This window comes from Micromys minutus (genome assembly GCF_963924665.1).
Source record: "Micromys minutus genome assembly, chromosome: 13".
Taxonomy (NCBI): domain Eukaryota; kingdom Metazoa; phylum Chordata; class Mammalia; order Rodentia; family Muridae; genus Micromys; species Micromys minutus.
In genome coordinates this window covers 10,211,529-10,499,886 of record NC_137982.1, presented here as the reverse complement: position 1 = coordinate 10,499,886, position 288,358 = coordinate 10,211,529, and the positions used below count along the sequence as shown (strand labels likewise).

Here is a 288,358-nt window from a genome sequence, read left to right as displayed (position 1 = left end):
TGGAAAAAAAAAAAAAGTGTCTCTGTAGTTTGGTTTGTGTTATACATCAGTAATTAATCCGGACTGGGCTTTGGTGCCTGAGAAGCTGGCCAAGGAGGCACAGCAGAGCTTCAAGCACAAGGCTTGTACGTCGGCCATCACTGACTGGTTTCACCTTGTATGTTTCCTAAACCTGTTTAGCTTTGTTGACAAATGCTGCAATCCCATACTTCTGAGTCCCTTGTGGGCAATACAGGCATCTTCTAAGGGACCCGTGACAACCAGCCATGAGTAGATGGGTAGAGGCCGTCTGCTCCCTGTCTGAGAACTCGGCCACACCGTGCCAAAAGAAGCCGGGTTTTCTTCGTGCTTCCTCCTCTCCCTTCCGTTTTAACCTCCAAATAGGAATTTACATAGGAGTGTGAGATGTGCTTTCTGCCTTTTAGGGAGAGATCAAAACTAACCTAGTATCACAAATATCCATTCAGATGTTGGGCCAGGAAATCTGTGTACTTCATGGGCTGTTGTTGCCCATCTTGCCTTGGGGTTAGAAGTCATATCCCTTCCTAAGTACAAGTTTTTGCAAGCCAAACTGTGACTCGGTTCTGCAGCTAGAAGGGAGTCTAACATCTACTTCAGCACTGATTCAATAAATGTTAAGTCAACAGAAGATTTTTGAATAGTTGGAATTCATTGTTATGGGACTTGTAAATCAATGAGAGATTTCTCGCTCTCTCTCTCTCTCTCTCTCTCTCTCTCTCTCTCTCTGTAATGGTAGCTAAATATATTCCATGTTATCACTGTGGAAATAAAAATGAAGATGTGGACATTACGGCAGGGCTCTTTTCTGTGGGATGAAGGTCATGAATATGAGGTGCAGGGATACAGTGCCCAAGTGAGTGGTGAGGTCTAGCCTGGCACTGGGGACACCTCTGGACATGGGCTAGAAGCCAGTGCTGTTCCGGGAGCAGACTCCAGCATCCACCATTGCTTTGGTTTGTGCCAGTGTTCCTTTCCCCCATATTTATTTTATTTTATGTGTATAGGTGTGTTTGGCCTATGTGCCTGTCTGTGCAGCTGTGTGTGCAGTGACCGTGGAATCCAGAAGAGGGCATTAGAGTCCCTGGAACTGGAAAACAGATGGCTGCAAACTGCCATGTGGTTGCCTTGCCGGAACTCCAGCCTGGGCCCCTGGGGCAGCCCCAGAGTTGAGCTGTCCTGCCCGCACTTCAGCAGGTCGATGTCTCGGTCGAGTGAGTGTCTACTTCCTGGCAGTGGCACTGGAAGGGACTAGACTTGTTTATTTCCCGCTGTGTTATGTGAAGTCACCTGGGGAAGCGTTCAGACACCAAAAATTTTATAGAATTTACAAAATTAATGAATATTAAATAGGGAGGCAATGGCTCAGCTCATGAAAATTCTATAGAAGTAAAGAAAAATCCATTTATATTTTCAGTTAATATCCTGTTTCTGAATGTAATAGATTGCAGACCATCTTTTCATATATACTCTTTAAAAATGTATTTTATTTCTCAGTGCATTGGTGTTTTGCCTGTCTGTGTCTGTGCAAAGGTGTCAGATCCTGGAACTGGAGTTACAGATTGTGAGCTGACAATGGGTCCTTTGGAAGGACAGCAGGCGCTCTTAACTGCTGAACCGTCAGTACGGCCCTTAACCTTTTTTCTAACTAGGAAACATTTTTGTTTGTTTGTTTTTCCTCTTCACCTTAGGTAAAACCTTGGCCACCATAATTAATCCCCTCTTTAGTTTTGGTTGCTCATTTGTAAAAACATGCTTCCCAGAGCTTTTTGGAACAGAAGGGTTGCTGTTGAAGGGGTCCTGGGCTTTCAGATCATTGAGAACAAGTAAGATACATGGTTATTATCTTCCTGTTGTGTCTTGAACATATTTATTGGAACCAAATTTAGCAAATTTACAAGTTCCAGAAGTATATGGGCAAAGACCCAAGCCCAGGCAACAGTGGGGCTGTGGCCCTGCCTGAGATCCTACACTCACCTGCAAGCTGAGCCCGGCACCATCCCACGCTGCTGACAGCGGGGTTGTGGATAGCCTCTTCCCTCTGCTGCTCCGTCTGTTTCCTTCAGAAAAGTCTGCACCCTTCTCAGTTCTTTGGGGTGTAGCAAGTTGACTCTGTGTGTCTGTGTGTCTATATGTGTGTATGAGGAACCATTTCCTTGAAGCTAGCACATTTTCACAGTGTAGACTGTTGAAACTCTGCCAAGTGCTCAAGAGCTGTGCGTCTTGCCTGTGAGCCGAGCCCATGAGCCTGGGGAGCGGGGACTGGAGTAAGAGCCTATCTCAGGTCAGTACAAATAAAAGTGCTGGAGAGCTCTGCTCACTGGGTGTTGGTGGCTTCCAGGAGCAGGTGGCCAGGAGTACTTTATGCTGGGGAGACATCTTGGACAGGTGAAGGTACAGGCTGCTGTGGCGGGGGCAGAGCTCAGCAGAGGCAGGCCCAGGTGAGGAAGGTTCCCATATGAGCTCTAGGCCAGGTGGCAGGTGAGATGACACCTGCCACACCTGTTGTCTGCTTTGTGCTGGCTTTCCACATGGAGCCTTGCCTTATGTAAGCCTGGATGGTGAGCCTGCCCCCAGTCCCATCGCTCTGTATGCTGTCAGTCTGTGAACCCAGTTCACAGGGACAGTGTCCTTCATGCTGTGTGTTTCTATAGGCTGTATTCAGAAGCATTGATAAAAATATGCGTCAGATCTTGACCAATGTTCTCCATGGGTTTATACTTAGGAAATAGCTATAGATACTTGTCCTTATGGAAGATTACAAATTTGAGGCCAGCCTGGGCTATTTGTTTGTTTGTATGGTGCTAGAAGGAACTAGAGAGACCCAGCCAGTCCCTGAGCTGAACAGCTTCTGTCTTAGCACACTTCCTGCCTGACCCAGAGTAGGTTGCCATCGGCTCCAGCAACAAAGCTGTTGAAGAACAAGTCTATTAGCTTTGGTGTAGGCAATTTGTTGAGAGACCAGCCCTATCTACAAGGAAGATGTCCTCTGGAGGCTTTTCTTGCTTTCCCAGAAAGACATGCTTCTGATTTGGAAGGAAGCAGCAGAAATCTCATTTTTTCTTCACAATGGTCTAAGTTAAAAACGTGACTCTGACTTGCCTAGAATTGAGAGACTCCACCACCTGTTGCTAAGGTGGAGGTGTGTGCAAATCCTGTTCATGGCACTCCGCCCTCTGAAGCTGGGGTCTGCCTGCACTGCTGAGGTCCTGGAGTGGAGTCTGATTGGAGCCAATTTCAGCCGTACCCAGAGATGGAAGTATTGAGGAGGTAGTGACGAAAATAAATGTTTCATGTGTTCATGCTGGGCAGTCTCTGGCTTAGGAGGTCCAACAAATAAAATTAAAAATTCCTAAAAATGTGGGTGTAAGTTTTTTGTTCTGTAGACGACAAACTTCAAATGCAGAGATCTTCTTTTGTTGTCTGGGATCCCCATGCTGCTAACATATGGAATTTTATGCCACTCACAAGAATGTCCAAAATTAATTTTCACTTGACTTTCCTTAGCTCTCCTGTAATTCATAGTAGTGACAAGATTTCTGTGACAGACGGTGTTTCTCAATTGGTTCCTGAGTGACACATTCAAGGGTAACCTACCACGGTCAAATTAGTTGTCATTTTTGGGGGTGGACTTCAGAAATTTAATTTTTTTTAAAAGATGGGGTTTTTTTTTCTATGTATCCCTGACTGGCTTGGAACTCTGTAGACCAGGCTGGCCTCAAACTCACAGTGATACTCCTGCCTGTCTCCAGAGTGCTGGGATTCAAGGCCTAGACTGGAATGTGCTCTGTTGGGAAAGGTCTGAGTGGAATCCATTGGTTCAGGTCCCAGCATTAAATTAACAGTTGTGGTGTCCTCGAAGCTCTGTAATCCCAGCTCCGGGATGAAGGGCAGAGGAATCCAAGTCTGAGGGAGGATTCCTGGGGCCTGCCGGCTTCCAGAATTGTGAGAAAACAGGGACCCCACTTCTAAGAGTAGTTAAAAGTGGTGGAGGATGCCTCATGCCCTTTGTTGGCCTCCCCAAGCACCCACCTCAAGGGCACAAAGACACACAAAAGTAACAAAAGTAAGCCAGCCAAGTCTGCGGCTGCCGGGAAACTTTTTCTCCTCAGTTGTGTTTACCTTTGGGAATGAGGCCTATCTTCCCTATAAGCTCCTCCAGTCTCTCAGTTGTTACTTTTGTCTCCTGTAAATATTTTTGGAGGGCCAGTGACTCCTTCCCTCTCCAGTAAGGCCTTGCCCACCTAGTGCTCCTCCTCCTCACCTGCAAGCAAATGTCCCCAGATGTCTGCTGCTGGGAGTACATAGTAGAAGCTACCCTTTCTTTCCAAATTCAGGCAAGACCTGTCACTTGGTGGTCTATGGCTCCACAGTTCTCACCTTTGGGGAAGATTATGCCCATAGCCTTTCCTGGCTCTAGTGGGCTGCAGGTGTGTACAGGTGGGCTGTAGTCAGGCTGCAGGTGGGCTGTAGTCAGGCTGCAGGTGGGCTGTAGTCAGGCTGCAGGTGGGCTGTAGTCGGGCTGCAGGTGAGCTGTGAGTATGTTTGTCTTTCAGCACTTTATTCACGCGGTGAAACCCAGAGGGCCTGCACCGACACACTACATCCCTTGGAGCCCAGGAGGCGGGTCTGTGACAGCCGAGATTTGAACATACACTCTCCAGGGTCGGGTTGCGGGCTGCGCATGCGCTGGCTGGCCCTAACTCTGCTCCCGAGCTGGGTCCAGTGACGACTACATAAATTGGACCTGCTGGAAATGGTCGGGTGGAAAGCCATGGGACCCCAGCGCTCTTTGTGTCATGTGCAGTCCACTCGAGACCTCCCGAGCGCCCATGGGGCCCCGTGTCACCCTCGCACGTGTTCGCAGCTTGTGCCCATGAAGAATACAGTTGTAAGCCACTTGGTCAGGTTAGGTAGCATCTGCTAACGGCTCTGCTTAGATCTGCCCTTGTCTCCTGCTTGATTCCAGTCTGGCAGCTTTCTCCCAGGTCCCCCGCTTTGCCGTTCCTTGGGTGACATCTTGTGGCCAACGACAGGTACAAAGCACTGCTGTGAGGTGGCCCTGTAGGTTTTGGCTGAACAGTCGTTCACTGCTTCCAGAGCATTGAAGGAGACCTGTACCAGGACAGCACTAGACAGGGCCCCAAAATTATGTGCAGCTCACCACGTTATATAGGCAAATACAGCCGGCGCCCCCTAGTCCACCCGCGCGTCGTGTGAGATAGTCATCATTCCCAGTGTACGAAGCTTCTCTATGACAACTCCTTATCAAAGCTACTGTTATACCATTGAGTCCATCGCTCAAAGGCTCCTCCGATCACGAAAGACCCAGCAGCACAGTTCCGACTCCGGGGGCCTTTACACCCCATTCTGCACCGGGTGCTACTGGAGAGTGCTGCGTCTTTAGTCACAGTGGTACTGCGCACTCGGAAACACTTTTCATATCAGGAGTGGTGTCTACCGGTCCCTCTCACAGCGTGGGTTTCCCTGTGATAAAAAAAAAAAAAAAACCCAGACAAAAGTAAACTTAAAGAAGGGCTTTTTGTGGGCTGGTGGGTGGGTGGGTGGGTGGGTAGGGGGAACTCAAGGAAGAAACTTGAAACAGCAGAGAAAATGAATGCGAGCCACACCCCTTAATGCTCCTTTTCTTGGTTCTAGTCCAGGGTCCAGCCCTTGAAATAATGCCACACACATTGGAGGAGGGTGTTTCCACCAAAGTTTCCAAACAATTAGGTTATTGACAGCAGCAAATAATCCGATTAGGAAGACCCTGCTGCCTACACACACACACACACACACACACACACACTGCCAAGTCCACAGGCTAACCTGATTTAGACAACCCCTCACTTAGATCTTCCCAGGTGACTGTACATTGTGTCCTGTTCACAATTAAAACCATCACACCCGAGGAGGCTAGAAATGAGAGGGGACTTTATCAAAGCTGTACAGAAAATGGAGGGCATACTCTGTAGCTCACCAGAACACTGAGAGGTGTCCTCGAGTGAATACTTCACCACGAAATAATTCTACTATAGCTCTATCCTCAGTTTTAAATGGTTTGCACAAGGCCTAATATTATGGGTATAATTTATTTCCTTACTGATGACTATTCGAAAACACTCGTGTTCTTTAAATTTTACATGTATATGTGTGCCTGACTGCATGTCTGTGCATCATGTGTGTGAAGTGCTCGCAGAGGCAAGGACAGGGGCTTGGATCTGGAGTTACAGATGGTTGTGAGCCACCATGTGGTTGCTGGGAACTGAACTCAGGACCTCTGGAAGAGCAGTCAGTGCTCTTAACCGCTGAGCCATCTCTCCAGCCCCCTGATGACTAGTTTTGAGAGAGAGAGGCCAAGAGGCCAAGTATGGTGGCACATATCTATAATCCCAGCATTTGGGAAGTGGAAACAGGAAGTTAAAGGCCATTCTTAACTACCCAGTGAGTTCCTGGCTAGCCTGGGCTACCCAAGATCCTGAGCGTAGGGAAAGATGATGTTTAGTCCTGGTACCCTGGTGGAAGAGGCAGGTGGATCTGTGAGTTTGAGGCCGGCTTGCTCTCCATGGTGAGTCCCAGACCAGGGCTACAGAGTAAGACCCTGTCTTAACAAAACAAAAGCAGGGCCGTGGTGTGGTGGCAGTCGCTTTTGATCCCAGCACTCAGGAGGCAGAGGCAAAGTATTTTTAGCTTCCAAGAGATCTGACCCTGTCTGCCTTCTGCAAAGTCAGCCTCACAGGACTGTGGAGGATATGGGAGCCAGGCTGCAGAGGTGGCAATGGAAGCTGTAGAGGGGCGTTCCCATGGCAGTGTCTCATGACCTCTGGAGATGTCACCTCCTGTCTGATGAGGTCCCTGGCACAGGGATGGACACTCAGCATCCCAGTGCTATGGTTTGGCATCCAGCAGGAGGCTGCAAGTCAGCCTGGATTTTAGTCTCTGTGGAAGGGAAGAGCCATGTTCCTGCTCATGGGCCAGGTACATCATCGGTGTCAGTGACAAAAGGGAGCAAGCAGGTGACCTTCGCCTCCCCTTTGCTGCAGCTGGCTGGCACTAGAATTCCCGACAGGTCTTGGGGGAAAGGGACTATGGGTAGAGGCGAAGGGGATGGGGTGGAGGGCTCCTTGCAAGTCTCAGGAAAACAGCAGGGTGGTGGGTACAAACGTGTCTGCGGAGGGGAGGGACGGATGAAGGAAGCCTCCAGGTGGCTGGGTGGAGCCCCCATGGCGGCTTTCTCTCGCTGCACAGACTGAGTCTGTGATGAAGATGAATGGAATCCTTTTGGTTAGAAAATGTGGCAGCAATCAAGCCAGCTACCTGTGCCCAGGGTCCCTCCCACCAGCCCGGAGCAGGGAAACATTAGGATTTGAAATTGCAGCCCTACCACATGGTTAGCACAGAAACTAGGCAACAACAGACCAGCAGCCTTGATAACAGGATAAATGATACAGGAGGCCAGCAAGCTTGGCAAGAATGAGCCAACAGATGACAGCTTGCTCACAGGGAGTGAAGACCCTCTGGCCCAGCCTGGACCCCTCAGTGAGGTGACCTGGATGACCAGAACCCTTCCCTCAGTAGTGGTAGTGGGAGCCTAATGGCTGGATGGGGGGGGGTATTGCTTTGTATGTCGGTCGAGGAAAATAGACGGGACTCATAGAGTCCAGATCCAACACTGGGGACACAGTTGATGAGGACGCTGTGTCTTCATCTTTCTAGCCCCCATCCCACTTTCTCTCAATATGTCCATAGTAGAGGGAGAGAGAGAGAGAGAGAGAGAGAGAGAGAGAGAGAGAGAGAGAGAGAGAGAGAGAGAAAATAGACGGGACTCACAGAGTCCGGATCCAACACTGGGGACACTGTGTCTTCATCTTTCTAGCCCCCATCCCACTTTCTCTCAATATGTCCATAGCAGAGGGAGACAGAGAGAGAGAGAGAGAGAGAGAGAGAGAGGAGGAAGGAGTGAGCGTGAGCTGATCATTTTGGTCACATCACTGAGAAACAGGAAAGGAAGGTCTGCTGGCCATACTAGTTAATGCTGTCTGCGAGATTGCAGGGGGCATGCTTAACTCGCTTCAGGTGCGCTAGAAGCTTCGCACAATGGAGGAGCTAATTGCAAATCATGCCTATTTATTCATTAAACAGGGCCTGGGGGAAATTCAAAGAGGCAGCTTTGTCTTCTCTTCATTCAATTTGCAGTCTGTGATTAAACAGAACACAGCTGCAAGGCACAGCCTGTCTGCTCTGTTCCCGCCTTTTCTCAGGATCAGGTGACCCTTTTTTAGGGTTTGTGTCTGGCATCAAACAGGCCCTTTTCATCTTTTTTCTGTGTCTCAGCCTGGTGACATCAGGGGAGGCTGGAGGGGAGGAGGTCTAACCCGTGCCCGTTCCGTTTGCTGTGTGGTGACATCTTTGGCATCCTCTGGCCGTTTACCGGAATGGCCCTCATGTAGGTAGAAGGCCAGGGTCTGTCTCCCTGGTTCTCAGACTCAGCACCAAGCCTGATACAATGAAGGCCTTGTTTAGGGCTGGGTACTGCTGAGGTGTCCCACCCTGGAACAGCCCAGGTGTCTGCTCTCTGACGGGGTGACCAACCGCCCTGTTTGTCCAGGATTGAGAATGTCTGTAGATGTAACATTGTTCAGGACCTGTCCCAGGCAAGTCAGGACAGTTGGCCTCTACACTCTTGGTGTCCTGGGACGCTCACCTTACTGCCAGGCTCCTAAAATAACTCAGAGAGGCATTTACCTGAGTGTCCGGAAGAACCTGGGAGTCACATGGACCATGATCAAAAGCAAGAGGTGGCATTTCTGCCATCGACAGGACGTGCTTGGTTTACAGATGGGTATCATGGACTTAACCTTTCCATTTCTCTGTAACCCCTGACTGAACCCCACTACCCATGTGGAAAGTGTGAGGTCGGGGCCACAGGAGAGCACAGGCTCTGGATAATTGTCCTCTGTGATTCTGAGGGCTGGCAGCTTTTGGGTTCCATGGGCTCTTCTTTCTTCTATTAATTTTACTATTATTTATTAGTGTGTGTGGGAGCATGTGTGTTGGTCACAGGATAACTTGGGGGAGTCAGTTCTCCCCTTTCCACCATGTAGATCCCAGAGATGGGATTTAGGTCTTCAGCCTTAGTGGCAAACCCCCACCCCCACCCCCGGTATCCACAGAGCCATCTCTCCAGCCCATTATTTTTATTGGTGTTATAGCATTACCACCACAGGTCTTAGATAGCCCAGGCTAAACTCAAATCTGATACAAAGTGGAGGATGGCCTTGAACTTCTGAACTTCCTGCCTCTGCCTTCCAAGTTCTGGGATTACAGGCGTGTGCTTGTGATTCACCTGAGTTTATGTGATTCTAGTGATGGGCTCTATCCCCACGTGAGGCCGGCCCTCTATTAACTGAGCTATCTCCCTATATTCAAATTTCAATCTGATAATGTGATAAAATACTCTGGCTGAAGCAGTTTAGGGTAGGAAATGGTTTGTTTAGCTTCCTGGTCATGGCCTTTTACTGAGAGAAGGGAAGGAACTTAACAGAGACCTGTGACAGAAATATTGCCTGCGGCTTAGCAAACGTTTTTTTTTTTTTTTTTTTTTTTTTTTTTTTTGCATAGCTCCAGACTATTTGTCAGGGAATGGTGCCACCCACAGTGGGCTGGGCCCCTCTAGTCAATTAGTGATTAAGACAATCACCCATGGACAAGCCTACAGGCCAATCTGATCTGGGCAGATCTTCAATCCAGACTCCCTTTCCAAGTGACTGTAAGCGGTGTCAAGTTCTCAGTAGATGCTAAGATACTAGAGAGTTCCGATTCTGTACTCTTTTTTTTTTTTCCTCTTTGCTTTTGTAAGGAAAGGTCTTCCTCTGTAGCCCAGGATGGCCTCAAGTCTACTACATTGCCCTGTTTGGCCCTGAGTTTGCTACCTAGCCAAGGCTATCTTTGAACTCCTGCTCCTCCTGTCTCTGTCTCCCAGATGCTGGGATTACAGGTGTGCACCACTGTAGGCATCTGGAGGTCTTATTTGCTCCCATTTCCCAGGCTGGAATAGAGTCAGATCATCCTGATTGGATATCGCTACGGAGCCTGTATCCTAGCAGGTGTCTCTCAACAAGAGCTTCAGCCCTGGATTCGAGTCTCTTCCCAGTGGAGTGATAAGTTCCCCTTCTCCCTCTCCCCCCATCCATGTCTCCCAAATGACCTTGACTTTGTTTGGATCCACTTTCTCCTACCCACAACCAGGGGACTCCCCCCACCCCCCTGCCTTGAAGGCCTCTCTGTAAAACACCCCATTTCCCTGGGCTTCCTGTGGGGGTCCTGATGGGTTTCCAGACATGTTGCCATCCCCCCCATGGCTTCTAAAACATACAAATCACTCTGTCTGCGCCTCTGTGTTTCATTACTAGGAATGTACATTTGAAAACAACAGAGGGTGAGATCTAAAAGCAACATGCAATTTTTATTACATATATCTCCAAATCTGCCATTAGGGCTGTCCCCGCGGCATTATTGACCTTGGTTCCCTCTCATTTACACCCTGCATTTTTCATCCTTTGGAATATGGTGTTTGGGGACTTCTCCATCATTAAGTGGGTTTACAGCAATTTCCCTGTGTGTTTTCTCCAAGGGATTCTGTTATGAGATGCACATTAAGTCTCCATTAATACCTCATTATCCGGCTGATAAGATTACCATGATAATGAGGCAGAGATTCTAATTGTTTACTCCTATTGCTCTTCCATTTAATCCTTCCTCTCTACCTGGAAGTTGTTCACAAGCCACTGAGGGCTGGGCTGGAGTCATGCTTCCCATTGGAGGAGCAGAGACTGGGGTCCTTGCGATTACTGGTGACTGGACCCAGAAGGGTATTGGCAGAAGCGAACATCATGAGCCGGGTCCTTCAGACTGGGACAGCTTCCTGGCCACAAGCCCAGAGACACAGGCCCATACATGTGCCCTCAACACATGCACACAGGACAAGGCAGCTCAGCCGTTTCATTTCTTGCTTTATTTGCCCTCTGACTGCTTGCCCTTCTAGAATGTTCCTAACTCAGGAGCAATCCCTCATCACCTGCTTCAAGGCTGGTGTATCTGTTCGACAGTTAGAGGCTCTAGGGCAAAGAGTGGAGTGGGGAGAAAAGAAAAAAAGAGGCCTTTTTCATGGGGGATTATGCAAAGGTGGGGGACCATGTGCAAAGTTGGCTCCCACCAGAGCATTTATGGACCCTCAGCATGTTTGGCTACACATGTGGGAGTTCCTCCATCTGTTGGGGGTTCCACTGAAGTGATCCTGTGACCAAGAGTGTCACCGCCATCAGACTCAGGGCACAAGCTTTGAACCTGTGGCCCGGACACTCTAAGGTGAGGTAGCTTAGCCCGAGGGAGACGCAGGCCCAGCCTTCATTACACATCTCCTGGCCCTAGAGCTCACAGGAACTACTTTGAGCCTGAGAGTATATTTAGTCTTAGTTTTTAAAGATACTTTTAGATTTTTTTAACTCACTGTTTTTGTTTATTTATTTATTGTATTTGTGAGCACTCTACTGCCTTACACCTGCACGCCAGAAGAGGGCATCAGATCACTTTATAGATGGTTGTGAACTACCGTGTTGGCGCTGGGAATTGAACTCAGGACCTCTGGAGGAACAGTTGGTGCTCTTAACCGCTGAGCGATCTCCCCAGCCCCTGAGAACATTTTTAAAGCCTGCAATGGCTTGGGGACATCTAGAAGCTTGGTGGCTGTCACAATAGGTCTGTGTGGCTTAGAGAAAAGGCAGATAGAGACATTTCTGACCCCTGGCATCCTAAGATTAGACCCCAGGTGGAAGGCTAGAAGCTGCTCACTTACACAGGGATGGGTGGCATCATGCTGGGCAAAGGGTGAAAGGTGACAAGGGCAGGTTCCAAACCAAAATTATGGATGACAATACAGCAATGTCCTTTCAGGGCTGTGAAGGCCAAGGCACAAATGATGCTCCTTCCTCAACCTGCCCAGTATGGTCACCCTCATTCCCCAACCTCCCCAACCGGGTCACCCTCCCTCTACGCTGGGCAGAATTTTCCCCTCTGCCTATCATTCTGGGACCCTTGGTTGTCACCACTCCTGTCCCAGCCTGCATATCACAAGGGTTATCTTCTGTGTTTGTCCCTTGTTCTAAATCTCCACCCAGTGTAGTTCATCTTACTTTGATGATGTCAACCTGTGAAGCCACACACAGGCATTAGGGTGAGTCTCTCAGAACACATCCGTGTACTTGACATGCAAGACAAGGCTGGGTGGGCATGGTGTCGCAGGGCTTTGATCTCAGCACTTGGGAGGCAGAGGGATTTCTGTGAATTTGAGGCTAGCCTAGGCTATAGGCTATATGGTGAGACTGACTCAAACAAAACAAACAACCCACAGCAACCAAACACCAAACACAAAACAACGCTCTCCTCTACAGAAATACCACCGCGCCACAGACAGTGTTACAGAAAAATGATCGCAGAGTTTACCGTAGGGTTCTCTGGTGTTGATGCCTTGACCTAACTGTGTGTGGATGGGACCTGATGCCTCCAAGCTTATTTTCTATGGTAGCTCAGGTTGGCCTCAAATTCATGGCAAGCCTCCTGCCTCAGCTTCCCTAGTGCTAGGATTATGGGTATGAGCCACCACACCAAGCTTATATTTTCTTCTGCGGCATGGTGGGCACACCTATAATCCCAGCACTTGAGGGGTGGAACCAGGTGGATTGCTACCAATTCTTGGCCAGCCTGGTCTACATAGGGAGTTCCAGGCCAGCCTGGATGACAGAGACAAACCCTGTCTCAACATTAAATAAATAAGCAAATATATAAATAAATAAATAAGAATTAAAAATATATCATTTTATATTTTTTGTGTGCTTTGTGAGCCATGGTGTCCTATACCCCAGGCTGCCCCAAATTCCCTGGACGACCTCAGCCTGGTGTAGTCCTTTCTATTGTATTCATGTGTATGAATGCTTTGCCTAGATGTGCGATTATCACATTCATACCTGGTGCTCACAGAAACCAGGAAAGGCTGAGGCTACCTCATGGGTGCTGGGAACTGAACCCTGTCCTCTGTAACAGGCCAGTGATCTTAACCTGAGTCTATGCCGTTTGACAGTACCTTTTTATGTCTTTCCTATTTCTTTGTGTTGACCCTAAAACATAGATTCCCCTCGCCCAGGGGAATAAAAGATAGTTTATTCTGCAGCCAAACATGAGTGACCATGGCCCAGGAGTACAGATTCACGCAGCCTCATCAGGTTCCAACGTAACAGTTTATAGTAATAGAATAAGGCAAGGCTTGAATCTGGACACTTTTCCAGTAGTTTGATCAGAGACATCAAGTGAAAGTGTCCCTGTGAAAGGGATATCTCTGTCACAGGTGTCACAGGTGTCACAGGTGCCACAGGTGTCATAGGTGTCACAGGTGCCACAGGTGTCATAGGTGTCACAGGTGTCACAGGTGCCACAGGTGTCATGTTCCCTTACAACATGCTTGGCTTTTGAGTTGTCAGAAGCCAGTAATCTCTTAGCACATTCCCTAAAGATTTTCCTGGCAGTCACAAGGATGTAAGTCACGCATGAAGGTGAGCAATGGTGGCTGGAGTTACCCCAAGACCAAGTTCTGGATCGGCAACATTCTGACTTCCACAACCTCCAAATTCTCATCACTCATCAGAACCTGCAACCCAGACACGGCTTTTCCTGTGACTGCAGCTCACACTATGATTCTTGAATGAAGGCTACACAGGCCCACTTTGAGGCTGGACAGTGGACGGTGCTGATGTCTCTCCAGACATCAGCACCCTTCTGTCACATCCTTCATTCAGGCTTGGGTTTGTCAGTTCTGGCACCTAAATGGTTTCGCTTTGTGGTTGCCTTGGTTACCACCACCACCTCACACTCCCCCCGTTGCTTGACTAACAAAAGCAAGCATGTTTTTGTGGGCTTTTTTGCGTATATGTAATATATGTATAGATATTTATGCATATATTTACATTAATATCATTTGTTTGTCTCTTGGGACAGGCTATCGCTGTTTATTCTTGCTTATTTGATTCAGAGTCTCTAGCCCAGACTAGCTCAAACCCCCCCCATGTGCTGTTGGACCTTCCTGCTCTACATCCTGACTGCTAGAGTTACAGGCAGGCAGACGCCCCAATGCAGTGCTGGGGCTCAAAGCTCCTTCATGCCCTGCAAGCATCCTACAACAGCTTGAGGCAGAAGTCGAAGGGTGGAGGCTGAGGCTAGAGCTATGGGATGGTACCTGGGGCCGGTGTCCAAGAGCCCCACCTACTGTGTGAATGGAAGCGCACTGAGAACCTGGTACCCTCAGAGGCCAGAAGAGGATACCAGGTCTCCTGGAACTGGAGTCAGACAGTTGTGGGTGCTGGGAACTGAACCTGAGTCCTTTGGAAGAGCAGCCAGAGTTCTGAACCACGGAGCCATCGCCCCAACCTGAACTTGACTTTAAAGAATAAGAGGGTGAAGCCAGGCAGGACTGGTGCTGACAGGAAGCATCTCCTAGTGGGCACTGCTCCCTTGGCTCCTGGGGCAGCTGGCAGTGGGTACTGGCGTTATGTCCTTCTGTCCTGCCCCACTGTCTTCTTCCTCCCTGAAGTCCCAGCTGGTACTGAGACAGTGCTTGGCAAACTGATACAAAACTTTCTTCTAGAAACCTCTGTGTCTTGGTTACTTCTCTGTTGCTATGACAAACACCACCACCAAGACAACCTATAGAAGGAAGGGTTGATTTAGGCTTACAGTCCCAGAAGGGTAAGAGTCCCACACAGGGTGGGGGTGGGGGAGATCTGGAGCAGCAGCGGGAAGCTCACCTCATAAACTACAAGAAACAGAGAGCACGAACTGGGAGCCCCTCCCTCCCCACTGGGACATACTGCCTTCAGAAAGGCTCATCCCCAATCCAACGCAAACAATGCTACCAACTGGGGACCGTGTAGCCAAATGCCTGAGAATTATGGGGATGGGAGACATTTATTCAAACCACCACATTCCAGTCAGTGATGCCCCTGCCTCAGATGGTGTACAGGTACCAGCAGTTCCTAGAAGGCCATCACATCTGTGGGCTCTGAGCTGGTGGAGTTGACCAACTGCAGTAGAAAATATTTTGGAAGAATGGCATGTCAGTTGTAGGCGTATATTTTTTCCAACCTACTTTAATAAATCTTCACCCTCTCTCCTTTGCCCACTACCCAGCAGAAACAGTGGGAAAAAAGTTATTAGGATACAGGGGAAGTGGATCTCTTTAGTATTAGTTCTTTGGGGGTGAACGCGATCATCTTTGGCAGCAAGCAGTTCAGTCCTGTAGCAAACACCACATATGACTCAGCCGCTGCAGACCCGTCCTCTTGGCAGGCAGACACCAGACACGAACCAGCAGCTGTAGTTTAAGCCTGCAGGAACTGCAAGGCTTACCAGCCAACCTGAGGCGAGGCCACAGAAGTGGCACACTCCCTCAGCAACTTTGTAAGCAGTTTTTTGAGTTTCTCTCTGGCGTCACCACTAGTGGAGATCAATAATGCTATGCAAGGTGAACCAATACATGTGTGTCATTAGCAAAGAATAGAAAGGTGGAGCAAACCAAAACTATGCCCAATGCTCATGTCCCACTGTCTGTGTGGTCACATTTATACTCCTTTGTCATGGGTCCTTTCATGTATTTGCTATATCAAAACATCTTTTCACCCCTGTCTGCTTCAAGAAAACAGTCTTTCGGGGGCTGGAGAGATGGCTCAGCGGTTAAAAGCACTGACTGCTCTTCCAAAGGTCCTGAGTTCAAATCCCAGCAACCACATGGTGGCTCACAACCATCTGTAATGAGATCTGATGCCCTCTTTTGGTGTGTCTGAAGACAGTGACAGTGTACTCACATTAAACAAACAAACAAACAAATAAATAAATCTTTAAAAAAAAAAAAACAGTCTTTCCTGTGTCTGCTTTACGGAGCCACCTTTTCACCTGTGTGCCCCAGCAACACATCATTTCACATAGTGACTTTCCAAACAAACCAAAAGTTTCCACTTGAGACTTGAACCTGGACTGAATTTTCTTTCTGGCAGATTCACTTCTCCACATAGACTCAGTGCCTTCACATATGAGGGGCCTGTGCAGTAGTGAACTCTGGTGTCTGCGCTGGGTCTGAAACCCCTGAGAGACAGTGGTATATTCTGACTGATTGGCATTTTGGGTGGGAAAGCAAATCTGCATTAAAATAAGTGTTCTGGAGACTGGGGGTGATGGCTCAGTTGATCCTCAGCTTCCATATGATACATACACACTACATACATTCATACATACATACGTGTGTCAGCATGTGTTTGTAATCCCACTCTTGGGGAAGTAGAGATTGGAGGAACCCTGGGATTTGCTGGCAGCCCCAGCTCTCAGTAAAAGACCCTGTCTCAAAAAAACAGGGAGGGGGTATGATTTAGGAACAACACCCTCCCCCAGGGATTAATGTAGTTCTTGCAGGACCCTGGGTGGTCCTCACAAGAGGATTATATTAAGAGAAAGCCTGTCTAGCTTTCTTATGAAGTCTGTCTCATAAGCCGTCCAACTGTGGTGTAGCCAGGATAAGAGCAGATATTGTCCCTACACTCTTGAACCTTCAGCACTATGAGCTGACTAAACCCCTTTTGTTTATTAAGTATCTGGTCTCAGGTGTTTTGTCACAGCAGTGAACTAAAACAGCACTACTTCCAACTTTCCACCCCACAGTCCTGAGCTGTGTCAGGGAGCTTACAGGTCCCTGTGGATGGGATCCAGGGAGGCTCTCCATCTACCAGGAAATGGGTCTACATCCCTTCTCTTGAGTCTGGATGGTTCACTGTAGCTTTGACTGGAATGCTGGAACAGAAGAGACTCTGTGTGGTAACTCAGCAGCTGTGTAACTAAATGCAGTGTGTTTGCATCTCAGGGAGCACAAAGCCAATGTAAGCACAGTAGAGACATAAAACAGGAGAAAGTAGTACAGCTCACTGCAAGGAGAGTGTAGGAATTCGTCCCAAAGCTGTGCTTTGCAGCTGCAGAGGAAGGTGAGGGGCTCATGAGCGCAGATTTAACTATTCAATAGGGGAGGCACACGGGGAGGGTGCTTCTGCGCATGCCTGCGTCCAAGGTGCGTTAGAGCTGGACCTCCAAGGTGCCTGCTTTGCCTACTCGGCGAAACAAGAGCCACCTGCTGTGTTGCTGGTGCAGCTCAGTTCCGGGCACCCGGGTAGTGGCCAAGGTGGAAGGCACGTGAGAGAGGCTTCATGATCCTCCAAGAGTCCCCACCCACCCACAGTACCGGGGCTTGATTGAGGCAGGTGGGTACATGAGGAAGAGAGTGCAGAACTCATCCAAAAGTCCCTGCTCAGACTGGACTGCAGTGGTATCTCAAGAAACTTCTAGAATTAGCTCAACTCAGAGCCATCCTTGAAACAAATGGTTGATATTCTCTTTTTAACACAGGATCATGCTGATAAGTGGTCTTGATCTTATAGTGACTTGAGAAAAGTGTGGTAGTGTCTTTCGTCATGGGGATCCAACGCCCTTTCATCCGAAGGCCTCTGGGGCTGTGAGCTGCTTAGCGTGGGAACTGGGGTATGGCTCACAATGACCACTGTGACACAGCTTCGTTTCTGGGATCTGTTTTCTGCTTTAGAGCTTTTGTTTGTACAAATCAGGAACCTTTTTAGGTTGCCCACTTATTTTGGGGGTCACCATGACTGAATGATTCATTCATTAATTCTGTTCTCCTTCCCTTTCCCATCCTCAAACAGAAGAGACCGAGGGTGTGGGTCAGTGGATTTTAAAGGGTTAGCTCAGCCCTGCATCCCCTCTAAACGGCTCTAGTTTTTAAGCACTGATTTGTTTCTGTGTGGGCTTGTTTGCAGTGATCAGGGGACAGCCTGCAGGAGTCAGTTCTCGCTGGGTTCCAGGGATTGATGGCCGTTGGGCTTGGAGGCAAGCACCTTTACCCGTGGAGCCGTCTCAGCAGCCTTTTGTTTTGAAATGACGTCCTGCTGTGGATTAGCCTGGAACTCAGGACCCTCCTGCCTCAGCTTCCAGATGCTAAGATTACAGGCACGCACCTCCACAACAAGGATCTCACTCTCATGAATTCGAGACCATCTCTGGGTCCAGGATCTAATAACTCAACCAAGCAAGTCCTTAGAGCCATCCTGGCTGCTTGAGCTCCCACAGAGGTTCCAGCGTCCACTCAGCGTGCTCACCTGTGTTAATGAGTCACTCCAGATCCAACGCTCTGGTCTTCCAGTGTGACATGAAAGGTTGGCTCCCTAATGACTTATGTTGGCCCATGTGTTGGTTAGATTTTTGTCAACTGGACATAAGCTAGAGTCATCTGAGAAGAGGGAATTTCAACTGAGAAAAATTAATGCTTTTATCAGATTGGGCTGTAAGCCAGTCTATCTGACCTTGTCTTGAGTAGCTCGGCCTGCTATGGGCCATGCCCTGCCCTGAGCTGAATAGGAATGTAGCAAACTTGAGCAAGCCATGGAGAGCAAGGCAGTAATCAGCACTCCGCCATAGCCTCTGCTTCAGTTCCTGCCTCAATGTTCCTGCCTTAGGGTCCTGTCCTGACTTCCCTCAACAATGGAATTTGATAGAGACAGAGGCATGAAAGCCAAGTAAACCCTCTCCTCCCTATAATGTGTGGTTTGGTCATGGTGTTTATCATAGTCCATCTTAACCTTGTTCCCTGTGGGCCACCCTGTGTCTCTGAGCCATGGGGCTTGCAGGCCCATTGTCCAGCTGGAGATGGAGAGGCGTCGAGAGATACGGGCAGATCTCGGGAAAGATCCCTGTGGCCATGCCAGGCTGCCACTTGAGGAAGAGGCTCTTTTCGCAGAGGCTGGCTCTTGGTGAGTATTATGAAAGAAAGAGTCTGTCCAGGAGCGGTGGAAAGGCTGAGAGGACCCTGGGGGTCGGAAAAGATGCATCTACTGGACAGCTGAGAAGCTGGACACTGCGTTTAGCCCTGGAGATGGGCTGGTGACACTCACAAGAGACAAAACCTGCTTATGTGGAAATATTGAGGTGAATTCTGGCATTAACTCCAGCATCCAGACAGGGAGGTCAAAGGCACAGGCTGCTGCTGGTGAGGACAGAAACCTCATCTGCCTTGATCTGCTTTCCTGGGACCAAGAAAGCCAGTGCCCTGAGGCAGAATGTAGAGGCCTGAGAAGACTCTTCCAGGAATGTTCTAGATGGCCCTCTTCTGGTCTTCTGTGCGCCAGGCATGTACATGGGCTCACAGACATCTATGCAGGCAAACATCCCTACACCCAGAATAATAATTTCAGGGTCACATCACCCCCTCCCTGCCACACCTGCAGCCTTGGTCCAGCAGGGGGATGGACCTGGCGGGCACACTCAGAGGATGACACAATTATCACCATTTCCCTATGGATTACTGTGTCACATATAAAACAGCCAAGGGCAGGAGAAATGACTCAGTGGCTAAGGACACCGGCTGCTCTTCCGGAGGACCCAGGTCTGCTTCCCCACCCCCACATACTGGCTATTACCTGCTCATAATTCCAGTTCTAGGAGCTGTGGATACCTTCTCCAGCCTCTGCCGACACCACATGAACTCGGTGTACATACAGAGGGGTGGACAAAACTCTTTTTACATAAAATAAAATCTAATTTTTTTTCCCAAAACACAGAATGTTGGGAGTTCCCGGCACGGTAGCATGCACCTTTGGTCCCAGCACTTGGGAGGCAGAAGCAGGTGGAGCTTTGTAAGGTCTAGTCTAGCCTGGTCCACATAGTGAGACCCCGTCTCAGACAAACAACCCACCCCCCAAACAAGGAAGCCATGCAGATGGTGGAAATTGGAGAGGTTAAATAAGTTATATTTGGGCACATAGTGGCACAGTCCAGGCAGGAATGAATCCTGTGCGTAGATTGAATCAAACATTGAAATCAACGTTTGACCATTAAAAAACCGGAAAGCACGGATTTATCTGTGTGTACACATTTATCTGTGTGAACACTGCAGTGCACACGTGGACATCAGAGACGACTTTCAATAGTCAGTTCTCTCCCTTTGTGGGCCCCACGGAGAAACTCAGGTTATCAGGCTTTGCACAGAGTCCCCCGATTCACGAAACTACCCTGCCAGCCCTATTTGAACATTTTAGATTTACAAAGTGGCAAGTTGGTGGTTTCAGCTGCTCAGTCTGAAACGTTACACTGTATCAGAGTGGGTTGAGCTGTGGTAACAAATAGACCCAACACATCAGGGAGTAAATACATCAGAAGTGAGTCATGAAAGGGCTGGAGAGAAGGCTCAGAGATGAATGATGTGCTTGTACAATCACCTGTAACTCCAGATCCACATGTTAATCGTAAATCTAGATGTTAATTTGCCTGTAATTTTAGCTATCTGATGCCTATGTGGGCACACACACAAGCACACACATATGTGCAAACATAAATATGACAAAACAAACAAACAAAAATAAAACACACACACACATAAATAATAAGATAAGATTCTTGTGGCGGGCTGGAGAGATGGCTCAGAGGTTAAGAACATTGACTGCTCTTCCAGAGGTTCTGAGTTTAATTCCCAGCAACCAAATGGTGGCTTACAGCCATCTATAATGAGGTCTGGCGCCCCCTTCTGGTATGTAGGCAGGACATTGCATACATAATAAATAAATCTTTAAAAAAATTTTTTTTGTGGCTGGAGCAATGGCTCAGCATCTAAGAGCACTTGCTGCTTTTCCAGATGACTTGAGTTTGCTTTACAGCACCCACGTTGGGTCCCTTGTGACCACATGTAACTTTAGCACCAGGGAAGTCAACATTTTCTTCTGGCCTCTTAGATACTTGTATGCATGTGGTATTCACACACACACACACACACACACACACACACACACGTAATTAAACATAAATATAAAATTCCTCTGAGAAGACATTAGTTTCTTAGTAACACTCCTGCTTGTGGATGAGGGAATGAAGCACTCCTCCATTATGGTTTGGATACTCAATGTTCCCATCAGCTGATGAGTTGGATTTCAGGTCTCCCAGTGGCATTGTTTTTGAGAGGCTCTGAGGTTTGGGAAGAGGGCCTCCCTGGGGGGAGTAGGTGGCTGGAGGCGTGTCCTTTGAGGCTGTATCTTTATCCCTGACTTCTTCTTGTCTCTCAGCTTCCTGTGCTCTTGAATGAGATTTCCCCCATGGTGTTGGGAATTTGGTTATTTAGTTCCCAGTTGTTGGTGTCTGGGGAGGTTCTAAAGGTGTGACCCTGCTGCAGGAAGAATGTCACTGTAAACAGGCTTTAAGAGTTTAAGGAGTTGATGCCACTACCAGCTCTCAGTTAAGCATGGTGGCGCACAACTTTAATCCCAGCACTTGGGAGGCAGAGGCAGGTGGATCTCTGTGAGTCTGAGGCTAGCCTAGCCTACTTAGGGAGTTTAGGACAGCCAGAGCTACTTAGAGAAACCCTGTTTTAGAGCAAACAAACAAACAGCAAGCAGAAGGTGTGAGCTCTTAGCTCCCAGTTCATGTCACCATCCCTGCTGCCATGCCTCCCGGCCATGATGGACTCAACTCTCTGCAACCATAAGCCAGAATAAATGCTGTTTTCTATCCATGGTATTTTTACAACAGCAAGTGAATTTCTATTTTGGTATTTTGGTAGGTATTTTGGTCACATCCATGCAAAAGTAACACACATGGGCTCTCTCTCTCTCTACCATGAGGTGACTCAGGCAGGGATCCAGGCTGAGGTAGGTATCTCTTTCTGTCCTGGCTGGTGTTTTTGCCAATCCTTTCTACCTGTCCTTTGCCCAGTGCTGAGGCTGCAGTTACAGCTGGTGCTGGAATCTCAATGGGGCGTCATCCCTTCCTTCCCAGCATGTGCTTGGAGTCAGGGTGAGGGTTCTACTCGGTGACCTTTGAGTTGTCAATTCCAGTAGTCACATTCTCTTGACAGCAAATAGTGTCACACCTGAAGCTGTCCGTGCACACGGGGCCTCCTCTGGCCTTACATGGTGACACCCAGTCCGTGCACTCGGGGACCCCTCTGGCCTTACATGGTGACATCCAGTTCCAGCTGCTCTCTCTCTCTCTCTCCTTCTCTCCCTCTCTCTCTCTCTCTCTCTCTCTCTCTCTCTCTCTCTCTCTGCCTGACAGCTCTCTTTGGCAGCATGGCCTCCTCTCACTGTGTGCTCTGTAGATCAGAAGTTCAGGAAGTGGGAGTTTACCCAGTGAGGCAATCAGCATGGCCTCCACACCTATAGGTGAGCCACCCCGGAGGTCCCAAGCTCCAGCTGTCCCCAGGGTGCCTGGTGACTGTGGTGACTGTCTCCTCATTCTCTCGTCACAACAGGCTGTTGACTTTCCTCTCCTCTTGAACTGCATGGATCTTTATAGTTGTCACTTCTGAGGGACTCAGTTCTTTGTCTCAGTCTCTTCTCCCTGTTTCTTCCTTTCCCTGACTCTCTCTGTGCTTGCCTTTGGGACTCGGGAGCCTAGGTTACCACACAGAGGGATTTCAGCTGATAACTTCATGTGGGCCAAGGGACAGTCAGCAGCAACTGCTAGCTACTTGTACATGGTCAGTCTTTAGATGCTCAGTACCCACCTCTGACCTCCCATCAGGGACGCCAGTTTGCTATGACTCATCAGCCACACAAACCGTGAGAGATGCTGAGCTGATTAGTTTATGTCAACTTGACGCCAGCTAGAGTCATCTGAAAGGAAACCTCAACTGAGAAAATGACTCAATGAGATTTCTCTCTAAGGCACTTTCTTCTTTAGTGATTGAAAACAAGGGTCCAGTCTGTTGTGGGTCCCACCTCTGGACTGATAGTCCTGGGTTCTATCAGAAATGAGGCTGAGCAAACCAGTAAGCAGCACCCCTCCATGGCTTCTGCATCATCTCCCGCCTCCAGGATTTTGTTCTATTTAAGTTCCTTTCCTGACTTCCTTCAGTGATGATGAACAGGGATATGGAAGTGTGAGCCACATAAACCCTTTCCTCCCCTACCTGCTTTACGGTAATGCTGTTTCATCAGAACAATAAAAACCCTAACTAAGACAGCTGACAAAGAATGTTTGTTTCAAGATTGTTAATATGGGGGCTGTTTTTTAGACAGCAGCTAAATATGCAACAATCATGGGCATGTCATGTGTGTAGCACACATACATGTGTGACAGGTGCATGTGCATGTATGTACATGTGAACATGGGAGGCCAGAACACATCTTTGATGTCTGATGCTCTCAGGTACCATACAACATTTTTTAAAAGATTTATTTTGTTTTATGTGTACGAGTGTTTGCCTGTTTATATCTGTGCACCATGTACATGCATCTGTGTACCATGTACACGCCTGATACCTGCAGAGGCCAGAAGAGGGAGGGCTTTTGATTTCTTAGAACTGAAGTTTCAGATAGTTGTAAGCCACCAAATAGGTGCTGGGAGCTGAGCCCAGGTCCTCTGAAAGAGTAGCCAGTGCTCTTAACTGCTGACCCACCTCTCCAGTTCTACCATCCAACCTTTAAAAAAATGTTGAATTACAGTACTTATTTATTTATTGTGTGTGTATATGGATACCTGCACATGTCATAGTACATATGTGGAGACCAGAGGAAAACTTTTGGAAGTTAGTTCTACTGTGTGCGTTCCCAGGATTTGAACTCAAGTCACCAGGCTTGGTTGCAAGCACATGTGTCTGCTGAGCCATCTTGTCGACCTCTATTGGTGTCTTGAGACAGGGTCTATTATTGCTATCTGGGGCTCCCCATTTCTAAGCTAGCTGGCCAGTGAGCTCCAGGGGCTCTCCTGTCTCTGTCTCCCCAGCACTGAGGTTACAACATGCCTGGCTTTTCACACAGGTGTTGGGGATCAAAACCACCTCCTCATGCCTACAGCAGACCCTTCATACACTGTATGTCTCCCAGCCACACCATCATGCACTTTCTTCTGTTCCTGTGTGATCACTCACTACACCATTCTGTGTTTTCTGGGACCACCTCCTAAGTCAGCCATGTACCTCTGTTTCTGGGGAACCCAACCAAGACAACATAATACTTAGAAAAGAAAATTTAGGAAAAAAACTATTAAAGGAGACAAATACTGGGGGCTCCTTTTGGAGGAGGTTCTAGAAGCATCACGGGTTGCATATCTTCTTTCATAACACTTAAAACCAAACACTGTATTTCCATAAAGCCTAGGGAAGGCCTCAGAAGACCCAAGACTGGACCCAAGAAGCAGGTCCCAGGGAGAGGGTGAACCTCTGGCTTCTTGCAGCCGGCAAGCAGCTGGTCTGAAGGCTGGTAATGGTTTGGGTGGGTGGGTGTGTGGGTGGGTGGAGGTCAGAGAGCGATTTTTGGATTTTGTTTCTTTCCTTCTACCATATGGGGCCTGGAGTCAAACTCAGGGCTTCAGGTTTGCCTGCAGGCACCTTTACCCTGAAGCCCTCTTGCCTACCCAGCAATTATATTGATTACTTTTTAATTGTTTTAAAGATTTTATTTTATTTATTGGTATGGGTATTTTGCCAATATGTATGTATGTGTTTCATGTGCATTGCCAGGTGCCTGTGGAAGTTAGACGAGAGAGTTGGGTTCCTTTGTACTGAGCTTAGAACTGTTGTGAGCTGCTATGTGTGTGCTGAGAATTGAACCCACATCCTCTGGAAGAGCAGCCAGTGTCCTTAACCACTGGGCCATCTCTCCAGGCCCCCTAACAGTGTTTTTATTGTTTTAAATAATCATGTAATGAGTGTAGTATGAAATGTCACTGTTTTGAGTGCACAGTACAGGGGCTGTCAATGTTTAGGACAGTCACCATATCTCTGTCACCTCAGTTGAACTAAAATAAGGTTGGTCCTGGGACTTTTGAGATGGTTCAGTGAGCAAAGGTACTGGGTGCCAAGCATAAGGACCTGAGTTTGATCTCTGAAACACACATGGTAGAAGGAGAGAGCTGACTTACTTTAGTTGTCCTATGATCTCCACACAGGCCTTGGCCTTGTGTGCACCCAGTTTCTAACATGCATGCATACATGCATACACGCATACACGCATACATGCATACATACATACATACATGTATATAATGCAAATGTAAATATTCATCCCTCAGTCACTTGTCTGACAGTCCCTAGTGCTCACCCTTCTCCTGTTCACAACTTCACACTAGAATCTCACACTTATGAACCAAAACTGACAGTTTTATCCTTGTGTGTCTGGCTTACTTAACATGTCTCTTCTCCAAATGACCAGAGGGCTGCTCCGTGGCCCCCGCTCCCAGGGCCCATGTGGCTCCATCCTCCTGTGTCCAGTGGACATGTCTGGCCCAACCATTTTGTTCCAGTATGACTTCAGGCTTCTCCCCTTCCCTGGGCCGAGCAGAATCGCCGGGCGAGGTTAATCAACATTCAGTCATGTTTCCAAGTTTAAATGGCGCATTTGTTTAATTATGTGTAAGCAGCAATACATTGTGGCTATTATCTAAATCACTATTTTATTTCCTGGATGTGGTTTTATAATGCGGGGGTTCCGCTCCAGCCTTGCATCATTAACAGAGAAGAGTTAATGAATACAGAACAGAAAGGCTAATTACACTTTAATTTACAATCATGGTCTCATTTTGGGACCACATGAAATCTGTTTTGAAAACATTAAAAAAAAAAAAATCCTACTCTTGTCCTGGTAAGAGGAGGGACCCCGGCCAGGAGCCGGGTTCTGCCTACCATGTCACGGCTGAGTGTCTGTGGCTGGCACGGGTCCTCTCCCTGGGGTCATGACGGGGTGATGTGAGAGTCTATGCTCAGCATCCTGAGGCTGCCATTGGGTCTTCAGTGCCTGTGGCTGTAGCTGGGAAGCCTTTCTGAACTCTCCGAGCTCTGACCGCGTCCTCTGCACGGTTTTGCTAAGGAAAGCTGCTGGGAAGACCAGAGCTTTTTGTTTGTTTGGTTTTGCTTTATTTTTCTGGCTGTCCTGGAACTCACTGTGTTGACCAGGCTTGCCTTAAACAAGTGTCTTTAACTGCTGATCCAGCTCTCCAGCCCCACTTCTGGTTCCGAGAACAGGGTCTCTCTGTGACCCAGAGTTTGCTGATGATGCTGGGGGGCCAGCGAGCATCGGGGTTCACTCATCTCTGCCTCCCCAGTGGTGGGTTTGTAAGGACACCCCCCACACCTGGATGTTTAACTAGGGTTTAACTGGGGTCCTTGGACTTGCGTAGCCGGCATTTTGCCTGCTGAACCCTCTCCCCAGCCCATAATTCATGCTACCCACTTAACTCCCGTGATGGAGACTGGAGGCTTTGCACACAGTAGGAGGCTTGTTTCCGGCAGAGTTCATTACAGTTCTTCCAAGTTTTGAAAAATCATACAATAAAAGTTGGGGAGAAAACAAATAAACAGACAAACAAACAAACCTCCTGGCTGGGGATGGAGCTCACGGTAGAGCTGGCCTTGGAATCCATGTCCTCCTGCCTCAGTGTCACAAGTGTGTCCACCACGCACGTGTTTCATCTTCTATGTGTGTGACGAAAATGCCTTAGATCCTTTAGTTAAGCCCACCAGCCTTTGTGTGATTTCACAGTATGAAGTATTGGAGCCTAGAGTAAAAATGAATCTGATGATTAATCAATCGGAAATAAACACGTGCATAAAAAGGCATAATAAAGTCTTGGTTTGGTCCTATGTGAAGTCAGGCGACTGTGGGAGGTGTGAGAGGGTCAGTGTCAACTGTCACAAAGCCTCTGAGCAAGGCTGTGGGCGGGTTTTCTGGTTAAACTACCTGAGGTGGAAAGACCCGCCCACCGAGGGCGGTGCCTTTCCTTGGCTGGCATCCACCCACTGAGTAAGTGGAGAAAGTAGCCAAGGAGTGGCATGCAGTTGTCACTCTCTGTCCCTGACTGTGACTGTGGGTCACAGGCTCCTGGGTCCTGCTTTCCTCATCCTGGTGGACCACACCCTTGAACTGTCAAGGGTATTTTATCCTTGCAGCCTGAAGAGGAACTGAGCTGTACTAGCCTGTTGCTTGCTCCTAAAACCCTACATTCAGGCTCTCCTTCTAGAGAACAATCATTGAGAAAAAACTCACAGCCACTGCACTTCGTCGTCCAGAGAGGCAGGAAACAGAACTTGGCTCAGACGGGGAGGTGGTTGCCTTCAGCTATGGGACCGTCTTCTTCAGGAAGCTCGGTATATCTGCTTGCTGCCCCAGAGGTTTCTGTTAGAAACAAGAGCAGGGCCTGAGAAGATGGCTCAGTAGATAAACTGCTTGCGCTGTAGGTGTGAGGACCTGAGTTCAGTACTTGGAACTCACATTGAAAACAATGCTGATCGCTGGAGAGATGGCTCAGTGGTTAAAAACACTGGCTGTTCCAGTGGAGCATCTGGGTTTGGTCCCCAGAATCCATATCAGGTAGCTCACAACTGACTGTAAGTCCAGGGACATCTGACATCCTCGTCCGGCTTCCAGTGGTACCAGACTTCCACATGATAAACATATGGACAAGCAGGCAAAACGCATACATAAAACAGAACCCTGGGCTGAAGAGATAGCTCAGCAGTTGAGCATTGACTGCTTTTTTAGAGGTTTTTGGTTCAGTTCCCACAGATGGCTCACAACCATCTGTAATGAGATCCGATGCCCTCTTCTGGTGTGTCTGAAGACAGCGGTAGTGTATCACATACATACAATAAATAAACAAATCTAAAAAAACAAACAAAAACCAGAACTTAAGCCAATTAACCAGTTAAAGAGCTGGGCATAGCCAGTCCAGTAATCCAAGACCTGGAGACACAGTAGCAGGAGGATTCCTGGAGTTCAGTAACCAACCAGCCTAGCCTATTGGACAAAAAATAAAATAGAATAAAATAAATAAAAAGACAGCGCTCAGAACAACATTGCTCTCTGCTCTACACACACACACACACACACACACACACACACACACACACACCTCAGAAATAACTGAAATTAGGTTTTCTATGAGGTGAGAAAACAGACAACTCATGGAAACCAGACAGAAGAGCTGGAGAGATTGCTAAGTGGTTAGAGCACTGGCTGCTCTTCCAGAGGTCCTGAGTTCAATTCCCAGCAACCACACGGTGACTCACAATCATCTACAATGTGATCTGATGCCCTCTTCTGGTGTATCTACATTAAATAAATGAAAGAAAGAAAGAAAGAAAGAAAGAATGGATAAATAAATAAATATTAAAAAAGAAAACCAGACGGAAAATTGTATCTATGGAATTATCTGGAAAATGGCACGTCTGAGAAGAAACGGCTAATGTTTCCTTATAATTCAAACCTAACAGATTCCTCACTCTTTCCAGGTACCCTGAAGTTTTGTCCAGCTCACAAATCCCTGGGTTATGAACCTCGCCGACAGGAACCAGGCGCTGGCACGATCCCATCCCTTGGTCTGGACTGATTGGATCAGAACAGGAACCGCCTTACCTGGGTGCTTGAAAAAGGGGTGTAGTTCAGAGGATGCAGGGACCAGCATCTTTTCCTACTTGGGGCACAGCCCCCGACCTCCTTTAACACTCCACTGTTTTATTAAGTCTTGCTTTTCATGGTAAACCTGGCTTGAGTAGACTTCTGTGATGACAGTATCTCAAAACAGTTCTTATTCTGAATCATTTATTAGCATAAAGGAAGAGATTAGGAACCAGGGCCATCTCCTGGCTGGGTCCGCACCGCAGGCTGAGCAGTCCCTGGACTACACCAGTGCCCTCAGATCCTTACTGTTATCTGGCTAGCTTGCTCTGAGGTTGAATGTCTAGGACCCTTAAATGGCCACTAGGAGGCCCTAGGGGACAGACAGTGAAGATGGGGAACAAACCTGCTGTGTGTGTGGGGGGGGGTGGGGGGGGGAGGAGGTTCTGACAATAGATGCATCTGGCAGCTGTGGCTCTACCTAGATGACCCTCTCAGATTCCGGTGCATACCTGAGGGTTTCTGCTAACACACTCTGAGGTTTTGGTCCTTCCTGCCTGCCTTTGCTCTTCCAAAACCCCTCAGGCAACACCAAGGCCTCCCTGCGTTCCCTCTGCCCACACAGAACTGTGAGGTGAACTAGTTTGATCTAATTGGTCCACAGTGTGTGTGCACCTCATAGCTCAGGTTCATCCTTAGGCCAGCCTGGGTTAGGTGAGACTCTGCCTCAAAAATAATAACCAACTAAATATCTAAGTCAACAGACTGGAGCTTCAGCTGAGGGTTGAAGGGTTACCCAGCACACAAGAGGTCCCGGATCCATCTTTGACACTGGAAAAGCAAATCCATAGATCCTCCAATAAATATGTTAAATAGTGTGAAGATCCCTTTTCCTGGGTACGCTGGAAATGCTTTCTCATTTGGAAACGCCCCTCTCAGGGTTCTCCCTCCCCCCACTCTGCCAAGAGCCAAACCTAGGTCCTCTGCAAGAACAGCAAGTGCTCTTAACTGCTGAGCCATCTCTCCATCCCTCCCTCCTCTTCTCTTTTCTGTGCTGTGTGGTGCCTGCACATGAGTGTCCCCGTGTCCCCGTTCCTAGTTCCGGCTCCCACAGTGTCGGCAGTGGTTTTGTGATCTTTGGATTTGCCTTGATGGCAAGGATGACCTTGAACTCCTGACCCTTCCTCTACCTCCTGTGTGCTGGGATCACAGGTGTGGTCCCCACATTGGCTGCTGGGTTTCAAGACTGCAGTTGACTTCAAGTATATAACTAAGAAAACCAAGTAGCCCTGTTCCTCTGAACATGTCTCTCCTGCCTCAGTGACAGGAGGGGAATGTGACTTCTGTCAGCTGGGCAGCACTGGGCAAGTGACCTCTGATCACCAGCCTCAGTTTTCTTCCTATGAAATGGGACAGTTGTATTTTGGGCTCTGCCAGAAGCCCGAGAAATGAGGGCGAAGCTCTCTCAGCACTGGAAACGTTAGCAGCTACAAAGGAAGTACGTCTGGAGCCAGAGTTCTCAGCAGGATGCCAGCTGTCTCCGTACCTAAGGAGAGGTAGTCCTCCCTGCCTGCAGGTGGCGCTGTTAGCATCTCACTGCCACTGTCATCTGGTCAGACTGAGCCCACTCACTGCTCATCTGACCTGCTTTGCACATCTAGAGTTGAGTCCCATCTAGCTTGGGGTGTTGTATTTTGGTACCAAGGTGCAAACCTTGCCCTAATGGTACGGAGCTGTATGAATCTGCGCAGGTCACTTAACCTCTGAGCCTGAGGCTCAGTAGTGGCAGGGATACAATGTGAAGGAGGAGACACCAGCCCAGTGGGCTCGGTCACGACAAAGTCCCAGGCAATAGAGCAGGAGAGGCAAAGAAAACCAAATAAGAGTGAATGCCTCAGGGCAGCTACTAGAAGGAGTGTCACTACTCCCTGCTAATGGTCACTGGGCCTGAGGGCACCGAGGGGCAAAGCATAGGGTGCCTGGCTTCCTTTGGGCTGGGCTTTTCATGCTGAGTGGCCGTGGGCTATGGCCCCTCGCCCAGCCCTGTACAAGGGACAGGCCAGCAGCCACCACAGTCCCACCCAGCAGGAATTAGGACCTTGACAGGGCACAGAGATCCAGTCTCTCCATCACGTCACTGTTTGCCTCAGTTTCTCCTAGTGCACCCTGTTGTAGCATTGGGCAAGGACTCACAGGCTGAAGTGGCTGCCATGCCACCAGCCCCTCTGACAGGCATGGTCCACACTGAGGGAGACCTTCCATCCTTCTGAACGTTTCCTCACTACAGTGTTTGGGGGTGGAGAGCGCCCATGACTCGCCCCTCTGTTAGAGGGCAACACACAGCAATGTGTGAACTGCACAATCCTAGGAGCTCTGCTCCGGTCACCAGCACTGTACATTGTCTAACGTTAGAATGACTTTCTCCAAAATGGGTGTTAAGGGTGTATTTTCATAATTTCCACAGAGATGAAAGCTGTCTTTGGGAGGACAGCTGATCTCCGGTGAACTCCTTTTTATGCTTGAAGCCAGGCTCCCATGATTCTCCCTAGCCTGGGGTTAGAGTCATTGCCCACCTACCCAACCCCATCTTGGGCCCTTTCCTCCTTGTGAACTTTGGCGCTGCACTGGGCCGAGATTCTACCCACTCCAGGCCTTAGACATGGATTGGGACACCAAGGCTGGAGCAGGAGAGCACTTGTCCCGGATTCTGCAGCTGCTCCTCACCGCTTGGTGGAATGGAGGCCAAGAGCACAGATGAGCCCAGCCTTTGGGACAAGGAGGTGGAGACCAGCAGGCCACGCCCCCGAGGAGTCATTGTCAAACTGGTCAACTGGACTCGGGTGTCCCGTGCTTAGGGAATGATATTCTGGCAGAAGTGGGGGAATGATCCAGGGTGGATGTCTGCCGCTGGGGTGCCGGGACTATAGAGACTGTGCCCCTTCCCCCGCCCGCCCCTCTCTCCAGTTCCTCCACTCGTCCCAGCCCCTTCGTCTGCCTGAGATTTATTCCTGAGCCACAGAGCCTGGAAATAATTTGCTGACAAAGCTGGGTCCCGGCAGGTGCTTTAATTGGTTCTGTGGGCGAAGATCAGGGAGCTTCTATTTAGAAGGAACTAGAAATTATGGTGGCGCCACCGTCCTTTCTCTGTGGTGAGGACTGCACAGTGTGTGGGGAGGGTTGCACAGCATGGGGGAAGGGTGGAGGCTCTTCCATGTCAGTCTGGTGTAGAAACAGGGCCCTTCAGCCCTGTCCAGCCTTGGATTGGGGTGGGGCTCATAACCTGGCAGAGCTTAGCCAGAGAAGGTAAGGCCTAAAGCCTGACTCCAGTGAGAGGCCTCTTGGAGCAGGAGAACCTTCCCTGAGGATGAGGGTTAGGCCGTGCCCCTCTGAGGCCCACATCACACTTACTAGGTCCAGTCCCCGCTGTAGCACCCTATAGTCCTCAGAGTAACATTCAGAGTGACCTCTCGTGATTACCCCACCATGTCACTTTTGGTCCCCCATTTTCCTCAAGAGAGAGAGAGAGAGAGAGTGTGTGTGTGTGTGTGTGTGTGTGTGTGTGTGTTTCCTGGAGGCTTTCTGTGGGTTCCACAGTGTGCTAAGGGAGCAGGGTCACCCTCACTGATCTGCTTAGGTCTGTTAGAGGCAACACAGCACGGCCTGGGCTTGAACCCCCGACCTGCCTAGTGCTCAGATCTACATGCTTCCCTCTCAAGTTACACTTGACATTGGCTGAGCTCTGGCCCCCACAAGCCCACACCTTCTGGTGAGATTTTCCCTCTAGCAGACCCCTAACTTCAGGGCCTACTGCTGTCCCCTCTCCATGAATTCCAGAGAATCCTTTCAGCCGTGATCCCTCCTCCCAAACTCCCCAAAGCCCTGGTTAAGCCTAGGTCTTAGCAGTGACCTCTGGGTTTGCTCCTTGCTGTATTGCTGTGACACTTACCATACAGGACACCCCATAGCTCATCCCCCACGGTGAAGATCTCTTGAGCCTAGACTCTGGTGGGTAGGACATGGCTGTGGGCTACCACTCGGAGACTCTGAGCCATGGGATTGTCCCTCATTGGGGGGGGTGCAGTCAGAGCTTACTTTTCATGGGTGGGGTACGTGTGTTATGTCACATGGTCCCCTTCAGGTATGGCTTATGAGGACTGTGAGGCCCTGTCCCAGCGCAGGTACTGCTCAAATCAGGGTTGTCCAGTTCTGCTCTCCCATGCCTCCTGACCCAAGAGTGTTCACACTTGGGGGACATGTTGTTTCTGGGTGCAGCAGGGCTGATGGGAGAACACGAGGAAACAGAACCCCGTCAGAACAAAGGGCCTGGGGGGGTTTGTGGAGCTACAAGGGTGGCTTTTCCTGATATGATTTTTTGAGAATTTCTGGGATGGTGCTAAATGTGGGGTACAGATGCAGGAAGAGGAGGGTTTGGTAGGAGTTGGACAGAGGAAGGCAGAACCTGTGTGGGGGTACCTGGAATCCACATGTCAGCAGTTGTATCTGCTGCCCCTTCACCCAAGTTAGGCCTCGGTTTCCCCAGCAGGGCCTCCTTGTGGTGGAGGGGAAGGCTCAGAGTGTAGGCAGCTTGGGCAATCTCCTCTTTGCTAGCAGCTGATTCGAGGGCGGAGGCAGGACCCGGTGGGCGGTGTGCGCTGGTATCTCCAGAGATCTGAAGGGCATCCTTGGAGAAGGGAGAGACAAACAGCTGTGCGGGGAGTCGCTTCGGCCTAGCAGAAAGCTTGCCAGTTAGTCTGGGCCGTAGGTGGCGCCACAGGGCTGCAGTTGTGCCCTCCCTCGCGGTCCAGTCCTGGCTGTTCTTCGCCTGTTCCTCAGACATCTGCCAGCATCGCGAGTCACTTTGGGGCACTAGGGTTGCGCCCAGATCTGCCAGAACCAGCCATACACGCAGGTACTGGACGTAGGAGAGAACCCTGAAGCTGCCTCTTTGGTCCCTGCAGCTGCCACTCCAGGGCCGTGGTGTTAAAGGCAAACCACACGAGCGCAGTGGGGTGTGCCGGAGTCAGGGTCCCCACCCGCGTGGTTAGCCCCGGTACCCTGGGTGCATATAGCGACATGCGTGAGCGTGGATGCGGGGGACATGCGTGGGACGCAGGGCCACCGCCGGTGCTTCCTTTGTTTCCGCGCCGACCTGCAGGCGGTGGCTTCACTGCCTCCCTCTGTGCCCCGCCCTGTCGTCTTCCGTTAAGGATGAAGGTCTCAGTCTCTGGGAGGAATGTGTCCGTGGGCCCTGCCTCGGTGGCTCACTCCCTTGACCCCTGCATTACACTGGAGAAGGCCGCGTATCCCCTCCTCAAGACAGAACCTGCTCAAGTCCCTCAGCACCAAAGTAGCATTCCAGCCTCCAGGCCGTGGGAACCCAGAAGTGACTGTCACAAGCCCAGGAGGGCCTATGAGGTCATCCCAGTTCAAGGGCTCTAAAGTCCACAGACCTCATCTGTTAAAGGGACAAGTGGGAGCCCCCAAGTGGGGGCTCACTAGGGAAATTAAGCCAAACCAGACAGAGGGTTCAGTCCTCAAGAGCAAGTGTCACCCACTTAGGCACTGGGGGAGGATTAGTTGCAGGCAGGGGCTGAGCTGCAGGAGCTGGAGGGTTGTGATGTTAGGTCCTCAGGCCACCCACTGGTGACCACGAGGTGCCTGTGTCCCTTTCTTCTTCTGCACCACTCCCACAGTGTTCCCAGTGTGCCCACTGTGCCTCTAGCCTCTTTCCCTTGTATCCATGTCTAGGGCCCATGCTCAGAACCCACCCAGGACTCTCTGGATCCCAGCTAGGACTGCAGCTCTCCAGCAGCTGCCGCAGTTATTCTGGGACCCCTGACCCTGCCGGACACAGACCAGGTTCTGTACCAGTGTTCTTGGCTCTTCTTTTTCTCTTTGAAAAACAAACAAATAAACAAAACCGAAACACTGTAGCTGTCTTCAGACACACCAGAAGAGGCTTTCGGATCCCATTAGAGGTGGTTGAGAGCTACCATGTAGTTGCCGGAAAATGAATGCAGGACCTCTGGAAGAGCAGTCAGTGCTCTTAACCACTGAGCCATCTCTCCAGCCCCAGTTTCTTGGCTTTCTAGGAGGCCCCTGAATATCACATATTCTGAGTCTCAAGACAGACAATGTGTGTGTGTATGGGGGGGGGCATCCTTTGCTGGGTTTAGTACTTAGAAGGGCCAGACTGTGTGAACTGACATTTCAAGGTGCTCCTCATTTTTAGAGCCCATTCAACCTTTAGTTCTGTTCCCAGGAACCCCATCACCACCCCACAGACAGTGCCAAGTTCTGGGGGTTAGAGGTGGGCTGGACTCTCTGTGGGTGGCTGTCATCCCAGACTGGGGCTGCTGTTTCTGCAGCTACATCTCAGGAATTCTGACCCAGATGTGGGAAGATGGACTACCCAAGGCTCTGACCTAAGGTTCTGAGAATGCAGCCATAGGGGGTGATGGGCAGGACCACAGATGACCTGGTCACGCTTGTCTATAGGAGACCATGAAAGTATATCCAAGGTGGGTGAGATCTGGCCTGGGCTGGTGGCCTGGGCAGGACACTGGCAAAAATGGTGGTTCTTGCTAGCCAAGGTCATTCCAAGATCCTGACCTTTGCTAAGCAGTTGACAAAATTCTCATGATTAGGGGAGCGGGATGAATGGCGACTTCCATTTGCTGGAAGCCTGGTTTTGGTCCTGTTGCTGACAGCCCTCGCCTGGCCCATTCCTGGGAGGTTTGGGGTCAGGTAGAAGGTGTCCTGACCCCTCGTGTCAGGCTCCACTCTCTGAGTCTTTTAAGTTGAGCTCCTTGGAAGCAACTCTAACCACCAGCCTGGCTGGGCCCAAAGCTGGGAGACCTGAGAAGGTTTGAGGGATGGGAGGGGTCGGGGACCCATGTTTTCCCTTCCTTTATCAATAGTCATTTATTGAGCACCCACTGTTTGCACCAGCCCACACGGAGCAGTGCAAACTCTGTTCCCTCTCTTCCTGCAGGGCTTTGTCTTCTAGCGCTGGACACTAATCTGTCTCTGTTACTGCTGTTGCTGTTGTTGTGCATGTATGTATGTACGTGGTATATGTGCACATGTGTGTACATGTGGAAGTCAGAGGAGGAGATCAACTGTTCCACTCTATCTATTACTCATCATGTTACTGAGATGAGGGGCGTCTCTCACTGAACCCCGAGTTAGACAAGCAGTCAGCAATCCCCGGTGATCTACCTGTCTCTATCCCTCATGGCTCTGGTTACAGACATAGGTGTGGCCATGCATATCTTTTACATGAATGCTGAGGATTTGAACTCCGGTCTGCTTTCCTGCACAGCAATCACTCTTACCCACTGAGCCCTCTCGCCAGCCCCTAAGTATGTACTGTATGATTTCAAGGACAAGAGATGGCAAGACTTGGTATCCACTGGGAGTTTGGGGAGCAGAGGCCCCACAAACACATGGATGTCAGTTCACACTCTCAAGCGGGAAGGGTGGGAAAGAAGGAGCAGGCAGGTTGTAGGGCTGTGGCTCCAAGAGGGGTGAATAGAAGGGAAGGTGGCATGAACAGGTGAAGCCTTCTAGGGACAAGGGAACAGAACCCCAGCCCTGGGGACTCTGGGTTTTGCCCCAAGTCTGTGGAAACCCTATGGTCCCAGAGGTGTAGCCTTGTCTGAGCCAGCCCAGGGAGGTAGGCTCTTGATGTCCTGGGAAGGCCAAGGTTCCTGAAGCTAAGGTTGGGGAGAAGCAGCTGTATGCACAGGCAGGGAGGAGCGGAGTGTGGGGGTCATTGGTAGGGGTAAAGACCCAGGACAGCAGACGGACACCAGGCCTGCGGCTGCACTGGCCCTGGGCTTGATCTATCCTAGGCCTTTACATTCAGACTAGTGAAAACCTGATGGTGGGTTTTCCAGAGGGAATGGATGGTCCGAATGAGGGGAGGCAGCTGACAGGGGTGGTGTGGGGGTGGGGGGTCTTCCCGGAATCCTAGATCAAGCCTTAATAATTTGTTTCAGAATTAATGTGCATTCACGCCATCTTTGCTGTTCCAGCTCATTGAAGATTAAATAAAAATGTGATTCCCCTCCCCCAAGTGGAGGGAGAGAGACCAGGCCTAATCTTTCCAGCTGGGACGGCTGGGAAGCCACCCCTCCATGGGGAATAAATCAGTGGGGGAGGGAACACTTGACTCCCTGGTTTTCAATTCAATAGGGCACCACGGCCCTGGTCACGTCTCATATTATCTAGCTGATAATTTTTTATTCTATCTGGAGACATTTCGTGGAAGTTCTGAATCTTCCCAGGGCTGAGGCTGATGCCTCACTAGGCTCTACGGCAGGGGCATGACCAGATTCTCACAAGTAGATTCTAAGTGCCTGGGCACCAGGAAAGGGATCAACAGTGACCACCTCTGGTTGCATCTGAGAGTCCAGACCTCTTTGAGGAGGAATAGTGGCTCTTTGTCTCATTCTAGGGACCCAATTCAGGGAAGCCGATTCATTGTACAGTCGACAGTACAGTGAAGTTGAGTTGTCAGAGGCAGTGCTAAGGGGGTGGAAACTTCATCTGTGGTAGCCAGAAGTAAATCGGATAAAATAAAAATAGCCCAATGCTGCTGACCTCTGACTTACACACACACACACACACACACACACACACACACACACACACATCCTCTCTCACTCTCTCTCTCTAGCCCATGACATAGAAAATGGACAGAGTGTTCAAAATCTTTTTAAAGGACTCAAGAACCCAGTGGCAGAAAGTTCTTCGTAATAACAGGGCCCATGCTGGGGACACTTCTCACAGCGGTGAGCAAATCCCCCAACTATCCCCACCAAGGCACACAGTGTCAGCAGGCCTCTTCTCTGGGAATCCCTCCAAACTGGGCACAGATACAGACATTCACCCCCACCTCTGAGGCTCCTTGGGGTCCCGGTGTGTGTTAGTGGCTTCAGTAGCATCTTTGACACAGGGTCATGGCCGCTGGCACCTGTAAAGAGCCAGAAGCCACCGTGGGCCTGGATTACAGTGTACCGAGCCTCCTGGCCCCTGGGGCTTTCGTCATTTCCCAGTCTAAGCCAGAGCACCTTTCTCAAAGACCCTCAGTCTTTGTCGGTCAGAGCTGTCACTCGGCTCCCAGAACATGGTTTGGCTCTTGCTGTAGGCCTCAACCAATGGGGGTTCTGCTCTGGGCCGTTTGGTCAGGGAAACAGCTCTGGTTGTCCCAGGAGAAGGATCTGAGGGGTTGGGACCAGTCCCACAGACTGGGCAGGGATATCATCTCCATTGCTAGCAGCAGCCTGAACTGTGTGCAGCTTAGGCACAGGACGGGAAGCAGGAAGGTCTGCAGGCTCTACATCTTGCTTAATTTCTTTTAAGAAACGGTTTTCAATTATGTATATGTGTATGTCTAGGTATTTAAATTATGTATTGTGTTTACATGTGGGTGTGTGCACATGTGAGGTGCCCACTGAGACCGCAGGCGTCTGATATCTCAGGCATTTGTGAACTGCTGGGAACTGAACTCAGGTCCTACGCAGTAGCCAAACCTACTCCTAGCCTCTGGCCTTCTCTCCAGCCCCTGCATCCTGTTACTTACTGGAGCTCTTACAGGTGAGAAAGATGAGGCCCAGAGTGTGGGGGAGGCACTGGGCAGAAAATCTAATTTGCTCCTGCTGGAGGTACCCACTGTGACTGGGGGACACAGGCCCAGGCCACTGTCCTTCCACAGCTGTTTCTGAGAGGAACCCAGACTGGCCCTCTGGACTTCCAGCTGGATCCCCACTGTGTGCCATAACTTCCTTCAAAGGGAATTTAGACAGACAAAACACGTGCAGTCAGGTGTAAGGGACTCTGAGAAGCTCAAAGGCAAACATGAAAGGTTCTGGTGAGAGTTCTGGTTCTGTAGCCCAGGCTGGCCTGTGACTTGGGTCCGTGGGCTCCGTAACCAGGCCACACCTGTGTTCCCTGTGCATCTTGGGTAGCATGCCTGCCCTCAGCCTTGTTTCAGGTCTGTAATTGAGTACTCATGGGGTGGGAACAGGAGGTAGTGAGTTCGAGGCCTGCTTAGGCTCCATGATGGTGAGCCATGAAGTGACTTGCTCCAGTGTCTCAACAGTGACAACCACATCACAAACCAAGACAACAGCAAAGAACAGCATGAAAGGTGTCTGTCGTCTGGGTGCCTTATGTTTTGATGGCACCTCCTCCCTCTGCCCCCGCCCCCCACCTCCACTACCACAGAGGATCAAGGACACACTGCTCACCCACCCTGGAGCACACTGGGGTGAGAGCTCAGACTGCTTTTCAGGCTGGGCTCCTCTCCCCAAATGGTTCCCATCTCCCGTACAAACATATTTATTGGGTTTGATGGCAAACACATTATACTTGTCCCAGGAAGGGCAGTTCCAAAGAGAAAACCTTGAAGTCCGGGAAATAATGCTGGGGGAGTTAAATTAAAGTGCATAAAACCCTCCGGAGAGATAACGTCAGGGTGAGTTACAGGCCCGATAAGGGATCGGGGCTTCTCAGAGGGGCTCAGAAAGGTCGCCCAGCAGTACGCAGAGGACCAGGAATCATAAATATGGGGGCACGATGCCCAGCCGGGGTCGCTGGGGTGAAAATATTGGGGTCATTCCAAAAACAATTATCCTGCTTTACTCTTCAGATCTTGTAAATCTTTTGTCTCTTGTAAGACATTTCTGGAGAAAGACACACTTTGGAAGCTTTAACCGATTTTGTAGCTGCTTTTGGTGGTTGAGCTAAGAGCAAACAAAAAGACAAAGGGGGGCGTTACCCAGCATCCTCACTGGATGACAAGCTTCATCGTATTCTTTGGAGATTTGGGGCTGACCTTGGGTTTGGATTACTCCATTTGGAGCTTGGGTGCAACTTAACAATTAATTTTCGTTTGGATCTGGTTCTTGCCTCCCAGTTCCAGACCCCTGTTTGGGGGCTGACATAGTGGCTGAAGGGCAGCCATCTTGGCTCCTCTGTTGGGCCTGACTGGCTGTGAAGCCACCCTGACTGGTGTTGCTGTCACCTTGGTTGACATGTATCAAGGTTCCTGTCCCCACAAAAAGCCCTTGGAACCAGAGACTGGGTCTAGGCTGTGACTGGGTATTCTCACGGCTTTGGGTCTAGCTTTCTTTCATCCACTGTACTCCAGGTTGGGAAAGCGAAGAGCCATAATTGATTTATAAATACTGACTGACACCTGTTATATGGCCGCTGTTCTACACGCCTAACCACCTCAGCTCAGCTGCGAGCTTAACTTTTAGGCAGCCATTCATGAGGCTTCTCTGTCACCTGTCTTGAAGCTCAGGACTCGACGGCTTATGACAGGCTCTTCGGGGATGGGGGGCCAACAGGCGAAGTCACATACACCACAGTGTTTAGCAAACCTCTGTAGCTGTAGAATCTCCCTGGGTGCCTTAATGTCATGCTGTTTATCCCTAAGTCTGTGCTTGTCCCTGAACTCAGGGAGGAGACAGACAGACCAGACCTCAGGCCATAGGAGACTCCCATAGGAAAGTGGGTTTTCCCAAACGGCTACCCACTAGCATTGCACAGACCTCCTGTGGAGGGAAGGCATCTCCCCATACTCAATCCCAGCCAGAGCTGTGGATATGGGGTCGCCTGTGTCCCTGGGACTTCCTGTGGGAGGCAGAGCTCCCAGACAGAGTGATGGAGAAGTGATTTGGGTTTGGGGATCTGGGTGACCTCTGGTCTGCCAGCTATTGGTGTTATTGGTAGAAAAGTGACAGCCACACACCTCAGAGAAACAGTGTGGTTGTCCCTTATGCACTAGCTCAGCCGGACCACAGCACCTGACAGCACATCAGATACGGTACCCCAATGTCAGCATTGGCTCCAAAGACTCCTGGAGACTTCTGGGGTCGCAGTCATCTTGCAGAAACTCTGTATGGCTCTAGACAGGTGCTGGAGGCTGGGTCTACTCTCAGTCCCTGTGTATCCTGGGAAGACAGAAGAACTCTTCAGCCCCAAGATCCCCATCACTATGAAGAGATAAGGCTGAGGGCTGAGTGTGGTCAGCTAACCAAAGAGGTGGTTGCTCACTCTATATCATTCCTAAAAGCCAGAGATGAAAACCTGACCTTAAAGAGCCCAGCAGGACGCTCCCGTGGGCCTGGCAGACGAGACTTTGCAAATCAGATGTGACAGGGCAATGTGTGCCAAAATGGTGGCCAGCTGCTTGGCTGGGGGCAGGGGGGCTGCTCAGAGACCAGGACATGTCATGTGGGAGCAGGCAGCAAGCCCTGGGTCCAGTGCAGGTGTGCAGGTGGTGCCTGGCGGGCTGGTCCATAAACACACGTGTGCATGTAGGGATGCAGACACACATGCATTCACACACACAAACTCATATCACAGGCACACATAAATACATACCCGATTCAAAGCTCAGGCACACACAAACTCCTACACAGATGCATGTGGCCCAACCTTCCCTCATGGATACAAGCCAAACGTCTACACATGCACACAGGCGCTTGCTCACTCCTTCCGTTCTCACCCAGACGCTGCTGCTGTGTAAGATTTTCACCTTCCTGGGCTGTCTGACTGAAGTGTGAACAGGGAGCAGGTTTCCAAGCATCTCCTTGCTGGGACATCTCCTTCCTCTTCAGGTCCTGTCACTGCAAGTGAACTATGTGCCAGCTGCTGCTGTTAGGGTTGAAACAGTTGAAAAAGAAGCAGTCTTAGTGCCTGGTGGGGGGGCACCCCTTGTCTTCTGGTACCCTACCCTGCTGCCATTCAGTTTCACATCCTCACTCCAGGGGCCGGCTGGGATGGACATGAGATTTGTGCTAGCCTGGGAGGGTGCTGGACTGCCTGGAACACTCAGTGGCCTTGTCCCCTGTAGAGGACACCCTGGTGCGAGGGCACAGATGAGGCCCAGGCATAGGTAGCGGCACTGAGGGAGACACATGGCTGCACCAGAGTCTGGCTGGGGTGTCTCATTGTTGTGGCTCTAGGGTAAAGTTTGTGAGAAGCAGACTCTCCAGTCACTGAGGGCACAGACCTCTCTTCTATACAGGAGAGAAGCTAACAAGTTTGGGGTAACAGAAGGCCTTGGGCAGAGTCTCTGCTCACCGATCTTTGACATGTATGTACCATGTGGCACTGGGGTTGAAACTCAGGGCTCTGTGCATGGTAGGCAGGGACATCTCAGGCTCGTAGTCGTCAACCTTTCTTGTTTTGGTTAGTGAGAACTTGAAGAGATGGCCAAGCGAGCCTTTTGTGATAAAGCATTTGCTTATGACTCGCAGCCAATACTCTGCAGCCTGCCTGGGCACCGTATCCTGACCTCCATCCCAGGAGAGAGGGCTGATGACCTCTGGTCTGTCCTACACTCCTCAGAGTGGGTTCAGCCAGGAGCCCTGGTGACCTAGGGCAGGCCCGGCCATAGTTCTTCTCAGTAAGGCCCTATACTTGGGTCTTATGAATCCAAGGGTCAAGAGGCCCATCCCACCTTCTCCTTGATATGTTTAGGTCTTTCCTGGAGGATGCTGACCAAGAGCCAGAACTCATGGGCCAATTACCTCTGAGTCCTTGTTGGCTGACAGTCAAGGCCTGGTAGAATCTGGGGCTCCTGGAAACTGGGAAAGGCATAATGAAGATACTGGTTGGGGCTGGCTGAGGCTTCTGCAGCTCCGCCCTGTAGTGGATCTGGCACGGTCCTTGAGCCTGGCTGGGTTCCTCATAGCCTGTTCAGATCTCCCGGGGATCTGGCTGGACACTTAGCAGCTTCCTGTCCTCAGGGGACGTGCCTGCCAGGCTGGTGTCAAGGCTTTCAGGAGGTAGGCTGCAGAGGCCATGGAATCTGGATTCATCAGTGGCTCCTGTGGCCCAAGGTCTCCTCTGCTCTTTAAATGGAAGTGGATGACACCTTTGTCCTTAACCCTATGCTGTCATATCCTGTGCCCAGAACAAGGCAGCTATCTAACTCTATGTAGCACCTCCAAATGTCTCCTCCCCTTTGTAGTCACCCTGTGTACGAACCTTAGGTGAGGTGACAGGAACCTTAGGTGAGGTGACAGGAACCTTAGGTGAGGTGACAGGTGCAGCAAACGGCACAGGAACTCTGAGACCTGAAGCACAGCTGCAAAGCCATGTCATTGGCCTCCTGTGGGGACCTTCCACTCCCAGGAAAGTTACCAATCACAGTCAACGTCCCCATGAGGACTGCAGTCTTCCAGCTCCTCTCTAGCACACTAGGGTCCGGGCAGAAGGATAAGGCCCCAAAGGAGGTCGATGTAAAATTTTGTGGTGACCTCGCTTCTAGAACTTTCTTAACTTACAGCTTTCTCCAGCGGTTCCCCACGCACCGCACACATCAGGTTCTTAGCACAGTCAAGAGCTTGAAGAATGCTAAAAATTTAATGTATGTTAAAACGGGTATTAAATTCTAAACTAAAATTTGCATGGAAATATGACATTAAAATACTTTTGGCTTTCAGGAAGCTGGGGGCTCTAACACAGATAGATTTTATCTGTTTAAACAGAATTAGCTTTTCAGTATTTCTCCCTGATCCCTGCAGTTAATGTGTGTAGATGCAAGCCCTGCCTGGGGCGCTCAGCTGATCTGGCCGGAGAGCGGGAAGCAGGGCAAAGTGCAGACAGGGTCTGCCCTGCTGGTGGGGGAGGGGTGGCCAGTGTGTTCTGCCTAGCTACCTGTTACCTGCGCCCCAGTGCACATGTCAGGCCTGTAAATATCACTGTGTGCATTTCATAGACAGTGGGCCGCTGCCACGTTTGTGCAGACAAGGGGTTCAGAGAGGCTGAGTCATGGGTATGGGCTCAGCACAGCATAGGGAGGTAGATGTTAATTTTCTCTGTGGATTCCTCCCCTGGCTTCTTGGGGTTGCAGCAGGGCCCCCATGCTTAGCCTTTTCCTTCCCTCCTTAGGCTGAATCCCCCTACCAAGACAGCCTCTCACAGCCTCCATCTTACAGTGCTCGAGACCCAGCAGAATAGGCATCTGGATCCCTAGCTGTAGAGTAGTGTGGCCATGACAGAGATCTCTGTGGTAACCTTGATGTGGCTGGGTGGGGTGCAGAAGAGAGCGCAGCTGGCCTGGCTCCAGGAGAGCGGGCTGGCAGGGGATGTTGGGCGGAAATGACCACTCACAGCCACCGCACCTTGGGGAGGTTACTCATTGGCAGTTAAAAATCTATTGTGACTTGTCAGAAAAATGAATAAATGGGCACATTAACTTCTGATTTCAGATCTCAGCATGTGTTTGTCTAATCAGTAGGTGAGTGAGCGCAGCCACTGAGATAGGAACTTTCCTGTCACCCCGAGAAAGCGAAAGTCCATGAGTAGCAACACTCCCTGGTGGGCTCTCTCAGGACTTTGGTGGAAACATGTCCAAGGTTTAGCTCTCCCGGCCACCTACTCTGCCTGCTGGCTCTCACCAGTGGTTGGGGACAGGTGGGTGTATAGATAGACAGGACGGGACATGTCTTAGTTTGATTGTGCCAACTTCAGGCAAACTATGGCCACTTGGGAAGACAGATCCTCTGTTGAGGAACAATTCTCAGTCTAGAGTGCAGCCAAGCCCGCAGGCATTACTGATGACGATGGGGAAGGAACCAGCTCACTGTGGGTGGTGGACTCCTGGGCAGGTGGTCCTGGGTGCTCAAAGAAAGCAGCTCTCCTCTGGCCGCTCTGCATCAGCTCCTGCCTCCAGGTTCCTGTTCCCGCTTATCTCACAACGTAGCCTAGAACCGTCAGCTGAATAAAGCCTTTCCTCAAGCTGCTTTTGGTCGGGGTTTAGTAGGCCAGGATCCTGAGTGGCTTCCCCTTCCCCATCTGTAAAGTGGGGGATAGCTTAGCCTGGAATGGCCAGGATTTTGAAACAGAAATGTAAGCCTACAGCCTGTGAAATTCAGACTGGCTCACTGGGTAAAAGGTACCTTCTGCCAAGCCTCATGACCTGAGTTTGAGCACAGGACTCACGTGTTTGAAGGAGAACAGACCTCCACATGTGTATGTCTGCCACCCATGGAATGAACTGTGGTAAAAATAGTCTCAAAAGTTTCCAAAGGTAATGTCCACCCTGTGGCGTGGCTCTGGTGCATGACATGATTTGGGGGATACTTGGATGGGTGGTTTAAAAATGTTTTCCCTTTATGTGTAGGGTGTTGTGTCTACATGAATGTCTGAGCATCACATGTGTGCCTGATACCCAAAGAGGTCAGAAGAGGGCACAAGATCCCCTGGAACTGGAGTTACAGACAATTGTGAGCTGCCATGTTGGTGCTGGAAACAGAACCTTAGGTTCTTTGGAAAAGTGATCAGTGCTCTTAACTACTGAACCATCTTTTTATCTCCCTCTGTGTTTTGAGACAGTGTTTCAAAATGTAGCCTTGGCTGGCCTGGAATTCTCTTTGTAGACCAGGCTAACCTTGAACTCCCCAGGGAGTTCTACCTGCTTCTGCCTGGGTGATGGGATTTAAGGTGTGCTCCTCCAGCCTGATCTGGTCCACTCCTAATAGCAAACATATCCAACCCTCACAAGCTCCCTTGAAAGGAACCAAGTTTCACCTTCAGTTTACAAAAGGGGAAATGAGGCTCAAGGGAGTCAAGTAATTCACATAAAGACCAGGAGCAGCGGGGATTGTGGTACGTTCTGGTGTGGGACCACGTAACTTTATTGTTCCTTACCCCCATGTACGACAGCCCTGCATCTGAGGGGATGGAAAGCCCCTGAAGGCAGCTAGCAGGGATATGACCAGTATGGCCGCCTACCAGCCTTGGCCTTCCACAAAGACAAGAAACGAGCTGGGAAGGACACGTCAGCAGAGTATCTCCACATGTTGCTGCTGACCATGCCTGAGCTGGGGGCTTCTGGTCCACAGCAGCCAGCAGGTTACAGGTAGTCAGGATGACTAGGTTGGCCGAGAGGGACACCATGGGCTTGACAGCACTAGCCAGAGTTGTTGGTAGAGGCTCAGACACTAGGCTAGACGGTACTGACTTAACCCTGAGAAGGGCTGGATCAGTTCCTAGGGAAGCTTCTTCAAGGCAAACACAGGTAACTGGCAGGCTGGTTCACAGTGGCCCTGAGGAGTTCAGGCTACAGCTCAACCGACGCAGCACCTCGACTGTAACACCAGACACCTCAAACCCCAGAGGCCCGAACCAGCTGAGAGCCACATAGCACCAGTTGTGGAGAGCAGAGCCAGAGATTCCCATGTCCCTTGAGTAAAGGGATGACCAGATGTGGCTTTTGCACAGTTTAGCAAGGCTGGGCACTATCAACTGCCAGGGTGCCCACCCGCCCTGAAGACTTGCTGTGGTGTCACCATCTCAGCACTGCATGCTCAAGGCTTTAGAATTCAAACCAATAAACAAGAGGGTATTTATGACTTTTATTTTAATATTTTAATATTGAATATGTGACAAGATTTAATGACCAAATTAGTCATTTACATTTTCAAAGATATCTAAATATAAAATTGCTAAAAATTCAAATACAGAGCAAGCTACAAATAGTATTTCTTTTTTTGGGGGGGGGATAGGAATGGAAGACATTAGAAAAGGGTGCTTCTGTTTGCTGAACAGATCAGAATGAGAGAAGCATTCATTCAGTCGACCCCTTTGCAAAGAAGCACACTTGTCTCTGAGATGCTTAGACACAATGAGTTAAAAAATGTCCAAAACACAGGTCGTATAAGATCTCGGCTGTGGCCCTGGCCCAAGACAGTATGAAAGAATGCTGCCGCAGGCGGGACCATGGTGAGGTCTGCAGAGGCATCTGGTGTAGACAGAGGTGTGGTGTGGTGTCAGGGTGCTGGGTACCTTGCCTTTTCTGCCCAGGGCTTGCTCTCCTTCTCCCTGATTCAGCACAGCAGCGGCAGCAGCGGCGGCGGCGGCGGCGGCGGCGGCGGCGGCGGCAGTTTCTGGCTCCACAGCAGGCACCGGTAAGAGGATCAGAGACAGGCTTCAGGGCCAGCGAGGCAGGCTGACTATATAAATCTTGCTATGAGAGAAGACTGGCTGGGAACTCAGCACCACCTAGAGATACTGTCACACTATCCTTCCAGCACCTGTCTCTTGGATCACAGGTGCTGACATGTTGAGAAGGCCTTAGAAGGGGAAAATGACAGCCTTGGACACACGCATGCAGGCATGCACCCACGCACGCACTCACACACGGCACATGCTAGGTCCTCATTCCTAACTTTAGTAAGATGCTATTCTCAAAGCAAATGCACTTGTTTAAACAAATGGCACAGTTCAAACTACTGGCTAAGCCTAAACATTGCTTCTGAGAGCTCCAACCACAGCTTTTGTAATCTGCCTGTTCAATATGGGAACAGATTTTAAAGAATATAGTCAATTCTCCGCCCCAAAGAATGGTCCATTATACCAACCATGATAAAGAGTACACCTGTTTATTAAAAGGAAAAAAAAGAGAGAAATGTACACTTTTGTTCTTTGTTTGCTTTAAGAAATTTGATCAAGTTGCAAGGAGACGTGTGGCATGGCTATGTACATCCTTGGTGGGACTGCCAGGCCGTGAACACGGCTGACAGCGCTTGGCCCCTCCAGGAGATGATCTGGCTCCCGGGCATTGCTCCTTAGAACCGCTGCCAAGTTTCGGTCCAATGGCCTACCTCTAGACCTTCGCCCTAGAGCCCAGCAGCCTGTGCCTGCGGGTCTTGGCACCACAGGATGCCAGTGGACTCTGGTCCACCTGGCCTGGCAGGCAATCTGGGCTGTGGCACCAGACTGGAGGCCAGTGTCACTGTTGCCCTGATTTCTTCTCCTTCTGGAAGCTGAAGCTTGTACGCCTGTTCAGTTTTTTTTGTTTTTGAGCAATATAGTCAGCGCGGGCAGTGCTTGCTCGTGATTCCAGGATGTAGTTAACCTAGAAAGCAAGAGGACATGGCCATCACTTGGCAGCACTGGCTGTGCCCTTAGGGTAGAACATGGGGTGGAAGGGAGGTTAGGTTTGGGCAAGGGATCCTGGGACTAGCTGCTCTGACACTACAGCCTGGCAGGCCAGGAGGAGCCCTTGTCTCACCACAGGCAGGAGGCCCAGTGCAGGCTTCTCAGTCACTGAGCAGTGGGGCTACTGACTCCCAGGCTTATGTTCTTTGGTATGGACTGCCTCCCAGATTGCTCCCTACTCTCAGAGTTGTCCAGCCAGCTCCCTAGTCCTGGTTACCACATCCCTGGCCTCCACATCTGAAAGAGGAAATGTGAGAGGCAGTGCTCCCCCTGCCTCCGGACAGTCTGGCAGGTGTCCTCCAGTGTCCACTGCATCCACCGGCCAGGACCAGATAAGAAAGGCGAGGAGACTGAGGTCAGGGTGGACTTCAGTTTGTAGTGTGTGTCTTCTCTGGGCCACCTGTGCACCTGCAGACATGGCTCCCCTGTCTCTTTGTAAAAACACAATTCCTTCACTCACACATCCCGAAGCCTCACCAGAAAGCTCAGCCTTGGTTTGGAGAAGGTGGTTAGAGGCTCTCGAGCGGGACAGTTGCAGATTGAAGCTCTGGCAATGTCCCTCCACACTTCCGACAGCGGGAGGTACAGGCAGGCACGAGGGTACAGAAGGCCTGCCTCACCTGGCCACAGCCTTGCCAAGTTAGCAGCTGAGAGCCATCAATCAGGATGTAGGTTGGCAAGGGTGATCTGGGACAGCGTGGACAGGGTGTGGGGATAGTGGGAGGCATATTCGTGCTTGGTAAACACCATCTCTGGCTTTTATTGTTTGGACTCAGATGACCCGGTGTTTGCAGTGTATTTTTGGCACATTTAATTTGACAAAAGCATTTTAAAATGGTCCTTAACAAGCCAACTATTCCCTAAATTTATTATCTTCAGTACTTTGTGATAATCACATAGATAATTTTAATGCAAGATTAATGTAATAATCAAAAGATAAAAACGCCCTTTGGTCTGCCATTAGCTGGTTAATATGCTGTGGCTTAAAACGTGCCCAATTTTATGCACTATAGAGGGTTTTACTTTCGATGCACTTTACAGCTTAAGGCATAAAAATATAGGGAGTTTTCATGGTCAATAAAGCCACAGCCTCCATCACTCAATCACAGAAGAACCCGGTGTGAAGAGCCCAACAGTTCCTCAGAGATTCATCTTGGGCCAGCGGAAGGAGGAACTGAGCACTGTGCAGCTCCAGCGGATGTGGTAGGTGGAGGGCATTTCTCAGCAGCACAGGTCTCCAGGGAGGCTCTGCATCCTCTGAGACCTGAGCCTCCATCTCCTCACCTCGAAAATGGGGACAATGATGTCTATATTCTGCAGGTCATTTGGGAGGGTTAGATGAGATACGGGATGTGAGACATGCTGGATGTAGCTGTTACTCAGCCCCTACTGAGGGGACCCTTCGTCATCCTACAAAAAGCCTGTCTGTGATGGCTAAGCTGGCACCAGCCTTTGGGTCTTAATTTCTCCATTTACTTTTGATCTAAACTCTCATTTTTACTTGAGTCTAAGATGGACCTTAAAGAGCCTCAATTTAACATTTCTGTCATATTGTGGAGCCTGGCTGGGGTCTCAGAAGCTAAGCTCTGGCACAAAGTTCATACTGGCCTGGCTGAGGTGTGGAGAGAATGTTAGAAAGCTGACATACAACCTTCTCAAAGAGAGAAGTCAAATTCAGCCTTTGGTCAGGACCACAATAGTTGTGAGTCAGGCAGGTCCAGGGACAAAGCCCTCCAAGGTGCATGATGATGTGAGATTTCTGCAGACATCCTGAGATGCGCACAGACATTTCAGGGGAGAAGGCAGGCCTGGGAGTGTGGGGTGCAGAAAAGCATGTGCTCTGAGGGAGCATTCAGTCCTGCAATGATTTCTCTGCACTTGATCTTCCGTCTCAAACCCAAGTCATAAACCTGTGTTTCTGTCATCAATCTGCTGGTGTGAAATTATTCTGATGTCAAACACAAGATTATAATTTTACTAGAATCCTTCTCACGTCTTGAATATTTTAATGCTCGCTATAAAAATAAGTCCAGGTCCCGATGAGGGGGAACTGGGATATTTCTACCCACTCAGCAAACACCTGGGACAAGCTCCTTGGACTGTCTTGTGAGGTTCTGCCAAGTAACTCTTGGCTCCCTGGAAATCAGCGGTGCAGAGTGGGTACTGTCCTCACCCTTGTTCCTTGGGGAAGTTCTGGTAGTTTGGCCTGTGAACTTCTGAATCCTCCCAGGACAATTTCTTGGTGGCCATGTGGTGTGTGACTACTGTATGCCTATAAAGCCAGGGAGCCTTAGACATTGGCAGTGCACATTCTGGAATCTGGTACATCAACCATCAAGTCCTGGTTCTGCCAACTTACCAGAGTCATCAACCCAGCCGAGTTCCCCTTCCTCTGGGCACTTTGGTCATGCATAAACGGGAACTTTCAAGGGTAGCTCAGCTTCTGTCACCACCACCTGACTGCTTCTCCCGGGAAGGAATGACCCATCTGGTTTATTCACACCTGAGCAGCCGCTTGCAGATAGGGGTCATGCAGCTACTTTGGTCACCACCTTACACGTAGGGAAACTGAAGCCCAGGGTGTAAGGTGACTTGGTCAGGGTCATCCATGCCTGGGAAGGGGCACATCTTCCTTCTTACTCCTTAGCTCTGCTTCTTCTACTTGTTAGACCCTACAGGATTTGCCTTAGGAAAGGGATATTGGTTTTGAGGAGTCCTGGTCAGTTGTACCACAGAGACCATTGGTCTGGGTGGCACTTGGTACTTCAGAGAAGGGGACCTGCCCTAAGTTCCTAAATCAACAAGATCATGAGGTGCCTCCTAGCCTGGATACAGCCTCTCAGAGACCCGGCTTGTTGCCTGTCCCCTTCTTGGGTTGCTGGAATCTGCTTGTTTACCCGGGGCAGTGTCAGCAGCTTCCCCTTTACAAGCCACACAGCATCTCTGGGACTGTCAGCATATTGGTGTAATGTGTATTTTGTTCTGTCTCCCCTGACAAGGGAGAGCTCTCTAGGGGCAGCATAGCCATTGCTGAGGCAGCTGGAATGCTAACTTAGCACAGGGAAGGTACCTGGTGCGTGTGCTGGGCTGAGCTTTATCTCAGGATAGCCCCAGTTGGCATGCTTCAAACAGGTTGAGAAAATCACCTTGAGTGATTCAAAACTACTGTCTCCTCAGCTGGCTCTGGAGCCTCAAGGGACTCCTGACAGTGGTTGGAGAAAATAAATGGTGCATGAAAGAAAAAGCAGAGAAGAACTAGGCCTTTGGGGGCTGGAGGGAAGCCGACAGTCCTGCTTTGGCTGAGGCAGGTGTGGCCCTGGCCTGAGACTAGTCCAGGTAGAACCCCACCCTCCGACTTCTGGGAGGCCACACTGAACTCACCTTGAGCACGATTTCACTGACTGTGGTTGCGTCAGACTCGAAGTACAGGTGCTTATAGTCATGGCTGCTTAGATACGTGAGCTTAAATACCGCATGACCTGGAGAGAGGGGAGGGTCCAGGTGAGTCACCACGGAGGGTAGGGTGCCCCGAGTGTCCTCCCTGATCCAGACTTTAGCGAGAGCACGTGGAGGATGGATGGCCGTGTTCCCTGGGGAGGCTGGGTTTCTCATCACAGGCTGATTCTAAGGCAGACAATGAAGACTCACAGTGCAGGTCCCCTGTGCACAGCACTGAGGAACGTGCCTCAGGAGGGCTTGCCTTCCTAACAGTGCTGCCTCCCTCTACAGGGTCAGTACCGAAGCACTGGCATCCTGAACAGAAGGCTGGTTCACCAATGATTACTCTGCAAGTAAAGTAACTGCGCTCCAAATGAAATAAGCGACCAACAGGACAGTGTGTGAGCAACAGTTGGCCTCATCACTGTTGGCTCCTGCTGGGGCATGGCCTGGTCTGGTCACTGCACGGAGGCTTTTCCTAAAGGCCATGGGAGCAGATGGCTGCAAGTGCTGTTCTGCAGACAGCAGCACGCCTGCACCTTGCAATGCCACCAACCTGAATCCAATTCTTTCCCACGCCTTCCTCTCCCTTCAGTTACTGACTTCACTTCTTAGACTTGTGTGGTCCAACCTCACGTCACCTCATGCCTGGCCGATGGTGCTCTTTTGCCGGTTCCACCAGATTGATGTGGGCTCTTTCCTGAACCTGTCACCATGACCTACACGGGAAAGCTCTCTCAGATGCACTTCCTGTGTGGCTGCCCCCCATATGTGACTGTCAGACCTATTTCTTGTTTTGCCTGCCTGAAGCTATGTCTACAATCCTGTCTGTACTTGATAGCATGCACATGCCCGACAGGTCCACAGTTTTAAATAGAGCAAGAGATGTCAGTATGTGTGACCTTCACAAGGACAAGCTAAGAGGATGAGGCTCCTTGGAGTCCCTGGCCTCAGCCCTAAACTCTTAGTTGATCTACACGTGCCTGGTCTTGGCACCTGAGAGACTTAGGGCCCTTCTAAGGTCTTTTTCTTCAATTGTCGTGAAGCTGATTTCCAATACTGGCAGCCAAAGATACCCTGAGATCATGGTCCTGCTCACAGAGACCTGTCTAGACCACGAGCTCTGGGCACATGACACCAGAGGCCTGCATCCCCCGGCCCCAGCCTACAGGCCCTTCTCAGCTTCACCAGGCCACACATACCTATTGGGCCTCCTCATCCATTGTCCTTTTAATTGAAGCAGTTTCTGGTTACATTATTAATTAATAATGTCACCTACATTACTGTAAGTTCCCCTCCTTCCCGGAGAAATCTTCTGGGGACTTTATTTACAGTAGCTAATTTTTCAGATCTCCAAAAATAAACTGATATATGTTGTACATTTGTGGCCAGAAAAGTTGAGCTGCTGGTATTTTATCCTGGAAACATCATTACAAGATACTAATTGGGACTATAAATCGTATATTAAAAAATTACTAATAATTTCTAAAAAAAAAAAGCCCCTCACTTTCAGTCAGTTGACAAATTAAGCTTGATTTAAAATTGTGGCTCTAAAACATTAGAATTCTTGACTGGAATCTAATCAGTCCATTAATGTATAAATTGCTTGTTTCTGATAGGGAAGTGAATTGTCAATGCTCTCCTTCACTCAACACTGGAGTCTCAGTAATGTCATCCTGTGGAAGAACAATGCAGAGACATTTGTTGGCCATGCTGTGACCAAGCGGAGCTATCTATGAAGGACACAGGGCCGTGAAGGACAAACAGACACATTCCCCCAGGAGGCGTTGTGTGGACACCTGGTCATGACTCAGACATCATGGCCTAGGGCTAGGAAGGACCAGAAGGTCTCAGGGAGGCCTGCAGACTTGAAGCTTCGGGGTTCACTGCTCACTCTGGTAAGTGCCCTCACGTGCAGTCTATGCCACCTGCTTCCTCCTGTCACTGACAAACCCTCAAGATGCAGGTGGTGTGGTTTGCATGAGAAGCTGCGACATCATGAGAAGCATCCTGTAGATTTGGCAGTCAAATGTACACAGCACATGTGAGAGTCTGGGAGAGAAACCTCGATACACGGGCCTTGTCAACTGTGGCAGGCACAGAGGGGAAGCCTGAGGCTCATCTGCACAGGAGCTGGGCGTTAAAAGAAATCGCTGTTAGCCAAATCTCAAAGGCCAGAGGATCACCTCGACCCTGCTTTCTGCTGTTCTTGGCGTATGTGTGCTCCTTGCCTGTCTTCAGCTCTTGCTTCAGTGCCTGAGGAGGAGGCAGATGGGAATGAAGGACTCACTCTCTTGGACCTGACTACTTGTCACTGGCAGTGAAAGCATCTGCTCCACTGAGGGAGCCTCTAGATATGGCCCTGACCGAAGCTCTGTGTGCTCCCAAGCAATCTCAGACTTGAGCTAACCATCTGCAACTGGGCTAAGGGTGATGGATAGCCATGGCAGGCAGCCATGGACCAGAGCCTGAGGTACAAGCTCAGGTCAAAAACAATAGCCATGTTTGCACTTATGTTAGAGTACAGGGCCAGGGGATGATTTGCCCCTGAGAGGTTTTGCCTGGAGGTCCCTCACTCCAGCCTCTGGGCTTTGCTGGCTTAGTTTCTGTCAGAGGACAGGTTGGGGCAGGGTAGGGAAGTGAATGAGGATCAAGTGTGATGTATGTTTCGAGGGTCCTAGCTACAGGTGCTGCCAAGGAGACATGGAGGTGAGAAGACTTGTCAGGTATGGGGAAGAGCGCTTTGGGGTAGTTTTATGGAGGACAAAAAGAGGCAAACTGGCTGTGGAGGGACCCAGAGCAGACCAAGTTCCTGGTGTGCAGACAGGAGGGACTCGTATGCCTGCATCTGCCAATTAGTAGGTCTGAAATGGCAGGAACATACATAGTTGAGCTGTATTTGGGGTGCTTCCCTAGGGTCCCCCAGAGTCCAGAGGGAGAGAAACCAGTTGACATAGTGGTCTGTGCATGTGGCACTGAGCTAAAGAGGGGCAGAAAGAATGCTGACTCAAGAGAAGAGCATGGTGGGTAGGCCTGGCTATCTGAGTGTGGCACATTAACTGCCATGAACCTGCCAACTAGACACGAATGGCTTATGCTACATGGTGAACTTTCACCAGAGGGTACCGCAATAATTATTTTGAAGGTACTGTTTTCAGTTGGGTTTCTCCCATCCAACTTGCTTTTACAGGGCCAGAGGAATAAAATGCAGCCTAATGGGGGTAAATGTGGCACCTAAGCATTGGTCACATGCTCAGGGGAGCCACTGAGATGTTACAACTGCTTCTGAATATTGAAATGAAAATCTTTATATGTAAATGTGGCTCTACATTCACATATTTTTAAAGTAAACCAGAGAAGATGGAATGGAGTCATAAGAGGGCTAATTACAATCCAAATGTCAGAAGTAGAGACATGGAGTCTTTCTGTTGTAATCTGTCTTCTGTATTCATTTTCACTAAAACAAAAGATGCCACTGTCTCAGGATGGGACAGCTACTAGACCTTGCTGTGGAGGGAAGTGCTTCTGGAGAGAGAGAGAAGAGAAGAGGGAGAGAGAGAGAGGGAGAGAGAGAGAGAGAGAGGTGTGTGTGTGTGTGTGTGTGTGTGTGTGTCTGAGGACACACCTGCCAGCACCAACAGCAGTGACACCTGGCATGTGCCACAGCCATCTCTGCCTAAGATCCCCAGCCCCAGTGGCATATTTGCCCAGAACACCAAAGTGAGCTGAAATCTCTTTTCTTTCTTTTCAATTATAAGAATTATAAAAACATCAAAATTGCTTGAAATTCAGAAGACAAAGGAAAACCTCCACAATCTCACACATAACCCCAGTAACAGTGCAGCGATACCCACAGGCGTCTCTAGCTGTCTTGAGTTTTCACAAGGTTTAATGAAATTTGAGAGGTTTGTTGCAGCTTTCTTTGAGGTAAGGTTTCACTGAGCATCCCTGGCTGTCCTGGAACTCACTCTGACCTTGAATTCAGAGATCCACCTGCCTCTGCCTTCTGAGTGTGGAGATTAAAGGTGCTTCACCAAATATGCCTTTTTCTTTTTAACTTAACATTTTCTGTCATCCCACCTCTGCTGTAATCTCCTGTGATGCCCCTCCCCACATGGCTGCATGTCATCCCAACTGGTGACAGGATCTGTGCTTCACACTGTGGCTCTGCTGGCACCTTGGAAATAGCACTCAGGAAATAGCAGCACCATAAAGGAGGCTCTCGGATTCTCCCCCTTATGGCAGAATGGATGAAACAGTCGGCTTCTGGTGTTAGGCTGTTTCTAATTCCTCTTGCTTAGAAGGGCATAAAAAAACCTCACTGGACTTCTTGTGGGAAATGAACAAGAGCACACTTTCTTTTGGTCACTTTATTTGTTTTTGAGACGGGATTTCATACAGCCAAGGCTAGCCTCAAACTTGCTATGTAACTGAGGCAAACTTGCAATGTAGCTGAGGCTAGCTCTGAACTCCTGATCCTCTGACCTCCATGTACTGAATGCTGAGCTTAAAGTGTACAGTCAAATGCTTGGTTGCTGGCTCTTCCTTTCTGCAGCTCTGGTACTCCTCTGGTCTCATATGGAGTTGCTAGCTGAGCACATTACAACGAGAGAGGAACTAGAGCACGATGACCTCTGCCCTCTGACACACTGATTGCATCTGACCTACTTGGCCTCTGTGCACATCTTACACTTCGATGTTCAAGCAGGGGTACCTGGTTTAGCCTGCTCTCCAGATAGCAAAGGCTTCCAGGGAGGCTAAGCTGCTGTCCTAACACCAGCTGCACCTCCCTTTCAAGGTAAAAATCTGAGTCTCTGTAGTCCGCTGGACACATGGGGGAGTCACTTCCGGCTGGGAAGACGGATAGCTATGCACACTGAGGAAGTTGTGATATTGGCAGACTGAACTCACAGCTAGTCAGAAACTGAAGGCAGATCCAGAAATTGATGCCCATTTTCACTCTTACAGCAAAATAAATTGTACACTGGCCATATCTGGAGGTATGGCTTTGATGGTCTTATCCTCCAGGTTAGGGTCCAATACAAATAACTCCAGTGGTGCAAGCAACCAGCACAAATGGATTTGAAGGTGTCTGAGCTCATCTGTTTAATTCCTATGTCTAGAGAACCTACAGTCAGCTGATGATGCAACATCTAATTTGGATAATAAATTATGAACTTAGAAGAAAAGACAAAATAATACACAAAGACCCCATCTTTCCTTCCAAGGAAAGTCCTCTAGTACAATGGGAGGTATTGCTACAACAGTCACTCCTCAGACTAGCTCTCACGTCCAGCCCTCACCCAGGTCCTGACAGCTCTTGCTGCTCTGATCTTCTCTAGGTTCAAACATCTACCTATACAACCGCCCTTTTCAACTACCTGTACATCTGTAATCCCAGCACCCAGGAGGACAAGGCAGGAGGATTGTCTGGAGTTTGAGGCCAGTCTGGACTACAGAGCAAGACTATATGTCTCAAATCCATCCAAACTGCAGCAGCAACACCAGGTCTGGATCTGTTTCCTCCCTCCTTCGTGCTCCCTAATAATCCGTGTCCTGGCTGCCATCCTCAACTCCAAAACATTTGAAGATGGTTTTCGAGACCATACATTCCAGTTCTCAAACTTTTTGGTTCCAGGGGCCTTTTACACTCTTAAACATTACTGAACCTAGAGTTTTAGCTTATATGGATTATAGCTATTAATTTTTATTATGCTAGAAGCTAAAATTGAAAAATTTAAAGTAAATTTATTCATTAAAAATATAAGCCCATGAGTTAACATAAGTATGTTAATTGAAAGGCTCTTATATTATCCAAAGTTTAATAAACATGGTTTAAGAAACATTATTTTAGGACTGGAGAGATGGCTCAGTGCTAAGGAGCACTGGCTGCTCTTCCAGAGGTCCTGAGTTCAATTCCCAGTAACTTCATGGCAGCTCACAACCATCTGTAATGAGATCGGATGTCCTCTTCTGGTACGTCAGTGACAGCATACTTATATACATAAAAATTATCTTATTTTTATTATATTGGGTTACACTAGGCAATTGTCATTTGAGTATATAATCTGTTGCACATAGAACCAAGGCTGCATGAATGTCAGGAGGGCACTCTACAGCATGTCTGACCTATGGGTCAAGCAGCATTCTTCACTGATGCTCTTTGTAAAGACTTCTGATGTTTACACCAATAAAGCTCCCAGTGCAGTGGCTTTTTAAAAAAGCATAGTTGTAGTATAGAATGTAAAATCTCACTAGTGAGCTTTCTGTGCTGTTACATTAAAATCCACTGGTTGGAGGCCAGATGTGATACAGGTATATACTGTAACCAGCACACAGACACAGTAAGATCCTGTTTTAAACCAGCCAAGCAATGAGCCAACCTCAACAACAACAAAACCCTCTTGCTTGGTCTTGGACTTTGAATAAATCTTCCTCTTTGCCTTAAAAAATAAATAAAAAAGGAAAACAAACCAACCAACCCTTAGATGTTCCCAGTCTGTAAAGCTGGTACAGCACACAAGGAAATGGGTTTGCTATGGGATTTTCATATGTAGTTCCTTTTGTTGACTTTCCCATGCCCCCACTGCCACCTGCTCCTGCTAGTCTCTGCCCCCATGGCCCTCTCTCTGCCTTTGTGTCATGTGCTCTTATTCCTTCTTACTCCTCCCTTAAGAGCCCATCACTCCTTAAGTCTTGCTTTCTGGTTTCATGATCTTCAGCCACGTCTTTGTGTATGCATATACACATATGTAAAAATAAACCCAGATTTTACATATGGGCGAGAACAAATGGAATGTGTTTTGAGTATGGCTTCTTTGGCTTAATGTAATAATTACCATTTCCATCCTCCTTCCATACAATCCCACTGTGCACACTCTGTATTTCCTTTATGGTTCCTGTACAGTGGGCATCCTGGCTGCTGAGCACAGTGTAGTGGTAAGCATTGGTGTGTGAGTTCCTCTGGGGTACGCTGACAGAGAATTCTCAGGGTGTATGTCCACCTTGCCTGGGTTTGTAGCATCTCACCATTTGAAAACTACTGGTTCATTGCACTGTGTGGACTCCTAGTACTAGAGCATGTTCTTATGGAGCATGTAGTATTATGGAAGTCATGTTTTAGCACCACTGACTGTGTCAGAAAATTCTTGAAACAATGAGATGCCAAGTTCTCAGAGACAGATACAGTTTTCAAAAGTTAGAATTCGGATCTAAGGTAGTTTGACTTCCATTACTAGGACAGACCTGGCATCTTCTTTCTACCTGAACTAGCAGGTTCACTTACTTGCTCTTAAGAAAATGGCTGCCAAAGGCTCAGGGTTGGAAAATCAGTTTGTTCCTTCAAGTAAAAATATGTCCCATGAAATAAATGGCTAGTTCAGCTAGGAACGCAAACAGTTGGACAAGTGTTTTTCCTTGGTGCAATGGTTGTCTCCAGGGACATCAGAAAGTGAACTAAGAATCTGTGTTTAATCCCCAGTAACACACAACAACAACAAAACAAGTAATACTTCAGGAATACTCTGAATGACTCTCCTTGTGTCTACACTCTTCCAATACTCTTTAAGCATTAAAATCCCACATTATGTACTTTTTCTCCAGTAAGAGGAAAGAAAATGACCTTAAAAGAGTGTGTGCGCGTGCATGTGTATGTGTGTATATGTGTGTCCATACTTGAGTAGAGGCAGAGGGCACCAGGTGTCCTGCTTGCTCAGTGTTGTATTCCCTTGAAACAGCGTCTGTCAATGGATCCGGGGCTTGGCTGGCTGGTGTAGGTACACAGGCAGTCACCCACTTCTACCCACTAAGCCCTTCGCCTGCCCAGAATGACTACTTTATCAGGATCTTGTGTAGAAATGCTGAACAGCATGATTTCCTCAAGACCACAAAACTGTTTCATACCTCTGTGTTTATTATCACCTAAGGTCCCACCCTCCTTTGGATTTTTGGGAGTCTCATGGAGTCCAGCCTGGCCTCTAATTGACTGTGTAGTCAAAGATGGCATTAAGTTCTTGTTCCTTCTGCCCCCACCTTCCTGGTGCTGGTCCTGGCCTTTGAGTTCACTACACTGGGCTTCCTTCCTGCTTTCCTCTAGCTGAAGATTTGATTTTATTCAGTGATAAACCCTTGGCAGCAATTTTCACCCTCCCCCTTTATTATTATCTAGTTACTTTCTCCTCTGTGCTAACTTCCTGCATTTAGAGAAAAATCTAGGATCCCAAGCATGGTCAAGATTTGTTAGAAAATAGCTCTGTAGAGCAGTGGCTCTCAGCCTTCCTTTAATACAGTTCCTCCAGTTAGAAATAACATGGTGACCCCAACCATAAAATCATTTTCACTGTTACTTCATAACTATAATTTTGCTAATGTTATGAGATTGGGAATCACTGCTCTAGACTGAGTCACGGTAGGGGATAAACTTCCATTCGAAGGAACAGACGTCCGAGTCCTTAGCTGTGTCAGTAGCAAAAGCAGGACATAACCTTTGTTCCAACTTCTGTGTAACCCCGGGCCACTCACTTCTAGAATGGAATGTTTGTCTGCTAGTTTGTCACCACAAGATGATGTCCAACAAATTCAGGGCTCTGTAAGGAGTAGAGACATACCCCAGAGCTGCTCCAAGTTAGGAGACACATGGCAACTCAGGGCACGCTCGACAAATGAAAGGGTTCCTTTGTCTTTCTACCTTCATCTTTTGAGACAAATAAACTTTTTCTATAAAGAACCAGAGGGCAGATATTTCAGGCTGTGTGGCAAAATTAAAAATATATTATAGATGCACCAAAACACAGAAAAAAGGTTTCACTTTTTTTTTTTTTTTTTTTTTTTTTTTTTGTGGCACAAAATTCAATATATAATAGTGGAGTACACTTGGCCAACTTTTGAGGGGATGCAGCAAGAAAGAATGAAGGTTTTCTCTTTGGGGAGATAATTCACTTAACTACCAGTTAAATTAGTGTTCCAAACATGAATTCAAACTGTTATCCTAGAAAGGTGACTGACTGAGGACAGGTAGTGGGCTGGGCTCAGCCTACCCTCCCATTCCCCACCCCAGCCCAAGGCCTTGCTTCCTTCCCTCCAGTTGGCTCATTCTAGGCAGGTGCCAAACATGGACTCGAGGAGCTTCTTCCTGGTGAAGAGCTGGGTTCTACTCTAGCTTTCCCTCCCCAGCCTTCAGGATGTATGCCTTTGCATTGGTTTGGTGGTGACAGATGTCACCTTCTAACTGTAATGTCTCTATTTTACCCTCAGCTGAGGAGCAGTCAGGAAGATGCAGACTTTGGGTAAATATTACTTCAGTGTGTTAGAGCTGCTGCTTCATTGTCTTTTGGCTGCCATTGCCTCTGACGGGAAGTCGGCCATCATTCCTATCCTGGTTCTGTGATGTGCACAGCTGCTTTGTTGGGGTGCTTTTCAGATTTTTCTCTTTATCACTGGGTCTCAGCAATTTGATTATGATGTGACTTGATGTAGTTTTCTTTATATTTATCTTGCTTAGCCCTTGCTGGGCTTCCAGGGTTAGTGGTTTGATGTTTTAAATCAGATCCTGAGCAGCTTTTTGTTCCAAGACTGCAGCTACAGAGCTGCTAGAGTGTACTGGAGCTGCTGGCCTGTGCCCTCAGCACTGGCTCAAGTCTGCACCATTTCCATTGCTGTCTTACGGCTCACTCGCCATGGCAGGCAGAGTCAACCATCCTGATGGTGTTCTCTCCGGATTCTTGTGGCTTTATGTAACCCCTTGCTGTTTATGGGATGGCCTCGTGGTTTGCTTCTAATAGCCAATAATACAGAACACTTCAGAGGCGGCTCTGAGTTATCTCACAAGAGGCTAGGGCTCCTTGCTAGTGCTTTCTCTGATGCAGCCCACTGTCATCTAGTTAGCTTTCTACTGTGATGGTGACGTAGAACTAAAAGCATTTCTGCTACAGAGCATGCAGTGAACTTAAAAGTAGATTCTGTGACATCTTTTTTTTCCTTCTCTTCCCACCCCTGTTTTGGACAGGATCATACAATGTAGCCCAGGATAGTCTCAAACTTGACCTTCTGAGGGCTGAGACTAATAGGCACTCAACACCATATGTCCCACCTGAATGACACCTTTGACTGTAGCTTCATAGAAGACCTGAGCCAGAAGACCTAGCTGAGCTGTGGTGGGCTCCTACCCACCCACCAAGAAAATAGTAAATAATTGTTGCTTTAAGCCACTAAAGTTTAACTTATTATATAGTATTAGATAACCTGCACACTAATAATTTCTCTTTTAAAAAAAGATTTATTTTATTTATATAAGTACATTGTACCTGTTTCCAGACACACCAGAAGAGGGCATCAGATACCATTACAGATGATTGTGAGCCACAATATGGTCGCTGGGAACTGAACTCAGGATCTCTGGAAGAGCATTCAGCGCTCTTAACTGCGGAGTCATCTCTCCAGCCCCACCTAATAATTTCTAATCTTCCTTATTTCTTCCATTAATGAATGTTTTGACAGAAGAATTACTTCTCAGCTTGAGAATTTTCATTTGGTTCTTTTCCCTATCTTATATTTCTCCTCCTTCAGGAGTGTAATTTCTCTTCATTTTAATTTTTTGAATTTATTTTTTAAAAACCATTTTACCTTAGTCTAAATTATGGGTGTGTATTTGGGTATGTGCACATGATAGAAGGTGTCTGTGGAGGGCAGGTCCCCTGGGAGTGGCATTCCAGAAAGTTATCCACTTGCTGATGAGGGCTCTGGGAATGGACTCAGGTCCTCTGTAAGAGCAGCAGGCTCTTACCTGCTGAGCCAGCTCTCCAACCCCTTTGGACATATTTTTAAAGCTGTTTTCCTGCTTGTCTTCTGAGATGGGGTCTTATTATACATCCTAGATTGGCCCCAATTTGTTATTCTCCTGCCTCAGCCTCCTGAGTGATGGGATTACAGGCCTGCATCACCATGTCCAACTCTGTGAACTTTTGACTGAACTCTGGATACTGTGAATGACATTTCACTGTGGGTATCTATGCTTTAGAGATGGCTGTCTGAGCTGTATATCATCAGTTTGGTCCTTTCGAGGCTCCTTTCCTAAATTTGTTCTTTTCCTAAGCTGAGACTTAAACCCCGGGCCTTGAATGTGGTGGGTGTCTTTGTTACTGTTTACTGCTGCAAAGAAACGCCGTGACCAAGGTTACTTTTAGAAAAGGAAGCATGTGATTCAGAGCTTGCTTACAGTATAAACACAGCACCACACAGTCAAACATGATGCTGAGAGCTCTATATCCAGATCGGTAGGCCACTGTGCCTGGCTTGGGCTTTTGAAACCTCAAAGCCCACCCCCAGTGATACACTTCCTCCAAGGCCACACCCCCTAATCCTTCTCTGAGTATTGCCACTCCCTGATGACTAAGCATTCAAACATATGAGGGGGGGGCATTCTTACGCTACCACTGAACTCTCTTCCCAAACTGGATTCCTTTCTAAGCTTTATTTGGCAGAGTAGTCTCTCTAGGGCAAGAGAAGACCATCCCCATGTCCTGGCCTCTCCAGAGGCATTTCTGAATGCTCTGAATATGGCACCACAAGTACAGACAGGTGACAGCCCTGACAGGAAGAGCTCTTCCCCAAGTGGCCCCCTTCCATCCTTCTCTGCAAATCCTAGCTGCAGCAGCCTCGCCAACTCTTACCTCGGTCTCAGCCACAGGAAGCCTCACTGCACTGGCCCTCACACTTTCTAAAGGATCAGGAGCCTGTGCTGCTGAAACAGGATTTTAAACTATCCTGCCCAGTTTTCTAGTCATTTATACTGAAAAAGCTAATTTGCTAGTTCATCTTGAAGACTGCATGCAGAAACCTCAGAAGCAATAAAAAAATTTTGTTTATAATGCAAGCACAGTTACTTTTTCCATGTCTATGAACAACAACTTAAGATCTAAAACCTCATACATGGTGTTTAGATTTTATGGATTTATTTACAGAATTTAGTATTCTGGAAATAAAAATTGGAACTTGGGCATGATTCATGACTCATGAGGCCTGCTATTCTAGTACTCAAAAAGCTGAAGTAGAAAGATCGTCTTGAGTTCAGGGTCAGCCTGAGTTACACAGTGAGTTCTAGGCCAGGTTGGACCCCAGAGATTCACAAAAGCAATAAATATAGTGGGGCGTGGTAGTACATGCCTTTGACCCCAGTACTCTGGAAATAGGCAGAGGCAGGCCGATTTTTGAGATGGAGGCTAGCATGGGTTACACGAGAAATTACCTGACAGACAGACAGATTGGGGGTGGAGGTGAGGGTGGTGCCACAAGAGTAGGTAATAAAGATACTGAACTTCCAATAAGGCTGGCTTCTTCCTCACCCCCCTGACCTGAGATAAAAGCCTTACAGCTTAAAACAAGAGCCTAGTGGGCTTCTCTTGCCAGTAGGTCTCCTGCTGATGGGACTGGCCCAGAAAGTTTAAGGCTGGCTATGATCAGGGTATGTCTGCACAACAGTTGTGGCCAATCAACCACCATGCTTTCCTTCAAACCGAACAACTCTAATTTACAGGAGGAAGCACCTCCAAAAGCTTAAAAGGAAACAACCCAGCCCTCAAGGAGATGCCCAACTCCCAGGTTTTCAAAATCCGTGTGTGTGTGTGTGTGTGTGTGTGTGTGTGTGTGTGTGTGTGTTTCCTCACTCCTAATAAAAGCCTTCTTTTATCTGTTGTTTGAAAGTTTCTCTGCTGCCACCTGTTGCACTGGAGATCTCCCTGCCTTTTAATTCTTTAATAGGTCGAGAAAATAAGTCTGGTCAAGACCCCTAGACAGTAAACTCCCCAGGACAGCCAATGTTACATGTAAAACCCTGCCTCAAAAAAACCCAACCAACCAACCAACCAACCAACCAACCAACCAACCAACCAACCAAACATCCCTAAAAATCCCTCAAAACAGAAAACAATAAAACCCAACCCAACCCAACCCAACCAACCAACCAGTCAAACAAATAAAAATAAAATCACAACAAAACAAAACATAAAAACAAACAAAAATTCACCCACCCTGCCAACCTAAAATAAATAAAATACAATTGGGAGCTTGGCAGAAGTAGAACAGTATGTCCGGCATCTTTGTTTTCATGGGAACAGACCCTGCCCTCCCATGACTCACTAGTGTTAATAATCTCAAAGGGATGAGTTTGAGGAGGATGGTAATAGGAATGTAGGGAATGCAAACATACTCAAATTTTCTGCTCTATTTTGATAACTGATTTGTTATGATGGGCCCATAAAACCCAAGTTAACTGTTTAGTGAAAACTGAGACACAAGAAGGTGGCTTTTCCAGGACAGCGTGCCTACTCTTCTAACAAACACTAGCACACCAGCTAGTGCTGGAGCATTCTTTACATCTTTCTGGTGCAGTGCAAGAGAACACTAGGGAAGCCACCTCTGCAGTCTCTGGTGTCTTTCTCACTAATCAGCGAGGCTCTTAGGACAAGCTCTTGCCTTTTAACTTCACCTCTCCACAGGTCAGGTAGTAAAGAGACAACTGGCTGATTTTGAAGTCATGAGTTGTGACTAAACTGGGGTCGGGAGCTTCTGGGCAACCAATGGGTACCCTGAGGTGGGTACCAATCAGGTGTCAGCCCACAGCTGAGGGCAGTGGATGGAACACATCCTGAGAAGTTGAACTCTCAGGGGCCTGTTCCATGCCTGCCAGCCCCCATGAACTGTTCCAAAATGCTGTGAGGGCTATTTAAAAGTCATTACAGCTTAGGTTACAAGTTACTACACTGGCTAGAGAGTCAAAGGCCTGGAGCTAGCCTCTGACCACACATGGTCCCATGTCTACAGGTTTTTCCATTTTTATCCTGAGCCGCACTGGCTCTTTCCCTTCCACACTCTTGGAGAAATTGAGGCAGTCTGCTGGTTTGGGAGGGAGATGATAAATAAATCCAAGCACACACAGCAGTGCTCCGCAGGCGCTCGCTCGCCTCTTTCACTGAACCTGCACCTCATCAATCACACTATTGTCTGCTTGAAAGGCGAGCCTTGTAAATGTCATATCCACTCAGGCCCAAGGAGAGGTGCATCCAAATGCAGCAAGGAGTTTTAATTGGATAGTGTAATTAAAACTAAAAAACCCCAGCAGACTCCCTTTGACAGGCTAGATGAAGACCCCTTTTAATAGGGCTAGGGAACATATCTGTTAAGAGGGAAGGCATCCTGTTTCTGATTGTGCTCCAGAGCACTCTTAGGAAAAGGCAATCCAATAACTGGGGCATTTAATTCGGGAGAGTCCGTTGTTCTGCCAACAGGCAATACTTACTATATTTGATCTGGAACTTCGGAAATGAGGGTCCATCAGAGACTAAAAAAGCACAACACTGCTGGACTCTCTCATGAGGTCAGATCTCCCCGAGTCACCAGAGCCTGAGAGTAGGCTGTGGGCCACTTTGTGTACACACAGGTGCCCACTGTACAGCACCAAGGCCACGGACATTTCCCACCCTCACTGGGATTTCTCTTACACACACTCACAGGAGCACCTGAAGAATGACAAATGTCCCAGGTTTGTGCTTCTTCCAAAGCTGGACTAGGGTGCCTGTCATGTTTGAGAAATGCGTTTATGTGTGGTCTCTGCTGGAGCTGCCCCGTCAGTCAGGGGAAAAAGAGGGTGGGTGGTCAGCAGGTCTGATACCTGGGATGGGGTGTGCCAAGTGACGTCAGTAAAAAACCTGATCTCACTGCCACCTTCCCTGGTTACCTGAGAGGGGCAGGGGGATGCCACCCAATGAGACATGAAACCCTGCAATGAGTTAGTGGACACAAGAGGATGAATGTCTTATAGGCAGCCCACGTCAGTCCCTTCCAAATTAAATGCCACTGTCCCAGAAGTTCAGAGAGCCCAGTGTGGGGTCTACAGAGTCCATCTAAACGAGGGCTCTGGCGGGCACAGAGTGTGAAGTCAGAGCTCCTTCCAGAGCTTTCTAAAGCCAGACAGTTGCTTTGCTTTATTTACACAGACCTCAAAGTCTGTTGCCTGCATGCTCAGGTGGATTTTTCTGTTTTAAGGATGGTGACTTTTCTCCTTATGAAGTCTGCCTGGAGCTCTGTCTACAAACCTCTGAACATTCCTAACACCGGTCTTTCTCTCTGTGTTGATCAACCCATTAAAGGCCTGTAAGTGAACACATGTAATCTGTGAAAACTGGATACTGAATACACCATCAAATACTTTTAGGCTTAAATGAAAACTACATAAAAGCATTTCAGCCATCAATTTGGCTATCACTTCTAGCCAGTATGAATTCTGCTGGAAAAGCTATTTTCGTGCAGATGTGGAATTCAATGGGAAAGACTGACTCGTGTACCAACATCAATCAAAATGTCGACTTCCCTGGCAGCTCTCAACAGTAAGGCAGGTTCAAAGGTCACAGGATAAAGAAAAAGCCAAGCTCTGGTTCAGCTCTAATATCTCCTTGGTACAAGTCTTGCAGAAGCACCCCTTCTGCATTAGCCTGGCTTTCATTAATCTTCTTGCCACCTTCTTTAACTAGTCATGCAGAACCGTTCGATAGCAAGGCGTATAATGGGGAAGGCCCTGTGCCTATTACCGCGTTAACATTCTCTTAAGCTCAGTGCAACAATAGAAGGAGAGGCAGAGGAGAGCTGGATGCAGGGTGAGGCTCAGGCAATTCAATCACAGCCTGGCTTACCTATGTAGTCTGACCCGCAAGACACAAGGGGCCTTTGTGTCTAACTGGCTTGGCCATTAAGGCCGCTCAAGATCACAACAAAGCTAATCTTTTCCATTTAAGCTAAATCAATGTGGACAAATCATTATTCAGTAGCTTTAATTTAATTAGTAAATTAAATACACTACTTTACAGATCTTGTCAAGTACTTATGAAAAGAAAGATTCATTTAAATGCGAGGTCACCAACAAGCCAGCTAATTTAGCTCCTGCTCTTAACTGAATCTTGTCTTCAATATTCAGGGTGGGTGGGGGGTCCAGCTACTAGAGTCAGGCTGCAGCTAACTCCTAACCATGGAGAGTTCCTATTTTTGGTCCAAACAGTTTTGTACAAAAAGCAAAGCAAAGCGAAACAAAACACCTCCCACCAATAGAACCAAAGCACCAGCAGAATCAGATTTCCTTTAAATTATACTATTGCAAGAAGCATAATCAGGTTACTTCTATTCCGCTGCTTCCTAAAGATTGTATATTATCTCTACTTAATTGAGATACAGAGCGCTTTTCAGCTATAAAGATGACAGCTACTTTATTAAGGTTTAAATCTGATTTCTTAATGATGACTGCTTCCTTTAAAGACCCGGAACCTGTGGAAGCTTCTCTGGATGAGGCCAGACCTACTGTGATGGAACATCCACACATAGCCAGAGGGCAGGCGTTTCCTGTCACAGAAAGGCCCCTGGTTTTGTTCAGGACTAGTACTTTTTAAGAAGCTGACCATCCATAGCCTATGTCCTGCCTGGATCTGCTAAAAAACATTAAAATTCTCTTAAAAAAAAAAAAAGAAGACATTTGTTGGAACCCTTCAAAATAGCAAAAGAAACCCTAAGCAGAGGCAAGGCAGCCGGAAGGACCCCTGATCTGAATAATAAAGGCAGGGCTTGTTCTCCCCCAAATCAAGACAGAACTCATTCTTCATTTTTCAGGGCTCCCCTTTCAGATTTTCCGATTCTTTTAGAGTCTGGATTTATCCATGCAGGTTTTAAAGGCTTGTATCTATTTAGTCATTAAGTTCCAGGTCCTTAAACAGTCACAGGGACAGAGTGATAAATCTTCTCTGGAGCACCGGCCTGAGAGGGAGAAGCTGGGTGCAGGAGCGCAGGGAGCTGCTGCTGGGGGTGCTCAGCCCTTGCCCAGTCAGCTATTCTCACACTTTGGGATGCGGCATCAATTAGACCTGAGTGTGTTTCCTATGACGACCGGATGAATAGTATGACAGCAGCTTTCTCCATAAACCGGGCAAAATGGCCACATTCAAAGGGTTTACAACATTCCCTTTCTGTTCAAAATCCTGACAAACATGTCTCAAGTAAGAATGCGGGGATAGCTTCATTATCTCCCCACACTTAATGCCTTTTTGTGAAGCAGGCTGCTTAATAACACGTCTGCTCTGTTTTCACAACTAAATTATTCCAGTTGGTCACACGTTCCAGTCTTTGAGAAGACACTTGTGTTATGAGAGATAAAAACATGAAAAAGAGAATATATTGCAGAAATCAAAAACCTTATCTACTTCTAGACTCTTTTCCTTTGCCATAATTCATTCAAGAAGCTCTAAGAATAATTTTTGATGTAAACTCAGCTACAAACATACATCACTATGCTGATAAAAATCACAGGCTAAACTTATGAAATATAGTGACTTTCATTTCTTTAGTGCTCCTAAAATAACTTTTTTTTCTAAGGTTCAGCAGACATAAAAGATAAAAAGGGTTACCATTAATCCTTTAGGGAAAAAAAGCAAGAAGGAGAGCAGGGGAGAAAGCAGAGGGCCCCATAGATTAACCCCATGTCGGTGAGGCCCTGAGGAGGGGCTTTTGAGATCTAGGCTGAATTAATTTAGTGAAGATACTGGAAATCATAAAACCATGCAATGTCAATTTGATTCATTTACTAACATTCTGGTGTGGGCATTTTACAAGAATTACAGGGGACAAATCTTGGTTCCTCAATCCTGGCTCATTCAGTTGACCCACACTCCTGCAGTCAGCAGCAGGACTGGCTGGGCCACTCAGTTCAGTGGAGAGTGGGGGTTGGGAGGGCTCTAAGGAGATAATATGGCACACTGCATAGTCTATACTATGACCAGAGGTCTATACAAATATCTGAGGGAATGAATGGAAAGGAGTGGAAAAAGGAGAGAAGGTGGCAAAGCCTGTGAATTTGAGGTAGGGCCAGGCAGAAGCACAAAAGAGACTTTGTGAGCACACCTCCCAGGCCAAGGTCTAGATGGGGAATTCTGGCCTATGAGGTCTGAGTGAGGCCTAGTTTTCAATGTCAGTGAAGGCTGTGTGAAGGAGTCAGAACTCTATTTTGCAAGCCTATAATTTTAAACTCCTAAAATAAATTTATTATTTTGTGTGCATTGGTTTGAGAGTATGTGTGGATGGAGGCCAGAAGGTGTCAAATGTCCTCCAATTTTCTCTGCCTATCACTTTGCGGCAAGGCCTCTCCCTGAATCTGGGCTCATTTTTTTTTCTCAGCTGGGTTCCTTCGATGCCTGGAGCAGGGGTTATGGGCATGCATAGAATGGAATGCTTTCTCTTCTTTTTATTTTTTAAAGCAAAACAAAAACAAACAAATGAAAAAGACCCAAAATTAAAGTTTTACCTGTGAACTTAACTTTTGGGCTCTCAAATACCATCCCCACTTCCTACAGCCACACACCATGTGTGTCCTTTAGGTCCCTGCATGTGGGACTTCTGAGTTCAGACACTATGGCTTGAAGAGCCCTGCTAGAATACAGGACAGGGGCTGTTCTCTGCAACAGACAGTCAAGGACAGCCCCTCACCCCCAAGGGCGGCACACTGGTTTGCACACTGGGACCCGGAGAGAAAGTCAATACTGAGAAGATGGCCCTGTCTGCTCCATACCCTTAAGCTGAGCATGTGCCATCTACACAGATGCGCAGCAATTACTCTGACTGATCCCTTCAGACAGTGGGAGAGGGTGACTGTGACTTTCCTACACCTTTTCAGTGGCTGGGTTACAGCCTTCCTAGGCACAGCAAGTGTCTGTCAGTGAGAGAACCCAAATCCAGGTTTCAACCCTCCCCCAATCTGCCCACTTCAGGTGTGGTCCCCCTGCAACATGCAAGTGACCACTTGCCGTATCTGAGACAAGTTATAAAACATCTTTTCAGAATTTCCTCAATGCTTAGGAAGGAAGAAGCCAGGACAAGCACATCTTGTCTGGCCACAAGATAGGTGGGTGGACTCAGGGAGAGGCTCACTCATGGCAGAGGGGATATAGTAGCCTTCAGTCTCCAAGAGACAATTGTCTCATGGGTTTCTTCTGGCAGATGTCCTGTAGTCAGAGCCTTACAGGGGAGAAAGGGATGGCAACCAGAGGCCAAGAACGGCCTATTTCTCTCTCTACTGGCCTAGTGTGTCTTTCTTGCCAAGCTGGAGGCTGCGTTAAAGGAGCTTTATAGCTGGACTTGACAATGGAGTTAAACACTCTTCATGGGAGGATGTGGCATGTGCCTACCTGTAAGCCTTGCTAGGGGCTCAGCACTGCAAGGTGCCCTTTCAGTCATGATGATCTCGGGTATCAGCCACATTCTAAATGTCTCCTGGCCTTTACCCTTCCTATCCCTCCTTCTGAATATATAAGTCCTCTGAATTTGTTCTTAAATCCATAGATACAGGAACACAGACCCCTAAATTAGAGGCTTAGTATGTATCTCAAGTTACCAAGCCAAGAGCTACTGGGGTGAGCTCTGGGTAACAGGAAATTCCTGAGATGCAGCTGTCTGGGAACACCATTTGCAGGCCTTCTGTATGCAACCAAGAACACAAAAACAGTTTGGCTGTTTGCTTTCACAGAGAGGCTCTACTCTTAGCTGTGTGTCCTTTTTGTTCCTTCTTAGGACTGGAGTCCAAAAAAAATGATTAAGTCATCACTCTAAATATTACACTCAATTACTTAACTGCAAAAATATGACATGCCACAACGATATCTGCTTAGATGGTTTAGTGAAGAATGCTAGCCCAGTACTGTAGTGGCCTCTTCTGTAGGACCAGGCAGAAGTTGAGTTGGAAGTTGGAGGTCACAGGCTGCCCCAATAATCTGGGTGTGCTGACACCAACATGATGGAAGCCTAAGTCTAGTCTCTGGCTACTGCAGGAAAATCCCTATCTTCCACTCGTGGCACGAGAAAAGCAGGTCCAGGCTGACTGGTCAAATTTCCCCAGTGGGAAGGGACAGGAGCACAAATTAAATCAAGCCGCATCCACTTGGTGCAAATTCCCAGCAGGAACCTGCCTGGTACTCCCCTCTATCCCCCGGCACAGGCTTCAAGGGTCTCTGCTGACAGCAAGATGGAGGAAGATGGGGGCTTCCATCAGGCTCTGGGTACCAGAACACAATCCTGTTTGATTAAAAGAAATTTCTGGTAATGAATTAAACAGGCCCAAGGAAAAAAGGACATGGTAGCCATCTATTCTGCCAGCGCCCAGCGTCCAGGGAGGAGGGGTGAGAAACAGAGACATAAATAAAAGACTACTCACTGGGGCTCTTCTCCTCAGCAAGGTCACAGGCACAGAGCAGGTCACAATCGATTGAGATGGGCTTCTGCTTAATCCAAAACTTAGTGGTGGCTTTCTGATTCGTAACAGGGTCTATCTCTACTTTGTCTCCAGAGATACCTGTAAAGCCAAAGGGGGAGGGGGGGTGACAAAAAAGAAGCCATGAGATGCCTGTGACTTCAGTGCAATGATCTGACCTGCTGGATAGATCATACAGTGGTTGAACATGAGCTCTGGGGGCTTTAGGGGACATGGGATTCTTCCAACAGCATTTGAGACTCTCACAGTCTGGCTGCCTGAGCAAGCAAGGTGTGTGGTGTGTGGTGACAGCTCAAAGTTATATGGAAAGCCCATAGGGAATGTACCTCTTCTGATGTAGCAGAGACACAACACACAATTTCCCCCATACTGCTAACAGTATTATGTCTATATTGTAATGACATCAACTGGAATAGAGGGTCATTTAAAGTTAATCATATATTTTTTTTAAAATAAAGACCCCAAGTAACAGATTATGCCACCAATATAGAGTTTCTGATCTGAAAAACCTTACATTGAAAATAGAGGGAGGAGACAGACAGAACTCTCCCCTGTGACACTAAATAATTTTCCAAGTAATATTTAGGGGAAACCATAGGAAGATCAAAGGGTCTTTCCACAAAATCTTTGAAGTTTAAATCCTGTAGCCTGGCTTTCAGGTGGGGAGGTCCTCGCCTCTCTGCTGAGGGAGAGACTCTAGCATTTTTTTGTGCATGTCAGACAATGGCCAGGAACAAATGTGGTGCGGGGTGTAGGAGGTGCAGTAAGGACTGATACACGCTGAAAGTGCCTTCTGTGTATAAAGAGATGACATGTTCTGTCTGACACACTGAATCTAGTCTACAAGTCCTCTTTTGCTGAAAAGAAAAACCTGTTCATGAAGTGAGACATAAACCTTTAATATGTGTTTTGGAGTGAGCCCCATAGGAGCCTTAAAAGTAATTAATTTTTAGGTCAGGGTCGAAGTGGGAAAAAAAATAAAAAAGAATTCAAGATTAAAAAACCCTGAAATAATCAATTGTATATACTGTGATAGAAAACACAAGCAGGACTTGTGATGAAAGATTAGTAACTCAAAAGAGGATAAAACCCATCCAAACCTTGTTTAATTAATACCCTACCCCAACCAAGGCATATGCGTGTGCACTCACACACACACACGTGCTCACACACACACACACACACACACCCACTACAGCCTGACAGCAAATGTAAATGTAAGAAAGAATAAAAGCAAATATTCTATCCACAATAGGGCTCTGTCGTCCTCCATGCACGGGATTACTTTATGAGCAGATTTATTCCAAAACGAGTTAGACAAAGAGAAGACTGTGTGCAGAGAGCAGGGATGGTTTTGAACCCCTCATCTTTGGTAGAGCCCAGCAATTTTTTTCTTACACAAATGCTAGTGTTACACTGACTTTGTCTCAGTTAGGCATGATGTCCTTAAGTACAGACTATTCTGGGTCTCAGCCTACTGAGAGGCTGTCAGGAGACCCGTCTGGTTATGTTTCACTTCAAACAGATTATGGCTACACTCTTCCCTCCAATTTGCTCATTAATTGTTAAGGATCTGGACATCTCTATTGCTCCCCAAAAGGAGTCGAGTACTTAAGTCATGGCAGTGGTGATGAGTAGTCATGTATATTCACGCTGTGGTAATGGGCTGAGTGTTCATGTGGGTGCACGCTGTGGTAATGCGTGTGGTAAGTGTTCATGTGCGTGAGTGGTGTGGTGATGGGGAGTGTATTCATGGTGAGCAGGGCTTCCCCTCCTTATCTGCTTCTTATTCTGACATTTATAACAGTCAAAACAGACAGAGCAAAATAAATGTGCATATCTCTCATGTGGAAATAAACCCTGCCCCACATTCCTCTTTCAGAAAGAAAGAAAGAAAAAAAAATCATCACCAGACAGAGATGGTTAAAATTTTGTTCGAAGGCCATGCAACTCCTGAAGCCGCAGCCAGTCAATACTGTTAATGTACCTTGTTAATTTGATAGGATTTGTCAGGTAACTCCACTGGAAAATTATATAAAACTGTTCCAGATGAAAAGATGATAGTGACATGAATTAAAGTGATAGAACAATAGTGGGATATAAACCAGAAACGACACCCAAAGTGGCTGTTGATTTATTGCCACACTGAGTTTGGTTCTGGGCTCCCATGTATATTAGTGCTACAAATCTGGGTCCATTTAGCAGAGGGACGCTCATACATACATCACCAGCTCCTGCTCCAAGCCAAGGTCAGTCCCCATTGCATCAATCTTTTCAACAGAGCTTACTTCACAAAGCAGGACTCCCGAAACCATCGCAGATGTAACAGACTGCTCTCCTCTTTCATCTTTCTTTTATCATGTAAAGCACACTTTTAACTTCCATTATTTTTATCTGCAAATTGTTAGCGCATAGTTCATCCATTACCTGCCGTATCTGCGCATCAGTTGCCTATGCTCTACTTGGCCACAGAACCCTTTCCCAGTGACACCCTTTCCTGGGGTTGCTGCCACTGATGCTGTTTACAGAAGGGAACCCCAAGACTGAAGTTTGGGGATGGAGATGTGGGAGATGAATGCAAAAGCCCAAGATGCAGACAGGTGAAACATCATTTAAACAATTGGTGTGCTTCACAAAACGAGCACACATATGAGATTTTCTTCCTGAATCAAATAACATTTTCCCATTGACTCGGTTCCAGTGATACTCTGTCTTCATTTTGGATTGATCTGTAATTGGCAGGGGCTCCTGACACTTCAGACACTTCAGGTTTAAGTTTCCCTGCCCTGAAGGCTTTCAGTCAGGCAGTTAATGATCTGTAAAACTCTCGCCTGCCTCCAGGGGTCACTATTTAAGGGAACCTGTAGGGGAATTTTTTGAGATGGGAGAAATCCTTTGTGTATTAAATAATCTCACTACAGACAAGTGTGAGTCTCTGCCTCTTTAAGCTGAGTTGGGCCCCACAGGCTGGGCTGTTCCTACTGGACAAGTACAGGCAGGCTAGGAGAGCCTGAGGCAGTCTGTGGTAGGTGCCATCCTTGCTGAGCATACTGGACAGAACCTGGAGACCTCTGGGAGCACTATTAACTATTAACTATTAATAGTTAAGCACTATTAACACATTCATTCATTCATTCATTCATTCATTCATTCATTCATTCATTCATTCATTCATTCGCTCGCTTGTTCACTCATTCATTCATTCTGGAAGGGTAGATGTCTGGAGGAATGCCGGCTAGCAAGTTCACTCCATGCTATAGATAAAGACGCCAGAGCTACAGTTTAGTGTGTGAAGCTCAGGAAGTCAGTCAGCGCAACTACACCCATTAGCCACTGCAGCATTTCAAGTGTGCAAAGGAGAAAGAGGGGCCAGAGCAGCATGGCTTTTGTGAAACTGCAGGGCACAGGTACTGCAGCTGCCATGTTCCCCGTGCTTCACCATCCTCGAGGCTAGGGCCCAGCCCCTTGGCAAAGGTGTGGCCCTGGCAGGCTCACTGTCTTCCAGCAGCTCTAGCTCCAGGAATCCTGTGGTACAGTGTCCTTAGGCCCAGCAGGCATGGCTCTCTTACACTCATCATTTAGTAAGTGTCTATAGCCTCTTGCTGCTGTGAGCGCTGAATGTCTATTAGGTGCCATAAAGCTGGAGCGCCTCTGTGTACTCCAGCAGCCTCGTCAAACAGAAACACAGGACGGCTACAGAACCTGTCCAAGATCGCACTACTCACAAGCGGCCTGGAACCTGGAAGTAGGAGCGCTGGTGCTAGACCCCACCCTCCGCACTGTCAGAGTCAGCAGGAATTGTGCTAACTTCGATACAACATGTCTACTGAGGGGGGGTATCTTGATACAGTTAAAGAGCTGGGAAGTAGGAAAGCCGTTCTTCCAATCCAGAACTGCCTGGTTCCCAGGTGGCCCTCGTGGATGCAAAGACTTGAGTCAAGAAAATACAGAGGAGACTGTCCATGTGCTCCGGCAACCCTTCCCTCTACTCTCCCCAGGGGATAAGAAAACTTTCGGACGTCAAACATGCCACACCCACATCTGCCAGGCCAGCAAACACCCACTCATTCTTCTGACTCCTGTACTTGCTCTTAATGGGTAAAGTTTTTGAGTGACATCTCTGAAAAATTCAAGCAAGTCAAGTTATAAGCATACAAAGAAAGAAGTAAACCTTAATTAAATATACATTTCTTCAAACTAAATGGTTACACTGAGGTGCTAACACACCCATACTGAAATATATAGCACAACTCAAGAAAATCAAGCCAGAAGGAAAGTTTGACTTAAAAAAAATTCTATTACACCAAATGGAATAGGAAAAAAAATATTTACACAGGGGTCAGCAATGGAGCTCGGCAGTACAGTTGTCTGCCATGGACCAGGCCTGGATTTCATCTCCAGAATGGAGGTGGGGAAGAGGGTCTAGGAAAGCTTCCCAAAGGCTCCATTCTAAATGCAGTGAGCTCTGGTTAGCAGGAGGCACGGACCCAACAATATGTACTGTTTTTAATTTAGAATTTTATTTATGTGTTGGGCATTTTGCTAGCATGTATGTCTGTGTGTCTGCGGACATGTGCTACCTTGTGCCTGCAGAGGCCCTGGATCTCCTGGATCTGGAGTTACAGGTGGTCGTGGGCAGCTGTGTGGATGCTGGGAATCGAATGTGTGTCCTCTTGAAGAGCAGCAAGTGCTTTTAACGGTGAGCCATCTCTTCAGTACCCAACAGTATTTTTATTTACTTATTTATGTATTTATTTATTTATCCTGTGGTGCTGTGGGCTGAACTAGGGCCTCAGGCATGCCAGCTGGGAAAGCACTTTCACTGCTGAGCTATGTCCCTGTCTTTTAACAAAGCCATCACTGTTCTAAAAGCTTAGTTAACTTTTCCTACCGTTTCCATTTCAGAGTTTGCTTTCCTTCCCCACCTGTTAGTGTAGAGAAGGATGACCTCACTGACCTCTGCAATGGTGGTCCTGAAAAGTGACCATAAATAGAAGCACACTTCCATCTAGAAGCTCTCATGCACCCAAGGGGACAAGATGCTGGCAAGGACTCCTCTGAGAGCCCTGCAATTGTCACAAAGGTGTCTAGAGCTTCCCAGCCTCAGCCCCATCAGGTAAAGAGGAGCACAGGGCTGGCCTGGAGTGGCTGGGGTCAACCCTTCCCCCACTCAGAAGCATGGGAGGCCATTTGTCTCCTTTACCAGCACTCCTCCCCTGCCTACTTATCGTCACCATCCGTCATGACCTTTTCATGCTCCCACACTGACAGCTTCCAGATACAGTGAGTCAAACTTCACTGGAAGCAAACTATCACACCAACTGTCAAAGGCAGAAAACATTGCCTGATTGCTGTCCTACATCAACGCCAGCATATAAATCCTTCCTTAACAAGACAGCTCAAAATAAACAAAGCACAACTCTAATGCAGCTACAACTCTCCAGGGAAACAATTTGTCCAAGGTTTAAAGTTATCACTAGGGGACCCTCATCTGTTTTAACTAACCAAACTATTTCCATAAAAGGAAATTAGCACTGTTTGTCATCATCTACAGTGCAGCAGAGGTCCCCCTTTGGGCAGCCCCTGCCCTAGGTCCTGCTGTGACAATGGCTCACTAAGTACCTATTTCTGTTGGTAGCCTAAGCTTTCTCTGTTTAAAGGGTGCAGTACTGAGCAGTTAGGGCCTGGAACTCTGGATCAATAAAGTCTTAAGTTCAAGCTTCAGCACTACCTCAAGCTTTCACTTTGGGCAAACTGGGAAAAGAGGTACAGGAGAGTGCGGAGCTCTTAAGGACTAGTTACTTTCTTTTGTTGTGATAAAGACCATGACTAAAAGCAATTTAGAGAGGAAAGGATTTATTTGGTCTACTCTTTCAACCACAGTCCATCACTGTAGGAAGCCAAGTCAGGAACTCAGATAGGGGTTTGAAACTGAAGCAGACACCACAGAGGAGTGCTGTTACTAACCCTGCTCCTCCTGGCTTACTCTGCTTTCCTATGTAACACTGGACCACCTGCCTAGGGATAGCATTTCCCATAGGAGGCTGGGCCTTCCCACATTCATTATTAACCAAGAAAATGCCCTATAGACTTACCTACAGACCAATTTGTTAGAGGCATTTTCTCCACTGAGGTTCTTTTTCCCAAATGTTTCCAAATTGTACAAAGTTGAAAAAAGATTAACCAGGTCAAGAACTAAGTAAGGCACAACAGCTATGGGCACCTCTTATGTCATTTGACATCGTAGGGAACCAAGAAAGAATATGAACAAGTATGTGCCTGGCCTTAGGCCCGGATACCTAGGATCTGCTAAGTTAGTCTTGAAAGCACAACAACACAGAATGCCCGTCTAGCCAGACAGTCCAACATGTCTATCATCATGGATCCTTTCAATAACCTTGGTCACTAAGTTTCATGGCACAAACCTTCCTGTAACCACTAGGCACTTATGCTAGGAAATGTCCAAGTGCAAAGTCTCCAGGAGACTTTGGTCTTATTGGAGACCAGCATCTGGGAGAGCACATTCTCACTGGTATTACTTTAAGTAAAGAAATTTATTTTTCCAGGAGCCTGAGCTTTCACTTCTGTAAAATGGGGGTGACAAAGGTATCAGCTCCTAGGGTATTATGGGGCTAGAACAGCACAGCATATCAAATGGTTATCCTGTACTGCAGCAAGAAACTCAAGCCATATTACAGTTCTTAAAGATGAACCAGGAGAGGGAAAGCCAGTTTTCTCCTACTGTGTGACACCTGGTATATCAACTATACTCCTGGGAAGGCTCCAGGCCCAGGAGGAGCTGGCCAACACAAACTGGCCAAAATGGGTTTGAGAGGTGGGGGGGAGTGGGAAGACATGCAAACATGAAGCTGGGTGGGAAGAGAGATGAGGGAGGAAATGGAAGGGAGGGGTGAATATGATCAGAATATACTGTATGTAATTTTTAAGGAATTAATAAAACCACTGTATGTATGATATATATTTATGTGTATGTATGTATGTATGTGTGTGTGTGTATATATATCTAAAAATAAAAATTTCAAGGGAAATGAGATGAACCCCAGAAAGGGGAAAAGTAAGTAAATTGCAAAATTAGAAATCAAGACCACACTAGGGAGCTGTTCCACATTGTCTCTGAGGATCACACTGTCATAGGCACACTGAAAATACCACCCACCTCTAGGGAAATGAGACACCACCATGACAACACTGCAGCAGCTGCCACTTCATTCTCAACGGACAGCCTGAGCTGCTGGTTATTGGCTTGTACAGCGTGGGGTGGGGTTCATGCATCAATTTCCTAAGACTTTGAATCTGAGCCTACGAAGCCTACTGCTGTTAAATCCTGGAGCAGTTTTGATACGGTTCCACAATCCTCGTCTTTAGGTTACAGAGCCCGAAGGCCCAGAAAGCCCTCTGGGAGTGCCAATGAACAATGCTTGGCCAGAGTGGAGTTTGCTGAATATATGTGGCAATCGATAGCATCACAGAGCAGTCAGAGAAGTCTCTGAGACTTGTCTGAATTTACACATAGGATCAGACACACAGGCTGTTTGGGCTTAATGAGACCTCAGAGATTAACCAGTCTGAGGCTTTTATTCTCCACTGGAAGATGCTGAGGCTCAGGGCTAGGGACATGACTTGTCTGATGTCACCCATTAATGACAGAGCTGTGACCGTAATTCATTTCCCCATACTAGCAGGCTAGGGCTTAACAGACCAGCACTCCTGACACACACTGATAGAACACATTACAGCATGAAAAGCACTCAGAGCAGGAGAAAATCACTTGGGGTACAGTTATGATGAAGCCTGGAGAGTGCTGCTTCCCTGGACAAGGAGGGGGTGGGCTAAAGGCTCATCGGTTCTTTTCAAGGAGTTCATCATCTCAACTCACTGGGAGCCTCAGCCAAGAGTTGACAGCTCTAGTGTGTGGTGATACGTCTGGTGACAAGTGAGTGCCCCAACTAGACTACTGTCCTGAGCACAAAAACTAATGGGTGGTCCCAGCCAGCATGGCAGCATTCAGCACAGGCTAGACACAAGACGAGACTCGTTCCAGGGGACCTGAGGTTGTACAGGCGCAGTGCTGTTTTGCATGGGGGCTAAGTTCTCTGCGAGAGAAAGGGAGTCCAGCACTAGACACTCTACTGGCACTTGGACACCTCAGGAGCGCTTTTGAAGTAAGTGGGAAGTAGCAATGACCTTTCTTCTAGGCACAGCCCCCTCATCGTAGTAGAGCCTGAATGCCAAGGACAGGGTGCTAATAAATGGTTGTCTTGGTGGAGCTCTAAGGAAACTACTCCAGCTCTTTCTGCTGCTATGGTTCTACTCCATTTTTATGTTCTCTCCTTTTCTCTACTGCTTAATTCCTTCTCTGCCACCAAGGAAATTGACATTGTTTTGAGTAAGTCCAGATTGCTGGACAGGAATTCTCCCAAGGGAGGCTGTGGGAGAGGAGTTGGAGAAGATACAATTAGACAAATCCGACATCTGCAGTCATCAGAATCTCCTCCCAAGAAGCCACTGTGTTAGCTCTAGTACACAGGGTTTCCCAGAGACCACCATCAGGTCAGTACTGTTACCTTTAGTATTAAACTCACTAGATTTTTGTCTGTCCCAATCAGAGGGCCAATCACTGAGCAGCAGAATTGTCAATGCTGAACAAGGTGACCATAGAGATGTGGAGTCTGTGGTGTATGTTCCCTTGTATCACTGTAGTGACCTGACACGGGCCAGGAACATGGAGGATCAGTTACCTCCTGAACATATGAATTCCTCACAGGTACCTAACTAAAAACTACACAAAAGAACTGTCTTGTTCACACAGCTATCCAGAATTATTCATACCACACAGACAGGAGGAAGAACAGAATCCTGGCTGCAGCTGCCTGCTCTCATTGGCTAGCCTTGTGGTGCATCTTCAATGTCTCTATTGCAAAGTTAAAAACACCGGAGTCCATTTTTCTTTGAGTTTTTGCTGTGGTTACTAACTAGGAAATGAAGCAACAGCTGTGTTGACTAACAGATCATTTTAGTGATGCGGGAAGGTCTACGATGATAAGGCAAATGAGGCAAGTTAGCAAAACTGGCTCAGCTACCACGTGACCTCTTTGTCTGAGACTGTTGAGAAAACCAGACGAGAGGCAGAGTTCTTTGAATTCTGTGAGGTCTGACTTCCCTAATACAACAATTATGAGACTTTGAAGCCAGCCTGAGCTACACAGCAAGACCCTGGCCCTTCCCCCAACCCCAGGAGGGGGTGTTCTGAGCCAGCATATATAGTGTGAGGCCAAGGACAGAGTCCCATGGTCAGGGTTGTAACTCTTTGTCGTATAAAAGTGACATTATCATAGTGGTACCTTTGTCCTCTGCCTAGTTTCTTGTCCTAATTTCTGTGAAGCCTTTCCCCACACAGCCACAAAAAAACTTACTCAAGAAAATACTTACTGAGAGCATACTCTAAGCCCCTAGATCATGGCTGTCATTCAGCATCTGACCCCCACCCCATTTTGAGACAGAATTTCTCTGTGTAGCCCTGGCTGTCCTAGAACTCACTCTGTAGACCAGGCTGGCTTTGAAGTCAGAGATCCATCTGCCTCTGCCTCCAGTTCTGGTACTAAAAGGTGTGCACTACCACAATTTCAGTGTCTACGAGACCACTTACCCCTACCAGCCCTGGCATACAAGACCCTACTCACAGAAGGTTAAGTTAATGGAAATAGTCTCAACTTGGTACCAGCACAGGCAAGGTTCATACTTGAAGGCATCTGAACTTTCAGGTTCATGAGGAGGGGAAGCAGGTATGATGAAACATTCTGAAACACTTTAGAGAAACAGCCACAGATAGGATCAGGTCTAAGGGGAGGGAGGAGGTGTGGTAGCTGACTGGCACTATCTAATGAGGAGTGGAGAATGACCCAGAGCCAGGGAGGAGGAGAGGGAAGGAAGTTCATGGCTGGAAACAATGCCTTCCTCTATGTAATCCAGGTTGAGAATATCTGAGGCATCTCTGGTATTACAGCTGAGGCTTAGTCCCAATCCCCTAGAAACTCCACTGTATCTTGAGGAACAAATGGGAGGGAAAGCAAGTTAGTTAGTAGCTATTAAATACTTACTAGCTATATGCCTCTCACACACCGAACCATCTCATCAAAGCCTTCGGGCCTCAGTTTCCTGTCATAAACTGGGGTTACAATGTTGATGTACCAATAGATTAAATAAGGTAGCAAAAGCTGTCTGTATGATGTGAACTGTTAGTAAACTTGAGTTATACAGCACAGACAGGGTTTGCATCCAGGCTGAGTAACCTAAACCACAGTCTCCTCGGGCAAGCCATTAGTATGTCAGATAACAGTTCTGTGATTTCAGTTATTAGTGCCAAGTCTGGTTACTCAAGTGCCAGGTACATACTACACATAGACTAAATGACAGCAGCTGCTAACTTTTCCATAGTTCACTACAAATAACCATCATTATGCAGTGTTAGGGATAGAACTGAGGGGCTCATGCACAGGTAGGTGTTCCTCCTTGAGTCTCCTGTTTTGTGTGGGTGTGGGTGTGGGTGTGTGCTCGAGCACGAATGTCTGTGTGCACACATGCACATGTGCATATGTATGCATGTGTGTGTGGAGAGGCTGGAGGTCAATGCAAGATACTTTCCTCAATCAATTTCCAACCATAGGGTCTTCCTGAACCTGGAGCGTACCCATGCAGCTCAACTAGAACAGCAAACTCCAATCATCCTCCTGTCTCTGCCTCCCCAGTACTGTGATTTTTTCCATGTACCACTGTGGCCTGGCTTCTACATGGGTGCTGGATACTGAACTTAGGTCCTCCTGTTTGTGGGAAAGTGGTAAACAAACTGAGCTATCTCTTGATAATATTTTAGTTAGATTTTGGTCATGAGTTTATTAACAGAATCTACTATTGTTTCAGAGTTAGAGATTGCTTGAGAACTGGTTTATATTTGAGTCTTACAGAGCAAAGCTTGAGTGTCTCTCAACCTCTGACTTTCATGGAAGGAAATGGCAGATGGTAACTAGAGTGTGGACCTCTTCCGCACCATCAGAAGACAGCTGCAGCCGCAGGGCAGAGGCCCAGGTTTCTACCTTCTGTTGTGTAGGCCTGCATACCATGGATTCATGTGGATGGTAGCTCTCTGAGGGGTAAGCAGGGATGCTGGGCAAATGCTGCATAGAGGTGCTCACCACAGGGCCATACGAAATCTCTGTGACTGACACAGGATGGATGGGTGGACAGAACTATCCATCTGTGTCAGGAATGATCCGAAGCACCTGGCTAGTCAGGCAAAATAAAATAAATGATTTACTGATCTCAGAATGTGGCTGCTCACTTGAATACTTATGGAGAGAGTACTGTTTGATGCCCTAAACTTTGGGTTGAACTAAGGCAAAGAATTCCTGGATTGCTGTGTGTAAGTGTGTACTGTGAGTTGAGGGGGTTGTCATGTGCTTTGTAAGGAGGGAGTGTACTCAAGGGTGATTTACCTGACTGTTACAAAGTTTCTTAGGAATAACCACTAAGCTTTCTGCTTTTGATGGGAAAACTTGAGCTCAGCAGATAAGCCCATTCTGATGTGTTGGTTTTTTTTTTTAAATTATTTTATTGGAAACTCTCTGTATTACATTTCAAATGTTATTTTCTCCCTCCCCATTCTCATTCCCCCTCCCCTTCAACTTGTCTCCATGAAGGTGCACCCTCTCCCAATCACCCTCTCCACCTCAGTGCCTTGGCATTTCCCTACATTGGGAAAACGTGCCCTCACTGGACTAAAGGTCTCTTCTCACATTGATGCCAGACAGTGTTATCTTCTGCTACTTATACAACTGGAGTCATGGGTCTCTCCATATGTGCTCAATGGTTGGCGATTTAGTCCATGGGACTGAGATACTGTTTTAGACTCGCCTCAGAGCTGTGACTGTTCACCAAAGAGCACCATGTATGCTCTGACGAGTATCCTGGAGCTGGGATCTCTCAGCTATCTTTATTCTTTTCTATCGTACTGGTTTTCATTGTGGCTACAAGTGAGGCTTCGAAGTCATTTGCAAATTGGGCAACCCAGTTTAACACTTGCAAGATGGAAATTAGGAGGGATGACAAAAGCAACATGAATGACATCCTAGAGCTAAGCTGAGGTACTGCTTAGAACCAGCTTCTGTGGCCAGACACTTCCACACAGCCATACAAGGAAAGCATTCAAATAGCATTTGTTTTATACTTGGTAACAACTATGGCAAGAGAGAAGAGATCTGTCCAGGGTGCCACCACAGTACAGAAGGAAGGTATAACTTACACTTAGTCCTGACAACAGACTCTGAGGCCTCTCAGATGGGTACATGTTTTCCCTTTGCCTTTGGAGAAGCATAGACAGGCTTGTGATCATTCCAGACTCTGCTTCTCACACAGAGACAGAGTGGTAGGCCTGTGGAGCACCGTTTTGGGCCCTTGTCCTGATAGCAATTATGCTACCTGTAGGATTTCCTGGAAAAGCCTGAAGTGGAAATTTAAGGATTCTTTGGAAAGGTGGTTGGATAAATAGGGTAAATAGGACTCAATGCACAGCGACAGAGGCTGAGCTTGGCTTGCTTATAGAGCTGGCTGTGCAAGGCTTGTGGGGCTCAACTCTTCACTGATCTTTGCTTCCCTGAGAGAGGCACAGCCAAGAACTTTTAGCGTCCCTCAGGGTCCCTCCTGCTGACCTGTGCCAGGGCCGAGGTCTGGTTGTCTGCTAGGTAGTGACACTGCTGATGATTCGTGCTTGCTATCCCTACTTTAGTGAACTGGACTGCTGATGTATCGGTGGATGGAGCTGCCTCTGCAAACCTGTGAACCGAACTGCTGATTTCCAGACAACACAGACGGAAGTTGCTCTAAAGAACTTTCCTAAACAGGTCCACTTCTCCTGTATCTTTTCTTTTCTACTACTTCTGGTGGGTGGTAGGTTAAAAGGGAGGTTAAAGTGTTTAAGAACCAACATTAAAAATAGGTTTTGAAAAGATTAAAGTTTCAGAAGCCATCAGAAAAAGCAGACTCTGAGGCTGAGGATTTGATAGTGTCTTCTATGCAAGAATGAGTTGGACTTTCCAGAAGCCATGTAAAAATCCAGGTGTGGCCGTGTACATCTGTATTCCTAGTGCTGGAGAGGTGAAGACAAGCAGATTTCTTGATTGCTGAAGAGCATAGACAAGTTGTCAAACTCTGGGTTCATCAAGCAGGGAAGGAGCAACTGACGATGGGGTGTCAGGTATGGCCGTCACAGCCAGCACGTCAGATTCAATATGGGCACCTGGCAGTTCAAGTGTTACTCAGACCCAGTAGAGATGTCTGTCTATCCTTCCAAAGGTACTGGTGGTGACTTCTTACAATCCCCAGCTCTTCCTACAGTCCCTAGTGCTGACTGACAAGTGGGTGATCCCCTCACTCATTGCTGAGAACTTTGTTATATGTCAGGACACAGGAGACAGACTTTCAGATGCTGCACCCTGGCTTGCATTCAGATAGTTAGCACATGTGGTGGCCGGAAGAGGATGTAGGATCCTCTGCAATTGCAGATGGCTGGGAGGCTCCACATGGGTGCTGAAAACTGAACCTAGGTCCTCTGGAAAATCAATTAACTCTCTTAACCACTGAGCCTCTTTTTCCAGCCTGAGGAAGAGATTGTATAGTCATGAGCACAATTCAGAACATGTAACAGTAACAGTCTGCTGAGATGTCAGCTGAGGTGTTCCTGTCAGGTTAGTTTAAGGTGATGTGACAGCATGGGTCACCGGGGAGTACTGATGCAGGGTACTCATAATCAAGGCTACAGTGACATCAGAAGATCCAATATGGCAAACTTCTCAGAGTCATTACACACTAGTTTTTGAGTTAAGTTTTAAGTATATACTCAGTAACCTTTTACTATCATCAGATCTTCTGAAATTCCCACATTCAGTTATATGAAACCATGTGCTTCAAGGGCTACTGTTAGAGAAGCGGAGCTCTAGAAAAATGTAGCTCCCTGCAAAACCACACACGTTCCTGTGTGGCGCATTTGGGAGAAGGCTGTCTTAGTTTGAGTTATATTGTTGTGAAGAGACACCATGACCATGGAAACTCTTATAAAGGAAAACATTTAATTGGAGGTTCAGTCCATTATTATCAGGACAGGAAGCACTGAGGCGTGCAGACAGACTAGATGCAAGAGAGGTAGCTGAGAGTTCTATATATGAATTAGCAGACATCAGGAAGAGTGAGATACTGGGCTTGGCTTGAGGATCTGAAACCTCAAAGCCCTCCCCTCAGTGACACATCTACTCCAACAAGGCCACATCTCCTAATAGTGCCACTCCTTATGGGCCTATGGGAGGCATTTTTATTCAAACTATCACAGAGGTCACCCCTCCTTTGGAGGGCTGGGAGAGACTGAATGGAGGAACCTGAGCAAGCTGAGCACGTGTCCTTTCCTAAGCTCATGCCAGCCCTAGACACCTGACTTTTCTCTCTGAGCAGTGCTTGCATTTCATCTCCACAAGAGGCACCAAAAACAAGCATCCCTAGTGAATACAGTACTCAAAGTTTTATGTTCTTAACTTTCTATTTGAGATAGGGTCTTACTATGTAGCTCTGGCTGAACTACTGGACAGGGCAGGACCGAGGCTCAGAGAGACAGTTTTAAGTCAGTTGAAGTTCAGTTGCCCATCTCTTAACTAGGAAGCTGAATGAACATTCAACATATGGCAAGCTCCTGTCAATAAAACTGGGAAGGGGACTGTGGAGATGACTTAGTACAGTGCTTATGATATCAGCCTGAGGACTTGAGTTAGGATTCTCAGAACTCAAGTGAAAAGGCAGTACTGAGGTGTCAGAGGCAGGGGGATGCTGTGGGCTTGCTGGTTGGTCAGTCTAGCCAAATTGGTAAGGTCCAAGGTTGGTCAAAGACCCTGTCTTAAAAGATATCATGAAGATAACAGGAAAGAAGACACCTGAGGTTGGCTCTGTCTCTATAGGCTCACACACCTGCACACATGTACAGCTGGAAAAGAATACTGGAAGAGCTTTTTGAGGTTCAGGATGTATTAGATAGGCTCGGATTAATGCCAATATCAGAGATTTTATTATGAAAAATATAAACTTAGCAATTTTAGAGATAGATTAAATCTTTATCCCCTATGCAACAGGCAAACAAGGCCATTTGGGAGAGAGATATGGCAGGGTAATAATTCAGCTCCCTCACTGTGTGAGCCTGGTATTCTCCCAGCTTCTCCCCTCCCCTCCCCTCCCCTCTCCAAGCATAGGGATCTTTGTTAGAATGCAAAGGATGTGAGCTGGTCAGATCTGGGTTCCAGACAATACCATCACCAGCTTGAGTGGATTTTGTTGGGGATGAGGTTATCTCTGTCCCTCTTCACCATCTCTGTCAGGTGGGATGGCAAAACCTGCCACCTTCTAGGTAAGGAGCGCAAGGGAAGCAAATATCACAGTGACTCAGACACAGTGGACACCTCAACAACGCAGCCATGATAATGAGGTATTAACATCTTGTTGACTACTATGATGATTTTTCTATTCCTGTTAGGTTTAAGTAAAAGCAGAAATTTTGTGTTTAACCAGAGCCAGTCAAGCCCAAACATTAGTCGAAAGTGAGTACTAGATTTTCTGGTGAGACCCAAATATAACCTGTAAAATCATTAAGAAGCTTCGTAAACAAGGAAGCTATGAGGTTGGGCAGTAAGAACAGGTGCACAGCGGTGTCCCCAGGAGCTCTGAGGACAACCCCAGGACCAGAGCCATGGAACTTCTCAAAAGTCTATCCGTTTGAGGACAGTGTTAAGTGAACTCTTTCTAATCTTCTGCTTCATAGTGAGCCTTCACTGTTTAACACTTCCTCAGAAAACAAATTCTCTTCTCTAGTTACCTAGGTCACATAAGAGCTGCATCCCCACATACACTCACCTAACTGCACATCAGTTGTGAACCGCAGTCTGTGGATCATGCTGACTTTGAAGGACTTGTAATGGTGGCTGCTAAGCATATCCTGTACTGTAGCGATGTCAATTTGTGAATCCTCCTCGAAAACTCCGTCTGCCCTTGAACCTGGGGAGGAAAAGAACAGTTTAACACATAAAGATACATGAGGCTTGGCGAATGGTGTCTGCTTAAAATGCTTTGGGATAAATTAAAACAATACGGGCGATTTAATTTGGAGGAAAAGGCTGAGCGATGACTTAATAATGCTATTCCAGTAAACAGAATGCCACCGTATGAATCATCCTGCAGTTAATTCCACAAACACTGCCTATGCAGTGGGGAGACAGGCATGAGCAGGATCAAGCAGCTCCACGGAGATGGTCAAAATCTGGGAGTGTGGCAACCAGGGAAGTCACCGAAGCTCCCTGAAGAACCCCAGCTCTTCCAAATCCCTAACCTGCTTGCTCAGTAGCTCCCTGCCTTGTGTGTGGCAGTCCCCCACCTCACGCAGAAGCCTCTTTCTTGCTGGCCTTGGAACTGCTAAGCTGCCTCTGTGATCTGACCACAAGACCTTCTGGTTCATTTCTCTAGAGACCTCATTGACCACTCACTCACACATTCACTCACTCACTTACTCACACACTCACTCAAAACACTCACACTCACACATTCACTCACTCACTCATTCACACACTCACTCATTCACTTAAAACACTCACACACTCACTAATTCACGCCACACTCATACACTCATTCACACTCACACGCACAATCACTCATTAATTCATTCATGTACTCACACACTCACATTTACTTAAAACACTCACACACACACACACACATTCACACTCATATACTCACTGCTCGCTCACCCACTTGATCATACACTCATGCACCCGCTCACATATTCACGCACTCACACTCGCTCGCTCACTCACCCACATACAGTGTATAATATAACGTTGGTGAAAAACGGGAAGATCAGTGCTCTAAAAATCTCCCTGGATCCCAGGCGTCTTGAATGAAGTCTTTCTGACAGCTAGCAGTTAAGGAAGAACAGCTTATGAACTAGCTGAACAGTCTTCTACTCTCAGCATCCTCACAGTGCCTTCTCTCACATCCTGCTAAACTCTGCAGACTGGTTACACCAGGCAAAGGCAAACATGGTTCAGTACCCCGAGCCTGGGGTATACACTTCTGAGGTGCAATTGCTGGGCCTTGTTCATGGCCCAGACCACTCCTTCAGCTCCACCCCAGAATGACTAAGATCTTCCTCTTCCTCAGGCTAGCTCAGACTTTACCTCTTCAATGAAATCTGTTTTGGTGGCTTTGACACACATGTATAGTAGCTGGTATATACTGGACCAACAGCTGGGCAGACCTAGTTCAACTCCCACCTCTGCCTTTAATTTGTTGTGTGATCTTAGCTAAGTAACTACCTCTGTGAACTCACTCTCGATATTCACAGAACATAAAAATTCATATAAAGAATCTAATGCATAAGATGATTAACAAACAGCCAGAGGGGGCTGATACTCAGCCTTGTCCTAGGCCTGTAAAATGGTTGCTGTGTCGTAACATGGAAATTTCATGAAGGTATAAAGTTTCTTATTCATCTTTATGTTTTCTGCCAAGAACAGTATATATAAGTAGTGTGTTCGCACTAGACTTGCTAAATTAATAATGGTCAGTCTGCTACCCAGGTCAGCCAAGACAACTACTTTATTCATGTTAAGCCTCATGACAACATGGACGGTCCTGCAATTTCCCATCTTAAATTGATACAAAGCTAAGCCATATCCCAAGGTCACATGCGCTAGTTACAGGCAAACCACAAGGAACTCCAGGAATTCCTTCAGATGGAGTTGGTGGGAGAGAAAGCACTAGCTTTGGGCATCAGTGTAAAACTGCTGTTCCGCGCAGCCTGACAACTTCATGCTTTTCTTTGCCTATAGGCTGACCTTCTAAAGAAGTCAGCTTCCCTTTTCTTTGCACTGAACGCAGTCATTAGGAACTGTGCATTCTGCTCCTAAGTACTATGGCTATGTATATGGACGACACAGCACCTTTAGGCTGGTGTGCTGGGAAGAGCGTGATACACCTTGGACATAGTCCCGCCTTAGAGCATACTGCACATGCTTCAGAGCACCCTGTTTCCCGCCTCACTCCCTACTGGTCTCCTCCCTATCCCTTCTCAAAAGCCTGGCCCAAATGAGGCTCCAGGAAGGGAGATTTTTCTTGACTCTAAGTCCCCAAATCTAGTACTGCTCCTGACATCGGATCTCTTACTGAACAGTGACCAGCAAGCCATTGTCTGTCTCTGCCTCTAGACTGTAAGCCACAGGAGGGCAGTCAGTGATGGCTGTGCTCACCCTGTAGTCAGTCCTAGCTACTGTGCAGAGAAAGCAGGAGCTCAGTGTAAGTGCAGTGTGAGCACCAGGTGCTGTGTTCAGAGAGGCCATAACTTAACCAGCATCCTATTGCAGGACAAACTGAGTGACATGCCATCTCTGCAAGAGCCATCTGTTGACTTCTTTCATTCTTTGAAGCACTGGTGATCTGGGGCAGATCATGGTCGTCAATGTTTCCTGGGAAACATGACATCAGAACAAGGGCTGGGTAAATTTAACACATTCACTTTCTCCAAACTACATTTTAATAGAAACCTAACTGCCAAATGCATTTATTTTTATCTTAGGACTTTTTATACACAAAATTATAAAGAAAGCAGTCCTGATTTCTTAAACACCAAAGTCTACCTTTGCCACCATTGCTGAGAATGGCTCATCAGACAGCCCTGAATTAGACAGTTTAGCTCTGAATTCCAATGCTTCTGGAACTTTAACTAATTGGTCTTTCCTAAACACTGCAGGTATTTGATTTGTAAAGAGTAATAGTTCATTATATTAAAATGCCAATTACTACAACAAAACAACAAAACCCAACACTTAAGATTTTTACCTTTTATGTTGGATTAAAACCAATTTAAAAATTACTATAATGTGACATACAATTTTTTTTACTGAGCAATTTCAATGCCAGCTGCTAATAAAGCATCTTAGCTGCAAATGATAATTCAGATGCTTTTAGATAAAGTGGTACATAAATACGGCTAGGGATTGATTTAGCTTCCCGCAGAAGCTGCTGAAGAATGACACACTCTGTTTAATACACCAGCTAATGTGTCCTAAAAGCTCAAACAAGTGCCAGTTTTCACGGCTAACTTTACTGTGGGAGATTAATGAAAACTTTATATTTTGCTGAAATGTTGATAATGGGCAGATAAGGTGATAGGATTTCAGTCAAGGTCTAAAGCTATGGAATAACCAGCAAAGCTTGTCCAAGACTTTCCTAGCTGGAACTGGCTCAACACTAATGCTTCGCACCCTGACCTTCTGCGCTCTGCCAGGGAAAATCCACACCACACAGAGGGTTTCAGTTTCCTGATGCCTTGCCCGGCTGAATGTTAAGATCTGAAGGCAGAGCATCAAGGGATGCTCTCCAGTGCTGGTGCTCAGTCCTGCATCCCCTCCATGCAGGTCACCTGCTGAACTCAACAGCAGCTCTGAAGTTTACTGCCAGTTTTCAAGTGGGGCCCGAGAGCCACTGAGTGCAGGGCTTATCTGTGTGTGCACGTCTCACCTGCTCCTGTCAGGACTGTGGGATATGAGAAGGCACTGGCAGAAAAGGCTCTTTGATCCTTAGAAACTCATGACCCAGCTACAGAATGCAAAGCAACAGAATAAGCAGACAAGCCCAATGAATGGTGCCTGCAATAGACATCCCATCTCAGGACAGATACCTGAAGCAAAGCACTGGATCAGCAGTGTTTGGGGACCAGAAAAATGCAATGGGTTGCTGTGTAAATCTTTTATGTCTGTACCCTGGAGAAGGGGGAACCCAAACACACATGCAAGACACTTGGTATTGTGACATTTGTATATGGAAATCATTACCATACTATCAGCTTCACATTTAAACCCTATTTTTGTTCAAGATGACATTTTATCTTCTCAAAGTGAAAAGTAGAGACAACCAGAATGTCTTAAAAACAAACACACAAAATTCCTCCCCAAACCATTAATTTAATTGAGATATAACCCTTTGGTATTTTGTTAAATTAGCAATTAAAAAGGTCACAAGCAATTAAATAAGACAAAAGCCACACTGTGTTCATCTACATTAAAGCTAAACTGGATCTTCTTCCGAACGACAAGATAAATTGTAATGGTGCCTTCAAAGACTTCGCAGTGTACTCTGTCAAAGTCGTGAGTGGTAATGTCTCTATGTGCTGTGCATTACCATAATGTATGGTGTCAAAATGCTCAGGTTGCAGGAACTCAAGGCTGAATGTGATAGATCACATTTTGGGGGTGGGGCTTAGCACTGATTGGAGCACCAGAGCACAAATGTACTAACAAGAGGCCCTGAGAGGGTGCAACTCAGAAGGGCTTGGAAGCAACAGAGAATCTTAGAGGAAGCAGTCTAATTCTCTGGAGAAAAACCAGGAGGATTATGGACCTGGTCTCTGGGAAGAAAGACCAAACAGGCTGGAATGAGAAACACAAAGGGAAGCAGGGGGTTAATGAAGGAGCCGGGTCCAAGGCAATTCCTGCTCCTGCAGTGAAGAAGAGTGGGTGCTGCGAGACTGAACACAGGTATAACGTCAGATGTAGATTAGAAGCCACCCTGGGTTTACAGTGATTAGGACAGGACCATATGGCTCTGGAGTCCCTGTGTTCCTGTGTTCCTTTGGTTTGTTTCATTTGCCTTCTCCTCTTGAGTGTTACTAAAAGCAGTTCCTACACCCCTGTCCCCCCATGTCTACCCCTGTAACCCCAGGACAAGAGAATGTGCATTAGAACAGTGAACTCAAAATCAGAGACCCACAAGTATAGGCCTGGGCCAGTGGCGGGCGCATCTACCTCCAAGCTCCCTTCAGGGCCCTGTAGTCCTACACTGTCTTCATAGTAACTGTAAAACATCTTTGCCTTTTACACTCATTCCCTTACAAGTGCACAGTACAATAAAGAGCTCTGATTCCACGTTGCAATTAACCTTTAGGTAACTATCACTTGAATTTTGATATAAATGAAAATTAATACCAACAATTATCTGAAAAGGGTACAGAAACTCTCTCCTCTGTTTCAACAACGTATCTGTGTTAGGACAAATTGTCTTCCTACACTACAACCCAAACAATGTCATGCAACAAACTGCGTACAGAAGCAGATGTGAATATCTGAGATATCCTATTAGCTGGACAAGAATGTGCAGGAGTGCGCAGTGTGGCTGGGCCACAGCTCAGGTGGCAGACCGTCTGCCTAGTATGTGCGAGGCTCTGGGCACAGCAGGATAGCTCAGCACGCACACACCAGGCATGGATGTGCACACCTGTAACCCTAGCATGCGGGAGGTTATTCTCAGTACAAAAAGACTCCAAGGTCAGCCTGGCATCAGGCCAGCCTGCCTCAGAGCTGGGAGTAATACAGGGCTACTATTCACATTAACATTCCAAAGAAGATCTAGTTTTGTTTATTTTACAAAAGTGTCTATACTAACAGATCTACTGTTTTTTATGACTTAATAAACACAACTTCCTGTCTATATTTTAGGTATAGACAATAAATAACTTTTGTAGTCTTCAATACATTTTTATTAGTTAGGTGGTGCACACATCTTTAATGTGTCAGGTTCAGTCCCCAGTACCAAAAAGGAAGGGAAATGATTTGTTTTGTCATTGTGTATTGTTTTGATTTGGAAATTTTTGTTTCCCGTTTTATCTTGGTATTTATTTATTTTGAGTCATGGTGTGTTTATGTGTTTTAGCTGGCCTGGAACTCTCAATCCTCTTGCTTCAGGTCTTTTTGGTGCTGGTGATTGAACCTGAGTCCTAAGTGAGTCAAGCATCTGATCTACATCATGTAGGCACTGGAACACAAGCCGTGAGTCAGCTGCTGACTGCTGGGTGGGTAGGCCCTTCCTGTCCTTGGTGCCCATTTAGACGCCATGATGGGACACAGAAGTGGACTCAGTCCAGGGCGTGTGCTGCCTCCTGACAACAAATTCAGCTGAAAGCTTCTATACACATTCCAGGGGTAAGTCTGCTCTTAGTGCTGAGAGCTAACTACAACTCCCCATTTCACAGTCCTTCATACGGGCGATTTTATAGGTACCAAGGGAAACATTTCGAGGCACATGGCTTTTTTTCCAAACAAGTAAGCATGAGTCATTAAGTCAAAGCTCACATGGACTCAGATGTTTGCTATTGGCAGGTTCTGTACCCACAGAGCAAGTTACCCAGGACGTTCAAGTTCATCCTTTGGCTCAGTGGGTCTCAGACCAAGTCTAAAAGGCCTAGTCTAGTGCAAGTTAAAGCAACTTCAGTCTCCTGTAACAAGCCTAGAACCTAACCAGAAAGTAAGCATCTTCTCCCATACCCTTGCTTTGCAGGGTTCTCAGATGACTAGAAAGGGTAGGAATTCTGAGCCAACAATGAACTGTGCAGAGTGATGAAGTGCAGTTGAGGAGTCTAAAGGTAGGCACACAGAAAAACATGGCTGTGCAAGGAACTGACTGGGAAAGGAAAAACAAACCTTGGCCCCCTCAACTGTACCCCAAAATCTTGCAATCCTTTCCACTCCCCAACCACTCCTGCTTTAGCAAAGGTGGACTCTGCTCAGGTTGTACCATGTAGCTGGGGCAGCCTTTCTTCTTCACAATGTCTATGCTTCAAATTCTAGTTCAACAGAGCCTTCCTTGTTTCTTTCTTAAAACCTGCAGTGATCAGGGGAAGACTCTCACTGTTGCTTCCACATAAACATCTGTGGTCTCCTTGTGCATAGGCCATTTCCACACTATGTGGTAACTGCATCGTACTTGGTAAATGTTCAACAAAAGCTGGCAGGAGGCCCATGCAACCATAAGCTTTGATCTGAGAAGTTCTGTGGTTAGAAGAATCTGAGGCTTCAACCTCACCCCGTGAGTTCACCTGGGTCTACTGAACTCTCCAGGTTTCCCAGACCCTTCAACAGAGTGTGGAGGACAGAGATTTAGCCCGACAGTTATTCAGTGTGTGCCATACATACTGTAATAGATGCTATATATTTAGCACTATAAACATGTAATCTCCTTTCATTTCCCAAAGTCCTTTTAGGTCAGATGATATCCTCCTCCAATAGGTAAGAAAAATAAGGTCAATGTGTCTTCAGGCTCTTTGATTCTGCATCTGTGAAAACTGAGCCAGGAACTGAGCGGCCTGTGTACCCACTGTGTACCCTTTGGGTAAAGACAGTCCTTCAGTGGGCTGGAGCTGGACAACTCCACAGGCCATAACTCTATTGAGGAAATGGACTATGGACATGCCTGCCCCGCTGGAACAAAGGAAACAGGAAGAAGACCTAAATGTCCCTCTTCCAGGCAGACTCAGTGCTGGACGCCTGAGTGAGTCATGGAGAAAACTCTCCCGTAGTGCTCTGAATCCATCACTTTTTTTTCCAGAAGCCGTTTACGTCCCCAAAGTCCCATAAGCCCAAAGCTTCCCCTCTATTAAACACTTCCCTTCAGCTGCTAGTCATTTTTGCTGGTCTCTAAAAAACAATCAATAGGTGATATACTAGAACACACACAGACCCCTCTACAGTACTCTTTTTAAAGCCACCAGGATCACACAGTAGGATATAGGACATGTTACAACTTGAGCAGGGATCCTTGCTGTCACAGTGTTTAATTGATTGAACTCCTGGAGCCAGAGGCAGTGTGCTAGAGGACTTCTTACGTAGAGATGTCAGCTCTCCCTCAATAAATCAAGGTAATCTTGCTTTATGAGGTGGTCAGAAGGAAGCAGCTTTAGATCTGCACAATTTCTGATGAGAACAGATGACAAAGGGGCCCGCCTAGCCCTCAGCTCACCCTGCTCTCAAGCTTGGGCCAGGGTGGTCCTCCCAGTGCAGAGCACTCTCCTGTCTTGAGGATTCAGATGGGCAGTGTCTAGCTTACAACATTCTCAGTTTGACTCATTTTTCACTTTCCTCAAAGAAGCCTATTCCTCTAGAAAGCCACTCAAAAGTTGCCCTTGCTAAATAAACACACTGACTCTTCACTTGAGCCCACCAAGTAGCAAAAGCACATGCCAGTCTGTCTTCATTTTGTATGGACTTTTGATAGAGGGAACAGAGGTAAATGACTTCTTGGAGTTCCCTTGAGTCACAAGAGCAAAAACACACAGAACAGAGCCTTTGCCCATTTAGTTGAGGTGAGGCTTCAACCTAAGGGGGTAATTGAGGAAGAGCATACGGATGTTTATCCGAGCACCTTGCTGGAGGGACCAGATCTGAGCCATAGTGGGCCAGTGATGGGCAGGGCCAAACCTTGACTAGACTATACTCCTCTTACCTCCACTTAAACCCAAGCCTCTCTCAGCACCTGAAAGCAGACTTGGGTGTTGCTGAGTCCTTCATTGGTCCCCTTCCTGCTGCAGCCACACCTGGTAAATCTCCTTTCTCTGCCTTTCACTCTCCAGTATATCACGACTAGTCTTTTGCTGCCCATTCTATAACCCTATAGCTGGATCATAACCAAGATCCAATGTATCCTGGCTGCTTTTCTGTGTCAACCTGACACAAGCTGGGGTTATCAGAGAGAAAGGAGCCTCAGTTGAGGAAATGCCTCCTTGAGATCCAGCTGTAAGGCGTTTTCTCAACTAGTGATCAAGGGGGAAGAGCCCAGCCCATTGTGAGCGATGCCATCCCTGAGTGAGTCAGAGGAAGCAAGCCAGTAAGCAGCATCCCTCCATGACCTCTGCATCAGCTCCTGCTTTCAGGTTCCTATTCTGTGTGAGTTCCTGTTCTGACTTCCTTTGGTGATGAACAGCCATGTGGAAGTGTAAGCTGAATATTACCAGCTTGCTTCTTAGTCATGGCGTTTCAGTACAGCAATAGAAATCCTAAGACACAACATTAACCTGTAAAGGACAAATGAACAAATACACATTCAACGTGAGCACAGCTGCCCTGAGAGCTGGTGTGTGACCATTTTCAGGGTAGGACATAGGACTCATGATGGGTTTGCTTGCAACTTAGGCTGGCAAAACTTCCATTCCCTCCTTCCTCTGAGATGTCTTTGCTTCTACTCAGGACAGGAGGACAGTAATGGGTTTTCTTGGATGTGAACATTGGACAGTTTACACAGCAGAACACCTATGAACTAGGAAAATCTGACCAACACTGAGGTAGCTCTCTCCCTGAATCTAGAATCAAGAGGTAGAACACAACACAGAGAAAACCCACCTCCCATCCAGTCACTGCAGGAACATCACCTGATGCATTACTGGGGGTAGTAGGGCACATTCTGGGGCCAGGAGCCGACTGGAAGAGAGCGAGGCTCTGTGCCCTCACTTAGAGCCCAGACAGGGGTTTGTGGCTCGTCAAACATGTTTCCTTACTGCTCTAATGTACCAGTGTATCGCTTAATGAAAGTTCTTAATTGTAATTCAATTAATTACATACACAGAGTCCCCAATTACATTTTCCAATAAGACATTGGCTGTGGTACAGGTCTAAATGCACTTAACCAATTTTAATATATTAAGACCAATTTCCCTTGAATACTAATTACTACCTAATGATGAAAGGGGGGTTTTCAGAAAGGGGGAGAGAGAAAAGTCAATTCATGTGGAAGTTCTTAGCCCATACAGCACAATGGAAGCTTCCATTACTCAAGAGTTCCCAAGGACAGGGCATGGGTTTGCTTCCTGTCAAGGGCAGCACAGCTTTTAGCCCCAGGGGTCCGTTCCTCCTTTGCCAAAAGTCTGTGGGAGTGCTAAGAGGGTTCTAGGAGGCTGAGACTGGAGTTTGGTAATGGCCACCCTCATAGGGTTCACTGTGGTTCATTATGAGCTTTTAATGCACTGTGTCATTTGCTTCCACAGTTGACACTCACAACAACCCAAATGGTGGGATCATCATGACATGAAGAAACGAGGCTTACAGAGGATTTGCCCACGTGACAAAGCAGTGCCAGACACTTTACCTCTTCTCCTATACACACCTGACCCCCGCTAACAGACAGCAAGAAGTGGACAGGAACGGTGTGGTAACACTTCCATTTCATTTAAATTCTGTTCGTGTGCAAGAAGCTGTTATGCAACATCAAGTAGAAAATTCCTTACAGAGAATACCTACCCCCAAGCCAGACAAGCAACTGCCTCTCAGCAATAAGTCACCCTGAAATATGGACCATGGGTGCCACAAGTCACTGCTCCTTGTAAACAGAGCTTATTTTCATGATCACATTTTCCTTTGTATTTGATGAGTACTGTAGTCTAATAAAAGGGCTTTAAAGCCCTTCTTTCAACTAACAGGATAGAAACTGGTGAGATTAGTAATTTGTAACAGAAAAAAACAAAGCCTCCATGAGCTGAGAGAAACCACCAGGGAGTCTCCAGGCCAGGCAGAGAGCAAATGGGAGGAGGGATGGGCCTGCTGTGAATAAGCAACACAAAGGGGTCTGGAAGCCCATCAAAGGCCAACAGCTTTCCTTCAGTTTTCTTTCTCTTTCTAAGGCACTGGTGATAGGAGGGCAGTGAAATCTAACCGGAGAAACCTGCGGTAGTAAAGATACCTTTCCTCTGGCTCAAAGAGAGGGCTTCCGGGGCCCACACTCCCTCAGGGGGATGAGAGACAGGATATTCAGATCTGGCCAGGGCGATGGGGCTGCAGTCTAGCTTGCGGCAGACATACCCATTAAGTATAGTCAAAGAGGATGGAGAGGGACTCTGAGGACTCGCTGGTCCTGCAGATCATCTGTTCCACCACAGTCTAGGCTGTTGTGTGACCGTAAATAAGGGAAGTTAAGTTCAGGAAGTACTGGAATGATGGGAAGTTGTAAGTGGTGTGCACATCTCCGCTGAAGGACATCTCCTCTGAGGCCTCCTCCACAGCACCTTCTACTAAGGAAGTAGAGGACCAAGGTTTGGTTTTTCGGTAGAGTTAATGGAGGAAGACACAGTTGGTTTACCAGGCTCCTCATTAATATTCATAAAACATTAGCAAATCACTTCCTCTCTCAGAGCCTCAGTTTCTTCCTCTTTGAGCACGCTTGCCTAAAAAAAGGTTACAAAATTCAATCTTATTCCATCTTCACAAAACACCTGCACAGGAAACTGAGTCTAGGAGGGGTGTCATTCATGTCTGAGGCTGCAAGTACTTCACCTAGGGTCAACCTGGCTCTAGTGACAACCCATAAAGCACAGTGCTCAACTATTATGATAGCAGCCCAGGGAGTGATAACCACATAGTGCTTGGCAGTTTCTAGGAAGTCCTGAAAGCCACATTAATCTTGGGCATATTTTGGCCCCAATAAGGAGGAATTCCAACAAAGCTATCGATGAGGCGGTTCCTTCCTCTTAAGGCCATGGATAAGAACTACATTTGATAAGTGTGAAAGGTCACCCAGAGCATTTGGCAAAAGAGAAAACTGGGGCTCAGTTTGGTGCCAGGATTTACAGGAAAGCTTGACAAGAACAGCAGTCTTCTGCTACCACCTCCGTGGACTGTACTCACTGCTTCCTCCTGCTCTGCGGCCAGCTTCGAGCAGACAGTTGGCTGAAGATGTGGTAGATTACAAGACAAGGATCCAAACTGGAAAGCTCAAGAATGCTGGCTCATCGCAGGTTATCTAGGCCGGGCTCCAGGCACAAATGTGAGCTCTCAGTCCCCCCCCCCCCCCCCAAGAAACTTGTCACCTCAGTTCATTTGCAAGTTCCTCTCTTACAGAGAACAAAGGCAATCCCCAAACCATTCTCAGGCTCAGAAACTCAGGTTATCTTAGAGTGGGCTTTGGAAGACCGCTGACTTCAGGCTTTGGTGCTATGTGCTTTCTAGCTGGCAAGCTTTGGAAGACCGCTGACTTCAGGTTTTGGTGCTATGTGCTTTCCAGCTGGCAAGCTTTGGAAGACCGCTGACTTCCGGTTGTGGTGCTATGTGCTTTCTAGCTGGCAAGCTTTGGAAGACCGCTGACTTCCGGTTGTGGTGCTATGTGCTTTCTAGCTGGCAAGCTTTGGAAGACCGCTGACTTCCGGTTGTGGTGCTATGTGCTTTCTAGCTGGCAAGCTTTGGGAGTCTCTTCACAATGAGAATGTCTGTAGGAGAGTTTGGAAAATGTGAAGAAGCACTTGAAAAGTGTTCAGTGCAAGATTCTGTAACAGTAGGCCTCAATAACCCACTTTAAAACACTGTGGGGTGTGACTGCTTTAAAAATGTCATGAGCCACTCCTCTGAAGAAAAACTGAAAGGCTGCTATTTATGTGATGTTTTTTTCAATCCAGAGACATTACTTATAAACTGAACCTTATTCTGGTGCAGCAGAACCCCTGCTTCTAATTTCTCTTGGTCCTCCATTACAGGTCACCTCTTCCTCTCTTCATCTTGGCAAAGTCTCTGATAGCTCTGTGGTTCCAGACCGACATACCTGTGTCCCAATGCTTTACCAGCCACAGAAGGCTGCACTACCATTATTTCTTAAAGCCAACACTCCCTGATGATAAGTATGTACCAGGTACTATCCTAGGAGCCTTAGATGAGAACACAATGACTCCTGCTGAGAGCAGCGTGGAGACAGCTAAAACTGCTCACAGTTCCAATAAAATGCTGGTACTCTCATAGGAAGCCATGCACCAGATAGCATATTCTCCAAGGTCTGCCGTAATGCATGAATCCACTGGGCTCCCTTTGAACATGGTTCTGAAGGGTAGTGTGCCGGCCTGATCGAGCATACCAAAACAGTGGAAATCAAACCAACCCAACCCAACCCAACCTAACCCACCACAGTTCTGAAATATGGTTGTGTTGATCTAAGTTAATAGTACATGGCTAGTAGAGAAGAGCAAAATATGGTTGTTCTTAGTTGGAATCTGTAGTTAATTTTTCATGAAAAAATTGCTTTTCATAATTTGCTTCTATTTAATATAACTAAGTCAAAATAGTCCATCAAATTCTGACTGCTTTCAGCCTCTATCATTTGCAAACGCCCATGGGTTTCTTTTCTCACTCCTCGGAGTTTTGACTAGAACACTAGAACTGGAACGCGTGACAAAGCCTTGGGGAGAGTGGTCCTGGGCTCAAGAAAGGTGCACAGTTGAGATCTGTGTAAAAACTTAGCTGTGGAGCAAGAACTAGGGCAGAGATGTCAATCAGTGCAGAGTAAGCTGCAGCTATCACTAAGATGATAAAACAGCAAAGCAGGAAGTCATCTGTGTTTTCCTTTTTGTAAGGAGGAATACAAATATGAATGTGCGTGTACTTGAATATGCACATAGCTATTCATTTGCTTATGGATGTGCACAGACCATCCCTGGAAAGGCACTGTTATCTCTGGGAAGAGGAAGAAAATGGGAGAAGTGAAGGTGAGTTCTTACACATCGGTACAAGTATGAACATATCTGCATGTGCCACAGTACACTCCTGAAACCTCTTCCCTTTGATGACATGACAAACTTGCTCAGCACAACTTTCTTTTAAAACGACTTTAAAGACTTTATTTACTTGTGTGTGTGTATGTGTATACAAACACGTGTGTTCAGGTGCACTAAGAGGCCAGAGGCTGGAGTTACAGGCTGCTGTGAGGTTGCAGGTCCTCTGCAAGAACAAGTACTCTCATTTATTAAGGTATCTGTCTAGTCCCTAGCCACAACTTTTAATGGCAGAAATGATAGTTAGTTAGGTAGGTAGGTAGATATAGATAGATAGATAGACAGACAGACAGACACAAATAGTTGCAGGATATTTGCTCAAGCTGTGAACCTCAAGATTGTGTTATTTACTGAGAAAACCTTGTTGTGGTGTGCCTCTGCCCTAACACATGCCTTTAATCCAGGAGCTAAATAAAGTTAATGATAGGTCAAAGAGGCGGAGCAAGCAACCCAGCTGACAGGGAGTGAACTCTAAGCAAACACAAAAAAAGGTCTCTGCATTGAAGGGTACTTAAGACAGAGTGGAGAAGAAGGGCTTCTTCCTTCTGGAACACAGGTGGAGTAGGGAGGTCAGCCGGGTGCTTTCTCTGCCTCTCTGAGCTAGCAGGCTTTCATATCAGCATCTGGCTCCTGAGTCTTCACTGGTAAAATGGGATGACTAGGGTTTTGTTTTTAAATCACAGATAGACAGACAGATAAAAATCTGTACCTACTTTTTACTTATCCCTTTTACCATTATGCAGCATATTACAAGGTCTAGGTGTGGTTAATGTTAAACTAATTCTGCACTCTGGAGTAAACCCAACTTGGAAGTGGAGTGAGATTCTTCTAATAAAATGCTGGTGTGTTATTTTGTTATGTTAAGAACTTGTTTGGAATTTTTGGATCTCTTTTTCTAAGATTTGGTCTAGAAGGTTTCTGTTCTGTGTAGCGGTCATTACCAAGGTTCTGCGTGCCTCATTTCTTCCATGAGCATCAGGGTGATCTCTGGAATAACAGGTGTGAATGGGCTTGTTTATTCTCAAGTGTCCCATCACTGCTTGCTTGAGTTCTCTGTGTAAGGTTTTTCAATCACTAAACTTCAAAATCCATCAGAACACCCACTTTTCCTTTTGTGCTAATTATGATCACCTTTCCCAGGAATTCATTCTTTTCATTTACATTTCAAATTTTCCACAGTAGGATTTTTCAAAGTAATCCTGTGTGGGCTGGGAATGGCTTTAGTGGGCACCATGCCAGCTGTGCCATACGGTTGACAGACAGAGTGGGTTCCTGGGCAGCCAGACCCCTGAGCTCAGGTTCAGTGAGACCTTGCTTCCAAAGATGGGGAGAATGACTGCAGAAGACAGTGGGGGAAGCAGAAGACTTGGGCTTCCAAAGCCGCTCCACAGGCAAGGGAATTTATACATGCCGACACGCACATACAGCTCTTGCTATGTTTAAGGGCTGTAGGATCTGTTGTGTGTCTCCTTTTCATGCCTGTTACTACCAATGTTTCTCTGATATTTTTCTTTCTTACCTTCGATCCATGTAGAAAGAGGTTTCCTGACTTTAGGAGTCCTTTGGAGTCTAGCTCCACACTATCTCATATTTGCTGTCTCTTAAGCTCTTTTTGTTTGTTTCTATTTTTCTATTTTTTTTAGAGCTCAATGCTCAGTTCATGACTTTCCTTTTGTATTACATCAATCCGAGGGCTAAATACTTCTTACATGCTGCTGTAGCCATCCATAATCTTTAACATACATTGTTATTATTTCATCAAAATATTTTTTAATTTCTTTTTTTAATTTATTCATTTAATATATATGAGTACACTGTAGCTGTCTTCAGACACACCAGAAGAGGGCACCAGATCCCATTACAGATGGTTGTGAGCCACCATGTGGTTGCTGGGATTTGAGCTCAGGACCTCTAGAAGAGCGGTTGGTGCTCTTAACCACTGGGCCATCTCTCCAGCCCATATTTTCTAATTTCTACTACTACTGTTCTGTTTTTTCACTCACAGGCTCAGAAGCTTACACCTCAGTTTCCAAATGCATGCAGATTTTTCTTTCCCTTTTCTTGATTTCTAGGCTAATTTTATTGTGGTCAGTTAGTATATCAAGAAACTGCATAAATCCCCAATGCAGGGATAGGCAGAAATAACACTAAAAACTAGCAATGGACACAAATCTTTGCTGCATTTTAGGTCTTTTCTCAAGATAGAATCCCCAAAGTGGAAAGTCTGTGTAGAACATTCTTGATATATCCAACTATCATATACTCTAGACTCCTCTGCTGTCACCAGCATCTAAGGTAACAACCCCCTTAGGTTCTCCCCACTGATGAGTCTTTATTTATTCTTGCTAAGATATGGTCTTATGTACTTTAGGCTGGCCTTAGATTCATGTCGCTGGTGAGGACCTTGAACTTCTTACTCTCCAGTCTCAGCCTTCCATGTCTGATAACAGGTACACAGTACCATACCCAGACCAGGAGAAATATGTCTGAGATACTTGCTTTATTTGATGGGGGTGGGGAGGAGGGAAACATCAGATTTTGCATAAAAATACTTGAATATTAGACTCTTGATAGGAACACATATTTATAAATGTTTACTACTTGCCTAAAGTATTTTTAGGCCACTTAGGCACCATACATAATCTTTAATTTTACATGTTTTTGCACAAGATTCTTATACCCAGCCACATATGGTAAGGCCATCCATCGACCTTTATCTTTGCAAATATATTTTGAATGTCAAAAATGCATTTCCCCTTCTTGGTAAAAGTGTGCATGCTGTTCAGAAGAGGCAGCCAAGGGCTCTGGTATGAGTTAAGAGGCAGTGCAGGACTAAAGATCTTTTATTCAGTCACTCATCCAGTCTGTTTTCCCTGAGCCCCTAGAGGGTGCAGTCTTTAGCAGATTGCTGAGGTAATGAAGCAGTGTGGGTCAGGCATGCTTTTGCAGCCCTACAGTCTAATGGGGGAGGCAGACATTAGCCGGTTACTGAGGAAGATAAATAATAGAAATAATGCCACAAAGAAAACCCAGAATGCTCTGTGGTAGTGTTCTGGTGCCCAGGCGAGGAAGAAACCCAGGCTTGGTTGGCAGAAAGCAGGTTTGAGTGGCAGGGACCAGGGTTGGATAGCAGGGCTATCCCTGCAGATGTGACATTTAACCTGAGACTAAGCTAGTGTGAAAGAGGGAAGGGCACTTCAGGGAGAAGGAACAGCCCTGGACCATGACTGGCCATGGGCAGTTTATCTCTGCCTGTTCAGCATCTAGCAGAGAACCTCACAACTCAGAAACTCTGAGACAAGAAGGCATTCCACTCTCACAGTGGCACTTGCAGTCACTGTGACGCCTTTTGTCGAGAGTAGTCAAGTGGTTACATTTCTCTAAAACATGATGTTAAGCAGTTGACACTGACCAGGCCCGCTGATGTATACACAGAAGAGCCTTTGCCTGAGAAAGGGCCTCTTGTTTCTAAGCTGTTTCCAGAGTTGTTCCAAAATTAGGAAGATGTAGTTCAAGAGCAAAATATTAATCACACAGTGCTAAACAGGATGCAGACTACAAAATAGCACAGAATCTATCATTCTGCTTTGGGACACACTTCTACCACAAAGGCTGTGGTCTGCCTTTGGCAAACAGTCACTTTTTGTCTGTGTAGGGAAGACAGACCAGCAAATAATCTCAAACATGTCACCCCTAAGCATATTTGCAACAGACAAAGCAGCAGAGAGAGGCAGCCAACGTACTGTTCTCGCGAACCAGGCAGAACTCCCAGGCGTTCTGGCTCTCCAGCGTGCTCTCCAGGTCCACAGCGATGTTAGGCTCGCTCTGCTTCTCCAGGCGGTACTGAGGGCCTGGAAGATCAAAGGGGCAGGAGGAGGGGGCATGTCTGAAATGGTGAATGTAACACTCAGAAATTATCACACATTGGGGAAAGCCAAAGGAAAATAGTAATGTCTGTCTCAAGAGTGTAGCTATCCAAGATGGCAGAAACTGGCTTTTCTCACCCTGTTCTTAGTCAGCATTTCCCATACCAGGTAAGATGTTTGCATCAGGGCTGAAGCGATGGCTCAGCAGTTAAGAGCACTGACTGCTCTTCCAGAGGTCCTGAGTTCAAATCCCAGCACCCACATAGTGGCTCACAACCATCTGTAATGGGATCTGATGCCTCTTCTGATGTATCATTCTTGATTTGAAGCAGGTTACCTTCTTCTCTGGACCTGTTTCCTAAAGTGCATAGTGGGATCAAGATGACAAGGATAAAATCCTCAGGAAGCAGAGGCTGGCAGATCTCTGTAAGTTTGAGGCCAGCCTGGTCTACACAGTGAGACCCTGTCTCAAACAAACAAACAACTCACCCACCCTACTGGCTTAGGAATCACCAGCTCCACAGGAGGCACAGCTGCCAAGGAACTTATACATAATCATTACAGCATACTCATCAATTACAATCAGGAGGTATGTGCAGAACTGTACAATAGTTCAAAAAGTCAAAGAAATAAAAACCATGAAAGTTACAGAGTGAGTCTCAGGCTCTGGGTTTGGTAATGGGAAGGTGGCCATCAGTCAGTTGCTCATGCTTTTACGCTGTGGATGCATCAGAGGCACGGTCTCAGTAACGGTCTCAGTACTCTAGCATCTGAGAACTCTACTACCCATCCCATGCTCCCAAGTGTTATGGCAGATCTAAGAAGACAGCAGAACATTTTATACATTTATTCATTATTTCTTTGTCAACCTAAACAGTAATGGTGCTCTCAGATAACACTTAATGGTTCAAAAGGTCAGATTCAGACTTTACCTCATGGTTTTTGAAGAGGTGAGAGGCACAGAAAACTCTCATCACCCTGACTCTGAGGATAGCAGCACAGTGGTGCAGGGGCCCCAGAAGAAACTAACACCCCAGAGGCACATGTGTCAGGGGCATGCATCTACTTCTATAAATTTAGGGTCTAGGTAAAAGGTTAATTATAACATTAGCCCTCTGTATCTATGCTGTGTGCATTTCAACCACATCAGACTGAAAACACTTGGGGGAAAGTTGTGTCTATAGTGTAATGACTATTTCCCAACATCCCTCAGTTTCTGTGTAGCAACCACCCCCACACAGTGCCTGTACTGTGCCAGGGTCTGTGGGAGAGCATGGTATGCAAACACTATGCCACTTGCAGGTTCTGGTGCCCATGGAGGTGCTGGAAGCAATTCCCCAGCCCAAGATACTGACATCTGATAGCTTTAAGATACATTCAAAATTTGGGAACAACTTAGATTTAATATCAGAAAGCCTACTAAATAAAATACTGTGGAATACGACTGAGACATTTAAAGTAATCCTAAGGTATTTAATAATATAAAACATTTATAACATACTATTTAAAAAATTGGAGGCATAATTTTTATAGGATAATTACAGTTGTAAAAATGTACATACATACATACATACATACATACATACATACATACATATACAGGGAAGCTGTTTCTAAAATGTGAACTGTAGTTACAATAATAGGATTATGCATGCCTTTATTTTTCCTTTGTGTTTTCCTGTATTTTTCACATTTCCATATAATAAAGAGTATTTTTATAATTTAAAATGTTGCATATACTTAAAATGTTTCCAATTTCTTACTATGTCTTTTTTTGTTTTAAACATCACAAAGTGTGGAACTTGGAAGAGCCTTTCACATATAATAATGTAACTGAATCAGATCAGGTAATGAGGTTTCATCCTAAGTCACCTTGTACCCTGGCAAGGGTACTCTGAGGGTTCCCCAGGTGCTGAGCTTCTCGAGCTGGCAGCTGGCCTGCATGCCTGTCTCCCCTTTCCTGGCCACCAGGAACCAAGGCTGGCTGCCACAGAGGAAACTTTAGGTTGTTTTTCTTTGCTCTTTTTGTTGTTGTTTGCTTATTTAAATTCCCAGTCTCTGAAATTTTCTGGGACACGGAGATCAGGGAAGTCAGGGCAGCTAAGGGCCCCTCACTCTGAAACCACTCCCTGCACTCTGATATGCCATTTGTTCAGTCTTTCTTTCTATTAAAAACAGCACGTGTCTTCGAGGACGTTCTCTTGTTTCTACCACCAGCCTCATGTGCCAAGCGCCCACATTCTGCTCCATTTCACAGACGGAACCCGAGGAAGAAACCCGCCCAAGATTACAAGGTCAGAAATATGAAGAGGGGAATAAGCCCCAAAAGACCCAAGGTCTTTTTGGGTTTTTGGATTTATCACTCTGGACATTTGAGCCTTTCTTCCCCCCCTGAAAACTATAAATTACTGGCCAATTACAGAGGCCATAGCTTACATCATAAATATAGACTTTTGTAGATTTATCTGGTTCAGAATCACTTAACTTATGGTTTATATAGATTCAAAATGAAAATGATCTAAAAGAATTTATTTTAATAAACTTGACCAACACCCTGAGCTATGGTTGTGCTCTGGTCCATGGTGATACAGGCCCCATTGAAGAGGAGATCTCCTTCTCTTTCTATCTAAGAAGATCTTTTCTTCTTTCATTACAAAAACAAAACAGAACAACAGCAACAAAAAACCTTTGTGCTACGTGGTGACACGTACATCATGGACCCATTGTGTGAAAACCAGAGGACAGTGGAGGAGCTGCCTTTCTTCTTCCATCACATGGGTGGAACCTTTATCTTCGGGGACACCTTGCCTACACCCACCTCTCTTAAGAACTTTTCTATCGATCTCTATTTGTTGAGAAGTGAAGTCCACTGTGGGTTGCTATCTGCTGTGTGCCCATGTAATGAGAGCATACTTGACCCAAGTGAAAGGCAAAACAACTCAGACTGGGCTCAATTACCTTGTCCTGGCTGAGTCATTTAATTTATGACATTGCCAACTTACTGAACCCCCCAGTCTGTTTCTTCGTTTGTAATATGGTGATGATGGCACCAACCTAAGAGGACTGTCTGAGGAGTCCATGGGCTAAAAGCTGTATGTTGTCTAATACACTGATTGTGGGGTTTGAATAAAACATGTTCCCAATTGGCTCATGTATGTGAACACATGGTCCCCAGTTAGTGGTTCTGTTTGGGAAACTATATAACTTTCAGGATGTGGAGGCTTCCTACAGGAAGTACATCACTAGGGATGGGCTTTGAGAATTTATAGTCTTATCTCATTTTCGGTTCCTTCTCTGTTTCCTGTGTGCCACTGAGATGTGATCTCTCAGCTTCCTATTCCTGCTACCATTCCTTCCCCAATACACTTCCTCCTTATTTTCTTTTTTTAAAGATTTATTTATTTTATTTATATGAGTGCACTGTTGCTGTCTTTAGATACACACAGAAGAGTATGCTGGATTCTATTACAGATGGTTGTGAGCCACCATGTGGTTGCTGGGAATTGAACTCAGGACCTCTGGAAGAGCAGTCAGTGCTCTTAACCACTGAGCCATCTCTCCAGCCCCACTTCCTTACTTAATCTGTTTCTGGTCATAGGGTTCTATCACAGCCAGAGGGAATGGTAGTAACTCTGATCACCCATCACTCCAAGAACTACTTTGCCCCAAAGATTTTACAGATCACTTCATTTAGACTTCAGATACCTTGAGAAGTAAAGAGCAAACCCCATTTAAGAGATCAGCTGGGACTAAGAGCTGGGATTCTGCTCCATGGCCCTGGGGGTGTAGTGAGACTAGGGCCTGTGCTGCTGAGGTCCAGGCACACACTCTCTATGCCAAGGTGACCCACTGAACTCTTAGAAAACAAGAATCTAGATTAGCATGACCATCACCCACTCTGCCAGACTACATCTCCATCAACTGTGTGTGTGACTTCTAGAGAGCTGGAATGAAAAAAAAAGAACAGCAACTAGAAAGCCATTTAAAATGACAAGGTGCAAGGTCAGCTTCTATGAATGTGCTTTTGCCAAAGACATGATTTCATGAAACAGAAGAGGATTTCACACTGAACAGGACACAGCTCTTAAGGCAGTATCCGACCTTTGCACAAAAAGGTTTTAAAATGTCACAGTTTTGCTTGAAGCTATATGCCCTTCTGGTGCACAGCAAAGGGGAACACAAAGAGAAGGTTCTGGAAAGCAGTCACTTTTCAGTGACAAGAACCTGGCCGGGCATTCCTATGATACATTTACTGTAGCAGTACTATAGCACAGAATGGTCCAGGAATAAAGCACTGCTTTGGCACTTTGAGAGAATTCCAAGCTACAGTACACAGGCAAGGTTTTATAAACCCAAGGTAAACATCCCAGCATATAAGTTTCAAAGAAACTGTCAATCTGTCAGCTGGGGATACATGTTCAGTGTGGCTTCCCTGACCTCTCTGACTCTCGACTGAAACATGAAGGGCTTTAGCACATGGTTCCATAACAGCTGAGATTCAGCGGAGCTGACACTCAATGGGAAGCAAGTTCCTGTCCCACTCTGAAGATGGGCAGCCGTCCTGTGGCCCATCTTTATGTCTTTTTTCTGAAGACCTTGGTGCTATGGAATGTGGGACTTCCCCAAAGCACCTGGTTGCTTTTGAATTGTCACACAGCTTAGCAAAAACCTGTCACTAACATCTACCTCTTTCTCCTTTGTCCACTAGAAAACATAGAACTCAGGTGGATTCTGACTGTTGTGACTCAGGACACCTTGCCATTCAGCCCGTATGCTCCTCCTCCTTTCATGCAGTAGGATCGTCAAGGGCTCATGCTTACATCTTCATGTCAACTATGCCCCAGCTACCACCTTACAGTTTCTTGTAATCAGAAAAAGCTAAGAATTAGCTAAGAGGCAAGGCTGGGCCTTGAGGGAGGAATAGAAGGGAGGTATTTGCACTTCAGAACAAGAAGTACTGTTACCTTGTATTCTGGTACACTACTTAATCATCTGCAAAATGGGTCCAACAGAACTTCGCTCAGTAGTCTGCTGTGAGACAAATAAAGACTCCCCTTGGCAACATGTTCAGGTAATGGGGCTATTATTACTGCTGAACCAGAAATGTGGTCAAGGGAGCAGCACAACAGACCAACACATCACAAGTGGCTGAGAATGCTGGTACCAACGCAGATATCCCTCGTGGAAGACCAAGTCCGTGAGGAGGAGGGGGTATATAGTTCTTTTTAAAAACCTTGCTTTGACACTACAAACAGCATTTAAGATTAGAGACTTGCTCGGTAGCCAGGACTCCTAGGTTCCTGGCCCCTTGGTTCCTACATATGGTTTGAAAAGGAATAAATGTCAGAACTCACACAAGCCATGACAGCACAGAAATTAAAAGCTGTATGCTTAGACCATCCATGGCCATCTAACATTCTCTGAGCATCAATGATGTGCCAAGCTCGGAGACAAGATGAGTAATCAATATCCCATTCCATCCCACAGGGAGTCTGAGACACTTCAGCAGCTAAAATTCCAGAACAAGGGTTGCTCTTACCAAAGGTAGTGACAAGGTGCTGTGGGAATCAGAAGTGGGGTCAACCTGGGTCACTGCTCTTCCCTGTAGGGAGAACATCTGATCTGGGCCTCCAGGGAGGGGACTAAGAAGCCTGGGGTAAAGTTGACAAAGCAAACTCCTCTGCAGTCCTGAAAGATCTGCGCAGACTGTAGGAAATTCAACTTAGAAGAAGCAGTGGCAGCTTGGGGACAGAGCTGGGGTAGACCACTGGTCAAGATGTGGAGGTTCTCTCATAGCAACAGACACTACCAGGACAGTGTGGGATGACACAGGCATCAATTTGGGGAGATTCCCCCGGTGACACTATATATGCACAAGAAGAGGCCAGTGGAGGAAGACCAGCATGCAAACCATCTGCTAAAGCTATTGCTGACAAGCCAGGAGAATCTAAACAGTGCAGACACAGCACCAGCCATCCCAAAGCTCTTCCTCTGGGGGCAGCCCTCATCCTTCGCTTGACTTAATGTTAGCATAGGACTACATTCAAGTGATGACCACTGTAGCTTCTGCCACTCCAGGACTTAGACTGGAAAATGTGGAATTTAGATGATAAAATACGAACAAGCTGACATGGCAATGAGGTCACACTTTAGCCTCTTCTGAGCCAATACACAATTTGTTCTTGGTGAAACAGCCCAATATAATCAAATTAAACACAATTCCTATTACAAGAGAAGAAAGGCCAGAGCTGTTCCAATCATCCAATTCTCCTGCCTAGTTAAACTGCAGAACCTTCAGGAAAGGTTTTGAAAGCACGACCCATCAGTTCTAATTTTTAAAACTTATCCTTTCAGTCAAGACTAGAAAAAGGCCCATTCCAACTTTTATCTTTGCTACAAAGTGCTGTTATCTTGGCCTGATGTCAGGAGCTCTAGCTCTCTTTCTGCTGACAAGCAGAGACGAGAAAGATAAGATTGGAAACGAATCTCACTTCTCTGAGTAAATAAATAATCAATACTCATCTAAATGTAAATGAGAAGGTAGCCCCCTCTGATAACAGCACTCTTATCAGAGAGCCAATTTTCTTCAGACATTTGGCCTCAACCAAATCACCATCATTCAGCCCTAGCCTAATGGCAAAAAATCGTAACTAAATTGAACCGATCACCAGAGATCAACTAAGTTCTGCCCTGGCCACTTCAGGTTCAAATGTTTGGGAATGCAATTTTGCCCCCATTAACTTTCAATAGCAATGAAGAGCCAACTGGTCAAGGGGCCAGTCTGTGTGATAAACAAAGCCCAGCTGGGGGCTGGCCAGGATTTGAAGGGGAATGGGTACAGGCATAAACACCACTGCTGGATGAGCCACACACCCCAAATCTGGACAGTAAGACCAATCTTGCAGGTGGGCAGGGCATTCTTTCCTCATCTAAGGCCTGCCTGCCTCAAACTGAGGAGACATTTAATTTGCCTGATGAGCACACCAGTTAGAGCTTATTAAAAATAGAAATAAAGAAAGGAAGATATGAAAAAGTGACTAAAGCTAAAAACAACACAAGGATTCAAATGATCAATTTCCTCCAACCCATTTGTCTCAGGCTTACATCTGGCCCAGCAGCGCCACACTGACCTGATTTTACTGAAAGAAGACGCGTCTACAAGACAAATCACTTTCAACCACTGCACTGGGGTTTCCATTTCTTTGCTGCAAGACTCAATTCACTGCTGATGAGAGTATTGGGGAAATTATGACCATTATTGATAGGACAGCAAAACCACTTTTACACAGAAGTCTTCTGGTCGACAGAAAGCTTGCGCTAGACCATTAATGAAAGTGTCAGCTAGAACCAGAAATTAAAGACAAAGGCTGGCAGATGTTTAGGTTTTAGAGCACACCCAGGACACAAACTCAAGTCTTTCATTCTTTGGAGAAGAACAGAACCTAACCAAGGAGGAGGGGTGGCCTGTTTTGCCCACAAACACTGCTCTTTTAGCTACCCTGGAGTCTGGGAGCACGGGCTCTTGACGGTCTTTATCACCTACTTCTATGTGCTGTTTCCCAGCCTCTGTGAGCTTCTAACTCCTGAGGTGGAGTCGGAAGGGGCCTAGCATTAAAATGGAGGTTTCAAATCTGGCTCCTGTCTGACACTGAGAAAGCAAGTTGATCTAGAGCAGCATGCAGTGATCTAAGTTATGTGTAACTCAATGCCTGCCACAAATTAGGGAGCCATAAATGTTAACACATTGCTGGACAATTCTGACAAAATTATCAACCCGTTCTTTTTGAGAACAAGTCAAGTATCACTTTATCCCAAGGCCCTATCAATGGTTATGACCAACACCTGAGGGTTTCTGGAATATTAGACAACACTACAAGGCTCAGCCCTGTTACCATCTCTACTGCAGAGAGAGAAAGTCAGTCATAGAGTGACCAGTCAGCCTGTGGTGAGGTCAGGGTGAGAAAGGTGTGTCTGAGCAGGGTCTGTGGTCTAACTCCTAGACTACAGCCCATACTAGTTTTCATTTTTTTGGATCAAAACAAACAAAAAACAATTCATTATTGAGATGATTTATCAGCTCAGAACTAGATAAAGTGGTTGGGTGGGAGCAGGTACCATAGAAGCCAGAGTGGGCAGCTATTTTGGGGGGGGGTCAAACTCAAGATTCCAGCAGGCACTTAACCAGAACCAGCTGCTGGTCCTGTTTTTTTTTTTTTTTTTTTTTTTTTTTTTTTTTTTTTTTAAGGGGAACTCTTTTCCTACATTAAATGATTTACAGAGTTACTACCTCAATCCACAGTTCTGAAAGTGTGATTTCTTTAGGGTTTAACTATACCCATTTCTAGTCTTGTTACAACTTTTTTATTGCGATAGAAAACATTTACTGGAAATATGTTACTGCTATTACCAGGTCATAAAATAAAAAGAAAAATAGTTTATGTATTGCCATCATTTCCAATCATCAATCAGAGAGTGCCAAGGCGAGGAAAGGAAAGGGCGTGCAGCCAGGATCTCCTCCTTTGTGTAGGAGAAAATGCAGGAGCATCATAATTCTTCAGAACAAATTTCTTCTCAAACACCAGCTACAGGGCTGGGCTAGCAGTGAGCACACCTTGGCTGCATCCTCCTCTCAGCAGCCTCTGCTTGACTCTCCGAGCTCAGCACTCCTGCACCACCTTCCTGAAGCACCCACAAGGCTGAACAGGAACACTTTTGTATACCTGTGACCTCCCCTTGATATAGGGTACTCGTTGGGGCCAGGGGGGAGGACTTTAAAATCTCAGCTCTTGCAAGACTTTGTAAGTGCTGAATGACGACCTTTGTTCACTAGAGTGGCTTCAACATGGTGGAACTTCAGATCCTACAACTCAACGTCCACTGCTGTGTGCAGTATAAAGAAATACTAGTCTAACTATACAATGATCCATACTTAAGACATTTACCACATCGCCATTCTAATACTGAAAACTGTACGGCTTAAGTTACCAGTGGGAAGACATTCAGTAAATTATAGTATATCCTGTGCATTGGGGATGTTATATAGCTATTATAAAGAGAAATTAGGTTAGTAGGACATGGGAAGAGTCCTATAACAGATGAACAAATTAAAAAACAAAACAAAACCCAGATGTGCATGTTTATAATCTCAGCATTTGGGAGGTTGAGGCAGGAGGCTCATGCATAGTGCATTGTCTAGAAGTGGCCCTCAAGTTGCTGACACCAGGGCATCTGAGACAGCATGAGGAGTTTCTAAGCACCACCTTGTTTGGGCCGAGGTTTGCAGCTTTATCACTTACTCTATTCCTTAGTTTTCTAGCGTCAAGGAGGAACAACAGCATGTATCTTTCGGAGCTGTTTCAAGAATAAATAGAAAGCCTTGATAGAGGGTGTCTGATGCACAGTTCCCACTACATCCAAATGTCTGGTCTGCTACCCAGTAGCAGCTGGAACCTCTGGAGGACCATCACAGCTTCCTCATCTTCTTCTCTTATACCAATGTGTTAATCCAGAAAGAGACTCCGCCCTTTGGGCCTCTGCCTACTGGTCCCACTAGTCTCTCACTTCTGTATCTTTAAACATTCTCCTTCCATAAAAGTCAAATGCTGCGTAGATAGCCTCTGTACCCTCTAGGGAAGCTCAAATAAAGCATTTTTTTTGGTTCTAGATGTTTGCTAGTTGGGGTGAAAAACATATGTCAGCAGCCTGCATTCTAGGGCAGTCTCAAACACAAGTGTGTTTAGAATGTGCTACCTTCCTGGTGCTGCCTGCCTAGTTAGCCCTCTCAACCCCTCTTCCTCCACAGTGGGGCTCTGCCTCTATCTGATTCCAAATGCTGGGAGGCTTCTGACAGTGCCCCAACTTTGCCTCCTGGGGAATGCAAGGAATCAAGAACCTGAGGTTGGACAACTAGAAACCTTAAAATTGAGAAGCTGGACACCACTGGGCAGAGGCCTCCTACCATCAAAACAGGTAGGGAATTTGCTAAAAGGATAAGGAGAGGTCACTACCTACACCTTCTCTCAGGTAGGTAAATGTTCTCTTTGGAGTCAGGAAGTCTGAGATTGCATGGAATAAAAGAAATATTCTTTTCCTCCTTAGGATTCAGAAATCGCTTGTTAAAGGATGGAAACCTTTAACACTGTACTAAGCATCTAATTCTTCAACCCAGTATGTTTCTCTTAACTTGAGTTGCAGGGACATTACCAAATTTTACATACAGTTATCTGTTGCTCTGTAAAGAAATACAGATGGTTTCTGTGGAAATAAACAGTCATTTATTTTAAACAATTGTAAAATAGTTTATGGAAACCAGTGGGGTAATGCATTCAAATAAATGCCAAAACTGGTTGATGGGGAGCCAGGGTGCTAAATCACACTGCTGGGGAATTCAGCTGTGGGGAACAGATAGTAAATCCAGAGTGACAGAATTTCCCGTGATAGCAAAGGTTTCTGACATCTAGTCCAGTACTCAAACCCATTTTCCTTAACACAGCGCTGACAGGCAGTGAAATTAGTGAGTTTAGTCACAAGCACCTAAGGACAAAAAGAAAAGAAACAAACAAAAAGGAGAGCATGCCTCTGCAGCCTCTCTGAGAGGTGTTAAGAGTGAGAACTCCAGCCAGGGCCAGCGAGGAGGTGCACAGAGCCAACTGTTTCCAGTCACTAGACTGTGTTATGATTCCTGGGAATCTGAAGGTTCCTTTCAAACCCAGTGAAGCCAGAGACTGGTTAAGGCATAGCACATCCTCTCAGCAGGTCAGTCTCTGCCCTGAAAAAGGAGGGTAATGGCAGGTGTATCTGCAAACAGCACAAACAATGGCTGTTGGTGCTCCTATCAGAGAATTTAATCAGCTGTTCTCAACACAGTTGTCATGCCCCAAATGAGTCACTGAAGGTAAGAAGGGAAGACTAGATCTCTAGGGACTTCAGGGTGCACAGGGCACGCAGTCTTCCTCCCCTTGCTGCTCTTGGTGCCTAAGCTCTGCTGACTCCACCCACTTGCCAAGGCTCCCAAGTATGCAGACCATCAACACATAATGGTCCTGTTACGGTCTCCAGCCTCTGGCTATTCTTTCTTCACCTACCAGTCAGAGGTGCTCCCTAGAGGCAAACTGAACTTTCCTCTGGGGCTGCGCCCTAGGCACTCCCTCTGTTCTCATTTCCTGTTCTGTGTTCTAGGAATCGCACATGGGTCCCCCTGTAGTTCACTGTACTCTTTATGGGTCCTTGTCTGTGTCCCTGTATTACTCCTTCACCCAGCACCTGTGTTCCAAGTCACGTGTCAATGAGTGTCCCTTGGGTCCATCACTGAATGTGTACTTGTAAGGAACAGATCCACACAGGTCCCTAGATGATCCTCCATCCTTCGCCACAACAGGTAGGTGTAGCACACTGCTTATCCCCACAGGTGCTGCTCCAAGCAAGATTTCGACAATCCCAGGGGGCCAAAAGCAAGCTTCATTTTTAACAACCTGACTTGGCCTTGGCATGTCACTAAGGAAATGGCCCTTACCTCAGGGGCCAGGTGCCCAGCTCAGTTGTCAGCATGCTCTCAGTGTGCTTCTCTGAAGTCCTGTCCTATCTTCTGTATGCCTGGACCTCCCTGTGCATAAATTCAACATTTATGTGAACTCGGCTGTACTTGCTAGTTAAGAATGGAGGAAAAGAGAGGGAATGAGCTGACCAGGAAAACAATGTAAATAATGTGTGGAATGCCACTTGCTATGATTTTCAACAGCTCGACAAATGGCTGGCTTATTCATCTTTGAAATGATGCAAGTTGGTCAATGTGTGATGAATGACTGACTGAGCTAACTGGGCAGATGGTGGTGTCTCAGTTTTCCAGCTCATTTTATACTCTGAGCATCTTTCTGCCTAAGTTTGAGTTCACTCTTTGTAATTACTCATTCCTAGCTCATCTGTTCTAATATGAGAGAATAAAAAGTTTACTATGACATTTCATGAGAAAAGTTATTATACTATGTAGGTCCCCAAGAATCATTTTCAAAGGCATTTTTAGGAGGTGATTCTGATGATGAGACTTTTGCTTAGTGCTTGCTTCTGTGGCTCAGCTCTGTATTAGCATGGTTTCTATGCAATTATTCCTGGATGCTAAACATTACCTGCTTTATTGGTTCTGGTGCCAGAATATACCACCCTCCCCTACAGACGTTTTAAAACATCAGCCCCATCTGATAGCAGGGTTCTTTCTGCCTGTCCCATCTTTCTTCCAATAAACACGGACCGAGTGGAATCTGTTTGAAGCCAGGAAGTACGTATCCTAAGTAGTTTGTGAATGGCTGGAACCCTGTGCAGCTCTTCCCAACAGTCGCATGGGCTCTGACTACAGTACTTCCCGCTAAATCGGGCAGCCTTCAATGCTCAGGTGGGAACCCCAGCTCCCTGTTTCTAGGCTGGGGATAGGAACCACGCGGACTCAGGTAGTTACTGCAATAGTGAAGAGGCTCGCACACAGGTACAGGACCCTGCCTGGCCTGCGGTGAGCAATGCAGAGGAGTTCAGCGCACTGTGCTGTGCCTGGCTCTCAAGACATCAAACAGGAAAAAAGAAGAAAGTACACATCCTGTTTTATGTTAAGCTAACTGTGACATCGCTAAAGGTTTAAGCATGATTTTCCCATGTGACAGAGTGATAGGAAAAAAAACAGCAGCTGAGGGGTCATGGCTGTCATCCTGGTTCCTTTCTGGGAGCTTTCTTTCTGGTTTCATCTATTATCTAGGAGCTGGCTGCCCTGCTGGCTTTCCATTTGCCTTGCTAATAACAGTAAATCCTGCAGCTTCCACTGCAGTTCCTGTCTCCTTCAGCTGACTCTCAGGCCAATCAGCATCTCTTCTCAGTTCATGTCAGACGTTCCCTGGGAAGTCCTGCTGAAAAGAAAATTTATGACGAAAGTTTCTCCTGCTTTTAACCCTTCTGCTTATCAGGGTGCTCCAGAGGAATGCAAGTCTGGCTGACACGCGCACTCGGTGTTCTCACTGCTGCTCTGACAAGGGTCTCACAGCTCTGGACGAGCTCAAGTGAGCAGCTGGGCAGACAGAGGCCCAAGGTTTTGGCTGTACCCCCTAGGGATTTAAGTCGAGCTGAGATCTCTTAGCAACTATAGTCTCCCAGGCCTCAAAGTAGTCACAGCTATCAAACACACAGACAAAACCAAAATAGGACCCCAAACCAATGCTATAGCACAGAATGTGAATGGGATTGAAACTCACCTGTGACTGAGAGGATGGACACACGGCAAGGTGAGGTGCTCATAGTCTCACTGCAATGCCACGGAGAAGAAATACAGGCATGCAGGCTAGGACACCAAGGAGCTAGTACAAAGACAGACCAGAGTGGAGCCAGGCGGCCCTTCTAAAGGGCAGGCCACACTCTGCAGTTCAGTTAAAGCAGCAGCCTACTGTAGCTGGGACCAAACCTTACTGAAGAGGCTAAAGTGCTCAGAGTAGAAAGGCCTGACCAAGGTCACCCAGGGGACAGCATAACCAGTGGGCTTTATGTACCCCACACATATCAAAGCTGCAGAGAGGCAGCACTACAGGTTCTCAGGAGACAGAGGGGTACCCCACAATGTGTTCAGCAATGGCTGCCTGCTGGGGCTTAGGCTTCTTGGCAAAGGCAGCAGTGCAGCTCTTGGTACAGAGATTCTCACCACAAGGTTTTCATTCGAAGTGTGCTCAAGCAGCATGGGACAGCTACGCTCTGTCTCAACAGCACTCTACGATTTCTCTTCACAGAAGTTACAGAGCCACATTAGTGAATCCACTAAACTCATTTTTGTCCTAGTTTTAAAGGGGAAAAAGATGTCAAAATGTACATGTGACAGCTGTTCAGGACTCTAATGCTATGGAAAAGCAGCTGTTTTCATTTCTTTTAGAAGTATTAGTCATTCTTAGAATGGGAACAAGTATCAGGCTAATAGCTTGTGCTTTAACCCACGGAAAATCCAGGTCACAGAGATGCAATGTTGGCCAAGTCACAGCTCGACAGCCATGTTCACATAGCATTTGCTCTCATGGAGTCTGGAAATGTTTATGACGGGAAGCAACTATTTAATGATGTTCTCAGAGAAACCTGACATCTAACTGATAAAAAGGATGGTAGCTTTTAGAGGAAACGAAGTTTCCAAATAGAGAAAGTCCAAACAAGGAGAAAAAGAAGTCTTTCTAAAGTGCAGCATTTGAAAGAAGTTTTATTTTTCCTTTCATCGAAGGTCATGTACAATCTGGAAATAAACAAATTCAAGTCCTTGGATGAAGCACAGTGATGCCCACTATCCCAAGCCCCACCTCACAGGAAGTTAATTTAAGTTTTAGGGTATTTCTCCTGGTATACACTTTAGATTTTCTATTGGTACATTTGCTCGGTGACTTAAAAGTGATCAGTGCCCGCTACAGAGGAAGAGCAGCACAGGCTGTGTCCTCCTGGGCCCCTCACACCTTCAGAATGTGTGTCAGTTGTGTGTTTTCTTTCTGTTCATTGTATGTACAGTGATTCTTCCTACTGCAACAACTGCCTGGCTATGGCATGCTCCTCTGGCTTCTGATGATGCCGGAGAGACATATATATGTACATATAAATGTATATATTGGAGAGGTATATATGTACATATAAATGTATATATGTACATGTATTCATATGAACATTTATATATACATACACATACATACACAATACATGTATATATACTTTTGTCATGAGAGCTAGGTGGCAATGCTGCATGACTGTATAGCCTTTTGATTCGAAGATATTTAAGTGTCCATTTAATGGTTCAACTCTGAAAACATTTACTTTCTCACAATGAAAATGCAATGAATTGTTCCTAAGCAAAATGGTGGCCTGATGAGATGGAGAGGTGGCTAAGTGGGTAAGAGCACTGACTGCTTTTCCAGAGGTCCTGAGTTCAATTCCCAGCAACCATATGGCGGCTCACAACCATCTATAATGAGATCTGATGCCATCTTCTGGTGTGTCTGAGGATGGAAACCTTGTACTTACAAACATAATAAGATAAATAAAAATCTTAAAAAAAGAAAGAAAGAAAAAAAAAGATGGTGGTCTGGGTCAGCAGCTAGTGAAGAGGCTGCAGGTCATGAGACAGCTTTTTAGTTGATTTTACAAAATGCAGCAGCCACCACCTCTGGGCCAGGAATAATTGCGGCAAACCAAAAGGAAATCATTGTTCACAAGAAGCTTTCATTGTATACAGTTACTTTACCTAGGTCCAACATCCCTCTTTCAAAGGAAAGGAGCCGGTCATACTTGTCTTTAGAAAGGCAGCCATCAACAACTGGCAAGACTGCCATGTTGCTGCTGTCAGTCCCAGGTCTTCTGCTGCAAAGCCAAGATGCTGCAAGGCTGAGGAGAGACCTGACCACCCACTGCTGAGCCAGGTACAGTCACTCACTCTTTGGGAGTCTGCCCAGCTCCTGCTGCCCAGCCCAGTGCTGGTGGACAGGACAGAAGGCTCATAGAAACAAACAAACAAACAAAAAAGAAAAGTAAGGGCATGTCTGATCCTGGAGACAGAAAGTTCCCTCAGGTGAAACACAGAAGGACTCATGAAGCAAGACCTACTGTCCTTGCATCTTGTTGCTTTACTCCCTCCTTCCCACTAGACTGTCTTCTTCATGCGCTGCCTAACACAGCAGAAGCTGCCAGAATACTTACTGAGTACTAAGGGTGCTCTGGACATCTGTGTGACCCTTCAGTTTGTTTGCTTTACTTAAATTGTACTTCATCTTAATTCATACAGGTTTACTATTAAAACCCAGAACACACAGGCTTTGCTATGACCTGGCATTTCTGACTTAGTTGTGACAGTCTCTAGGAACACTGAAGAGCCCCAAGGCCACTTGCATCTCCATGGCACTAGAGTTTTACTGCACCTCACAGGCTTCCTCTGTGGAGAACTAGTTTGATGACATAACAGCACCCACACACTTCATCCTGTGACCTAGGGATGATTGCTGTCTCCCAGCGCAAGCCGATGCCTGAATTTAAGCTATCTTTGTCTCTAGACATTATCACAATAAGACAGAAAAGGAAAGCCTCAACAACTAGCTCTTGCTTGGGTTTCTGAGACTCATGGAGGCCAGGCTGGCCCTGAAGGCCTCATCCTCTTGCTCCTACCTCTCATGTGTTGGGATCCCAGCTTCTTTTTTACAACATGCTCACAACAATTACAGGTACACGGTAGAAACTGTGTACCTACCTGCAACTTCTTCCTACCTGCAACTGCCCGGAAAGGAAGAATTCTGCTGTCATACTGCAGCTGCTGAAAACTGCTGTCATACTGCTTATGGAGGAAATGGCTCTGTGTCAGGCCTCTGCAAGCAGTGGGTCAGGGTAGAGGATGCTTGGCTGATCTTGGAGAGGTCTGCTGGGGTGAACTAACTCTTGTAAAGGAGTGGTTTATGCAAAGTAGCTAAACTCAGTCTTGGCAGAGGAAGAATTCTTCCAGCTGGCAACAGGATGCACAGAAGGCTGGCATGCCTGCAAAAAAAAAATCTGCTTGTGCGGGTGGGGGAAGACCCAAACTCTCCTTAGGGACAGACACAGCCCTGAGGCCTGAGGCTCTCTGTGTATAGTAATTCCACAGTCACTCTCAGGACACCCTCTCCATGGAAAGTCAACCTGGAAAGTGCTAACCTCTACCACAGAAGCATGTAAATGCCACTTGTAAATACGTTCCCTGGCAGTACCCTTCTGCTGGCTTTACCTCAAGACTCTCTGGCACAGGAAGCTGATGACATAAGCTGTGTGACAAAGGAGTCTGGGGATATCAATCCTCCTCTATCATGGCATGGGCATCCTTGTTAGGATGAAAAGCAGCTGGTTCAAAGAAATGGTGCTTCCAGCCGTCTCAAGTTCAAGCACAATACAAAAGCTCCTTCTATACCACCTTAAGTTTTCTACACATAACTTATTGAAAAACAGAGAGTTATAAGCAAAAGCCAGGCACAGAGTGGAAAGAAATCAGGCCCCAGGTGGTGACGACAGAGACAACAACACATGACTTCCACTGAGTTCTTTGTATGAATTAAATGTTTTACAGGCACCCAGCAACCCTTCTTTTCAGGGAGTGCGTCTGAGACTGCAAGGAGTCTGTGACCTGTCTCATCCCACAGCTTCTCAGAGGTGCTGCTGAGGACTCAGGTGATTTATTTCCAAAGTCTAGGTTTTTCCTATAGAATCACAGTCCCGATCCGGAAGAAAGCAGATTGGTCTTTCTAGGGGTGGGGTGTGCACGTCTCTACTGAGCTACGTGTCCTGAAACAAACCCAGTAGAAGGACAGACCATGTCGTTGTGATCAGGACAACATGGGAACCCATGATTTTAGGTCTCAGGTTATTCATTACTACTATGTAGCCTCTCTGAGCTTTTTAGTCATCTCATATATAAAATGAAATTAACAGCCCCCCAAAAAGGTTATTTTAGCAACTAAAATGTAGTGCTGATGTAAGTGGTAATAATTATTATCAATCTGTAACTTTACATGGAAAGTTAAAGCCACAGGCCAATGGAAGAAACCATGACCTCAAATGTTATTTAATTTATGTACAGAAAAATAAACTATCCCACACTACTGGGTATATTTCTGTGCTGCTCTGTTTTACCGGCTTGAAAGTCTCTCGCTAACGCAGAAACTCACTGCTTTGTCTAGACTAACTAAGCAGCCAGTTCTTGAGATCTGCCTGTTTGTGCCTCCCAGTGCTGGGCTGAGAGGCATGTGTAGTGCATCTAGCCTTTAACATGGCTAGCTAGGATTTGAACTCAGTAACTTGTGCTTACAGGGTAAATGCTTTGACCACCAAGTCACTTTTCTAGCTCCCCACCTTCCAATTTATTATTAACTTTGGTAGCCCCGAAAAGCTGAGAATTATATACAAAAAAATTCAGGTACCTACCGCTACATTCCATAACTAACACTTGACTACATTTGGTCTAGCAAGTATTTGTCCCACACCCATCTTTTCAAATGCATATGAACTAAGAGACAGATACTAGTATATTTAGAACACATGGTAGTTAAATAATTAACTAGAATTTAACTTTACAAGTGCCATTTGCTCACCTGTGTGTGTGCCCTTGACCTCACGTGACTGTCAACACACAATCTATTGCCCTTAGCCTAGAAATTGTTCAACAGCTTTTCATATTAAGTGAGGACATTCTGTGGTTGTGAAACATTATAGAGATCTTAAAAATCTCATTTCATCTGTTACATGTTATCAATACTCACGAATCGTTCGGGTGCTTTTGCAGACACACACGCGCGCGTGCACACACACACATACACACACACACACACACACACACACACACACACACACACACACACACACACGAACGCACGCATACATATTCCCCATTCATGGTAGTTACAACCATAAAAACAAGAAAGGATACAGCCCAGGTCACAAGGTCTTTTTAAAGGTTAACATAAAAGTGCTGGGAATGCTGTAAGTTTCTAGTGGACATCAGAGTCATTTTGGTACTTACTCTCTACTTCCCCCTAATTTAAAAATGCTGCTTTGAAAAAGAAAACAGTAATGAGGTAAAAAGGGGGAAAAAAGCAGTTAAATGAGAGATGTGGGAAAAGGCACCTCTCTGTATAGGCAGTCCTCTCCCAATTTATCCACCCTGACTTCAGCTAATTAAACATCCGTCTCAGCGGCCTCCTCAGCGAATTAGTCATTCCCACTTTGTGACACTGACTGCTGGTTGCAGCCTCTCCCCACTTGCTGCCATTCCCAGAAACTTGTAGGAGTTTTCTCACCAGGCACATGGCGGGGAATGATGCAGGGTCCCCATTAGCCCCCTACAGTTGCCCTTGGTACCAGTGCTGTTTGTAATACTGCCAGCCATGTCCTCAGACATGCCTTCCCAAAAGAAACCAGCTGAGGGGTGACAATTTTGTCTACATTTCTGAGTTCCAGTGTAGGATGCACTTTCCAAGTGCTAGCACGTATACAGATGGAAACGTAGTATTGAATAAGCATTTTGTTGAAAGTTTGTTTTACGATAGCTTTGATGAGGAAGGAAGTAGTACAAGGTCTCAAAGGAACTGAACTGAGTTCTGGTAAAATCACCACAGATCCTCTGAACACTGGAGCTTTGTGAGTGCATCAAACGGCCAGCAGGCAAACAAGCAAAGTTGCCTGGATGTATTCCCCTCTACACCCACACCGCTGTGTGTGCACACGCTCCTTTCCACCTGCCTGGGCAGAAAGAGAGGCAGGTGGAGAAAAACCCTATTTTGCACTATAGGATACATTTTACAGATTACTCAAGTTAGACTTCTAGCAATGCCTTTTCCCCTTAAAAGAGCTCAAGGTCCATCTTAAGTAGTAGCATCTTTCAGAAAGACAAATGGCTAGCAAGCACATTTGAAGACACTTAACTACACCAACAACTCAGATATACAAAGTAAAATGAGACACTAACAGCTGTCTATCAGTTTGGAAAAACTGAAGGACTGGTAGAAGTCAATGTTGGTAAGATGTGGAAGCAGGCACTCAATCTACACACTTCAGGAGTGGCAGGGCTGTGTAACAGCTGTTCAAGAGATGATCTGTGTGTGTGTGTGCGCGCGCGCGTACACTCGAGCTAGAGTGAGTGAATATGAATGAAATGTGAAAGCCAGTGGTCAGTATCAGGTATCTGCCTCATGGATCTCATCTTTGAGATGGTTTTGCATTGAGCTCGAGGGATCCTTTTGTCTAGTTATACATGTGTGTACTGGCTTGTGTCAACTTGACACAAGCTGGAGTTATCACAGAGAAAGGAGCCTCAGCTGAGGAAATGTCTTCATGAGATCCAGCTGTAAGGCATTTTCTCAACTAGTGATCAAGCAGGGAGGGCCCAGCCCATTGTGGGTGGTGCCATCCCTGGGCTGGTAGACCTGGATTCTGTAAGAAAGCAGGCTCAGCAAGCGAGGGGAAGCAAGTCAGTAAGCAACATCCCTCCATGGCCTCTGCATCAGCTCCTGCTTTCTGACCTGCTTGAGTTCCAGTCCTGACTTCCTTTGGTGATAAAGAGCATGTGGAAGTATAAGCTGAATAAACCCTTTCCTTCCAACTTGCTTCTTGGTCATGATGTTTTGTGCAGGAATAGAAACCGTGACTAAGACAATAAGGGTGCTAGAGATCCTAAACTTAGGTCCTCATAGGTGTGTGTGTGGAAGGCATTTTACCTACTGAGCCACCCCTTCTGCCCTCAATATTTTTAGTAAGCGAATCGTTGACAATTCCTTATTTGGCACAAATATACAATAAATTGTCACAGAGGACTGTTCGCTTCGTGTTTTGTGTACTGAAAAGTTAGAAATAATCCAAATAACTTAAATGTTAGGTTAAACACATTTAACTAGAGTGATAACAAAGACATTAGATCATAAACACATTCAATATCACATATACACCTCTTATTTATCATGAGCTGGCCTGACAGATGGAAGTGATTAATTAAAGGCATTGTATCACATGCCTTTAATCCTAGCAGGCAGAGGCAAATGGATCTCTTCTGAGTCACTGGGCAGCCTGGTCTACGCAGTGAGTTCCAGGCTAGCTAGAGCTACATAATGAGATCCTCTCTTAAAGAACCCAATACACAAGATGGCTTAGTACTTCCTGTCAAGTCCAGCAACCTGAGTTCAATGCTTGGGACCCACTTGAAGATGGAAGAGAACCTGATTCCAAAAAAAATGTTTTCTGACCTCCACATGTGCACTCTAGCATGCACACATGTCATGGACACATACAAAACAACTTAGTGTTTAAGTTTTTCCACAGTAAAACAAACACACACCAGGGACCATATGTGTCCACAAAACTCAGTCCATGTTCCTATCTGTATATAAAATGAATAAAAACCCAAAAGGAAATTCAAGTAAACGACATACGTTTTGCTGGACATACCTCTAAAATCTTTTCCACAATATTTAGTTGATGAGGGCAATTTACACCTCCACCTTCTGAGACTGGCTCCAGGAAGGAAATGATATTCTGATGGTGTCCTCCTTGTCCTCCCTGAATACAATGCTTTACATCTGCACCAGGTCTCCAACATCTGCTGTGAGGTCGTCCTGTACACATGCCTCACTTGTCAATTAAAGCCTAGGGCCTCTGGCTTAGGCAGGAAACTGGGAGGAGAGAGGAGTCAGAGAAGAGCCGGAAAAATGTGAGGAGATGGGCGCATGCTTCCTGACCAGCCACTCAGGAAAATGTAGGTTAAAATAAATGGGTTATCTTTAGTTATGATCTAGTCAGAGTAGAGCCTAGCTATATGGCCAAGGCACTGTAGATATAATTTGAGTCTGAGTCTAATTTCTACGAGCATGGGGCTGAGAGGCAGAGCCAGGACTTAAGGACAACAGTCTACTCTCCTACTTCCCCAGGAGACTCTGCAATCACATCTTTCCCTCAAGTTCTGCAGTCTCTCTCTAATCTACCTGGCACCGCACACACAGTGAATGTTTGGAAAGGAACTCTTGTTAGACTGCCCTCTTGCCATCAAAATAAAGATCAAATTTAACATGCTTCACAACCATGACTTAGCCCCAAATGAGCACACTATCCTAATACTCTAAGCTCCTCCTACAGGAAGAAACCTGACCGTCCAATCCTGTTCCTCCTCGCCATCCTCTAGCCTCTGCCAAAAGGCATATTCTGACAATCTTCTCTGATGCCCTAAGACTGGACCAAGGTCCCCTTGGGTCCGTACTTAGCTTTTGCTTATCACGTTCACAATATTACAGCTACCTGTTTATTGGTCTGCCTCCTCAGCTAATCAGCAAGCTTCTGAAGCATCAGGAAATCTCTAGTGCCTACATTCACCTGCTACATCAGCAGCCCTAATAAATGACCTCACCTCCTCCAGTCTGTGTTTATCATCAGGGTTCACCTAGCCAGATCTGGACCCTGCCTAGGTTCATGCTTTCATAATGTGAGGTGTCTATGCTCTCTGGGTTCATCTCTTCTGCTTGAGACGTTCTCATTTAGCCTCACAGCAAAGTCCTAGTTAATCTTCAAAAAGATGTCAAATAAATCACTGCAGAGCATTTCTTCTGGGTCTGTCCCACCCAGTAGTCACACTGTAGTTGCTAATCTGTGATGCATCTGCTAGGAGACTTACCACATTTTAATGTCTCTTTGCCTGTGATTTTCCAGTGTGAAACTGGCACTGATAAATCCTTTGATGACTTCTATAAACCAAGTGGCATCTCAGAGACATGCCTCGCTCAAGTACATATAGTGTACGGATGAGTCAACCTCGTTAGAGCTGAGGGGGGAGGCTGAGAGGGTAAGGGCATCTCACAAGCATGCCACAATTCTCTCATCCTTTCATCTCCTAGGTAATTCCACAATCAAGCAGCAGCTGTCCATCAATATGCACATTCAGTGCAGTAATATTTCCTGAGAGCTAAAGCTAACTCCCCACTGAGTCCAGGGAAGCACCCTTTTCTCGGGGCCGTGGGTACCTCGGTCCTACCACATAGCCAGTGCATCTTCTCTCTTCCTTTCATTTTGCCTTTTCATTAATCTAATCCATGCTGTGACTGCCCTGGATGAAGTGAATGAATAGATTTTGTAATGGAAAAGGAACTTCTGAAAGATTAGCGACTGGTAGGAAGAGTAAGTGCTGGTCAAATGCAGTTTTGGCGAATGATATATTTCAAGTCGCTCTGATGTGGCAGTTGTGAGAGCTCATAACACCCTTCTAAAATAATTGGGTCTCTAAAGTGGTTCCAAAAGATTTTTGCTTGACATAAATTCTCTAAATTTCCAGGCTTTCTGGATAAAATAGTTGACTGCAATGCCATCTTTAACATGCTCTGCTCTATACTGGAGAAGATCCATCAGGAGCCTCAGAGCACTCCAGACAGAGGGGAGCTCAGGTGAGATGAAACAACAAGATAAAGAGGCAGAGAAAGGTGTGGGGGAGGAATATTTAACTCTGAGCTTCTTGCCTGGGGCACTTCTGAGTTACACATTTAAACACCCAGCAGTCCTAATTTACTCCAGCATTTCCCACGATGTCACTAGACACTGAGTGCTGAATCTTTATTTCTTACTCAGCTCCCATGCATGAGTGGCATCACCATGATTATTTTTTCATAAGGAGGAAAAGTTGTCTGCGGAAACTACTATTTTTTGCAAAAACAAACAGCCACCATTAGATGGTCCTGTGTCCTCTTTCTTCTTAGAAATATCTGATACAGCATACGGAGACCACGAATTGGTCTCTGGCTTACAAGCTTTATTTTCACACAAGGGGGCACTGGGTCTCTGGCCTACAATTTCACATGAGGTAGGACTCAACCCTATGTGGAAGACACTTGTGCTCACTTGAGTCTCCACAGGTTCAGTACAGAGCTCACAATTGTTAAAAATCTGACTCCATTACACATGTGTCCTGTCTCTTGTGGTAATGATGGCCCACAGGGCCTCATGTGTTCCTGGTAAGTGTTCTACCACTGAGCCACATCCCGAGCTGAGTTTTCCCTTTCTAATAGGGCAGTTTAGGCCAGGTGTATGTTGCTTTAAGAAAGCTAGACATAAAACATTAGAACTGACACCAATACAGACAAACTGTGCAATTACAAAAAGAATTCCTGGCTTTATGTTGAGATTCACCACGGGGTTCCTCTAAATGCTGCTCTTCCCTAGTGCATTTAGTTCTCACGATCAACGAACATTTTCTGTTTACAGAATTTTAAATTTGTTCTCCCATTAGGGTTCTAATAAGCAACATGGTACAAATAAAAAGAGTATGGGGTTTGAGGTCAAAGAAGCCTGGCTCTGATTTAGGTTTGCCATTCACTTGCTGTAGAAATCTGGGTAACTAGCTTCCCAGAGCAAGGGAAAGTGAGGCAGGAAGCTTCTGATTATACAGCTTCTGATGCCAGAGTGCTGTGTTTCCCCCACTCCCACCCCGAGTGCTTGTGTAGCTTAAGTGTGGTGGCATCTGTAAGGCCACAAGGCACACAGGGTAACAGTTCTCAGCTCTCTGCCCCCAAAAGATCCTGCTTCTGCAAAGACCAACTCCTTCCTGTCACAAATGCCCCCAAGACATCCCAGATAAATAGCACATTCATTTATATTCAACTTTCTGAGCCTGTCTGGCATGAATGTAGGGCCTCCTGTGGCTGAGGACACAAGCTCTGATGTTGTCCTCTCCCTGCTGAGGTCACTGCTGGACCTGGACCTGTTAAGAGTGTCACCCTCTGGACTTCCTTCCCTATTAATTCCCCGATCTTTCCTTTTTTTGGGCTCCCCATCTCTGTGTGTCCTTTCCTCTCTTTGATCTGAGGTATATCTTGCAATGATTATGAGTTTGGATTTTATTCTGAATGCAGGTAGTTGTCCTCAAAGGATTTGAAGTAGCTATAATAACATTCACAGTTTACAAGGTGTCTCTGGTGACTGTGTAGACCATAGGCTGGAAGTGTTAAGAGCAATGGGAGGGAAGCCAATCAGACAAAAAGTCACAGTGATAGGACAGTGGAGATCTGCTCCATAGGTGAGACTCACGGCATGGGGAGCTTGGTGCTGGGGTGTGGCTGTGACTAGGTGCATAGTGGTGCTGTTGACTGTGCGGGCACCTGTTGTATGTCTCTTAAAGGTCAACCTCACTGCAGCTTCAGTTAAGTCGGTCAAACAGCAGAGTACACTGGAATGTTCTTTTCATAGAGACTGCAGTGCCCTTCCTACTCAAGTCTTCACAGTGTACACTCGAAGGTCTCTGTTCAAATGTCCATTTCTAAGAAAAGGGAATTTACTGAGCACCCGTGTGTGGTGCAGGAATCTCTTCTGCCTGTTCTCTTTACTGTCTCCTTCCCTCTAGAGTACAAGGGTATCCTTGACAAGTGTCTGCTTGTGCCACAGTCTCCTTGCACTCAGGCCATGTCTAACTTTAGAGCATGATACCAGTGTTCTCCGGGTCAGCACGCAGGCTGTACATGAGTGTTTAATGGGGAACTCACGACCCAGTCATCTGTCTGTCACATGGAATCCCCGGCAAGGTCTATGGCTGCTGCTAACTTCCACCAACCACTGTCCCCTCCCAGTGGGGAGTGCTGCTTGCCAGGCAGTAGGTGAAGCACTGAAAACTATTGGCACACACTGCCTCTGGCTCTCAGCAAAGACCAAGGAAGAGCTAACACTTCTAGGGGAAATCTTCTCAGACAAGCAAAAGAAACATCAAAAGGCCATTAATACTGTAAAAACGTTAAAAAAAAAAAAAAAAAAAAAAAAAAAAAAAAAAAAAAAAAAAAAAAACCCTGCAAACTAAGAAAGTATGTGTACATTTCAAAATACAACAAAGGGGTTGTTAAGGAAAAGTTAGCACGCTCTTCTATTCCTTGCATCAAACAACAGGTCTGTTCACAGTGACAATGCCCACAGAACCAGAGCCTCACAGACCTCTACTCTGCTGACCAAACCCTACTTCTCAGTCTTCCTCTTGTGGATTGGAAGGCACTGTGTCAGTGTGAATCTGAACTGATGGGCTCCATTTCTCAGCAGAATCTCTGTCACACCAGCATGCTGTTGACAGCTGGTGGACAACAGTGTTAAGGCCACAACAATAAACAAAATAGTAACAAGCTCAAGGTCACAGTCACCAGGGTGAACCTGACAAAGGGAGAAACTGCCTAAGGCCTTTGCTCTAAAGGACAAGTCAGTAGACTTTACTAAATCTTCACTGTGTCACAGCGCTCCCATCCAAAGGTTAGAATCAGGGAGCTTTGTTCATTCTTTGCTTTGGCCGGGTGCACTGCCCTATGCAGAGTCCAGGCGTCAGGGAGGACAGTGATAATATGAAACTTTAAGAGTTTAAACACCTGCCCGCCCAGAGATCCGAGGGGAGCACACTATGGAGTGTTAACAGGAACCTGTGGTGTTTGTCAGCAGTCACCATCTGACCAGGTGACAAAATGACAAACAATGAGAGCCTAGTCTCCACAGAGGTAAGAACTGGTCAAGACAGTCCATCCTAAAAATGCCCCACAGGGTTCCTTTAACAAAGCCATATATTTAAACTGAGGTTTTGTGGGTTTTTTAAAAATCCTCACTACCTAATTATTTTTCCTTAAAAAAAAAAAATACAACAAATGAAACTAAGTAAGCAGCAGAGGAAAGACAAGAGTTTTGGTCACTGGGATTGTCTTTAAGTCCACAACTTGATTTAATAAGGGATCATTCAAATTCCCGACTTGCTGTTATTAAATGAAGCACATGTCAGGCTAGAGAAAGCTGAGGGATGCTAGGTATATGGGGAAGGAAATGTGGGTTCCTCAGGCCTTGTGCTGGACCAGCCTCTACTAGTAAACAGGGGAAGCTCAGATACCTCACGGTGCTCACAGTGCTCAGTCTCACTTGTCAATTCTTCTCACTCGAGCTCAAGTGGGATCCACCAGGCTGAGGCTGTTCAAGAAGAAAACAGCATGCACACCCTGTCCCAGACTCGGGGTGCACTCAGTTCTTGCAAAGCCTGAGCAGGCCACTGTGCCAGATTAGCATGCACACAGTTTTCTAACTTGACATCTCCCACCAAGTTCACAACTAAGTTCTTGGACTAATGGGAAAATTGTAAGTATCTCATAGCTACATGTGGGCAACCATGGATTTTACTAAGTAAATGTACTTCTCCCTAGTTAAAGAAGATTTTTCCTCTTTTCCTTAGTCACCCTTGAAAAGCAGCTCATTCCCTAGAACAAAGTTCAAACCACAACATGAACACCACTTCTTCTGTGCTAACCCTAAACAAAATTTTGCCAAGCTGGTGACTCTTCTACTTCTGAGACTAGACTTTTAAAGCAACTAAAAAGGTTTATTTTAAAATGCTTCTTGACTTAGAAGATGGACAGCAATACATGTAAACATCAATCTCAACTGGCTTCAGTGGCATGAGTAAGAATAAATAATCTAGATCATTGTGTTCTGGATAACAAATCCCAAGCTTTTTCGGAGGAGACAGTGGAGACTGATGAAAATGGCAGGGTGTAGATACAAAGGTGGGTGTGAATGCCTAAGGCGGTGATTAATGTGCATGCTGGGAACAGACAGAGATAAACAAACAAGACTGGACAGAGGTGGCCGCAGACAGAAGGAAGGACACTGGCTCAGCTGTATCCCCGTAAGTATGTTGGGGTTTCATGGTCTAAAAAGACAAAAGAATTCACTGACAGCACAATTTCTATTGAGAATGTTAAAAAAAAAAAAAAATCCGCCTCATTCTTAGACAACTCAGAAAAGGCATTTTTAGAATATAGAAAATTATATTACAAAACTCACTATTATATAAAAAATTTAGAGAATGAAGACCCCGGATTCTATAGAGTGAATGCTCATTAACTACCCCTGAGTATCTGAAGCTATTTAAAAGCTATTAGATTGGCACCTGGAACCCCAAACATCTCCTCTCCCCTGGGAGAGAGAGGCTGTGCCTCTTCAATCATCCCCTAAATGCAAAGAGGTTTGACCCCCATGCAATAGATAAAAGTCACCCAAAAAATGAACAAAAGAGGTGTTTGAAAAAGCAGAGCGCCATTCATCCCAGCTAACGACTTGTTCATTATGAGTGATGATGGATAAAGACTTCTCACGCTGAGATGAAATCAAGATTTATATGCATTGTTTCCTCTCCCAACTTGTGGGAAGATCATCATCATTTAATTCTATCTCTGCGGCCAGTGATGGGCATCCAGAGAGCTGGTTATCAAACGGCGCAGTCAGCTGGCAAAAGCCGAAACGTGCAGTTGGCACATCTGGACGGAGCCGCCACAGCCGAGGGTGAACAATGACTCCTGGCAAGCATCCAAATTGCTTGCAGACGCTAGCAGGTCTCATCTACAACCGCCCCTACCAGCATCTCTCTCTCTCTCTCTCTTTTATGAGAATCAGATTTTCATTGCTCCATTCAATTGCTCTCCTCTGCCATTTTTTACAGCTCTTATCGTTCCCCTGGAATATGGCCTTGAGACAGCTCATCCGTGTCCTTCACTGTGTTATCTCTTCTAACTTTTATTAAAACTTCAGCTTTCATCTGAAGATAGCTAATTAAATCTGGAACAGATTATATGCCTTCCCTTAAAAGAGAACACAACTATTTTCTTCAAGCTGAGCACTGCCTTCTTCCTTTCCAAAAGGTGAGCTCAAAGGTATTTAAGAAGTCTCTTCACTGACAAAGCTATGATTCTTGACTTGCCATATATGGGCTGACTTTTAGTATAGTCTGTTGTAGATAAATCTTTGAATTATTTTAGAAAATAACTGTTTCCTAATATTAGTAATATTTGTGTTCTAAGTCCTTCAAATGTCATATATAATAGCACAAGCCTATTTCCTACAAGAAAGCTGGATAATGAGGAGTTAGAGATTAATAGCTACATGGGTACATCAAACAATTTATCTTTTTAAAACCATCTTTGTAAAATCACCCTCATTTAGCAAAAATGAAGAGAATGTCCTCCTACCCCTGTTATCCTGAAGCCTAGTAACTGAAAATATTCCCATGTAAAATGTGTAAAAACATGAAATTAGAAGCAGTAGTTCAACTTTAAGGTTTTGTTTTGGTTTCTGTGGTGCTGGGGAAGGAAGCCAGGACCATGTGCACACTAGGTAAACATTCTGCCACTGAGCTATGTCTCTAACTCCTTGGTTTGGATTTTAAGACAGGTTCACATTAACTAATGGTAAACACAATAGCTCTGTCTTAATTCCCACAAACTATTAATGATGAACTGCCCATAACTGATCTGAACATGCTTGTCCCACATATGCCACTGACCCAGTTCTTTCTGAGGCCCAGAGGAAGCTTTAAACTATAGGCTTAGTAATCAGCCTTCTAGAAAGGATATCCAAAATAATGAAGCCAGACATCTCTCTCTCTTTCACTTTCACACACACACTCACACACACACACACACACACACAGCCTTTTAACTGTTAAATCTCAATGGCTGTGGTATAATTTAACTAACTAACGTACCTGAAATTTTCTGGGATCCTTTTCTTCGTTTTACCGCCTTGAGTAAGATCTCCCTCATGGTGACCTTCGTGTTGTCTACCTGGATAAGGGAGAATCCATGAGCAGCATTTCTACAGGAAAAGACAAGAGCAAGAGTTATCACTACAGCTTTCACTACACTGGGAAAGCTTAAAACAATAGTACAGAAAACACCGGTGAATATTTTGGAGAACTCTGCCAGGTGGGGGTGGTACATATCTTTTATCCTAGGCAGCACCTGGGCAGCCTGGTCTACAGAATGAATCCCAGGATAGCCAGGCTACACAGACAGAGAAACTCTGTCTTGGGAAAACAAAACAACACAAAAGACCTATTTCCAGGCATTTGTGAGGGCACTCTAATAGAAGTAGCATGAAGTGAACCAAGGCCAGGGTTGCTGCAGGCTTCGCCAATTCTTTGCAGAGTGAACCTGGTTTGCTGTCGTCAGGAACCAGGTTCCAAGTTTTGATTCGGGAGCCAAGTCCTGCAGTAAAGACTGACAGCTGACAGCCTGACTTATGCTGGCACATGTCACTGTCCCTATGGGCAGAGATTGTCACAGTGAGCCCCTCAGTGCCCAGAGAGAAAGCAAAGACTCTTTTGAGCTGTTTAGTAGAGCACTGGTCTGCCCACCAGTCTGTTGTTTTGAGACAGAGCTCCTCCTGCCTCAGCCTCCCTCCTGGGATTAAAGGTGCCCACCATGCCCATCCATCCAGCTTTTAATGTACAATCTGTGTATACTTCACTATAAATGAGTTCTTTACCTAGTCCTACAAAATCAAACAAAATATTAGTTTAAGCAAAATAAATGAAGACAAAACACTATCACTGCCTGCAAGCTTCTAGTCAAATTAGGTTGGAAAGAATTAATTTAGCTTGAAAAAGAAAAAGGAAAACAACAAAGATACAAACAAACAAACAAATGGATGCTAAACCTACCCCCCAAACCCACAGAAGACAAACAACAACCACAACCCATCCAAAGACAAAACAAGTGAAAAAACACTCAGCAGCCCATTATTTGGGGGAGCTGTCACTTCACAGAGACTGTCAATTGCAGTGACAAGTGTCACCAAAAAAATATGCCCACACCCCCCCCCCTTTGGGCACTAGAACAAAACACACTAATTCCAAGTAACTCGTGTAAAAAATGGGACCCAAGTTTCCAACTATGGAACACGAAAATTGCTCCAAGGAGTTTGGTCACATTCCCATTTCCCCATAAGAATCTTAAAGGGGAACATGGCCAAAAACCATGGCGAAGCTTAATACTGACAAGAAATCTGAAAGAAAAGCCAAGCTCTGGGAAAGCTTTCCAATGACGGAAGAGGCTGGGATGGGGCCTGGAGCCTAGGTTAGACCCATCCAGGTGGCTGGTTCTCCACAGGGGCTACGGGCTGTTCTCTAAACCCAGGACCCAATTTGTTTCCCTAACACCGAGACATGTCCACAGCACTCCTCTCCATACAGCTTGCTGTTTAATCCTTGACGTTCATTTGTTACAAGCACAAAGCTGATGCTGCTCTGGCCCGCACAACCATCCATTTTAACTTGGTGAAGGTTCTTGCTATCGAACAGCAGGCCTGAGAACTGTCAAGCTAATTTTACTGAACACTTTGTTACTGAATCATGCCTGAGCTCCAGCCATTCTTTACCTCAGAAGCTGGACCCCATCCCAGAACAATCTTTAAAAGTTTATTTTACTGATCAAAGCAAAATAAGAAATAGCTCTTTTTAAAAAACTCTATTTTGGGAGAGATGCTGTAAGTGATACTTTGGCAAGAACACTGATGTGTAAAGAGCCCTGTGCATTTAAAAACGTGCGAGTATGTTTGCTCTGGCACTAGGCCAGTGAGTATTGGAACAAATGCCAATCAACCATACTCAGATCTGCCTTCCCCAGCTTTCTCCTCAGAAGTCAGTATGTCCTCCATCTGTGACAATATGTTGGGTGACAAATGAGTAGGGCCAAGAGGAAACACAAGTTCTCAGGGATTTGCAAACTAGTACTGGCCAAGGCCTCACGAACTCTCACCCACCCGGGAACTACCTGAACGATGGTAGAGCTTGCCTGCTTATAAACTGGCTGCATTGGCTCCTGTTCTGTGGCCAGCTGATAGCATCATTCCAAGCTAGTATGTTCAACTTTTTCAATAAAGAACAGAGTAAAAGCTTAAGAGGCAGTTTCATATCTGGACTAACTTTCATAAATTTAGAGTGTCCTTTTAAAAGGTTTGAAGCAATGGAAAATCCCCAGTCTGTATTTTTCTGTCATTTTACCAACACATACCTGGGTGACAAGGTTAAAGCAAGCAGAGGAAATCCCTGGCCCGTCCCTCCACAGGCCTTACTGATAAATTGCGTAGTGGAGGAATAAAGGATCACCTTCTGTATTTTTTCATTACACTTTTCTTTTGTTACAGAATACATAAATCCATTGTGGCACAATGTAATATGTATCACCATGCTACACCTGCGGACGCTTCCACGTGGCTGCCATGTCTGTGCAGTCAGGAATGATAAGTGAACCACCCGTGAATGTTAACGATAGTGATCATTCTGAGGTAACTCGGCTCTCCATCTTCCTTTACAGCCTCCAAGCTGAAGCCAGGGTAGCAGGGTTCATGAGAGGAAAATGAAAACAGTGAAGGAAGGAAGGGCAAGGGAGCATCAGTGTGGACGCATGTCCCTGTGTGTGCTGTCTTATTCTGGGCTCTGGACAGGGCATGCTGGGGACACCTCTGTGGGATTCTTATGCAGGTCTAACATGAAACTGCACATCAAAGAGCTGACTTACTGCTGCCAGGAGTACTTCAGCCAACTCAAAGCTGGGTCTTGTCAAGTCTGCTAAAGCACTGAAGAACAAACATATGAGCATTTAAGAAGAGGTAACTTACTCAAGGAGCTGTGAAAAGCCATGCAGTCACCAAAGAGGCTCTGGGGGAGGGGAGGGAACTGTTCACTGAGACGTAGTCTGGTAATGAACTTGAGACCTCTCTACCTTGGCCTCCAAAGCACTGGGATTTTAAAGTTATGTGACAGCTTCAGACTTACCAAAGGATTCTGACACTAGCACTAGTCCTAGGCAGTGAGTATTTTTCTAAGCAGTAAACCAAAGGTGACAGGAGACACAGGAAATAAGGACACAGGTCTTTGTACTAAAACAAACTCTCTGGAGAGGAGCAGGGCAGGAGCTGGACAACAAGGGAAAGGGCAGTTTATTGGGGAGGACTGCACACAGTGATGTGCCCTGTGAGTGTATTGCTGCAGTGAGGCCCCTTCTCTCCAGAACTGTCAGGATAAAGCACACAAAGGATGCTAGGCACCTGGCACTGGGGGGTGCCAAACAGTGGGAGGTGTTTCCTAATGGGGGCTCTCTGTGTTTGCCTTGGCCCAAGTCATACACCAAAACAAGAGGCCTCACATAGCCCCCTCTCTGCTCTGGCTTCAACAAAGACTGTTTACTGGGAAGAATGGAATGGATCTCAGCACCCACAGCAGCTTGGGGGCATTAAACTGTGTGATGAGCTGCTTGGTGGCATCATTTAAGGGCACTGTCAGCAAGCAGCCTTTGATCTAAGCATCAAAACCTCCCTGAAGGTCAGCACTCTGGGCTCAATGTTCAAAGCTTTCCAACTGACAGAGTGAAACTCAGAAGCAGTGTAACTTAATGGCTTTGAGGGACAGCAGGCAATAGAAACTCAGTCACATTGCAGGGGAAATACAGTGAGAATTAAGGAGTTTTAAAATCTGTATAATATACATTCACCATTTAACAATCACAAAAGTAATAGCAACTATTGCTTACTGAAAATTTACTATATGACCAGTACTATTTTAATCTATTATGAAACCTGCATTCAATCTTTTAATCCTAAAAGAGCACACAAACTTCACAGAAACAAGGCTAGACTGATTGGCAGAGTGATGTCAGTATACAGACTCAAGTGCCAAGGCAAGACACATGATGAGGCAAGACCTGTGAGGACACATGATGCTTGAAGGAGTATAAATAGGACTCAACGGACTGTGAGAGGGCTTGCTTGCATAGCTAGCTTTACAACGCTTCTTGGTCTCGAATCTTTGCTGATTGAGAGTCATGACAAAGAGCTTCTCTTGCCATTCCTGGTGGTCCTGGTACTTTCTGCTGATTTGGCTGAGGTCTGGCTGGCTGCCTCTGCTAGGTTGTACCACCATTGCTGATTCATGTTTGCTATTCCAACACTACTGAACTAGACTGATGGTATATTCGTGAAGTGTTTGTGAGTGGATCAAGCTGCTGTTGTTGACCTGTAAACTGAAGTGCTGATTTCCTGACAACACAGATTAAATTTGCTCCAAAGAACCATTTCTAAACAGGTCCACTTCCCAGCATCCTAATAACCTTTCTTTTCCACCACCTCTGGTGGGTGGTGGGCTACAGGAAAGGTTGAACCTTATTAAAGTATGTTGTGAAAAAATATATGCCTCTAATACCTAACTAGCCATATCCAGGAGAGGTCTCAGCTCCGTATCTCCAGTGGAGAGGGAGCTGTAACACTGGAAGGCAGCAGAGCACACCGGGCTATGGAATATAATAATGGCTGGTTCCAAGTGAAGCGCTGCCTTTGTTGGGTAAACCATATAGTTACTCTAACTCCATTTCCTCTCAGGCAAAATAGGACGAGAATAATTCTTTGACACGATAGTGTTTACAGTAACATTTGTCAAATAATATTTAATAGGTAATGACTAACATACTAGCATTGGCTGGTCTTTACTAAAAGTGATATATAGCACTTGGGGGCTAACGATCTTCAAGTTTCAGGCCAACTTGGGCTACATAGTGAGATACAGTCTCAAAAAACCAGCCAAACAAAGGAATAACACATAACAAGAAATAATAGTTCTGAGCTCTTGTTCCATAATCCCTTCCCAATAGAAAGGCAGGTGCTATTACTGACAAGAAACTGACAGGTTAAGACACGTGGCTGGAAATACACATTAAGTTAATAAGTTCTATAGCTCGCAAGTCCTTCAAGAGCCATAATTTAACCCTAAATGGACCTTACATCTCCTAGACTCCAAAGACTGTGTTTTTAACTCTTGGGTTGCTTAGAGTGGAGGCAGGGCACTCAGGGCAAGAAGAAACTTCCAGAGAGCAGTACATCTCCCAGATGGGAACCAATGACCAACTTGTGGAAAAGTTTTACAAATACCCTGGAAATACTCTCAGGTATTCTTTCTAAAGACGCTCTGGAAAAATGCCATGGTTTCATGACCCGTGGTTTCAGTTTCCAGAGGTGGGATAAGGCTGCCAAGCAGTGCCCTGTTCTCTGGTCCTGACCAGTTCACCACAGCAATGAAGATGTACTCTGCTTGCCACCTGCTCTGGCCCCTTCCATGTGCCCATTCCCCAGCACTTCAAGGTAGAGAATGAAAATATGTGAACAAGAAAAAGCCTTGCAGTAATTGCAGGCCTCCTTTAAAGATGACCATGGGGTATCACTTTATCCACAAAGGGAACTGACGCTAGTGTGAATGCCACAGTTTGTTTCCCCTTGCACTGACCACATTTTTTGAAAGATCAAAGCGCATTGTGAAAGCATGCAATGTTTGACATTGGACAAAGTACTTTTTTTTTCAAAACAGACATTTTCCAAAAACATAACTCGCTAGACTAATGGGCAGTGAGAAGCCAAAATGACTGCCCTCCGCCTTCTCCTTGTGTATCTTTGCCAGAGTCCTTGGGACTTGCCAAATCTGGTCATGCCTGCTTAGCTTGCTCGACTGATTGTGCCAGAAAAGAAAATAAGACACAGATGTATTTGAGCTCTTTGAGATGCCAGTAAGAGAGACAGCTAATGGCTTCATTTCGACCCTCCCCTTCCAGCTGGGCACAGGTGGGGATAATGAGGTCCCTCTCCCTAATCAAACTCAATTATTTACTACTCTATATAACCGCAAAGACATTCACATTCCGTTCAGAATATAAAACACACTGTGGGCTACTTCCAACCACTGCCACTGGGTATTTATAACAAACTCAAGTGCCTAACAGTTTGCCTTGGCAGGAGTTTAAGTGTGTAAAGTTTTGCAAACTGTTTCTGTTCGAATATGTCCTGCTGAAATGGGGTCCCAGGCGGGGTTCCATAGCTGTCAGGTCAGCGAACTGTGTAACATGTGAGAACGTATTCACCATGCAGTGCAGACAGGATCTGAAAATCAAACGCTTCGTTCCACTGCAACCTTCTGAAGCATCACAGTTGTTTGAGCAGCAAGACTGACACTGTATTAATAAACATTACGAGTCACTAGCCTGACATGAACACAGCAGCAGCTGACAGACTCCACCGTAAGCTGAGGGAGAGCAGAGGAAATCAAAATGAGACCCAGGAACTGAACACAGCTAAGGGGGTCTGAAGCATGAAATAAACTCAGAAATGTGAGTCCCAAACTTTTAGGAAGCACATTAACTATAGCAACATCTGGCATAATTTTTAGATATTAAAGTAAACCGATAACTATCTAAAATACGTGTTTCAGTTGTGTGAATAAAGCATACCTTGGCACACTTTCTACAGACGGACATTCCAGTGAACAGAGCATACTACTTGGTTTGCCTGACCTTTAAATTCTCAGAAGTATGTAATTAATTCTTTCCATCTTTATTAATTGTTCCAGTATTTCTGTCACTATAAACAGACACAAAGAAAAATCTTTTCTTTCCTCCAGACAATAGCCTTTGCCAAAAAGGAAATCAAGTCAGATTTACAAATACAAAATTAAACAGGCTGCATATGCTCCATTTCCATACATGAGGACAATCTGGACAATGAGAGTGTTTGCTAACACAACAGAATGGAAAGAAACAACACGCAGTTGGTCCGGGTAATTCATCCCCAGATTGCCAGGACCGATCATAGAACATGCATCTTGCTTTTACTTCTTCTACCTTTTCCAAACTCTTTGCTCTCCCTCTGACCCTCAGCTTAAAGGTTTTAAATGAGCTGCTTGTAAGGAATAAAGGCAGAAGTTAAATAAATCAAAAGTGTTTGCCTTTTCTCCTCCCCCGTCCTCTCCCTCTTCCTCCTCAGATTTCTATTTTATAGACCACAAGGCAACACTGCTTAAGAGTAGGAAAGACTTCTAGTCAGTGATGTCCTTTTTGATAGACTGGTCATTTGGGGTGTATTTTGGAGATTCCATCAGAAAGATAAGCTAAAAACTACAGGCTTTAAAAAGTCCTCACATAAAAAAGATGAGGTAACCCTGGTTATGCCTCTTTTAAAAAGGTGCTCACCATTCCCTTTGGGCAGAGTCCAGGCAGCCTCAGGGTATTCTCTGGGCCATGTTCTCTGTCCAAAGCTGTCCATCTTCTTACCTTCTACCTGGTGGCTCTTTGTCCACACAGCAAAACTGTAGGTAGACTCCATTAGCTTGCAATCTTATGTCCCTTTATTGTATTAAACATTGTAAGGAAAACAACAAAGGAAGGTAATGTAAGTACTCTGACTGACAGGGTCTGACCTGAGTTCTGTCTGTTGCATTAGCCTGATGTTTGTTCCCTTGGAGCCCTCCTTCCTCACTCTATACCAAGGTCTGCTTTCCCACTGCCATTTGTGAGTTCTGGATGGATGAGCACAGTGTTGCAGGAGGGTAAGCAGGCAGACCAGGCAGCTCCTTTGGCTTGGTCACGGCTAGTAAGGACCACTTCTCCAGATGCTGGGCACCATTTGAGATCCAGCTCTTCATCTGGCTTTGGACATCAGTCAAAAACCATCTTGGGGCTCCATTTTCAGCTAGTATAGCACACAGCTCTGGGTTTGATGTCTAGCACTATTCAAACCAAGCATGTTGTGAATCACAAGTTCAAAGATCCTTTGGCTACTTACCAAGTTCCAGGCCAGCCTTATATAAAAGGGAACTTATCTCAAGAAATAATGAAGCTCTCCTGCTCTTTCTCCCCACTTCCTCCCTCCTTCCCATCCACTACTTCTTCCCACTGTTCTCATATGTCTATCCCTCCTCACAGCTTCATTCAAAAGTAGTTAAGGTAAGCGGCTCAGGCAACACACCCAGTCTGTCTAAAATCAATCAGAAGCAACAGGTAGTTTAGAGATTGATCCACATGTGGGCTGGGAAAGCAAAGTGTTTCCACTAGCAGTTTCAAAATTTCAAATTGGTAGAGAACTCCAGTGTCCCTCAAACAGCAGCTCTATGTCTTGGGGTTTCCTGAGGCTTATAAATAGATTTGGGGGACAGACTAGAGCTTCACTTTCAAGGCATATTAGGAGGCATCCAACTTCACATTCATTTCCATACAACACTTTTCTAGTAGGGAATTACTTAAGTTTTTTTTTTTTCTCCTTCAAATAAATGAAGTAGATTTTACTACAGACAATAGGTTAATTTCTTTTCACTTCTGTCTGATGAGGGAAGAAAACGATAAAAATAGAATGTAAATAATTATAAAATCTAATAATTCATAATGTTTACAGAATAAAATGAAAGGAGATTAAAAGGAAATCTCCCTTCCCCCTAACATTAATCTGCATAGTATCATTTTCTTAGGTTCATAGGCTCCTTATTCCAGGAGTAATTATTAAATTTACAAGCTGAACTTCAAAACTTAAGCATTTTATTTTATCTCAATGAAAATCATATACACATACAAAAATCATATACATGTATGTGGAAACTTATGTGGTTAGATTAAAAGAAAAATTGATGTATATACACATATATATATTCATGTCACTCTACAAAAACTATATATATGAATGAATGTGTATACACACACATACACACACACACACACACACACACACATATTATAAATATGCATATGCTTAGACAATCCCAAATTCCTGTTCCAGGGTTCTCTCACTCCACCCAGCTGGCCCTTATTGGACTGAAGTGAAAGAACATCAGCATGTTAGAAAGAACCAGAGACTGACAAACAAACCCTAGTCATGCTTACTATCTCTGCATTGCCTATGGCAACCATCACATTGTAATAGAGTGTTGTTACAGAAACAGTATGACACACAGCCGTCACAGGAGGTCTGGCAATGTTTGGGATAAGCTGGCAAGATGTGGGGGGGAGGGCTTCATATTCCAGCAGCTAGAGTTATTTAACACTAATGGAGTAGAAAGGTCAACTTCATCACTGGTAGCAGATGCAAACTTTGCTAAGCAGAAAGATGGTGTGAGAACTCAGAGCATACAAGGTACTTTACTGGAGCCAACTGATCCCTAAAAAATGTGTATTCTTTGTTGTTGGAATCATGGGTGTCCAGGTATCACTCAGAAGGAGGGCCCACGTTTGTGTAGCCCAATCAGCAAAAGCAGGAACCATAGTTACTGTGGCTTATGAGAACGGACCAGAGGGATGAGCTGTTCTCTAGATATAGGACTTTCAGTTTATAATAGTCAAGTCCTGGGCAAAATAGCACTTATGCTAGCAACAAGTATGACGGGAAAAATGTAAATAAGAATTTTCTAGTAGAGAAGATTTACATTTGGAGAATACATATAAATCAATTAAAATAATATGATGGTAATTAAAAATCCCACTCCTTCATAAAATTCTATAAAAGGAAAATAATATGACAATGACATTTCCATGAAAGTGAAAATCAAGAGTCAAATTGACAAGTAATACAAACTCTTACCAAACCCAATGTCAATTTATTTTTAGCAGGTATCAAGATTTAAAATTTACTTCAAAGCCCCACCTCCACAGTGACACACCTCTTCCAACAAGGCCACACCTCCCAATAGTGCCACTCCCTGGGCCAAGTATATTCAAATCACCACAAGATCATTTACTTGTATTTAATGTCATACTTTAGGTTGTATAAAAATGAGAAATTTATAGCTAACACATTATAGAATTTTATAGCCAAAGTTTTATATTTGTATGCATTCAAGTAGTATATTAAAAACCATTTGGAGAAAGAGTAAGGCTTAACAATGAGCCTAAGTTTATGAAAATGTATTACTTATGTTTAAGATATTTCTGTTGTCTGGATTTAATAGGAGATAAATTAAGATAAGCAAAGTTGGCAAAGTCACATAGAAAGCTGCTAGTGAGACTTGAACCCAGGTTTGTCAAGGTTCAAAGCCTGTGCTCGATCTCACTGGGAGGCAAAGCTGAGTTTCCTATACTCAAAGCACAGCATAGCCATGAAAGACACAGTGCTTGCCACTGGTCCCCTGGCAGCCACAGACCTGAAGATTCTCCTATGGCTTCTCCACAAAGTCCTCCACTGGGTGCTGAGGGCCCAGAAACTTCTTTTAATGTCCAGCCTTCAGGAAGCTTATATAAGGTCTTACCTTTTACACTATCTTATCTAGTAATATTGCTATTGTTCCAGTCTCGTTTATACAGGCATTTCTAAGAGAGACTGTTTCACAGTAAATTTCTGGATACTCTGGCTCTTGCTGTCTATGTGCTCTCTTCAACAATGTTTCTTGAGCCATCTCTGAGGAAGTCTACTCCTATGAAGTCTAATTTAAAATTCTACCGAGCTTCAATGTCCATCCACTACCTGCCCACATCCAGTGACAATTTGGCCTTTCAGTCAGTGAAATACTAAATAGGGGGCAGGGAGGCAGAAAAATGTAGCTGTAGCAAACTTAGCAATTGGAGAACAATCTAGGGGCTGTGTGGTTGCCAGAGATCCAGAGGATCCAGCTCTCCCTCTTTAAGGGTTGTTTTAATAAATCACAATGGTAACAGCAGCTAGCAAGAAAGGTAACATTTACCTACACCAGACATGGTTCTAAGCTTTCCATCAAATACCTACAAATGCCTGTGAGGTTGATGGCATTTACCATCATTTAACTAAGCAAGACAGTTACGGAATCTACCAGGATCAAACCTATCAGTAAGGACAAGGTCAGGCAGCAGACAGGCTCTGAGGCCTCTATGATCTTTCCTGAACTCAGAAGTGGCTTGAAGGTGAGCCCTCAGAGAATGGGATCTACCTGACAGATGAGACCACCAGCATCCCTCCCTGACCCTCACCTTTCATAGGACACAGAGTCAAGTGCAGCCTTGGTTCTCACAGCTCCACAATGATCATAATGAAAATAGGGCAATTTTGATAAATATGGTATTGTTTCCACAGTTGGCTCCTTAGTTTACTACTTACTGTCAAGCCTATTTTCCTATCACCTTCAACTCAGGATCTTTCCTGTGAGAGGAGACAGAAGTGGGAGGAGGGTAGGGAAAGCTAAGCTCTCCTCCCTTTGCTAACACAAACAAGACTTGTCCCTAGAGATTCCTAACTAAAGGTCTCCTAGGGATATAGACCAGATAGGCAGGTGGGAGGCCACTCAGCCCAACAAACACACACAGTGAATAGTAGTCTGCACTATTTTATCAGACAACTGGGAAAAGAGGCAGTTTCTTGATGCTTTTCTTCTAAACTGGTACATCTTTTAGAAGGCTGATTGAAAATGAAGTCAGAATTTGGGCTGAGGTGTCAGTGGTGGAGTACTCACTTCCCAACTTGTTCTGAGTTCAAGTCTCAGCACAAATAGAAATTTCTACTCTCTGACTAACAACCCTGCTTACATAAAGGAAACGACCCTAAGAACTATGAAGTACTTCAACAGGACACAGGGATCCAGAGGAGTGTCATTATTTAGGAAAATCCAAACCCAGCAGCAGCCTAGCACTCTGTGCACCTCATGTGTTCAGGCTTAGGTGCTTACCACATTTATGGTTTTGGTTTTGTTGTTTTTTGTTTTATGTTTTGTGTTCTCATTTGGTAGTAATCTTCATGAGAAAAGAAGATTTTTCTCTGTCTAGAAGATGTCTCCATCTAGATATCTGACACAAAGTAACTATAGATGATAGGAATTAAGAGTATTGAAATATTCTATTACAGTGTTAAACAAATATAAAGTAAGACACAAATAATGAAATTGTAAATTGCTATAACCTTGGAAATTATTCTATGAATCAGACATAGGCTGAGGAGATCTCAATGTTTAAACTGCCTGCTGCTGGATACAGTTGTGCACATCTGGAGCAGGGGCTAAGGGATGAACCAGCACAGGCAGATCCTGGGAGCTCTCTGACCAGACTACCTAGACAAAACAAGTGCCAGGTTTTTTAAGATATTGTCTAAACCTAAGGTGGAAAAGCAACTGAAGAAGGCACTGAAATCTGGCTTCACCTGTGTGTGTACACATGTGTCTGCATGTGCGGGTACCCCAGTTTTATTAGGAAGGTGAAATTGCTGCACAACTTTTTAATTATTTAAAAAAAAACTGTGTAATTTAAAATTATTCTACGTGTTCTGTAAAGCTGTGGGTTTGTTTTTTTTTTTTTTTTGTACCTCAGAAATGAAAATGTGATGGAAAATATGTTCTTTTGTAGATCAAATCTGACTTTGAGAGTAGAGGTGAGACGGCCACTGGGGAGGCTGTTCCTAGCTCACCCTGGCACCTGATGTCTGTCTGTTCTTGTTCAAGGAGAGAATAACCTAGAATACTCATACATCACATGCACAATCCCATTTTCCTAAGTCTCAAACAGAGGAATCTATTTTAAAGGGAACGGAGAAGCTCCTTCAAAGCAATCCCTCATTAGGACCATGAATTTGCTGGTTCCAAACAGTAGGGGGTGCCAAAGGGATCACTATTAATCCCAGGAGATAGCCAGGAGAGGGAGATTAGAGGCATAGGTTAGGCTAGACTCAAAGCTTAGCTATGGACTCAGTCCTTAGCATTTCCTCAGATGGAAAGCGGAGGTAACAATTCACAGCAGGATGAGCCATGCTGGTGCAAATCATGAGCAGACATCTTAGCTAACACCACGGTTTGCAACAAATGGTGCAGACTCCTGAAGCAGGACTCAGACTCATAGTCGCTCTGAATCAAAAGACTTTGAGAGCGATGGTTAGAACTCCTCTGGGTCTTGTTAGGTAGTCTATTGATAAAGCTAGATGGATCACTACATATAGAGTTGTTTAATGATCTGTTGACTTTCAATATGAAAGTATTTATATTCTAATGAATTTTATTTTATGTATGTATATACACTTCTCTGAGAGTAGTTTTTTTAAGGCTTTGCCAGACTGACAAAAACACAGAGCAGGCATAAAGGAAGGCAACCGAGGAAAAACAAAATTTGAACCAGTTGGAGAGAAAAGTATTTTAAGTCACAATAGAAAAAATAGCCACAATATGCATTTTCATTTAAGTTGGTATGCTCGGCTAGAAAGGGGCAAACCCAGAAACTGCTTCCCAGGCTCCTAGTCACCATGGCTCCCAGAGGTCATCTGTAGACATGCTGTTCCCAGATCTATCACAGTTTACTGCTGCTCAACAGACTGCACATGTCCTAGGTACAGAAGCACAAATAGCAATGCACACGGATCCCAAATTGTTCTGTAACCGTGTGAGCAGATGCTCCAGATAGCATACTTAATTCACCTGATAAATAATGCCTAAAGACTGGGGTGACATACCGAGGAAGTAACAGGGAGTACTCACATTCGAACAAAGAGCGACTCTTTGGAGGTCAGGCCAGGAGAGGAGTACTTTTCAACCAGGGCCAAAGTACTGAAGCCAAACTTATGAATGGGCTCATTGGAGTCCAGCGGTGGGAAATCCGTGTCTACCTCCCCGTCATCTTCAGCAATATGCAGGCAGTAGGCGCTGACGTTGTCACTGAAAGCAAAACCATAAAGGCAAGTGAGTGCTACAGGGAAAGGATATGTAACTAGACGGTATGGCCCAGCCAGCATGCCAACCCTGCTGCTCTCTACCCTCAGGCCAGGAAACCGGAGAATCCCTAACACCTGTTAGCAAGACAAAGGTGCCTTCACATTGTGTCATTTCTCCAACATTTACTGGACACTTACTTATTAGAGATAAGACCTAGAACTCAGTCCTTGGTATGAAAAGTGAGATTCAGTCCTAGCTTTAAAGGAAGGTCATAATCCAGAGGGGGAAATGCACTCACAAAAAAAAAAAAGGGGGGATAGTATTGTTGAAGAGCCCCTGGTGAACACACAGGTAAGTCTGGTAACTAAGACCAGCCACACCCTTTCCTTAAAAAGTAACTGCCTCTTTGGCTGGGATCTGATTCCAAACACTGCAGAACCTTAGCTGAATAAAAGCAAATGGCCTGGTTTATCCTGGCACTCACACCTGGTGTTTTGACCACTTCTAGACATGTTCTATTTCTCTATCATGTCCAGTCAGACCTTCCAGATTCTAGTCTTGCCCTTTTAGAATCAGCAAACACCTTTCCCTCCGAGGGACAATAAAAAGGCAATTTATTCACAGATAGGACATGGATACAATTTACAAGTTAAAATTAGGGTGGCTGTAGTTGGCAGAGTGCTCATCAAGCATGTATAAAGGCCTGTGTTTAATCTTCAGCACTGCATAAATCAGACATAGAGCTAGAGTCCTTAATCCCAGCACTTAGAAGGTAGAGGCAGGAAGATCACAAGTTCAGGATTATCCTTGGCCACAGAGCTAACAGGCCTGGGATATGTGAGACCTTGACAATACATTAGTGAATGTGTAAATAAATGAATGCTGAAACCATTGGCATACTTCAGAACGGGCTGGGAAATCGCAAACCTGCTAGCATGTAGGCAGGCTGGCTTCAGAAGCATAATCTAACAGTTCAGAAGGCAGGAGAACTCTAAATTCTGCAGTTCAAATCTGAAATTTTAATTATGTGATTGATGCTTTAATTAATTAATTCCAAAGTGTATGCTAATTGTTTAATTGGTTGCTTGATCTATATGGATCATTTTTTGAATTAAATGAGTTGATTTACAAAGTTTATTGATTGGATGTGACAATGAATTATTGTGCTGACTACCTGATTTGCAATTTTCCCAGTTAATTCACAATCTTAGCTTCAACTCTGTGTACTGAGAGAGCCTAATTCAGGGAATCTACACTCAGTGTGTCTGTCAAGGCTGGGAAGTATTTATTGTATAAACAGGTAATAGGGACAGATGAAAATTAATAGAAACATAAATCTGCTAAGTGGATTGATAACTTTACATTGTTACTTTCCAATACATGTGTTTGCAAAGTTCTTGTCTGAGTGGTGGGAACTTCTGGATCTTTAGAGCAAGCTGTCCACCATGTAGTGCCTGCAAAAACAGATGCTCTTTAGAGGCAGAAATGGCATGGGAAACCCAAGTTAAATTCTCAGCTCCATGACTATATGAGTTCAGAATATGCTTCATCAATAGTCCTGTCTTCCATTTCCTCATCCACAACAAGGTCCTAATGCTCTAATTCGGGATTACATTCAGTGATGTATATAGAGCCTAGCACATAGAATCTACAGATGAGGTGACTATAGCAAGATCAGATGCGAACTAGCTTGAACTAATTCTATCTGTTCTTAAGTTATGGACGCACAGAGGAGCAATGGGGCAGCTCATTCTGGGCAGGAGGGTCTCTGGGTTTAATGGGGTTGCTGTGCCTCTAGGGTTTTATGGGCAGAGCAGATGGGATGGGACAAGCAAGATTATTTTTTGCCATGCAAATCAACCTGAGAGAAGTCTGTGATTCCCCCAACACCACAGAGGTTCAAGGGCAAATAATAAGCCTATTATCGATCAAAGCACAAAGCCCAATACTAATATCAGAAGAATCCTGCTTTGACTGTCATGGGACACTTCCAAGTTCTCACAAAAAGATTCAACAAATACCATAAGCTTAGGTCTGAGAGTAAACCAAAGAGTGTAGCTCACCAATCCTGAAATACAAACTAGCAAGTAGCTCATTCAAAAATATCTGTACCTTGTTTACTCTGCCCAGTGTTCCATTCTAAGGACTCCTCTTGTATAGTACAAAAGGAGTGAGGGCATCAGCAAAACAAGGTTCTAGGCCCTCAACCAAAAACCTAAGGAGATAGTAAGTAAACATTCCATTCTAATACCTGTTGGTTCCCTTGCACCTACACAAAAAAAATCATCCTCCGACAGACGCTACTGTTGTTCTCTCTCTTGTGGAACTGCTTAGGATGCCTCATGAAGTGTTCCTAGGATACGGCAATGTTTCTGGCTATATGCACTGGGCACTGTATACCACACTCTGGGCAAACCAGCTTTGACACAGCCGCTGAGTTTTCACATCAGCTCAGTGAAATCAGTCTATTTTAAACACTAGGAAACTGAGGCTTACTGAGGCTAAGTGGCTTGTTTAACATTGGATGGCACATAAATTTCAGAGTTGACGTCCAAACCCAGGCAACCAAGAATCCCTTGACCCCACCAATCCTGGGGCCAAAGCCAGGCTGTTAAGATTTCTCAAGGTTCTTACTTGGTATCTGAGAAAGAACCGTTGTTCTTTTTAATGAGGAACGTGGAGAGATGTATGTGAACCTCCTCACATCCACAACAGGGGAGTGGAAACACAGAGAAGCAAGCTACGATGAGCCAGTTCATGGACATAGAGGGTGTAGAGGACTAAGGCTTTGTCGACTCCATTTTGCAACTCACTGATCAAAGTAGTAACTGGTGGCATTTTGAAATGGGAGGGGGAAAAAGGGAAAAAGCAGCTCTGTTCCCTGCCAAAGGAGTCTACAAATACCACAGGGCCCCTTCCTGCTCCATTCTGAATGAATGACATCTGCTCTTTGTGATGACTTACCAAATCTCTTTGATCTCCACCTTATGAGAATGGGTTTCTTGATTTCTCTACAATCATTTGATCTCTGACAGAATCCAAGTGCATCTACTTTGTGGCATTTTTGGTCACTGTTTCTAAACATCTATGGCCACACAGCTCCTTTTTCCTATTTATGCATCTACACTCCCAAAGAACATGGACTCTTCCCACTTACTGAAGAGTAAAATGGTTGGCATTTAGAAGTACTTAACAAATATTTGTTAAATGAATGAGTATATGAATGTGTAGATGGAATCACACTGAACAAAAGTAGAAGATACTATTAATGAGGTATGTGTTAACCAGAAGAGGTGTGAAGCTATCAGCTGACCGAGTAGGGAGCTCTGGGCATTATACACGTCAGAGACTGCAGCTTCAGATAAAGGGGAAAGCAGCAGAAGTCAAGGTGAAAGGATCTTTATTTCAGGCAGGACTTTATGCAGACCAGGCTGGCCTTAAACTTTCCACATAGCTGAAGCTGGCCTTAAGCTTCCAACTCTCCCACTTCTGCCACCAGAGTGCTGGCATTACAAGCACATGTAGTACCACACATGACTTCTTAAAGGGATGAGGAGGAGCACGATTCCTAAGTAGGAGAGGGCACTTCAAGAATCGTACCAACATCCCATTTCTTGATGGATAAAAACAGTAAGAAATGACTGCAGCTATATAAAGAATTGAGTTGTGCTCACAAAGACTATAAACTGTTCAAAGAGTTTTCAAAGGCTATGGAAACATTTGTCATGTGGAGTTTTTCTTTCTACCTTCTGTACTTTCCAAATGTCCTGTTCTCAATTTCATTTCCTTATAAGAGAGTTAGAAAAAGTCTGCAACAAGTTACCTTCCTAACCCTGACCTCCCAGGCTGTGGCCGCATGTGTGGCTTACTATTTCTCAGCACAGCCACAGGTTCCAAGTGCTGACTGCACTATGGAAACCTGCAATTACAGAGGAAATAATACTATCTGCTGCACAAGGGTCTTATAAAGATTACATAACTTTATTCATTGCAGCGTCTAGCATGAAAAAGGACTCTCATTTTGCAAGATTTCATCAACAAGTCTTCATCTTCTGGTTACAGCAAGGTAGAGAGAGAGCCACGAGGCAGGGAAGTCTACATTCCTGTCTGACTGGTACCTGAGAGGATAGATAATCCAGACTAACAAGCAGGAAGAGAAGAACAAGAGGCCGAGCCTTAACAATGGGTAGGCCTGGGAGCAGAGACAGCCAAACTGTAAGAGGATGGGGCTTTGAACACTGAGCAGGAGTAAAAGGTTCTGTGGTCAGAGCCTTTGGGCAGAGGAGATGGAAACACCAAGCAACCTTCAGTGAATACAGCAACTTGGTTTCACTCATCTATGTATCAATAACAATGTTAATTTTTTTTTCCATTGGGAAAATGTGTTTCACTGAGTTGACCAATATTCATTTTCTGTTCAAAGGCTGGTTTGGCTTTTATGATGTGACAGAAGCCTGCAGCCTATATACAGATAACATTTAATTCATACATGAAAATTCAGGAGTGTTCCAGAAAGCATCCCATATTTTTCCCAGTTTTATCTGGCATATTCATAAAAATTCATCCTTCCTTGGAAATGCAGGAGAAAGTCCTTTGATGTGTGATGACCACAGACAAATGGGTACTGCTTGGTTTTGCTTTTATACTTTATTCTGAAACGTCCAGGGCTCTCAGTACCAGGGTCCTCGTGGTTACGGTGATAGTCAATTAATATTAAGAGTCTGCAAGGGCACTGTGGGAGGTTAATGAGAGATTGTAACTCAGAGGTTGATCTCTGAAGTCAGAGGAAAAATTAAGACCGTCAAAGTTTCTATTTCTTCAAAACCCACATAAAATGAATGGTAAGAATGCTAAATACTATTGTAAGGTTCAAAGCACAGCAAAACACAGAAGTGGCTCTAAGTTCCCCAGGTTCCCAAGAGGAGCAGCTCCAGAGAGAAAACACCTGCTGGCTGCTATCTGCCCTCCGTTCTGGGAGCCTCTGTCTCTTCAAACCCAAGGGCCTTCTGTGCAGACAGCTTTGCTCCACCATGAGAGGGTCCCCGTTGTTTTCCTACCATAGCATGTTCCTGTATAGAGCTGTGTTGTCTTGCACATGTTTACGATAATTATATTAACATTCTAATTTGCTGATTCTATTGTTTCTGTACACTGAAGTCCTGTGTACTGTTCTAAATTAGACAATCTTCCAAATAAATTTACAGAAATGTTGGGACTCTGAATTTCACAAACACAGTCTATCATAAAGTTTCCCTATAGACAGTCTTTTAATCCCACTACCAGCAGGACATTTCAGAATTGTGACCTCTTGCATAAAGCCTTCCCCTACCTTTAGAATCTGCCTTCTACAGGAACATACCTTCCACTGTGCTCTGCTGCCTTCCATTCCAGAGCACATACCCTGGGCTGAGCCAAACCTTCTAGCAGCTCCCTCACCAGGTGACATGTCAGTCTCATCTCTGTGTGGACTGTCAGCCTGGAGGCACCGTGTTCCTAGATGGTCGAGTCACTATAATTTAGCTCAAGCCTCATTACTGCTGGCAAGGCTTCCCTGACTGCCTCCAACCCCAGTGCAGTACAGAGCTCTAGACAGAACCAGAAAGGCTTACTCCCGTGTCCATGGAACTCTCTGGATGTTCACTGTTCTGCAGGTCTCAACGATACAGAAGTGAGCATGTATGACCTGATATCTGTCTGAACTAACAACCTGACCCCTGAGAGCACAGACTTTGATTATTTATACCCCAATGCCCAGCACAGGGTTTGGAATGGCATCCATAGCCCGCAATATTGAGGGGAGGTAAGCAGGCAGGGTCTCTACTCTGAGTTGTGGCTATGGCATCTGTTCTAGGGTTTCTACTGTTGAGACAAAAAAATCATATTATAATCCACCACTGGAGCAAGTCAAGAAGGAACTCAAGTAGGGCTGGTAGCTAAAGGCAGGAGCTGATACAGAGACCATGGGGGAGTGCTGCTTATTGGCTTGCTTCCCCTAGCTTTCTCAGTCTGCCCCACCCCCTTTTAAAAATTTATCTTTTCACTTTACATCCCAGTATGGGCACCCCCACTCCTCCCAGTACTCCCCCACAAACATTCTCCCTCCATTACCCCCTCCCCTTCTCCTTGGGGAATGGGGAGGTTTTACCCCCCATCAAATACCACCCTTCCAACCACCTCTATCTCCCCAACCACCCTTGGCACAACAAGTCACTCTAGGATTAGGCAAATACTCTTCCTCTGAGGCCAGACAAGGTGACCCAGTTAGGGGAACAAAAGATCCACATCAGTCTGCCTTCTTATAGATACCAGGTCAACCAGCTCAGGGATAGCACCACCCACAATGGGCTGGGCCCTCCTCCCTTGATCAGTAGTTGAGAAAATGTCTTACAGCTGGATCTCATGGAGGCATTTCCTCAAAGGAGGTTCCTTCTCTGTGCTAACTCCAGTACAAGTCAAGTTCGCACAAAACCAGCAGTGCAGCATCTGTTCATGATGCTGCTTATAAGAAGAGCTTCATAGCTGGACAGGGTGGCGCAAGCCTTTAATCCCAGCACTCGGGAGGCAGAGGCTGGCAGATCTCTGTGAACTTAAAGACCAGTCCTGTCTACAGAATGAGTTCCATGATAACCAGGGCCATTATGAACTATGCAAAGAAATGCCCCACCCACTCTCTCTTAAACAAAAGGAAGAAGGAGGAAGAGGAGAGCAGGTTCATTTCTTTGTACAGAATAATAAGAGCAGGAGAGAGATAGCTCAGCCAATAAAGGATAGGCTCACATAAAATATTAAAGCATAGGAAACCAGCAGCTCTAGCTCAGATCTTAACTGACAACTGCACCCTACTCATTCCCTGCCTGTGCCATGTAACAAAACAGGGGGAATGTGGGAGGTTATGTAACTCCTAGTTCTCAGTTTCTTAGTAGCAAAAGCATCACTTATAACTTCCAAATGCCAAAAGCAGTAAGACAATGAACTAAGAATGCTTTAGCACACAGTGGGACACTACCTTATCTATAAACCATCACCGAGAAGTAAGCAACACTAGCAGTTTATAAACTGAGTATTGGCTTGCTTTTTCTTCTACTCAGTGACTAAAATGCCCACAGTACATGTTATATTCTTATATCTATCATTTAAATCAGGACATTGGGACCCGAAAGAAGGCTCAGCAGTTAAGAGCTACTATTCCAGAGAACCTGGGTCCCTGTCCCAGCACCTACTTGGCAGCTCACAACTGTCTGCAACTCTAGTCCCAGGAGATCTGACACCCTCTTCTGGCCTTTCTGGGCACCAGGGACGCAAGTGGTATGCCAACATATATGCAGGCAAAATGCCCATACACATAAAATTGAAATTAAAAACGATGAAAATAGTGGGGGAATTCTAGTGAGGGAGAGGAGAGGAGACAAGCACAGAAGGGAGTGAAATGACAGGAAGGGAATCTGAAAACGTTCTAAGGAACTGTACTGCTAACCATCTACCTAAAAGCTCCTACACTACACTTAAATTACTATATAAATAGATGCTTGCCTTAAATAAAATGCTTACGCTGTCCACTTTACTAAACCAGCATAATCCCTCACCCCTCTTTTGAACAAATACAGACTGGATGCAGAAAACTACAACCAATCAAAATTCAGCGTTAGGGAGCCCAGTCCCATCAGATACATCTTCACCTACTGCACCTAAGGCTCAGAAGTCGCTGCTGAAGAAGAGACTATTAAGAGCCAGAGGAACAGGAATTTTGCTGTGAGATTGTCAGAATGTCAGAAGCTACACTCATAAAGTCTCCATAATTGCCTAAATATGAGCTAAACAAAACAATACCGACAGACACGGCAAAGTGGGTGGGCTAGAGGACACAAAGAACTGTAGGCATGTAAAGAGCACTGAGAGCAGGAGGACGAGCGCACCAACTGCTTATCCAATACCAAATAGTCGTTCCTGAAAAACAAACACGTAACTTATACGGACTGAGCAGGCTGTTCTTATGTATTTAAGAACACACAGATCTGCCACCCGGAACGGCGGCTCGTAGAGGCTGAGCAACTGGTGGGTGGGAGACCTGGGCTGCCAGGGAGCAGAGAGATCTCTGCGGAGTGCACACGGAAAGTGCACCCCCTCCCTTGCCCTGCCCTGCCAGATCCAGCAACCAGGAACAGAAATTTCGAACTTCGGTTTCCACCCAGTGGCGACTTCAGGACACAGAGCGGAACCTGGCCCATCTGCCACCCAGAACGGCAGCTCGTAAAGGCTGAACAACTGTGACCTAGAACAGAACTTAGGAACTTCTGTTTCCACCCAGAGGCGACTTCAGGACACAGAGCGGAACCTGGCCCATCTGCCACCCAGAACGGCAGCTTGTAAAGGCTGAACAACTGGTGAGTGGGAGACCTAGGCTGCGGGGGAGCAGAGAGATCTCTGCGGAGTGCACACGGAAAGTGCACCCCCTGCCTTGCCCTGCCCCGCCCTGTCTGATCCAGTAACCAGGAATAGAACTTTGGAACTTCTGTTCCCACCCAGCGACTCTGAGGCATAGAACAGGGCTCGACCCATCTGCCACCTGGACCAGTGGAGATCCAGGGACACAGACCAGATACAAGGGAAAGTCAAGAACATATCACTGACAACAAAATGGCAAGAGGAAAGCGAAAGAGTATATCCCAAGGAAACCAAGACAACCTGGCAACACCAGAACCCAGCTCTCCCATAACAGAAAACATCGGAATTCCAAACACTCCAGAAAAGAAAGACACAGACCTGAAATCATACCTCAAGACCCTGATAGAGATACTTAAACAAGAACGGGAGGAAAAGCAAAAAGATTCAGAAGCTTTTAAAGAGGAAACAAGAAAAACACTCAAAGAACTCAAAGAACTAGAGGAAAACAGAATCAAAGAGATGAAGGAATGGAAGAGGGAATTTAAAACGGAAATTGACACAATAAAGAAAACACTAAAAGAGATAACCCTAGAGGTAGAACACCTAAAAAAGAAATCAGGAATCACAGAAGCAAGCATTTCCAATAGATTACAAGAGATGGAAGAGAGAATCTCGGGGGCAGAAGACAACATTGTAAACATAGACAAAACAGCCAGAGAAGATGCAAAAAACAAAAAGCTCCTAACCCAAAATGTCCAGGAAATCCAGGACACAATGAGAAGACCGAACCTAAGGATAATAGGAATAGAAGAGGGAGAAGAGTATCAACTAAGAGGCACAGTAAATATCTTCAACAAAATCGTAGAAGAAAACTTCCCTACCCTCAAGAATGAGATGACCACGAGCATAAAAGAAGCCTTCAGAACTCCAAATAGGTTGGACCAGAAAAGAAATACCTCCCGACACATAATAGTAAAAACATCAAGTGCCCAAAGCAAAGAAAGAATACTAAAAGCAGTAAGGGAAAAAGGTCAGGTAACATATAAAGGCAGGCCAATCAGACTCACACCCGATTTCTCAACAGAGACTATGAAAGCTAGAAGAGCATGGACAGACATCATGCACACCCTAAGAGAACCCAAGTGCCAGCCCAAGCTGCTATACCCAGCAAAACTATCAATCACCATCGATGGAGAGATGAAGATATTTCAAGACAAATCAAAATTTACACAATATCTGACCACAAACCCAGCACTACAACGAATTATAGGTGGAAAACCCAATACAATGAGGGAAAATACAGCCTAGTAAAAACAAGAAAACTAAAAGAAGAAAAAGACACAGACACAACTCAACCCACAAAAGCAATAATGGCAGGAAACAGAAACAACTATTCCTTGATATCTATTAACATAAATGAACTCAACTCCCCAATAAAGAGACATAGGCTATCAGACTGGATACATAAACAAAATTCAGCATTTTGCTGCATACAGGAAACTCATCTCAGAGACAGAGACAGACACTATCTCAGAGTTAAAGGGTGGGAAAAAAACTTCCAAGCAAACAGCTCCAAGAAGCAAGCTGGAGTGGCTATTCTAATATCGAATAAAGTAAATTTCCAACCAAAAGTTATCAAAAAAGATAAGGAAGGACACTTTTTACTCATTACCGGGGAAACCGGTCAGGAGAAACTCTCAATTCTTAACATATATGCTCCAAATAAAAAAGCACCCACATTCAAAAAAGAAATCCTACTAAAGCTCAAAAAATATATTTCACCTTACACAATAATAGTGGGAGACTTTAATACCCCACTCTCACCAATGGACAGATCATGGAAACAGAAACTGAACAAGGACACTGCAAAACTAGCAGAGACTTTGAACCAACTAGAATTAATAGATATATACAGAACATATTATCCTAAAGTAAAAGAATACACCTTCTTCTCAGCACCCCATGGCACCTTCTCGAAAATTGACCACATAATTGGACACAGAGCGAGCCTCAATCGATATAAGAAGATTGAAATACTCCCATGCATCCTCTCAGATCACCATGGTCTACGGCTGGTCTTTAACAACAACAAAGACAACAAAAAGCCCATATACACATGGAAACTAAACAACGCTCTGTTAAACGATAGCAGGGTCAAAAAAGAAATAAAAAAAGGAATTAAGGATTTTCTAGAATTCAACGAAAACAAAAACACAACATACCCAAACCTATGGGATGCAATGAAAGCAGTACTGAGAGGAAAACTCATAGCCCTAAGTGCTTCCAAAAAGAAACTGGAGAGAGCTTACATCAACAACCTGACAGCACAGCTAAAAGCCCTAGAACAGAAGGAAGCAGATATACCCAAAAAGAGTAGACGGCAAGAAATAATCAAAATTAGGGCAGAAATAGACCAAATAGAATCAAAAAGAACCATTGAAAAAAATCAACAAAACCAAGAGTTGGTTCTTTGAGAAAATCAACAAGATTGATAAACCCCTAGCAAGACTAACTAGAGGGCAAAGAGAGAGTATACAAATTAACAACATCAGAAAGGAAAGTGGGGACATAACAACTGAAACTGAGGAAATTCAAGAAATCATCAGATCCTACTACAAAAACTTATACTCCACAAAATTGGAAAATCTGGAGGAAATGGATGAATTCCTAGACAGATACAAGATCCCAAAGTTAAACCAGGACCAAGTAAACCATCTAAATAACCCTATAACACCTAAAGAAATAGAAGAAGTCATCAAAAGTCTCCCAACCAAAAAAAGCCCAGGTCCAGACGGGTTCAGTGCAGAATTTTATCAGACATTTATTGGGGATATAACACCAATACTCTCCAAACTATTCCAAAAGATAGAATCAGATGGAATACTACCTAACTCATTTTTTGAGGCTACAATAACCCTCGTACCTAAACCACACAAAGACCCTACAAGGAAAGAGAACTTCAGACCAATCTCACTTATGAACATTGATGCAAAAATACTCAACATAATTCTTGCAAGCCAAATTCAAGAACACATTAAAACGATCATTCATCATGACCAAGTAGGCTTCATCCCTGGGATGCAGGGATGGTTTAATATAAGGAAATCCATCAATGTAATTCACCATATAAACAAACTCAAAGATCAAAATCACATGGTCATCTCACTAGATGCTGAGAAAGCATTTGACAAAATCCAACACCCCTTCATGTTAAAAGTCCTGGAAAGAACAGGAATCCAAGGTCCATACCTAAACATAATAAAAGCAATATACAGCAAACCAACAGCCAACATCAAACTTAATGGCGAGAAACTTGAAGCAATCCCACTACAATCAGGGACTCGACAAGGCTGCCCACTCTCCCCCTACCTATTCAACATAGTACTGGAAGTCCTGGCTGGAGCAATTAGATAGCAAAAGGAGATCAAGGGGATACAAATCGGAAAGAAAGAGATAAAAACATCACTCTTTGCCGATGACATGATAGTGTACTTGAGTGACCCCAAAAATTCCACCAGAGAACTTCTACAGCTGAAGTTCAGCAAAGTGGCTGGATACAAAATTAACTCGAACAAATCAGTAGCCTTCCTATACTCAAAGGACAAACATGTGGAGAAAGAAATTAGGGAAAAGGTACCCTTCACAATCGTCACAAAAACTATGAAATACCTTGGTGTGACTCTAACTAAGCAAGTGAAGGACCTGTACGACAAGAACTTCAAACCTCTAAAGAAAGAAATTGAGGAGGATCTCAGAAAATGGAAAGATCTCCCATGCTCATGGATTGGAAAGATCAACATCTTAAAAATGGCCATCCTACCAAAAGCAATCTACAGATTCAATGCAATCCCCATCAAAATTCCAACCCAGTTCTTCATGGAACTGGAAAGATCAATGTGCAATTTCATATGGAATAACAAAAGACCTAGAATAGCTAAATCCATCCTCAACAACAAAAAACCATCTGCAGGAATCACTATCCCTGACTTCAAGCTATATTACAAGGCAATTGTGCTGAAAACTGCATGGTACTGGTACAGAAATAGGCATGTGGATCAATGGAATAGAATAGAAGATCCAGAAATGAGCCCTCATGTATATGGTCACCTGATTTTTGACAAAGGAGCAGTAAACATTCAATGGAAAAAGGACAGCCTATTCAACAAATGGTGCTGGTCCAACTGGCACTCAGCATGCAAAAGAATGAAAATAGACCCTTTCTTATCTCCTTGTACAAAGCTCAAGTGTAAGTGGATCAAAGATCTCCACATTAAACCAGATACACTGAAACTATTAGATGAGAAAGTAGGGAAAACCTTAGAACACATAGGCACAGGAGAAAATTTCCTGAACAAAACACCAATGGCTCAAGCTCTAAGGTCAAAGATTAACAAATGGGACTCAATGAGATTGCAAAGTTTCTGTAAGGCTAAGGACATCGTCAAGAAAACAAAACGGCAACCAACAGAATGGGAAAAGATCTTTACCAACACCACATCAGATAGAGGCCTAATATCCAAGGTATACAAGGAACTCAAAAAGCTAGACACCAGAGAATCAAATAACCCTATAAAAAATGGGGTACAGAGCTAAACAAAACGTTCTCAGTTGAGGAACACCGAATGGCCACGAAACATCTGAGGAAGTGCTCGACATCCTTAGCCATCAGGGAAATGCAAATCAAAACAACCCTGAGATTCCACCTCACACCAGTCAGATTGGTCAAGATCCAAAAATCAGATGACAGCAGATGCTGGAGAGGCTGCGGAGAAAGAGGAACACTTCTCCACTGTTGGTGGGGTTGTAAACTAATACAACCACTCTGGAAATCAGTCTGGCGATACCTCAAAAAATTGGATATAGTACTACCTGAAGACCCAGCTATTCCACTTCTGGGCATATACCCCAGAGACACTTTAATACACAACAAAGATATATGCACCACAATGTTCATAGCAGCTCTATTTATAATAGCCAGAAGCTGGAAAGAACCCAGATGTCCTTCAGAAGATGAATGGATACAAAAATTGTGGTACATTTACACAATGGAATACTACTCAGCCACCAGAAACAATGACTTAACCAAATTCTTAAGAAAATGGCTGCATCTAGAGAATATCATCCTGAGTGAGATAACCCAGTCACAAAAGAACAGACATAATATGCAGTCGCTGATATTGGGATGCTAACCCCAGAGGCTTGCACTCCCCCAGAAATAACTCACAGACTGTATAAAGTCCAAGAAATAAAGAAAACAAAATATATATATATATATTTACAAAACAAGAAGACTTTGACTATTTCCATATTGCGTTTTGTTTTGCATGTACTTTACGCTCATGGTAACTATTAGGTTTTCAATACATACTATCAAGCCCTCGAAAAAAATCAAGTACTGACTAAAAAATATATTCACATAGTTTTATGTAAAAATTATTTTAATATCTGAAAAAACAGTACTGACAAAAATGTATAATTTTTAGCAAAAAATGTTTAAAATCTGTACATTTATCTTTGTTTTGTAAAATAAAGTCTTTAAAAAAAAAAAAAAAAAAAAAAGAACACACAGACACATCAGCAATAAAGAAAAGGAGACCATGAATTGGAAAGAGAGTAAGTCAGGGAGGGGTGGTGGTGGTATAAGGGAGCATTTAGAAGGAGAAAAGGAAAGGGAGAAATGAAGCCATTATATTAAAATCTCAAACAATAATTTTATAAAACTAAATAATAATAATCAATAATAAAAACACAAACAAACTAACAAAGCAGGGAGATTTCACCAGATTGGCAGTTACTGGTGAGGAAAGGTCTGTGAGAGGTAGAAGCTTGCTTTCTCAGACTCCTGGAGAAGGCCTCCCTCGCATAGTAGGGCTGAGCCATTTGTGTAGACCTGAAGGTTCCCACGCAGATGCTCCCATCTGCTTCACATATCACTGGCTGCGCAGTGTTCTAAACTGGGGTAGAAGCTCACAGAGACACCAAGCATACTCACACCTGTTTCACAGTTCTTGAGATGTCTCTGGGATGCTCCTTGAATAAGCTAAGCTCTCCATTTGCCCCAGTTCTAAACCTCTTTGTTTACTGGGACTCTGTTTCAACATGGGTCCTCAGTGACCACACTGAAGGCTTTTCTCTTCTCACTAACCCGAGGCTTCAGTAAACATCTGTACACAGATTCACATTCCTGGTTTGTCTCCCTATCCTCTGAACTCTAGCAACCAAATACAAAGGACCATCAAGTTAACAGGCAGACTAAACTCAGTGTCCTGCCCCTGCTCTCCACACTGTGAAGGCCAAGCAACAGTAAGGCTCCTTATCTCATCACAGGGGACCATAGCACACAGACCAAGTCTGAAATCTAGGCCATCATCTTGAACACTACTTCTCACCCAGACTCCCTTATCCAAGTCACCCCCACATGCTAGGAGCTGTACCTCAGGTATTTTAGAAGCTGTCCACTCCTCTTAGTCTAGTCACCCTTTCTTCCTGCTGGTCTCTGTGCTGCAGCCACAGCAGCCCACAGCTCCCTCCTGCCTTGGCTTTGCTGCCACACTATTCCATTTCGGGCCTCTCTCAATACAGGGCTTCTGCTGCCCTTCCCAGAACATCTCTCCCTGACTTCAGCGTAGGCACCCAGAAATGGCATCCTTTCCTTAAAACACTGAGTTCTACTCCATGAAAAAAGTTCAGCACTGTAAATCAGCAAATGCCTAAGACATAGCAAACACTCAGTGAATGCTGGAAAGATGCATGGATGCATACAAGAGAGAAGTGAAATGAGCCATTGGTAATCGCTTCTACCCAACACTTTAAGTTTCTGAGTCAAGTGACAACATTCCTTTTGCACCCCATTCTATATCTAGGGCCCTCGGTTCCAAAAACATTTGCTGAAAGAATGAAAGGTGGTAAAGTCTTTAAATATCAGTGGCTGCCAAAGAAGAGCTGGCGGGGGGTGGGGTGAGAGGATACATAGGTGATCCACAGGGCAGGATTTCAAAAGGCAGAAAGGCATATCTGACTAGAAAATAATATGCACAAGGAACTGTTGTCATTACATGCATAGAATTGCAGCTAAGAGTGCCAAGGGGGAAGGGCTGTTAAAGCTGATCACATATTTAAGCAAAGGCTCTTAGAGATGACTAAGGAACATAGAGGGGAAGGAGGTGGTAATCTAGAAAGGTAAGGAGACTAGACTGAAGTGTGAACTGAAAGGAGACAGGAGAGAGGCGCAGCCTCACTAATACTGCCACACACTGATATCAGAGCACCACACCTTGGTGCCTGTAATAAGAGTGCTAACTCGGTGCTAGAGAGATGGCTTAGAGATTAAGAGCACTGAATACTATTCTAGAGGTTCTGAGTTCAGTTCCCAGCAACCACATGGTGGCTCACAACCATCTGTAATGTAATCTGGTGTTCTCTTCTGGCAAGCAAAACACTGTATACATAATAAATAAATAAATAAATCTTAAAAAAAAGAGTGCTAACTCACAGTCCTGCGTGAATGACTGCTAGAAAATTGTAGGCTATAGATTTTCTCATTTTTTTTAAAAACAACAATCTGTTATAGCGTATATTACATTTTACATTTATAGTGTATACTACATTTCAAGAACACTATACTGTTTGGAACCTAAGTAACACAAGCAAGGTCAGCCTGCTGCAGTAACACCAGATTCAAAAACAAGGCCATGGCTCTGTATTTTATACTTAAAAAAAAAAAGATTTATTTATTTCATGTAGGTGGGTACACTGTAACTCTTCATACACACCAGAAGAGGGCATTGGATCCAGTTACAGATGGTTGTGACCTACCGTGTGGTTGCTGGGATTTGAACTCAGGACCTCTGGAAGAGCAGTCAGTGCTCTTAACCACTGAGCCATCTCTCCAGCCTTTTATTTACACTTTTAACTGCTATACTGCACTCTGACAAAGAGACAAAGATGCTAACATGTTTCAGAGTGTCTACAAAAAATAATGATGCTTATGCTTACTGACATAAACTCTTAGCTATATAAAGGTCACCAACTCTCCTCAAGGGCTACAGATAGCTGACAGTGGACTAGTAACACAACTCTATCACAGAATGGGAATCTGTACCACTTGGCTAGACCACTGCTTGGTATGTTCAGTACTTTTCAACTACTGTTCAATAAGTGGCTACTATGCATTTCTCAAATGGCATGTCTGAGTGGAGATTAAATTGCAAATAGATACCACATATTAAAATTTTACAACCACAACAAGATTTGTAAGTGTGTTTTATATATAAAAATGTATATAATGGTGACAGGGGTGTGTGTGTGTGTGTGTGTGTGTGAGTCTTTTAAAGCTACGGTGCCCAGCAGCTTACACTGGTCTGCACCTGCCTATGTTATCAAGAATGGCTCTGAACTGATCCCCCCCACACAACCTCCCAAGAGCTGGGTCACAGGCTTGTCCCTTCATGCCCTGTTTTATGGAATACTAGGGACAGACCCCCAGGGCTCCCTGCATGTTAAGCAAGCACACTCCCAAATGAGTCAAGCCTCTACACCCCCATCCCAATGCTGAAATGATGCAATTCTGAACAAAATAACATATATTATATAAAATTTAAATCATCTTTTGCTGATTTTAAAAATTGACGACCAGGAAATTTGAAGTTGCAAACGTGCCCTCTGCTGTCAGCTTACTTGTCACTTCTGAATGGTGTGGCTCAGCAGCCAGGCGCCTCCACTACTGAGCATGGCCGTAATCCGCAAAGGCACTGCCCAGGACTACAGGAACTCTTCAGGAGTTTAGCAGCTCACCTATCAGCAGCCTGATAAACACCAACAGTAGATACGAGGCTAGAGCAATGCTGGTGAGTCTAAGGGACTACAGACAGAAAAGGGCAGGAGTGGAAGGGTGCTCCCGTGTACATGAGAGTCAAGACATATGACCTAAGTACACAGACTGCAGGAATAATCAAAAACTACCCTTAAAGAAGCACTTAAATGACCTATAAAGCAGAGTAAATGTGGCTCTGTGTGAAGAGCAGGTGCATATCTCAAGTTCCTGACAGAGTAAAAACTCACAGGATTTTCTTTTTTTTCCCACAAATGGCTGTTATTCAAAAGATATTGTTCCAATCCTGAATCTAATGGAGAAAAACAAACTAAGGAATGTTTTAGCAAATCTTATAGGCCAGAAGCAGTCAGTTGGTCATCAGCACAGGGGCAAAGGCAGTTTAATGGAGAAGAACAGTCATTTTACAATTGGTGCTAGAGCAACAAAGGTATCCACATATGAACCAGGCATCCAAACACAGCCCTCCCTCCAGGCTGAACCTAAGGCATATTCTTTTCTCTGTTGCCTTCTTGCAGCACTAGGGATTGAACCCAGGACCTTACTCCTTGTGCATGTTAGGCATACTCTACTAAGAGACACCCCAAGTCCAGGTTCATAGATCTAAATATAAAGTACATGATCATACAACTTCTAGAAGAAACTATTTCTAGGAGAAAACTATGTGACCCTGGGTATACTGAGAACCTTTTATATACAACTCCAGGACCAGCCGGATGACTCAGCAGGCAAGCATGTTCACCACCATGGCACCACATGCCATGGTACACACCCAAGTGTAACCATCATGGCACATGTGCACACACATACACATACCCAAGTGTAAAAAATTAACGGAGTGGATATAACACCAAAAGCATCATCTATGAAAAAAAGAGCTGGTAAGTTCACTAACATCTAGAACATCTTCTGGGTAAGAGATGCTATTAAAAGGAAGAAAAGGCAAATACACATTGAGAAGAAAGTCTGCAAAGCATCTGGAAAAAAAAAATGTATCTAAAAATACAAAGAATTCTTAAAACTCAATAAGAAAACGTTAATTTCAAAATGAGTAAAACTTCTTACTGCCCATCCAAGCAGTCAAGCAGCAATCAAGCATAAACTGTTCAGCATCATCCATTAGGGACTACAAATTGGCACGAAATGACCACTACATACCCATAGAATAGTAAAAATCCATATGCCAGCTGCTCTGAATGCTGGGGAGACCGTGGGCAACACAACTCTAGCTGCTCACTCATGGGAAAACTAAAGGCCAGAAGCCTTCTGAAAGACAGGTTCATAGATCTAAATATAAAGCACATAATCATACAACTTCACAAGTGACCACACGGGCTTTACCTGACCGTGCAACCCAGAACTGTGCTCCTAGGTACTGGCCCAAATGAGATGAAAACTCACAAGCACACAAAACCATCATGGGAACATGTACCATAGCTTTCTATATAATGGCCAAAATATTCCAAAGGACGAGATATTCTTCAATGGAAACACAAAAGAAGGAAAACAGTATCTTCTGCTATAAAAAGAAATGAAGCAGCTGGGCACGGTGAGCACTTGTGGTCTCAGCACTCAGGAGATGGAGGCTTGAGGGAATGCTGGAGCCCAGGAGTCTGTGGCCAACCTACAAACATCTCTATAAAGAGATCTTGGAGAGGAGCTTTAATATGTGTCTCTTAATCCTTAAACCAAATAGTCAAAATCCAAGGCAACCTGGAGAGATTTTCCCCCCCTCAAAACCATGGACTACATACAAAGAAATTACAGTAAGACCTCCAAATCTAAACAAAATTTTGTAAGGTAGAAAATTCAATAAATGTGAATAATGAAGTCTAAATTGTTCAATCTGGTCTTGTAGACAGACTTAAATAATTTCAGTTAGTGTCTTCCCACTGTTTCTCTCAGAATCAGTACATCAAAATCGGGTGGAAATAGGCTAAATCCCACAAGTCAGGTCTGACACAACAGTTAACAAACACAAGAATAAAGAAAGTCAAGAATCCCAGCCACCTTCTCCACTCCTTCCCTGGGGCAAGTTGGGTGCTGCAGTTTTCAGAGCACAGGGTAGTTGAAGTTGAACAATACTCTTGTATAAACATTTTTCTTGACAAACCAAAATTGGAGGAAAGCTCTTACAAGCATCTAGCAATTTAGTCCCTGTGAATGAAGTGCTCTTCCGCAGCCCAGCCCACTGGGAAAGACCAAATAAGGATGTATTCCAAGGCATCAACGCTAACAGGCTGAAAAGAAAATCCTTCCCACACCTCCCCACAGGAAGGGATTTCTAGGATTTATTTTACAGACTGGCTTACATCAAAAAGGACTAAGAATCCAGTGTTGCAGACAAACTACAAAACCCTGAAAGGCCTGTGGCTTAACTTGGTAATTCAAAATGCAATGGAGGGCCTGGAGCAGGCGGTGTGTGACCACTGAAATGTCAGCAAGCCAAGCTCAGCCACAGACATTGACAAAGTAATGTAAAAGATAAGAAGATAAAAGATCACCCTAGGAGGGTCCCAGGATACATATAACCTAAGCTGATTACCCATTTGACCCTTCCTTTCAGTTTTGTTTTGTTTTTTTTAAATAAATCTTTCAGTTTTCATTTTGGAAAAAAAGAAAAAAAGAAAAAAAAAGCCTCCTCTTACCAACTATGAAAAAACTAAGGAAGCTAAATCATTTTAGATTACCAAATGGAATACACATAATTTAAAATATGAAAAAAATACATTAAGTATATTTTACCACAATTGCAATTCTCTAAATATGTTTGCCAGGAAGGGGTTTTCAGGAATGCCAGCCTGGATGACCACAGTTTTTTAAATTTGTTCAAATTAAAGTTTGAATTTAAAAGGTTTTCTCTTAATTTGTGGTAAGACAAACAGACATTTTTAAGTTCTCTGATTTGAGAGTGTTGTATCAATATGAATAACTCAGCATGTAGTGCTGTGCCATTTAATCAGTGAATTGAGGGGCTGATAAAAGTGGGTCCTCAGGGCTGGAGAGATGGCTCAGTGGTTAAGAGCACTGACTACTTTTCCAGAGGTCCTGAGTTCAAATCCCAGCAACCACATGGTGGCTCACAAACCATCTGTAATGGGATCTAATGTCCTCTTCTGGTGTGTGTGAAGACAGAGACAGTATACTCATATATATAAAATAAATAAATCTTTTAAAAAAAGTAGATGCTTTTAAGTCTAGTGTTCTATACAGTTAATAGCTTCAATATACAAAGTATTTATGATCCCGTGAATTGCTCCAGTACATTTTCTGTTGTTTTTTTTTCCTTAAATAATGTAGTGACTTTTTATGTGCTTCAAACTATCTCCACCAATGCCTAATTGTTCTTACAAATTTCCTGTTTCATAGATTTTTTGTTTCCTTGGTTCTCTGTGTAGTCTTGGCTGTCCTAGAACTCACTCTGACTAGTATTCTTTTATTCAATGCTGCAGAACACTTTTATTTTTGCATTTTAAAATCAGTATATAAACCAATGGATTTCTCTACGTGCTTTTCACAATACTTTGTTCTGCTGATCCTCTTGTCTGGCCCTTCCCCATGGCTGACAGGTTCTAGCAAAAACTGTACTGAAGTGGCCTGTTTCAGAAGGGCATAGTCAAGGCCATGGTGTTTTCTTCCTGTGATGCATGATGCTAGGTAAACACAGTAAGAACTATTACGTTACTTAAATGAGTTATTCTTCGCTTTGGTATGAGTTTGAGGGCAGCCTGGTCTACATAGCAAGTTCCCAGGACAATAATAGATGCTACACAGAGAAACTGAAAAAACAAAAAGAGAAAACAAACAAAGTCTGACCCATCTCTGGCAGCTGTCAATAAGAAGGGACAAGAAGGAGTGCAGGACAGATTTTGGATTTAGAAGGAAAAGAGAGAATCTAGATTCTGTGCCATTTTATACTAGAGAGAGCACCATAACACTAAAACTTATTTTAAGTCAAATTTCATATAATGTATATATGAATTTATATATGAGTATATATAAAAATAGGTGAGTCTTTGGGGCATTACCCTGGCCAACAATACATCTGAATAAACATATCCTTTTTGTGTATGTTTTTGAGACAGGGCCGGGCCTGACACTAAGGCCTTACTATGTAGCCCAGGCTAGCCTGAAGCTTGAAATGATTCCCCTGCCTCTGTGTCCAGATGCCAGAAGCATGTGGACCACTACACCAGGCTCTCTGATTCTTTATTTTCTTCCTTGTACCTTGTCTACCTGATGAGCTTAACTTTTCTCTGGCTATTTAGAAAACTGTAGGTACTTCTCTGCTTTTAGTGGCATTTATGTGCATGTATGTGTATTGTATTTGTGGAGGACAGGGGTCAACATCTGGTATCATCTTCTACAAATCTCTACCTTGTTGGGGCCTCCCACTGAACTGTCTTGGCTGCCTAGCAGCAAAACCCTGGGATCTCTCTGTCTCTACCATATGGCACCCATGAAAAAGTTGGGTACAACAGTGCATGAAATTCCAACTCTGGATAAACTCCTGAGGCCTTACTGGACAATCAACCTAGACTAATTGGTGAACTCCAGGCTAAGAAGAGACAATTTCAAGACACAAGCTGGACAGCTCTAGCTTCCACATTCGCTTGTGTATATGTACAAACACATGCACACATGCACACACACCACAATTCACCTAATGTTCTTTAAAAAGAACAATTAATTTAAAAAATGTATTCTAACATATAATATACTTATGTTATTTTAAAATTGAAAAACTGCTTCAAATACTTCCAGGTTAGTTCTACTATAAAAAATACTGATAGATACAATACAGTTTTTAAAAGAAAGGGTTCAAAGAATAAAGACCAAAAAGTCTAAGCAGCAACTGTCTGAAGTGAAGGGATGTGCTCAGTGTGATATATGGTCTCTGTTAAGGGATAGGTGGGTGATCAGGAAGCTGGGTTTACAGTTGTTCCTCAGCAGTCTGCAGGGAGAGCAAGGTCTTCTGGCGCCTGCTACAATGGATGGACTTAGCTGTGCGCACCCATGCTTGCTGTGCAGGGCTGGCTGCCTTCTTTGCAGCTTTGCAGTTCTTACTTCTATACCCATGCTGCCCTCCAACATGGCAACAGTATGTGCTGGCACCAGTGAACATTTACTTCTTTCTGTTGCCCGACACACAGAAAGTGGATTTCTGCTATTGTAATGCTTTTTTAAAAAGCACTGTTCTTACATAAAAATTTCATTTTTAAATAATTATAAACTCACAAGAGGAGAAAACATTTCTTCTGAATCTTTTATGCAATATTCCCCGTTCACGTAATTATAGTCTAATATCAAGACCAAGGAAATTGACATGTGCACTGGTAACAAGACTATAAATCTCATTCTGCCAGCATGTGTGTATGTCTGCCTGCGTGTGGATAACAGAGGTCTTTTATACCGTTGACTCCCAAACACTGTCTCTTCTTTTGTTACTCTGAATGTGACACATGAGAAATCACATGAGAGCAAGCTTCCCAAAGTGACTTAGAGCTATCAGCGGAGTTGTTTGCATCAATGGCCTGATCCTCTCTTGGCAGTGAGCAGAGTTATGGGGGGTCTGGTGGAGGATGGTGTTTAATGATGCACCTCATACAGACTATGCCAGTTACTTCCAGTTTTCATTATGATCATATCATTAATTCATACAGAAAAATACAATAATAACAAGTTATCAACCAGCAAGAGAATAGTGGTATGGGTTGAACTGGACACCTGAGAAAATAAGTTAAACTTCCACCCTGTGGTACCTAAAATATACCCTCTTCTCTGCCTCTTGATACAACTTTTCTACTGTCCCTCCAGGTTTCACCTTGTCTGTCCCAGGATCAAGGGAGCTGGACCTCACACTGACTCTGAGACACACACACCTGGATCATCTCAAAGTATCGGCTTTTACATGCTGTGCACTCTCTTGGATTGTTGCTACTTTACCTTGGGCCACACAATCTAACACACAGTTCCACCACAGTATGTGTAGCAGGAAAGAACTGGGTACTGGTAGAGATCACTGGGTTAAAATATCAATCCTGCCCCTTGCTGTGTGATTTAACAAAGCTGTTTAGCCTAAGTTTCGTTTATATACCTAGAAAATAGAGTCATAGTTCAGCTCCTGTCTGTTACTTCACAGCCATAATCTGAACCAGTTGATCATGTCTGTCAGCTTCAGGGGCCACCGCAGACAGCACTTTCAAGGTTTCAGTTCAGGTAATATCCCTTTCCTTGTTTCTCATCTCCCCTTCATACAGAGAAGGGTCTACATTTCAGCACTTTCTGAGGAACAGCTACCGATCCCCAACCTTTGTCTGAGCCTAATGAACATCTCAGTTGGAGAGGCTCTGTATTGCTACAAAGCAATAGAAGACAATCTTTACATCCAAACTTACTCAGGGAAATGGAAGGCAGTGTCAGAAAGAGCTCAAAACTAGGCATAGTGATGCACTCAGGAGGCTGTGGCAGGAAAATGTCACAGTGAGGCTCTGATAAAGAAAAAAGAACTAGAAGAAAAGATTTCATATACAAATTTAATATATCTAAAAGAAAGTTTTAATCTAAAGCTGACTAAATCACACTCAGTTATGGGCTACGGAAACGTCCCACCATAATTTGCTGTGTTCCAACTCTATTGCTAGAAAAGTTGTAAACCAGAAGAGTTTATCAGGAAAGGGTGCAGGCAGGGCCAATGCAGCAAAGCAACACACTGTAAAAGTGGCTAAAGGTACAGCTGTGGAGAGCCCACTTTCCAGCAAGGCAGTTGTAATATAACTGCTAAATAAAGAATACAGCTCAGACTCAGACCAAGGTTCTGCAGCAGGCAGACAGCCACACAGCACCCTGACCTCAGCAAGCACTTGAAGTCTTTCCTTCAAGACAGAAAGGACCAGAACACACACCTTCACGGTTTGAAGAATAAACAGGATACCAGGAATGAAGTGGTCAGGTAAATGCCAGCTAATGTTCAGACACCAGCTCACTCCCATTTTCTTCCAAGATACTCTTTTGTCCCCCTAATATTTATTTTTATGTAGATGAGTGTCTGTCTTCACTTTCACACACACTGGAAGGAGAGCAGTCAGTACTCTTAACTGTTGAGACATCTCTCCAGCCCCTTTCATGTCACTCTTATCCTCATGAATTCACTTCCTTGTGTCTGTATCTGGAAACCTGTACGTTTATTCTGCAAGTAGGACCCCAGGGAACACTCTGAGCAAATGAGCATGAAAGTCTGATCTTCCAGCTAGTGCCTAGAGAGACTGACATGGCCAAGGGTCCAGCTTTGGTGGCTAGGAAACCACTAGGAACTAGAACAGGCAAGAGGAGAAAAAAAAAAAGGATTACTTAAGCTTTGGCTCCCGTCCTTCACTCGTGTACTGCCAACAGATGAGCCCGATGAGGTCCTGCACTCTGGCGCTGGCCATTGTCACCACAGTCATGGGCAGCAGTCTGTCCTGGCTTGAGTGCAGGGGGAGGTAGACGTCGATCTTCTTAGTTGCAGTTGTGCCCACATGACCCTGTGAATGGAGCACACGCGTGAGAGGAAAGCACAGAGCTTGGTCTTGCAGGCAGTCATGATCCTAGCACAACCATCTCTCACACAGACTTGCCCAGAGCCTAGAAAGTCTCAAGGGGGCTCAAAGTCTACACTCAGGAAGGTGAGTGAGCACTCCTAGAGGAACAAGTACGAGTGTGAACAGAGTTGGTGCTGGTGTTGGTCTGGGTTAACAACTCTCCACCCTTGGAGGTACTAACAGCCCCTGCCATCAGCTGCCTTCCCTGGTAACAGCCATGTCTCTCCTGGAGAAGTTGAAGAGGAGGAACTCACCCTGAGACAAGAGCTTGTCTATATACCTCAGAGACGTCGGGAACTAATCCCATCAGGCAGGGCACATGCTTACAGAGTGCCGCACAGTTCAAGGGTACTTGGTCTTCTGCTCTTGCTCATCCTGCACTACTCGACGCACTCCCAATTTAGCCATTCTCTCTGCATTCTCCTTTCTGCTTTCTGGAGTGCCAGCGCTACTTAACAACACATCTGAGCTGTCCTTTAACACAGGACTGCTTTGCTATTTTTAACTCTTCCTTCCCATAGGTTCTCCTTGTCCCTAGCTCTCATCTCTTTCCCTCTCTAATTCCCAAGTTGCTCTGCTGCCTACAGTGGCTTCCAAGTCATGATCCTTGTGCCTAAGCTGCAGTCATAAGCACACACCACCATGTCTGGCTCTCAGTCATCTTTTCATAATCCCAGACCTCAAGGTCAGGAGGCCATGAAGGTAGTGTTGTCCCCAATAACACTTCCAAACTATTGTTTCCTCTTTTCTTTCAAAATTCTTGTTCTACTGAGTTCCAAACCATCCAACTATAGCAGTAGTGTCCCTTCCTGCTCTGTTCTATGCAGCTCTGGGCCACCGTAGCTTTTTGTCTTTTTCCTTTAGCTACTTTGTGTGGGTTCTGTAGGTTGATGTTGAGGCAACACATGACTGGACAGTAGAGAGTGGGTGGGGACAAAATTGTGGTAAAGCAGAAGAGGAGGAAAAAGAGGGAGTTTCAAGAGGCGGCAAAATGGACACATCTCTGTATGGATAAGGTTGTAATGATTATTTCTAAAGGTTTCTATGGGTCAATTTAATCTTATCTAGGTAGGAAGTTTTTATCTTTGTCAAATGGTTGTAAGCTTATTGTTGTAGAGGGATTGTGGATTGAGAATTTAACATACAAATGTTTGGTAAGTTATTGATTGTGGAGTCAAGTCTTTATCGGGCAGTAGAGGACAGTGTGTGAAAGCAACACGCTGGGATGGTCATGGACCACCCCAACAGAAGCAGCCAGGGAGGGTAGGGTCACAAGAAGCCGGTGTGTGTGTGAGTACTTAGAGGTGGCCTGAAGCCACTAAGATACAAATACCCTGCAGTACAATGTGACTCTACCGAAGATGGTACTAGAGCGGGATAAAAGGTTATCCCTTTTTATTAATACCACATCAGGGTTCTGCACACAGAATAAATCACACTACATGTCATCCCCCCTTTCTCACTGGAGACTAGAGCTTGGTCCTTCTGGCCTGAGTCTTACTCACAGGCATGTCCAGTGTATCACAAGGAGAAGTGTGCAAAGACAGTTCAGCTTATACTGGCGCACTTAACTGGCCCACTTCACCTCCCACCCCAAGGCACGGCAGCAGTCACCTCACTGCAGCAAGTGGAGCCACCGCCACTGTACCAGTTGCTGCTCATGTCCCAGATCCCTTTTCTTCCTACTGTCTTTCCATTTTGCTAGCAAGTTCAAGGACATGTACTGCAAAACTGTGTTTCAATGGAAGAATGGTGTTTTCAGCAAACGGCAGTGGGGTAGCCAGTGAACAACATGCAATAGGATGAACTTGCATTCCTATTTCATAGCATATACAAAGATAAATTATAACAGGTAAAATCATAACACTCAGCAGGACAAATCTTCATGACCTTGACTTAAGCACTGATTTCTTTAAATGACATAAAGTTAAGCAACAAAAAAATAAATCAGCTTAGCAATATTTTTAAAATGTGTTCACCAAAGAATATTGTCAGTAAGTTAAAAAGGTTACCCACAGAAGGAGAAGGAAGAGTTGCGTTTACCTGGTAAGGGTTTACCATCTAGAGCATGCTGAAAACTCTCAAGATACAATACAAAAAATAATCCTATTAAAATATTGGCAAAGGATTTGAGTAGACATTTCTCTGAAGAAAAAAATACAAGTCACCAATAAATATATGAAAGGATACTCCACACCATCTATCATAATGCAAGTCCCAGCCACATAGAAGGTGCTAAGTTGCCACTGTGTAGAGGTAGTTACAATACAATTGCTTGTGCAAGCATGCATATACACACACTTCCATCCCCACCCCCCACCCCTGCACACATACTAGTAGAGTGTCCCTCTTCTATAAGCACATCCTGCATTGGGTTTGCAGTACAGCGGAAGGGCTCAACGCTAAAACCCATCATATGAAAAGCCTCTTTCCATTTCTCTAGTGAGTGAAAATGACAATGAATAAAGACCAACCTCTCACAGCACTGTCTGGTCCATCTGGTAGCCCATCAGCGTTTAGCTACCTTGGCCTGAAAGTGTTCCTGGGATGTGTCTGGACACACATCTGTGGATACCTTTCTGTATCTCTCGCTTTGAAGACCCTACTACTCACTAGATCTAAAAGGCTCTTCATCACCTGTCCTTCTTTAATGTGTGTTCTTGGCCACTGTGTTGCTCTAGGCTTCTGTTCCTCACATGTAAAATGATAATGGTAAGACTCTTAGGACTGATGCTGAAGCCTCAGCTCTTGGCTCCTGCTCACAGCTCCTTCACTACTGAGGCAATAGAAAGAAGCCCTTCCAGCCAACAGAGTGGGAGAAGATCTTTACCAGCCCCACATCAGATAGAGGCCTATTATCCAAGATATACAAAGAACTCAAGAAGCTAGACACCAGAGAATCAAACAACCCTGTTAAAAAATTGGGTACAGAGCTAAACAAAACGTTCTCAATTGAGGAATATCGAATGGGTGAGAAGCATCTAAGGACATGCTTGACATCATTAGCCATCAGGGAAATGCAAATCAAAACAACCCTGAGATTCCACCTCACATCAGTCAGATTGGCCAAGATCAAAAATTCAGAGGACAGCAGATGCTGGCGAGGATGTGGAAAAAGAGGAACACTTCTCCACTGTTGGTGGGGTTGTAAACTGGTACAACCACTCTGGAAATCAGTCTGGCAGTTCCTCAGAAAACTGGACATAGTACTACCTGAAGACCCTGTTATTACACTTCTGGGCATATACCCCAGAGACGCTCCAATATACAACAAAGACACATGCACCACAATATTCATAGCAGCTCTATTTATAATAGCCAGAAGCTGGAAAGAACCCAGATGTCCTTCAGTAGATGAATTGATACAGAAATTGTGGTACATTTACACAATGGAGTACTACTCAGCTATCAGAAACAATGGCCTAACGGAATTCTCAAGAAAATGGATGCATCCAGAGAATATCATCCTGAGCAAGGTAACCCAGTCACAAAAGAACAGACATAATATGCAGTCACTGATAATGGTATACTAACCCCAGAAAGCTCTGAACACCCCAGAAACAACTCACAAACTGTGTGAAGTTCAAGAAAAAAAAAAAAAAAAAGAAAAAACCATTATGTTTACTCCTTACACACCAAGAAAACTTTGTTTAATTCCAGGTTACATCCTGTTTGACATGAACTTTATGCTCATTGTAACTAGTAAGATCTTAATGCACTCTATCAAACCTTATTTTAAAAAAAGCCAAGCAATGACAAAAATGTATTCATATACTTTTACGTAAAAATGCTTGAAATTTGTACATTTATCTTTGTTTTTTTTTAAAAATAAAGTTCTTCAATTAAAAAAAAGAAAGAAAGAAGCCCTTCTCAGTTACCCTCCCACAGGTACCCTGTTCACTCCCCCTTTGTACCCCTTAACAATTTAGGATTATGACTTAATTTCTGTTCATCTTTAGTGTGTGCTCTTCCCATCAAATTGGCAATAGTGTCTCTCTGCTCTTGTTCCATACACCATGTCTAGCAGTGTGCCTGGCAGACTGAAGAACCCCCCTTCACTTTATAATTCTAGCATTCTAAGAGTCCAAACCCAAATAAGAAAAAAGAAGTTGGTTTTAAAATCATTTTACATAAATGATACTTCTCTTACAAAGCAATAACTAACATTAGGCCAAGTGATGATCCCCAAGTCTAAAGGTATCAAGTGTGTAAGAAAATCAATTCTCTACAATATTCCTGTCTTTTTCATAGGTGCACCCTATGTGCACACTCACATCTCCTGTATGTTTCTTGCTTAGAAATATTCTCCAGCAAGTATGTTGATGCTGAACTAATCATAGCGGAACCTTCCTGGAGAGCTGTGATAGTTAGTCTTGGTGTCAACTTAACTGCAGCTGGAGCCTGAAGCTAAAACCCAAACTGCCTGGTGTACCTTTCAGAGACTTGTTTTTCTGTTTTGTGTTGTTGAGACAGGGTTTCTCTATATAGCTCTGGCTGTCCTAGAACTAGCAAAGGCTGGGATTAAAGGTGTGTACCACTTCAGTCTGGCTGAGGGACTTTTCTTGGCTGAATTCTGAGGTAGGAAGACTCATCCAAATCTGGGCTACTGCTAGTGGCAGTCCACATAAAAGGGCATAGAAGATGGAAGCCTTGTTCTTGGCCAGCTTGCCCTCTTTCCTGCTGGCAAGATGCAGAGCCAGACTCCAAAGAAGACTGAAAACAAGCCACTCTCCAGGAATCCTCCTAGGCTCAAGCAGCAGGCTGGGACTGCTGAGACATCCAGTCTCATGGACTGAATACCTGGATTCTTGGCTTTCCACTGGGACAAAGCCACTGTTGACTGTCCTGAGCACAGCCTATAAGCCAGTTTAATAAATCCTTTTACACACACATGCGCATGCGCACGCATACTCATAGCTCTTCCCTTTCACTCACTAAGCTGTCTCCCCAGCCTCCTGCTTTTCCTATTTATCCTCACTTATTCCTGCTGTTACTGTTTGCAGAACGACAGCCAAGTGACCACAGACAGGGCTGACATCTCAAGATGTGGAAACCACAGGGCAAGACAATGTGAATCTGCTCCACAACCTGCAATGTGCTTCCTGCATACTGAGCAGCTTACTAGCTGCTTCTGATTTCAGGCCCACTCTGATCTCATACTCGGATGGGGTTCACAGTGATAGCACACAAGTTCTAAAGAGAACACTGACCCTTCTAGCACGAACAGACATCTGTTTAGCGCTTTGGCTCTATCTCACCTATTTCTCAGCTCAACTCTAAGAGAGGGTTTACCTTTATATTCCAGCGGAGAAAACTAAGGCTTGCTTCCTACAATATCGTCTCCTGCTCAATATCCCACAACCACATGGAAGAACCCACAACAGCTCAACCTGAGCCAGGGTGAGGTGACTCCAAAACCACTGTTTGAATATCTGACTCCTTCACCTTCTTAGCCAGTCCAAGTGCCACTAAAACCCACTTTCTGCAGCTAACCTCTCTCTTCCTTTGTCCTCATAAACACGACCAAAGATCTATGTTGAACAGTCTCTTACAGAAGATCTAGAGCTGAGGGAGGAGAATATAAAGGCACCAAGACTCCCAGAACCCCTCTGATCCTAACTGCAGGACAATCACTGTTGGTTAGAAAACCCTGGCAGGTGTTAATAGCACATCCTATGGTCCCTTAACCCTGATCATTTCATATGAAATCAGAAAAAAAGAGATGCTTAGTAAATGAATGAAACGCTTTATCATTTCAATTTTCTACTACCATCTTGGGAAAGTGCCTTGTACAAACCCTAAAATTATCTATTTTAATGAGGAAGCGCTTCTAAAAAAGCTCCAGGTGGTGGCAGTGAGCTTGATCTGAGAGTCCCTGTGTTGCAAGATTTAGAGAAAATCATCTAAAACATAAAACAATCCATCAACATAATAGAAAGTAATTAACTTGTAAAAAAAAAAAAATAAGGTGACCAAAGGATTAAAAGTATTCATCACACATGAAGAAAGCAATATTCCAGAGGCCTAACATCCAAGTATTAAAAAGCAACTAACAATAAACAAAGATCGTGTCATACAGCTTTACTGCACAGCAATTTATGTGCTCCCCAATACAGGATTGGGAAGATAAAGCCATAATTAGAGCTCAAGAGAGGGCTTCACAGGGACCAGGTTCAGCTGTATCTTCCTCCCCTCTCATGTGTTCAAATACCCACTGTAACACCATGCTGGGACCTGAAGGCCAAGTCTAACAAGCATGGTGTGGAGCAGACCCCCAGCAGTCTCCTGGCCTGCTGGGGAGTGAGCACTCTAAGAAGGAAAAGATAAAGGCTGCCAAGAAAGCCCAGAGGCGGTCATCCTTGAAGGGGCTGAAGAGGGATTTTAGGAAAACCTTCATGCTCCCTGACAGAGAACCATGAGTCCAGAAAAGCTGCTTACTGTGTTTACAATGAGCACAACGGAGGCAGGGCAGAGGTCCCATCTGAGACGTGGTGATTTTATGAGTGATTTTAATATTTTGCTTTGTATTTTCTATAATAAATACTATGTTGCCAATTAGAAACAAAAGACTGTAATTATAAACAATAACAGCAGCAAAAAGGAGATGAACAGAGCAAGGGTAAGTACCACTCAAGGGATAAGGGCATTTGGTAAGAGAAAGAAGCATGGAAATGCAGCTCATGCTAAGGCACCAAGCAAACATGTACTAGGGACAAAGTATGTGAGTAAGGCCCAGGGTTAAATAACTTTTATTAAAGAAAAATAAAAAGCAACAAATCCAGCAGGTGAGATACCTCAGCAAATAAAGCACTTGCTGCCAGACGCGATGACCCAGGGCCCACAAAACAGAGTGGATTCCCTCAAACTGTCCCGACAACACTACACTGTGGCATGTGCAAACAGACACACATATGACCAGGTACGGTTTAAATATGTAACTTAAACCTAATTTTAAATGATGACTTGTAGGCAGCAGAAGACTGCTTCCTCAGCCTGTGCTCTCTGCGATCAGCTCTCCTATCATCTGTACCAACTAGTTGCCTGGGTTACACAGGCTAGAAACTGCCCTGAAACTTTCTCCTCCTGTCCTGTGGCACTGGCCCAGATGAGGCCACATCATCCTCTTTGTCATACTGGAACAGCAGTGTTCCAACTGTCTTCACCTCAGGAAGCCCACATCTTCACAGCCCTGCCTCCTTCCTGCCAACAGCAGAGATTTCCCTCAAACAACAGATCACACCAGTCAGAAACCTGCTGTTTCCACCACTGGACGCTAACATTTCTGCCTCGGCATGGCAGCTAATAACCTAAATAACCAGCCAATGCCTTACTGCTACTCAGTACACAGAGCAATTCAGAGCACAGACTTGCGGTCACCTGCATCCAGATTTGAATCCTGGCTCTGAGAGCCACCCTTAGACACTGAGCAAGTAACTGCACCTCTCAGAACCTACACTTTCTCACTGGGATAAGCAAATATAAGGTGTGTATCTCATACAGATCACACCCACATATACTCACTGACCAAGGAATGCAGACTTTCCTCTGCCCTCCAACTCTCCTCTTTCAAGAAGGGCAAAGTCCACAATCACTGTCTTGCCTCTACTTCCAAGCACCGTAATTCTCACAACCTTACAGTTCACTGTTTTCTATCTCTCCCTCCCTCTTCTCTCATCCACAGTGAATGACAGAAACACAACAACCACATCCCGTCCATTTGTGTATGTTCCTTGGGCCTAAAGTACAGCAAAGGTTTAGGGTTAGCTAAACAAACTCCTCAGGTCTCCCTTCTTTCTTTCCTTGGAATCTGACTGCCTCTGTTACTCCAGGCCACTCTCTTCTCTGAAATGCCTCCTGCACACCTAACACAGGACCTGACATACAGCGAGTAAGGACTTGAATTCTTCATTACCCTGCAGCTTACATAGCTAGACATTTTTAACATCCCACTATTGTAAGCTGTGCTTTCTAAAGCATTCTTTGATGTAAATATGTACACATTCTAAGTGTATATTACTGGGTCTTTGTAGCATAAGATAAATTGGAAACGTGTTTTCAAGCCCATCAAAACAATAATAACATTAAGAAACATACACAATCTGATTAATAATCTAACAATTAGCTATTTCAATAGAAAAATATAAAGCTTAAAAACAGTTTATCACACAGAATGTAAACAGGAACTAACTGAAACATACAGCAATGGACATGAGGATGGGTTGGTCCATTTAGACAATGTCTCATTAACTAAAATAATGTAGAACCTAGATGCATATGTATGTATGTACATATATATGTATGTATGTATGTATATATGTATGTATGTATGTATGTATGTATGTATAGCCTACATTATCTACTGCCTATAATAAAGCTAATTTCAAGATTATATACTTCATAGTTTCCAAAATAGAGGAATCAGAAAGAATAACAAGTGTGCTCAATTTCGAATAATCTTTTTTTTAAATTTATGTTAAACTAGGTGTGCACTCGCTTTTAATTCCAGCACTAAGAAGACAGAGGCAGGTATCGCTGCAGTTTAAGGCCAGCCTGGTCTACATAGAGAGAACCTGTTTCAAGAAAAAAACAAACCAAAAAAAAACCCAAAACAACGACAAAACCCTGCATTGTGTGTGTGTGTGTGTGTGTGTGTGTGTGTGTGTGTGTGTGTGTGTGTGTATGTGTGTGTGTGTGTGTGTGTGTGTGTGTTGCCTGAATGTGTATCTGTATACCACATGTGTGGCTAATGTCTGAGGTGAAGAGAGTGTTGGACCCCTTCAAACTGGAATTACAAACAATTAATTGTGAGCCACCATGTGGGTGCTGGGAATCAAACCTAGGTCCTCTGGGAGAGCAGCCAGTGCTCTTAATTGCTTAAGTGTCATCTTTCAAAGCCTGTTCCTGATGGTCTTTGGACAGGGTCTCACTATATAGCCCTTGCTGGCCAGAAACTTGCTACGCAGGTCTTGCTGGCCTCAAATGTATGATCTTCCTATCTTTGCTTCCTGCACAATGCTGGGACTGCAAGCTATATGCCTGCTTCAAATGATCCTCATTTAGGAACTACCCTCAAGTGACTCAAGTGAACTAAGACTTACAAACACAAAGCTCAGTTAGCAGGGCTACTTAACATCAACGCTTCTAATAATAAACTGAATAGGAGATCTCCAAACTGTTGCTAAGTGTTCAATTTCTCTGCCAAAGAAAAGAAACAGAAAGGACAGACAGCTTGGCTTCTGCAATTAAAGAGACAAAAAGCAGGCAATGTTATTCCATTAGTCACAACTGCACAAGCAGATCATTATATGTAATTTTAATGCAGAAATAAATGCATCAGTGTATTCAGACAACATAATAACGCAAATTGATAAAAGGTTTATTTGTAGCCTTTGAAAGGAAACATGTTTAAAGCAATGGCTGCTTTGCCTTTCTATTGACACCTTTCTCCCTAGCCTCCTGAACAGGGACAGAAGAATGCTGGGCTCTATATGCTGTGTTCTATGTTCTGTGCTCTATAGGTGCCACACAGGTGATAGCGAGGCATCTGGTACATTTAAGTGCTCACTTCTATGAGAATATTTAATGGCTTCCATTTGAAGAGAAGTAATATTTTCAATCATAATCCAGCATAAACCAGATTATCTAACTGTGAGAAATAAAGAGGCTCTATATAACAGAGGCAAAACTTCTAAATACTACAATCTTATGGGCTCAGGAGATGAACTCACTTTTTTTACATTCAAAATAGTAGCAATGAATATGAATAGATTTTATATAAAACTATATGACAAATCCATTCAGAGCTATGGAGTTGGCTTAGTACTGCTATCTTAACCCTCAATAAATCTAGACTGCTTAAAGGCTATTAAATTAACATTTCCCTGATCTGGCACCTGTAGTCAAGTTAATTTGTCAAAAACATTTCTACAGTTTGTCACTGGACACTGTATTTTCTGACAAGCTTAAAATAAAATTGACAAAATCTCATTAATTCCCTCTGAATCACCAACCTTGGTTCCATTAAGCTTTTATTATCAAGAACGTCAACTGTCACTCCTTCTTTAAGGAGGTCAAGTTCTGATTTGGTGCTTTTCAGATCCTTGCCATCATAACAGAAGCTGGGAGGCAGCACAGTGTGGTGGTGAAGAACACAAACCGGGACCCAGACCTACACATAAGGCCAATACAGGCTGACCTTCAGCAACTTAAGCTGTTTAGGTCATGACTTCCCATCTATAAAGAATGAGAGCCTGAGTTTGGATCTCCAGAACCCATATAAGATGCTAGGCACTGGACGAGGTGTGGTGGCACACAGCTTTAATCCCAGCACTTGGGAGACAGAGGCAGGCAGATTCTGAGTTCGAGGCCAATCTGGTCTACAAGCAAGCTTCAGCTCAGCCAAAGCTACATAATGCAATGCTGTTGTAAGTAAACAGCAAGTAGGGCATAGTGGCTTGGTGCTATACAGTCAGCTAATCTAGTCATCAGTGAGCTACAGGTTTAGTGAGAGCGCCTGTCTCAAGAAAATAATAAACAAAAAGTAAGTAAATAAAATGAGAAGCAACATGGCAAGGAAACAACGTCAACCTCTCACCTCCACGCAGGCATGAGAGCACACACAGGGTTTTAAAGCCTGGAGAATAACAGTCCTCCCTCACGGGGATGTACAGAGGACCTGAAAAGGTTACATACAGAAGCATCCATTTCTCTGACCCACAGTAACAGTTCATGAAATGTTCCTGCCCCTATGCTTGCTATATGTGAATATAATAATTTTACTTTCTAATCAGAGACTTAAAAGGTTTTACTGACATCCATAGATTTGAAATTCTTAAGACACCTTCTGGGTATCTCCTTTAAAACACCCTCAGAATGTGGAATTCAGCAGCCTTTCCTGAAGCCCTAAACTGGTGTGGCCCTGTCACCAGCTAAAAACAAAACAACAAACAAACAAGCCTCACTCCCAGGGACATCTTGACAATTACCTGTGTCTTCCTACTGGATCAGTCTTCCTGCAGAGTGTGTCGCTGACCGTAGTTCGAGCTGAATGACACTGAAAAAGTCTACTGCTTCTTTCCAGCGCTCCTCACACCCCATCCCAGCCGCCTTTATAGCCTAGGACCAAAACTCAAACTACACCAAACCAAACCAAACAAAGTCCAATGCCACCTGGTCTGCTAAGTACTGTGGAGTACACCAGACTGTAACCTTTTCAAGAGGACGGCACAGAAAAAGTGTAACATAGCAAATGTTAAATCGACAGCACTAGACAGCTACTAGGAAGTTGTTGCTCTCAAGAAAACCGTTCCCTATTTAAAATGTTTGATGCTCTGATCCTTGGTGGTGGGGAGGAGCCTAGCACCCCTGTTTTAAAGGCAATGAGTTATCCCCTGTGGTTTGAACAATAAACTTAAATAACTCTTTAAATTAGCAATGAGGGCCAGCGAGAATACTCAACAGGAACAGGTACTTGCTCAATAAACCTGACTCTTGGATTCTAGAAACTATGATTGACAGAAACCCAATTCCTGAAAGTTGTCCTCCAACCTCCACACACTCACTGTGACAATATGACAAGCTCCCTACAACACACATGTAATAATAATACTTTTTTTTTCTAGACAAGGTCTTATTATGCAGCCCCAGCTAGCCTGGAACTAGCTATGTAGACCAGCTGGTTTCAAACTCAGAGACAGATCAGCCTGCCTCTGCCTCTGAAGTGCACTACCATGCCCAGCCAGTAAAATAAAAAATTTAAAAATATATATCAACTAGAAAAATATAATCATTCATTTTTAAATTTATATTAAGCAGTAAACAAAGACTAGGGGAAGCATGAGGGGAAAACTAAAAGCCTAATCAGACTGTAACAAGAATGGCAGCCACTTTGCTCAAGCTACCATGCTGGTGGGATCATCATGTCTAGGGTGCTAGGCCCCTCAGCGCAGAGGCAGAAGGACTGGCCTGAACTGTGGGCCTGTCATCTTTGAGCTGTGTGACTTCTGCACAAGTCTGTAACTTCTCTGGAAGTCAAGTTCCCTCAGCTGTGAAATACATGAGAACCTCTGGTTCAAAATACCACAGTCTAAATAAAGCAAAAGTTAAGCCTGTACCAGGGCTCTGTGTGGCTGGGGTGCAGATCTGGGCAGACATCCTGGGTTGGTGCTCATATCTCTCCTGCACGAGCTCTGTTCCCAACTGTTACACAGTGATCCTTCTAATGAGGCCAAAGCTGCTGCTCAGGCCAAGCAGATTTCTGGACAAAATATCCCTCTATGGAGAGGGAGGTACAGGCAACAGGGAAAGGGCTCTCTTTTGATTGTTTGCCAAGAAAATCCACAGCATTCTCCTCTCATCAACCTGGAGATAGGTACAGTATGTCCTAGGATTCAGCCACCTTAAAGCCGTCTTTACAGGATAAAAAGTGTCCATTTTGAATATTCATAGCCATTGTGGGATTTTTTGATCATTAAATGCTACACCATACTTTGCATTTAATTATACAAACAATGGCTTCCATAATGATAATAATATCAGGGAAAGGTAATTTGCATGAACTAAGCCCCATCACCTAGCATAAGTTTAGAGACCTCTTTATTATTAAATCATTTATATAATAAAATCAATATGCTTTAAAAGTAAAAATAGGGTTTTTTAAGACCATAAAGAAGAGTTACATGTTTTAAACACTATCAATTTTCATAGTATAATGAGTCTTTTTAAGATTTAATACCAACTTTCAACATTAAAACTCAAGGGAGAACGCATGCTTGGCTCCATTACTAGTTGGTGGAGCTCTTGACAAAGGTCACACAGTTGGCCATCACACAGTCCTCAACTACAGGGAGCTTTGGCACAACCCTCCAATTACTCCACAGACAGCTCAATTTCAGAGACTGAAACATTTCTAAGCAGAGTTGCAAAGACAGTGAGGATCCAGACACACATTTTCTTGCAGAGTTTCAGCTGATTAAACACTAACATAAATATTCACCTTAAAATTTTATCATTTCCTTGAGTTACCTCGTCTTTGAGACCCACAAATTTCTGTGCAGTACCAGACTCATGCCTACTTTATCACTTTAAGACTTGATGTTCTTTGATGATAGAATTGAAATGTTTCGCCGAATCATCATTTAGTAAGCCCTAAAACCCTTTTAAAATTAATCTTTCATGCACATACAGCTTATCCAAAGTTGGGCTATAATTAGACAGCCCTGGCATAAATGAGCTTACTACTTTATTTGCTCAATCAGTGTATGTCTCTTCAGTAATTATAATTAATTCAAGTCCCTGATGCACCTCCTAACAAACAATGTAAAAACATCAAACAAAATGGAAATAAATAGCCTTACATTCCTCCAATTATGATATCCACTTCCATCCTTAAAATGCATATGTGAGATCTGGGGTAGGTCTACTCTGTATTTAAAAAAAAAAAAAAAAAGCCATGCAAAGAGCCCGTGACTCGGGGACTGAAACACACGTGCGTTTCCCATAGGAAAATACAGACAACAATGGTCAACTGAAGATTCTCATTTACAGTTTGAAGATGCACAGAAACAGAACCAGCAAGAAAGCAAATCATTACTGTGTATCTAGAATGACCCTGAGAAAATGGCTTGAAGTTACACATGAAATTTATAACTGCAAAGCAGCATCTAAAACTTTCCCCAGTTTCTTTTTGGAGGAACTCTGGGCTATGAGTTTTCCTCTTAGCACTGCTTTCATTGTGTCTCATAAGTTTGGGTATGTTGTGCCTTCATTTTCATTAAATTTTAAAAAGTCTTTAATTTCTTTCTTTATTTCTTCCTTAACCAAGTTATTGAGTAGAGCGTTCTTCAGCTTCTGTGTGGATGTGGGCTTTGTGTTGTTTTTGTTATTATTAAAACAGCCAGCCTTAGTCTGTGGTGGTCTGATAGGATGCATGGGAGTATTTCAGTCTTCTTGTATCTGTTGAGGCCTGTTTTGGGACAGATTATATGGTCAGTTTGGAGAAGGTACCACAAGGTGCTGAGAAGAAGGTGTATTCTTTTGTTCTAGGATGGAATGTTCTGTATCTGTTCAGTGTCTGTTCCCATGACCTGTCCATTGCTGAGGGTGGGGTATGAAAGTCACCCACTGAAACTCTACCAAGCCTTCACCAGGCTCCTGGGCAGAAGCCCAAGGGAGCAAGAGGAAGGAACCTTCACTTTTTACAATGAGGGGAAAGTAGAGTCCATGAGCTCTGAGGACAGTTAGTACTGAGCACTTGAAAGACGACCGAGGATCACTACAAGTTTGAGGCTAGCCTGGCTTCCACTGTAAGTTGGAGGATGCCTAGACTCACAGTGAGACTGCACATAGCACACGCCACTGAGCCAACCACTGGGCTGGCTGTAAGGATTGAGACCTTACTGTGTTCTCTCTACCACTGTTGGGCACTGCTTGTTGGGCATCTATCCAGAATCCCAGTATCTCATTTAATTCACCCATGAAGACTGTCTTGGAGCTGAGGATAATTTTTATGTAGGCTACTCCAAATTCCTTAGGAGACAATGTCAAGTCCTCCTCCCATGGCAAACCCCTATCCCTGGGATAATATCATACCTGAAGCGCTCACTATCTAGCAAGGGGTACAAATGTTGTACAACTTCAAAACTACAGTTCACCATTGGAAAAGGAGGAAAGGGAACAGAGAAGGACTGCCTCAGTTACTCAGGGAGTGGAGAGGCTTGCAGGTGGGCACACTGGAGCTTGGTAATCCTTTATTCCTGGGGTTAAAATGCAAAAGAACATAAGGCCCCTTAAAAAGCTGGTGGCAACCTCTTTAGTTCACAGCAGCAGTCAATACCAACTCATAGGTCATAAGGATAGCCAGTTTTGAGTAGAGAGACAAATCTGTAATTGTGAGTTCTTTCTGGTACCCAGGTGGCAGTACTCCAGTGTGCTGTCATCCAGGGAGGAAATAACAATTTGGCCCTTGGAGGGAAGGGTCAGCAGCACATGGTATCAACCTTCATTTGACTAGGGCCTTGAGGTGGTCACAGTGCTTCTCAGTTTATAACCCTTTGCAGGAAGGGGCAGCCCAGACTTGCTGGTTTGTAGAAACTTGAGAGTCACTGGTGCACCTGGGCCCCCGGGGTGTCTATCTTAGCCCCCTGACATTTCTTCATGCTCATCCTGAGGCTCAGTCAGTCTGATCTGCTTTGAGGTCCTAACTAAACCAGACACAGGCAGAGTCGGATTTTTATCTTATTAAAATAGATATGGCTAATTTGTCTTTTCAAATTCATTTTAAATTAAATTGGATTTTCTTGGAAGGCTGCAGGGTCAGTTCCCCTGCTAGAAGGCAGGACAAAGGTTAATTGCACGCCCTTCACCAGCTCTTCTGCTCTCCTGGGCAGACTCTGATAACCTGCCCCAGAGGCGGGGAAGGCTTTGGTTTATTGGGCAATAATGCTGCCATTAGAACCATTTACCATTATGCCAGGAAACCCTTTTTTTAAAAAACAAAACAAAACAAAACAAAACAAAAATTCCAAGATATGACTGCGGTAACAGGAAAGAAATGTAATGTTGTTACCAGGTCGAAGCCAGTTCTTTTAAAACATGAAATCAACCACTAACACCTCAACTCTTTGCTTCCTTAAAAGGTTCCAACTGATGCAACAGTGCACACCCTTCTGGAGCAAACTGTTCACTGATCTCAATGGAAAATCCTACTAATGCTTTCACTTAATTTATCTCATTTTAGACTGTCTATGTTCATGAAAATGTAACCCAATAACTCCCTGTTATACAAAGCATAACAAAGTATGAATACTTAAATAGAGTGTAAATAAAACACTTTATCAATTACATTTTTGTATTCTAAATGAGTGACTTCACTTAGCATGTCGCCTTACACAGCACCACACTATTTTTCAATTAAAAGTCCAGATGTTTCGAAGGCTCCAATAGGCACTAGCAGTTATGAGAAATGCTTTCTCTGCATTGTAATCATCATGGCCACAGCAGCTCCAGGCTGCATTAACAAAGCACGTTTTATTCCAGTCCCTCCCACAGAGGAGGGGATTAGACAACACGGCAAAGCAGGACAGACCCGAGAGCTGGGCAGTCTGCTTCCATCACAAACATCCTCTGAGCTGAGCGTTTACGCTCCACTGCAGGACTTTAGAGAGCAGAGTCCCTGTTAGTAAGCTTGCTTCTTAGCAGGAACAATAATCGGTCTGATTTCCTCAGTGGTGCTGGAGGCTGAGCCCATGGCCCAGACATGCTACACAGCACTGTAAACCTGACTGCATCAACAGTCCATGTGTGTGAGTGAGACAGAAGCACTGCACAGAAGCCTACAGAGGTTCGAAAACCATCGAATGTGTTGTGTTCTTGCTTATGTCTAGCTGATACTAAAAATCAACTAGAACTTGGAGTCAATAAAAGCCACCCATAGTTTGTTACAATTAAAGTCATTTATTTTCATTTTTAATGGCAGTTTCATCTCTTGAAAAACAATTCACCTGAACTGAGACCAAACAAGTACAATTACCCTTTCTTCCATTGGAAGAAAACAATACTAAAGCCAAACAATGCAGTTCTGACAGCTGCAACAAAAATGTTTTTGCATGTAGTATTCTGTTAATTAAATGGTCTCTTTGCCCACAAACAGAAGCAAAAGACCTATATTATAAGCAATATTCCTATGCTTGGTCAACACAGAGTCATTTGTAGAAAATTATAGGTCCTTATCATTAAGAGAAACACTACAAAATTAGCTCAATCCTAAATTTTAAGTTACTTTACAAAATTCTTTCATTTGGAATATTATGGGAGAAGCTATTCTAATCCGGATGTCATTCAAAAGGTAAATGCTGTTAGCCATGTCTGAGCCTCAGAAGGGTCAATCCTGGCAGGCCTATCTCAGCATCTGAAACAGACAGCTTCTGCTCCTTCCTGAAGGAATCTTAGGTGGAACATTTTTAATACATCACAATGACACTTTTTAATGTGCTCCAATCTATTAACCACATGGCAAACTAACGGGGATTTTTAAAATATGGGTTTTATGGCTTTGTGCTAGTGATTAATTAAATAAATAGCCACCATTTCACAAATCATCCCACTAATTAGTCTAAAGCAGATCCTTTACATTTGGTGGTATTCCTGCCATCTGAAGCTCACAGAAGGACAGGAGCTGTGCGGCATGGCCACATCTCTGCACTTTGGCACCCACTGTTGGGACTCACTGCTGGCAACCCACCCTGCAGCCCAGAGGCTGAGGTGCCATCTTTGCAGGTGCTGTAGTCAGCTGGAATTTGGCTCCAGCTGCTCAGAAAAGATGTTCCCCTCAATTATTCTCTTCCCCTAAAGGAAACAATGGGACAACAAAGAACTTAGTGCAGCCTCCAGCTGCAAACACTAACAAGGCTCAGGAGCAGGTGAGGGAGCCGGGCCACAGACCTTCAAGACTGCTCTTCTCAGAGCATGCTATGTCATTGTCTTGAATTCAGGTATTAAACAATTACTTCCAAGTTTTTTTTTTTTTTTTTTTTTTTTTTAAAAAACTCAGGTCACTCTCTCTTGGGATTGACTGAAATTCAACCATAGTTGTTTTAGTAGCATATTTTTAAAGATAATAATTCCTCTGAAAGTGAATTAAATCAAGAATTACTATTTAATGCCAGAAAAAAAAAATCAAACAGGAATGTATCAAGAATATGAGAAGCTTCCAGTCTTAAAATTCATTCCAGAGCAAGGCTTCGCCTTCACTAGGACAGCACACTACTGTACTGAAAGGACTGCCCTCCTCCTCAGCTTTAGCATCATCTCTAAATGAGAGGAGGAAGTGGGGACAGGAGGAAAGACCTGGGCTCTGACCAAGGCAGACACAGAAGGGGCTCGAGCCTTTAACTGAGTCACACAACCCATCTACCCTCAAGCTTCCTCCCCTGTGCAGAATTCTGCATCTATCCTCAGTAATTCCACAGAAACTGAGACACAGTCCCAGTACATTTTTGCAGAGCAGACGCTAAAAAGAGCAATCTGAACCGGCTTGAAGAAAGAGCCAAGCCTACTGAACCTACCCCCTGCAATACAGGTGCTGTGCTTCAAAAAGGGAGACAAACCCAGGTCATCCACAACAGAGACAAAATTAGCAAGTACCTAGCTCTGGACAGTACTTGTGGGACTCCCCAAGGGGCAGATGTTTGGAGAGGCATTGACTGAACTTGGGATTCAACAGGATTGAATTAGAGCTCTGACTTCACCACTTATCCATGTGTAACCTGAGGCAAGTCTGTCCACCTTCCCAGTCCTCAGATTCCTAGTCACAAATGGTGTGAACAACAGTGCAGCCTGCACAGGGATGCTAATTAGAAAGAGAAACGCACAAACACACTCTAGCAGGCAGCAGACACTCAACAGCCACTAGATTATGAATCAGAATCACACAAAACTGCTGGCATTCAATCATTTATGACCTACAAAGATGCAATTTCATATGGCCATATTATAGAGACTGAGACACTAAGTATTATGAGTGAGCTGGAGAAATGAGTGAAAATTTTCAGAAGCAGAATGAATTTCACTCTTATCAAATGAAGATAGCAAAGATACAAAAGCCTTAAAAGCCTATTTCTGATTCTACTACTACAGTATTGGTGCTTATTAAACACTGCTGTGGGCCCCACTGTGCTGTGAATGACATACACAGTGACTACGTACAAATCTCAAAACAGCTCCGAGAGGGACAGTCACCCATTCTTCCTACTTTGCAAGAACGTGACCTGCCTGAGGTAACAGATGGTAGAGGTGGGTATAAGCCTGGACTTAACTCCAGAGCCAACTTAAACACCACTCATTCTGTATTTAAAAAAGCTGTGTGGAGACAAACAGCAAATGACTTACAAATCAATCTTGGCCCTTGTGAGTGGTGGAGGTATCAGTGGGCCTCAGGGAAGGCAAGGCTTCAGACAGCACCTGCAGCGAGTGAGAGAACACAGCAAGTCCCACTCGGCTGGGTTACCTGAGCACACTGGTCCTCTCTGGCCACAGTGCTATTAGGGAAAAAAAATTTCCAAGAAAAAGCCTAAAGTTTTCATCAAATAGCTGCGGTGCTCCCAGATGCCACAGGCAACCCTTTTGGCCACTACAAAGGCAGCAAAGTTTCTAGTCTGCCTTTTCATTTGTCTGTCTGTTTTCCTAAATCCTCTGATGTACAGAGTAAACAGAGAAGAAAATGGCACTAACATGGGAAGCTCAGTGTGGTGGAACAACACTTAACCCAGCACTTAGGAGTTCTAGGCTAACCTGTTCTACACGAGTTCCAAGACAGACATAGCTACATAGTGAGACCCTGTCCAAATCACAGGGACAGTAAGAATTCAAGTCAGAGAAGACCCAAATACTATGCTTTCAAAGCCAATGTAAAATACTAAAAACAACCATACTCTCATTTAAGGCTTCTCGGGCTGCCTCTGAGATGCCCAAAGGAGATGTCTGCTCAGCTGGAAAGCAGAGACGCTACATGCAAACCATTCCTTCTGCTCTCCAGACAGCACCTGATAAAGCATCTGCAGTGCTGGCAACTCAGAGCCCCAGCTCTTCCGAAGCCCTGCTCTGGGGTTTCCCTGGGGTTTCCTTTACAGCAACTGCAGCAGAGAGTCTGGGAGGAGCCCAAGTGAGCTGTTTTAACCTTCCCATAAATTGATATTTCCATAGAGGATTAAGACAAACGTTTCGAATAAGCCGATTTCCTTTACTGAAAACCAACGTGACAACCGTGGTGTGGTAAGAAGCACGAGGCCGGTGATGAAGATGTGCCTCTTCTCTCTGGATGTGCAGAAACAGCAAAAGGCTGACAGAGGCAGGCAATGTGAGCCCCATTCCTGATAAGATGCCCAACTAAGCACTTACAGAAAATTAGGTTTTGGTCAGTTGCAGCAAAGCACTGAGGGAAAGCCTCAGCTTTACGTTCTAACCAGAAGTCCTGTGGATACATCCCTGTTGCTGCTTGTGTGCTTCTCTTTCAATTGTGCCTTCCAGAATTCTGAAACTTTTTGAACTGGGGACAATGCAAATACCAGTCTACCCTTGTGATCCCTGTGGAAGGAGACAAACACCCTTGAGCACAGAGAGAAGGAACCCTTTTGACCCAAAGAAGCAGGATGCCATGCTCAACTACATACACAGTACTCCAAACCAGCCAAAAAAAAAAGCTCAGAGGAGCAGACAGCACCTGGCTTTGTTTAGACTACTTTGGATACCTTGTCCCTCTGCCCACAGTGCTGTGCATGTTCTCACTGTGTTGCAGTAGAGGTTTAAGGATAATTATTTGCTGGGTCCTGTGAGTCCTTCTAGCAAATTAGTGAACTAGCATGTGGTCGTAGGGACTCATTTACCTTCAGCTACCCTCTGCACCGGCCTCCCAGTGCTGCTGGCACATGGGCATACAATATCATCCAAGGTAACAAGGAGAGGCTATCTTTGGGCTATCAACTATGTTCTCTCTTCACAGAGAGAACTGCCATCTCCCACTATCAAATGTCTGTCCTTCCAGCAACAGAAACCAATACTGTACAGCTTAAGTACTACTGTCAGAAAGGCAAATCAATGTTTAAATATATATATGGATCTCTGCCCAAAACAATCAGTGGGCATGGGATTCAGCACCATCAACTTGTCACCAATAACTGATTGATCAACCTGCGAGATGGTACAGTACAGAGACTGACAGAACAACCCCTTGAAGATAAAGGTATGACACTAGCTCAGAGACAACAGCCCGTGAGGCCAGGTGGCAGCATGTAAGACTAAAACCCAACACTTACATTCTATGTCCCCAAAAGACAGAATACATGGCTCTAGGAACTGAGCAAAAGGTAAGAATGGCCTCATTCACTATCACTCCCTGGGACCCACTTGAGGCATCTGTGCTTCTTGTTTCTACACCCTGAAGCCCTTCTGATGGCAGGAACCTGGTTTCCAAGGAGATAATAGGTTTCCACCATGAGACAGCAAGAGCTCCAATAAATGTTAAAGTAAGCACAGCTGCCCAAGGTCTTTAAGACAAAGAGACCACGGGCAACTGAAAAACCACTATCCTGACAGGAACAAACAGCTCATGAGAAAACATAGTACTCCCAATACACAACAGAGGGACACCTCATTAGTACAGGAAGGGGAACTTCCTGATGAGGAAAGGCATGTACATTACCCTTTACTAGTTATGATGGAAAATGTTCAAATGAAGCAGCCACAGATAGAGTAAGGCAAATGAACTTAGATCAACAAAAAAAAGGGCATTTTTGCCACAAGACAACCTGGACCCACAAAAGTGCTGCCAAGGTTACAAAGACCAGATCAGACTCTTGAAGAGAGATGAGTATCACCTGTACCCTCAAGATCAGCTGCAGAAATAGAAATTGCTGTTATTTCTACTAGATTTCTTTGTAAATTTGACATGCACCCCAAAACAAGGCCCGATACATAGGCCTGAAAGTGTGGTCTATGAATACATAAGAAAAGTAAACTCAAGCAGTATTTAAGAGCCACCGGCATAGCTGCTCTGATCCCATCCAGACCCACTCTTCAGGAATAAAGTCTCATCTCCTAGCTGCTGGGAATGAGGCTGGCTACCCTCTGCTGACTGCTAATCTTTTCCTAGAATTGAGCTGGCTAACAAAACCAACTTGACCAAAGGCTTACCTCTCCTTAGTGTACGTAATGCCCAGAGTTAAGTTAGACACAAAACACAGAGGGCTCCCTCACCTGAGCTTCACACTGCTCCCTGAAAATCTTCCTGTGAATGCACCACAGTCCAACCCCCCCCCCCCCCCCGCAACCCCTACCCAATTTTGCTTGTTTCTTCCCTTCAATCCCCCTTTCTTCCTTTTCTTTGAGACAGGGCTCCCTGTGTTACCTCAGGCTGGTCTCAATTCCTCAGTTCAAGGGAACCTCCTACCTCGGCCTTTCATGTAGCTGTAACTACAGTTGCATGCCACCACACCTGGCTCAACCTAAGAGTACAAATAATTATAGGTCATTTTTTCTTGAGAACAAAGAACTTAAGTTCTAAAGAACATGCCAGTGCCCCATCCCCATATTCAGAAGGTTGAGTGAAGCAGAGGATCCCAAGTTTGAGGACAGCTAGCTACGAACCAAGACCTGGCAAACCAAACCCACATTATATGAAACTAGGGTACTTGATAGCCAAAGCTCAGCTTATCTCACCAATTACACTGCTATTTTAAAACAAAAAAATAAGATAATATAATCAGTCATATTAAGAGATTAAAAAGCCTATGTAATATAGCCTACATAAATGCTAGAAGAGCACTCAGCACATGCAACAGTCACTTTAAAAATAGTTACGACTGGGAAAACTAGAAACTCAAAGCATCTCCCTTAACTAAACACGAGCCATCTACCAAAATAGCAAACACTGAAGTTAATAATTAAATATTCAGTGGGTTTCTTTTTAGTGCAGCTTTGGAGGGCTCAGTCAGCTCTGAGAATCAAGAAAAAGATAAAATATAAGAATGGCTTGGGGGGGGGTGTGGGGGGCTGGCTATCATCTGAAAATGGCTAATTCCATAGAAACCCAAAGGAGGAAAGTAACAGAATTAAAGAATGTGTGTATTAAAGTCGTTGAAGTTAAGTCAACATGGAAAATATCAACTGTACTTCTGTACATTAGCAACAAACAGGAAGTCACTACTGAGTATGAAGATATTAAGAGAATAAAATACTACTAAGCTGAGTATGGTGTCTTCCACCTATAATCCCAGCACTCGGGAGGCTGAAGCTGGAGGCCCTTGAGTCCTAGGCTGACCTAGCCTACCTAGCAAACTATCTCAAAAGAAGTATTTATGTTGTGTCTATGTGTGGGTGGGTGGTACATATAAGTCAATTAAACTATATTTTAGGACTTTCATAAAGAAAATCATAATGTTATGAAAGACTTTATGGATTCCTTAAATGGAGAAATAGAATACATTCAAACTGATAAAGAAAATTAGTCTTATCTGCAAGTATATTTGTGCACAACATCCCTGCAGTATCTTGCAGTATCTGGAGACACGTGCACCCATGCACACAGTGGGGAACAATGGACAGCTGTGGGATTCAGTTCTCCAACTGTCTCCTTCTACTACATGGTTTCCAGGAACCAAAGTCAGGTCCTTAGGCCTGGAGGTAACTGCTTTTCCTTAGTGTGCTATCGTGGCTGCCCCACCAGCAATTTTTAAATAAAAGATTAACAAATTTTAAAACTCAGTATGTATTCCCAATATATTCTTCCTTTAAATGTTTGTTTCCATTATTACATGCATGCACATATTATACAAAATACTAAGATAGGATATCAAATATATTTTTCCTATGTCACTCTGTGGTCAAAATGATTCTAAGTCTCTGTTTTCACTAACTCTTAGACATGTGACCCGTCTATAAACAGCTTTGTTCCCAGTAGATATTAGCTGGAAACAGCCCAGGTGTCCAACAGTGAGATGCATAGATGTCCTGCAGTGCGCTCAGACAACACCGCCTCCTTGCCAATGAAAATGAATGAACTACCGCTATGCACATGGATCTCTGGACCATCACACTGCCAGAAGAAAGCTGCACGAGAATACTCTGAGCATAATTCCTCTAGGCAAACGCTGGATAGACACTGTTCAGGGACACAAATACCTGCTATAAAAGCATGAGCAGCAAGGGAGTTAAAGACACTCTGTGACTGGGAGGGGGGCCAGAAGAGCCTTTAACAGTAATGTTTTTCCCCTCGGAGTGAGCAGAGGCAGACGAGTGATTGCTGCAGGACTGTGTCTACTCTGCTTTTAAAGTATGTTTTTGTAGATATTCAATACTTACTCTTAAAAATTTTTAAACAAAAATATAACTGAATCCTTTGCTTACCTCACTGATGAGTGTGAAGCAACAATGCAAGCTTATTCAGAGGAGGTCCCTATTCTTCCAGGCAACCAGTTTTCTTTAGGACTTGAGGGAGAAGTACATTAAGTCAATTTCTTTCAAATTCTGCAAGTCCTTGCTAAATTCACAAATCAAAACCACTGTCCTGGGCTGGAAGGAGAGTTCATGCTTGCTAGGGCTTGCCTAGTCTGTACCAAGACCCTGAATGTGGGGAGGAAGCAGATAAAAGGAACAACAAAAGGATAATCCTACACTTAACTGAAGCTCTGGAACCCTTAAACTGGTTTCAATTGGTAATGAAAATGCTAATCTATACTAAATCAAAGGCAACTTTATGGCAGAGAACAAATGCATAAACTTCTGTTTACTGTCAAACATGAGCTGCTTCCACAGAAGAAAACAAAGAGTACCAAGTGATTTCAAAGGTAAATAAATCCAGGCCCTTGGAGCAGAGCGCACATTCCTTGTAATGGTCTTCAACAATGGCCTTTAAGGCAGCAACAAACAACTACTCCCTATGGCTGCTCCTGAGCACTGTGCAGAGCACCACTCAGAAGGCCCTGTCGGTCACAGTGCCATCACAGTGCTCTCGGCGTCATTGAAGAATATTTACTAACACTGACTACATGCCCACTGCAACTCACAGCCGCACATGACAGTCGTGAAAGCACAGCAACAGCGACAAGCAGGGTCGACATTAGCAGGAGCAGTAGGCACCAGGACACAGATGAAGAGTAAAGAGGCAAAGCCACTGCTGCCTTCTACTGCATGCTGACTGAATTTGTCTACATTCTACATAAAAATCCCAAAAAATGAATTTTTTAAAAAACTATAGAAATTTTGTTAAGAAAAAAGAATACACACAAAATTCTAACAGCAGAAACTATATAATATTAAACTTAAAGAAGCAAGACATTTGATAAATATTAACACAAAATATAGAAGCTATATAAGAAAAGAGATATATTTTAATACAAAAATTATTAGTGTGTAATGGATCAAAGATAAATTCATAAGCAAAGATTCAATACACTCAACTAGTCTGTCTCATATGAAGATTATCTAGAGAAAAGGAAACCCGTAGGAACCACTAGAAACCTAGGAAGTTCACAATTTGTTTAGATTCTTAAATTAACAGGAGGTCAACCTCACTATAACATAATGTCAATATAAAGTACATAAATTCATTTTTCATCTGTTAAATTGGCAAAATTACAAACACTTGATACATTTTGTAGTGAAACTATGAAGATCAGCCCCTAGCCCCGCTGTAGGCGTGTGGCTGACACTGTGGATAGCAATTTGGTAATGCTTATGAAAATGACCAATCAGCCCTAGCCCCCCAATTCTGATTCTTGAACTTTACCTTATATTTATAATTGCACATATACAAGAAGCCTAAGATTATTTACCACAGCACTGTTTGCAATGGCAAAAGACTAGAAACGGCTGAAGCCTCAATCAATAGGGAACTGGTTAAATAAATTCCATTGCCTGCACACAATGAAATACTATGTAGCTGTGTAAATGGATGAGAGAATATCTGGGTGTTAACTCAGACATATTCCCAAATTAGGTGTGGGCTTGCAGCTTTGGCAACAGAGCACACACTTACTATTACCACACACAAGGCCCTGAGATCCACCCTAGCATCAAACATAACTGTATAGACACAGAGACACAACATTGTATATAAAGAGAGAAATATAGAATTACAGTACATAGAGTGAGGCTTTCTGCTGCTTAATAACCTTTTCTATTCTTGAGCCATAAAACTATCCTATCAGGCTGGTAAGGTGGCTCAGAAGGTAAAGGCACTTGCTACATAAGCCTGGCAACCTGGATTAGAACCCTAGAGCCAACGTAAAGGTGGAAGGAGAGAACATATATACATACACACCACTAACAGTAAAAATAAATACCTTGAAAGGAGGTTGCAGAGATATCTTGGCAGTTAAAAGCACCTTGCTGCTTTTCTTGAGGACCTGAATTCAGTTCCCAGCACCCATATTAGGTGACTCAGAACTATCGGTAATTCCAACTCCACAGGGTCTTGGAGCTCCTGGTTTCTGCAGGTTTACACACACACACACACACACACACACACACACACACACACACACACCTGTGTAAATCAATAAATTTAAAAATGTGTTTTTACTGAAAACCTGAAAGCAAAAGCAGCAATACAGCATGGTGATAGACTCATTCCAACATGGGTGTGACTTTCACTCAATCCATGTGAACACAACCAAGGAGGTAAGTAACCCAACATGAAAGAGTGAAAAGTGAGGTCCAGCTGTATCACAGGTGTGTGAGGATAGGGAAATAATGTATCTAAAATGCTCAGGGCAATGTCTTCCAAAATCAGAACTATTTTCAAGAACATTTCTATCAGTTGAATCAAAGAGAGTTTAGTTCTCTGGTTCTGATTGGCTGAAGGGCACATTAGCAGTGCTCAGTGCTTGATCCTCAAGACTTGAGTCACAGGATCTCAACATAGCTGCTCAGACTCCATGACAGTGAAGAGGCTTTTAGGCAGTTAGACAACTGATACTTGATGAGAAAGACAGCAACTGATAAGTCAGGAGGTATAAATACTGCTTACTCATAAGGGAAATGAGGCTATAACTTTTGAAATTCCAAAATGAAGGATGCAACTCCCAGATTCTCTTCACATTGACCACTTTTGCGTTGTTACCAATACTGGTGTGATGCAAGCTAGGTGACGTCTCAAAAGGAACATCAACTTGGCTCTCTACAAACACAGGCCACCTAGAAATTGCCTATTATTTAATGCTGATTAGAAGACATCAAGGAGGAAACACACCCCACACCTCATGCCTGAACACTGGTACCTCAAAAATGAGACAAGAGGGAAACAGGACAAAGTCTTGGGGAACATCCTTCCTTTGGTAGGCTAGCCTCAAACTCCCCACCCTTCCCACTTAGCATCCTGACTTCTGCCTAAAATCTTTCAGCAGATTTTTGTCTCTGCTGAATCTGAATAAAAGGCAATGTGTGGACATCCAGCAACATGGAAAACCCAGGCATGTTTCATCACCACGAAGTGAAAACTGAAATTTTACTTTTAGGCAAATGCATTTTAGTTACTACACAGGAAAGGGAACCAACCAGTGTTTCTAGGCCCAGGCTTCCAAGTTTTAGCCATAAAATGAATACAATGAGACTCCTTGTTCTTCTAGAAATGCTGGAAAGAGTGGTACCAGGAAGAGCAAGTAGCCTGGCACAAATCACCTGTCCTAGCCCTCAGAAGTGCCTCTTCAGCAGCTGCTTCTGCATGCTCAGCACAGTGGGGTCAGGACCTTGGTACCCTTCAAGAAGCAGGTCTGGGGGTTCAGTGCTCTCTGACCTCATTACTGGCATGGAAAGGGTAGGAGACAGTAATTCTAGCTAAGCCTGTCCCCTCTGTAAAGCTAGTCTTCCCTAGCTGAGTCAGGCCCATATCTACACCTGTACTTGCAAAGTCTTCAGTGTTAAGACATGTTACCTATACACATCTGCAACATTTTATAAACATTTAAGACTCAGTCCTATAATTACACTGGTCACATCTCAATGGCTGAACAGTCCCATGTGACTGGTGGCTCCCACAGTAGATACTTGGAACAATTCTATCATCACAGAAAGTTCTAGTACACATAGCTAGTCTAGACTTAGTAAACAAGAATGGTATTAAGGAAGCAGATTGGATCTATAGGTCCTATCCATCAATGATAAAGTAGCTCTATCTAATTCCATTTTTATGATTTCTCCATGTAACTTACAGAGGAGGTATGGTTACTAGCAGCATGGAATTCCTGATAGCAAGTGGTACACAGGGAATGTTTATGGAGTGTCAGTCACTGAACAAGTGCTTATAATTATCTATTTATATTCTCAGGATAGTCTTATAAAGATGTTACCATGACATCCCCTTTCCAATCTAACAACAACAACAAAAAGAACTATGGCTGGCAAGATGGCTTAGTGGATAAAAGCACGTACCATGGGCCTGACCTAAGTGTGGTCCTTGGAACCCACATGGTGGGAGGAGAGAACCAGCTCTAATAGGCTGGCCTCTGCCTCCACATGCATGCCATGGTGCATACACATCATTTATAAATAAATAAATGTAATTTAAACTTTTTTAGAAAGAGCAACTAAAACGGAGAAATTATTTGTCTGCACTACAGAATACATGGGGTAGCTGAAGCAAACAAATCCTCAGCACATTCTTGAACTCCAGAAGCTGGGCTCACCCACCAACGCCTCCTGCAACTGTCCCCAGAGTCCCAGAAAGCGGCAGCAATAACAGAAGCTGCTGCAGCGCCTTAAGACCAGCTTGAGCTACAACTCCTTCTAATGCCTACCTTAGCTTCAAACTTCCCCACAACGGTGGGCGCTCTACCACTGCCACGGCTGCCTTCTGCATGTTCCTAAATACCGCTATTGAGGCTTCACTTTTGTAAACCATCATAAAAACTCTTTCATTTCCTTTACAACATGAGGATGCTTTTTCAAAATACTATCATTCCTTCCTCAAACATATACAATGCTAGGCCATAGGAACAGATCACCCTGGGCTGGAGAGATGGCTCAGTGATTAATTAACTCATTGCTCTTCCAGAGGTCCTGAGTTCAATTCCCAGCAACCATCTGTAGTGGAATCCAGTGTCCTCTTCTGGTGTCTCTGAAGACAGCTCCAGTGTAATCACATACATACAATAAATAAACCTATCTTTAAAAAAAAAATCAGATCATTCTAATAACCTTCCAGTTTCAGGGGTGGGAAGAATGAAGCTAGTGGAGTATACGATGGGAATGTCTGCCTTTCAGTGAGGGACAAGTTGCCAGAGGTAGGACACAGTGGAGAAGCAAGGCCATACATACAAACTGCACACAAAGGATTGGAGATCTAATGGTACGTGTTCTGAAAAGACCCTGGGAAGGCCTGGCCACCTATGTGCAGGCATCCCTGCTGGAGTCAGAAGAGATTCTGGAGGGCCAGTCCACGGCCAAATTTCAGCAAATTATATGTAACAGTGAGACTCCCTTCCTTCCATCATTTACAGACAGCAGGAGCCTGTTTGTCATCTAAGTTTACTAAGCGGCTGCTGGGTAGCAGGATCGAGAGTGATTACTGGAGTGACACGGACAAACTGGACGCCGTCCAGGTTTTCATTCACCTGGATTTCCTTCTCAAAATTCAAAGATACATAAATAACAGAGTAAGATGACCATGCCTCTAAATCCTAGCACACAGAAGGCAGAAGCAGGCCGATCTTTCTGAGTTCCAGGCCAGCCAGAGTTAAATGAGACCCTGTCTCAAAACAAAGCAAGCAAGCAAGCAGATAAATGAACAAAAAGATACTTAGGTATATCATCACAATGGAGTGATTGTTCGGGCATCAGGAGAGATCCTACGTGCACTGGGTCATAAAGGATAAGCACATCAGCAACAAAAAGCATTTTGGGTAAAGAACAATATGTACAAAGATACAGACCGGGCGGGCACAAGGTGTAACAATGTGGAGAAAAGGTCATTCTAAATAAAAGCTTCACTATGTAGATATTGAGAAAAGTCAAATGACTATATGGAGGACATGTTTCAACATGGCATCATGTTCCATGATAAGGCATGTGTCTCATCAGCAAAATCATTCTGGGAATTAGATGTTAACATACGAAAACTGATGCTGGACCCTTATTTCAGATGATAAACAAAAATTAATTCAAGGTGTATTAAAAGCCTTTGTGTAAAATTAAAATTGTGAAATCCCTGGAGACAATGTAAGAGCAAAGCTTCACAACCCTGGATAGATCATAAAAGCACAGGCAGCAAAACTGAAAATGGATGAGGGGCTCCATTAAATCAAAGCTCCCGGTAGAAGCTGGGTGGTGGGAATGCACACCTTTAATCCCCACACTGAGGAGGCAGAGGCAGGTGGATCTTTGTGAGCTCGAGGCCAGTCTGATCTACAGAGTGAGTTCCAGGACATCATGGGTTACACAGAGAAACCCTGTCTCAAAACAACAACAACAACAGAAAAAGACCTCCCAGGCTGAAGAGATGGCTCAGCAGTTAAGAGCACTGACTGCTCTTCCAGAGGTCCTGAGTTCAAATCCCAGCACCCACATGGTGGTTCACAACCATCTGTAATGGGATCCGATGCCCTCCTCTGGTGTGTCTGAAGAGAGCAATAGTGTACTCACATACGTGAAAGAAAGGAAGGAAGGAAGGAAGGAAGGAAGGAAGGAAGGAAGGAAGGAAGGAAGGAAGGAACCTCTGTGTACTAAAGGAAGAATCAAGAGAGCAAGACACAGCCCCTGTAACAGGAGCTGCTTCCAAACCACTAGGGGTTAATATCCAGAGCATTTATAGAACAGCTACAACTCAAACAAACAAAGTAGCAAAAACCCTTATTCAATTTTTAACAGGACAAAGGCCTTGGATAGACACCTCTCCAAGACACACAGACGATATGGCCATGACATCAGAGTGCTACAAATCAAACCATTGTTAACAAGGTCCAATAGAAAGAAAGTAAGCAAGCAAAGGAGGGAGAGAGGGAGAAACAGAATTGCTAAGGACATAAAGAAACTGAGCTCTGTACTGCTGGTGGAAATGTTCACCTGTGCTTGCAAAGGAAAATAACATAGAGGCTCCAAACAAAAACACAAACAAACAAAAACCATAGGACCTAGTTAACACATAAGCAGAAACACTAGGTATGGGTACCTTCTATGTTATTGAACACCCATCACTCTCAGTGATCAAGAGCAACAAGTGAAATATCTACCTATGGAGAGATGGATAAGAAAACACACACACATGAATATAATTTTCTTTTTAAAAAGAGAAAAATAAAACAGAAATATATTGGGGTAACAAAGTGGGATGAGTGGGAGTTACAGAGCCAAAAAAAAGTTATAGGTATAAATATGACCAAAATACAGTGTGTATGTATGTCTGTGTGTATATATGAAAATTTCATAATGCATCATATCATTATGTATAATTAGTATAGACTAATAAAAATATAGAAATGTAAGCATGGTTTACTCCCAAATACCCATGCTAACAGAAGTAGTAGGGCTATCCATAATATAAAAACACTTTTAGAGGTCTTTGGATTACCATAAATGTGACTTTTACAACACACTTAATTTCTAAACTTTTCAAATAACATGGATTATCAAAACTAGTTTGTGGGCCTGAGCTTACAAAATATTTGTAGCAAAGTAGGACAGAAGATGCTCAGGGAGGCTCTGAGCCTGGAGAGAATGAAGACACAGACCCTGACATGGAGAAACAGAAGTATAGTCACTCCTAGGCAGCAGTCAAAGGGCTCAGGAGCTCTGCCTTTGTAGTAATGGGAGAGCTGCTCCAGGTCTGTCCCCTTCACAAACCTTGTGGCTTATCATTGTACAGGTGGCGAACTCCTTTACCAAGTCGGCATAGCAGCCCTGGCATTGTGATGCCAACCTAGGGAATTAGTGCTCTTTGGTGTGCTGCTGCCACAAGTAGCCAACAACTGACTTTAACTACTCCATGGGTATGCCCAGAACTATCTTCTACTATCAAGTACTGCTTGGATTAAGCTGATCCTCTCTTCAGGCACATTCAGCTTTCACTTGTTCATACTAGCAGAGGTCTTTCTCCTCAGGCTTTAAAAAAAAAAAAAAATCAGCATTTCTACCGCCTAAGAGCCTCTGGGCAGAGTATACCCTCCTTTCCAACCTTTAAGATGATACTTTGGGTCCACTAACTACATCTGGTCCTTCAGTCCAAATCAGTGATCTCTCAAGAGTTCAGCTTCATGACTGTCCTTCTCTCCTGGCTTATCACATTGTACTATGAAGCAGTTCCCTTAAAGATCACAAGCACTGTTACAATCAGGACTGTGTCTACCTCATTCAGCATGGTATCTATAGTATTAACCATATCTGGCACGTATGAAGGAACTCAGCAAGTATCTGAGAAACAAATGGATAGTCTTCCTCTAGCCATCCAGCTCTGCTAACAATAATCAGTTAACTTCAAAACTCCTTTAGGTATTATTGTTGGGTTAGGCTTCATCTTCCCCTTCCTTTCGCCATCACAACTTTCTACCAAAATGACTTGATAACCTAACTGCAAGGGTCACTTTGGTTTGTCACGAAATCGGCCCCCTGGTGTTGCCAATGTACATGCCTGCTATTCCACCTACACTTCTGCCTTCCACTGTGTGTGATCAGCCTATCACCCACCTATTCATTCAAGTTGTTGACAGCAATGAGTAAACACTGTCTACAGCTTCCCACAACAAATGGCTCTCTAGTTGGACATACATATTAATCACCACTCTAGCCACTCACTAGCTAGGGGAGAGTCTACTTGACCACAATGTTACTTTTCAACACTTCTCCAGCTTGTCTACAAGAAGAACCCAAGTTTCTGCTAAAATAGTTATAAAAACTTTATTGAGACTGCAAACATGATGACCAAAATGCCCTAGCATCCACCCCCATCCAAGAAGGGAACTAAGTCATCCTGCCTTTCTAGCTCTGAGTCAGCACATGTGGTTCCTGGTGGCCATTACTTCTATTCTGCAAGATCACAAGCCTTGAGATAGAAAGGTGTCTCAGCACTTGCTGTCCAAGCCTGAAGACTTAAGTTCAGAATCCCAGCACCCATTATAGAAAACCCTGAGATTAAATTGCTTGATGCATACTTGTAAACCCCCTGCTCAGGAGCCTGGGGGAGGGGGCACTGCAAAAGGGTGAGGGTGATACAGAGGAGGCTCACTGAAGTTTACTGGCTGCCAATCTGGCTCCAAGTTTGGTAATAAACCCTATCTCAACAGACAAGAGTGACAAAGGGCACCCGAGCTTCTCCTCTGATTTCCATGTACACAGAGAGACGTATACATGAGCATGCATCTCCCCACAACACACACAACAGAAGCCCTTTGGTTGCTAAGTGGACAGTTGTAAAGGTAAGAACACAGGTTCCCAGAGCTGAAAAGAGCCTATGAATACAAGCTGGTTGCTGAGAGAGAGTTCATGAAAAGAAGGTTAAGTTTTATGAGAGATTTCATAGAGAGAGATGGTAGTAGACTGAGGGAGGATAATCAAGCCTCGATATGGATGAGACAGACAAGCAAGCCATAAGGCCTAGTCCAAGGATGAGCAGAGACTAATAAAAAGGAAGTTCATTCTGCTAGACTGCCTCCTTGATCAGAAAGGTCAACCACATTTGGGACCTCAGTCCGGATTCTCACTGTAAATGTAATAAAACACATACTAGATAAAGCAAAGTGGAAAGTGACCCTTATGTAAAAGAGAGTTGTCAGAACAGCCAATCCAGTTTCTCTAAGGCACTCTGATGACAAATTCATGCTAGGAGTATGGGCCATGGGTAATTTTGCAAAGAACTACTGTGGAATATTTTCCTATTTCTCTTCCAGAAAAATGCAGAAGTAATTATGGACTCATAGCCAGTGTAGCAAATCAGTTAAATTAAAGCTGTATTTCATCTAACTCATATAGGATATGAATAACATAACTAACTTTTCTAATTTCATACTCTAGTACTCTCAAGTAAACAAAAGGGAAAAAAGTAAAGTTTGCCCCTACAAATAGAACCTGTCACTTCCTGGGATGTGCACTTTTCAGCTCATGCATCCTAAATGCATGTGGAGATATTATATGCACTTTCTATTTAGCAATTTAATTATATCTTTGCATTCAAAGAGTGGCAATGGTTTGCAGTAATAATCAGGTGAAAGCATTCTAACATTAATATGCTGGAATCCGATGTGTTAATTTGATGCAACTTTGCCTTGACAATATGTGATTAATTTGTTCTCAGGCTAGCCCTGCTCCCAGCTCTGACAGTTTAAAATGCTGGGTTTCTTTATCCATATCGCTATTTGACACGCCTTAGCCCACTGCTTTCCTAAGACCACTGTTAATTTGTAATGAACTTGCTTTTCAGGGGGGTGCCTTCATTTTTAATTCTGTCAGTGTCACCTCCTTGAGGAAAATTACAAGTTTCCATAGGTGTGATTACTGCCAAGTGCTGTTGATAAGAGGTTTGAGAAAACAGGGCTTTATAAAGAAGTCTGTATTTAATCTGCTGAAGCAGATTTATTGCCTCCAGACAGATAAATATAATACAAAGTTCTCTTACTTAAAAGTCATCCCCAAGTTCTCCCTCACCATCACCTCCTCCTCCTAAACAAAAACACAGTTTCATTTCTAGGACTCAATAATGAGTCACTCAGGGAAAAGAGGTGAGCCTGTAATAAATTTAGAACAACGGTGATTTCTGCCATCAAATTAGACTTGCAAGGGAGTCTTAGAAAACACGTGAATACACTTCTCACAAGGTAGGAAGAAAACCCCACAGAAACCATTATGATCTCACCTCTTTTCTAACTAGGCAAATGCACATTACACAGAGCCACCCTCCCGTTTGCTTTGGGCAAACTGAGTAGTGATTGGTGACATTACATCTGGTTTACATTTCTCCCTATGATATGTCCTGATACCGCCTGACACAAGAAGATAAGGAGTCAAAGCCTGAAAAGTCACGATGTCTAACAGTGCGAGCTTTGATGAGCACTGTTCTCTACTGTACCTTTGCAATGGCCTGGGCAGTAGGCCTCACTCACCTCACTGTCTCCAGGTGAGGAAAAAGAAGCCTCCCAATGAATTTATCTGAATGTTTATCAGCAAAAAGCAGAACATAGGGATGGAATCTATACCTTCTGATGGAGAGTCCTCTGCTGTTCATGATCACTCTGGATGAACTGTCACCCTTTCTTTGACTGGCACCTTTCTCTAAGTGTGCCGATGTCTGGTCCATCCCCCTTGGTCCCACCTCTTACTCCTCTTCCACTAACTAACCACCTACTACTGCCACCAAGTCAGGCAGTTGTGAACCTGTTAATTCTACCCTCAAGTTTACCAGATGTTCTTAAATGTCTACTACAGGAAAAGTCAGAAACGAAAGAGCAGCCCCACTGACTTCAAACACAACTAGGCACATGACCCTTGTCAAAAGGTGACAACTCAATAGACCACTGAGGTCCCTTGTGCCCCCACATTTTTCTCTCTGTGCTCCCCAACTGCTGTTCAGTCAGACCCCACATGACCAGCTAACTAGATTTTCAGAGCTGCTGACCAAGATCATGCTGTTACTTGCTTACTCAGACACTCATTGCTTTTACCTTCCCCACAGACTGCACAGAAAGTAGGCCTGTCTGCAAAAGAAGCATCGAAACATTGGAACATCTGCTCCAAGGAGTATAATCTTACTGCTATTAGCACTATGTATGAACTAGAAAAATTCACAGGTGAAAAAAAGTCTGAAATTCCAACTCCTCTCTATGCTTAATGGCACAAAGAAAATCTAGCATCTATTGCTAAAAGGAAAAGCCTGTGAAGTTCTGACTTCATACTGTAGCTTAAATACAAAATGTTCTTGGTTCTATATTATAAGCCTTCCACATGCAAGTTCTTTCAGAACACAAAAAGACACTCGTATCTGCATCCATGGAGGTTGATAGTTTTCATTAAAGAAAAATGTTTACAAGGCCTGTCTGCATTCATTCATATACATAACTCAGGGAAAATTCAGCCGGACTTCAGCTCAGCTTGGCACATGTCTGACCCCCTGGTATCTTCTATGGCTTCTGTGGCAAGAACAGCTGCTACTTTGAGATGCCTTCCTCTAAAGAACATGCACTTGGGGGCAGAGGCCACATAGGAGCTATCCCCAAGTCTCCCTCATCTGATTTGTGAAAGATGGAACCAAGGGAAAGGCTGCTCAACAACAGGGCAGGAGATGAACTCTGAGAACAACACAGCTCCAGGACATCAGAGACTGAAATATCATTCCTGCATCAGGTGTCACACTCACACAGAGAGAGGGATGTGTGAAAGAACAAAAGTGAGAGACAGAAAAACCCAAACTATTGGTATTCAAAACACTAGGATGCAGTGGCATGATGGCAGCTGAGCGCGCAGTGCGCACCTTTAACCCAGCACTCACAGGCGGGGAAGGCGAATCTGAGTCTGAGGCAGCCTGGACTACACCGTCAGTTCCAGCACAGCCAGGGCTATATTGCTACCTGTTTCAAAACAAACAAGCAAAACAACAACAACCAAAAGTGTACTGGAAAAACTGTGTGTGTGTATCTGTGGCACGCACATATATGTTTAGTGAGGAGGCTGTAGACAATCTGGCCACTACAACATAGGACACACTAAATAAGAGGGGTAAGTGAGGCAGAGATCAAGAAAGAAGTTGCTACTGTAACATAAGTGGGTGTGGCAAGTCCTAACACAAGGGCATGGGTAGTCACTCATGGGCAATGAGTCTGGCAGATAATGCGGTGAACACATGCTGTAGGACAGAGGGACAGAAAGAAAGCATATTCTAGAAACAATCCCTCTTTGGATGTTATTGATTTCATACAAAGACTCTGGTTGACACAGAAACCACACCTGAGTGTTTTACTGCTTTTGTACAAGCTCCTAGTCATGTTTAAACACAGTTCTGTAAAGCACCCTCATCCTTCCAAGTACAAGTTACTCCCATTCATGTCTCTCAATCACTCAGCAGAGGAAGCAGATATGTGCCCTTTAATACTGCAGGTCATAAAACACTGTGTCAGGAGCAGAACAGCAGCACTCTGTCCCTAAGCACCTCATTGTCTTCTAAATGGCTCTAGCTACAAATACTCCATCGGCAAAAGGACTTTATGAAAACCTCAGGGCAGAAGAAACCATTACCACCTTTGTGGCTAAGCCCCTTGGGTAAAATGGGAGCCACTTACAAACTTGCTGAGAATTAACCTCACAATAACAAGTGGAAGCCCTCTGGGAACCTGCCACATAGTAAGCAGCAGAACAGAATACAGGAACACTTCAAGGGCTACAGTGCAAGGATTCAAATGCTGACTCCTTCCTAACCACATGACCTCAGGCAAGCCTCACTTTGCTCTCCTGTCACCAGGATTATCAGAGTACCACCTCACAGAGCTACAGTGAACATCAGCTGATCCATGCAAAGCACTCTGAACCATGACAGGCACCCCAGGACATTAGTGTGTATTTCCTAACTTCTGTGAATCAGGTGAATTTCCCACTGTTCCCTTGTTCCCTCCCAATTCCTACCAAACACTGTGCTGAGTACCCGAGATGGTAGAGAAAAGGAGAGGGACACAGAAATGGTCCGGTCTGTAATCTGAAAAAGGTGCATGCAAGCACAGGAACTGGGGAGTCAAGGAAGAAGCCACTGCTAGGTGACTAGAGGAAATGTTACAGAAGAAGCAACATCTGAGTTGGCTCTAAAGAAACAAAAAGGTTTCCAAGGCAACAGACATCCACAAGGGCTCTAACATAAACCCTCTTGGAGAACTCTGAAGGCTGTGATGAGAGGACAGTGACAGGCTCGCCCTCAGCTGGGAAATGGCTATGTCTACACAGAGGGGTAGAGCACTCAAGGCAGCCACTGAAGAACTCAATCATTACAGTTTTAGCCAGTATCTCCTCGTCCTTGAAAGCTGGGCCTGGGACTCAGGAACATCTCCAACTAAGATCCTGTCTTAGCTCAGCTCCTTTCTCTGAACTTACAGATCCTTCTGTCGTTGTTTACTGAGACAGATTTTGAGCTGGGCCCTTGAGAACAGGGAGCACCCTCTTACCAGTGTACCCCCGGGACCTCTCACTCTGCTTGAAATCAGACAAACAATAAACATTTGATGAGTGAACACCTGCCCTGACTATACTAGTATGTTTTGAAAAAGAACCTAAAATGGTTCCAGGTTTTCAAATAGTCCTACAATGTCTTAAAAATTATAATAATTTAAAAAATAGATCACACCTCAAGTTACCATATGGTTTTAGTTTTTTAAAAGGATATGATGATGCATTCAAAGTCACACAGAAAGCTAGGTTGAGGTCAACCTGAGCTACAAAAGAAAGAAAAAAAAAGTGAGTGACAATAACTAATAAAACCCAGGGCTTTGACCTTGTGTGGTGGCAAATGTCAAACGCCAAATGCTGCAGATCTCAGTGGGAGGCGGGGGTAGCTGGCTCTCTGTGAGTGTAAGGCCTGCTTGGTCTGCAAATCCCAGGTCAGCCAATGATACCCAGTGGGACCCTGTCCAAAAAATAAAATAAAACCCAGGGCTTATGAATCAAGTATGTTAGGGGAAGGATGAAGAGAGTGGGGGGCACATGGTCCATGGAGGTGCGGCGAGGCCTGAGGGCAAGGGAGATTCCTCTGGGGGGCCCATGTTGGGAATCCCTTCCCTGAGGGACCAGCCACACAACAGTTTAGTACGGAATAGAGTTTATTCAGGTCATGGGAGAGTTAAGAGGGTGGCAGAGGCAGAGAGAGAGAGAGAAGTAGAGGAGTAGAGGAGTAGAGGCGGGCCATGAGCACGTGGGACGGGGGGGGGGGGGGGGGGGGTAGAAAAGGGAGAGCAAGGCTGCAAGAGCACAAGGGCAAGAGAGGCCAAGAGAGAGAGGAGGGGTCAAGCAGCTCCTTTTATAGTGTCAAGTCACTGGGGCGGAGCATACCTGGCCACTGCTGGGTAATTGAGGGGTGGGGTATACCTGGCTGTTGCTAAGTAACTGAGGGGTGGGGTTTACAGAATCCCAACAAAGTACTTTTCTAAAACTAACCTAGAAAGGCCAAGACTAGTAAGCTTCTCATGCTGTAAGTCAGAAAAACTAGAGACTCTTACATCTCAATATTTGGTATATTTGGCAAGAAAATAATATTCATTGAAACAGTATCTTTCCTTTTCTAATTTTTCTTTCTTTGTTTTGGACAGGGTCTCTCTATGTAGACTTGGCTGTCCTGAAACTTTCTGTGTAGACCAGGCTGACCAAGTGTTGGAACTAAAAGCACAAACACTATATCCAGCTTTAAAAAGATTTCTCTTAAGACACATAGTTCTTAAAACAGTATAAACTCCAAACGTCATATAATCTGGACCCAAAGCTGTACCACAGCAGGTATGATTGTGGGGAAACTGCTTAATTCATTTGCCCCAGAGCTGGTCAGTGTCAACATGGGTAAGAATGTCTAGATCACAGAACCATGTGCTGCTGCCTGGCACAGGGGGACTCAGCACAGCAGACACTGTTACCCTGTGCAATTCTTAAAGGCAGAGCTTCCCCAGTGACCAGTCTATGCTCTGGATACAGCGGATACTTAACATCTGTTGACTTTATTATGGAGGATGGCGTTCAAACAAGTACTCAATGGTTTTTCATAATCTGTAAAAAATAATAATAATAATAACTTGATAGTTTAAGATGTCAGTAGTAGGCATGCACATGCAGAGGGAATGAAGTAGTTTTTATTTTCGTTGTATGTCTGTATGTGGATTTGTGCACATCAATGCAGTGGCCTCAGAGGCCAGAAGCAGATGGAGAATTAATTCCCTAAAGCAGGAGATACAGATTGTTGTGAGCTGCTCTATGGTTGCTAGGAACGGAACCCAGGCCCTACAAGGCCATCTCTCCAGCCCTACAGCAGTTCTTAAGAATATATTTCACAGCTGAGTGTGGTGGTGCATGCCTTTAATCAGAGATCTGGGCCAGCCTGGACTACAGAGTAAGATCCAGGACAGCCAAGGCTACACAGAGAAATCCTATCTCAAAAATCAAAGAAATGCATTTTACTATTTTGAAACTCAGCCTCATCTACCTAAACAAAGCCTACCAAGTCTCTCTAAAGAAGGTAGGTAATTGTTTTTTCCTTAAAACTTTACATCTTAGCTTCTCTGTTTCTTTGTCATCATCACAATTAAAAGAGCAATGCAATCAATTTGAAAAAGAAGAAAAACACCAACTGCTGAACCAACAAAAATGTGGTACTCTGACTTCTGTGTGCATCCCCACGTGGGCACATTTACACACTTGATGACAAAATACACAATTCTCACAACCTGATTTTATGAATGTTACAAAAGTCTGTCATCAAAAAGCAGTAACACAGGTACCATCATTTTCATTACAAGTTAATGTTTGTTAAATAGACTAAAACTCAAATTGTTCTCAGTTCCCTAGTACTGGACATTTAGATTATTTTCCAGCATTTCCATCATATAAATAATGAAATCTGATAGTTTGGAAGAGTTTTCTGATTAGTGTCTTAAAATATACTTTAGATGTCTATTTTCTGTCATAGGAGTAAGCATGTGTGTGTGTGTGTGTGTGTGTGTGTGTGTGTGTGTGGTTGCATATTCCTGGCCAGTTTAGGCCATCTAGATTGATTCTAACTCAAAAAAACAAACACCAGCAGCAAAAGGAATAAGCCTTAATTCAATCGGAGCTCCAGTTAAAACCTGGCATATCCAGGAAGCAGCAGCCTTCCCTTGAAGAGGGAATGGCACAGATCAGAAAGCCACAGATCTTCACAGGGAGTATCCTTCGAAGAAAGGATGGCGGAGGACAGCAGGCTTTACTAATCACTTCAGAACCTCCTAAGGCAACTGTCTAATGTATGAACTACCAAGATGGCTCAGAACAACCTTCACTAACCCATTTACCTTAATTATTTTCACTAAAGATGGGTCATAATAAGGGTCCAGAATTACAACTGTGAGCAACTCATCCTTCCTAGTAGTAAGAGTCCTTGAAAAATATGAAACACAATATCCATATTAGCACAATTTTACCCCAAAATGGCAAAATTAATTTTGTAATACAATTGTCCCTTTGCAATCACTGTTAACATTAAGAGACTAGATGAAGAATTACTAGCAGCATTAATGTGGTATTGAAGTCACACCTACACATCCTGTTCCATAGAAAATGGTTCTTAATTTTCAAGTTGTTCTGCTTTATTAAAGCTCATTACCATTTCTCTTTTAATAAGTGCTCTTTAAAGTCATTACCTGCAGTGAAGTTAAAGGCAGAGCTATTAAAAGGTTACTTTAATGTGAATAATGGCCTCCCGATATACTCAAGTTAATTACTATTGGAAACTGGTTTTATTTTAATTTAATGCTGAACGCTTAATGAAGGATCTGCCGGGGTAGCAAAACTGACAAAAATTATTCATGGTCAACAGACCTATTCTTGCTGTCTCATTTAAAGAGATAATATCCGTTTCTAGTTCTACATAACTGCATTTCAAGATCAAAATTACATCTTAACATTTTTCTCTGTATACCTAATTGAATATGAAAAATGTGTTTTTTTTAAATATTCAACAGCATGTTAGACACAGCACAATCATCAGTCATAAGTGGCAGATCTTCAGACATGCAGAAGGTGGAGAGAAATCTCAAAATCACCATGAGGAGAGAACAAGACAAACAGAAATTCATTCTCCATCCTTTGTGCTCATACACAGAGAGGTTATTACGAAGAGAAAGAAGAGGGAGAAGGCTAGAATGGAGCTGAGTAGAAAGGGTAGCTGAACCAAAAGATCAGCCTCTGACCAGACAGAGAAGGAAATCAAGCCTGGGCTTTGCAGAAAAAGCTGCAGGGGCAGACCCCACCCCAACTTACAAAAGAACAGGATAGCACCCTTCCCTTCTGCCACACTCAAGTCAAACAGTGTTTCCCCCTCAATATCTGAGCAACAGAGCCCAGTGAAAGCACGGAGCAGAGCTCGCTTTTAAAGACAGCGAGGTAGCAGCGGCCAATGTGACCAAGCTTCCTTCCCCTATTTCACCTAAGAAGATATCCACAGCATTCCACTGTTAGGAGGATCTGCTCAGGGATGTCAGCACCCCTCTGCCTCTTACTTGTCCTGTAAGTAGACTAAGCTTAGAACATAAACACTGGCAGGCAGTGTTCTCGTCACATAAGTCATCCTGAGAGAACCCTGGCAAAGTTGATTCTACTGTCACTTCGGAAACAATAGCCTGTACATACTTCTTTGTGCACTTGCAGTACTGGGATTGAATTTAGGTTCTTCCACATGGTAAACAAGCATTTTCTTTTTTCTTCTGAAATAAGGTCTCATCTATGGCCATACCACCCAGAATGTACTGTATCTCACCTGAAATAAGGATGTATGTACTAAGTTCAGACTGATTTTCAATTGACTCTGTAACCAACGTATGCCTTGAGCTCCTCCTACCTCAGCCTGCACCCCAGGCAGGCAGAAGTGGTGTCATGACAGCTATCATGTCAACCAAGACTGAATTCTTCACATCAACACAGAGGTCCTCTATTTTAAACATGCAGACATGATTAATATTAAAGAACTGTTTATCCTGTGACAAGACTCCTGGAAAGTAGAATAATCCCAGCGATTTTAGTCCAATGAATTCCTCTGGACAATCTGGGTATGGTAGTACACGCTTGTGGCAGAGAGTGACAGATCTCTGAGATCTTGTCATACTGGTCTGTACAGCAAGATCCTGCACAGCTGGGGGCTACACAGAGAAACCCTGTCTTAAACAAACAATTCCTGTGGACAGAGTAATATTAAAATTAGCCAAGCACACATAGTCCCACAAGAATGGCATTTTAGAAGGAAAGGCAGATCCTTAGTTTAAGGCCAGCCCATTCTACACAGCAAAACTGTCTCAGAAAGAGAAAATAAGAGGCTTCATGTATTTGGCCACATCATGCATTCCTTCTGCTGTGCTCCAGGGTCCTAACCATCAGTGCCAATAGCAGATAGAAGCCTGAGGAATAAGCAGAGAACACAGGCCAATTTACAGAACCGGGCACAAAACAGAAACTCAGGGAAAGCAGCTACAGTATTGCTAATAAAGCTTTCTTTAAATGGAGCTTAACCATCTCTCTTAATTGAGCTGCTTACAGGAACTGTGCTTCTAAACTCAAACAGTATTATATTAATATGCTTGTTTAATGCTATGTATTTAATACAACAGGGTTAGAGGAGAAGAAAGGTTATTATGGGCAAAGGAAGAGGAAAAAGAACAGAAAATGCCCTTGCAAGTTATTGTTTTGATGCTGTAATTAGGAAGGGAAAATGAAAGTCAGCGAAAGCACGGTTTTAGGAAAGTGGTTATTAGATTTTCTTCTTTCCACTGTGGAAAGTCCTTCCTGTTGAAAAAGGCAGTGAAATTTTATCACAGCTATTGCTATTCATAAATCTTATATCTATTTTAATTCAATCTGGTGCTAGCCTCAGAGTCGCTGCAGCACAATTTGATTACTATAGCCATACTTTTTAACTGCTGTCAGGAAAGACAGCGCCTTACACAAACATCTGCAGAGCACACGCCTGCACGCTCCAGCACCAGCCTCAAATCACACTCTGGTGATGAATCTTTATCTGACACTAATACTTTTTAACTTCATACAGACAATTAAAATGAATTGTGGCTAAATGCACATATAACAAATCAATTTAATCTTTGGTTGCATAGTAGCATATTTTGCAAATTCCCTAAAGTTACTTTCTTACATGTATCTCTGTCTAGGTGTCAAACTTCAGCATAACAGAAGAGACTTGAGTAGAACACAGCTCTTGCCTCAAAGCAGGCCTCGAAAAGCAACTACATCTGAAATTTACCACCACTATTCAAAATTTCCACATTTATGTCGAGAATGCCATTGTGAGCTTCATTACAAGAGTGAACAAAACAGAACCTCTGCTTTCTAGGAATTCTACAACAGAAACTCTGACAACTGAGGATAAGAGGTTACGGAGCAGAGCCAGCCAGCTGTGCCTGCTATTCACCATTGCTGTCCTCACACCCCCAGAATGTTCCATATCAATCTCTTCTACGGGGCTTATCGTGTTACGTTACAGTTGATGTTCATAGAATTATTTCTCGCTCAATCTGATGCATTTCAAGTCACAAACTAACTCTCAGGGTCCCCAGCAATGAGTACAATCCTGAAGCTAAAGGCTGGTTTCTAGGCTGGGGTGTGGTGCAGTGACTGAGCACTTGTTAACATTCCATCGGTCCTGAACTCCATCCCCTGAATGGGGCTGGAGGAGGCTCTTCCACTCTTCAATCCTGGTTCCATTACCTTCCAGGGCCTTCAAGGAGTTAGCTACATCGTATCTGCAAAGCTGGTATGCAATATTCAAGATGAACCAATCCAGGGTGGCTGTTTAGTAAGCCACTGACTAAAATGAGCAGCTAGGTCAAAGAGTGAGGGTGACTCTACTCTGCACACAAGGAAGATCAATGGGAAGAAACTATCACGTGAGGCACACAGTAAAAGCTACATGGAAACATTCCCCCACACCCAACCCTGGTCTTCATGTTCCCTTTTACCTCTGAGGGTACTGAGACTTTCAAGAGACAATAACTTAATCCAACCACAAAACTGATAATGAGACCTAAGCTGCTCTATCAGGTTTCTAGTTTATTGGCAAAGAAAAAAAAAAAAAAACTTGTTTTTAAATTTTGAAAATCTTCAAGCATAAACCTTCTTCCTCTTCATAACAATGAAGAAAAGAACACAGCAAAGATGGCTATGGAACTGGGCCTAAGGAAAAGGAAGTTCTTTCCAACTCTGTTACCTACTGTTGGGATACCCTTTCTCAGCCTTTGACCTCATCTGTAAAATGAGGTAACAAACCCTGGGCCACAACATACAAGCACACACATATACACACCAACTTTTCAAGAGTTCAAAATTTTTCATTACAACCCTCTACATGCCACTACTGTCCATTACCAGGGAACTACAGATATGAAAAACACAACACTCACAGGTGAGAAACGACATGTAAAGAGCCCAGAGAAAGAACAGCACAGTCACAGCTAACACACGGGAGACACTCCGTGTTCCTGTTCCTATCAACACATGGTCTTCTGGCTCTACTTTTGTTAACATGAATAGCATTAAGAAAAAACATTAAGGAAATGGAAAGTGATGTGATGATATTATAATCTCAGAAAATAAAAAAACAATTTAAAGAATGAAAATTAATCAAGGTAGAGTAGTGCATATCTAATCAACACTAAGAAATGTGTGTATAAAAAATGAGGACAAAGTATCACCTGAGCTAATAAGTTCAAGACCAGTTGATCCACCAGGATGAAAGCAATGACTGAGCTCTCCAGATTCAGCTCTGGATGGAGCTCTCAACATCAGTATGTTCACATAAGTAACATAAGTAATTCCAGGTCTAGAATTTTGAGAAACAAGAATATCTACTGCAATTCATGCTGAGCACAGTGAGGTCAAAGATGCCACCATCCACTGTCAGCACTAGTATGGGCTGTTTTCTAGGCTTCCCCTGGTACCTGGTTCCTAGCCAGAGCTAGGAACACATCCAGCCAGCTAGACTTCCTCTGCTAACCTGGTGTAATTAAGGAGAAGGTAGTGCTTCAACAGCAACCTCATTAGTTCACTACCATCTAAGAATTACTATCAACTTACTTTCTTAAGTGATACTGCTCCATCTTCCTACACATCCACCAAAGTCTAACCGTTTTTATATACTAGATATCACTCGAATACATCTCCAATTCCATCATCAATTAAGCCCATTACCCTCTGCCCATTCATCTCTCACCAGGGTAAAACTTTCTTGATTAGTGTCTCTGTCCTTGCAGGCCCTGCTCAAGCATACTCTGATCAGCAGACTTCCAGTGACCGTTTGGATAACCAAAACTGAAGGGCTGTGGTAAAAGCTCAGTGGCAGAACATTTGCCTGCCATGTGGGTTTAACAAACAACCCTCAAGACACATACACACAAAATCAGCTTACTTCAAGTCTCCATTTGAACTCATTCAAGGCCCTCAGTACTTGTAGGTTAGAGAACACTTCTCCCAGCTATCCGCTGCCTGCCTCAGCAGTTCATTTGCTGCCTCAACCTTGGGTTCCAATTAGACAGCCTTCATTTCTTCCAGTTCCTCATACCCTCCTCTGTGGACTGGTGACTGTGTTGTCATTAGGTGAGATATTCCCACATCTATTCCCTGCCACCAAGGGAAGAAGCCCCACACATCAGAAGTCAGGTCTATGTCCTCAAAACTATCCAGACTCAAGCGCTGCTACACACTTGGACGTCTACACGTAAAGTAAATGAATGCAAGGAAAGTAAACTACACCTCTCTCAGCACAGGCCACGGACCAGGCACTTTACTAAGCATACATCTTCTCCATGAATGCTCACAATATTTTAATTTACCACTAACTTTGTTTTATGATCATAAACAAGCATGGTGGCTCATGCCTATACACACAGCACTTGGGAGGCTGAGGTGTGAAGATGATAAAGGGAAAATATCTCATCAAAAGATAACTAATGAGCTGGGTAGTGGTGGTGAACACCTTTACTCATGGCACTCCGGAGGCAAAGGCGGGCAGATCTCTAAACTCAAGGCCAGCCTGGTCTATAGAGTGAAGTCCAGGACAGCCAGGGCTATACACAGAAACCCTGTCTTGAAAAACCAAAGGAAAAGAAAAGATAATTGATGAAGCTGATCACTCTATCAGTATACTATTAAATGGAAAAGGTAGTGAGGAGCTGACACCTTTTAAAAATAGACTAACAAATTCTGGTCTATGAAAAGGAAGACTGAAAAATACAGTCAAGGAAATAAGTCACCAGGTGAATAACAACTGATATATTGGTGCTTTATTCTCATCATTAAAAAAAAAAAAAGTATGTAAAGACAGATATGGAGGCGCATGCCTTTAGTCCCAGTACAGGGTAGGCAGAATTAGGTGGATCTCTCTGAGCTCAAGGACAGTCTGGTCTACATGAGTTTCAGACAAGACAGCCAAGGAGACAGACCATGCCTCAAACAAAATAAATAGATGGCTAAATGGATGGATAGACAGACAGACAGATGGAAAGTGTGCAGAAGAAAGTCAACAAAAGTTTAAAACATCTCCTAAAAATGCCCTAAGTCACCCTGTGCTTTGTCTCTTATTGGGAACTTACTGTTGAACTCAGGAGACCTCGTATTAAAAGAGGGGTGGGTTGTGTGTGAGAAGAGAGTAACAATGCAGCCAACTTCATTCTTAGCTTCTCTTATTTCCCTGGGGGTAGGAGAGGAAGGGTGGACAGGACACTTCAGCAGATGGAAGAAAAGGAGGGACAAAGGGCTCTTAATTCAAGGAGAGAAAGACAGCCAACATTAAAAACCCAAACTATCACAATTTTAGAAAATATTCTGAAGCTAAATTAACTTAATACATTAGAAGGGCTCATTCTCATAATAATAGCAAAATTCCCAACTTCAGAAGAGGAACCCCTTATTTTATGGCTGCTTTTGTTTTTAATATTTTTATTTGCTGTGCAAATAAAATTTTATTTAATATTTTATTTATAGCTGTGCACCCCTGAAACTGGAGTTACAGACAGTTATATGTAAGTGGCCATATGGGTACTAAGAATAGAACCTGGGTCCTTAGGTCCTCTGCAAGAGCAGCCATTGCTCCTAATCATTAACCATTAATCCCCCTGTCTAGCACAGCTGTTTATTTAAAACATGGCTTCAATTCATTGACCTTTTCTAAGTGTATAACATTTCTTTGTGACGTCATCCTTTTCTGTAAAAGTTTCAAATGACTTTCTTTGAAGAGAGCTATTAAATGCCAATGATTATAGGAAACATTTGTTCATAATTACCCAGACATCCACTAGAACAATGCTGAAACAAGAGCAGCATGCAAAAATGTATTTAAGGACTATCATCCCAAAATGCTGCTAAAAGCTATTAACCAGTATGTGTTAATTGCCACGGCATTCATATTAATTTTCACTTCAGGCTCGACATTGTGGAATATTTCCCCTGATACATTTTAAACAAAGTTTAATTTAAGGAACTGCTTCTATCAACACTTATGAAAATTAACAGCCAAGCAATTAGCAGTCGTGAATTATCCCCTCCCCCATGCCCTGCAGTTTCCCGTTAAAACAGTTTCTAACTGAGAAGTGGCTACTTTCTAACAAGTTAACACAATCAAAGTCACAGCTGTTGGTGGGAACCAGCCCTCTTTTGCTTTTTCAAGCCTTTGTCAGGGCAAATAATGCCCCCTCACATTTAGGGAATAGTATTTAGCTATGTCACAGTAGGAAGAATACCTAATGTTTTATTACAAGTGCTGAGCAATTACTAATGCACAACTATCTTTCCAACTGATTTTTGGTAGCCATTACCTTACAAATAAATGATTAAGTAAGCAAATAAGTAAGCAAATAAGTAAGTAAGTAAATAAATAAATAAATAAATAAATAATTGTCTTGTTCTTCCTATGTCTAAAGCACCATCAAAATGGTGCCTCTGCCTCCTGAGTCCTGGGATTAAAGGAGTGTGCCACCATACCTGGCTTAGATCCACTTCTCTAAACATAAAGTTGGGGACAAGAATTCAGCACTGTGGTTGAATGTATGCTTAGCATGTGTGTGTAAGAAACCATGGGTTCACCCTCTAACAATTCAGTGGGGCATGACACAGCATCTCCAGTGCCTCCCCAAGAACCTATCAGCATCATCATCATTAAGCCTATCCGAGCACAGCTCACATTCCCCACAGTTGAAATCAGAACTGGAGTTTCTGCTTTCAACCTACAGCAGAAGTTGTGTTTTATGAAGGAGGGTTCACAGATGTTATCTCTAACACAGGTCAGGGTAGTAGCTCAGTGGCAGAGTGCCTCTCCATCACACGGGAAGCCCAGAGTTTATCCTCAGAGAAGAGAAAAGTACTCCTCCCACCCCTACATGACCACCAGCAAACAAACAAAATTAGAACTCATTTAGCATCTAAACTGATGGTGTCTCAGCAGACCAAGAGTTATCTACCGCTCCTTGCAGTCTGCCTTGAACCTCTATGAAATGCTCAGTAAACACACTTAATCTACAGATCCAGATCCAAACCAAGTCCCAGACACCATCATCTATTTACCAAAGACGTAATATAAACATTGTAAGCCTGGCATGTCCCTCCCTCCAAACCACAGTCAAAAATTGTAACAGACTTCCCAACTCTATGCTCTAAAAATATATTAGCCTCAAAATATTTTTATAAATTATTAGTTAACTAAGGAACAAAAATTATTTGAAGATACTTTTATTTAGGAAAAATGCTAAGAGATTAGATTCACTAAAACCAGCAACTCGCCCCAGCTGTCATCCACTAGATATGCTTGCTTTACTGCATCAGAGTCTAGCTCCCCAGCCGACACAAAGCCTTTCTTCCAAGCCGACACAGCAGCATCCTCAGGACGAACTGCACAACCACTAGTCTCTTGAGGAAATACATAATTAAGTAGTTTTTTAGCATATTTAATTAGACCCCAAACTCTTCCTGTCCCCTTGTCTCCCTGATTATGTACCATTTTCCCAGGAGACCTAAGCTACTCAGTTAATTATGTAACTACGGCAGGCACTATTCCAAAGAGAGCATCCTGAATATCTGTAAAAGGAAAACAAAACACTGTATATGTTTTAGATTTAAATTTTCTTTACAAATGCAGATATATTTATATACAGGTAATTATACAAGACATTTATTTATTTACATATTCAATATACAGTATTAAATAAAAGAAGACTCCTTATATTTGGGGCAAAAACATGTAGTCATAATAACAAGATGATGAATCGTTAAGACAGAATACTCATTTCATTTCTTAAATATGAGCTGAATAAAAATAAAATAATTTTAAGTTACAACAGTAACAAAAATCAAGTACTAAATGTCAGATGATTCATGGGAAGAATCAATGTGGAAATGATTAAAGCTGACTTGTACAGAAAGGCTTTATTATCCAGGGGTTGACACGATCTCAGCTCTGGAGGCAGCCATGGCGCTGTTAGCACGACTACAATCCCATTATTATGTAATCAGGAAATGCTAATTTGATCTTTTTGAGGTGTTATTTGAATAGTCATTTTAATTTCTAGGTTACAAAAAGGCTTGACTCAAGTATAATTCTCTATTAATCATTGAGATGCCATTGACTATCACATTGATGCCTTTCACAAAGATAAAGACTGATTTAATATGTACTGTACAATATCCTTCAAATATTAGCCACTTTCATTACATAACTGCCAAATGCATCAATATTAAATAATAGATGAGAACAAGGGTCTAATTGTATTTTAGCACTGTAATATATGGGATAATAATAAAATAGCAGGCATCATAAGATAGACTTATCGATATATAAATCCTTCTTAATCAATGCTCAGTCTCTACAGACTACCAAAAGGCCCATGATGACAAAGCATAGGGTGACTTAAACATAAACACATATCTAACAAAACATTCCAGTGTGATTGAGAAAATAATGTCTCCCTGGACTTCAGAAGTCAGCTTCGTGCACCAAGCTATGCTCACAACTCTGACAAATCCAAACCCAGCTAATGGGAAGTGGGAAATCCTGGGATGTGCTATTGCACAGTCTGCACTAGTTGGTTGGCAGGAATCACACATTGTTTATTCTATCCATTCTTTATCAAACAATGAAACTATATCAACTATGGGAGCTCTTCTGCCTCAACTAAGAAGAGCTTCTCCCCCATCTAAGTGCATCCTCTGCAGGGCTGCTGGAGACATTCCAGGATCCCCAGCAGATCCTGGGGAACCTTCCTTCCTTTTCCTACTTTCCACATCCCTGGGTGGAAATCTAGGGATTTCCCTTCTAAATAGAAGCTCAGAGCAACACAACCTAAAAGGACTAGATGTGCTCTTGGGTGTTTTCTGGAGGAGCTCTGTTCTCCACCCTCAGACAGCAACAGCCTTACTGCTGATAGCCATGTGCCATTAGGAAGAAGGTAAGATGTTTCCAGAGATAAAGATATCTTTGCTCAAAGATAATAACTGACAGAATTAGTAAGTGAGGAAGAAAAATGCAAACATGAGCAAAGCACTGCCATTTATTAATTGTAATGTGTTGAAATGAGATAAACCACATACGGCCCCTCCAGCAGCAAGCTACCCCTCAGTGCCCCACACCACTGCCAGGCAGCAAACACGGTGGCAAGAAATTAAGAAATCAACTGTCTCCTAAAAAGGGCCCTGCTTAGCTCAGAACTGAGGCTCAGAATATCACCAGGCTCCCCCTGAAACAGTGGCCATTATTCTAGAAGGAAAATAAACACACTTAAATTTTATAACACCAAACTATTACTAAAAATGGGAAGGAAAAATAAAAGTCACCATCCCTGACAGTATCCAGCAAGATCCCCCAACAGTGAAAGACCAAATGCAATGGACTAAAACGCATTAGGAAAGACCTCACAGAAAAATGCAAACCACCTCCAGACCCACTTCCAAGGCTTTCCAACACAGCTCTTCATCCGTCTACCCAGCCCAAACTCCCAACTACACAGAGAAGAAACAGGTCAACAAATAGGAACATACAGCCCTCCCTTTTTTTCTGGGCAGGGGGCAAGGAAGTAGGATTTGGGTTTGGAGACAAGTGATTGTGATATAGCTCAGGCCCCAGACAGACACAGAGACACACAGACACACAGACACACAGACACACAGACACATACACACACACACACACTAGGGGCAGGGAGAGAGAGGGAGGAAGGGACAAAGAGAAAGGGAGGGAGGAAGGGAGGGGACATTTTTTATTTGCTTTTAGAGACAAGTACTCGTGACATACATACTTCAGGCCATCTTCAACTGCTTTGGCGTACTGAGTGTTAGAATTCCATATATATATATATATCTTATAAATATATAAATTAGGTATATATTTTTATATGCATCTTGGAAAATGAAAGCAGGCCTGGACTCCTAAGTACAGAGAAGCAAAAAATGAGGGAGTGTGCCAGACTTACACATTAACTCTCCTGAATATTACTATGGAAACAATGAGCCCACACTCTTACCTTTTTACATCTATGGGCTTAAAAATGCAGTGCTTTATAATAGTGAAGCAGTCTTGAAACCTAAATTTAATAATAATAATAATAATAATAATAATAAAATAATAATAATGGCAACAACAACTCCCTCAGTCTTTAAAAGGGATGAAGCCTTTTTACTTTTGAACTTACCTTGCCATCAAACTTGGAGTACTCGTTAAAGGGGTTATTCAGCTGCAGAGGGCACTGCTCCAGGCGTACAGACAATATGGACTGCTTGCCCGAACTTGGAGGCTTCTCTTTGAGGGATTTTTTTTCAAACAGTGACTTTAACTCCTGGGCTGCGAGAGAAAAGGATAAAGACATTGTTGTCGCTGTGTACATTAGACAGTGTGTCCACCTTTCTAATGTCTTCCTCTGTATCTTAAAGAGGGAGTGTGGAGAGATGGGTTGGGTCAGTGTATGCAGAAAGCCTGGAACACATCTGAGGGCTGTGCACAGCTGGGGCAGCAAGCACAGGCCAGCAAAGGCCTGGACTGTTGGCTGAGAAGGTGAGACTCCTGGGGCAAAACAGCTTTCTTAGAAGAGTGTTCACAGTGCAGGCCTCCAGGCTTCAGTAGAAGCCACTGCTGTGGGCACTGCACACTTCACTCCACCTCCCTGGTGTAACAATCCAGAAAACCTCAGAGAGCTCTCTCATGGCCCTGCCACTATTTGATTTTAAAATTCTAGATCTTTAAGGTCAAGGTCCTTTAGCATTTTTCAATGGCACCCAGCACAAAATCTTGAGGACAAAAACAGACAAGGGAAAGGAAGAATAAAGATGAAGCATTCCTTGTGCACACCAATACAGCTTACTGAGCCTTCATACCATGCCTGTGACATGGACTGTAATAATGCCAAGTCTGTCAGCACAGAAGCCAGCTCTGAGAACTCTGGTTAGGCCTGAGTCATGCAGCTCACTAACCCCAGGGTGGGATCTACAGCAATGGAGACACTAATGAACACATCACAAACTCAATAAAACTTAAGCATGATTGAAGGGATTCAAATTAAATCATATCAAATCAACTCTTTCAGCTCTTATTCGTCACTGAATCGAAACCGTTCCACAGTCTTCATGAAGATCACTTAGCTCTATAAATTCACATGACCACCCACCAAGGTAGCCAGTGACCACTGCGCTAACAAGGTGGGAGCAAGCGAGTACACAAGGACCATCACACTGTTCCATTTCATAAGCAGTAACCTGTCTACACTCCAACTTTTATTTAACTCAATCTCAGATTTTTAAATTTAAATCAATAGCTTCAATCCCAGTCAACAATTCAGCAATGCCAAATTAGATCAAAAGGAAACAACAGAACTCTCCATTAGTTACTTTAGAAGTTTGGTTTTTTTGTTTGTTTTTTTTAAATCTAGGTATGGAACATTTTATTCTTCTATGAAACAGAGTTTAGCTTGTGGGGAATAACTTAAATCCCAGAATTGTTTATTTTCTTCCCACATATTTTACTTTGAATTAGGAAATGATATTTTACCCATTTCACTACAAGTAAAATATTACAAAATATTTACAGGAAAATATTACAGGAAAATATTAAAAATAATTCAAATACAAAAGTCAAGATGAAATAAACTTTTTTCCTACAAAATTCTCTACTCTAGTGCCCAAGGCACATGAGTCAAAACAAGTAACGAAGACCTCGCTGACACAGTTCCCAAAGCGGAAAGGGGAAGAGAGGGAGGTGGGTCGAGGGAACAGGGTCAGCACAGAGCTTCCCAACCTGATCTACTGTAAAGAAATACCTGTGGAGGGTCCTGGCAGGCAAGCATCAGGAGGCTCCTGGAATAGGACTTGGAAAACACCTGACAGTGGTCACTGCTCTTCACACAAGGTTAACAATCCTGTTCCACAAACCAGTGCTCTGAACAGAAGCCTGTCCTGGCAGGAGACTGTCACAATGGCCCTTCCATCTCGTTCATAAATGCTCCATAAACAACTTTATAGCTTTTTAAAACTCCATCAGCTTATCAAAAGGCTGTCAAGGCAAATTCATCAAATGAATCTCTATAGAGTTAGTGCAGTGAGCCAGATGACAAGGTGCCCCCTCCACAGGGGACAGGTTCCAAGGCCCCAGGGAGTACCAATCCCTGCAAATATGCTCATCCTGCCACTCCCAGCCAAAGATAAACTGCACGTGTGGTGCTGCCTCCATAAAACCACACAAGCTAGTGGCATCATAACCATCTCAGCCTGTGCCAGTCCTTCCTATGCTTACATCCCCAGCACCAAAACTGCCAGACAGAATTCAGAGAATGTCTCTCAAATTCTTAGGTGATGCATGGCCACACTGTTTCTCCAAAACACACATACTAATGACAAACTTTTAACTTACAAAATAGAAACAGCAAAAAATTACTGTTAATATTCTTTACAAATCATAACATCCTATAATAGGTTATTTGAATAAACAAATTGATTCCTTAATTTTCCCCACTTAAAACTGTCAGTCCAAGGTTGACCAGAAGTAACTAAAACCATGAGAAGCAAAACTGGGATTGGAGTCAGGGCTAGCAGATCACTCTTTTTTAAACAGACGATGCCTAAATCTGGGATTCTGGACATATAAACAGACTTAAGCTACCTCTGTTGGTCTTATTTGAATGGCTCCATCAACTCATGTTTGAACGCTTGGTTCCCAGTTATAGAGAAAATTAAGAGGTATGGCCTTGCTAAAGGATATGTGTCATTGGTGGTGGGCCTTGAGTTTTCAAAAGCCCACATCATTCCTAGTATCTGTCTGTCCATTCATCCCTCTTCTTCCCATGTCCCCCTCCCTGCCTTCCACCTGCTGTCAGGTTCAGGATGTAACATTCTAAGCTACTGCTCCAGCACCATGTCTGACAGATTCCTACCATGATGATCACAGACTAATCCTCTGAAACTGTATGTAAGTGAGCGTCCACATAAATGTTTACTTTTATAAAAGTAGCCTTCAATTTCTTAAGAGTTGCCTTAGTCAAGATGCCTCTTCATAGCAATAGAACAGTGACTAAGATACAAATACACATTTGAAGAACGTATTGTAACAGGATTAAGGTAGTGCTTTCAATTTTACAATTAACTTGCTACATGTAATCTATAACAGTTTTATAGCCATTTTTGAGGAAGGAAAGGTCCAGTATTAACAGTGCTGTGTATTCTGTCCTCTTGAGCTTAAGAAATAGGTTCCTATTGGCTCCACAGAGAAACAGGCAGAGAAGGCGTGAGTAACTCGTGTTTTTAGGAGGGTTATGGACGAGGTGATGATGTATTAGCTCCTTCCATTCAGACCAATTTTCACTCCAGTCTGCTGTCCCCTCTCTAGCTCTCTTGTGTCCTGGGGTAACTGAGATAACCAAGGAAAAGTCTTGTTGCTCTTGCCTGCACATCTTCCTGTCTTTGCTTCTGGTACCATGGAGGAATGTCTCTCAGCCCAGTTCCTCTCCTGTACACAAAGGTCCTGTCCCTGATGCTGAGGCAAAGGTACCACTCCTTCATTCTTTCTTCCACTTTCCATTAGTTCCAGCAATACATATGCTCATTAAAGAAAAAACCCAAACCCTTCCTCCTAGTTACTGGACCATTTCTCCACTGCTCAAAGCCATGGCCTATATTCCTGCTGTCTGTCCTTCTCCTCACTCAATCCCAGTCACCAAACACTCCAGCCACAGCACTCCACCAAATTAATTTTCATGGAGATTACATAAAACAAAAAAAAAACAAACAAACAAAAAACACCTTTCTTTGGCCTCTCCTCAGATCCCCTGCAGTCTTTGACATGGCTGGCACTTCCTTCCTCTAAACCACTGTTCTCAATGGCTTTCCCAGGACTCTACCTGTGGTGAACTGTTCTCCCATAGGCCGCACTTCTCAGCACATTGCCTTTGGCCTCTTCTTTCTCCATCTACATTTACATCCTAAGTGCCTTCTACCATCTACAAGAGGTGAAACTAAACTGCAGTGAAATAAACTAGAACAATGTTTGCCTCTGAGGAAAGAGAACTTTGAGGAGCAACAGAATCCCTCTGCGTATGATTGTGGTGTTGATCATAAGTATATGTATTTTTAAATCATCAAACTGTATATTCAACACCTGTAAAACCTGCCTTGGAAAAAAGGTAAATAGGGCTGGTAGGTAAGATGACTCCAAGGAAAAAGGAATGCTTAAGTCTGGAGACTTGAGTTAGAGCGCCAGAACCTACATAAAGGTAGAAGGAAAGAACTGACTCCATGTTTTCCACTGATCCTCACCTGTGCACTATCTCACACGCACACACACAAATAGGTAAAGACCTAAATAAATATCCAATATATATGCTGGTGACTCCTAAGTAATTATTTGTGACCCTAATATTACAGCCAGCCACACATACTAACTTTGTATCTGACACCCTCACTCGCTGTGTCAGTAACCATGACCATAACCAAATTCTCCAGTGGCAACTCAACCCATAATGCCCCAAGCTTGGAGGCTGCATGATTCCTCTCATATCTTGTACTCCACTCATCAACAAATCCTACAGATATCAAAAATCTTTTCCATAGCTACCAAAATAAAAGTGTAATCTCTACAACCTAAAGGACAGTGAAACAGAAGAGACTACATGCAACAACGAGTTGGTAGTTTTTAATTTTTAAAGAGAGGAATTATTATAATTTTATTACGTAATAATTAGGCTATATGTTTTCTAACCACAAAATTTCTATCCAGAACCAAAAATGTCAACAAAAGGAGAAAAGACACATGAGCATAAAATCAAAACAACTAAAGTCCAGGCAGATGAGAGGCAATGCCTGCGATGGGAAGACGGTAGAGTCGAGCAACCTGGGCTACAAGCAAGATGGCGAGCTCTTGTCAGAAACAAACAAAAGAGTAAATACTCTACAATCACATTTCAGTTCACACACTGACTTACTTACTTGTGCCTATCCTAACAAAACTACAAGGAAAGCTGTAATCTGTAAACAGTATCAGTACTCAGGCTGTGGTCACTGAGTCCCTGCTGCCACTAAAAAGGACCACGATGCTCTGAAGAAACTGCTGGCTCTAGACTGTGGAAGAAATGGTAGCTAAGAAGGATGAACAGTATTGTAAGACAAAGGCATAGATATTATGAAGGGATTCATTACACAGGCTAACTTGTGCTAAATAAATAGCAAGACCCAGGCTCTAAATAAATAAACAAACAAATAAACCTTAGCTTCAAATCTGAAGAAAGCAAAATCAAACAAAAACTAAAATAATCTGACAAATGTCACAATAGATATTTGATAGTAAACAAAGTTTACATTTAACACAAAGAAAATTAAATTTTTTCAATTATTAATTATACTTTAAAAAGCGAGTTCTTTATAAAGAGAATTAGAAGGTTCCTTTCTAGAAAGTATTTATAAACAAGTATAAATATGAATGTTATAAGGTACTTGCTATTTACAATGGAAATTAAAACTCCAGAAATAACTTTAAAAAGACTTTTTTATGCCAAGTGGCATAAACCTTTAATCCCAGAACTCAGGAGGCAGAGGCAGGCGGATCTCTGAGTTCAAGGTCTACAGTGTGAGTTCTAGGACAGCCGGGGCTACACAGAGAAGCCCTTTCTGGAAAAACCAAAAATGTGGAGACTCTATACACATTACAAAATGATACACTTACGAACTATTTATGCATACAAATAATCATGTGATCAGCTTAAAATGCATTAACCGGTGTACAGAAATCAAATCTGCAGTAAGTACACAACAATCTCAACAATGGTTTACCCTGTGTGAGACTGCTTACAGTTTTTCAGATTCTTCTCTTGCCTTTAAGTGACATAACTTAACAATGTAGGTTGTATCCATATCTGTCCATATCTATCTCTGAAGTCTGAGTCACAGGACACTCAGATGGTCTTACTCTAAGCATGTGGATTTGTGTCACCACCCAAGTATCCTTTAATTCTTCTATGAAAAGGTCACACTGGGTCCAGTCAGAGATTCAGAGGGTAAGGCTGACAAACCTGTTGACCTGCGTTTGTTCCTAGGAAAGAAACAACTCCTTAGTTTTCTTCTGACCTTCACATAAACACCATAGTGTATATGTAGACACACATGCACACGCATGCACACACGCATGCACCAAATCAGTGGGAAGAAGAGCATTCTGGGGGAGCTCATTATAATTATACTGATTCTTCTACTGAGGAATGAAAAGAGACAGATGAAGCCCTTTCTCCAGCAGGAAAGGGTCTGCTGTATAGACAGCAGAGGCGCTCAGCTCACGTGGTATGTTATTTACTTATATATTTAACATCTGAAAGTGAAGAAAGCAAAGAAAGGGCAGCCCATGAGTCCAAGTGTAAGCTATCTCTTGTCTTCATTAAAAGGAGAGTCACAACAACTGTACCAAAATACACAGAAATTTGAAAGAAACAGGTCCTGTTAAATACAACAGAGAGAGGGTAGCAGAAGCAGCCCAGTCAGATCTTTAAAATATCACAAGCGGGGCGGGAGAGATGGCTCAGTGGTTAGAGCACTGACTGTTCTTCCAGAGGACCTGAGTTCAATTCCCAGCAACCACATGGTGGCTCAAAACCATCTGTAATGGGATATGATGCCCTCTTCTAGTGTGCATGAAGACAGCTACAGTGTACTTATAAAATAAATAAATTTCTATATATATATATATATATATATATATCACAAGCAAAGCTTGGCTGGGGAGGTGACTCAGCAGAAAAAGTGCTGCTTAGTAAATGGAAAGATCAAAGTTAAAAGCTTTTAACCCCAGTGTGACATGGCAGAAGTGGACATGAGATCCCAGTATGGATGAGAAGACAAGCTCCTGCTTCCATACATAACATGGACAGTGACGGAGGAAGTAAGTGGAGTCACTGTCTAGTCTCCACACACACGCACACACATACATGAGAACTCACATTTAAAAAAGAAACCACTGAAATCTATAAGACATCAATTAGTGAGGTGTATGAAAGAGAAAAGGTCTGTGTGTACATGTTCATGAGTGCCATGTCTCACGTGTAGCCCAGGCGGACTCTAAACTTGAGCTTCTTCTACTTCAGCCTCCTAAATGCTGGGTGACAGGTATGTCATGCTCAGCATGACAAGGACATTTCTGGGTTCTACATAAGCCTCATTTAGAGGAAGTCACTAAGAAAATGAGACCTAATGAAAATGTTGCAGAAGAAAACAAGAAGTACATGTAGTGTGGTTTAGTGAGGAAAACAAAACTGGATATAAAGTTAAACTGTGAAATGACCCTGCTTGTACCTTCTAGTTGTGTGTGTGACTTTGGAGAGTTTATCAAGTCTTCCAGCCTGTCTCACGTGTGATCCTATGCAATAGTCCCTCCTCCTGTGTACAGAATGAAGAATATGAAGCAACAAGTTCAACATCAGGAGGCCCTGCTAGTCACAGAGCAACCATTGAACCTGCCAGTCTTAGAACTACTGGGCACCAGTGGAAACAGTCAACTGAGATACACGAGGCATCCATCACGCCCATGCAGTATCAGGAGGGGCTGAGGGAGCCAGGAGGACATTTTGGAAACATGATCTAATCATTCTAATGTGTTTTTAGATCACTTTACTTTCAAAATTTTGTGTGTGTGTGTGCATGTACATGCAGAGGCCAGCGACCGTGTCCAGGGTTTTCCTCTATCACTCTCAACCTCATTTTGCTTAACGGCTGGCTAGACTGGCTGGGCAGAAGCCCTCGAGATCTTCCTGCCACTAAATCCTCAGTACTGAAATTTTAGATCTGACACCGCTTATCTGACTGAGTCAACCCCATAGTAATAAAAATTAAAAATTTTTGTCTTACTGAAGATGAAATATTGAAAATATGTAATATAGCTCTTTCTAAGTCATAAAGATGAGGCATGTTCAATCGAGCACTGAGATTGTGAAGCCCAGTAGCAAGAAGCCAGACACGTTTGAGTCGGGATCGCTCAGGTGCTGCTCGCACACGAGATGAACTCCCATCTCAAGGCCTAGCTCCAGGAACTCATCACTGCAGCCGAGGAAAGGGAGTTGGTGGTGCTCAGAAAGCTGTCATAATGTTTGTGCCAATTCTTCAGCTGAAACCTTTCCAGAAAATCCAAGTCTGTCTAGTCTGTGACTTGGAGAAGTGAGAAGTCTATTGTCTTCACTGCTCGAGTTCTGCCCAAGCCAGCTTGAAAATCCGAGAGAAAATAAGCAAAAGCACCCAGAGGCCACCCCTGACAGCAGTGCACGTCACCAGCCTTGAGTCTCCAAGTCACACTATGGGGAAAAGGACCTGTGTGAAACCTTGTGGCAGACAGTGCATAAAGTCATGTAAACAAGGCATATAAAACAACATGGAGCACAAGGTCAAAACATTTTCATAAGAAGCTCATGAGCAAGGCTGCTAATTTTAAAGGCCCAGAGTTTCAGTTGTAAAGAAAATGGCTAAATAAAGTATTATTCATAGTTAAAAAAAACAAAACAAAACAAAAAACAATATAGTAATAATAGTAATGATAATTAATAATAATAATATGGCTAGCCTATATATATATGAACACAAAACCCCAATGCTAACAATCTCAGAATGGATTTTTAGCTGAAAGAGTCAACACATGTAAGCAGAAAAGGAAGTCAATATGGACACTGAAGCAGGTAAGAAGTCTAGGTTAGGACTACACAAATGAGGCCATAGCATTAGCTCAGCCAGTAAAGGTTCTGGTTGCCAGACCAAGAACCCATGTTCAGTTCCCTAAACGTATACAATAGGAGGAAATGGATTGCTGCAAGCTGACCTCTGATTGAACAAATGTGGTATGACGTGTGCTTATGTGTGCAGAAACAATATAAGAATGAATAAAAAACTAGAAATGTATGGATGAATCTATAACTTAAACATAGATTTGAAAAAGAACGTATTATTCTTGGTCCCAAGAACATGATCCTGGAGTCATGCTTTTAAAAAGGCCCCCTGCCTAACTAACCCCTAGGAACCAGCATAAAGGGGCCAACAACAAAATATAAGGAACATACAGCTTCAGAAGCCAACACACAGACAGAGCACAAAGCTTAAAACACAGATGGTATATACTTAGAAGGAGAGATTAAAAGAAAAAAATCCACATAGTGATACAAATCCCAAATCATAAAGGAAAATTATGTCCATTTACCTGATTGTTTAGAATTTCTTTCTTTCCACTGAATATTTTTGCACTTGATCTGGTTTTGTCTCTCTTTGCGGAGTCGTTCTAATCTTTGAGCTTGAAAAGAAATATTATAACTATAAGTTTGTCAATGAAAGTTTACTACAAACAAAGACATAATTAACTACCTTTATATGAATAAAGATGTTTTATATTGCATATGGAGGGAGAAAGTCATAAAATTTTAAAGGTGGCACCCCTGAAAAGCAAATACCAACAAAAACATGAAAATATTCTTGATTTATAATTGAAATTAGAGGATATAAAACATTAATAGAGATCATAAAGATAGTATTAACATGGAAGAGAATAATAAAATGTGAAAACTTCTGTGATTAATATGACATTTCATTATATAAATCATTAATAACGGTCTTAAAGGAATTTTAATGCACAAATGAACTGAAGTGAATATTACATTACAGGAATAAAATTACTGTTATGAATTACTCTACCCGTTTCAAAAATTAAAGATAAATGAACTCAGACTAGACTATTAAAGTTTTAAATATAAAATCCTTTATCTAAAAATCATGGAAATTATAAAATGTCAAAGCTACATAAATTAGCACAGCTTTTCTTCAGTGGGCTGAAACAGTTTATAGGTAGTAAAATAAATGATTTGTATCTTTGTAACATTAGTCAAATCTTAAAACTTTTAAGATATACTAAAAAGATTAAAAACAAAATTCCTTGATCACCAATACAGCCCACAGTTTCAATTAACTGCTACAACCTCCTTGTTAAGTAAAGAAATTTCAGCTTCAAGAGTCACCTAAAATTACACATTTATAATTATAATACCACTGGCTGATCATCCTTCAACCTTCAAAAACCAGTGGCCTGGTCCTTCAAAGAGAGATCACCAGTACCCATTAGCAACTGCTGCTCAAGGCCACAACTGAGAAAGTCAGAACTGAGGCCTCTCTCAAAGCTTGTTTTCTCTTGCTCATTTTCAACATCATGTTAAGGCACACACATATGACAATAAAAACTAAATTAAATTTTCTTTACAAGGTGGAAAGCCATACCATTCCTTCCTTAGCACTATGGTAGAAGAGCACTGGAAATAATCTTGCCAGAAATTTAAACTACAAGGCTGAAGTAAAAGCATTCTTTTTCTGTTTGATTTTTTTTTTCAAGACAAAAGTTTCTCGGTGTAGCTCTGACTGTCCTGAAACTAGCTCTAGAGACCAGGCTGGCCTCAAACTCAGAGATCTGCCTGCTTCTGCCTCCCAAGTGCTGGTAGTAAAGGTGTGTGTCACCATGGCCACCCTGGCTTGCAAAAGCATTCTGAAGACACTATATCTAATCAAATCCACTGAGAAAAAAATACATCACACTGTCATTAGTAACTATGAAAAATGTAGCCATGGCAATATCATAAAGCTGTCACTGGGCAGCCTGATCCTGGTGGAATCCACACAGCCTGTGAGAGAAGATATCATCACACTGACTTGCAAGGATGTTCCAACTAGAGCACTGAATACCAATGGCTCTAAACGATATGCAAACCTGCACTCAAGCCCTATTTTGATAAAAAGTCCCTCTAAATGCCGGAAAGTGCTATTAGTTATTTTATAATAAGGGCAAACTACTCTTTATGATGTCACAGTCACTGCATTCTGAACCTAACATCAATGTTGTCTTCCACTTTGAGGTGTGCCCAGCTCTGTCACAGACTCCCATGTTAACACTTTACATGTGGACCCTGAAAATAAACATTTTCAATGTTATCCAATCTCTTGCTACTCCCTTTCCTTGGGATTAAGAGGTTACTGCTACTGATGCTGACTGTATTTTATAATGGTCTAAAAATGATCCCTAAAGCACCCTGTCTCTAACATACATACATGTATGCATGTGTTCTCCCTCCCTTCCCCATCTCTCTGTCTCTCTCAATACAATCCCTGGCACACTGCATTCCTCCTGAAAGATAACAAAAGCACTATAGCTGGAAAATGGACCTGATAAGCTTCTAACAGTTAATGACTAAATATATATGCCAGAGTTGAGCATCTGCAAACCACTCAGATTGAAGGTTAATGATCAACTTAAAAAAATAATAGTAAAATACCAAAACAGGGACATTTCTGTTCCTCTCTCAGCCAGTGTACAAATTCCTATTAAATCTCCTCTTGACCCACATTCCACTGCTCCTCCAGGAACTGGGACTTTGTGGCCTGTACTCCTGGGCTAGCCTGCTCTTATATTGACTTTGGTGACTTACATTCCTGGGCTAGCCTGTTCCCATATTAAAAGTTCTTTGTCACCCTGGAACCTTACTCCAGGAAACTGACTTGAGACTTGGTGGCCCTAAGGTTTCAAAACAGGCCCACTTCCTTTTGTACAGGTAACTTCCACCTAAACACAGCTCTCCTGTCTACTTCCAACAGCCCTATACCAGAGGCTCAGCCACAATCTTCAAGTCGACACAGACGTCCCAACAAACCTGTTCCAACATTGCCCATTATGTCTCAGCAGACTATTGATCTGAAGCTAAGAAGGCACACTAGAAGACAGAGTTTACCTGTGTTTGAGCGTCTTCTAATACCAAAGTCCCAGCTCGAGGTAATATCAACAGACTGGGCGTATATGTAGCCCTGCGTCTCACCACTGCTTCCCTGAACTTCTGACCCACTGTCTCCAGGCACTGACGGAGGATGAGTCTTCTCTAGGTCAACGTCATGATCAATGAGAACCATCTCACACATTCCCGTGTCATCACTGGTCACGTGTGACTGTCGAATATGAGCTAGAATGATAGTTGGATTGTCCAAGAAGGCCATTCTTTCTGTGGGCCAGTTTCTTTAAAAGGCTATTTTCTCCTCTTCATACTGTTTCACAGGCTCACCTACCTAGAAACATGATGCACACAGCAATATTTAAGAATCAGGCAGAAAATGGCTGAATCATTTTTCAAACAAACTCAATGTGATAAAATTCTACCTTGAAAACCAGCATTATCTCTGTACCCTGGATCTTGAACAATTAAACCTAATCAGAAAGGAAATCCTTACAAGCACTAGGGCCCGTGGCTCTCTTGCAAACAAGTCATAGCAACATTTAGTGAGGCCATTCAAAGCAAGGAAGCACTACTGGAGCAGATGTTCTCCTTTGCTCTTCCTCTACTCCATGTGCCTGTTCATGAGGGAGCTGGGGGTCTGCACGGCACTGTTAGGTTGTTTTCAGCCATTACTGTCACTTTAAAGGGGCCAGAAGCTTTCTGAGAAGCTAGGGATTTTACAAAAGTTTATCATCAAAGTAACTATGCTTAATAAACATTTTTTTCTTTTGGTTTAAGATAATATTGTGTTTTTTTAATAAAGCACATTAATCATAATTGCCTTGCCGCAAGATTAATTTCTTATTTTACAAACACAATTATTAGAACTACTTCCTTGATCCTATTAAAACTACATGCAATGATGTTTATTCCAGGAACTAGATGGAACGTTCTAAGTTGAATGGAAATATTCAACAGAAAATAAATGTACATTGTGGCTAGGAAATAGACCCTAGAGACCAAACTAGATTTACATCCCTAGAACCCAGATAAAAATGCAAGTGTTGGAAGCTGAAGAAATGGCTCAGCAATTAAGAGCTCTGGCTGCTCTTCCAGAGGACCTGGCTTTGATTCTCAGCACCCACATGGTTCACAAACATCTGTGACTACAATTCAAGGGGCTCTGATACTTTCTGACCTCTGTAGGCACCAACCACAAACCTGGTGCCCATATATATGTGCAGGCAAGACATACACATACAATTAAATAAATTTTAAAATACAAATCTAGGCACAGAAGGAAACATTATCTGTAACCCCAAAGCTATGATAAAAAGACATATGAGGATTTCTGGGGCTTGCCAGCTGCTAGCCTAACTCCAGATAAGACCCTATTTCAAGGGAATAAGGCAGAGAATTATACAACAGAATAAATTCCTCATCTGGCCTCATATACATGGGCAAATACACCTGAACACACACACACACACACACACACACACACACTTGCATACAAATACCTACCATTGGGATTGGGGATATAGTAGGCTACTTGCCTAGGATATACAAAGTCCTGTGTTTGATTCCCAGTAGAAAAATAAGGAAAAAGAAAAGAGAGGGATAAAAGATGAAAGATTTGTCATCTGTTTCTTCTAGAAAGGGAAAATCTAATGACAAGCATAATAGGTAATTTTTTAAATTTTGCCTGGTAACATCATTTTGCTGATATTGTCCAGTGCAGTGGTTCTTGACCTTCCTAAGGCTGCAGCCCTTTAATATAGTTCTTCAGGTTGTGGTGACCCTCAACCATAAAATTATTTTTGATGCTACTTCATAACTATAATTTTGCTATTATTATGAATCGTAATATAAATATTTTCGGAGACAGAGGTTTCCCAAAGAAGTCATGGCCCACAGTTTGAAAACTGCTAATCTAGTGAATCTTAAAGATACTGATATTAAAAGGAAATTTAATTGAAGCACATTGCTAATCAAGATGATCACACTAATTTTTGCTCTTTTCTTTATATCTGGTTCATGAACAACTTCTTTCACAGAGGCTAATGAGAAATGCAAAGCTAAGTACCACATGCCTGAACAAAACTTTATGCATATCTCCTATGCCCCCAATACCACGCAATAAGTGTCACACATCTCTGAAATAAGTGATCTCTGAAATATTAAAATGCCAATGTACCAATGAAATAATTATATAATTTAGAGTGAGCATTTAAATTCCATTTGTAAAAATGAAGCCTTTTCTATAACCACAGAGAGAGCACCACGCATGGAATCACCTGAAAAGAAGCTGATCTATCAGGTCACAGCTGGCCACTTGCAAGCTCTCCTGCTTCCTTCCCTCCATGAAAAAAAGGAAGCTAGCTGCTGGCAAAAGGGCTGTGCCTTTCACCTTCACACTACCTAGCTTTCCCAAGAAACCAAAAGTGTTCTGGCACCAAAACACAAAGAGCAAAGAAAAAGTACACTGAAGTTCCCTCAAAATTGTTTATTATTATTATTATTATTATTATTTATAACACCAACAAAACTCTTTTCCAGTTAAGTGAATCTGCTCCAGTGCAGCTTTCAAACATCAGAGGAATGGGTTAAGCACCTCTGAGGGGGCATACCAGCTCCCCAATTTCATCCTTTGTTAGAGAGACCTCAACACACCCTAACACCAGCAAGCAGTCTATTAAACAGTATGACTCCATACCCTGATGAGTCTGTGTGAACTGATGCATACCAGCTGAGGGAACATCTTCTGGACTTTCCTAGGAAACACGCTATTGGGGGTGTCATTTCTGGGATCCTATGAGACAGTTCTGCAATTTCATAAAGACAAGGGTCTTAGCACCACATCCCACTGGCAACAAGATGCTACACCAAGCAGGAGACTCAATACATGTCACTGTCCAACTTCCAATGACTATCCAACTCTGCTGTCAAGATAAGCCCTTTGAGCATGTCAGGTGTGTAGTTAGAGAAGGGATCATATTCCCTTAACACAGAAAAGAGAGCCTCTCACCAATGTGCCCTTCAAAACTGTCACCTTGGGACACTGTCAACTTATGCCAACATTGCTTTTCAGAACCATGACAGTTTTTTAAAATCTCTTAAGAGCAGCTAAGCATCACCTGAAGGTATATTTGATTTCTAAACATGTTTAGAACAAAGATGAAATCAAGTTATATTTCCTGTTCAATTGTACAAAGAGCAAAAAGGTTTTGAAGAATATCGACATGTGTCCTGAGACATTTCACTCTCATTTACAACAGGAGGGAGTGAAATGGGCACTTGTGAAGGAAACTTGGTAATGCTTATCAGAATAGAAAACATAAACACTCTGTAAAATCCACTCTAGAACTTGCCCTAGGAAGTAACTGAGCATAAGTGTTTACCTCAGAATTGTTTGGAACATATGCAGAAAATCTAAACATAACCTAAACATCCAAACAATTGTGCATATGCCCTGACATATACATGCACTGAAACGCTGTCGGGGACCATGATTTGAACCTGAGTTCAAATTCCCAGTACCTATATAAAAAATCAGGTATGGTGGGGCTGGAGAGATGGCTCGGCAGCTAAGAGCACTGGCTGCTCTTCCAGAGGACTTGGGTTCAATTCCCAGCCCCCTTGTGGAAGCTCACAACCGTCTGTAAGTCCTGTTCCAGGGGATCCTATGCCTTCACACAGACTTACATGCAGTCAAATTTGCACCAATGTACAAAAATTTCAATAACATAAGTTAAAAAAATAGGTATGACTACATACACCTGTGACTTTAGTGCTATGGAGGACAGGGACAGGAGACTCACTGCAGCTGGTTAGCAGCTTAGAATGAGCGTCAGCCACACTGCAACAGAATAAGGTAACATCAGCAGACCAGAACACCTAATGTCTCTGGCCTCTGAACATTTGAGCCCACATGTACAGATAAGCACACACACACACACACACACACACACACACACACCAAAAAAAGAAAAGAAACATATATGGTAGAAGATAAACAAAATGTGACACATATTAACTAGCCTTAAAACCAAGGAAATGCTGATACTTCAATGGATGACGAAGCCTAAGGACATAAGTGAGTGAAATGTGCTGATCACACAGACCGTGTACTCTCCTGGGCCACCTAGAACACACATCATTTTCTACTGACACAAAGGATACTGGTAGCTGCCAGGAGCTGGAGGAAGGAGGACAGGGAGATGTTCAGTACTGTTTGTCTAGGGAGACAAAAAGTTCTTTATGGGTGGCGGTAATGGATGCAAACCATTGTGAATATATATAATGCCACTGAAATGGATATCAAAAAGTTGTTAAAATGATACATTTCATCTTATGTATATTTTATTACAATTGAAAATCTTTTAATTTAAAAAAAACTTAAATCTGGGAAACAAACTTAAAGAATTTTATCTCAATTTTAATTATAAAATATGGTGGGTTTTTTTTTATTTCTTTAAAGCATATTTATTTACTAAAAAAAATATGTAAGTAATAAGACATTTATGCAGAGTGAGGACAATTCCAAAACAATTTTTTTCCTTCTTTATTGAGACAGGGTCTCACATAGCCCAGGCTGGCTTCAAACTTGCTATGAGACTGGCCTTAAATTACAGACCCTTCTGCCCTATGCTGAATGTGCCAGAATTACATGTGTATGTTGCCTTTCCCAGTTTTAAAAATAACAGGTAATATACGAAGTTGGTCTCCTTATACAAAGATATTTAGTACATATCTGCTCAATTCTTACTACTCTATTAAAAGAGGATCTTGGTGTAACATGGATACTACACACACTCCTCATACCTACCTATGTTCATTAATAATCACAGAACCTGCATGTGGCAACTCGGCACACAGTCTAAAAAGGTAATCATTTTTAGAAGATTCTGATGGATATCAGGCCTGAAAAATCATTTAAGATTGGGATCTCATTCTGTAGCCCAGGCTGGCCTCAAACCAGGAGGATTTCCTGTCTCAAAACTAGGCATACACAACCATGTCCAGTTTACTAAATACTTTTTAATAAAAACTTTATACGCACAAGCTCCTAAGCTTTACTGGCAATGCTTCATAGAAAAGCATGAGATGAAGCTGGAAAAAACATACATGTAGAGTAGGGGAAAGTAGCCAAGGGGCAGTGATTCAGGATAAAACAGTATGCATCCAAAGAACTTTGTACAGCGAGACCACAGAACTCCAGAAACCAGAGGAATTACCAACACCTAACCTTACGTGACTGCAAAAGCTAAAATTATTCTATCCTTTTTACATGGATTAATTTTTATAACCACCAAAACAACCTTTTAAAGACTGCCATCATCAGGCATAGTAACCCATGCCTTTAATCCCAGCACTCAAGGAGAGGCAGGAGGATCTCTGTGAGTTTAAGACCAGCCTGGTCTACACAACAAGTTCCAGGCCAGCTACATAGTGTCTAAAACAAACAAGCAAACAACACAACAGTCATCATAAACTCTCTGTAAACATGCCATTGCTGTGCTATTTGGGTTCTGAGGCCTGAGAGAAATTTCTTCCTAGCTCTTCATAAAAGCTTTAAGATACAAATGTGATCAGCTATAAACAAGACCCTTAGCTACTCTCTGCTAATGCTATAGCAATTTTTTTCAACAACAACAAAAAATTAGGCAGAATCTATAATAGTTATTGAAAAAGTATTCTGAAGGAAGGAAGGAAGGAAGGAAGGAAGGAAGGAAGGAAGGAAGGAAGGAAGGAAGAAATGAAGGGAGGAAGGGAGGAAAATCTCAGAATGTCCCCACAGTAGGAATATAAGAGCTCATTTGCTTTCGACCTGAAACCACAGAGCTTACTTCACATATCAAGTTAGGTCTAAATCCATTTCCGCTAGGCTGACTGGCTGGAATGCTGGAGATGAAACCCAGGAACTTTTTGCATGCCTGGCAAACACTCAGCTTCTGGCTATGCCTTAACCCCGGACATTTTTGAAAATAAATCCATCCATAGCTGTAGTATTTTATCTTTCTTCAAATAACTTGTTCTAAACACTGAACCCTCCTTGTACTCCTCCACTCCCTAAGGACCTGCAAGGAAAACTAAATGCTTGTGTTCAGGCTCAAGCTTACCGAGAGCCCTCATCTCCTTTCCTTTCCAGTGCCACACCCACTGCCCTCCAGTGACTAGCAGCCCTCACCTGCAATCCGTGAAGACCTATCTGAATAAGCAACAGCCCGAGGCTTCTCAAAGGTCTGCAAACTCCCAATCAAAAATTACTGCTGCCCCATCAATGTGTCATATAAATGCTGGCATGTTAATTGTGTATTTATAAGATTGTTAATGGTTAGTTAATTTACCTCCCACACTATTATTGTACTTGAAATGATTTAACGTCTGCTAAGGGAGTTAACAACATGTAACAGCAGATGTGAAGGTTGTTTTTTTTTTTTTTTTACAAACCTTTCCACACTGTACCTCGACTTGACACTGTAAATATTAGGCATGATAACCTGATTCCCACACAGAAGTCCTTAGCACAGGTTAATGATAGCAGTCTTGTTTACCTACCATGATGCAGGATGGTCACAGTTAGGAAAACAAAACCCTTTCATTATATATGAAGTTTTCCATTGATAGAAACCAAAGGACTATCTTTTGACTATGATCAACATTCTGTGATCTGGTTAAAGTTCAGAATTCATGCCTCCTGGAATTTGAAAATAATTTAAATGACTATTAAAATAAACTGGTTTATTGCTTCTAAATTTCCTTCTCTAATGCTCTCCAACATAACTCTAAATTAAGCCTTCATCTATTTTTCAGACTTAAAAAAAAAAAAGGTTTTTTAAAACTGTTGTGGGAATTAAACCTTCTCCACATGACTATGCCTAACCTCAGTGTACAGAGACTGTGAGACATATTTGGAGTTTATTTATCCTCCCCCACTTCTATCCCTTTGAGTAAAATTACTTGAAGATAATAAAAGCAACAATAGCTGCAGCAAAAAAAAAAAAAAAAAAAAAAAAAAAAAAAAAAAAAAGCTTGTATGTTCTTTTGAACAGGACTCATTCACGATCTTAGAGTGAGACAGGAATCTACAAGAGTGTGCTGGCCCTCCACAGGCTAACAGTGCCATAACCTATGCTCTTCCCAACAACAACTCAGTACAATTCACACACCAACTCCCAATGGCAGAAAGGAAGTGGCAGCACTTTAAGGATGGCTGGGCTTCCCTAAGGCAGAAACACAAGAATAGTGATAGATAAGTCCTGTTGGTTTTTCCCCGTGAGGAATACTTAGTAACAGACTAGGATGTACTAACATCTTTGTTTTATAAACTAAGCATTACGGGAATTAAATACCTTACTGGGCACATGGCAGATATCCTTCTGCAGCTCCTCACATCAACCAATCAGTGGAAATTCACTGCCCTGTTTGAATCTGGGCTCACATTATGATTTACACTGATCAAATATAGTGGAAATGAAATTTCAAAATCTTGGCCTTTCAAATGCCTGCCTGGCTTAGGACTACTTCCCAATCATCATCAAAAGAAAAGCTATGAATGTTATAAACATGTTCAGGCAGCAGGTGTCCATAAGTGTCTGTGCAGGTACATGAACGTGTCTCTGCGGAGGCTAAAGTTGGATGCTGATCGTCTTCCTCAAGCACTCTCCACCCTAGTTTCTGAGACAGAGTCTCTTTTAAGCTAAAGTACAACAGTCCAGCTAGAATGTCAGGCCAAGGAGTGGTATATATACCACTAGAGCAAAGTGTGATGGATCAGGTCTGTAGTTTCTCCATGTGGGTGGCAGTGGCTGTAGGACCAGAAGTTCAAAGTCATCCTCAGCTACACTGCATGTTCGAGGCAGTCTAGAGTAAAAACAACGAAAACAAGCAAACATCTACCAGACTGAAGAGGTGGCTGTCAGTAGTGAAGAGCAAAACTGGTCTTCCAGAGAAGCCTAGTTTTGTTCTGAGCACACAAGTAGACACCCACAGTAGTTCCAGCTCCTAGGATCCTTCCAGTAAGTGCTGGTCTCCTTGGCATCAGCACTCCTGTACACATACTCCCACCACACACATTAACATAATTAATAAATCTTTAGAAAATAAGTTATCCAAATTGATTGCCCAGAAAAATGTGCGATGTTTGTTTTTGTGTGGTTCAGTTTCCCAGAACACAGAGGTTTTCCTGAACCCCAATATCAATGGTGAGGATTATCAAGGGTGAGAATAAAACTAGCTTTAGTAGACTGGAGAGATGGCTCAGAGGTTAAGAGCACTGAGTGCTCTTCCAGAGGTCCTGAGTTCAAATCCCAGCAACTACATAGTGGCTCACAACCATCTGTAATGGGATCCAATACCTCTTCTGCTGTGTCTGAAGACAGCTACAATGTACTTACATATAATGAATAAGTAAATCTTAAAAAAAAAAAAAAAAACTGGCTTTAGTGTCATTTCTTAATGGACAACTCCAAGTTGAAAGTCTGCCTAAGATGTTCCTGATGACAAGTCCAGAGAATGTAAAGCACTGAGCACCAAGTTAACAATGCAGAAATCACACTACAGTGTTAGTTCCCCTGTTAGAAAACAGCGCTTTTAGGTTCCTGAAATAATGTTTATTAACTTGCAGTAACAGTAACACTTCAGACAACACACCACTCCCTGACAATGATTTCAGCGGTTAAAAGAAATCTGCCAGTTTCCTGCAATATAGCCCTAAATTATTTTTTTGGTGTTGTTTCTCTGATATAATAGACTTGAATGGCAGCTGTAAAAATAAATAACTTGAGGTTTTACTTTAAGATCTCAGGTAAAAATGTTTATAGTTTTCTCTAGAGTGAAGATACAAACAATGCCAAAGCAACTAGACTGTTTTCAGTATGAAATCATCGGTTTAAGGGTAGACACAGAAATCACTGCTCATTTGCCTACCAAGTACTTACTCATAAACTTTACCCATTTGATGAGTGTTACAATGTGTCAGGCACCAGAAACAGATTATCTAGAAATAAAACTTGACCAGCCCTTAAAGAACAGGAGGTTTATGGAGGCCATAGAACTCTAAGGCACCGGCAGAGTCTGGCCTTTGCATCAACCACCTCTTTGATGTATAGCAACTCCTTTCCTTGAGTAGAGGTGAAACCTTACACACTATAGACAAAAGGACATGGCAAAGGTGTGAATGTACAATCCCTTGGTGACATTCTGTCATATAAGACTTCTCAACCAAGCGAAGAGAGAAATGGTAAACCAAAGAGATTCCTAAGGGCCTCCAAGAAGCAAGTGCTGATTTTCCCACCACATTCTGGGAGTCAAGGTAATAAGTGCTCAGCTTGTTACCTTGTCCCCATCTGAAAGAAGAGTCAGAGGAGGGAGAAAACACAAGACTACAAATGCTCACATGTAGCATGAGAGCCACATTGGAGGACCCCAACAGAGTGCTATGGAAACGCAGTAACAGGCAGCAAATGAGAGTGGGTGCTCAGACAAGGCTTCCAAGGCATGAGTGTGGCCAAGACAACACAGGTAACTTCCAACTTACCTACCTGAAGAGCAGGCACAAAGGGGCTGGCACTGTTCTGTAGTGTTGGCTCCCTGATCAGACAGTGTACAATAAAATCCCCTTTAGTTCTGTCCTATGGACTTCAAATGAACATCAGGCCATCTGTGAGTTAAGCTGGTGTGGAATCAAAGACAGGATCCTTATAGTAAGTCAGAAAATTGGGGAAGAGGGAGCTAAGAAAATCAGCAGAGGCAGGTCTGAGGGGCTAAGAACAATCAAAGCTACGTGGGTCCAAATCTAGACTTGGGCACTCACTCACTGTAGGACCTGTGGAGAGTAACAACTTCTAAATCTATTCCCTCATCTGAAAATGGGAATCATTTTGATGGCTACTCAGTACCTTGTAAAGAATGACTGACTAACTAACTGAATGAATGAATGAATGTTATGTGCTTGTGACAACTGCCTAGCCCATAGCAGGTACTACAAGGATGCTTAGTAGTAATGCTGCTGTTATTCCCTGGTCTATGATTAATCTACAAAGATAAGAAAGAAGTTGGATGGTTAGAGGACAAGCCAAGTAGCAACCTACAATACAGCCTGATACTGAAGCTAGAAACAGCAGAGCACATAATATCACTAAAACTACACGGAGTTCAAAGTTGCTGATTGATGAGCATTTCAGAGACTATGGCGTTACACAGCAGATTAACCTATGAACAGGACAGAAGCAACAGCCCATAGAGGAAAGCATGAAGTCCCAAGTGAAGCAGTAAGATGTTTCCATAAACTCAAGAAGGATTCCGGAGTTAAAAAGCAGGAGAGCTTGGTGACTGTGAGTGGATGTAGGGGACCTTTACTCTGCCAACAATGACAAGCAGGCCGCAGAATGGCCTAGCAGGTAAAAATACTTGCTGTCAAGTCTGACTACCCGAGTCTAATCCTCAGAACCCACACATGAGAAGGAGAACTGATGCCTGTAGCTGCTTCCTGACCTCTGCTTGTGACATACAAATAATCATTTTTGAAGAGTTTAAGCACATACATGTTACCAGGCAGACTGGGGCAGAAGTGCGAGGAGAGAGTAGGGCGAGGTGCAGATAGTGAATTATTTTCAGACACAAGGGCTTAAGTATGGATTACCCAAAGAGATTAACAAGACCCAAACTTACACCTGGGATACCAGTTCTTTAGAGGCAGAGGCAGAAAAGTCACAGTTTGAAACCAACTTGAGAGATTATATATAGATATATACAGATATATATAGATATATATCTATATATATCGCTAAACTGTTGGGAGCTAAAGAGAGACATACCTGTAGCTCTGGAGAAAACTTTGTGTAAATCTGGAAGACATCAACATACGTGTGACAGATGAAGCCATAGGTGTGAATGAGCTTGCCCAGGAAGTATGTATGGCAAGAAAGCCCAAGAAACAGCGACAGTTTAAAGGTAGCTCGCAAGCATGAAGGCCTACAAAGAAAACCCAGAAGCTGTATTAGAAACACAAAGAGAGAGACAGACAGTGAAATAAAGACTGAGACAGAGGCAGGAATAAGAGACAGGCAGACTGACACATGCATACACCCACATGCACACACACACTTGCATGCACACACACACTTGCATGCACACACACACAGACCTCTGACTATATTAAGCATACTGTATAAATTCCCAAATTCTAAGCAGTTCCTTCCTCTCTTCCCTGGCCCAGAAGTCCTTGCAAGGGAGGCACGACGAGCCTTCCCTGACTATAGCACTGTCCACTGGGCCTGGTAAAGGTGTGCTGGGAGTATAAGCACAGTGCAGACACTGGACATAAGGTTAGCATGTGAGCCAGCAGGGTCAACTTGCACCCGAGAGAACTGAGCATACATGTACATACACAAGTTTGTACACCAATGTGCAAAGTAGCATAATAGCCAAAGGAAAAAATAACCAAAAGCCCACCATGTAAGAGAATAAACAAGAAGCAGTAACTACACATGATGAACTATTGATCAGAAAGGGGGTGGAATACAATCTTAGCTGTCTCAATGTTTTGCTAGGCAAAAGAACCCAGATATGAAAGGTCACAGATTACAATTCCATTTCTATAAAAGGCTGAGAGCAGAGCCACAGAGATGCAAAGTAGAAGAGTAAATGTCAGAAGCTGGGGCAGAAAAACTGGGGTCTGACTGTTCTAAACAGATAATGGTAATGGTCAGAAAGCTTTGCAAATATATAAAGCCCACTAAATGGTACACTGGAAAGGGTGAGTGTTATCATATGTGAGTCATACATAATACATAACTCAATAAAAAAGATGGAGGGGGCTACAAAAGGCTAGAATCCATGCCACATTTGTGGTGGTTTGAATGAAAAGAGACCCCATAAGGCCCACAGGAAGTGGCATTAGGTGTGATCTTGTTAGAGTAGGAATGTCACTGGGGTTAGGCTTTGAGGTTTCAGAAGCTCCAGCCAGGCTCAATCAGTCTGTCTGTCTCTGCCTACCACTCCAGATATAAAACTCAGCTCCTTCTCCAGCCATGCTCCCACTATGATGATACTGAACCGAACCTCTGGACTGTTGACCAGCCCCAGATAGTCTTCCTTACAAGAATTGCCACTGCCATAGAGCCTCTTCACAGCAACGAACCCTACGCTGCACTTCTTCTGGTGTGGATGACTCCAACCCAAAGGTATCAACAATGTCCTCTGCGACAAGAGTAATCAAAAAATTATACAACCTGTAAAACAAGTCGGTGCTATCAGACAGGTAGAAATCACTTGGGTAGAAACACAAGGCTGCAACTCTCCTTCCTTGGAGGAAAGGAACTATGAAATATATCAGTGTGGAGCTCACCCAAATTTCTAGTCGAGGGAGACTAATGTCTAAATACCAGCAGCGTCTCTTATTTTCAAGGAGAAATGCCCTGTAAGCTGGAGCATCAGTACTCTGGTCTAGGAAGCCACAGAGAGGTGACATACTACCTCTGTCCACAACCTAATGAGCTGCCACTCCTCAGAAACAATTCTGTTTGGAATAAGCAGGATGACACAAAGAAACAAGAAAGCCAGCATGACATGAGGAAAACACAAAAGCTGTGCACTGGAGCCCATCAGCCAGGAGCTAAGGGAAAGGACAGCTTCTCTGGGCCTCAGCCCCTCCCAATTTCACAAAGCTGCCACTATAGGACCCCAAAGCAACACTCACCTGAAAGAAAGTCAGCCTCTTAGTATGTTTACTTAGGTCAAAATGGAAAAGACTTGGGTCTCGTATCTATGACACACTTCGGCATATACTCTGAAGGCATTTAGTCAGAATCCTGTGTATTCTGTCTGGCTCTTCTCTCTCAAACTCATCCATTCCTCATTATTTCAATAACCTAAGCAAGCCACAGGGCTGACCTAAGCTACAAATGCTTCCTAACTGACTTCCCAAATTCCTTCAGATCTTACCCTTGCCTACCAAGCAGCCCAGCCTCATTTCCACTCACCTCTTAGTGTTTCTATTCTACTGAACTTTGTTCTCACGCAACCTTGAACAAAAACTTCTCTCTTAAAATGTTCTGCCCAGTCACCTGACTTCTATACCCTTCTAAGTCATGTTGGCCCACACCTTTAATCCAGCACCTGGGAAACAGGCAGGTAGATCTCTGTGTGTCCAAAGCCAGCCTGAGCTATAAAAAGAAACCCTATGTACTCTTTTCTCAAAAAAAAAAGGGGGGGGGGGAGGGGTGGGAGGAGGAAGGAAGGAAGGAAGGAAGGAAGGAAGGAAGGAAGGCAGGCAGGCAGTATAAATCACTGCTTAGAGCAGTGTTTCTCAAGCTATCGGTCTTGAGGGTTGACAACCCTTTCATGGGGTAGCCTAAGACCAACATCAGATACTTAATGGTGATTCATAACATTTACAAAATTACAATTATGAAGTAGCAATAAAAATAATTTTATGGGGGAGTCACCACTACATAAGGAACTGTATTAAGTGGTTACAGCATTTGAAAGGTTGAGAACCACTGACCTAGAGGTTAAGGAGCTCTGAACTGGAAGTAAGGAAGGTACCTGTGATACCAAACCATAGGCACTATACTGAAAAGGGAAGTAGTGGCCACCCACCCCTAAACAGAGACACACTGCATAATCCAAATGCCAACATAAGGTAACCATGAAATACTTCAAATTCCAGAACTCAAGACAAAGAATAGCACAGGCTAAAAGACAGAAGGTACACAAGAAATAAACTAAGGAAGTGAATATACTTATTCTCAAGTAATTGAGCGAGCCTCAGTTTCTGAACTGTGTACAGTCAGGTACAAATGAAAGTGGTGCATCAGTCAATAAAAGTAGTGTCCTTTGTCTTGTGTAGGACACAGGCATCTGTCACATTTCAACTCCCATTTTGCATTTTGGACTTTATTCCAACAATCTGAATTTCTATGCTTTTTGTTTGCTTGTTATTGTTTTGCCTATGCTAACAGGAGCTCTAACAATTCAGCATTTTGATAATCCCCTCTGGGCTGTGACCATTCTTCAGTCCATTCAGACCAGAGCTCAGAGTCATCAAAGCTCCATCAGCTTGTAAACAAACTGTTTCTCAGATAAACTCAATTGCTCCACACAAGGATCTTAAGCAAATAAATAAGTACAAAACAGGCAGAGATTATAAATTAGGGCAGACAAATCTGTATCTAGCCCTACACCAGTAAAGAGCATTCTATCAATATAGTGAAATGCTAATCTCCTAATTAACAACCTAATTAGGTAATTATGGCTTTGCAGAGGGATGCCGAAATGAAATATGACAACATGGTCACCTCTTTATATGGCACCTGTGGGCCTTTTCAGCTGTCATCCTGAAGAGTGCAGTATCAATTTGAGCAGATGACAAAGTGCTGTCATTTTTCATTCTGATAATACACAGAATGCTTTGGACAGAGCAGTTTACAAAGGAAACAACTTGCCTGCTATTTTCCTAATTTAAATATGCTCACACAGTTGTTAAATTGTGCATGTTTTTATACAACATACACAAGAATCACCATGCACAGTTTAAAGAACTACCTCACTGGTCATAATGCTTAATGTGCATGCTGGCACTACTACCCTTATAAATACACGATGGAAGGAGTCTAAGGTGACAATTCATAGTGTCACTTTAATACTCATACCTTTTAATGAAACTAGAAAATTTTAAAAATAAACCTGTCTTCAATTTTTTCTTACTGATTAAAAATGATGGAACTTGTTCCTTTGAAAGTAAATTAAAGAAGAGTCCACCCTGAACAGACAAAGTCAACTAGGCCACATAGGGGGCTTCCACCTTGCCTGACTTGTAAACATAACAAAGCTGACTTAATCCATTTCTCCTTAGTGCTTACTCACGTTACAGGAAAACAAGAGTCTAAGCTCAGCCAGTCAACTGCAGCTATAGCTAACTTGTAATTGTGGAAGTAGGAAATCCTCCATGGAAAAATCAGACAAAGAAGCTGTAAGACCACAACCAAATATCTCCTTCACTTTATTTAATTCTTACTGTAACAATGTCACCCTTGCCTTTCCTAGCAGAGCAGCTGAGCCATTAAAAGATGATGGCTCAGCCTAAGGAGCTTGCTGCCAGGCAAGGTGGCTGCAGCTTGGCTTCTGAGAGGCCAGGACTGACTACAGCTGTCCTCTCACCTCCACCAGGTACCACATCGCTTGCATATCATACGCAAGAAAATAAACAAAAGTCTATGCTATACCTTAGTTGACCTTTCTTTTTATATATATATACTTGTGTGTTCGTCCCATTCCCACACCCCTGTGCACCTTCCATCATGTGGGTCCTAGAATCAAACCTGAAATTCCAATTCATCAGACTTGGTGGAAAGTGTCCTTACACACCCAGCCATCTTGCCAGTGGTGGTTGGCCTAGATTTTGTTTAAAAGTTGTTTATTTATATTTTGTATATGAATATACTGAGCTGTCTTCAGACACCAGAAGAGGGCATCAGATCCCATTACAGATGGTTATGAGCCACCATGTGGTTGCTGGGAATTGAACTGAGGACCCTTGGAAGATCAGTCAGTGCTCTTAACCACTGAGCCATCTCTCCAGCCCCCAACTTATTTTTTTTCTATCAATCTCTTATTGGCTAGCAACCTTAACTTCATAAATTCACAAACCCCACCTGAAAGTAAAGACTTGAAGCTGTCACAGGCCCACCAAACCCACTAAACAGGTGATGGTAGCATGTGCTCACCAGGACCCAAAACAAATGCCACTTCTTCCATGATTTTTTTCAAGTTTCACTATGTAGCCCAAGCTGCCCTCAAATTTATGATCCTCCTGCCTCAGCTTCCCAAGCAATAGAATTACAAGTGTAGGAGACCATACCCAGCTACAGGAAGCATCCATAAATATAAACATTTTTCTATATTTATAATCCTTTAACAGAGATTCTTATAACTAAGGCTACAAGTTTAAATGCATTCATAACTCCATCATAAAGCTTGAAATAAATACTGTTCAAGGTCTTTTCAGAAGTTCTACCAAATTTTTACAAACTTATAGTCAGACAAGTAATGAACAGGTGACCCTCTCACCACCACCGTTTGCCAGCAATATACAGTTTTATCAAATCTTTAAACTTCATATCATAAGGTTATACCTACAAACACTCAAAAATAATGACTTTCGGTAGGAATTAAGTATATATGAATAAGAAGAATGCTAAAAGCAGATGACAGTCCCATAAGAGCTGGTTCCAATATTCAAACATAGAGCAGCATGAAATCCTGACAAAAGTACCAAAAGAAGGGGCAGTCCCAGCACAGAGCAAGACCCCATGAGCCAGTGTACATTTCTTTTGCACCCCCCTCCCTTTTTGACTTTTTGAGACAAGATTTCTCATGTAGCTGTCCTGTAACTCGATCTACAGAGCAGGCTAGCCTTGAACTCAGAGATCTACCTACCTCTGCCTCCCAAGCGCTGGGACTAAAGGCATGAAACATGCCCAGCTTTAGTGTAAGTTTCTAATGTTACTCAACAGATCATTTTATTTAACCACTCCAAGAAACGACTGAGACTTGTCTCAATAGCACATAGTAGTCAAGATGCTAAGTAATTCACAAAGTACAATTAAAATTATGGTGACTAATTTCAGCATCCAGATGTGAAAATCGTATTTGCTCATAACTACTCCCAAGGGTCAGCCCTGTATGCCAGACCCTGAATGTCTCTAAAAGCACGGCAGTTCATAACAAGATCTGTCTCTTTTAGTTTTTACAAGTACTGCAGGCGGGTACTGCTAACACCACTCTGCAGACTGCCTAGGTGACAAAGTGACAGCCAGCCGGTATAAAACACAGGTGAGTGTGGTTTCTGCTACTTCAGTGCTCAAGCTACACCTCAGTTTGTTAGGCTCCCGGATGGCAGCACTAACGTTTATATTAAAGAGCTGCTGTCTTAAAAAGAAGCACGTTCCTTCAAATGATTTCCTACCAATTACCCTGCTGAAGAGTACTTACTTACAGCACACAATCTTAAAACAAGGCCACAGCAGGGACGGGGAAGAATCAAATGCTGTCATTTCTTTGAAACTATGTACACCTTCTGACCACTTAACTGTACAAATAACAGAAGCATATTCATAAAAACATGCTCTATTGTGGGATATTATGAACATAACATTGCACACATGTAGGTGTAAATCTGACATAACAATTTATCTCACAAGCAATCACAATAATCTCTGCAGATTAACACTTTTTTCCTACATTTCAGGTTTGGTTGGTGTTGGTTTGCTTTAAGAGATTTCTTGTTGTTTTCTCACTTTTAATTTCTAAAAACTACTTTCTACTTTCAGTTCAATTTTTTTTTATTTCTATCTTAAATCTACTCCCCTGATGTACCCAGACTGCTGCCAAGTAGAAGTAATAAATTCTGAAGGCCTGCTCAGAATTTATTTCCTTTATTTTTATATTCTATGTTATTTCTTTATACAATAGAGTATGAATGAAAACAAGAATCTAAAAGACCAATATTTCTTCAATTTTCACCTGGTGGAAGAAAGGGATTAAAATAAAAATAAATTAAACTCCTGGGCTGGAAACTCCCTGACCACACTTCTCTTACTCTCCTGGTGACTCTCTGTCCCCTTCAGTCTTATATATAAACAGTCAACAAAGCAGTACACATATGTGCAGAGCACCGGCCCACCTAGTTCCCTTAAAAAATACAGGACCTGGCCCAGTCAGACAGAGACAAGGAGCATCAGAGATTTGAGACATTCTCTACAGGGGCCTGCCAATATCTTGCTATGTGACTTTAACCACAGCAATTCTTAAAAAGACTTCAGCAAAATCAGCTTATTCTGCAAGTGAGTAGCTCAGACTAAGGCACTTTCTCCAGAACTATGGCTTTCTGGCAGCCCATTTGTTCATCTCAGGAAGTTCTGCCTGCTTCCCTATGTCGTCTCCTCTGCTCTACACAGCTACGAGGGTAAAGGAACATAGTATATATGCAACAACATTATCCAAGAAACAATACTGTGAGGAGGACCAAAGGAAGAGAAAGCTGATGGCATGGTTTACAGTGCTACAAACACCAAATCCAAGTATCACAAGGTACCCTCATCCAAACCTCATCCCTTTGGGATTTAGCCTAACAAAATGAGAAAACCATGCACTGGCCTCTGCAGAACAGAGCAGCAATTACTAAGATACTTCTCACACTGGAGATTCCCCATGCTTCCCATCCCTTCAGGAAAAATCCTTTGGTGCACTGACTTCTAACAAGTGTTCTAAAAACAAAAGGCCAGATCACTTTCAGTAGAGAAGCTGTAACAAGACTTCTTTGTCATCTACAATCTGTCATCTGGATGCATCCTTAACAGTAAGGCCTAAACATCAGAGTAACCTACTTCTAAGATTCTCAATCTGAAACCTGTACATCCACTGAACTAGAACAGTTTCCAAAGTCTTTAGTTGAGTCAGCAAGCAAAATACATCCCCACCAAATAGGAAAAAGCAAATCCACTGCCTGAAACAGTAGCTCAGCTGATGGGCCCTGAGTGCAGAGACCAACTCCAATCCTCACTGTGCCCAGCAGTGACATTATACTGGAGCCCCCATATGTAGCTAGCTCTTCTTTATAGCATTTCTGGCAGGTCCTCGTCCACACAGCAAGAACAAGCAACATGATGCAGGACTGAAGAAGCCAGCAGACATCCTCTAGTTCAGTGGTTCTCAGCCTTCCTAATGCTGCAACCCTTTAATACAGTTCCTCATGTTGTAGTGACCCCAGTCATAAAACTATTTCCATGGCTACTACATAACTGCAAGTTTGCTAATGCTATGAGTCATAATGTAAATTCTGATATGCAGATGGTTTTTTTATGTGACCCCTGTGAAAGGGCTGTTGGAAGTCCCAAAGGAGACGTAACCCACAGGTTGAGAACCACAGCTCTAATTCAAATTGTATAAAGTCAGGAATTTTCTTTTTCCTTTTGCTAACTTTTGGTTCTTGGCAGTAAAACCTAGGACCCCACTCATACCAAGTACCCACTCTACCACTGAGCTGCACCATGACGCCCTCTCCCCTCCCTCCATGCCCTAGTTCCCTCATCAGGATGATGCTTACACCTTCCCATGCAAGGACAGATGTGAAACAATGTCATGATGCTAGAACAGCATACACAGAACATGACTACTTCCTCTAAAGACACTTCTTCCCTGCTGGGATGTCAAAGACCTCACTCAATGTGAGAGCACTTGGCTTTACTCCCAGTAACATACCAATGTCTTACATTCACACACCCTCCAAGTATTCATCAACTGCCCACTACAGAGTACAAACGAAAACTGATGTTGCTTGCCTGGCTTTGAACTCTCCAGTTTACATCTCAAATGCCTGCTAAAAGCAGAAATGACAATATCCTGGTGATAGGACTGGAATTTTTTGTAATTTGATTTGAGTAAGACTTTGTGGGACACTGACTTCCAATAAATCTCAATTTAAAAACATTTGCAATGACTTGCTTTACTTGGACTAGGAACCAACTCACCATCTAAGACCACACCCCAGAGCTCTTACAGTTATTACTAGGCAGACCTGACAATTTACAGGTTGAGAATTCCTTATTCAAAATGCTTGGGGTCAGAAGTGTTTTCAGATTTTGTGTTTTTTTCTAAGTTTTGGCATACTTTCAGTCTTTACTAGATGAGTATCACTAACTTTAAGTCCCCAATCTGAAATGCTTCACTCAGAGAGCTCAAGCCACGGACTCAGGTTCTACCAAGTTTGTTCTTTCTTTCTTTCTTTCTTTCCTTCCTTCTTTGTTTTTTGAGACAGGGTTTCTCTGTGTAGCCCAGGCTGGTCTCGAACACATTGGGGAGGGGGCAAGGCTAAGCCCTGGCTCTTACTTAATTCAGATCAGCTTACTAAATATCTGTAGTGCTCATTTCCCAAGATGAAGAAGATGCTTGCTAGAGTTAAGCAAAGGTCGCATATCTAGTGAGGAGAGCATGCCACACAAAACACAAAGCCAGACCATGCCAATCTATCCTCTATAAACTACTAACACACTCATACACCCACCATCATCTCCGTGCTATGGAAGAAAATATGCTTTTTTCTCTTTTTAAGATGTAGCATTTTTAAAAAATTTTATGTATATGGGTCTTTTGTGTGTGTAAATACCACGTGTTTGCCCGGCATCCAGAGGCCAAAACATGGCATCAGATCCCCTGGAACTAGAGTTACAGATGGTTATGAGCTGTCATGTGTGTGCTGGGAACCCAACTCAGGACCTCTGGAAGAGCACTGAGCTCTTAACCACTTTGCCATTCACCACTGCCCAGGCTAGCTCATGCAATCTGTGCAAGTACTCTGCTGCTTCAGCCTACCAAGCAGCTGGGACAGGCCTGCAGCACGGGCTTTGTCTACCTTTCGAGGACTGTCTGCACTCTCCACTTCAATGTTTTATGTTCCCTCCCAGTCATTTGCTTCAACATGCACTTGCATGGAGTGCCCTGGAAAGAAAAAAGGTTCTGTCTCGTACCAGCTGTTTAACTAACCTACGTCTTCCTGTCAACCTGAATTAAAATGATTAAAACGGAAAAAACGGAAGCTCAATTTACCTCACATTGTGCTCATTCCCTTCACTGAGTGTCATCTCTTAAAAACTGACACAACACACTATTTCTATATGACAGAAAAACTCTCACAGTGTCTGTCACTGTACTGGAGTAACTAATTTCCCCTTCACAGTAAGACTGAGTCTTACTTATTGAACGGCCATACGGTGCCTGACCTATATCCATGCTTGCTAAATGAAATGACTAAAAGTAACAGGTGCTTACAGGGTTTTAGGTAAGAAATCATTCCCAGGGTTAAGAAACAGAACTGCTCTTATGGCGTACCCAACCTCAGTTCCCAGCACCTCCAATGTGCAGCTCACAGCACCAATGGCTCCAGTTCTAGAGGATCCTACACACTCTCCCGCCCTTCTGACCTCTGTAGGCAACTGCACTCGCATGTACACAAACAAACCCCACATGGACACACATACAAATTTTAAAAAATAATCCTTACAAAAATGGGAGGGTGGATAAATCATTCATTCGAAGTTGGGGTTGTCCCTAACTGGTTAAGTTAGACCATGGGAAGCATAGTGGGGACTTTTAAAAGGTTAACTGTAAAGAGCCAAGAGCCACAAAACCATAGAGGCAGTGCAGGCACTATGTACATTTAGCTAAAGGCAGGTATGAGTACACAGCTTAAAGGAAAGGGACGCCTGACATGCTTGCGCCCCTCCCTGGAGTTCAGTAAGCTTTAGGGGATATGACTGAAAAAGATGGGGGCGATTATCATTGAGCAAGAATTTTCACTGCAGCTTGAGTGGCTCCTAAACATAGGAATAACGCACTTTGTTTCTGCTCTGGTGGTTGTTCACAAGTGGGACCCATCCTTTCTCTTGGTCATGTGAATGTGAACCTCTTAAACTGATGTGTCTGTCCACGTTACTGTTTACTCCTGGGAAGGTTTTGAACTTGGCCGTTTTGGGGTTTGTAACAAATATGATGCTTTGCACGGATTTGGGAACAGTGACAGTTTCAAATACTGCGGTCATTCAAAGAAGGCTGTAACACATTTTGAGGTCCCTGTTTCATCTTATAGTTTCTGGTTTGAGTTATACACTTCTTTAAACTATAATCTTTTCTTCTTCCCACCCCACCCCCAGCTTTACCATTCCTTGTCACTCCCATAAATAGAGAAACGGAATCCAAGTTCCAAGCAGCACTCTAGGTAGGTAAACAATCTGTGGGACTGTTTCAAGACTGCCCAGGCAATGCTTTGAAAAGTTGATTTCACAGGATGGATGGAGCTTGGGAACCGGACCTTACAGAGTTCGGGTCCTGAAACCTCCAGAGTCAACGATGCCCCCTCCCCCGCCCCCACACCACCAGGTCCAAAGTCTCTCCTCACCTAAGTCACACACCCAGCTGTCAGGCCCAGGAAGGGCCAAGGAAACGGATGCTCCCAGGCAACGGAGCACGGCCCCAATGGGCGCCGCTGGGCAGCGGTGTGCTGAGGGGTCGGAGAGTCCAGCGGGCGAGGGGGCCACGGCTGGGGCAACCTTTACCTGAAGCTGCTTCCACACTACAGGCCGCCTCGCCCAGGACACGTCCCTGAGGGAGGTCCCCCACGCCTCCCGGCCCCTACACCGAACCCTGCGCCACGAAGTCCTCGGGGACCGGCAATCCTACCGGCCGACTTGGCCCTGGCACCCCGGGCACGCCCTCATGACCCCGCCGCTCCCCGCCGCCGCCGGCCGGCAACAGCAGACCTGTTACCCAGAGCCGAGCCACGACCCGGAACCATACCCTGCGTACCGGAAGTCCCCGATCAGCGAGGCGCCTTTGGCTGGGGACGCAGTGCGCAAGCCCCAGAGCCAGGAACAAGAAGCCGCGGCCTCCCAGGGGCGGGACAAGGGGCGGGGCCTGGCGTCGCTTGCGCATGCTTGCTGCCCTTGGCCATTTATGAGGCAAGTTAACTGTCTTCTGTTTACCCTTAAGTGTAAGGATCACTGTAAGCTATTTCTTCTTACTTTTACTGGGAGAAGTCTTCAGCTTAACCGCCATATCATAAAGAAGAATGCAACTATTATTTGCTAAATGGACATAATATCAAACTGCTTTTTAAATTACTATCTAAACACCCAGATTATCAAAGCTCTCAGACCTAATCAGTTTTTTTTTGTTTTTTTTTTTTTTGTTTTTTTTTTGTTTTTTTACAGCAGTGGACAATGGTTAATACAGAAACTCACAACTGGCAAAAGCGCAGAGATGAAGTGTCTATGGCGTGCTCAACCACAGTGGGACATTTTAATTCTCCTGTCGTAATTGTCTGGGAGGCTTACTGTCTCAGTCAGCTAACCTTGGCCTAGTACTGGAAGCTGCCTCTGTTCAATCTAATCTAGGCCTAGAATGCTTTCAGCCTCTGAGACTTGCTGCTGAATACACTCATACTTTCTAGTTCCTTCTGATCTTAGACTGGCAATTCTGGCTCAAACTCCTCTCCAAGCTGTCTGATTCAATCTGGCTTCTCTCAGTTTCTGACTAACTTGCTCTGCTAGGCCTCTTACTGATTTAAGCAATCTGATCCAATCTCCTGGCTCCTTCTTAGTCTCTGGCTCGTTCTGTCTTCACCTGTGTCTAGCTTGTTCTCTCTTCAACCTGTCTCTATAAAACTCTCCCAGGAAAATTGCCTCCTTCCCTCCTCTTCTCTTGAAAGTTTGGCCATATCGTATTCTGTCAAATCTTTTTCTGACTCATCAGTTTGTCATTCAATTAAACCACACTTTCAAACATGGCTGCTTCCTTTCAACAACGAACTGTCCCTTCATTATTTGAGATTAAAGGTTTGTACTAAGGGCATGTCTGTATACCAGCCAAAGGGCTTAAAGGTATTGTGCTAAGGACTGAGACACACCACAACTAAAAACAGCTTTTTTCAGTAACCTAACACAGTCTTGGGGTTCACAGTGTGAACGAGTGATACCCCGCAACAGGACACATCACATGAAAGGCTCAGGGACTATCCTGAAATCGGAAACAAAAAGATCCTAATGGCCAGAGGTCTGGAAGAAACAGAACCTTCTGGACGTGACACGCTCTCTGCTCTCATGAATTCACATCACCTCTGGTTACCTTTACAAGAAGTACACAAAATGAAGCCAGTCAACATTCCAGAATGGAAGCAGGAGAAGCTCACAAGCCAATTCCTAGATGGTGAGTTATTAGTTACTGGTGGGAAGGAGTTGGTTTACCAACTCTCCAATGGCTGGAATTTATGGGCAACACAAATTGGGATCAAAATTTTTTGGGGGGGGGCTAGTCAGAAACTTGGAAGAGGGTAGGGACCCATGTGAGTGTGACCAGGATGCATTGTATGTATGGAGTGGGGAGCTCATTTTAAAATCTCTTTAAAAAGTCAAATAGCAATTCTAACTCTCTGTGAGTCTTTGGACACTAAACCCCTTCTTGATGTTTACAATAGTACCAGCCATGCCAACTTCCAAGTATCAATATGATACTCAAAAGAGGTTCGTGTAAGGTAAACACCAGCACAGTGCTCAACGTGACACAACACATTAATTTGCATGCTCCTCACTCACAGATAGGAATGATAACAGCCATATTCAGGACTGGCGGATAGTTTAGGAGAGATGTAAGATTAACTTTCTAGAATAGAAATCTGCGACAGGGTTGGAGGGACAGCTTAGTAAACCACTTGCCATACAAGCATGAAGACCTGAGTCTGATCTGCAAAACTCATGTAAAAATCCATACAGACAACCAATGAGAAACAAAGGTAGGCAGAGCTTAGTGGCAGGCTGGCCAGTCAGTCTTACCTAACTGGTTAACTCCCAAGACACAGAGAGAGACTCTGCCTCAAAAAATTAAGTTGACAGAGATAGGAAAATTCTGTGTACCTGAGGCCAGCCAGCCTGGTTTATATATCAAGTTCTAGGCCAGCCAGGACTGCATAGTGAGATCCTGACTCAAAAACAAACAAAAAAGCGGTTGGATGGTTTGAGGAACAACCATACCTGAGATTGTCCTCTGGCTTTGTGTGCATACATACACACACATATACACACATATATATACACATATATACATACCAAACACACAAAAGAGAAAGTCACGATAAAGATAGAGAAGGTATAAATTATGTGATACTATTGTTCTCCTCTCTGAGAAATTGTCTGTGAAGTGTCTCCAAAGATGCATTTCAAGCTCACCCCTTTAATCCCAGTACTTGGGAGACAGAGGCAGGCGGGTCTCTGTGAGTTTGATCTACAGGATAGCCAAGGCTACACCAAGAAACCCTTGGGAGTGCTTTGCAGTAAGCTAGGTGTGACAACAATTTCAGAATATGTGACAGAGATCAGAAGCCAAGTCAGCCCCCCCCCCCACAAAAAAAGAACAAAAATGTACCTAGCAAAAGAACCAAAAGACAAGACTGAATCTTGATGGAGCTACACAGTTTTAAAGTCACCAGCAGACTGATACCCTATAGATTCACTCAAGCAGTTTCTGGTTGGTTTCTTACTTCCTACGTGGGTGAGAGAAGAAGCCAACACCAACCGGATGTTTACAGGTGGCACCATGGCTCCTCCAGGGACCTGCTGCCATCCCTCTGTAAAGCCGTAGATGTTAACATGTGGGTCTTCAGTCTCCTACGTCTGTTCTTCAAGGTTGGGGTTTTCTGTCCTCTCAGTCTATTTGGAATGCAACCTAGACCTTACCTGCTCAGCCATGTCTACACTGATAACCGCCCCCCCCCCAGTCCCTCTAGATCTTACTCTCTCTCTTTACCTCTTTTGAACCCGCTCTAACACCCAACTGTCTAATTGTCTCTCGGACACATAAAACCAGGTGAGTCTGAAAACAACTGAACTGCCAAGCATGTGTAGGTTCTAAAGATCAAATCTCCACTCTGCCAGTCAACAGTTCTGAGAGTCACTGCCCTAAGCTGCCCCTCTTTTACACAGGTCTTCACTTGTAAACGGGAAAGACAAGCACCAAAGAGGTGACTCAGTGGCTAAGGGCACTTGCAGTAGACCTGATCTTGGTTCTCCTACATCCACATCAGGCAGCTTGCACCCACCCGGAACTCTGATGTCTACTCTGGCTTCTGTGGGCACCATTCATATACATAGAGAACACATACATTCAAGCATTTGCAAATACGCACAAGAAAGAACCCTTTTAAAGGAATTGACAAAAGTCTAAACTCATTACACCGAATTAAATGATCGAATGTCATGTGGGCAGAGCTGACCTGTGGATAACACAACAGTTGCTGGTATTATGAGACTCCAGTCTCATATACTGTTAGCAGGTAAATCTGTCCTAGGCACTAGAGAGTGAATACTTACACACACACACACAAAAGCAAGCAATATAAAGAGAAAATAGAAGGAGGAAGAGGAGGGAGAGAACAAGGAAGAAGAAAGGAGGAGGCACTTCCCCTGCTTTCTGAACCAAAGGATTAGAATTGAGAATGTAGACAAGGAAGCAATAAGACATGCAGCTGAATGACTTGAGCCCCAGGAAGCAAGAGCTGCATCTGAAGGAAGGCAAAGGGAGCATTAAGAGAATGCATCTAGGCTGAAGAGGTGGCTCAGAGGTTAAAAGCACTGACTGATCTTCCAGAGGTCCTGAGTTCAATTCCCAGCAACCACATGGTGGCTCCCAACCATCTGTAATAGTATCTGATGCCCTCTTGTGTGTCTGAAGACAGCAAGTGTTCTCATATACATAGAATTAAAAAGAGAAAGAACACAACACATGCATCAACCTGCCTCCTGATCTATGGGTGTATATAGTGAGGCCTTGGGAGCAAACACATAGAAAGCACACTGATGGTGCTGAGTCAGGGGCTGGAGAGGACAAGAACACAGAAGAGGCCCATACCTTGGAATGGCCATGATTATCAAACAGCATAGCCTTCACCTCCAGCTTTGAAAAAGAGCCAAGTTAGCCAGCAGATGTTGCTTTGCATCTGGGACCATGGGCAAAAGATCAAAGAAACTTACCAGCTGTGAGGCTCATACATTAACAAGCTACTTCTTTCCTCCCCTAGGCTGTTGTGAAGGCTCCAGAAGCAATACATAGAGTAACACATGGAGATTTCCAGTATTGGAACAGCACGTAGTATACAGAAGCGTTCCATACTTATATGGCCTGACACTCCAAGACAGCAAGGCCTGCGTCTTCTCGCACACTTGCTGACCTCACAGGCCACAAGCGCAGCTCTGTCCTCCATGCTCACCATCTGTCGGGCGTCCTCTCTCCACAAATTTTATGTGTCACTATAGCCATAACACCTGGCAGAAACGACTTAAGGTAGAAAAGATTTATTTGGGCTCATGATTGCAGGAGGTTTCTGTCACTGGTGAGGAAGCCGGAGCATGGCAGCTTGGTTTAAGTTGGTAGGAACGTGTAGCAGAGACTGTTCACATCAGAGCACACTACAAAGTAAGAGTCAGAAACCCTGGGTCAGTATAACTTTCAAAGGCCAACCCTTGGTACTTACTTGGCCAATAAGACTGATTTCCAGTCGTGCTGAGGCACACACATTCCAGGGATAAGCCTGAGGGGCATTTGAGATTCAAATCATAACACCTATCCTTTTGACACCAATCTGTCTAATGGGCCACGAGGAAGAGGGTGTTTCTTTTCTTGTATTAAAAGCTTCTGCTGGAGATGTAGCTCAGGACCCACCTGGCATGCATACACTTAAAACACCATCAACACTCGATAGTGTGCACGTTAAAACGTTTCCCAACCCTGCGCTTGCGACGAAGCATTTCAAATCTGATTCTGCGTAAACATCAGCAGTGCACGGGCAGGGCCTCTTTGGCAAAGAGGTACAGGAAGCTACAAGCCAGCACAGTGGCAAGAAAGCCATACTTCCTGAAGCCTACCAGAGCTGGGAGACATGGGGACACCTTCCCTGTACTCTGTAGCCCTGTACTATTGTTATACTTTAAAGCTGCTAGTGCACGTCCTTCTTGCCAATTTTGCTGCCTTCTGATCTCGAAATGTGTTTCCCCTGCCTCCAGGAAAAACACAGATACCCATTGACACTGCTATAGTACAAAGAAATTCCATAAAAAAGTAAATTAGGTGTCAAATTTTCATCCAGACTATTCCAAAGAAGCCTACAGAAACACAGAAGTTTAGAGCAATACATGTTTTTCAAATATAAATAATACTTCAATTTAAAGAATTTTTAAAAAGATAAATATGTTGCTTCTAAGTCACTTTGGTTGCTGGAAGGGAAGTGCAAAATTCACCATCCAAAAATCATCTTAAACATAAGACTTTGGAACTAGAATTTAAATACACATGGGCTGGTGAGATGGCACAGCAGGTAAAAGGGACTGCTGCCAAGCATGATGACCCAAGTTCAAATCCTGAAACCCACATAACAAAAAAGAGAACCAGTTCCTATACGTTGTCATCTGACACTCTGACCTCCATACAGACCATTTAGCACACACGCACACACATGCACACACCACACCAATGTAATAAATACCTGTCAATGAGCTCAGGGAGTGTGGCTCAGTGGTACAGTTCCCTGCCAAGGGTATGTAAGGCTCTGGGTCAGTCCCCATGGAGCTGAGGGTACAGGCTCGGCAGACATTGTTCTGTGGCCTTTTCCTACTGATTGTTACCTCTGTTGAGTAACTCTTTTGGGGTATTTGGGGTGAAAATGGAACATTGGACTGGTGAAACAATACCTTGACAGCCAGCTACATTTACATATAAATGCTCCAAAATCTGGCCTCATAACCAGCTCCTAACAGCACTTTTCTGATTTCAGAGGTTAGTGACAACTGAGTGCTGACTCCTAGATTAATGGATGCTAACAGTACTTAGAATGTTAAAAAAAAAAATTTGGATGTTTTGTCGAATGCAACTTCCAAGAATGCATAATTAACAGTGTCTCCATTAATATACAGTATGTTCAACACTGAGACACCGATATCATAAATAAAGGTAGACATGGATAAATTTATAATTAAAAATGCATTAGAAATTACAAGCATAATTTATTTACTAATGTGCACTGGAATAAATTTTATGTGTAATATTTTAAAACAGGGCATTAATAAATAATAGTGCACATAAAATGTTTTTGCAGCTAAAAATATTTCAATAAATATTAGTAAGTTAAATGTGCTGCAGGGTTATAATTGCTCTGGAGTAAAGTTTCTAGAATACAATTTCAGCTTCTTGAAAGTCTTTAAAACATCTGGAATGGGGGCCAGTGTGACGGCTCGGCAGGCAAAGGCACTTACTAAGGCATGTGAGACCTGACTTCGATGCTTGAAGCCACATACAGGTGTGATGGAGGGAGCTGACTACACAAAATTGGCCTCTGACTTTCACACATGCGCTGTGTTATGCCTCCTGCCTGATGCATATAACTCTTTTTAAATGTATATTCAAAGTGTTGGAGACAGATAGCTATCTATCTCTGAAGTTACACATGTTTTTAAGAACACTGGGAGATTCCCAGACAATGAGTAAACGATGACTTTGATGTCAGCCAAGATCCTGATTTGTAGATCAGTGAATTCAAATGTTTTGTTAGTGTTTCATCACACTTGTTATGTATGTGTACACACGGATGTCATGGTGTTTATGAAGAGATCAGCGGAGAGCTGGTGGGAGTTGCTTCTCTCCTTCCACCATATGAACTCCAAGGATGAAACTCACATCTTTAGGTTTGGCAACTAATACCTCAATGTTGAACCATCCGACCAACCCATGAATTCAGCTTTTACTCATCTATGTTTCTGGTTTGTTGGATCTTTGTTGGTGGTGGTTTATATTTTGTTTTTGTTTGGTGACAGGGTCTCACTGCATATTCCAGACTGACCTGGAACTCACTATGTAGCCTAGATTGACTTCAGCTTGCAATCCTGCTGACTCAGCTTTCCAAATGCTAAAATTGTGACTGTGAACCACCACGCTTCATTTATCCACATAATTCGTCGCAATTTCTCCCACCTGAGAACCTCTATAGGTCTCTCCCCCACCTACCTTTCACTCAAAATTTGACCTCGGTGGTGTTTGGCTCAGTTGTAAAATTACTGCATAGCACCTGCCAAGGCCTCAGCCCCATCCCCAGCTTGGCAAAAGAAAAGAAATTGTGCCTTTGCTTTCTCTCTTTGCTAGAGGCCAACCTTGGGTGTTAATTGTCCACCTTGTAGTTTGAGACAGGATTTCTTTCTGAACATAGAACTCCCTGATTGGACAGTACTGACTAGCCAACAAGCCCCAGGGCCTCTCATGTTTCCGTCTGCCCATCGCTGGGATTACAGGCATGTGTGGCCCTGTGCCTGACTTTTTAATGGAGGCACTGGTGATCAACTCAGGAGCTCAAGCTCTCACACAAACACCTCCCAGCCTGTGACGGCATTATTTGAAGATTATATCAAAAGCCAGGCAGTGGTGTCCATGCCTGTAATCCCAGCACATGGGATGCGAGGCAGGTAGAGAAACCCTGTCTCCAAAAAAAAATAAAATAAAATAAAATAAAATATATATATATATATGCATATTTATTTGACCTTTTCAGTATTACACCACATAATCTCAGACAAATGGTAAACCCCATGGCACACAGTAGTATCTATTTACTGACTAAACTTGAAAAGAGAGCTTGTACTTGTGAGTAGAGTATTTTCCCGTTCTAAGGCCACAGTTGATAAACAGTACCGAACGGCATTTATAGCTGGGTGAGCTTGTCTCTAGGCCAGACCACAGGCTAGTAGCTCTCTGCACCTAATTAAGTCTTAAGACCTGTCCAATCTACAGATCCTGTCATGGTTCCCCATTTAACCAGTGGGGAAACAGACCCACAGAAAGGTGAGCTCATTTGAAGATCCTACCATTTGTGACTGACTGACTTGAAAGCCTCAACCTCGCTCTTTCTCCCTGAGTCACAGTCAGCAATTGTTCTTAAAATAATTCGCCCTTCTGGAAATCAAGTTGCCTTCCTGTGTCTCAGTGTCTTTTCAGCTGTTTTTTTCCACTGGTATCTAATCTAAGTCCCTCCTGCTCCCGTTTAAGATAATTCCCCCATGCCCTGTCCTTTGTAGACAGAAACTGATGTTTAAAACACATGAGCAATATCCCTTTAGATATTTGAAGATGGCTATTAAATTCTCCTTAACCTTCTTTTCTCCGGGATACATTGTTAGTAACCCCAATTCCTTTTGCCTTTTCTCCCAGGACTCTTTTTTGAAAGCATTCCCCCTTGAGCCACACGCCTTGAAATCAGTTTCAGGTTTCCCATATCTCAATTCATTACCATCACCTTCAAGGGGCACCGGCACATGCATGCGGACCACGCTCAGATTTATACACGCCAGGAGAGCAGCTGTGCCGGTGACATCAAGAAAACAGCCGAGTCTCCAACTAGAGCTCTTTAAAATCTTCCCTGCGACTCCGTCATCCTCTCACCCTACCTGGATGATTTTCCTGGTCGGAAATAACCTGCGGCAGCTGGAATGTCAGTCTTCATAGCAGCTCATAACTGGCACTGATGGAGCACATAGTAGGGGCTCAACAAATGTTTGGATGAAACAGAATAACGATGATCAATTAAAAATGTTCCACATGAACACACTCCTCCACATCTCTTTGGTGAGGCTCATTAGAATAAACTCTGGTCATAGTGGCCCATGCTTTTAATTCCAGTACTCGGAGAGTAGAGGCAGGTGGCTCCCTGTGAGTCAGGGTTAGCCTGGTCTACAAAGCAAGTTCTAGGATAGCCAGAATCTTTACAGAACAAAACCTGTCTTTTAAAATCCAAAACCAACCAACCAAACAAACAAACAAGAAACTGTATTAATGGTCTAGAGTGATTGTAATTCATGCTAATTCATTACTCCCGGGATGAAAATTAAATACAATAACTGGCTATTGAAAGAAGGATGAGAGGCTAGGAATAGTTCAGTTGCGAGAATGCTTGTCTAGCATGCATGGAGTCCTAGGTTCAAACCCCAGCACTGTATATAGTAGGCACAGTGGCACCTACCTCGAACCCAGCATTTGAAAGGTTGAAGGAAGAGGATTAAAAGTGAAAGGTTGGCTACTTAGTACATGACAACCTAAGATATATGAGACCCCACCAAGGGAAGAAGGAGGGAAGTAAGCACCCTGGGGTCAAACGGACGACTCAGCAAGTAAAGGCGCTTGCTGCCAAAACTCACACCCCGAGTTCTATTCCCGGGATCCATGTGGAAGAGAAAAATAGTCTCCAGGAAAGTGTCTGTTCACACACGGAATGCATACAAATAAATAAATGCAATAATAATTAGTATGATAGTAAGTAAGGAAAGAGTTTGACGGTTGATTACCCCCATAGTAGCTTCCTTGGGATTTTCTGCTGTTCTTGAGGAAATCTGCCACGGCAATGTGGGTCTGTTGCGGGCTGGTCTAATGTTGGTGGCAGTGCTGTGAAGACAGGTGGTGTGGCTTGTATCGTGCCTGGAAGCTGTTCTCACTGCCTTGCCCTGCCTGGCTCTACAGGTCTCAAGGTAAAGCCCCTGGCCTAGGCTGAGGATTCTTCTCTGTTTCTAACCTCAGAGCGTATCAGTGGAGCCAAGTAGAAGAGCTCAGAGCCTGCTTCATCTAGCACAGGACCATCTCCTCAGTCCCACTGCTCTGGATGGAGGATCTCTAGAAAGCAGTAGGGGAAGATGTTATTCCTCTGTGTACTTCATAAATATTTGTCAAAATCTCTGTCCAAAAGGTTGCTTCAAATGGAACAAACTAAGCTTCAGCTGACCTGTGTGGTATGGGTGGGTAAGGTCACAGCTTCCTTGTGCCTCAGTTTCCCCACATGTGGAGTAGAAATTACATCTTCCTGGCAGGGTCATGACATGCCATGCAGGGCACCTCCTTAGCACACCCAAAGGCCAGGGGTCTATCCATTCCCTGTATCACAGGAAGATAAACACACAAATGAACACCATATACACGCATTCACACACACAGACACACGCATGTGCACACACATTCCCAAATCACCACAGTGATTATCTGCAGGGAGATACTGGATATATAATAGTATACATGAGAAAGACTTGGCCATTTGGTATTTTGAGGAAACGTTTGTACTATGACAAAACAGATAAGAAAATACGATTTTAACATGAAAAGCTGACATTCTCTCAAGTTAGAGAAATATAGAAGACAGACCTGTATGGGCTCTCTCATACTGGCAGTATGCCCAGTCTCTCCCTAGCTGGACCCTCAGGTTATCCAAGGCCCTTCTCCCTAAAGATCTTAGGACAAGATTTGAAAGCATCTTTTAGAGTCCAACAAAAAGTTTGCAACTGATTAGCCACTCAGAGTTCTGAATATTGGTCTTCCTCTATCTTCCTAGCCCAAAGAAGCATCCCGGTCCCTCGCCCTGGGAATGTGGCTTGGTAGTACTGCACCTGCCCTGCACGTGTGAGGCCTGGCATGTAAGGCAGAGGCAATGGACCACTTCATCATTGAACACATATGTAGCCAAGGCTCTAGGTGCAGTACTTCCTGTATATGACCATTCCGGTCCCTTCAGTTGCCCTCCAAGGTGAGAATCCTTACTTTACAGTATTTCCATTTCAAGGATGAAATGCCAAGGATTTGCTGCAGAACACGAATCTGCCAAATTTCTCAGCAAAGACACAGCTTGTTTCTTATCTACCATTCTGTTTTCTAACAGGTTTGTTTCCTGTTAGAAAAAAAAATGTCACACGCTCCTATGTGACATTTGTTTAGATTCTATGTCCCTCCCATTCTCCATGCCTTTTAAATGACCACTCCCTGCCTCCCAGCAGACACCATACACTCTAAGATAGCCAAGCGAGCTGAGCATCAGGAAACTGACAGCTCTCCCCGTCCTGCTGGCCCTCCCTCCTCTGTGTTTGCCTCTACCTCCTGACAAACTGCTTCAGACGAAGAATCAGAAGTCCACCCCAGTGCAGGAAATGGTGTGGCTCAAACCCACTGCCTCCAATGTGCTGTGCAAACAGAACAGGATGGCAAGCCCAGCTTAAGTCTCCTTTTCTTCTCCCTCCCACCTCTCTGCTCTCTTAAACTCTTAGCATTGAACGCAGGGCGGGCCCGTTGCTATGCTTTGTCACCGAGCTTTGCTGCCCCTATTTCTCCTTATCTACCATTTACTACTAAAGGAGCATGACCCTAACACCAACTATGAGAAATAGCTACTGCAACTGTACCCATTTCAGAGATGAGAATGTGAACATAGAAAAGTTAAGTATAGGGGCTGGAGAGATGGCTCAGTGGCTAAGAGCTCCAGAGGTCCTGAGTTCAAATCCCAGCAACAACATGGTAGCTTATGGCCATCTATAATGAGATCTAATGCCCTCTTCTGGTGTCTGCTGACAGCTACAGTGTACTTTATATGTAACAAATAAATAAATCATTAAAAGAAGTAAAGTATATTGTCTATGGTCAATGTCACCTACAGCATGAAAATTTAAACTTAGGTGTAGGCTTTGATTTTGTAAAACCTACTTTTATTTATTTATTTTATGTATGTGAGTACACTGTTGCTCTCTTCAGACACACCAGAAGAGGATATTAGATCCCATTACAGATGGTTGTGAGTCACCAGGTGGTTGCTGGGAATTGAACTCAGGACTTCTGGAAGAGCAGTTAGTGCTCTTAACCACTGACCCATCTCTCCAGTCTTAACCCTACTTTTAATAAAGGTTATTAAATGCTTTAACCTCCCTTCTAGCCACCACCCACCAGAGGTAGTGGAAAGGAAAGGTTAATTGGGCAAAGGAGGATGTGGATTTATTTACAAATAGTTCGTCAGAGCAAATCCAGTCTTGGTTGTCAGGATATCAGCACGCCAGCTCGATCCAGAAGAACTCCCGAGGCTCTTCTGTAGGCTGTTTACAGGTAGTTCACTGGGGTAATTCCAATTCCCATTTGGTAAGATACCAGCAGTCCAGCTCAGTAGTGTTAGGATAGCAAACATGAATCAGCAGTGGCACACTCTAGCAGAAACAGCCAGGCCTCCACTCAGTGGGCACGAGTCAGCAGGACCAGCAAGGATGCCAGGAGACGTTCTTTGCCATGCTTCTCTCAACAGGGAGAAGATCAGCAAAGACCAAGACTCAAGAGCGACGAATTGCTGTAAAGCTAGCTGTGCAAGCCCACAGTCACTGTCCCTCCCTCCAAACATCAAGCGTCCTCCACGGGTCTTGCCCCAGCGAAACACCATGTGAGTCTGTCTTAGTATTTTGCCTGAATGTGTGTCTATGCAGCACATGTGTTCCTGCTACCCAAGGAACAGGAGAGGGTGTTGGCTCCCCTGAAACTACAGATGGTTGTAAGCTCCCATGTGGGTGCTAAGACCCAGAGCCAGGTCCTCTGGCAGAGCAGCAAGTACTCTGATTAAAGGGCCACTCTGCCAGGCCTCTCATCTATTTCATCTATTTTTCTTACTGGATACAGAGTATTTTGTTGTTGGAGTTCTAAATCGGAAACATATTTTTCACAGTTAATTGTCCAGGGAGATTAAAGGTAAAACAAGACTAACAGGATTAGTATAGCACAATGCTCTTAGATTATGTTTATTAATACTCTCCCTAATTCTGCTCCCTGGGAGATGACATTTGGCTACTAAGCTCCTGTGTAATCGTTTAAGGTTCAGTCTAAACTCAAGTCTCCACCTCTTTAAAAAAGATTTTTTTTTGTTTTTGTGTTTCTTTTTGTTGTTGTTGTTGTTTTTTAAAATCAAAGTTATATATGAGCTTTTAAAACAGGCCGGGTGGTTTTGGTGCTCTGGAGAGATGAGCATTCCCTGAGGGATAGTCACAGCCATTTTCCTTGGGGACCCTCATGGTGCCCTGCCCAGGCCAGGTTTACTGTCTTTCCATCCCAGTTTTTACATATAGGCAGAGTCAACCCCAAGGGGTGTATTCCCCAGAGTACATAGGAGAACTCCTGCTTTCTAACACCGCCAGGCATGAGTGACAAAATTGCAAAGGAAATGCATCTCTGGTGGTTTGAATAGGGCAGGAGGCTGTGTCCACTTGTCTCACTATTCCCACAGTGAGACACTTTGCTCCCTCCAGAACAAGAACCCCCAATAGGCTCCTTGTGTGCTGAAACTCTTGGGCCGCTGGACGGTGCATACTGTTTCTCCTCTTGAGGACTATGGACACAGAGCAAGCGAGTGCTCTTTGCAAAGTGAAAGCTACAGCCTCAGGCCAGATCTTCCTGTCTAGATGCTTTTGCTGGTGAAATTTCTCATCATTGGGCTGTTGTTCTAAAACGTTGGGGTCCTTTCGCTGATTTGGTTGTTTTTCCTCTGATTTTATGGCCTGAATATTCATTTTTAATTTTTTTTAGTTTTCATTATGTAAATATACAAAGCATGGGAGAGGATGTGAATCTTGTTGAAATTAATTGCCCTGTAAATCAACATGTTTCCGTAGATCGCACTTACTCATCATTACCATGCGAGAGTTTCCAGTAAAATATCTTCTGTATTATTTTTATTATTAACATATTTACACTGTCGATCCAGCCCTGAACCCTTTGTGAATCTGTTTTTAAAATAAATCTGACCTGATACCAGAGTGATCGGTGCAATAAAAATGCATGATGTGAGATTAATCAAATATGGCCGGGTTCAATTTATAAGGGACACATTAAGAAAAATTATTTCTTGTTCGGGTATGCCACTCCAGTGAATCAAATGGAGCTGAGAATATTTCAGCGAGATACATGTAAAATCCATTCATTCAACAAACATTTATCATGCATTTACTGTGTGCATCACAGGGGATAAAATCAAGCAGAGCCAACAAGAAGTGCACACAGGAGACAACGGTGGGTCCTAAGTAGCTGCTCGGCTGTGGAATCTAGGCTGGAGATCCAGGATTCCACACACAAAAGCTCCGAGGGTGTGGGGTTCTGGATTTATTTCCATTCCCCCTGCTCCTATCCCTAGAAACTAGCCATTAATTTTTGCATGGGGGAAAAAAAAACAAGTAGAGGAGGAATAATTTATGTTGAAGATGAGTCTTATATTCTGCATATGTGAGAGAAATAAATTTCTAACACAAGAAGATAAAGAAAACAGGCTGGAGAGATGGCTCAGTGGTTAAGGGCACTGACTGCTCTTTCAGAGGCCCTGAGTTCAAATCCCAGCAACCACATGGTGGCTCACAACCATCTATAATGAGATCTGATGCTCTCTTCTGATGTGTCTGAAGACAGTGACAGTGTACTTATATATAATAAATAAATCTTTTTTTTAAAAAAAAGGAAGAAAATAAAGAAAACAAAACATACCCTATCTTGGTCACAGGTTCAAAGCCTGGCTCTGTTGCTATAAACTGCTGTCTGGCCTTGAACAAACTTTCATTCTGCTCAGTTTTGATCTCCTCATCTACAATAGATGAGCTCTCTTGCAGGAATGAAGTGAGATTATAATTCCAGTGAGTATCCACTAAATGTCCTCCACACCAAGACTGGGGCGAGTGACCGGTGCTAGCTCAGCAGCCACTGTTGTCAAAGATTGAAACCAAGTCCTCTGCTCGCCACTCAGCTAAGCATCTGCCTCTTCACTACTTGAGCCAATAGGGAGAGACAGGTTGGTTGCCTTGGTGGCAGATGTGAGGGCTGGAGGCTCCACAGTGGTGGAGAGAGGCTGGATGTGGTGCGTCTTGCCTACAATCTCAGTACTTAGGCGGTGAAGATTATAAAGTATTGTAATTTTTAAGACCTTCCTGGGAAGCTTGGTGAGACCATCACAAACAAAGCAAAACAAAACAGAAAACAAAAAAACAAAAAAACAAAAAAACAAAAAAAAAAAAAAAAAAAACCCTGTAACTGAAGTTGGCTTTACAAAGGTAAACATCTTCTGGACATTTTAGCATGGAGAGTACAGAACTTGCTACCACCAAGCCTTAGGGACAGAACCCAGAACAAGACAGAGCCAGCATTTCTGTAGCAATCCCTGACACTTGAGCTTTGGAGCCACAGGCCTGTACTCCCAGCTCCTTAAGAGAGAGAAACGGGAGGATGGCAAATTCAAAGCTAACCTGGGTATCTTGTGAGACACTGATTGGGGGTGGGGTAACAGCTTAGTGACAGAGTGCCTACCAGGCATGTGTGAGGCTCTCCATGAACTCCCAGCACCATGAACAAAACAAGCCAGCAAACCAAAGACGAACTGTTGAGCAAAATGAACACCAGTGCCCATAAAATTCGGACAGTCGTCTCTGTCTCCAAGTCTTGTGTCTCCTCCGTTCTCTCAGCTGCCTCACAGGATAAACAGCCACCAGGGCTAGGAGGTACATTAGTGAAGTACTTGCCACACAAGCACAAGGTTCTAAGTTTAATTCCCTTAAAAAACTGGGTTTGGCACAGCCTTGTAGCCCTAGTCCTAGGGAGGCAGATGTCTGTGGGCCCATGACCATCCAGCCTAGTCTAATTGGTGAGTTGCAGGCCAATGAAAAACCCCATCTCAAAATAAAACACAAACAAAGCACCCAAGGTGGGCTGTACCTAAAGAACACCTGAGGAGACCTCTGGTCTCCATACTCACCTGCATGTGTGTGCATAAAAACTAACACACATAATCACACCTTCACACACATAGACACACACACATACACACACACACACACACACACACACACACACACACACTTTTTCTTGACAGAGACAGAGAGTGAGAGAGTAAGAGTGAGATAAATATCCCAGGCTGGCCCTGAAGTCATTGGGGTAGCCAATGATGTCCTTGAACTCCTGACCTTTCTGCCTTTACTTCCCATGTCATTACATGCACATGCCACCACCCCCAGTTTATGTAACTCTGAGGATCAAACCCAGGGTTCTGTGAATGCTGGGCCAGCAGTCTACCAACTGAACTGCTGCCCCCAGCCCTCAAAGAGCTTTTATGAAGATCAAATACATTAACATTTGTAAGGCACCAAGAACTGCCCTTGGTTCACTGTTGGTTCTATAGCCTTATCACGTGAAACCCTCACATTGATTTTGTTTGGGTTCTGTGAGCATTAAATGAGAAAACCATTAAAGACAGCAAGTGTTTGTGGAGCAAAAGGAAGACAATAGAAAATGCCAGCCCCTGCAGGGAAACCCTGTCCTGAGCAGACTCAGAAAGACCTAGCTCCAGACTGAAAGGATCAGATGCAACTAAGAATATTCTTCTGTTTGTGCCCAGCCAAGCACCTGCGGTCCCTCTGATGCCTCTTGCTGTGTCCCCACTCCCAGGCCTTCTGGTACCAGATGATGCCTGGTTTAGTTGGTTATTGTTTACTATGATTAAAAACACACTGATGAAAAGTAACTTAGAAGAGAAAGAGCTTATTTCCTATCATGATACCAGGACATAGCACATCATTGTATGTGTGTGTGTGTGTGTGTGTGTGTGTGTGTGTCAGGATGAAAGAAAGAGACAGTGGGGGAGTTGAGGGGAGGGAGGGAGAGGAGGGGAGGGGGAGAGGGAGAGAGAACGAATTGGGCAATTGTGCGTTTGCCTGTTGTTTACCCTCTCTGTTCTTCTGTAGATCAGGATCCAAACTCAGGGAATGAAGCTGCCCATAATGAGTTTGTCTTCCCACCTCTGTTAAGGCAATCAACACAGCACCCAGGGCCGTATTGACAGGACAATCACTCATCCAGATTATCTTCCCAGGGGACTCTCAATTCTATTGAATTCCTAATTAAAACTAACCATCACAATATCCTGAGCCAAGCTCTCAGAGTAGGATCTCTGGCTAAATTACTCCTACTCTTTTTCAGGGTCCTTCATGGATTCATGTCTTCTTCGGACCCACAACCAACAACTGACACCCCGTTTTCATGGTGTAGAACATCTCCCCTCTTCTCCTCACCTACCTTTTCTCTCCCTCCTTTTGGGATCACTAAATCCCAGGTCCCAAGCCCACCAGAAACCATTGGCTCCATTAGGACAGTCAGAGCTGTGCTGAACCTCTTCCTGCCCACAGGACATTCAGATAGTTCCTGGCCCTCGGTAAGGTCAGTTATGGTGCAGCGAGTCCAGCTCCGCAGACTTCCGCCTTATTTTCCTTCCACTCATTTTGCTCCTCACATATCTCTCTAACTGATGTAATTCAGTCACTTCTCTGAGCCAGTTCGGAAGGCCAGTGGCATTACGCTTGTTCTCGCAGTGTCCAGTGCTCATGGAGCACGAAGCCTAGTGCAAGGGAACCGTAAGTAACACCACAGGGTCGTTCATCACATCATGTGTAAGTCTGAGGTCGGTGGGAATAGAAAAAGACAGGCCTCACAGCTGGGAGCTGCAGTCCAAGCCCTTTAGCTTTTAAGTTAATTCATTAATTTAAATCAGTGGTTTCTGGTGGGCTTGGGATCCCTGGGATTTAGTGATCCAAAAATAAAAGAGGGAGAGAAAAGGTAGGTGAGGAGAGGGGAGATGTTTCATCTCTGTGAAAATGGGGTGTCAGTTATTGGTCATGGGTACAGAGACAACGTACGGCCTTGAAAGACCCTGGAGCAGTTTAGAAGTAGTTTAGTGTGTAGTGTAGCCTAGAACTCAATGTGTAAAGCAGGCTGGCCTCCCACTCACAGAGGTCCACCTGCCTCTAGCACTGGGAGGTCAAGGTGTCTGCTGCCCACCCTGCCTTCTAGCACTCATAACTTCCTCCTTCTCCCCGTACAGTTGACTGAGGTTTGCTCAAGAAATCTAGGGGTTGCACATCCTCAGTTTAAACTGTCAGCAAACAAAATATGTTTTTCTTTTCTTGCTTGCTTTCTCCCTCCAAAGGCACCAGTATATCCTCCTCTTCTTGTTCTCCTTTAAATTTATGGCCTCTTTTTCTTTCTTTCTTTCTTTCTTTTTTTTTTTTTTAATAAAAATTAACTGTTAATTGCATATATATGTTTAAGTATACACACATGCATATAAATTCTAAAATATAACTAATTTAGTCTGTATAATGTTACTGTATACGAAGAGAAACTTTTTATCCTCGGATCAAGTGCCCCATCCCTGGTTCAGAGATCTAATGCTGTGATGTTTTTCTTTAACTAGCCATGAATGAGAAATAACTCGCGAACATTATATTTGTGTTCACCACGTAGTTAGCATCGTTGTCTCCCTTCACATGAGCCATCGCTGACTTGCTAATTACACTCCCCCTTACGGTCCTACAGAGTAACGGTAACATGTAGGCAGGAGCTGGTGCAGTGCTACAGCACATACTTAATGTATGTAAAGTTCTGGGTTTGGTCTCTAACACCACACTCGCGCGCACACACACACACACACACACACATATACACACACACACCACACACACACACTCACCACACACACACACATATACACACACATACCACATACACCACACACACACACACCACACACACATATACACACACACCACACACACACACACACACATGCACACCACATACACACATATCACACACACACAGACACACACACACCACACACACATAACCACACACAAACAGACCACATACATACATACACACACACACACACCATGACACATACCACACATGCAGACTATATAAACACCACAAATACCACACATGCATACTACACACACCCCTCACACATAGCACATACACACCACACCTCCACATTACCTGCAGCCTCCAGCTGCCTATATACACTATAAAAACACACACAGGCCATATACATACACTACACATATACCATACACACATCATACATAGACATATACTACACACACACACACGCACACACACACACACACCAGAACAGGAAAACCATTTTAAGAAAAATATCCCAGCAGCTTATTTGTACAAATATAAAGCCTTAAATATATACTTGAATAGGCACGTTCCCTTATTAGCACATTAATTACAATGTCATAATAAAAAAACCTTTGTGAGTCCATCTGAGTTGTTTCTGTGTTTACATCTGAACTGGAAATTCAAAATGGAAGAGATCATCAAAAGGTTTCTAACAGAAGGAAGTTTACAACCTGCACATAAGTTCTTAGGAGATAATATCACCAAGAACTCTTTGATGGCCCCCTTATGGCTGGAAAAAATAATTTTAGAAAATTTATTTTCTGATCAGCATATCGCAGCATAATTCTTAAAGAACTTTTACTTTAAATCAGTTTTATTGTGAGCCTAGAAAAGAAACAGAACCAGGAGATGAACCTGATGTTGACAAGAAGCTGGTGAGATAGAAAGAAATACACCCTGGGGCTACTTGTTTTGAAGAAATGAAACTTGGGATTTATGAACCACCTTAAAAAATAATCTCTCTAGGCACACCATTCAGCATTTATTTAAACCTTGGCTGAAGCTTTTGGGATGTTTCAAATGAAAGAATATGCCTTTGTTTTATGATAGTGATTTTTTAAAATATTCTATTTATTCATTAACAAGTATTTTGTAGGAATCAATTATATACTGGGTATAGTTCAGAATATAAAGTTCAGTGTCACTAGACTCTGCCTTCAAAGAACCCTGTATTTAAGACTGATCCCTGGAAGCTACGTTAAAAGTAGATCAACTCTTGTGCACTGTGGGAGGAAACACAAAATGGCAGAAAGTCTGGAAAGCCTCAGGTCAGGTTCTTCAAAACCTAAAGATGGTGTCGTGATAGGACTCAGCAATTCACTCCTGGACACAGAACATGGAAGTGAACTGGAACATTCGGACACTCATGTTCATATGGTGTCATTCACAGTAGCCATAGCAACACGAGTGTCTATTGATGGATAATAGAGGCGGTATATGACTCCAGTGCACACTTATTTTATCTCAAGAAGGAAATTCTGATCGATGCCGCTGCATGGATGACTGTAAAGTGGGCACACACTGATGCTGTGTAATTACAATTCCATGAGATCCCTACCGAATTACATTTAGGGTTAAGGTGTCGCTCAGCAGCAGAGCTGTTACCTGGCATGCCTGAATTTCAGCCTGCGTAGGTACTTCAAATTTCCAGACAAGACTTGGCTAAGAAACACATTGTAAAGGAAAGGTCCATGGAATGACTGCCGTGACGTGCAGGAGGAAGCACGTCATGATTTGATTTGGTGTTGATAATTTGCTGTGGAGCGTGTCATGTTACATATATGGTCTCCGTGAAGGCTGAATACCTCCTGTTGGTATTGTGCTTGTTTAACATGCACAATGCCCTGGGTTTGATCAGTACATGCCTGTGATCTTAGCATTCAGGAGGTAGAGGCTGGAGGATGAGGAGTTCAAAGCTATTCTCAGAGACATAAGTTTGAGTCCAACCTGTGCTAGATCGAGACCCTGTATTCATGGTGGGTTGGTGGCAGAGACGGGAATTTCAGACCAACTAGAGCTGCATAGCAAGACTATTTCATATAAATAAATATTATGGAAGCTCTTAGAACTCTGAGAATGGAGGAGAAGCTGGATTTTGAGCCACAGGGCTGGCTCAAGGGTGAACCAACAGGTTGTTGAGGGAGAAATGTTAGGAAGAGAATGAAAGAGAAAAAGAAGAGAGGGAAGGAGATGAGACCTGCCCACCTTTAGTTCCAGGGTTTAGGAGGCAGAGACAAAGTGGATCTCTGTGTGAGAGTCAAGCCTGGTCTAGAAATCGATGAAGTATGGCACAGGGATAGACAGTGTTACAAAGAAGAGCTAATGAACAGGGAAAAGGAAATGCAGGCAGACAGAAGAAAGGGCTAAGCAGGGAGCCTGCAGCCTGTAGTCCTAGGTGCTCCAGAGGATGCCTATGGCTTGAGTTCAAGAGTTGAAGACTAGCCATCTACACATAGGAAAGCAGAGAAGTAATACCAAGTAGCCGAGTGGTGGAGTCAGGATCTCACTTGGCTACATTGTCACTCCAGTCTGCTTTCAGCCCTTTGTACTTATAATGCGGGGGTGGAGCATAAGCCCTGATACATGTTAGGCAATTGCTCTACCGCACACAACCCAGACCTCTTTTTACCTTTTACTGTGAGGCTATCCCTAAGTAGTTCAAGGTGGCCTTGGATTCACTAGCAACACAGTCAGGGATCTCACCTTTGGGATCTTCTTGTCCTAGCCCTGTGGATGGCTTGAATTGCAGACCTGATCAGACCTGCAAATCATAACTAGAGAATTCATGCTATACCTTTACTTCCTGCTAGATCCCGCTTTTCTTGTGGATTAGTATTAGGATTGTGTTTGCCTACATACACTGGAAATATGTACAACACTGGCTTAAAGAAGATATAGTTTCAGTCCTCCCCTGGTAAGAGATGTGCAGAAGGCAAGTGCTGACATCATCCTTTGGATGGTGATGTCATGTGCTACCTGAAGCCCAGAAGCTTCATTTCCTGCTTTGTTGTTTCAAGTTGTGTCCCCCATTCTCAGGCCATCTCGTGGTCCCAGATGACTCCTTCAGTCCCAGCCCTCCACTACAGGCTGAGGAAAGGAACGAGAAAGGACGATGTGCTTTTGACTAAGGTAGGCTTTTATAAGCAGCAGGACTCTTAGAGATACATATGTGCTTCTCATAGGATGGAAAATGCAGTCTTAGGGTTCTGCTTTGGAAGGGCAGAGACATGGAACTTGGTGGAAAATAGCATCCTGATGCCTAGGGGAAAGGACTTTAAAAAGGCCTGGCTTTCTCTTACAGCTGTCTGCAAACCTTATCTTTTGTTTATCTCTAGGGTATTGGTGATAAAATTCTGAAGCTAATTGCCTGAATTACCCTTAATCCAATTAAGGGCATGGAAGCCGGCCAAAAATTCAGGATTTCCAGGCCTTTTCCATTTCTGATCATGTTGACTCTGAGTGTGAGCATTCCTATGCCCCCTCTCAGCTGAGTTCAATATTCAGTGGAATGACACGGAACTTAAGAAAATCCTATACTTATGATTATGGTATTGTTGAAAGGATATCAGGACCAGTCAACAGAATGGGTCAAGATCAAGGTCTAAGATGGTCTTGAATACAGAATGAGGCCTACTCTCTTTGCAGTAAGACTGACACATTTGTCATGCAGGAAATATCACTGGACATTGGTGTCCAGCATTTTCATTATGACTTTGTGGTAAGTTTGAATGAAAAATGTCCCTCATATACTCAGGTATTTGAACACTTGGTTCTCCCCTAGGGGCTCTATTGTAGGCGATTGTGGCACCTTTAGGAAGAGTAGAGCCTTGTTTAAAGACCAAGTTCACTGAGGGTAAACTTTGAAAAGTTGTAGCCTCACCCTATTTCCTGTGGTTCTTTCTGCTTCCTGTGTTTGAATGAAAAGGTGATTCGCCCATTTTTTCCTCCTTTTGCCATGTCACATCTTCCCCTGCTATGATGGACTTTATCCCATTCCAACCATAAGACACAATCAACTTTTTTTTCCTTAAGTTGTTTTTTGGTTTTATCATAGCAATAGTAAAGTAATTGATACAGTGGGTAGGCCTGATTGATTCGATCATTGGCCTTCGGACTGAACTCAAATTTCTTCTCCTCCCTCTGTTGGATGGTGAATCTGGCTCATGGCCAGATTCTAACTACATCAGTGGTTGTTCTAGTGACCAGCTGCTAATTTATGTCTTTAGCATAGAACCGGGAGTGATATAAGATTAATATAACCACTAATAATAACGTTTCCCATCACTTGGCAAACTCCAAAGGCTTTGGGTGTTACTTCACAGGAAATCAGTACAAAGAGCAGACCGTCCAGGTCATACACACCTGTAACCCTTGCACTTGGGAAGTGGAAGCAGAAGACTTATGAATTCAAGGATATCCTCTGCTAAAATTTGAGGCCAGCCTAGGCTACTTGAGATGCTGTTTTGGAAAAAAAACAAAAAACAAAAAACAAAAAACCAAACAAACCCCACAATTAATCTACCAGATGCTCACACCTTTGATCCCAGAAACTGGGAGGCAGAAGAGGCAGGTGAATCTCTGTGAATTTAAGGCCAGTGTAGGTACATAGTGAGTTTCAGGCAAGCCATGGTTCTGTAGAGATACTCTGCCTCAAACTAACCAACACAACAACCAGCCAACCAATCAATAACCCTAACCACACAATCAAACTTGCCTCAAAATACATACCCCCAAAACAAACCTGCAGGAGCATATGCAGCCGTTTTGTTTTGTTTTCATTTGTTTTTGATACAGCTTCCTTGTGTTGTCAGACTAGCCTTAAACTGGAGAGCCTCCTGCCTCAGCCTCTGGAGTAAATAGAATTACAGGCCATGTGCCACTGTGCTCAGCTAAAAATAAAACAAAACAATCCATACAATATCTTGCCCCTAATATGTGCCAGGCATTGTGTTTAGTATCTCTCTCCTTCGACCCTTCCTTTCTTCCCCTCTTTGTCTCTTTCCTTCCTTCTTACTGGGCCTCTATTATCTATCTACAAGTAACAGAAAATTCTTTATGTAGAAGTTTTCTAATAAGAGCTGAACTCATGCGTAGCTTCCCTTGGATATTCGGTAGTGATGCTGGTTTGGTGTAGATGCTCAGCGATACCTCCAGACAACTTGGGTCTCCCTAGTTATCAACCTCATATCTTGTGTTTAATTACTTTTTATTTGTTTGTTTAATTTTTTTGAGACACATTCTCTTTCTATAGCCCCGGCTATCTTGGAACTCACTTTGTAGACCAGTTGGCTTTCAACACAAATACATCTACCTGCTTCTTTCTCCCCAGTTATAATATCTTTTTGTTTGATTTTTAAAATTGTATGTATGTATGTATGTATGTATGTATGTATGTATGTATGTATGTATTGTATGTCAGGTACCTGCCATATTGAGCATGCCACTTGCCAGAGTCAGCTCTCTTCCTCCAACATGTAGGTCATGGGAATTAGACTTAGGCTGTCAGGTTTGGCAAGCATGTATGTTTACCTGCTGAGCCATCTATCTAGCCCCTGGGAACCAGGCAGCCAGGATGGCCTTGGACTCAATAAGTAGCTAAAGATGATCTGGATCTTCCAGCTTCCATTTCTTATGCACTGGGATTATAGGGTTGGGTTCGGGATTATTTTGGCAAATGTTTTATTGTATTTATTAATTGTTATAAAATATTTTCAGGAAAAATGAGAAGCTAATACAGGACTTCTCAGTGTCATATATCCCATTTCTCTAGCACACTAATGTGATGACACTTCAGTTTAAATTTCTTGCTGTGACAAAACACTGTGACTCAAAGCAATTTAGTGGGGGAAAGGACTTATTTCACCTTATAGGTTATAGTCTATCATTAAGAGAGGTCTGCATAGGAACTCAGCAATAATTGGAAGTAGAAATCACGGAGGAACACTGCTTGGCTCAAGCTTAGCTGCTTTCTTACACAACCCAGGATCATTTGCCTAGGAATGTCACTGCCCACAGTGGGCTGGGCCCTTCCACATAAAGTATCAAGACAGTTCTTCACAGACATGCCCATGGATCAGGCAATTCCTCAATGGAAACTTTTTTTGTTCAGAAGATTCTATGCTGTACCGAGTTACAGTTTATGCTAACTAGAACAGATAGATACCTTTGCTATTAGCTACATTTCATAGTTTACAGTTTCTTAGCTTTAGAAAAAAATCTGATATATTTTCTTATTCCAGATTCCATTCTGTATATGAGCTAAGATCTAGTCCTCAGGTTCCCTTAGACTATTCCTGTTTGTGACAGTTCTCACAACTCTTTGTTTTGGGGGAATTTGACAGCTTCTAGGAGTCTTGGTCAAATCTTTTGTAGGATGTCCTTCACTGGGACTTGTCCAGTGCTTCCTTCATGATCAGATGTGGTTATGAGCTTTAGAAGGAAGAAAAACCATCAGCCGTGTTGATTTTTACCCTTATATGATCATTTCCTTATCACCAGATGGCCCCTGCTGCTATCCAAGAATCAGGGCTGTGGTCACCAGTGGAGAGAAGCAGAAGGCCACGGGCTGATTGTCTGGCTTTATTTCTTTTAAGAAAACCATCTCTCCTTCCAGACAGGCTCAGAAGAATAAGCAGGGCCAGTAGATGACAGGCAAGCAATTGAGAGCATCAGCCCCAGGGCCATCCATGTAAAGAAGAGACAGCAGTGGGCTAATTACAACGAGGAGCCAATGCATATAAATGATGGCTCTCTTCGGCAAAAATTTTCCAGAAATTATGAATCCCAATCAATATCCTCTCTCTGTTTTCTGTCTCTGTCTCACTGTGGAACACAGACTGGCCTCAAGTTCTGGATCCCCCTGCCTCAGCCTCTCTGAAGGGTCTTGTTATAAAAGGTGGATTAATATCCACCGATCCTTTGATTATGGTGCATGTCACAAGCATCCAGTATAAAGGCCAATTCTAGAGATTCATGCGTAAAGTAGTAGAAACAATGGAAGAATCAAACTTTGAGGGATGTTTTAGTTTATTTCCTTCTTTCTGCAATAAGATCAAATTGGAGGAAGAAAGGGTTAAGGTCAGTCACTAAGGGAAGCTAAGGTAGGAGCTCTAGGCAGGACATTGAATTCAGGAACAAAGCAGAGGCCATAAAGGAGCTCTGCTTACTGGCTTGTTTCTCCTGGCTTGCTTAGTGCATTTTTTTCCTTTTGTAAATAAACTCCAGGATCACCTACCCAGGGATATCACTGACCACACTGAGTCCTCTCACATTAATTAGCAAGTAAGACGACATCCCATAAACCTGCCCACAGCCCATTCTAATGGAGGCAGTTCTGCTGTCTAGCCTTCCAGGCTGAAGGCTCTGTTTGTGAAGAACTTACCAGCATAGACAATGAACACTAACATTTCCTAAAATGACAACTAAGAAAATCTAACGTTCTTGGGAGATGGTGTGGTCGGGAAGAGGACCTTAGTTCAATTATCTAGAACTCAGGCAAAAACACTAAGCATGCTTGTGAGAGTTCCTACAGCCATAGTGGTGGTGTGTGTGTGGAGAAAGATCTCTGGAGCTTGCTGGCCATCAGCTTAGGTTCTGTGAGAGGCCCTGTCTAAAAGGGATAAGGGGACAAGAGACAATGTAGGACACATGACCTCCTAGTCTGGACTTTATAAGGGTATATATGGGTATGGGCAGGAATACCCAAAGAAACTTGCTATATATGCACAAAAAACATATTTTTTTTTCTTAGCCAGCTAAGGTCTATTTTTTCCTTAAACCAAACCAGTTACATATTGAAGTCGCATCTTAAAACACCTTGCCCTTAATACCACTTTGTCACTGTTAATGTTACAAAAATGTCCACTTGCCAAAAGTAAATGACATTTTTTCTTGACTTTTAAAGCAATCACCGCGTTAGAAACAGCAAAGAGAGATTCAGGCACTTAGGGAGGGTATATTCTATTAATCTGTGAAGGCATGGCCGTGACTTACATTACTATGCAGAGATAAGGCAACCTCAGATATGAGGGTCTGGCATGTAGCTCCGGTGGCTTGCTTAGCATGCAAGGTTTCATCGCTAACAGAGCACAACCATTAGCATTGTGAAGCAGGACTATCAGAAGAGTTCTCAGTGTGAGAGAAAGGAGAGAGAAAGAGATAGCGATAGATGGATAGATAGATAGATAGATAGATAGATAGATAGAGAGAGAGAGAGAGAGAGGGAGAGAGGATGACTAGAGCAATAGCTCAGTGGTTCAGTCATGGCCGCTCTTCCAAAGGATCCTAGTTTGATTCCCAGGATCTACATGTCATATGAAAACTGCCTTTAATTCCAGTCCCAAGGGAATGTGACACTGTCTTCTGGCCTCCATGGATGCCTGTCTCACATATGGTGTAATAGATGTACATGCAGACAAAACACCTATACACATAAAAATAAAAACAACTTAAAAATATACTTTACCTCAGCCACAATTGCCAGGGAGCCTGTGAAGGAAACCCCTGCTAGGACCTAATGGCTTTTCTCACTTATCATAATAATAATAATAATAACCAAATGGGAAGTCTCCTAAGCAAAAGGTCTGTCTGATCTCACTTACTGCAGAAGTATCAGGTTTCCATACCTCCAAATGACCACAGATTTAGAGGTGTGTGCTGTAACCTAGCTGCAGATGTCAGGCATTTAACAAGTTTGTTTTATTCCTAATTGCTGGCATTTGCTTAAGTGCTTCCTTAATTCTAATTTATGTTTTTATGTTCTAGTTTGTTTACATAGCCCATAGTTCCCAATTGTCTTTATTTGCTTAAGTGTTTCTTTAATTTTATTTACATTTTTATATACGTTGCTTTGCTTACATAACTCATTGTTTGGAGCAGGCTAGGAATAACCATAAATCCCCATTGCTAATTAGCCTCATCCTCATGACTGATTAGTTAAGATTATGAGCCTAGAAGGAGGGCAGGAAGGAGGCCTAATAGTGACTCACAGGATCATTGTATTTCAGAGCTGGAAGAAATCTGAGAGCTTACAGCATCTTTCAGATAAAAATCTATAATTTTTACTCTTCAGCATCGAAGAATTACAAAAAGTTGTCTGCTTGCTCTCACTCCTTTATACCAAAAAGAAGAGAGAGAGAGAGAGAGAGAGAGAGAGAGAGAGAGAGAGAGAGAGAGAGAACTTCGGGACAGTTTGAAGAACAAGTTTAGAGTAGAGAAAATGATGGCTGTAACTCATAATGGGTAGTTGAAGAATCAGCAACTTGACACACACAAGAGCGGAGGATATTAATGAACTCAAAGGAGGTTCTTTGGACTTAAGCGGGGTAGATTGTCTGGAACTCCTTCCTCAGCAGCTGCGCCGTTGGTAAGGCTTGTTGCTTGCCTGGCCTGTGAGTTTTTTGGCTGTTAGCTTTGCAGTGGGGAGTATTTAAAATCACACTCAACATACGAAGGAAAGAACCTGGAACTGAGTAGCCTGCTTTATTCCAAGACTCCATCTGGCATTTAAAGAACTGCTTGTCCTACATTCAACCCTGCAGAGTAACAGCCATTTTTCATCTCCTCACAACTCTATTTTTAGTTTCAGGTAAGACAGCTTATTGAGTTTGAGGAACGAACATTTATAGGCAAGAGCCACCAGTTAAAGACTTAACCTAGGGTGATCTCCATGGATTTAAAATGAGATCACGTTGAATCCTCAGCCTGAGAGATGAGGTCCAGATCAACCTCAAGACTCAGTTGGAGGCGTGGGTGCAGATTCCAACACCATTTAAGCCTTTAGACTCTCATGGGCAGAAATATAAAGGATGAAGAGGTGTTACAGGTATGTTTATCTGTAGCTGAAGGTGACTACTGTGGAAGGGGTAAACTGACAAGCGAAATCCAGTCCATTTCTAAACAAACTTGTGAGACTCGCTCGCCGCAGGTTCCGCACACCTGCCAGAGTAGTCCCGGGATCTCTAGAACTTGTCGAGTGTGCAAAGTGCAGTTAGCTTAGAAATTAGTCCTGGACTTCACTCTCTCCAGCCGACGTGTTTCTCTGTGACCTTTCCATCTGCTGCCTTTTCAGAGAAGGGCTCCGTCCATGCGAAACCACAGGCTCTTACTCTAACTGGTCACTCCTTGAGGGACAGCACAAGGTCCTAGAGCCAGCGCAACCTCCTAGCCCTGACTTCGGGTTACCATAGCGACCGTGGGACGGGCAGAGCTTTTAGATCCTCTTTTCCTGGTCTCAGCCCAGGACTTTCGAACGCTCCAATTGGGACAACCCTTTCTTGGCTCCGTCCCGCCTCGTTCGGCGCTGAGCGCAATGTGATTGGCCCTGGGCTTGCGGCCTTGTGCCCAGAGGGTACCACCTCTTGACTGGAAGAGCGGGAAAGTAGACCGGGCACTGTCCGAGGCGTGAAGCTCATCTCATGCAACGGGGGTCCACGCTGTTGGCTACGGGGAGACTTTATCCGGTCCTATATAACACCCCGAAGTCCCCAACTGCTAATGTTAGGAAAGGAGCAGGAGCCGGGAGCCAACACTTTGCTGCTTGCGCTGTCCATCTGTGGAGCGCGGGCGCGAGTAGCCATAGGGCTCCCGGGCGGGCTATCAGTCGCCCCACAGCAGAGGCCGGAGGGGACCCGCCGCGTCCTAGGGGCGGGGCCAGTGGCGGCGGCGGGAGGCGCAAAGCCCAATGAAAGAAGGCTCCGCCCCAGGAGGCGGGGCATTTGGGGCGCTCCCTCCGCCTTTCAGCTCTCCCCGCCCCTCCCCCCGCGGGCGCCGGGGCCGCAGTGAGTGAGTGGCACTGGCAGCCTGTCAATCCCTCAGCCGAGCGGCCTTCGAGCCCGGTCCACGGCGGCTGCTGACTGGGTGCGCGGCACCGGAGGTGGCGGCGGCGAGTTCTCCCGCCTCATCAATCTGCTGTCCGCCCGGCGTGCGGCCCGCCCGGGCCCTCCACCGGGCTCCGTGTCCCCGCCGCGCCGGCCCGCCCGCTCCCAAACTTTCCTCCTCCGCCCCTCTCGCTCCCCGCGGCCCGCCCGTCGGCCGCCTCCTCCTCCTCCTCCGCCGCCGCCCGCCGCCGCCGCCGCTCCCTCCCCCGGGGCCGCCGGTGCTCGGATCCCGCCCGGTTGAAGCGGCGGCGGCGGCGGTGGCGGTGGCAGGCGGCCGAGGGAGGGGACCGTTCTGGTTGGCGGGGGCAGCGGCGGCCACGGCGTCCCGGCAACTCGGCTGGCGCTGAGGACCAAGTTGTGCGGGGCCGCCCGGCGCGGTGCGGGGCGCTGAGGAGGCAGCGCAGCGGCCGCGTGAGGGCAGCGGGCACCACAGCCTCCGCCTCCGCCGGCGAGCGCGCCGCTTCCGCCCGCCGCTGTCCTCAGTCCGCCGCGGCGGAAGCCCGAGCCGGACGCCGGTCCGCGTCCCCTCAGTCTCGGGCCGCGCCGGGCCAGGCCGCCCCCCTCCCGCGCGGGCGGGGAGCGCGCGGCCGCCTCCCCCTCCCCCTCCCCCTCTTTCTTCTCCTCCCTCGCCGCCGCCGCCGCCTCAGCCTTCGCCTCCGCCGCCGCCGCCGCCCGCTCCCGCCCGCGCGCGGCGGGATGGACGATCAATCCAGGATGCTGCAGACTCTGGCCGGGGTGAACCTGGCCGGCCACTCGGTCCAGGGGGGTATGGCTCTGCCGCCTCCCCCTCACGGCCACGAAGGGGCGGACGGCGACGGCAGGAAGCAGGACATCGGCGACATCCTCCACCAGATCATGACCATCACCGACCAGAGCTTGGACGAGGCGCAAGCAAAGTTGGTGTCGTCTCATTAAGCATCTTTTGTGTGTGTACGGGAGCCGGGCTCCGGTCCCGGGTGGTTCCCGGGACCGGGGCCTCAGTCTCGGGCGGGAACTTTCTCCGCCCGCCGAGCACTTGCCCATCGCGCCGGCAAAGTTGCTCGCCGGGCTCGGGACAAACTCGATCAGTGCTTCGTCCGTGCCCTGTTGCCCGGCCCCCTCCCCGGATTTAAACCTCCCGCCCTGACCCCGGTGCGCTCCGCGCCCCAGCCGGGTCTGGGGCCGCACCGCAGGGAAGTGCAACT

General features: G+C 44.3%; 2 protein-coding genes across 11 annotated transcripts in view; one reads left to right on the top strand and one right to left on the bottom strand.

Moving 5' to 3' along the window:
• Positions 1-45,999: 45,999 nt before the first annotated feature.
• Positions 46,000-257,675, bottom strand: MAPKAP1 (MAPK associated protein 1). Of its 7 annotated transcripts, XM_080927363.1 has the most exons (15): positions 257,339-257,675; positions 255,797-255,882; positions 246,201-246,357; positions 244,922-245,056; positions 235,405-235,732; positions 232,842-232,931; positions 223,834-223,982; positions 171,753-171,925; positions 147,017-147,193; positions 133,505-133,614; positions 104,368-104,475; positions 87,142-87,282; positions 71,128-71,265; positions 50,841-50,938; positions 46,000-47,376 (listed from the first exon to the last, which is right to left on the bottom strand). In XM_080927363.1, the coding sequence occupies exons 5-15, from the start codon at positions 235,661-235,663 to the stop codon at positions 47,251-47,253; spliced, it is 1,569 nt and encodes a 522-aa protein (XP_080783489.1). In that variant the 5' UTR covers positions 235,664-235,732; positions 244,922-245,056; positions 246,201-246,357; positions 255,797-255,882; positions 257,339-257,675; the 3' UTR covers positions 46,000-47,250. The 7 variants fall into 7 exon arrangements, with proteins under 7 accessions (XP_080783489.1, XP_080783487.1, XP_080783491.1 ...); XM_080927361.1 differs by lacking the exon at positions 244,922-245,056; XM_080927365.1 differs by lacking the exons at positions 104,368-104,475; positions 244,922-245,056.
• A 30,195-nt stretch (positions 257,676-287,870) lies between these two features.
• PBX3 (PBX homeobox 3) overlaps positions 287,871-288,358 on the top strand; it is a gene marked incomplete at its 5' end in the record, with an annotated part of 186,973 nt that continues 186,485 nt past the window's right edge. For all 4 annotated transcript variants that reach the window (XM_080927532.1, XM_080927531.1, XM_080927530.1 and 1 more), the window contains one exon: positions 287,871-288,070. In XM_080927532.1, coding sequence (XP_080783658.1) covers positions 287,871-288,070 — 200 coding nt within the window. The remainder of the gene's footprint in view (positions 288,071-288,358) is intronic.

Excerpts from the sequence above, each read along its gene's own strand:
- MAPKAP1 (XM_080927363.1), bottom strand. The coding sequence starts at position 235,663 with ATGGCCTTCTTGGACAATCCAACTATCATTCTAGCTCATATTCGACAG. Across the intron at positions 147,194-171,752 it reads GGACGGGAGCCAAAGCTTAA|TGACAACGTCAGCGCCTACT; the intron begins GTAATCCTTTTT and ends TTTTGCTTTCAG. Across the intron at positions 47,377-50,840 it reads TCAGTGAAATCGTGCTCAAG|GTTAACTACATCCTGGAATC; the intron begins GTGAGTTCAGTG and ends CTTGCTTTCTAG.